Source organism: Schistocerca piceifrons, chromosome 1 (genome assembly GCF_021461385.2).
Source record: "Schistocerca piceifrons isolate TAMUIC-IGC-003096 chromosome 1, iqSchPice1.1, whole genome shotgun sequence".
NCBI classification, from domain to species: Eukaryota; Metazoa; Arthropoda; class Insecta; order Orthoptera; family Acrididae; genus Schistocerca; species Schistocerca piceifrons.
The window spans coordinates 1,104,554,051-1,104,823,677 of record NC_060138.1 but is presented as its reverse complement, the minus strand read 5'-3'; the positions used below and the strand labels follow the sequence as shown (position 1 = coordinate 1,104,823,677).

Genomic DNA, 269,627 nt, shown 5'->3' with positions numbered 1-269,627 from the left:
CAGTCTATTTAGCGGACCTGTTGCATCTTCTGAGTGTTCTGTAAATAAAACGCAGCCTTTGTTCCACCTTCTCCACAACATTTCCTATGTGTTATTTCCAAATTAAGTTGCTCGTAATTGTAATTCCTAGGTATTAACGTAAATTTAAGGCCTTTAGATTTCATCGATTTATCGTGCAACCGAAATTTAACAGATTACTTTTAGCACTCATGTGGATGTTCTCATACATTTCTTTATTTAGGGTCAGCTACCAATTTTCGCACTGCATAGATATCTTATCGAAATCGTTCTGCAGTTGGGTGACTTTACTAATCGATAAATGACAGCATCATCTTCAAACCTGAGCGGCTGCTCATATTGTCTCCTAAATCGTTTATATAGATAAGGAACAGCAGAGGGTCTATAACACTACCTTGGGGAACTTCTGTTTTACTTGATGACTTTCCGTCAGTTAATACGAACTGTGTGATCTATCTGAGAAGAAGTCACGAATCCAATCGCATAACTAAGACAATATTCCATAAGCACGCAGTTCCATAAGCACTCAGTTTTATTACAAGCCGCTTGTGAGGTATAGTGTCATAAACCTTGTGGAGCAATACGGAATCTATTTTAAATCTCTCGTCGTAGCACTCATCACTTCGCGTGAGCTAGCTGTGTTTCAGAAGAACGATGTTTTCTAAATCCGTGTTGACTTTGTGTCAATAGACCTTTCTCTTCGAGATAATTCATAATGTTCAAAAATCATGCTGCATGTCGACTTTAATGATATAGACCTATAATTTAGTGGATTACTCATATTGCCTTTCTTGAATATTGGTGTGACCTGTGGAATTTCCAAGCCTTTGGGTACGGATCTTTCTTCGAGCGAACGGTTGTATATGATTACTAAGTATGGAGCTATTGCATCAGCATTCTCTGAAAAGAGCCTAATTGGTATACAATCGGGACGAGTAGACTTCATTTTATTAAGTGATTGAAGTTGCTTCACAATACCGAGGATATCTACCTCTAAGTTACTTATGCTGGCAGCTGTTCTTGATTCGAATACTGGAATGTTTACTTCATCTTGTATGGTAAAGGAATTTCTGAAGGTTGTGTTTCATAACTTTGCTTTAGCAGCATTGTCATCGATAGTATTTACATTGCTATCGCGCAGAGAAAGCATTGATTGTGTCTTCCCAGTAGTATACTGTACAGACGACCAGGATCTCTTTGATTTTCCATCAGGTTTAGAGACAAAGTTTCATTGTGGAAAATACACTACTGGCCATTAAAATTGCTACGCCAAGAAGAAATGCAGATGATAAGCGGGTATTCATTGGACAAATATATTATACTAGAACTGACACGTGATTACATTTTCACGCAATTTGGGTGCATATATCCTGAGAAATCTGTACCCAGAACAACCACCTCTGGTCGTAATAACGGCCTTTATACGCCTGGGCACTGAGCCAAACAGAGCTTGGATGGCGTGTACAGGTACAGCTGCCCATGCAGCTTCAACACGATACCACAGTTCATCAAGAGTAGTGACTGGCGTATTGTGACGAGCCAGCTGCTCGGCCACCAATTGACCAGACATTTTCAGTTGGTGACAGATCTAGAGAATGTGCTGGCCAGGGCATCAGTCGAACATTTTGAGGCTGTAAACAGAACCTGGATTCACCCGAAAAAATGACGTTTTGCCATTCGTGCAACCACGTTCGTCGTTGAGTACACCATTGCAGGCGTTCTTGTCTGTGATGCAGCGTCAAGGGTAACCACAGCCATGGTCTCCGAGCTGATAGTCCCTGTTGCTGCAAACGTCGTCGAACTGTTCGTGCAGATTATTGTCTTGCAAACGTCCCCATCTGTTGACTCAGGGATCGAGACGTGGCTGCACGATCCGTTACAACCATGCAGATAAGATGCCTGTCATCTCGACTGCTAGTGATACGAGGCCGTTGGGATCCAGCACGGCGTTCCGTATTACCCTCCTGAACCCACATATTCCATATTCTGCTAACAGTCATTGGATCTCGACCAACGCGAGCAACAATGTCGCGATACGATAAACCGCAATCGCGATAGGTTACAATCCGACCTTTATCAAAGTCGGAAACGTGATGGTACGCATTTCTCCTCCTTACACGAGGCATCACAACAACGTTTCACCAGGCAACGCCGGTCAACTGCTGTTTGTTTATGAGAAATCGGGTGGAAACTTTCCTCATTCCAGCACGTTGTAAGTGCCAACCTTGAGTGAATGCTCTGAAAAGCTAATCATCTGCGTACCACAGCATCTTCTTCCTGTCGGTTAAATTTCGCGTCTGTAGCACGTCATCTTCGTGGTGTAGCAATTTTAGTGGCCAGCGGTGTATTATAAGCGCCTCGTGCTGAAGTCCACGCTAATCTTCGAACTTCTGTAAAAAATTGCCAATCTTGGGGACTATGCGTTCGTTTAAATTGTCGAATTTTGTCTTCATGTATTTCTTGCTTAATGTTCTATGTATAGTGCCACATATCGTTGAAACTTATTTAACTTTTTGGAGATGTCATTGTCATATTCATAACTTTGATCACATCCTTACAGTTGAAAGTGAGATACCTATTCAACTGATTTTCCGTTAAACAAACTGGTTTTATTTGCTGGTATTGTCAATTTATATAGTTATTTGTTGAGCCCAAACGATATAGAGCAAACTGTAATTCATTTTCCGTCTTTTGTAAAATTATTTGGTCATCAGAAAAGAATACAGCATTTAAGTGTGTGTTTCTAAGAGTTAATTTTGTTGGTGGATTAGCTTCTTGTTTCCATTGTGTAACAACGTCGTCAATACGTACATTAAATAAAATAGGTGAGCCACTGCATCCTTGTCATACTCTTCTGTCAACAGCTATTGGTCCTGTTCTCTCCTTCCTGTATTAAGTAAAATTTCGTTATTTGAATACGAACTTTTTACCACTTGCATCAAATGTTTCGGATAACCTCGTCTTTCCATTATATTCCACAGCACGTACCTATCGATTCTGTCAAAGGGTTTTTGACAATATACCAATGCAATGTGTGTTTCCAGTATATGTCCTCGTTTCTTTCCAGTCAGCTGCCACACTACTGTGGTATTGTCAATGCATTATCGCCCTTATCTAAAACCGTTTTGTTCGTCTAGTTAGAGGGTGTCAGCTATTTTTTCTGCCCGTTGTTAATTATTCGTGCATGCAATTTACATCCATTGTTCAACAGTCTTATTTCTCTGTAGTTTTTTCTTATGAAAATAAAGGAGGAGGTGATTCTCAAATTTTTCGCCTTTGAAAGACACTGACAGAAATGGAAAACGTTATACCATGCAACACCTGTCCGTTACTGATCAAATTTTGTGAAGATGTTCATTACATAATGGGTGTTGTTGTGCGGTGCGAAGACTGGTTTTTGCCGACCGGAGTGACCGAGCGGTTCTAAGCGCTACAGTCTGGAACCGTGCAGGTTCGAATCCTGCCTCGGGCATGGATGTCTGTGATGTCCTTAGGTTACTTAGGTTTAAGTCGTTCTAAGTTCTAGGGGACTGATGACCTCAGCAGTTAAGTCCCATAGTGCTCAGAGCCATTTGAAGACTGGTTTGACAGAACTCTCCTCGTTAGCCAATCCGGGGCATTTCTGCATAACTACCGCAACGTACATCCAATTGAATCTGCTTGCTACAGTCAAACAGTGGATTCGTTCTAGAATTTTTACGCACCACGTTTTCCCGCAGTGTGGCCGTGTTGGTTCTACATCTACAGCTACATAGATTCTCCGCAAGCCATCGTGCGGTGTGTGGCGGAGGGTACCCTATATCACTACTTGTCGATTCCTTTTCTGCTCCCCTCAGAAATAGAGCGAGGGAAAAAGACCGTCTGCATGCCTCCGTATGAGCCCCAATTTCTCGAACTTATCTTCGTGGTCCGTACGCGCAATGTATGTTGGCGACAGAAGAATGGCTCGGCAGTCAGCTTCAAATGCCGGTTCTCTAAATTTTCTCAATAGCGTGTCTCGAAAAGAACGTCGCCTTCCCTCCAGGTATTCCTATTTGGGTTCCCCAAGCATCTCCGTAACAGTTACGTGTAGTTCGAACCTACCGGTAACAAATCATGCAATCCACCTCTGAATTGCTTCGATGCTTTTCTTCAATCCGAACTTGTACGGATGCCAAACACTCGAGCAGCACTGAAGAATTGGTCGCACCAGCATCTTTTCAGACGAACTACTTTTTTCTAAAATTTTTCTAATGAACCGAAAACGACAATTCGCCTTCCCTACCACAGTTCTCTTTCCACCTCCTATGGCTTTGTTTCGTTACGCCCAGATACATAAACGATTTGACTGTGTCAAGCAGGACACCAGTAATACTGTATCTGCACAATGCAGGTGTAATATTTCTACTCATTCTCATTAACTTACATTTTTCCACATTTACGGCTAGCTGCTATTCATCACAGCAACTGCAAATTTTTTCTAAGTCGACTTGTATCCTCCTACAGTCACTCAACTTCGACACCTCACCGTGCACCACGGCATCATCAGCAAACAACCGCAGATTGCTGCCCACCCTGTCCCCCAAATCATTTATGTATACAGAGAACAACAGCGGTCCTACCGCACTTCCCTGGGGCTCTCCTGACGATTCCCTCGTCTCTGATGATCACTCGCAGTCGAGGACAGCATACTGGGTTCTGTTATTTAAGGAGACTTCGAGGCGCTCACATATCTGTGAACTTATTCCATACGCTCGTACCTTCGTTAGCAGCCTACAATGGGGCACCGTGTCAATTGCTTCCCGGAAAGCTACAAATAAGGAATCTGTCTGTTTCCTTTCGTCCATAGTTCTCATGAGTCCGCCCCGGTAGCTAAGTGGTCAGCGCGACAGAATGTCAATCTTTAAGGCCCGGGTTCGATTCCCGGCTGCGTCGGAGATTTTCTCCGCTCAGCGACTGCGTGTTGTGTTGTCCTAATCATCATCATTTCATCCCCATCGACCCCCAAGTCGCCCAAGTGGCGTCAAATCGAAAGACTTGCACCCGCCGAACGGTCTACACGACGGCAGGCTCTTGTCAAACGACATTTACGTTTTAGTATACCATGTGAAAAAAAGAGCAAGTTGAGTTTTGCGCTAGCGATGCGTTCTAAAACCATGCTGATTCGTGAACATAAGCTTCTCAGTCTCAATAAAGTTTGTTATATTCGAACTGAGAATATGTTAAAGGATTAGCAGCAAACAGAAGTTAAGGACATTGATCTGCAATTTTGCGGGTCCGTTGTTTTACCCTTCTTACACGCTGGAGGTACTCGCACTTTTTTCCACTCGACTGGGGCGTTGTGCTGGGCGAGATATTCACGATAAAAGCAAGCTAGATAAGGAACCAATGCCTTAGAGTACTCTTTGTAAAATGGAACAGGGATTCCATCCTGACCTGGTGATTTATTTGCTTCCAAATCTTTCAGTTGTTTCACTACGCTACTTATTACTATGTCGTCCATACGGGAGCCTCTCTCTAAGCACTATGGGACTTAACATCTGAGGTCATCAGTCCCCTAGACTTAGAACTACTTTAACCTAACTAACCTAAGGGCATCACACACATCCATGCCCGATGCAGTATTCGAACCTGCGACCGCAGCAGCAGCGCGGTTCCGGACTGAAGCACCTAGAACCACTCTGCCACAGCGGCCGCCTACGGGAGTCTGTCCGATGGTCAAATGGCGATATGTTTGTACGATTCTTCTGTGCGAACGATTGCTTGAATTTGAAATTTCGGCTTTCATTTTGCTATCTTCAACTATCGCACCAGACTGGTCAACAAGGGACTGAATGAAAGTCTCAGACCCACTTAGCGATTTTACATAGGTCCATAACTTTCTCGGTTTCTCTAATGGATCTTTTGCTAAGGTGTGACGGTGGCAGTCGTCGTATGCTTCGTGCATAGATCTTTTCACAGACGCACGAATCTCTGCTAACCTTTGTTTGTCGTCATTCATCGTTCTCTTTTGAACCGCGAGTGCAACGGCCCCTGCTTTCTCATCATCCACCGAATTTCGTTATTAAACCATGCTGAGACGCTTCCATTCTTTATCCACTTACCAGGCACATAACTCTCCAGACCACGATTTAAAATCTGCTTAAACTTTGCGCATAATTCCTTTACATCCATCTTACTAGAACTGAGAGATTCCAGTTCACTGTAAGTGAAATGTTAGTAACTGCTTATCTGCTCTATCTCTCAGTAACCTTCTCCTAGGCTTCTTGACTGATTTATCACCTTTTTTAATCATAATTACTATAATGACATCATGATTACTATAATGACATCATGATTACTATAATGACATCATGATCGCTAATCCCCGTTTCTATACTGACATTGTCGATAAAGTCCGACCTGTTTGTCGCTACAAGGTCTAAGATATTTGCCGAGCTAGCTGCTCAAGAAAGCTTTCAGAAAACGTGTTCAAAAGTATTTCGAATGACTGTCTGTCGGTCTCCACCGCAATGAATCCATAGAATCCTCAGTCTAAACTCGGTAGGTTAAAGTCGCCTCCAACTAGTATCGCACGATCTGCGTATTTACGCGCTATTGACCATGGACTTTCTTTGAATGACTCTAGGGCTACCACAGTAGAATCGGGTGGTCGATAAAAACGTCCAAAATTTAATTTGGCATCGCCTACACCTGTTATACATGACCAGATGACTTGACTGTCACACTCAACTTCGACTTCAATAGAGCGGGTAGATCACTAGACTCCGGTCCTGAAGGTCTACGGTTTAATCCTGCATAGAGGCGGGAATTGCTCCTCGCTTCCGTCCCACCAGGACAGACCCTGCCCGCCTTAGCCTGCTATCAAGGATAAAACGTGGCCTCTACCAAGGATAAAACGTGGCCAGGACGTTGTTAAAAAGAAGTCTGTGTCTACTGTCGCCCCAGTAACCTGATCACGGGCTTCAGCTCATTCGTTCTCTCCGTCGTCAAACTGATGAGTCCTTGATGCCTCAGGATGTGTCCTGTCAACTGATACCTTCATTTAGTGGAGTTGTACCACCGAGCGAGGTGGCGCAGTGGTTTACACACTGGACTCGTATTCGGGAGGACGACGGTTCAAACCCCCGTCCGGCCATCCTGATTTTGGTTTTCCGTGATTTCGCTAAATCGCTTCCCTAATACGATGGGACCGATGACCTCGATGTTTGGTCCCTTCGCTCAAAACAACCAACCAATCAAGTTGTGCCAAAAATTTATTTTCTGTTCAATTCGATTCACCACCTGATTATTAATTACGCGATTTCCAATCTAATATTGACCATTCTCGTGTAACATCACATTTCAGTAGACTCCATTCCCCTTTTGTCTGAACCGTTCATCTGCTCCTTCGCCCTCTAATTCCATCTCCTCGTCCTCCTCTCTTTGGCAATCCACTCCTGTCCCATTCCCGTGTCCATTTCCTGCTCCCCCCTTTCTCTGACCATTTCCTTCTCCCTTCTGTACGTTCATCTCCCCTACCTCCCTCTCTGTCTATTCCTTCTTCCTCTGACTGTCCATTTCCTTCTCTTTCGTATCTCTGTCCATCTTCTCGTCCCCCCTCTATCTCTCTGTCCACATCCGCCTTCTCATCTCTATCCATCTCCTCTTCACCCCTTTTCGCGCCACGCTATCACGCTCACCCCAAAACGAGGGTGGTGGTTCTTATCTCTACAGTATTTATTTCCACATTGTAACTACTATGGATTCCAAATTTCAATTGCAATCGTTTCAGGCATTTCATACGAGCTTTCTACCTACCTACCCACATAAGCACGTATCAAATACATTTCTCATACATATAAGCTATTTCACACGTATCTGCACACACATTTCATTTCACGTATGTCTAGTGAATTTCGACGTACAGTTTCATCTTCACGCAGCTCAAAATTTATTACGTCGTACCTCCTGAACAATGTGCTGTACAATGATATAACTTTGCAGGTACATTCAGTTTTCTATGTGGCTACCGTCTGCGGCAGTTAGTAGTAAAGAAGTAATAAATTATAACTTTACGCGTGATGCGCAGTTTTTCACGCATCTCAGTGGTTATGACGTCATACGTCCTGAAGAGAGCAACGAAATTTGTGGCACAACCTGACTAGAAGAAGGGGTCGGTTGGGAGGACACATTCTGAGACATCAAGGGATCGCCGGTTTAGTATTGGAGGGAAGTGTGGTAGGTAAAAGTCGTAGAGGGAGACCAAAAGAACGCAGGAAACAGATTGAGAAGGATGTAGGCTGCAGTAACAGGACGCTTAATCATAGAACGCAGACTATCACAGCTGGTACTTGCGGTATTGGTAAATTTTGTTTCGTAGGTGTTAGGCTGTAGTGCAAGGCATTATTCTCGCCTTCCGATGCTGGAGACACCAAATGGGTCAAATGGCTCTGAGCACTATGGGACCTAACTTCTGAGGTCATCAGTCCCCTACACTTAGAACTACTTAAACCTAACTAACATAAGGACATCACACGCATCCATGCCCGAGGCAGGATTCGAACCTGTTACCGTAGCGGTAGCGCGGTTTCAGACTGTAGCGCCTAGAACCGCTCGGCCACCCCGGCCGGCTGGAGACACCATCACAGGCTATAACGAAGCACAAAGCAGTTACAACCTCAAACACAGCAAGCCGCATTTACTTTAACTGCTTTTGAGTCGTTACGCGTTCCGATGACTCCAGTATTTGAAGGCGAAACGTCAGGCAGAGAATTATGCCTGGGCCTACGGCCTAACGCCCACAAAACAAAAATCACCAATGTAGCAAAACGTGTAAGGGGGCCTATTTCTGTATTGCTGCATCAAAGCACTCTTCCATTGAAATTCTGGAAGTGTTCAACCGCCTGGCATCTCAATTGATGTTACATCCCTACACACAAGTGAGTCCACTGTTCTTGTACTGCTTCTGTAAATGAATCACTAGTCCACTGGCTAAGGCTCACCAAGCTATTAAACGAAAATCCGAAGTTTGTCTGAACGCCAATGCCTTTTTTGACGACATTTTCAACAGAGGAAGACAAACTGATCACAAAAGCTTGAACAGGCGTAAATCCCCAAGTTACAAGTGACATAACTAATTATCCGTAAATTTCACAATCATAATTCTTGTTCGTTACAATCATCATAGAAATTGTGGTCACAAATAAAATTGCACATCACAAGCTCTACAACTCTCTGCTTTGCGCACTCTGATACCCAGTCGTACTACCATGTACAGTCCCACGTCTACGTAGAACTGGAGGGGCAGCCCGAACCACTAAGCTGGGCATACATCCTCTGGGAAGCTTAACACCTATGAACTGATTCGTCTCGTCTGCATCCCATTTAATTTTTACTGAAAGCAGGTCTTAAAATGGAATGTGGACTGGGTGGAGCATAATTTGTTGAGAGGTCGCCGCCGCCGCCGCAGCCGCCCCTGCCCCCCCCCCCCCCCCCACCCTCCCTCCCTGTGATTTTCATCGAAATTTGAACTATACCTTAGGAAAAGTTAATAATTTTCCCGAGGGTAAGCCCTCCATCTGCTGCGATAGAAAATCGTATTAGACAACTGTTAATGTAAGCTGGAGTAATTTCTTACGGAAGTTGTACTGATTGTACCGTCTTTTTGCACCTCACTTCACTTCCTGACGTCATACGTCAGGTCATACATTTTCTCTCAACAAACAAGTGAAGTGTGATACTGAATGTTTGGCTACCAGAGCCAGAAATACTACAACCCTTTCATTGTGTTCGAACCAATTCCGGAAACTCCTTACCAATCTAATGTTGGTCCCTAAAAACATGCTTTTGGAAGAATTCAACATAATCCTGTGGTGATTAAAATCGATCTCCAAGGATTGCAGTTCGACAAAAAGAAATCAGTGGGAGATAAATCAGCTGAGCAAGCGATGGTTTCCTCCGTCAAGTAATAAATTGTCTGACGTCCTGTGAGACAGCTGGTGTTTTCATAATAAAGAATGATGTGATATTACCCACTTGTTTTCCCGCGTTTCATTATTATTTGCGTTTCAGCCTTAATTGTCCGTCAATCTTCTAACGTAATGGTCGCATCATGTTTGTTTCCTCTAACCAAAAAAAAGCTATCATTTTCTTAGAATTGCGTCGCCACAGCACAACTTTGGTTTCAATCTATATTCGAAATCCTAGACAGTTGACTGCTACTTTGTTTCCGTCTCATACTGTAGCATTTCTGCCATAGCATAATACTTTGAGGAAAAATATCTAGTACGACGCAGAATTGTTGAAGGGTACAAAGAAGGAGACTTTCTCGTTTTTAAGCAGCAGACAAAGCCGAGGGGGCGTGAGCCACTAAAATCAGACAAGTAGCCAGTCATTGGTAGAAGACTTAGTAGAGAAATTCAAACAAACATTTTGTTATTCTATATACTGTTTTACTGTTATATTTACTATTAAGTAATGCAGCAGTTTCGATCCCATCCTAACTAGTATAAGATATGAAATGTTCCTGGCGTGACACACTTGCATCGCACGTGTTAACAATCGGAATCGTCTTTGCAACTTGTGGAGGGCAGGTAAAGCATGAGAGGACGTTCAGTAAGTAACGCTACACATTTTTTTCTCGTCAAACTTCGGTTGAAAAAATGCGGAGTTTGTTGTGGGACATCGTGGAATCTACATCTACATGGATACTCTGCAGATCACATTCAGTTGCCTGTCAGAGGGTTCATCAAACCACCTTCACAGGTTGGTTGGGTTGGTTTTGGGGAAGCAGACCAGACAGCGGGGTCATCGGTCTCATCGGATTAGGGAAGGATGGGGAAGGAAGTCGGCCGTGCCCTTTGAAAGGAACCATCCCGGCATTTGCCTGGAGCGATTTAGGGAAATCACGGAAAACCTAAATCAAGATGGCCGGACGCGGGATTGAACCGTCGTCCTCCCGAATGCGAGTCCAGTGTGTAACCACTGCGCCACCTCGCTCGGTTACCACCTTCACAATTCTCTATTATTCCAATCTCGTATAGCGCGCAGAAAGAATGAACACCTATATCTTTCCGTACGAGCTCTGATTTCCCTTATTTTATCGTGGTGATCGTTCCTCCCTATGTAGATCGGTGTCAACAAAATACTTTCACATTCGGAGGAGAAAGTTGGTGATTGGAATTTCGTGAGAATATTCCGTCGCAACGAAAAACGCCTTTCTTTTAATGATTTCCAGCCCAAATTGTGTATCATTTCTGTGACACTCTCTCCCATATTTCGCTATAATACATAACGTGCTGCCTTTCTTTGAACTTTTTCGATGTACTCCGTCAGTCCTATCTGGTAAGGATCCCACACCGCACAGAAGTACTCTAAAAGAGGACGGACAAGCGTAGTGTAGGCAGTCTCCTTAGTAGGTTTGTTATATTTTGTAAGTGTCCTGCCAATAAACGGAGTCTTTGGCTAGCCTTCCCCCCACAACATTTTCTATGTGTTCCTTCCAATTTATGTTGTTCATAATTGTAATATCTCAATTCAATTCAATTCATTAGCGTCCTTGTAGTACATCGTCAAAATGACATAGGACTTGTCAATAAAAATTACAATTTAAAATACATGTACATGAAAATTTATAATCAAATTTACTTGTCACTTAGACATTACAATTTTTATAGAACTATAAGAACATTAACATAAAAATATGCAAGTAGGATAACAACGTACAAAAAAAAAAGTGATTCTCACATCAAAGATTATTTACATTCTTACATTAACACTGTTTCACACTTTCATAGCAACAGCAAGTATTTAAATGTGAGCAATTACACATATTTATTATGTCAGGGAAATATTGACTGCACTTTTATTGTCAACGATTCATAGACTCTTAAATACTGTAAAAACTATTGCTCAATAACATGTTTTTAGTTCTCTTTTAAGTATGTGCAGTTTTGGTATTATTTTTAGTTCTTTGGGGAGACCACTGTAGAGGATTTTGGGTTGGTATAGTACACTTTTGTGATACATAGCTGTTTTATGAATTTCTCTGTGAAAATCATTCCTATTCCTTGTTTCGTAGTTGTGAAATTCTCTATTTAATGTAGAAAATTCCTCGTGTTTTTTTAGAAACATATGCTTTCATATATGTATAAGGATGGTAGTGTCATGATTTTTAATTCTTTGAAAGCATGCCTACAAGAGTCTCTATATCCTATATTATTCTGACACTCTTCTTTTGTAGTCTAAATGAGTGTTTTGTTAGACTGATGTTCCGCCAAAACTGTACACCATATCTTAATAAACTGTGCATGAATGAGAAATAAACACATAACACTGTTTTAATATTACATGAGCTTTTAAGCATTCTAAGTATATAACATGTTTGACTTAATGATGACTCAATGATATTACATGCTTTTCCAATCTTAAGTGTTCATCAAACCATACTCCCAAGAATTTAGTGTACGATGATTGTTCAATATTACACTTACTCAGTTGTACTGTAAGGTTAGTTTTTATTTTATTTGTAATATGTCTGAAGTTGATCGACGTTGTTTTTTTGGCATTCACAATGAGTCTGTTTTCATTAAACCATCTGTCTGCTTCGTCTGTTGCTAATGTGACTTTTTCCTGTAAGTCAGCTTCACTGTTTGCTTTAACAAACAAACTTGTATCATCATCAAACAGTACTGCCTCTGCTTCAGATAGTTGACTTGGTAGGTCATTGATAATTATTAAAAACAGCAATGGCCCTGATACATATCCCTGGGGTACTCCATACAAAACTCACTCGAATCTTGACGAGTATGTCCTATCTGCATGGCTTATCTCCACCTTCTGATACCTATCCAACAGATATGATTCAAACCATTTGTGGGCAACTCCATGTATCCCATAGGCATATAACTACCTAAGCAGTAACTTATGGTCAATGACATCAAAGGCCTTTGATAAGTCTAAAAACAATACACAATTTAATTCCTTTCTATTTATGAAATTTATAACAAGTTGCAAAAAATTGAAGAGAGCTGTTTCAGTCGATTTATTTTTACGGAAACCATTTTGCACATTAACCAATATTCTATTCTTAATAAGAAATTTGTATAGTCTCTACTACTTTATCCTTTCTATTATTTTTGAGAAACCTGACAACATTGATAAAGGCCTAAAGTTACTAACATATTTATCACCATTCTTGTAAAGTGGTTTTATAGTTGACATTTTAAGTTTTGATGGAAACACCCCTGTCTTAAAAGATTCATTTATAATTTCAGTGAGATGTGAGGCTATGTTTCTTGCACTTTGCTTAATGACTGTCAGGAATCCCATCACACCCACATGACATTTTATTTTTTAACTTATTTATAGCATTTAGTACCTCTGATACAGTTACTGGATAAAGGGACATTGTCATGTAATTCATGAGGATTTTTACCTTGCTATTGGAATTGCATTTAGTTTTAATTAAATTTATGGCTATATTTGTGAAATGTTTGTTAAATATGTTGGCAATCTGAAGTGGGTCCTTAACAGTTTTACCCCCACTTTTAATGACAAAGCTGTTATATTTTCTTTTGTGTCTACCTATATTTTTATTTATTACCTCCCAAATTGACTTCATTTTGTTGTTACCTTTCTCAATATATGAATCATTATCAGCTTCTTAGCTGCAATTATTACTTTCTTGTACAGGCTTCTACAACATTTCACATGTGCTTTCAGTGCTACATTCTTCCTGGCTGATTTATTTAATTTTCTGATAGTGTCTGATGCCTTTCTAATCCCCTGTGTAACCCATGTTTTGGTGTTGTTTAGTTTTGACTCTTTTTATAAGAAAGGCAACATCGAAGCAGTGTTTGTAGCTTTCAAGGAATGAGTCAAACTTTGTGTTGACATCACCACTTGATTCACTACCCCAGTTGTTATTTTCCAGAATGTAATTAAAAATTCTTATGCTGTCATCATTTATAAATCTCCTTTCTCTGTAATTGTTATTGATAACAGGGTCCTTATAAGATGTGACATTTAAACTCAATTTGATACCCTTGTGATCCAAGAAACCAGTGTCAATTACTTCACTGTATTAGTTGAATTTACAGCTTTGATTAGACTGATTTATCGTGTAACCGAAGTTTAACGAGTTCCTTTTAGCACAAATGTGGATGACCTCACACTTTTCGGTATTTAGGGTCAACTGCCACTTTTCACACCATTCAGATATCTTTTCTAATATTCCCGCTTCAGCCCTATAGTTTCATAGAATTCCGATAGGTGGCGTGCTATACGTAGCCTTCGAAATTGCATCTGTAACAGAGATGTGTTCCAAGCAGGGAGCTGTCATTGAAATTCTTTTAGTGGAAAACCAGAGCGTCGCACATATTCAAAGGCTCCTGCAGAATGTCTACGGAGACCTGAAAGTGAACAAAAGCAAGGGGAGTCGTTGGGCAAGGTGTCTGCCATCAACGCAACAAGATTGCGCAAACCAGTTTAATCTCCAGTTTGCTGGCTGGCTGCACACAGCCATGACTCCTCCCATGTTCGATGTGCTGACACACTCATTCAGGGTGATCGACGGATCACAGACGCCTCTATGCACAACTGGGCGTCTCTGTTGGTAGTCCTGGCACTCTTCAACCAGTCAGGCTACTCAGAGATGTGTGCCCACTCGGCCTCCCACTACCTAACAGAAGACCAGAAAGAGCAACGATGGACCACCTACGCAAAATTGCTTGCGTGTTACGAGTCTGATTGTGACAATTTTTCTGCGAACATCGTCACAGGCGATTAAATATAGGTTCATCACTCCGAACCAGAAACAAAATGGCAATCCATGGAGCTACACCACACTACCTGAAGTTTGAAGAAAGGTTCAGACCCATCCTCTCCACATTTAAAGTCATGGTGATGGCCTTCTGGGGCTCTGAAGAGGTTATTCTGTTTGATGACCTGCCTCATGGTGCAATGCTCGACTCTGGAAACTAAAGAAACCACTTCAGCATGTTCGTCGCCACAAACAATGCAAACGAGCTTCTCCTCCTCCATGACAATGCAAGACTCCACCCAACACTGCGCACCCAAGAGCAGCTCACAAAACTTCACTGTAATGTTCTTCCTGATCCACCCTACAGCACAGGTCTCTTGTTCCTTTCAACATCCATCTGTCTGGTCCAATGAACTAGGCAAAAGCACTACGTGGATGACGGGGACGTTACGATGCTGCAAGACGTTGGCTCTGATGCCAACCAGCAGAGAGGCAAGATGTGAGCAAATGGGCGTAAGGTGCCGTAATGCCATCGAATTGAATTGGGATTAAGTTCAAGAATTGGATTTTGCAGCCAAAAGAGTGGGTAATAATTGGTGTGTTGGAATCCTGAATAAAACGAGCCTGGTTCCTAGGAAAAAAATGTTTTGCATTACTTATCGAATGCCCTCGTATTTCGTGAGAAAGCACTAGCATTTTGTCCCTTGTCTTCTAAAGTTGGCTCGTGGTCCCCACTGTATTTCTACTCCATCTGCCGCAGACCCTGACATGCATTAATTGAACAATGACTCTGGAATAGCTGAGAGGTCTCTGTAGAGCCATTTCATAATGTTTCCTCGAAATTTAACGAGAATTCCCATTTCTAACACTTCATACTTTGGGTGTACTTAGTTATGCTGAGAGAATGAATGAGCAGCTCCACACATCATTATCACATACAACTCGATTTATTGAATTCTATGAATTTATGTTTGTTTTATATCTGTTTTACATGGATGTTTGTTAATTTTCTAAGTATCTGTATTTCCTCCACCTTCCCCACGCTATACTATGTTTTAATATTTTACTTCTGTCCTCCTTTCCCGTTCCTACCCTCTTTGAATGGCAATAATGAATGAATGAATGTGTCTGTATATTGGGTTTTCAATGTGTCTGGTGGAGGTAAATTACCGGTACTTGTCTACTGCCGTGGCAGTTTAGCCAACTCTTTCGCAGGATTAGAGTGAGGCAATTATGTTTCATTCCTCCTGGCTGAAGCGCTGTTGTGCTTTAGCAGGCAGGGTGCAGAAAGGACTTTCTCTATTTTCCACTTGTGTGGACGCCAATTTGGGAGTATTCTTCACTCTTTCCTGAGATTTTGAAGAGCAAGAGGTTGCTTATGGGAGCTCGATTGCAGTACTGAGTATGGTCACTGAATTTGTGCAAGTTTCATCATGGGCAGAGTCTTACTCGGTCCCTTTTGCAACTTCCGGCCTTTACAGTCATGTTGAATTTTTATTCGTGCATGTGCATGCATTTCTTATGATTAACTCCTTTGTTTCGCGAGTTTCAATTCTATTCTCCAATTTCCACCCGTTAGCAAGTATGTCATTTGTTCAATTTTGTGCAATTCTGTGTGTTCTTTGGTGGTTTGGAGACCCTTCAGGGTTCTTGGAATCTGTATCAAATTTCATTTATTTCATGGTAATTTACTTTAATAATTCTTCCTCACGGATTACCCAACTTTTCAGAATTTTTATATTTCTTTCTTGGTCTGACTGAGTCACTTGGGCCATGTGTTTGAAAAAGCGAATGAGCCTTCAACCTCGTCGGTTTTCAGTTCGTGTTCTGTACCTGTAGGGCTTTCATTACATTGCTTTCACTTATATAAATACAATAGAGGGAAACATTCCACATGGGAAAAATATATTTAAAAACAAAGATGATGTGAAACTTCCTGGCAGATTAAAACTGTGTGCCCGACCGAGACTCGAACTCGAGTTCGAGTCTCTCAGAGATGTTAGTCGAGGCGGAAGTACAGAGGCAAAGATGTTGTTGAAAGACAGGTGAGGTATGAGTGGCGGCAACTTACAATTAGCGGAGGTTGAGGCCTGGCGGATAATGAGAAGAGAGGATAACTGAAGGGCTAGTTCCCATCTCCGGGGTTCTGACAGGTTGGTTTTAGTGGGAAGTATCCAGATAGCCCGGACGGTGTAACACTGTGCCAAGATGTGCTGGCCGTGCACCAAGGCATGTTTAGCCACAGAGTGATCCTCATTACCAACAAATACTGCCTGCCTGTGTCCATTCATGTGAATGGACAGTTTGTTGTTGGTTATTCCCACATAGAAGGCTTCACAGTGTAGGCAGGTCAGTTGGTAAATTACGAGGGTGCTTTCACACGTGGCTCTGCCTTTGATCGTGTACACCTTCCGGGTTACAGGACTGGAGTAGGTGGTGGTGGGAGGGTGCATGGGACAGGTTTTTACACCCGGGGCAGTTACAAGGGTAGGAGCCAGAGGGTAGGGAAGGTGGTTTGGGGATTTCATAGGGATGAACTAAGAGGTTACGAAGGTTAGGTGGACAGCGGAAAGACACTCTTGGTGGAGTGGGGAGGATTTCATGAAGGATGGATCTCATTTCAGGGCAGGATCTGAGGAAGTCTTATCCCTGCTGGAGAGCCACATTCGAAGTCTGATCCAGTCCTGGAAAGTATCCTGTCACAAGTGGGGCACTTCTGGGGTTCTTCTGTGGGAGGTTCTGGGTTTGAGGGGATGAGGAAGTGGCTCTGGTTATTTGCTTCTGTACCAGGTCGGAAGGGTAGATGCGGGATGCGAAAGCTGTTTTCAGGTGGTTGGTGTAATGGTTCAGGGATTCCGGACTGGAGCAGATTCGTTTGCCATGAAGACCTAGGCTGTAGGGAAGGGACTGTTTGATGTGGAATGAGTGGCAGCCGTCATAATGGAGATACTGTTGCTTGTCGGTGGGTTTGATGTCGACGGGTGTGTGAAGCTGGCCATTGGACAGATGGAGGTCAATGTCGAGGAAAGTGGCATGGAATTTTGAGTAGGACCAGGTGAATCTGATGGAACCAAAGGAGTTGAGGTTGGAGAGGAAATTCTAGATTTGTTCTTCACTGTGAGTCCAGATCATGAAGATGTCATCAATAAATCTGTACTAAACTTTGGGTTGGCAGGCCTGGGTAACCAAGAAGGCTTCCTCTAAGCGACCCATGAATAGGTTGGTGTATGAGGGGGCCATCCTGGTACCCATGGCTGTTCCCTTTAATTGTTGGTATGTCTGGCCTTCGAAAGTGAAGTTGTGGATCAGGACGAAGCTGGCTAAGGTAATGGGGAAAGAGGTTTTAGGTAGGGTGGCAGGTGATCGGCGTGAAAGGAAGTGCTCCATCGCAGTGAGGCCCTGGACGTGCAGAATATTTGTGTATAAGGAAGTGGCATCAATGGATACAAGGATGGTTTCCAGGGGTAACAGATTGGGTAAGGATTCCAGGCGTTCGAGAAAGTGGTTAGTGTCTTTGATGAAGGATGGGAGACTGCATGTAATGGGTTGAAGGTGTTGATCTACATATGCAGAGACACGTTCTGTGAGAGCTTGGTAACCAGCTACAATGGGGCAGCTGGGATGATTGGGTTTGTGAATTTTAGGAAGAAGGTATAAGGTAGGGGTGCGGGGTTTCGGTGGGGTCAGGAGGTTGATGGAGTCAGGTGAAAGGGTTTGTAGGGGGCCTAAGGTTCTGAGGATTCCTTAAGCTCCGCCTGGACATCAGGAATGGGATTACCTTGGCAAACTTTGTATATAGTGTTGTCTGAAAGCTGACGCAGTCCCTCCGCCACATATTCCCGATGATCAAGTACCACGGTCGTGGAACCCTTGTCCGCCGGAAGAATGACAATGGATCGATCAGCATTCAGATCATGGATAGCTTGGGCTTCAGCAGTGGTGATGTTGGGAGTAGGATTAAGTTTTTTTAAGAAGGATTGAGAGGCAAGGCTGGAAGTCAGAAATTCCTGGAAGGTTTGGAGAGGGTGATTTTGAGGAAGAGGAGGTGGGTCCCACTGTGACGGAGGATGGAACTGTTCCAGGCAGGGTTCAATTTAGATAGTGTCTTGAGGAGTTTGATCATTAGGAGTAGGATTAGGATCATTTTTCTTCATGGCAAAGTGATATTTCCAGCAGAGAGTACGAGTGTAGGACAGTAAATCTTTGACGAGGGCTGTTTGGTTTGTATCTGGGAGTGGGGCTGAAGGTGAGGCCTTGGGGCTGAAGGTGAGGCCTTTGGAGATTATATATTTTGTGTGTGTGTGTGTGTGTGTGTGTGTGTGTGTGTGTGTGTGTGTGTGTGTGTGTGTGTGTGTGTGTATGCCCATTCATTTGTATGTTTCTTAAGTAGAGTTTTATAATAAAAGTAATCAACCTAGTAACAGATTGATTAATGGTGGATTTAAGCTGTGAGATACTTTCAGCCTGCTTTGTAAAAAAAAAATAGTATTTTGAATGTGCACTATTTGTTTGTTGACGACTTACTGTTTGCTTATTTAATACAAATTGTTTACTGTTGAGCAATAGAATTGCGCAATGCTGGAAATTTGGTCAAGAATTATCCATCAATGTACCACCAGTTCATTTAAACAATTTTAAATAAAATGTTTGATACTGTTTATTATTTTATTTAATAGCTTTGTGAGCTGTGTTTACATGTATTAATTCTTACTGAATAAAATTTAAAGTGAAGTAAATGTATATTGAAGACATCAAGTGAGTAATGTGCATAAAGTAAACACAAATTTCATTCAAATAGACAACTTGTGTCATTTTTTTGTATGAAACCTGTTCATGATATGTGGGAATATTTTAACAGTACATTAAAGGAAGTTCAAAATATTGTATGGCACCTGATCTTTTTATTACTTCAATCTGAAAATCAGTAAACAGGATATTACAAACAAACATTTTCCAAGAGGCAGTCTAGTATTAAAGTTTGCATCAAAGACAGCAGAATCTAAACATCACTTACCGAACACCATAATAATATGAAACAACTATCACCACATGAGTCTGCTGACACACAAAAACCACAGAAATTTACCTGAGGCAATTGCAAGTAACAGGTTACTTTTGCACTAAATAATGTAACAGACTCTACATGCATAATGCCTCTCAAGAAACAGTCTGTTTAAGAGCATTTCCCAAGACTGGACTGAACTTAATTTGAATAATATACAATGTCAACTCTTATCACAAACATCTTTCTGGTATCAAAGACAGTTCTATATAGCCTGAAATTGTTTCCTCAACTGCCTAAGTTAATTGTTTGCAAGTTTGTTTTCTATTGACTGTCAACAAAACAGGTTCATTGGCACCTGTCCACAACACACACATGCGCAGCTGACCATTTCAGTCTGTCTATGATAACATTAAATACAACCATCTAAATTTGTAGTGTGACAGAGCTACTGATGTCATAACTAGAAAGCAGTCAGTGTGGGTAATATCTTCAGCATAATTGAAACTTTACTTTTTAGAAGTCTGTACAAATATAAATAAACCAAGTTACGCCCTTGACATTGATGCTAACAGTTGAAGCATGTCAAAAGTAAAGATGGCTGTCATTCACTGTGCTCTATAAAGGATGCAGCTGCCACCATTTTGTGAAATAATTAATGCATATTGAAAGATATGCTGAAGAACACTTCATTTTAACTGACAATCTCGAAGCATTGGTGTACAATTGCATTTACATATTTATTTATTTTACTTGTGGCGCCAATGAGGTCGACACCAGTACCAATGTGAGCATCATCTTTGAACTAAGCAAAACATTATCTTTGTGTAGTTCCACCATCCAGTTCTGTGTAAGCCTTGCATGTGTAAAGGTGTGAATAAATGAACTACTGTAAAATGGGAGTATTGTTTGGTGTAACCGACCCGAACTTCTCCCTCACTGGTGACCCGGAGTTGTAACGTCTTATGTTTTCACCATTTTACTGTGTCTATGGCCTCCGTGTCAGTTGTATTCGCGTGTATTACATCGACACAGCATTCGAACAATGCCTTCAGCCCAACACCTAACTCTGGGTTTTGTGATCGACATGCATCATGTTGCGGGCGATGTACACCCGCCAGGACTGCAACACAATGCCTCTCACTTCACGATTACATTGATTTCGCCAGACATTTTTGAGCCTGCAACAATAAGTGAGGTTAGGAGTGTGCATGACTCCTATCTGATGCCTTTGTTCCCATCGCATGTGCCCTCCCTCATCGATGGTGCAGTTACCTCTTACGGATCTCTGCACAGTGCAGGACCAATGCAGATTTCTGCAAATGCTTCGTTGGACAACCTACCACTGCCAGGACAACAATTTGCCATGCTGGAATCCATGCAGTACCATGTGGATTCCTGCCATGTGGCCGGAACTGCTTTGTTCACAGGTCAACCTCCTCAGCAACCGACCACTCCCGTGTCTGCCTCGGTTAAGCATCAGCACATGCCTTCCTGCTTCGATACCTGTTATCTGTGACTGACCTCCATCTCCATCCTAATGATTTGCCTCAGTGTTTTGTGCCATGACATTCACCTTATCTGCACACCGTTTTGAGTGGAGTGACTAGGAACAGTGAAGATTCGCAGATTCCGTCCTACGTTCAACATCATTTCCCACACTGTGCTTCTGGACAGCCGGCACCAGTCAAGCTTCCGCTATCGTTCTTGGCACATCCCAGTGCCTCATCCATGTCAGTCTTCCACGACATGTCAATCTGAGCACAACCATAATGTGTTGAGCTTCCGCAACCACAATCTAAACATTATGGTGTCTCATCCGCGTTGGTCTTCCGTGTCGCGACAGACCGCGCTCAACCACAACACGTCACCTTCACGCTGCCACCCGACCAGCTGTCATCGCCACACCCCCCGGAGGCACACTCTCCTGGAATACTACAGCAACAGCAGCTTGTTTCAGCCAGTTTCCCGACAAATTCCACTTTACCAGTTCTTCCGAACATTCTACAACGCTTACCGATGCTGCCGCCATTTAATCCAGACAGAGCAACAACCTGGTTCAAAATTGGGGACTAAGTGTTCAACCATTACAAACTCGATGAGTCAGCCATGTTTCTGTGCCTCACCACCCACCTGCATGACCAGGACGACTTGATTCCTGACCTGGTCGACACCCCGGACTCATATACCCGGTACACTCTACACAAAGAGACAGTTATACATCGGCTTGCACACTCAACTGTGGCAGCAATACGGCAAGTGCTCCACATCAAGCAACTAGGCAATGACAGTCCTTCCCAGCTCTGGAGACGGCTACGCACCCAGGTCAGTGCCGATCTACTCTCAGACACAGCTCTCCTCGCCATCTGGTCAGAAACTATTTCCTCACATCCGCTTTGCTCTGGCTCAGAGGCCTCCTGAACCTGTCAAGCAAAGAATGACAAGTCTCAGGTTCAGGCTCATTGTCCTGTGGCCGGACTCTGCCGGGGCCACATTGTGCCGACCATTCCGTTACTTCCACACACGGTTTGGTGAGGCGGCACTGAACTGCAGACCGCCCTGCTACTTCCCAAACACCTACTGCAAACAACATGACCTCACCCTCTACTCGGTCTCATGCACTCTGTCGAGTGATCACATGCTCCCCATGTCGAGCTTACCTATGATCATGCCCTCACCACTGGGCCCTTCTCCGGTCCCTTCGACCTCTCCCCATCGCCTGCCTTGCCCTGTCGAGGTTTCTCACGCAAACGCTCGAGGTGTTTGTGCCTGTCCCCCCAGACATAATCCACGACATCTCTATAATACTATGCAATGACACATTGTTCGTCGTGTGTTTCCCTTCATCCGGTGCTCATGATACAACCTCCGCCATTCCGTGCCACCTGGTGAAATGTGTTCCCGTCTCACCCGACATCGACCTGGACGTGCTTTGTGTGTCCACCATTCCCACTAGAGACATCATAGTCGTCACTCCGTTCCTCTCACAAACCACCAGCCTACCTATCGCCACACGACCAGCACACCCAGTACGATGCCCAGCACACTTCAACAGCTTCCAGGTTTGGTGGCTGGACCTTCCTTCACGACATCTACCCACACAGCTCCCCGATGACACTGTTGAGCTTACCGTGGTCCAGCTTTGCGGACCATGCCTGCCGACGCCATAGTCACCCCTCTCCTCCGGCCTCTCAGGAGTACTCCGTAGCGCAGGAGGGGGCAGAGGGAGGGGGGGGGGGGGGGGGGGGGGGGCACTATGTGGCGCCGATGAGGTCGACACCAATATTGATCTGAGCATCATCTTTGAACCAAGCAAAACATTCTCTTTGTGTAGTTCCGCCATCCAGTTCTGCGTAAGCCTTGCTTGTGGAAAGATGTGAATAAATGAACTACTGTAAAATGGGAGTATTGTTTGGTGTAACCAACCCGAACTTGTCCCTCATACTTATTTAGTGCCCATATTGTCACATTCATGATACTGGACTTAAAGTACAGAAGAGTATAAAATATTACATCATGTTACAACAAAAACTTTCTGCTTAATTACATTATAAAATTATATACCTACATAAAGATAGAATAAAAATTAGCGAAACCCCTTGGTTGATTTTACTGAAACTATGAAGTATCAGTATTGTTAGTTAACTAAGCATAGCAACATGCAGCACAAAAGCTAGGTGCATAATTAGATACATACATGGCTGGAAGAGGTTTGGTTTTGTCTACAAATGGTTGGTAATTATGAATTTTTGTTTAGACAGTTATGAAGCAGACCTACAGATTTGAGCAAAATTCCAGGTATTCATTAATGCTGTAGATGCTGTTTGTTAGTAATTTTTTAGCTCTTTTTTAAATGTATATTTTTTTTGCTGTCTGGCAGTGCACTGCATAGAATTTTTAGTTTGTATACGGCACTGTCCTGATATATTGATTTTCTGTGCACATCCCTGTAATAGTCATCACTGTTCCTTGTTTTATAATTGTGGATCTCACTATTCTGATCTGAGACTTTGTGGTCTTTAATGATGCAGATGCTTTTAGATATAAATATTGATGGTAAGGTCACTATTTTTAGTTCCTTAAAGGTAACCTCTACATAGTGCTCTGTGAGCAACATCACTTGTTAATCTCACAGCTTTCTTTTGAAACTCAAAAGACTGCTTTGGAAAAGAGGTATTTCCCCAGAATACTATACTATACTTCAGTAGACTATGCATGTATGCATAGTAAGTACTTAACACTTTAAGCACTCTTAATACGTAACAGTACTTGCTTAATTTTTGATAAGCATTTCTACATGTTTTTCCCGTATTAAGTGCTCATCCACCCATAATCCAAAATATTTTATGTGATTCTTTTGCTGAATATGACTATTTAATAATGTGGGTTTTACATTGGTACTCTTTTTGTTACTTATATGGTTGAAGTTCATCCATACAGTTTTCTTTTCATCGACAACTAGACAGGTACCTTTAAACCATTTTTCTGCCATTTCTGCTGCTCTGTCAATTTTTTGCTGCATCTGTAACATGGACATGTGTTTATGCAGTACCAGGTTTGTGTGGTACAGGGACTGCCAGTGAGACCATGTGCTAAGCTGGAACAAATAGATTTCCTCGAGAACAAATCTAATACTTTGATCTTGACAAAGAATATTAGTGGCAGATTGTCCAAAAATCATGAACAGAAGCAAGATTTCGTGCTGCTTTGCTAACAATACCCATCTGTGTTCCTATCTCAGTTACAGCCAGTGGTCTGTGAACTGAGTGAAGCACCAAAATGAGATTTTCACTCTGCAGCGGAGTGTGCGCCGATATGAAACTTCCTGGCACATTGAAACTGTGTGCCAGACCGAGACTCAAACTTGGGACCTTTGCCTTTCGCGGGCAAGTGCACCCCAAGCAGTGCAGGCACTGCAACCCAGCACTGCCATAAGACCACACAAGAAGGCTTTTAACACGGAGTGAGTAGTAATGCAATTTGGCCAGTGCAGAGCCAGGGCAACATGGTGGCAACTTAAAAGGTGGATTGTACAGTAAGGCCTTTCACTGCTTTCCCACATTGTCTTCAATTGACTCTGGGAAGGTCACTGACTCATCACATTGACACGAGCCCTGGGCACCTTGTCTCAGCTGAATGCAGCCACCATTTATGGAGGGCTAAACATAGTACTAAGAGAACAAATCCATCCCCACACTGATGAACTTCCCAGGCATCCAGTACTGTGAGCTTAATCACTGATTTGTGCCTCATGTTCCACAACAGAAATGAAGCAACATGTAACTTATGTCCTATTTGCATGTTGACTTAATAGAAAAAAGTGAGTGGGAAAGGTCCTGATTGGTCTTCCACCAAGACTGGAAGGGCCAGAAGGTCATGTCACCTTTCAAGGGGATTCTATGGCTTAGGCGGCATTTAAGGAATAGGATGGGTCACTGCATTTCTAAGGATAGTGATGCTTTTCTACACTGAAATGGATGTGATGTTTCTAGGAAAACATGATATGGCATGGGAAGTGGACAAAGGAAAACATTACGTGTTTGTAACACCAAGTATGTGTAACTAGATGCGGGGAGTGAAAAGGCCAGAAGGAATTGTGCTGAGGGCAGTAAGTTTGTTTAGTGATGTGAGGATATTTGATCATGTGTAAGTTACATCATGTGTGGAAAACAGAAAGGAAAGGTGTAAAATTCTGATATGAACAATGTGTGGGAAGTGGTGGGTGGATTTGGAAATGAAATGTAGTGGTTAGTTACTGAAAGTGTGTTATGGCTGATGTGATGGACAAGTGGTTTGTAGAATAGTGTGTTTTAATGGTCAGTATTGTTTCAACAGCACATCTTAAGGTGATGCACAACCACATAGGTCAGGGCAAGTGAACCACGTGCTTAAATGCTTTTGCTGATTAGAAATGTGGTTTAGAGATGCAAAAGGTGCACAGCCTGGGAACACAATGGGAGATGGAGTGATTGAGAACATCACACAATGAAGGTGACATGTAGACCTGAATCAGGAGGGATGGGACAGGAAAGAGGAAACTTGTGTGGAGGCTGTGAAGACGTTAAGTTAATAGGGGGTCGAGACCAGGATGATTTTTTGTATGCTTAGTGACAACTCAGTGCTTCTGTTATTCAGTAGGTGGTGATTTCACAATTAATTACATCAAGAGTAATTAAGTAACTTCATAACCAACACATACAACAAGTTAAGGAAAGGGTGGATTGCTGTTCACCACAACAATGACCTGTTTAGTGTTTTACATGCTGAAAAAAGCTTTCGCCAAAACCTGTAACATGTAACATTCTTTTTTTTGTGCCTGTCTGCCACTCAATGGTCATCTTTATGGTGAGTAGCAATCTATCCTTTTCCTAATATTTTTGATATCCACCTGGAGTTTCAACTTTTTTAATATATGGGTAAATGTATGTAACTTGTTACTATCTTATTTGCAAAATTCTTGTTTTTAACTTTAACATATAGACAAAATATGTAAGACTGGTTTAGGTGACTTGGCCTGTATTAACAGTAGTATACATTTCAGTATGTGTATCCTCATTCAACAGAGACAGTGAATAAGTGGGCAGCAATAGTGAGCATTTGTGTTATGCTACTGCTTCCTGGTTTTTCAAGTTTTGTAGATATAGAAAATGTCACTTTTTTGGAATTATTTATTTTTTCAGAAACAAAGTGCTATAGTAACAATAAAATTAGATAAAACACAGTTTCATTTTAATTAAAAGTCCTATTGACTAGAAGACACTTTGCATTGTGTGTTCAGTACACAAATTACATAAAATATTAACATTTGTACTCTTGTAATCTCCATTTGGAGATGTTCATTTGCATATAACATTACTAATTTCTTCAAATAGTAATTCCTCTCCTCCAGATAGTGGTATGTTTAATAGGCACCTGCTGTGCTAAAAACATGTATTTCATGTATTTGTTGTAATTTTTGGCAATTTAAGAATCTACAAAAAATTTGACAATAGTTGAACTTTTTATGATAATTATCTATGGAGCAAAATGAGTGAATTAAAAACTGTGCAGTGAATACATGCATTGGAGCATGTACATTACATTCTTTAAAATTTAACAACAAATTAAAACTGGACTTCAGCTATATTAATTAGAAGTGAAATCTGAACATTTAACAACTTTCATGTTATCTTATTTCATTCAAGATTGTACAAATCACATTTTTATATTAGCTGCCATTGAAAAAGTCCCTGCTTAAAACTTAAGGCACTGCTCCTCATGCGCTAGGTGGTGCTGCTGTTCCATAATTTGCTGCAATCATCAAAATGTTAGATGTTGCATACATTACAGTATATAATGAATAGTTATTTAATGTCTGCTCCAGATAAGGATGTAACATTACCTTCATTTTCTTTGGTTAAACGAATTGGTTCATTCCATGGTTGGACTTCACCCTTACCAAATATGATAAATATCAGATTTCCAATAAAATAGAAACCAGCAGCAATGAGGAATATTGTTCGCCATTCTTCAGGTGCCTAAGACGAGAAAGAAAGAAAATGCATTAGGCAACAACTAACTAATTTTTCAGTGCATTTCACTTTTTATACAACACCTAGTAACTATGATAACATGCAACCCTACTTGTAGGTAGAGCTACATATCTGTCGATTTCAATAAATAGCAAATGACTGCCTATAATAAATCATTCAAACATTTATTTTAACATTACATTTGAGTCATTACATAGTTAAAGAAAATTGTGCACTACACGTAATGAGTAACACATCAATAGATAGTTTCTTAACTACCCCAGTCATGTTTTAGAGTACGTCAATCCAGAAGATTGAACTACACATTTGAAACAGTTGCTATGAACTGGAAATACTGCAGCTTGGAGAAAGCTATGGATTTTAAAGGATATTCACTGAGAATCTTTCATCAGAATCCTTATTAACAGAAAGGATGAACTAATCACCAACTTAGGAAGAGGGCTGCTACTATTATCACCACCTAGAGAGAGTTTTAGTAAGTTTATGCAGACCTAACTGGATAATCTTTATTTGTGGAGACTGATTATGATTTTCTGGTGGATAGTACTGATCAAGGTCATGTAATTATTGTATCCAGATTACACTGGTGTTTAAAGACAAATTAGGGGGAGAACACTGGAAAGGGATTTGTAAGTTCAATTCTACATGTTCCATGCACTGAAGTATTTTCCTGGCTTAAATTTGTATTCCGGGAAACAATTTGCATTTCTTGCACGTTTTTATGGGTGGTGTTAGGTTCTACAATATTGTAGCCATTATTGTTAAGAAGCATATGTGCATTTTACAGGACTTGATAGAAATGGGCTTAAGACATTTATCATTTTTCTTTTACTTCAAATTACTGTATGAATGTGATCCATCCATGCCGCCGCCTCCTCCTCCTCCTCGTTCTAAGTAGGAAAGTATCTGCTAGTTTCTTCCCGCATATACACATGTCAGGATATTCCATATTTGTGTGACAAATACAGGGTCTGGTTTACAGTTTCAGATGCTTTGAGTACAAACAAAATTTGGTTACACAGTTAATTCCTCATTCCATATACATTCCAAGTTGCATGAAAAAATGTTTGTCTTGTAAGCATCCTCAACATTACTAAGACATTATCAGCCAATCGTTGGTGCCCTTACTCAACCTCACTGCTCTTTCCTGATCAGATGATTATGTCACTTCATGCTCATCAGCAAAATTGTAAATGATATTGTCTTAGCAAGCTTATAAACTATCAGTTGGTGGAAGCAAAGTAGAGCATAAAACCACAACAGCCACAAAAAACATTAAACTTACCTATAGTAAGTTAAGAACACATTCTTTCCAGTGATTTAGAATACAGATGTAGTAAACAGTTTAAATATGATTCATGGAAAACTGAACCACCACCTAACTTTCAAACCAGCTTTATAACATTAGTATCCATGTTTATTTTTGATCAAATTATTTATTTTAGTAATTCTCTACAAAGGTTGGATGTCTTCCACAGGAATACTTACATTGTTCTTCACAACAGCACCCACAATAAGGGGAGCTATAATTGATGTTAGAGCTGCTAGACCATTTGTCATGCCCATCAGCACACCAGAGAAATTGGGTGAAAGATCAATGTGATTGATCTGAAAGCCCAAATAAATCCCACTATTAAGCCCAACAGTGAGGGTCAGAAGTGCAACAGCAACAGTGGGATCTTCAAGCTCTATAAAGCTTAGTATGAGCAATGCTAAACCAGGGCCCCAATGACCTGTGTGAATAAAGCATAAACATTTTAAGAATGATTAGCAGTAGTAGTAGTAGTAGTAGTAGTAGTAGCAGCAGCAGCAGCACTAAATTTTACCACTTTTATCTTTGAGTTTGCAAACTTCTACATGTCTTGTTACAGTCTTTTGACAAACCTGAGTTTCCTTCTGTGAATATGGATTGATAAACTTGCTAAAAACATCATAAGCAACACACTATAATACAAATCTCAACACATGAATTGTGTAGGCTGATAGATCTTGTCAAGCATATTTCCATTTCTTATTCTCTCAAACTTTTTTTTAGCCCTAATTAACCTTGTCTGTTCCTGTCACAACATTCTTTTACTATTTAACAGGGATTTTCTGCATCCCATTTCAGAAAGAAATGATGACTCCAAAGCTGGAACATTGTTCCCAATAATATGAGAGGAAGGAAACACATCAGCTACTTTTATCTCATTCCTTTGTGTTTTATCTCTATTCAAAAGAACTTTTCACTTCCTGCCAACAAATAGTCAAACACTCAACCATCAGGCACTGCATTGCTCATCTACTCTGTGTTCCCCATCCCCAAAATGCCTTGTCACCCCTTCTTCCCCATAATATGAACCTGCTCCTGAATGCCATAAAACACTACACCAATTATGAACTACTTCCAGCCATATCCAACTAATATCCTTGGAAAAATTCTTTACATCCAATCTAGATTCACTTTCCTTGTTTAACTTATAAATCATGGTGGTCGAGAATGAAATACTTTTATTGTGGTTAAATATGGATTTTTCACTGTACAAATAATTTTAGTGACCATAGTCTGCTCTGTTTTTTTTTTACTCTGTACAGTGATTACTATCATCAAATCAGGATTAATGATGAATAAAACAAAATATTATGAACTACATTTATTTCAGCCAAATAAGTTTCCAGCATTCCAGTGAAACATTTACAGTGCACACACAGTTCATGCAGATAAACATACTATTTAAATGAACTACTCTTAATACAGCTCTAAGCACCACATAACACATCCATTCAGTTTAATGCTAGGCCCAGGTTTCACTACCACAATTTGCAACTAAGCTATCTGGGTACATCAATAAATAAAGCTCAAAAATTACGTGGATGCAGAAAATGAGACACAGAAACTTCTAAGAAAACTGACAAAGAAACACAACCCGCCTGAGAAGAAAAGGTTCAAAGGTACAATGACATCTTCCTACACTACTCTAAATTCTTCGCATATGAGCACATGGTCATACCTAATGGTTATAAAGGTAGACATCTTAAAAACAAGCCTGTCATTCTGTCAGTCTTACCACTACTACAGTAATCATGAATGACAGTGACTGTGGCTGTAGATGGGAGTGTTTACTAACTGACATTTCTTATAAACCTTACCCCTACTGTCTGATCTCAGATGTCTTACATTACCTTCACAGGGGTTTGAACTGGACCAGCCGCCACATGGTGCATCCCAGGCAACTTAATATGAAATACCACATTGAAAGTTTACAAATTTGGCTGACAAAGGAGCTGTAAAATCTCTTGGTAAACAACACATGCAAGAATCTTATGTACAAAATACTGCTCTTCAGTTCACATCTGCCAAATATTGAAGGAACTGGTAGCTCCAAATCTAAATATCTATCAAAGTTATTCCTTGACAATAATATTGGTGTGTGCTTCTCCAGGAAATCCATACTGCCACAGAGGATAGCTAGAAGCCGATTGGGGAATCTAATAACCAAGTCTGTGCCATCACCATACATCTGCAGCAATATCAAAAATTTCTCATTTCTACTAACACCTAAAGCAACATACATATGGTAAATATCAAAACTGGTGACCAATATAATAAATGTTTCTAAACTGCCAAACCAACTGGTTAAATGTTCTCCCTATCCAACACTGAACATTGTTTGCTGGACACTTTAAAAGCCATCACAAACTGTGGCATTATACCACAAGTAATTGATGTGTTGAGATACTGATGGAATAGTCAAACAATTTGTATCTTATCTTTGATATTAATGACAGGGTCATTAGTCATTTGACTGCATTGAGAAGGAATTATAATCCCCATCTATGCTTCATAACAACTGGCTGTAATAGACCACCCTACTAGAAGGAAATTTTTGTTAACTTCTCACATAACCAGCACAGACTAGGCATAATAATTCATTGTTTCTTTTCTTGCAACAGTTGTCACACTATGGATGAAAGATCATTTAAGCTTCCAACTGTACTTGGTAAATAATTGTTTTATTTTGTTTGCAACAGCTATAGTACAGGAATACTTTGAAAATAGCATGGCCGCATGAGATAGCCGCACAGTCTAAGGTGCCTTGTCATGGTTCGCGCAGGTCTCCCCCATTGCGTGTGGCCCCTTATCATAAGTTGGTTTAAATTAGATGAAGTAGTATGTAAGGTTAGGGACTGATGACCTTAGCAGTTCAGCTGCTTAAAACCTTACAATTTTTTTTTTTTAAAGAAGCACATTTACATGATGAATTACACAGCTCACTTGTTTAATTTCTAATTGGTAGTACACTCATTTACCAATCTATATGCTGCAGTGAGTGAGGCTGCGATCCATTGAAATGTTTACTCAAATCTTTTCAGCCTCTTTTCATCTGATCTGTATAATTTCTGCTTGTGTTTTGCAGGAAAAGCAACTTAATCACAATACATATTAACTCTAAACCCTCTACTGCGAATATGCTTGCTATGAGGGTGGAGTTTAAACACTTTCTTTGTAGTGGGTACTTCAATAATGAATGTTTTAATAGAAGGTGGCATTCTCCACTTGAGAATGTCCTAGAAGGCTGAAACTAGCTGAACAAATGGAATTAAAACTACAAAAGTGGAAAATTCCATTGTCCTTTATTAGAGCTCTAACAGTCATGTGTTGGGCATAAATATTGTACTGTTTTTGACTTTGCAATTTCATGCAATATATTGACAATATTATTGTGCAATAAATATTGAGCATGTGAGGGTCTGTTTACATAATCTCTGATGCTATCATAAAACAGCTTCCACCAGAATGAAGTAGGCTTCAGAACAGGCAACAGCTGCTCTTACCAGAAGCCGACACTGATGTCTTATATAGAAGCCAGTTTTAAATAGAACCTGAAATTCTTTGTTAGTCTGACTCTCACATCAGTATAAGACATGGTATGGAGGGAGGGAGGGAGGGAGGGAGTCATCTATAACCTGCTAAGAGTCATACCCTATCAAACAATTATACACACAATACAAAATTCCATCACAGATGTTTTCAAGGCATATTTGATGGGAATGCAAGCAACACCTGGATTATTTACAATGAAGTACTGCAAAGTTCAGTCTTGGAAGCTATATATAGACTATTGCCCAGTCATGGACGGAGAAAGAGATTTGTTATGCAGGCAATGTAGTCTTTGCCACCAGACCCAATTCTCATACTGCCACAGTAGTAATTCTTAATCTTCCTGTACTGCATACATCCATCATCAAGAATTTGAGACTTGAACCTAATCCATATAAAACCAAAGTATCTACATTCTATATAAATACTAAATTAGCAAAATTAAGAAACATATAGCTTGGAGATGATGTCATGAAGCTTTAACATCTCAAAGTGTCTAGATGAGGCACTTTACAACACTGTTACATACAAGAAACACCTTGAGAATACTGCAGTGATAGTATCAAGTTGAAATAACTTAATTCATAAACTCTGTGGGACTACCTGGAAACCAGCTGTTAGAGACCAATGGATTACAGCAATGGTTTCAAAGCTACAACCTCTACTGTCCAGTAAAACTGAAGACAGCTGACAGCAACAAACCGGGTATATATGGATGTAGCAGATGCACAGATTCATTACATAAATTTGAAAAGTAACATTCCCAACTGTGACTGTTGCACACTGAGACAGTCCATCCAGCTTGTATGCAGCAAATATCATTTTCACTCTTATAAGGGAAACTAGAGTGATGTTTTAAAGTCATCTGCATCAGTGCTAGAATGGACTGAACATTATGATGTTTAACGTAATTTGCAAAAATTTGTAATTATTTTATGCTTTTGTGTAGTTTCTCTCTGTCTAATATGTCTGGCTTTATTTGCTTGTAATACCATATGCTAAGTAACTAAAAGAAACTTTAGTAACAATGCTTAAATACTCTAGGTGTATCTAAGTACCTATCACCTGAAACCATCACCATTTTACCTGCTCCCATGTTCCAACAACAGCTTTAGTATCTCCCTACTGCTCTCCCACTGGTTGCAATACTCCCACAAAGATTTTTTTCTTTATGTGGGCCAGTTTTACCAGTTGTTTGCAGTCTATCATCCTACACCCAAGAAAGTAATCATTTATTCTACTGCCAACATAGTTCTCATCCAAATATGACACTGTTTATCAGTGAGCACATTAGCTCATGTATATTACAATAGCCTTGCTAACATTAATCATCACTTTTGCAAGTGATTTCTTGGTACAAAACCCACTTTCTTATTACATTAGCCAACCACATCCTGATCCATAATTTTATAGCTTCAGAGGCGAGATGTACAAACAAATCTGTGGAACTTTAGACGTAGCACGTTGGGCACCTGAATCTGTTACAGTCCATCCCCCAATTATTGACAATTTTTTCTCAAATTCTTTAGAGTTCTAAAATGGGCATTCTCATGAATATCAGCTTCACAGTCATCCATATATCAATATAACTTTATTACTCTAATCATTTATCAAATTTTTCTCCATCCATTGGTATAATTAGTTTGGCTAGACAAAATCTTCATTACAGAATTTCATTAGTTGAAAATATTCATGCAGTACATTTTTGCAGATTTGGGGTGAGCTAGGAGACGTATGACAGTGTAACGACCTGTACTATTAAATAGTGCAATATTCTAACTTTACAGTAACATTTTATTTTTTCTGAAAACAATCTTGCATGTTAACTGAATTTGAAGTTCAGAAAAGCTGCCACTCTGCATTATAAATCCTGTCATAACTACTGTAAGACTGATTTTGATCACATACATTTCTTAACTTTTCTGTTTGTATGATATACATGATTGAATAATTAATGCATTAACTGATAACTTAATGAAATTTTCTGTTATTTGCAATACCACACTCATACATGTAAATGACTGAATTCACATTGGTGAAGAAAAATATTGTCTATATATTTTTCTAAGTTTGTAACCAGCAACTTTTATGTTCATCAAAACAACAATTTCCAACCCTGACAAACTTTAAAGCACTACGTAGTTTTTCAAAGCTACTGTTTGTTACGCTACTCTTTGTAAGACCTATCCCTACTAGGAAAGAGTCATCTGCAGTGAGTATTCAACACAGCAAGATCTATGAGAGGTGTTCAGTACATAATGCAATATATAGTTTTTCTGAAAGCAGGTTGGTTTTCTTCAGGAGTCCAGTACACTATATATTTATCACTCTTTTGGCTACAAAATCCTATTCTTCAACTATTTCCATTCAATGCAACTGCCTTATGCCATCTTACTGAGAGGACCTGTATGTCCACATGGTGCCACTCTACCGGGTGACATCAGAGCCAGTGTCTTACTGGATCAATTACCTCCCTATTGTACATGTACAGATTCTCATGGCATGCACCCTTTATTGGGCCAAGTGGATGGAACTGAGAAGGTTCGATATCTGGGTTGTAAGATGGATGGAAACCCCCAACTGGTGGATGAGTGTCAGCACTACCAACAAATGTCCAGTTGTACAGAATGGTGTTTGCTTGTGATCCATTTGTCAGCACAAATGAGGGAATCCTCAAGTTCCAACACTGCCATGTATGGCTGGCCACCACACAGGTGATCTGGTGATTAGCATGACCTTTTTATGATGACAGATGCTGTTCTCAATGACTGACCATGCCTTTGTTCACTCCCAGACCCCTATGGACATTCTGCAAGCACTTATGAATATTTGTCATGCCTCCGTTTTCCACTGAAAGAAACTCAGTGACAGCTCTTTGCTTGGAACACACTTCCATTACAGACACCATTTTGAAGGCTATGTATGGCACCACCAACTCGCAGAACTTCATAAGACTGTAGGGGGCTGAAGCAGGAAAATTCTGAACTGTCTCACAAGTTCTGAATTTTTTTAGACAAAGTAGTCATATCAGCGCACACTCTGCTGCAGAGTGAAAATCTCATTCTGGAAACATCCCCCAGACTGTGGCTAAGCCATGTCTCCGCAATACTCTTTCTTTCAGGAATGCTAGTTCTGCAAGGTTCGCAGGAGAGCTTCTGTAAAGTTTGGAAGGTAGGAGACGAGATACTGGCAGAAGTAAAACTGTGAGACCGGGCGTGAGTCGTGCTTCGGTAGCTCAGATGGTAGAGCACTTGCCCGTGAAAGGCAAAGGTCCCGAGTTTGAGTCTCGGTCGGGCACACAGTTTCAATCTGCCAGGAAGTTTCATATCAGTGCACACTCCACTGCAGAGTGAAAATCTCATTTTGTATTACTTATTGAACACCCCTCATATCCACCAATATGGAGGAATGTACCACATCCAGTCTAGTAAAAATAGAAGTAAAAAGATTTACAACATTCAGTTCTAATTTCATGTCCGTGAGTTTGCCTAGTAATTGTGTAGTGGCAGACTCTTAACTCACTTCTGTGATAAATGTATATGTGAGGTTATTGAGTGCACCAAATTATAACAGTGACTTGTAATGACAATGTTGACTATTGACAATTAAGTCTTTCTGTGCACTTGGGGTAAATTTGTGTGTCTACATTCACTTTAACTAACATTGCAATATCTATTCTAAATTGCCAGACTTCATCCTAAGTGATTAATTTTTCTTACTTTTATTGGTAAGTTATTTTCCACACTTAAACAATAGTTAACTAGCATGTTGGTGTTACATTAGTGCACTTTGACTGCAACTACAGAACAACTGCCTGGTGTAGTATGTAGCTACCCATATATCGAGACTGAATTGACCATGAACAGTATTTAACATGGCTTTGATGTTGTCTGGAAGTATTTCAACTTTTAGTCTCACATGGATTACATTGACAATTGCCTACTTTCACAACCAATTTTTCAACCAGTTTTCAAAGGAATCACCAGCTATTGAGAACATGTGGATATGTAAATCAGGTAGGCCACAAACTGCCATGGATAACTGCTTTTCAGTATCATTTGAAGACTTCAAACAGCTTTTCTGGTTTGTATTTATTAGTGGCATGTTCATGGTCAATATCCCAGAGGACAGACTTTGCTCTTTCCTCTGGAACTTTAATATCTGTTCCCCAATTATATATAAACATTAGTATCTTAATTGTTTACTCCTACTCACTCATTAGAAAATACTCAACAGCAGCATCAAAATTTAGTTTGTTTAACTGTGTTTCAATTCATGTTAGTGTAAACTAACTCTTAAGACTGCTGGCAGCTTGTTTACAAATCTTAAAACTTATGTAAATCAGTTTGACAAATGCAGCAATCATCAGAGATCAACCATCATTATCATGGATACAGTTCTACATAGTACTGCAGACTATAGCATAATCGAGAAGCAGCTCAGTTTTAAAACTTGTCTCCTGTTTAATAAACTTGTGGCGTAGAGCGCCATAAAAAATCGATATTTGTTCTGTGCGTAGGTGTGCTATCTTCGAGGAGAGGGCTTTGGGAGAGCATGTTGGACGCTAACAGCAGTTAGCCTCCGGACTTGTATCTGTGTAGACGCTAAGCGTGAATAAATCTGTATATGAGAGAATTCTAGTTGTTTACCTACAACTGTACCATATTCTCTCACTGGTGACCCCGTTTTTGTGTAATACGCGCCCGAGTTACCGCCTGAAGGTTTTACGTGCCTACCGCGTCTGGTTTCTCCGCGATCGCGAGGGCCTTTGTTCAGCTCCAGACAATGGCCTTTCAGCATTCTTTGCTGCCGGTTTGCCTAGCAACCAATAAAGTGCAACCACACAAAACAGTACTTCGTGCAGTGAACTTGTCTACCGTACAGTGTTCGGGTTCCACTTTGTATACAGTGAAACTTTCGCTCGAGTGCAAGCTGGAGTGGACGTTTCTAGTGTCAACAATTGAAGAACCTATTCTCGGACTTGATTTCCTCAAGCACTATCAGTTGTCACTAGATTTTGTGCAAAATACTGTGTTTTACCCCTCCCTTAACAAACATATTCCTTTCGCTTCGCCGAGTGACAGTTCGGCTAACACCAAACATGTGTGCTGTGCTAAGAAGTGTGTAAACCTATCCATGGAGCTGCAATCTTGGACAAACAAGTGGCTAGTCGAGTGCGCCAAGTCTTCTAAGTTGCGGATGGAACGTATGGAAACGCTGCTGCATCTCCGCGACATACACCACGAGTTGGCCTCCACACAACAACGCCTCGCGGCACTACAAGCAGACTACTCGTCGGCTACAGATAAGGTCAGTCCATGCCAATCTGGTGTTCCCATGCCCGCGCACGTTAATGACAATGTTGTGAACTCTGTAAACTGTGTCAGCACCCCCTTTTGTAATGATAGGGTATGCCCGAGTGCTCATGCTCCTTGCGTTCCGAATGGAAAATTAACTTGCCAAGCTTGTGGCAATGAACTACGGCCATCTGCTCTCCAGCCACGCCCACTCATGCCTACAGCGCTCGTAGTGGCACGGCCCGCTACCAAGAACCAGTGTACCAACCTCGCCCATGTTAACACGTGTGCGGCCTTTACGCAGCCTACGAGTGGGTGGCACACCTGTACTTCCGTGCCCTCAGCGCCACAGCTTGGCCCGTCCGCCACTGCCTGCTCCACTTCACGGACATCTGACTATCGTGCCGCGCCATGTATTGCAGTAGTCACTAACGGCACAGTTCATCGGTTACGTCTAACTGATGGGCCGCCCATATCGCAACGTCCACGCCGCCTCAAGCCGGAATTTATGAAAATTGCAAAACAACAATTGGACGATCTGTTACAAAAGGGAATAATTGAACCTTCTTCCGGTTGCTGGGCTAGTCCTATCCTGTTTGACCAAAAGAAAGACGGTACTTGGCGTATGGTCGGAGACTATAGGCGTTTAAATGCCCGCACCATCATTGATAAATATCCGGTCCCATACATCGCAGACTTCAATCATGCGCTCGCAGGTGCAAAGAACTACTCTGTTTTGGACTGTAAGCACACATTTGATCAGATTCCTATGGCTCCGGAGGACATTGAAAAGACTGCCATAACCACTCCCTTCGGCCTGTTCCAATACAAATTTATGCCGTTTGGGTTGAAAAATGCACCCCAAACGTGGCAGCGTTTCATCAACCAAACTTTAACCCATCTAGACTTTTGTTTCGTATATATGGACGACATATTGGTTTTTGCTTCTACTTTACAACAGAGTGAAGAGCGTGTTCAAGTCATGACAGATATTTTAGCAGCCACTGGTATTGAACTGAACAATAAAAAGACTCAATTGCACCAGTCATCCGTCACATTCATAAGTTATGTTGTGTCATCGGACGGTCTGACACCACCACAGGACAAGATCAAGCCTGTTCTCGAGATGCTACGCCCTCAGACCTACAGGGAATTACGCAGGTTAATCGGAACAGTTAATTATTACCGGAAACATTTGCCAGCTGCTTCTGCGGTGCAGGCTCCTCTCACAGATGCTCTTGCTGGCCCACAAACTTCTGGCACCTGCCAGGTACCATGGACACCAGACATGGACAAGGCATTTAATGAACTCAAACAGCTGTTGGCCTCCGCTGTCACTATTGCTCACCCACAGGCGGACACCACAATGTTTATCACTACTGACGCTAGTGACAATGCTATCGGCGCAGTACTGACTCAGACATACAATGATGTTACGACCCCCCTGCAGTTTTTCTCAAAAAAGCTAAACAACGCGCAGAAGAAATACTCAGCATTCGACAGAGAACTACTTGCAGTTTACAAGGCCATAAGACACTTCAGAACTGATGTTGAGGGACGAGATTTCTATGTCTCACTAATCACAAGCCGTTGGTTCCTGCCATAAAAAATCCTGCGGCTGATCCGCCCCCACGACGCTTTTGTCACATCGATTACATCTTGCAATTTACAAATGACATTCGCTACATCCGAGGAGTGGACAATGTGGTCACTGATTTTCTCTCCCATGTTGGTGCTGTCACAACCTTAATTGACTTAACGCACCTACCTCGGTTGCAATCGGCGGACCCCGATACCATGTAGTTAATTTCAGACCACAGCTTCTCTCTCCAACCGGTACGCTCTACTTTCCCTGGCATATCTGACTTATGTGTGGTGTAATGAATCAACTGGTATGTTGCGGCCATTCATTCCTAAGCCCCTTCAACACCAGGTCTTTGACAAACTACACACATTAGCACACCCCGGTGTCAAAGCCTCCACCCGTCTGGTAGCTGAACGGTTTGTCTGGAGAAACATGTGCCGTGACTGTCAGTCTTGGGCAAGGGCATGCATGGTGTGTCAACAGAACAAAGTTTCCAGGCACACTTCTCCATCCCGTGGCTGTTTTGCCCAACCTCCAGGCCGGTTTCACCATGTTCATGTCGACCTCGTAGGCCCTTTGCCCCCCTCCGAGGGTTTCCGTTACTTGTTTACAGCTATTGACAGGATGACTCGGTGGGCTGAGGCTGTGCCTATTCCGAACATTACCTCTGAGACAGTAAGTCGAGCATTCTTAGATTCGTGGATCTCTAGATTTGGCTCACCTGTTTACCTCACCACTGACCAGGGGCAACAATTCGAGTCTTCAGTTTTCTCTGACTTATGTAAAATGTGTGGTATTGTCAAAATTCATACTTCTGCATACCACCCCCAAAAGAATGGGCTTGTCGAGCGATGGCATCACACCCTGAAGTCTGCCCTGCGTTGTCATGACTCACTATGGACAGAGGCACTGCCCTTCGTGCTTCTTGGCCTTTGTACGACTTTCAAGGAAGACCTCAAGGGGTCCGTAGCAGAGTTTGTATATGGCATCCTCTGGTTTTGCCTGGAGAATTAGACACTCCCACCCCACTTCCACGGCCCTCTGAACTCCCTTCACTTCTCGAGCGGGTGCGCTTGCACTGCAGCAAAATTCAGCCGCCACCTCCGGCTGCTCATACACCTCCGCGCGTGTACGTGCCGCGCACGCTAGACTCTTGTGAGTACGTGTTTCTCAGAGACGACTCAGTTAAAGCCCCACTTCAGTCGCCCTACACAGGTCCTTACAAGGTCGTCAAACGCTCTGAGAATAACATGGATCTCCTCATAAAAGACTCTGTAACCACGGTCTCACTCAACCGAGTGAAACCGGCTTTCATTGAACCTCAGGTGAACCTCCCTGATTCTGCCCCTATTTCTCCCACTCCTGCTTCGAGCGGCCATCCATCTTCCTGCACCATGCATTTGGGTATTTATTTTCCACAGCGTGTTTCCCTGCCGAGCACTGCTCCTTCTCCGCGTTCATCTAATTCGAGTGGCCAATCTTTTCGGGGCTTCACTCCTCGCAGCCCTCGCAGTCGAACAGCCAACCACTCTGATTCTACCATTGTGTTACCATCTTCATGTGGCAGCTCTTTGTCACACCGTTCAACCCACGCTGGCTCCTCGTTGCCTTCGGTCACGCTCCCTCGTCTGTCAGCTGATCGCCCAAGGTTGTCTCCTGCACCTGCCACCCCCCTCTTAGCAGATGCTTCCCCCTGCTATGGCTTTCCCACACCTCCCTGCCTCCCTACCATTGCTCGTACAGGTGCCATCCAAGAATTCACAACACATGTGCACCCTGATGACATACATAAATTATCTGTTGTCGTAGATGGCGATACAGTGTGTGTGGTAATCGCGTGTGACAATATTGAGGGAGGAAGTGCAGAATCTCGTGTGGTGCGCCGCTTTAAATTGAGCAGAAGTGCTGCGTGTGGCAATTTGCATTCCTTTGTTAGGCCTTCTGGCAAGGTGATTCTCCGCCTGCTGGCTGACTAAGTGCTACACCTTCACTCCAGGACGGGACGTCTTCTTCAGCCGCCGGCGTCGCTTGCTGACTTCACCGTGAACGTACCGGGCTTCACCCCTCGGTCTCCTACCAGTCGACCGCTTCCGCCCGACGCAGAAGAACTGTGCATTACCTTCCCAACTTCTCACCCCTCCCCCCCCCCCCCCCATTCACAGGGACGTACTCCATACTGCGCGGGGGGGGGGGGGGGGGGGGGGCTATGTGGCGTAGAGCGCCATAAAAAAAAAAAATCGATGTTTGTTCTGTGCGTAAGTGTGCTATCTTCGAGGAGAGGGCTTTGGGAGAGCATGTTGGACGCTAACGGCAGTTAGCCTCCGGACTTGTATCTGTGTAGACGCTAAGTGTGAATAAATCTGTATATGAGAGAATTCTAGTTGTTTACCTACAACTATACCATATTCTCTCAAACTCGTTGGTCTATGCAGTTGTCTTCTTTGAAACTTCTAATTAACTCATGTGCAATGTGTTTTGGTATACTCTATACTCATACCCCAACACAGCATCAAAGGTATGACAACCAACCAACATACAACAGAACCCTACACATCTGAAATCATGAGTACATGCTACACTGTCAATGTACAGAAAACTGAACTCTTTGTAAAACTGGATCTTTAAAACCTTGTCTTCATGTAAAATAATCAAAACCATCTGTATTAATACCAGCCAAAAGTGAAACTCATGAAAGCCATTTATTAAAATGTAGCTTCACATTATGACATACAGAATCAATTTTACATTGTGTTTTGCTTTCACATTTATTGACCATTAATAGAATACAGTAATATTTTTAGTTATGTGAGTTTTTGTGGATTTTCTTTTAAGTCACTCTAAATTGCACTATTATATTTACAGGTGCCTGAAAATGGGATATATGTATCTCAGAAATCTGTAAGTTAGTATTATGAACTTTTACGTATGTCTTCAAGGCTGAGTTGGTTCAAGTTCAACATTTCTATTACTTTATAAGAGTATCCCATATGCATCACTGCTGCCTTCTTTGTATGCATTCAGTACTCTTTGTCACTACTATTTGGGATGGATCCCAGACAAAATTCAACATTATTAAAACATTTATAAAATGTTTTTAAGAACACAGATGCATGGGTGAATTAATTTAAACAACAAAACTCTCATTTTTCAACAGTGGAAAATCTAGGATAGAAAAACAACATTTATGAAAGGGATAGACTGCTACTCATCGTAAAGACGACATGTTGAGTTGCAGATAGGCACAATGAAGGAGCTGTTATATTAGTAATTAAATAATAAATAAATGCAGTCTTTGAAGACTATCTTACCAATAGAGTTAAAAACTTTCCTGATCGTGCCAGTTGTCATCCAGTTCTTTCTCTCAATTAGGTGCCCAATCCAGCTGAATATAAAACTTAGGCACCACATTACTAAATACGGCAATGCAGATAACAATCCATCCTGAAAAAATTCAGGTATTATGATTTTGCATGATAGTTTTTAACAAAGTAAACAGTTACCAATTTGTTAATGTTATTCCTCAAAAAATCCATTCCTCATCGAATTTTAGGTGATTCAGTGACACTATTACACTGATTTTTCTGTATCTCAAATTACTGTACAAAAGGGCATTCAGGATCTGAGCTGAGGTGCATACTACTTACTATCTACTGAATAGAGTTGAGTTTAACACTTTTACATATATCACTGTTGGATGGTTAATGTTCAAATAAATGTTAGTAGTTTCTATACTTTTAGTAGTTTTTGACACTAGTCACCAACACAAGAACAAAAACTAAAGGCACAATGTTAATGGAAGCTTTTGAAATGCTGAACCATCTGGCAGTTTCAGTTCGAAAGGTACAAACTGATGGCCAAATACTTCTGAAGACACACACAGTAAAGCATATGAGAATTTCAGATACATGATCCTGAAGGTAAGTGAAAGATCTGTCAAGCAATCATTTATTGCCTGCAGCAATAATAAGTTTTCATTTTGATAACAAACCTTAGCATTTCTCTTATAATTAAAAAGTGGAAAAGAATTTTGGGTATTTAAAGATATGACTTTAATCTTAGAATAATGAATTCCCAAGGTTACTTTGCTCTCTCTTATAAAGACGTTAATTGAAGCAATAATACATAGTAAGAGGTTCTGAGCGAATGGTATATGATGAGGGTAGTATGCCTGCTGCAAGAAATAATGAAAGAGGGCAGGACAGGGGGCAGAGAAGGGGGGGGCAGGGGTGGGGGGCATGGAAGCCAAAGCAGCAGTAAGAGACATCCAGCAGAAGCTGTAGTCTCCACTGATGGTGAGGATTCACCATATCTTTAAAAAAATGAAATTAAAATCTGATAACTTATGTCACACCATCGATGTATAAACCAAAACATCTCATACATCATTGTATCTGACATTACATCAGAATTAAGTGTTTAAGAAAAGGGAGTTAAAAATGGAGAATAGAATCCAGGTATTGACCAGGAACTTCCGGCTGATGAAGAAGGACCTGCAGTTAGTTACATGGAATAGAGGGATGCTGGAATGGTCTGGTAAATAACACTCTTTAGTAAAAGGGGGGAGGGAGGAGGGGGGCAGAGGGAAGGGTATAAACGAAAGTAGCACCACTTCCTACACTATTAAGTAAAAGTTAATGTCCCTTACACTGAAAAATCAAGTGTTTGGTCTAAGCAAGATGTCAATGACTGGCTGAAAATATAAACTTTAACAATAGTATAATTCTTAAAATATTAGATATATTCATTATCTAATTTTTATAAAGTATTGATAGCTTTTTTTTCTTTTTGATCTTTAATTTTGCAATTCTTTAGTTTTGGTCTTTGCAGTTTGCCCTAAAATGCAAACTGTTGGGAGACCGGTACGTCATATTGCCTTTAAGTATCAGATGTGATGACCACCCCATCACCAACCAGCAAGGTTTCCAATAACACATGTCATGCAAGATTCAACTTGGGCTCTTATCGCATAACATGCCGAAACTTGGATGTTTGTAGTATCTATTGATTTCAAGAACTCTGATTAGTACTTAACCAAAAATTATTTTAAAATGTGCAATCATTCAGACTACCAAATGAAATTTTAACTCTGCTAAAAATTTCTCGACGGTTGCAGCATGTTACCTCCAACAGGAATCATTGGCAGATATACTAGTAACTTCAGATATCCTCGAGAGAAGTGTATTGTGGCTCTTGCTGTTTAGATTGTATTAACAACATGGCACATTGTATTAACAGTAACTTCAGACACTCTGTTGGTGATGCAGTTATCTATAATGAAATAATAGATAAAAAAAATGGACTGAATGGACCTCTCCAGATTTTGAAGCACTGCAGAAATTGGTAACTTTTTTAAAAGTTCAGGAAACCAAATTCATTGCAGGTGACAAGGTACCAGTGCATGATAATGTACAAAGGGTTCTTTATAACCTTATAATGTAAGAATAAGATAATAACAAACTATATTTATGCCTAATTTTTGTACATTATTTATCACATGAAATATGTTCACATTTCATAGATTTGAACTAAAGAAAACCCCATATATGATGGCGCAGAACTGCTGAAGCGTGTTTGGGTGGTATGAAGAACAGAGTCTTGCATCAAAGGCAGAACTTATACCCAAAAAGTTCTCTATAGATAATGAGATAAATGGAAACAGCATCTAATCTTTTAACTTCAGTCTGATTTGTGAATAAAACATTATCAATTTCCTATTAATTTACTTTAACTCCTGAGACATCAAAGGATATTAGTTTGGTAATGGGGAGGTATGCATATTTGTGGAGGTGGTAGAAATTTTAAGGGACATATAACCCCAACTGCAGTAAGCAATTACAGTTGTTACACAGATGTAGGCCCTTTCAGAAAACCAACTAGTGCCGATAGCTGCAAATCAGTTTTCAGCTGACCAAAGAAGTACCAGTATGACGACAAAAAGATGATAGTTTGAAAACGAATAGGATAGTTAATTCTCATATGCTCAATGTGTTCTTAAGAGTGTTCATATTTTAAAAATCTTTTGTTATGCTTTGAGGGTATTACAGGTTTATGGTTCCTAGTTTTAGTCCATTTCAACTCAAAAGTGAAACATAATCCTCTCTTTTGCAATGTAATTTGAAGTAAGTTTTTTTACAGTTCTGTCACCTAATTAGATTAAAAATTGTGGCCTAAGGATGATATTGGTCACAATCTCACTACCTACCTATACAATGCAGAATTTTGTTAAGCATGAGTGAACGTATTCAAACAAGGTAATTATATCACGCCCACCATAATATTTGTCAGTGGAGCAGAGCTTACAATAGTGAAAGACATTATGGAAGAGATATTTCCATTTGTTCTATTTGTATTACACACTATTAACTAACTTCAGCTAGTACTACTGATTCATCCCCTTTGTTTGGATTAGTTGGATGGTTGATTTGGGGGAGGGGGCCAAACAATGAGGGCATTGGTCCCATCACATTAGGGAAGGAAGTCAGCCATGCCCTTTCAAAGGAACCACCTCAGCATTTGCCTGAGGCAATTTAGGGAAATAATTGAAGATCTAAATCAGGATGGCTGGATGTTGTTTGAGCCATTGTTCTCTAAAATCCAAGTCCAGTGTGCCGACAACTGCACCACCTCTCTCAGTCCTTTATGTGAAATTATTGTTAACATGCAGTACAAGACACTTCACAGATTCACATCTATGCGTGTAGTGTCCATTAAGATTATGTTAAAATGTTTCAACATATGAGGGTTTCTCATAAATTGACTGTTGAATGGTAATTAAGACTAAACAAATGCTTGTGGCTTCATGGTGCTTGCATGGCTGGAGGAGGTGGCTTTGCATAATTCAGCACTCTGTTGTGTTCATCAATGTGTAAGCAGAAGGCTAATAAAAATGGACAATGTTTCTGCATCTCTCATCAACTGAGAGATACATTCTGTCATTTGCTTCCTGCAAGCTGGAGTAAGAAACACCACAGAGATTTATCTTCAGTTGTGTTGTGCATTGGGATCAGCTATGAGTGAGTGGTGCAGAAAATTCGAGGCTAGTCTTACAAGTGTGCAAGACGAAAGTGCTCAAGGAAGCCATTAAGATGTGACTAACTTGTGAAACATGTTTAACAAAACCAAGTTGAACCGTTAGTTCACAATTTCCAAACTTTAATGTGTGTCTCAGATTTCAAGGACAACCATATTTAGGGAGTATGTATTTGTCTCTGCTGTCAAAATTTCTTTAACATTATCATAGAGAGGTCAGGTTGTTGTAAGTTTTGTGAATGGTGGTCATTAACATGTTTAACCAGTGTTCACAGAACTGTAAAAACAGGTTCAGTGCTACCGTAAAGAGAGAGACCAAGTTTTAACATAATAATGCCTGGGAACAACACATGGGAGTAGGTCTCATGAGAGTAATGCACGAGATTACTGTGACACTATAGATTTATTGTTAGATTGTTAAAACTCTGATCAGTCCAGAATAAACGGCATGCAACTATTACTGAAGGAAACATTGTCACAAAAATGTGTGACCTGATACTGCAAATCTAACAAAAGAACTACAGACTTTTTTGCTGGGAGAATTTTCAACATCTTCCCTCTTGGAATTGGCACCCAGCGACACTGACCTCTTCTCTCTTCCCAAATACAGAAGCCTGGCTGGTTAATTAGTACTTCACAACTGACTGAGTTCCACTGTCAGTCAACTGACAAACACCAGGTGGCACCATTCTTTGATGGAATGATAAAGAAGCTGGTGTAACAGTACAGGAAGTGTTTTAACTTGGGTATCAATTATGTGTAGAAATAATATCAACAGTTGAGCAAAGACCATATAAATCAATACAAACAATCAATTATTGGTAATATAATGTAAATGGACAGATAAAAATCTACTCATCAAGGGACATCAGTGGAACACACAAACACAAAAGGGTTTAGCTTTTACAAACTTTTGGAGTCAGCGGCTCCTCCTCCTGGCATAAGAGTTGAAGGGGAAGAAAGAGGTGTGAATTGAAAGGAATGGAGAGGTTTAGGGAAAAGGGTACAGTTCATAAAAATAACCCAGAACACCAGGTCAGGGAAGACTTACCAGATGAGATGAGAAGGAAAGAGACTGAACCTCCTCATCCCATCCAATAAGTTTCCTCTGACCCAGGATTCTGGGTTACTTTTATGAACTGTGCCCCTTTCCCTAAATCTCCCCAGCCCTTTTCCTTCACCCCTCTCCTTTTCCCTCCCCTTTAACTCTTTCTGTCAGAAGGAGCCAATGGCTCTGAGAGTTTGTAAAGAGAGAGAGAGAGAGAGAGAGAGAGAGAGAGAGAGAGAGAGTGTGTCAGAAGCTAATTTATGGGAAGCCCCTATAAACTGATTTAAACAAAATATTACCAAATTGCCATAGATGTAAAGTCATTTTTTTACTATTCACATGTAATTTCTCTATAATCTTTGTGAATTGAAAAACACTGATCAGACCCAGAGGATGACAGGATGCCATTTGGTAGCACTATGTGGCAATAAAGAACATGCAACTAGCACACTTCTCTCTGAACCAATGCCAACTTTCTTTATGCTGTTACTATTTATTCAAGAAGCTACTCAGCAGCTCTTACAAACTGAGCACACTAACTAGTCCTCTCACCAAGGAAAACAATACTTTAGAACTGGGAACCAAACTCATGCCCTTCCACATTACAGCCAAACACTGACACTATCATACCATGATGGACTTTGTGGGAAAAGGCAGATTAAATTATAATTAAACTGCTTCTGTTTATATCACTGTGAAAAAAGAAACTAAATTTATGAAAATTATTAGAACCAAGAATACTTTAGCCACTATGCATTGCACTTGCCTATTTTCTTTTATCATAACTGCATGTTCCTTATACTTACTGACTGAATATCAAATCCAAGAACACTGCTGAAATAGGTTGGCATTTCAGTTAGCAATGTGTAGAAGCCCCAGTTCTGACCACAGTGAACAATTGCAAGAGCAATAAATGGCATTGAAGACAGTATTGAAATCCATGGTGTAGGCATCCTCTGAAAGATATTTTTAGAAAAGCATTTAAACATTTTCTTTTATCACTGCAACATCGTTTCAGGGACCAGTAATAGTCATAGTACATTAATGGATACATTTTCTTCAGTCAAAAGACTGTATGCTTACCTCTGCCTCATGTGAAACTTTATTCAAACTGTCTTCAATATAGACCTGCTCCTCTTTTGATATGTATTTGTGACTAGATGGTTTATCTGCACCAAGGAAGAAAATAAGAATACCCCACAGAACTGAGATACCACCAAATGTGTAGAAGATGGATGGCCAGCCTGCAGCACTATTTGCTAACACTCCAGATACAGCCATTGCTACTATTGTTCCCAACTGAGCACCTTAAAAAATGAAGAAAAAATTGAATGTAAAACATCATTGTAATTCAAGAAAGGATCCTGCCTCCTTTTCTCTGCATGAAAATGCTGAAAAATCTTTCAAATTGTGATCCATTTTTATTGTTATTTCTTTTTAGAATAAAAAATACTTCATACACATGCCTCTAAGTTGCTTAAGAAACCAAACATCCATTAGGAATAATTAGGACTGGACTGGAAACATACAAAATCTGCAGCAGCATTATTCACATCGGTAATTTCAGGAGCACTAGATAGAATCATTTGAGGCTAGTAAATAAAACATCAGGTCATAGGCTTGAGGGTCTACCACTTCCAATACAATATTTACATCCACCTCAAAACTAAAGAAAATATGACTGTATATCTGAAGAGCAATTCAGTTGAGAATATTTGGAAGTTACAAGGAGATAATACAGCTGGCCAATCATTTACCTTTTTTGAGACTAAATTCTAAGGCTGCCAACACACAATGGAAGTAGCAGAAAACTCATATTTGTTAGTTTCTTTATCAGAGAGAAAGAAAAAAACAAGTTTTATAAGGTCACAAAGCAGGGCACATTACTCAGAAGTGAGTCAGGAACTTATCTGATGTGAGGATGAGATGAGAAAGATTAAGGATAATTTTGATATGAGGGGAGAAATGACATCCATTGGGATGCATGTTACTCCAAGCTTTTTATCTATCTGCCAAATTTAACCCTTAACTATTATAGACCGTCCCTCAGACCGCTAATAATTTTTGTGTCGAGATATTTCTCACACCCCTGCAAAGCCAAATTGACTCTTCTGTGTACCTTCCTATTGGCTGTCAAGCTACACGTGCCTGCATTGTTGCATTGTTGTTGCTCTGTTTCATAATTATTAGCCTTGAAAGGTCTCTCAGATGTACCGTAGTGTTTGCGTGCCACGTTTTTGCTGCATGCTACTGTTTCTCCATGGTGGGGAAAGCTGGGCCTTCTATGCAATGTGTGTTATGTGAGGCAGATGTGGATGTTCAAGATCTCCCCATTGAATCTTTGGATGAAGACTGATGACAGCGATAATGACCCTGATTTTGATATATTTAGTGATCACGACACTAATTCAGAGCAGGAAACTGAAAGTGATGAAGATGTGACAGCTGATGACGATGGAGCTTACTTCTTCAGTAAGAATAGACGTTTTCGATGGAGAAAAAAGTCAGCCACCAGCTAACTTAAGAACAAGGCAACACAACATCGTCTTGTAGCTTCCTGGACTGTGACAGATGGCGAAAAATCTTTGAGAAAACCCTGCTGTTTTGGAGGTATGGAAACTGTTCTTTACACCAGACATTCTAGACGAAATTGTTCGATGGATAAATCTGAAAATACCTAAGCTTAGAGCACAGTCTGCTAACGATCGCTTATCCTATCTACAAGATGATGATGATATTGAATTGAAGGCTCTAATTGGTCTATTAGTGTATTCAGCCATTTTCAAGTCGGGGAATGAGTCTGTTTACAGCTCCTTTGCAACCAATGGAACAGGTAGATGCACTGTTAGCAAAGAAAGATTTCTGTTTTTATTGTGTGCATTAAGATTTGATGATCCAGATGACTGGGTGGAGAGAAAGAAAATAGACAAATCGGCAGCAATTTCACAAATCTTTTTGCATTTCATCGAAAACAGTCAACTTTGCTACTCTGTAGGTGCAACAGTGCGTGTGTGTGTGTGTCTCAATGAAATGCTTGTTCCTTTTCATGGAAGGTGTGGGTTTAGAATGTACATTCCAAACAAACCGGCAAAGTATGGCCTGAAAGTTCAGTGTTTGACTGACACTCTTACAAATTACTTGTACAATGCATATATTTATTCTGGAAAAGGCAGCGACAGTCACACCCATCCCAGCCATGAGAAAGGACACAGTGTTCCCACACAGGCTGTTCTTCGATTGGTGAAACCCATTGAACACACAAGGAGAAATTTAACAGGTGACAACTGGTACTCATCAGTAGAACTAGTCAATGAACTTCCAAAAAAAGGTCTCACATATGTTGGTATGCTGGAAAAGAACAAAAAGGAGATCCCACAGAACTTCTTACCTAATAATAAATGTGGTGTGACGACATCTGTTAATGGCTTTACAGAAGACATGACTCTTGTTTCCTTCATGCCCAAGAAGTCCAAACCTGCAATACTGATCTCTTCTATGCACCATTCAGTAAACAATGATCCTGAATCAGGAAAAAACCCGAGATGATCCTGTTTTATAACACAACAAAAGGTGGTGTGGACTGTCTCGACCAAAGGTGTGCAGCTTATTCGTCAAGTCAACGAACAAGAAGATGGCCTTTGGTCATTTTCTTCACATTAGTGGATGTTGCTTGTGGTCTAAATTATTGTGTGGTACATCAAGCTTATCCAAAGGCAGAGCTAATGTCGAGATTGAGCTTCATGAAGACTCTAGCAAGAGACCTAGTTGAACCTCATATGAAGTGCAGAATTTCTATTGGACGCTTGCCACAAGAGTCGAGTGACACCATCAGAAGAATACTTCACTTAAAGATGAGCCTCAGACACCGAAAGAAGAATTCGAAAATCATAAAACACTATAGCAGTTAAGTGAGCTGCAGGAGCTAGTTTAAACTGCTCAATGTAATAGGAAAACTGTAGTTTTTAGTGAATTTTCAGTTAACTATGTTATGTATATATACAGTATGCATATTATTAAGAGGATCAAAGCTGCTTCTGGATAAATAAAACCAATATGATAGAACTTAAAAGCTTTATATTCGACTCCACATGTAGATTTTTTATGTAAATTTACGATTTTTACTCGTACTACTTACCTGCATATACTAGAGTTCCCATTCTTCCCTTTTCTTCAGGAGGAATCCATTTTGCTAGGTAGGTGTTAGTCGATGGATATATAAAACCCTGAAAAGAAAGCATAACATTATGAAACCAGATGCGATTCAGCACCTTTCAGAGATCTATAACCAGTCACAAACTACCAACCGATCCCCTCTTCTAGTCAAGTTGTGCCACAAATTGTTCTTCTCCCCAATTCTATTCAATACCTCCTCATTAGTTACATGCTCTACCCATCTCATTTTCAGCATTCTTCTGTAGCAACACATTTCGAAAGCTTCTATTCTCTTCTTGTCCAAACTATTTATCGTCCATGTTTCACTTCCGTACATGGCTACACACCACACAAATACTTTAAGAAGAGACTTCCCGACACTTAAATCTGTACTCGATGTTAACAAATTTCTCTTCTTCAGAAACGCTTTCCTTGCCATTGCCAGTCTACATTTTATATCCTCTACTTTGACCATCAGTTATTTTGCTCCCCAAATAGCAAATATCCTTTACTACTTTAAGTGTTTCATTTCTTAAACTCATTCCTCAGCATCACCTGTCTTAATTCGACTACATTTCATTAGCCTAGTTTTGCTTTTGTTGATGTTCATCTTATATCCTCCTTTTAAGACACTTTCCATTCTGTTCAGCTGCTCTTGCAGGTCCTTTGCTGTCTCTGACAGAATTACAATGTCATCGGCGAACCTCCAAGTTTTAATTTTTTTTTTCCATGGATTTTAATTCGTACTCCAAATTTTTCTTTTGTTTCCTTTACTGCTTGCTCAATATACAGATTGAATAACATCGAGGATAGGCTACAAACCTGTCTCACTCCCTTCCCAACCACTGCTTCCCTATCATGCCCCCTAGACTCATAACTGCCATCTGGTTTCTGTAGAACTTGTAAATAGCCTTTTGCTCCCTGTATTATACCCCTGCCACCTTCAGAATTTGAAAGAGTATTCCAGTCAACATTGTCAAAAGCTTTCTTTAAGTCTACAAATGCTAGAAATGTAGCTTGCCTTTCCTTAATCTATTCTCTAAGATAAGTTGTAGGGTCAGTATGCCTCACATATTCCAACATTTCTATGGAACACAAACTCATCTTCCCCAAGGTCAGCTTCTACCAGTTTTTCCATTTGCCTGTAAAGAATTCATGTTAGTATTTTGCAGCTGTAGCTTATTAAACTGATAGTTCAGTAATTTTCACAACTGTCAACCCATGCTTTCTTTGAGATTGGAATTATTATATTCTTCTTGAAGTCTGAGAATATTTCACCTGTCTCATACATTTTGCTCACCAGATGTTAGAGTTTCATCAGGACTGGCTCTCCCAAGGCTGTCAGTAGTTCTAATGGAATGTTGTTTACGCCCAGGGCATTGTTTCGACTTGGGTCTTTCAGTGCTCTGTCAAACTGTTCATGCAGTATCATATATCCCGTTTCATCTTCATCTACACCCTCTTCCATTTACATAATATTGTCCTCGAAAACACTGCCCTTGTATAGACACTCTATATATTCCTTCCACCTTTCTGCTTTCCCTTCTTTGCTTAGAACTGGGTTTCCATCTGAGCTCTTGATATTCATGCAAGTGGTTCTCTTTTCTCCAAAGGTCTCTCTAATTTTCCCGTAGGCAGTATCGATCTTACCCCTAGTGATATATGCCTCTATGTCCTAGTGATATATGCCTCTACATCCTAGCCATCCCTGCTTAGCCGTTTTGCACTTCCTGTTGATCTCATTTTCGAGATTTTGTATTCCTTTTTGCCTGCTTCATTTACAGCATTTTTGTATTTTCTCCTTTCGTCAATTAAGTTCAGTATCTCTTCTGTTGCCCAAGGATATCTACTAGCCCTCGCCTTTTTACCTACTTGATCCTCTGCTGCTTTCACTATTTCATCTCTCAAAGCTACCCATTCTTATTCTTCTGTATTTCTTTCCCCCATTCTTGTCAATCACTCCCTAATGCACTCCCTGAAACACTCTACAACCTCTGGTTCTGTCAGTTTATTCAGGTACCATCTCCTTAAATTCCTACCTTTTTGCAGTTCCTTCAGTTTTAATATACAGTTCATAAGCAATAGATTGTGGTCAGAGTCCACATCTGCCCCTAAATCTCTATCTTACCATTATATAATCTGTCTGAAATTGGCTCTGAGCACTATGGGACTTAACATCTGTGGTCATCAGTCCCCTAGAACTAAGAACTACTTAAACCTAACTAACCGAAGAACATCACACACATCCATGCCTGAGGCAGGATTCTAACGTGCGCCTGTAGCGAGTGCACGGTTCCAGACTGTAGCACCTAGAACCACTCGGCCACCCCGGCCGGCTAATCTGTCTGAAACCTTCCAGTGTTTCCAGACTTCTTCCATGTCTACAATCTTCTTTCATGATCTTGAAGCATGTGTTAGCTATGATTAAGTTATCCTCTGTGCAAAATTCTACCAGGCGGCTTCCTCTCATTTCTTGCCATCATTCCATATTCATCTAACATGTTTCCTTCTCTTCCTTTTCCTACTATCGAATTCCAGTCGCCCATGACTATTAAATTTTTATCTCCCTACACCATCTGAATAATTGCTTTTATCTCATCATACATTTCATCAATCTCTTTACCATATGTGGAGCTAGTTGGCATATGAACTTTTACTAATGTGGTAGGCGTGGGCTTCATATCTATCTCTGCTGCAATAATGAATTCACTATGCTGTTTGTAGTAGCTTACCTGCACTCCTCTTTTTTTTATTCATTATTAAACCATCTCCTGCATTACCCCTATTTGATTTTGTATTTATAACCCTGTATTCAACTGACCAGAAGTCTTGTTCCTCCTGCCACTGAACTTCACTAATTCCCCACTATATCTAACTTTAACCTATCCATTTCCCTTTTTAAATTTTCTAACCTACCTGCCCAATTAAGGGATCTGACATTCCACACTCCAGCCTGTAGAACACCAGTTTTCTTTCTCCTGATAATGTCCTCCTGCGTAGTCCCCACCTGGAGATCTGAATGGGGGAATGTATTACCTCTGGAATATTTTACCAAAGAGGACATTATCGTCATTTACCCAAACAGTAAAGCTGCATGCCCACGGGAAAAGAATTAATGGCAGCATTCGGGGCTTTCAGTGAACTGTCTTGTGTTGTACACAAAATCCCAGAAATGCTAGTACCATTGGCAGTCAGTTGCATGATGCTCACTTAATGTGAACAATCACAAGGCCTGCTACCTGTACCCACACAGAAGCACACCCGTTTACCTTGCTCCAGCGCAAGTGGACATGGGACACTAGATTGGCAGTGTGTCATCCTTAGTGATGTGTTCTGCTTCTGCCTCATGAGCAATTACCACTGGATTCATGTCTGGAAACACAGTGGGAAAGAGAACAGACAACGGTTTGTGGTTCCCCACCACAGGTTCCACAAGACTGGTGTGGAGAGCAATGGCCAAATGGCAAAAAATATTGGCCCTTCGAAGTTTAAAGTTTAATTACTTAATATGTGTGGTACTATCCACCTGCCTGCCTGCCTACAACAACAACAACACCAACACCAACACCAACAATTGCAATCTGACTGGTTCCGGGTGCAGCTCTTTTGGTTGTCAGTGCATCAAATTCATTTTGAAGTTCTACAGTCTAAAGTTTTATGTACAAATGTTCATTTTCCATTACCTTTCACTAGTTGTATTGTAACTTGTTAAAGTTTGGAAATATATAATGAATGATGTTATATCACAAATGCTGTGAAAATCTATTTTGTACCTTGTTCAGACAACTGTTCCTTCCAATTTTAGTTTAAGTACATGGCATTAAATGTAAATGTTTCGCGATTTTGAGCATAATTTAATTTGTAGTAAATCAACCGTTCTGAACTAAAGTTTTACATTCAGCCAGTTAGGGCAACAATATCTAGTTCACGAAATTCTCTCCCACAGGCAAGTACTTATGAAATTAGTGCAATATTTCTACCCTTCCCCACCAGTTGACCAGTTTGATAGTTCAAAATTGTGACGTAACTCTTATGAAGTGTATCATATTGTGTTTGCACAAATTGTATATGTTTCTTTTTGCTCTGAAATAGTTGTGTACAGGCATTGCCTCAATTTGTCACTAATTTCCACCTTTTTCGAATTGTGTGCGCGTGCGCGTAATAGTGAACAGTGACTTAACATCAGTCTGGTTTACAATATATGAAGAACTGTGATTTGGTGTGCTTTATGTCTGCCTTGAACTTACAATTAGATGTGTATTAATTGTTTACCGATTATGGAATAAAGTATATTTTATAGGTTGCTGTGTCATTAATGCATGTTACTTTTATCATGTCCCACAGTAAAATCCGCATTGGTAACCCCCAACAACTGCATGTTGGGTCATTTGAACATTTACATTCCCTGCATTGATTTCGCATGGATTCAAATCGTTGGAAGCAAATTAATATTGGTAGACAGGAATTTTGTTGTTTTGGAACAATAAAAATAACAACAAGAATGTATACACACCACAGATAATGTGAGCGTGACACAGCTGCTATGCCATGACAACTGCCCAGGTGAAGTCAAACCAAACGAACCCCAACCAACCAACGCTGAGTGTGACAACAGCAGAGAGGATGGTGACCTTCAGCTGACCACAACATTATGTTCACACAACTGGCAACCATACCTTGTGCACTGACATTCATGTAGGGGAGCAACTCTGTTGGTTTGATATGCAGTTTGGCAATGGCGCTCAACTGTCAGCCACTGTGTAATCACCAGAAAGCAAACGAGCATAATGCATAATAGGTGTATGAGACTGCGATGACAATTTTAAGTCGCCTCACTGTGCAACATATCAACAAAACATCTTACACGTCGCCTTTTCAGCGTAGTGGCAGACTACATCTTTGACTGCATAGATATTTTTTCTTGACGACATGGGTTCGAAAACGGCTGTTAACCAGCTACTGAAAGTCAGAATACTGCAACTTTCCGGTAGTTCATGGGCTTCCCCCGCCAGATTAGTGCCGAAGAAAGATGGTACAGTTAGGCTGTGAGACTGCTCGGCCTTAAATGCCCACAGACTCATTGGAAATGGAAATGTCGTGTGGCTAGGGCCTCCCGTCGGGTAGACCGTTCGCCTGGTGCAGGTCTTTCGATTTGACGCCACTTCGGCGACCTGCGCGTCGATGGGGATGAAATGATGATGATTAGGACAACACAACACCCAGTCCCTGTGCGGAGAAAATTTCCGACCCAGCCGGGAATCGAACCCGGGCCCTTAGGATTGACAGTCTGTCACGCTGACCACTCAGCTACCGGGGCGGACACAGACTCATTGATAGGTACATGATCCCAATATTCGAGGCTTCATCCACAACCCCTCTGATGCCTCAGATTACAGAAAGGCATACCTGCAGAGTCTGAAGAGTGATGACGATATTCAGAAGATGGCGTCATCATATCCTTCACTTTACGCAAATTTCTGCACGTACATTAAAGCCTTGAAAACGCACCTCAGCCCTAGCTATGAGTTATTAATATCTTGTTCCAACTTCGGTTTTGCTACACATATTTCGATGACATGCTGATATTTTCCACATCATGGGAAGAACACAAGCTGCATTTCATAAATTCTTGATCCACTTACCGACAATGGCGTCGTCAACAAAGACTGGTGTCCGCTTTGTCATGCTGAAGTAGTCTTCCTTTGTCACCTAGTAAACGCTGCTGGTACCTGCCGTATGCAACAATGAGCGAAGTCCATTAAACATCTCTACTGCAAGATTTCCATGAAATATGCCATTTTCTTGGCATGATTAACTTCTATTGTCAGCACCTCTCTAATGCTGTTGCCATGCAGGCACTGTTCGTGGAAGTTTTAGCTGGACGCAGCATGACTTAAGTGCAAGGTGAAATGGACTACAGGTATGCGACGTGACTGACAAAATTGGACTGTCTCATACATGCCACGACTAGTGCACTTACTACCTAACACGCAATTGACAATTGCTTCACACTTAGTGACTTTGCCATTGGGACTGTTCTGGAACAGAAGTGAGCACACAGCCACTTTGTGTTTTTCCTTGTAAACTGACATTCTCGGTGTTAGTGGCCCACCTACAACCAGGAACTATTGGTGGTCTCCCAGTTTAAATATGATGTATAGGGCACACCCCTCATTTGCAAGACCGCTGACTTTTGGCAGGCTCGTTATGCAATCCTTCGACAGATTCCCGCCCTCAACAGTTCCATCACAGTCTTTCGATAATGAACACTCTACATATGTCGACTATGGCAAAATAGCAGAAGTGCAGCTGCAAGAACGACAAATTATAGACCTCCCTCGAGGTTCTACAAACAACTTGTGCATAGAACGTTGTCCAATCCCTGGATCGACCAATAAACGCCATGTTTTGCAAAATCGGATTTGACCACTCACACCCAAGTCAATGATTAAGATCACATTCAACGAACTGCACATTGTCGCAACCTGGTATGCGACCATCGAGATACACTAGTTTGTATGCCATAATGTCACAAAAAATAGTGAAGACTGAACATGTGTGTGCATACTAGCCAGTGCTGCAAAGTGCATTGTCATCTGCAGGTACCACTGTTGATATTACAAAAAGTCTATTTCAGTAGGTTCACCTCTACCTCGTATGACCTCTTCTTGGCTCTGAAAGCTATCGTTATATACTCTCACCATCGACCGCATGACGTGCTAGAAGCCATTCCACTCTTTCACATTACGGCAGGGATGACAGAGCTATCGATACGTGTCATGTTTAGGACGTCCGATTTCTTAACCACTGACCAAGGACAACAGTTTGAATTGGTCTTATTTCATGAATTACGCAATCTCTGCAATGCATCATGTTACCACAAAGGCGTACCATCCACAAAGCAATGGTCTCCTGGAACTGACACCCTACACTAAAAGTCACCCTTTTGTACCATGGCAGTCATTGCACAGAAGCAGTATCTAAGGTGCTATGAAGTGTAAGCAACACTCGCAAAGACGAACTCAGCCTGCAGACTTTGTGCTAGAAGTACCACCAACAGCAGCCTCAGGACTCACCACGAGTGTCAAATAACAGATTGCATTACTCAGGATACCACCTCCACAGATCACATTTCTCCAAAAATCTTCGTACAGAAGACAGTAACAGACTGACATGTTCTTGGATAACACTATCTGCCTGCGCTACATCTTCCATACATTGGCCCTCACAGACGCGTCAGATGAGGCACTATTGCAGTCAACATATTGTTTTGTGGTAAGTCTATCACCGTGGTGGTCAACCACTTAAAATTAGCTTGGACCTCATGCTACATCACCCACTCTGACCCAGGTGGGTTCTCCAGTCCCTCCTCAGACAAACATGTCACCTGGCGTTAACATAAAACACCATGTTCCAATTAGACATTCTGCAGTTTCTGCTGGACGACATTCGTATCAAACTAGCTGAAAATTTCCTCGTGACTGAGGAGCGGCGTGAAGAACGTCAGGTCGAAAACTGACCAATTGCTCTACTTTTCACCTCTAGTTAAAAAATTCCGAGTGACGTGGATGCAGCCCCAATTATATCATGACTATCGCCCAAGGACTCCCTCATCACGGTCCTTAGAGCTTCACAAAGGCCTGCAACCCATCCTGTGGATCCTGACATCAATACCAAAGCCACTTCACCACGCCCTCAGTGTAGACAAGCACTTTCAACGATCACTGTCCATCATTCTCGTTACGACCAACCTCTAGCTCCACCTCACCTCAAGAAATACCATGTGTGTGCGCCACCGAGTGGGATCGACGTCTGTTCAACAAGAAATGCTTTACAACTGGCACAGCGCAGTTGGCCATGCGCAGAGGCAAGAAGGTAATTGCAGTAGTGACGCTCCCTGGCTATCTTCTCCTCCAGCACTCTGCACTTGGGAAGGGAGGAGGGTAGGGCTCTGTGAGAACTCTGCCAGCGACAGTGGCATTCGCAGGGAGGAAACACACTGATTTGTGACAACGGTTGGTTGGTTTGTGTAAAAGAGACCGGGGGGGGTTAGGGACCAAACTACGGGGTCATCGGTCCCTTGTTCCTAATAAAACAATGACACTAGTGTTACAAAAAAACGGACGAATCCTATAACAAAACGGAAAGAAAGGAAAACCACAAGAACGAAGGAAAGGCAAGGAACAGTAAAAGGAACAAAAGAGGACAAAAAAAAAAAAACGGAGAAGCTAGAAACTGAAGAGAGTAAATCAAGAAAGCTGATTACAGTGGCTAGCTGACAACGAGAATAAAAAGGAAAAGCAAGCCACTGTGCAACACATTAAAACCTCCAGCCTAAAAACTAGGGTGGAGGACACAGAGGGACAAAGGACATGCGCTAAAACTTGGATCAAATGATAAAACCCACCCTCACGAATAAAACATAAAACTAAATCAACCAATGAGGCGTTGTCAGATAAAATAAGCGGCAACGAGTCCGGTAACGCAAGATTCCGTCGCTGGGCAGTCAAAGTGGGACAGTGCACCAGAATATGGGTCACCGTCAACCGGGCGCCACACCGACACTGAGGCAGGTCTTCACAGCGCAAGAGGTAACCGAGGGTCGCCCAAGCGAGGCCAATGCGGAGCCGGCAGAGGACAACTGATTCCCTGCGAGAGGCCCACATGGTAGACTTCCACACATTCATAGTCTCCTTAATGGCACACTGTTCGTTGTGCATACTGTTATGCCAGTCCGTCTTCCAAAGCCGAAAAACCTGCACCGTAAGTCAGAACGCAGGTCAGGCTCAGAGGTGCCCATCTCCAGAAGCGGTTTCCACGTAGCCTGTTTGGCCAGCCTGTCGGCAAGTTCGTTGCCTGGGATGCCGACGTGTACTGGGGGTCCACACAAACACCACTGAATAACGGGACTGGTCCAGGGCATAGATGGCCTCATGGATGGACGTCACCAGAGGATTGCGAGGGTAGCACTGGTCAATAGCTTGTAGGCTGCTCAAGGAGTCATTACACACAACAAACGATTCCTTGGGGCAGGAACGGATGTGGTCAAGAGCACAAGATATAGCCACCAGCACAGCAGTGAGAACACTGCAGCCATCAGGCAAGGAATGCAGTTCAATAGTGAAGAACACAAGATATAGCCACCAACACAGCAGTGAGAACACTACAGCCACCGGGCAAGGAATGCAGTTCAATATGTCCTCCATGGACATACACAAAGCCGACGTGAGCATCAGCCATCGAGCTGTAGGTGTAAACCACTTCGTAGCCTCGGTACTTGTCAAGAATTGAGAGGAAGTGGCAGCAGAGAGCTGCAGGGTTAACTGAGTCCTTAGGGTCATGTGAAGGTCCTGGCGAAGCTGCGGCCTAGGTGTACGCCATGGAGGTGTACGTGAATGGACCTCAAGTATATGTTGTAAAGTCAATCACTCCACAAAGAAGGGACCAGACACTAACTGCAATTGGAAGCCCTGACCTGGGCCGCCGATGTGGGAGATGAACCGCTGCGGGTGGGAAAAGGAGACAGTGATTCGGATGTACAGGAGAACTACGAATGTGTGCTACGTAACTGGCCAGCAGTTGTGCACGTCTATCCTGCAGTGGAGGCACTCCAGCTCCCACAAGGACACTGGTCACCGGACTCTCCCTAAAAGCCCCCTGTCGCTAATCGAACGCCACAGTGGTGCACTGGGTCAAGTAAACGCAACTCTGAGGGCGCCACCGAACCATAAACCACACTCCCGAAGTCAAGGCAGGATTGAACAAGGGCTCTGTAGAGCTGCAGCAGCATAGAGCTATCTGCACCCCAGTTGGTGTTGCTCAGGCAGCGGAGGTTATTGAGGTGCTGCCAGCACTTCCGGTTAAGCTGACGAAGGTGAGGAAGCCAAATCAACTGGGTGTCGAAAACCAGTCCTAAACATCGATACGTCTCCATTATAGTGAGTGGATCGCCGTTGAGGTAAAGTTGTGGTTCTGGATGAACGGTACGACGCCGACAGAAGTGCGCAACACACTACACTGCGGCCGAAAACTGGAAACCGTGGGCTAGAGCCCATGACTGCACCTTATGGGTGGCTCTGTAGGCGACGCTCAGCAACAACAGTACTGGTGGAACAGTTCGAAACGTAGAAGAAGTCTGCACACAGAGAAAGTGAGACCGACGGCCCTACAGCAGCTGCTAGACCATTAATAGCCACTAAAAATAGAGATACACTCAATACAGAGCTCTGTGAGACCCCATTCTCCTTAAGGGGGGGGGGGGACTATGGGAGGCACCAACTTGGATACGGAAAGTATGAAGCGACAGGAAATACTGGATAAAAATTGGTAGTGAGCCTCAGAGACCCCACGCGCATAATGTGGCAAGTATATGATGTCGCCAAGTGGTGTCATATGCTTTTCGTAAATCAAAAATGACGGCAACCAGGTGTTGGCGCCTTGGAAAAGCTGTTCTGATGACAGGCTCTAGGGAGACAAGATTATTAGTGGTAGAGCGACCCTGGCGGAAGCCGCCCTGACATGGAGCCAGTAGGCCACGTTACTCCAAGACCCAAGTCAATGGCCCACACACCACACGTTCCAGCAGCTTACAAACAACGTTGGTGAGGCTGATGGGTCGATAGCTATCCACATGAAGTGGGTTTTTACCGGGTTTGAGCAGCAGAATGATGGCGCTCTCCCACCATTGCGATGGAAAAACGCCATCGCACCAGATTCGGTTGAAGATGATGAGATGTATTCAGAGGAGAGATGTTTCATCATCTGTGTGTGGATCCGATCTGGCCCAGGAGCTTTGTCGGGGCAACGTGCAAGTGCGCTGAGTAGCTCCAACTCCGAAAATGGGGCGTTATAGGATTCACTGTGGCAAGTAATGAACGAGATGACTTTCCCTTCCAGCCGCAGTTTGAGAGTGCGAAAGGCTGGGGTAATTCTCCTATGCACAGCGCTCGAGCACAGCGCTCATTTGATAAGTTGGCGAACGCGAGCACGGAGCTGTTTAAAGGCTTTGAGGTGCTCCAGGGAAGGGTGCAGCTTATGTCGCTGTAGAGATTTCCGACGCTCCTTAATTGCTTCAGCGACTTTCGGCGACCACCAAGGGACTGTCTTTCATCGGGGGGCACCCTAAAGTGCGAGGGATCGTGTTTTCTGCCGCAAATGATTGTTGTAGTCACGTGCTCAACCAGCACATCGATGTTCGCGTGTGGGGAAAAAATGTGGGTCAAACCCTACAGGGGACCATCACAAAGGCCGAAATGTGAGGGACTCCTTTTAGTCGCCTCTTACGACAGGCAGGAATACCTTGGGCCTATTCTAACCCCTGGACCCGCAGGAGGGTGACAGCAGTCTCCTGTGAAATAGCTATGATTCAGTGTGCTTCGTGTCTGTCATGAACATAGACGTTCTATGTCAAAGAATCAAGTGCATGCTATTCCTTAGTGTGTCATTGGGTGTCACTTCTATCCCAACCGAGAGTAAAATCCACATTACGCTCACTAACAAAACTCATGATTCCAGTTTAGGCATTGAGTAATTTTTTCCTCGTGCTTTCCAATGTTTGTAGCAAAATATCACTTTCCTCTGTGTTAGCATGTTCATTTCTTAAAGAGCACTCTTAATCCAAGCAGCTTAGGAGGTACAGACACACGAGAATTAATCTCAAAACGAAAATGGGAATCCTTCAACCATCTGTAGTTCAAACACACAGCAGATAACATACTCTTCGGAGAGCGTCAGGGAAAGATTTTTATGCCTGAAGGAGTCATTTAACACGTTTTGGCAGACTGTTCCAAAAAACAGTGAGATGACAGGGTGCAACCAGCTGCAGATTATGGCGTAGACTGGAACAAACAATGATTGTCGTTTGGGCTGCAAGGTCATATTTGACTCATACCATCAACTGGTAGAGAAGGCTGAGGACAGCAGCCTCCCTCAAGAAAGTCACATTCTACACCGTGTCCTCCAGAACTGATCGTAGTTGCCGCTTTCTGAGTCAGATGGAAGACACTGGTCAGCGACTTCAAAGTTTTCATGACAAGCCAGGCTGTTACTTTCTAGACTTGCACCACATGATCTAACACTACATTCCCCCAAAATGAGTGATGTGTGCACTAGATATGCGAGGCTGCACAGAAGAATCTTTGTAACAGGCGACTCTGCATCCATGTTAATGACCCCTTCACGAGACCCCACAGTATTTGTGTAAGACCCAAAGAAATGTCCTCTAAGACGAGAGTATTAAGGTGCCAAAGCATTCACATCAAAGTGCTAAAGTTTTAAGCACTCCTAAAAAATAATCCTACATACAGAAAGCTAGTGAAAACCCGAAATTTATAACGGGGAGATGTCTAGGGTACATAACGCTATATCTCTGGGATAGGTTAATTGGTAAATTGAGATGGTGTAGTTGTAGCAGTAGACTACCTCAAATCAGAGTCAGGAATTTAAGCGGCATGAGAAATTGGTTGGGCAAAACTCAGTATGATGAGTGGATAGGAACTTATTAGAGTATGCTACCAACCACCACTCACCCTTGAATTTAAGGGAAAGCCCCTCAGAGATGAAACGTCTACACAAGTAAGGTAAATATGTACTAGCGATCTAAAATTTTCTGACACTCGATTCTGATAATTACAATTTTTAACTAGTGGGTGTTACAAATTATGATCCTTCATGATTTCGTGGAGATGAATGACGTTTTACAGATATTATAGCAATTAAATCCGTCAACCTCAGGCATGAATTGAAGGGAAAGGGGGGGGGGGGCGGCTCAGGGGGTCTTTACCCTCGACGCCAAAAATCAGAAACACAATACTGAAATGATGCTCACAAGAAGGTTCGCAGTGACAAGGAGCAGCGTACCACATGACTCCAGCGGCAGCACCTATGCTGAGGGACTAACTCAGAGGAAGATTCAAGGCCTTGCACCTGAGAGTACAAACCAATTTCACGAAGGAAACCTAAAACAGAGGTAACCGTGCAAGGTTCGTCCGCCAACACCCGGGGCAAAGGAGGGGGGACGGCATATTTAGTGCGAAAGGCCAAAAGGCAGGGGCAATCCAGCAAAATATGGATCACCGTGTGTGGAGCCCCACAACTACAAAATGGTGGAGGGGGTTACTGCGGAGCAAAAAGACCGCGGGTCAACCGAGCAAGACCCAAAACTAGGACAGCAGAGGATTGTAGATTACCACCAGGAGAGGCAGAGGTAAGAACGGCAAGTGGCGGGAGTGTCCTTGATGACAAGAAGTTTATTAGACATGGAGGTTATCTCTGAAGAATCAGCCCAAGATTGAGCAATAAGGGATTTGATCTAAAGCCATAAATCCACCCCCAGAAGGGGTCACCCAGAAGGGGTCACCCAGAAGGGGTCACCCAGAAGGGGTCACCCAGAAGGGGTCACCCAGAAGGGGTCACCCAGAAGGGGTCACCCAGAAGGGGTCACCCAGAAGGGGTCACCCAGAAGGGGTCACCCAGAAGGGGTCACCCAGAAGGGGTCACCCAGAAGGGGTCACCCAGAAGGGGTCACCCAGAAGGGGTCACCCAGAAGGGGTCACCCAGAATGGGGGGGGGGAGTGGGGGAAGGAGATGGTCGCCCCCCCTCCACCTAGCCAGATGATTAGCAACACCAAGATCAGCGAGAAGGGGTGGCGGGAAAAGCACTAAGTGACAGCCTGAAGGCCACTTATTTAGTCCATACATAAGTAAACTGGGGTGAAGGAGGTCTGTTTAATAAAACAGAGGGCCCGATAGGTGGCCATGGCCGTCAATTACGCAGTAAACACGTGAGAGGCGAAGGAGAAGTGGACTAGAAGAAGATTGTAATAAATACGTACCGAAGCACTACCGGGTACTGAGCTAGTTATCTTAAATCTTATGAATTTGCGGCTTGTTAAATGAAACAATGACGGCAAATCTGACTTTGCAAGGGGAAAAGAGGGGGGGGGGGGGGCAATGGGAGTGAAAACTGACCTCTCCCACATAACGAACCTTGGATCCACGCCCTTGTTTCACGCCTCTGAAAGTAACAGTAACGCAGTAAACGGCCAGAATGTAGTGAGTACGTACCTGGACCATTCCGATGAGAATGCGGAGCGCGCACATGAGGACGACGCCGCCCAGGTCTGCGGCCAGCTCGGTGAGGGCGGTGAGCGCCCCGGACAGGAAGAGGGCCGCCGCCAGGAAGTTCTTGGCGCCGTAGCGGCCCGACAGCCAGCCCGCGGGCACCTGCGTCGTGATGTAGCCCCAGAAGAACGAGCTCAGGATCGTGCTCGTCTCCGTCGGGTTCCACCCGTAGTCCTGCCGGCACAGAACACTTTACTTCACCAGTTCCTGCTTCACAACAACAAGTTACCATAACGGAAGAGTGAGACTCCTCACATTGCAAATTACTTGTCCCAGTGTATCAGGAGAGCCAGAACAAGGACAGGTCAAGAGGGGACAGTTGCTCCGTCCTGCCGTGTGGTGTGCCATGTCACCGGTCGTCGATGGTCGCACCAAAGAGCGGTGACCTGTGACCTCTCTTGGGTCTGGAAAGTTCCGAAGGTTCTCTGGTGCAGTCATCGGCCACGAGGTTTTTGAATGGAGTACGGCAAGCCAGAAGTGTGGCTGACGAGTCGTGGCTGATGGGTCGAGAGAATTAGCCGGGAACACGTGGTATGCTCGGTGCCCTGCTCAAGGTGTTACTCTCAAAGCTCGATTCGGAAAACGTGGTAACTGCATTCGTGGAGATGCAAGCACATACGAAGCAAACGTTCGATTGTCATGTGCTGACAGTTTACTGAGGAAGCCTCTGATACGTTCATTGCTATCTGCCATGGCCTCTCTTGTGAAACACGGAGTTCTATTTGTGGTTCGGAGACAAGGTGTTTAATTTAATGGTAGTCAATCCTTGGCAATGCGTCAGTGGAAAGAATACTGAAGGTATCTTTATAAGGCGCCAAAGTAATATACTAGTGTCTAAGACTTAGTTTTTGTAGCAGTCTGACGCTACTGACATCGTTACAGCTGTTTAGGTGGTGGTTGTTGGGATGTTTAAGGGGGACTAAACAGCGAAGGTCATCAGTCCCCCATTCCAAAATCAGGCGAGCCGAAAATCTACGGAGCAGGTAAAAACCAAAGGGGGAGGAGACGTCCCCCCAGGCGCTAAAAGAACACAAATGCAGCAACAAACACTACAGACAAGAACAGGACAGAGGAACACCAGACAGAAAGAAACAGAAGAAAGGAAGAGGGCCGGAGACTGGTTGACTGACCACGAGATCAAAAAAGGGAAAGAGGCAACCATCTCACGGCACACCAGAACAGCAACAGACACAAGGACAAAAGACACAGAAAGGGAAAGGTGCAGGACCTCCCTAAATCGAACCGTAAAACGGACTACCACGGATAAAATTTAAAACGTCATCAGCCATGGAGGCATCGTCGGATAAAACCAAAGCCAAAGTGCCCGGGAGATTAAAAGATTGCCGGAGTGTGCGCAGTCGAGGACACTCCAGCAAAATGTGGCCGACCGTCAGCCGGGACCCACACCGACACAGGGGGGGGGGGGGGGATCCTCCTGACGCAACAGATGGCCGTGCGTCAGGTACGTATGGCCGATGCGCTGCCGACACAGGACCACCGAGTCCCTGGGAGAGGCCCGCAGGGAGGAACGCCACACAGCGGTCGTCTCCTTGACAGCCCGCAGTTTATTCGGGGCTGTCATGCCACGCCACTCAGCAGCCCACATCCCAAGCACCTTACGGCGCAACACCAGCTGCTGGTCGCGAGCCGTAAGGCCGATCTCCAAAGCTGGGGCGTCTATCGCCCCTTTGGCCAGCCTGTCAACACGTTCGTTCCCCGGGATGCCAACGTGACCTGGCGTCCAAACAAAAACCACCGAACGACCAGAGTGGATAATGGTGGAAAGAGACTCCCGAATAGAGGACACCAGAGGAGAAGAGGGATAGCAGCGGTCGATGGCCTGGAGGCTGCTCTGGGAGTCACTGCAGATGACGATGGACGCACTTGAGCAGGAACGCATATGCTCAAGAGCGCGCAAGATGGCCACCAGCTCTGCAGTAAAAACACTACAGCCAGCTGGCAAGGAGCGCTGTTCAGCATGGGCAGCGTGAGCAAAAGCGTAGGCAGTGCGACCATCAACCAGGGAACCGTCAGCGTAGACAGGCTCACAGCCCAGAAATGAGGCGAGGAGCGCAAGAAAACGGCGACGGAGGGCCACAGGCGGAACCGAGTCCTTGGGTCCCTGTGCCAAGTCCAGACGGACGGCCGGCCGGGGCAAACACCAGGGAGGCGTAGGGGCACGGACCCGGAAGGGAGGCAGAAGAGGGAATGACCCCAGTTCGGACAGCAGGGACTGGACGCGGAGAGCTATGGAAAGCCCAGACCGAGGTCGCCGTTCGGGCAGATGGAGGACCGTGACAGGGAAAAGCAGGCGACGATTGGGATGGCCTGGCGAGCAACGAACGTGGACAGCATAGTCCGCGAGCAGTCTACGGCGGCGAATCCGCAGCGGGGGAACCCCGGCCTCGACCAGTAGACTATCCACGGGGCTCGTACGAAATGCGCCAGTTGCAAGCCGAACCCCACAGTGATGGATGGGGTCTAACAACAACACTGAGGGTGATGCAGACCCATAGGCCAGGCTCCCATAATCAAGCCTGGACTGCACAAGGGCTCTGTACAATCGCAACAGCGTGCAGCGATCCGCACCCCAAGATGTGTGGCTGAGGCAGCGGAGGACGTTGAGGTGCCGCCAGCACTTTTGCTTCAGCTGAGTAATATGAGGAACCCATGTGAGCCGGGCATCAAACATGAGACCTAAGAAGCGGCAAGTGTCCACCACTTCAAGTAGGTGGCCGTCGAGGTAAAGTTCAGGATGAGGGTGGACCGTCCGACGCCTGCAGAAGTGCATAACTCGAGTCTTGGCTGCAGAGAACTGAAAACCGTGAGTCAGAGCCCATGATGCTGCCTTGTGAACGGCTACTTGCAGCCTGCGATCGGCGACTCCCGTAGTAGTGGAGCTAAAGGAGATGCAGAAGTCGTCGGCATACAGCTGTTTATTCCGAGTATTTGTTGAGCCGATGAAACGTAGTTCCTAGTGTGTAACATACGCCTGTTGCAGGTTAACGAAACCAGTTTGTACGTCCTGTGTATATTAGGGCACCGCCTGTGCTGATTAATTCCATGTAATGCAGCTTCTGTAAAAGGAAAACACGTCATATACACATGTTGCCGACAGGACAGGATAGTGGCAGCAGTTTAGGCATGCTGCAGCAGAAGTGAAGCATTGTTTTATACTCACTATAGACTTCTGTATTTCTGTAAATGATGCTGTCAAACGTTTTCATCTATTGGGCTCTAACCTGGGTCGAAAGATCAGTCGGTTCCTTAATTATGGTTTGTTCGATAAAAAAGCTAAATTAAGTTAGTTTTATTAAAGTTTGATAAAAGTATTTGTATCTGTTTTTAAATATTCTTGTCTTAACATCCTGTTACGTCTAATTATCAGAAACTATATTACGGGCGTTGAAGGTTGGAAATAGTGTTTTCATACGTTTTGCTGCAGAAATTCAGTTTTTAGTAAATATCGTGTTAGCTATTCTTATATTAACTTTTCATTGCCTATTACTTGTTATGCTGTTTGTAGCTGGGTAATTATTGTGTAATTTATCATTATAACTGACTTAGTGTTGTATACTCAATCTATTCCACCAGTAGATATTTTGCGCTAAATACCCTGCTTCCATTACAAAAGAGAATAGACTTCATTTATTTCGGTATTCTGTGACTGCAGAAAATCGCAAATTTAGAAATACTGAGTGCGAAGATACGTTTTGGATTTAGCAGCCGCTACGCAACTCACGCTGTTCACGGAGAGTAATATATTTTTCCATGGTGCAGCAGCGGTTTCGGCAGCGTTCTGTTGTCAGAGGACGCGAACATTTACAGACCATTCCTGAAATGGTCCCCAGCTGTTCTCGTCGCTTGCTCGTAACAATCCTTATCGAGCTGCAGATAAGGGGCAGGTCCACACTGTGCTACAGCCACCGATGCGGGATTGTAACTACAATTTCTGATTAGAGAACAATCCGATACGGAGTGTAGATTTTTACTTAAATCACTTGGCTTACAAAATGTTTCATTTCATTATGTTAAGCTATAAATATTTTCCGTATTTTACATTGCTCAATTTTGGTGATAACATTTTATATTTCATTTACAGCTGCTCGTAAATAGAAGCTACGCATTTTTTGAATATTTCTAGGAACAATAAATACATGTACATAGCACTTTTCAGATATAGTTGTTAAAGAACGACGTAAAATCCTTTCGAATATGTCAATAGTAAATTTGTAATTGACTTACACATAAATCCTAAGTATGTAAACCGGGCCTCCGGATTTACAAACCTTTACGTAATTCAGTAGTTACTTCTGGGTATTCAGAAACACCACGAAAAGTTTGTAACATTCTTTAAAGTAATCGTTTTAATTGTATTTGGACATATTAACAATGGTATAAGCTATTGCATTATTTTGTAGTACCTCATGAATATGTAACAAGCTATTGCATTATTTTGTAGTACCTCATGAATACGTAACTGTCTGTTCAGAGTGTGTGAAAGGCTCAATATGTGTTGTCAGCGTTAGCATCTACAGGGGACAGGAAAAGTAATGTGAACACCTGTAGTTACTTGTGAATTTTTTTATTAGTAAGGGGTTGGACCTCATTTGCCTATAATACAGTTGTGATTCTCCTTGGAATGGTATGCCACTCTTCGATCAGAACTCTTCTAACTCCTGTTGTGACGAGGGAGGCGGAAATCTGATCCGGAGTCTGTGCTCCAATACCACCCACAAGGATTCTATAACGTTCAAGTCCGGAGAATGTGCTGGCCAGGCAAGACGCTGCAGTTCAGTTGCATGCTCCTCATACCACGATTGTACTGTCCTGTGCAAATTGGTGCATTATCGTCCTTAAATATGGCATCATTGCTCGAGAACAACATTTGAATCATGGGGTGCACCTGACCACCTGGAATGTTCACATAATCGTTGGCTGTAACACGGCCTTTGAGAGTAATGATGGTACGGTACCAGCAGAATACCATGAGATGGCTGCCCACACCATCACATTCCCACCTCCATGCTTAACCATGGGAATCGAGCAATCAGGATTGTAGGCTTCTTTTGGCATTCTCCAGATGTAAACCCGGACCGATGTTGGAAATAATGAAAACGTTGACTCAGTCGGACCATATGACATGTTTCCAGTGATCAGCCGTCCGGGATTTATTTCCGGACACCCTGTTTTACGTTGCTTTGCGTTGGTTGTCGTCACTAATAGTTTCGGTACAGCAGCTCGTCCATGAATGAATGTTCGCTTTATGGAGTTCTCGGCAAACAGTGTCGTTAGATACGAGGTCTCTAAGACGGCTATTTAACTGTGCAGTCACTTTAGCCGCCGTAGTTTTGTGTTTTGACACGCTTCGTGTTAGCGTACGACGATCTCTCTCAGTTTTGATTTCAACTCACTATTACGTTTACAAAATGTCTTTCCGTGTTTTGTGTAAGCTGTCATGACTTTAAACAGTTGCTCTTCGAACATTCACTAAATTGGCTGTCTTGGTTACTGATGCTCCAGCTAATGGGGCCCTCACAATCTGCCCTCTTTGCAACTCTGTTAGGTCTTTCGTTACACGTCGACCTCGGCCTCTGAATCCAGATACGAAGTCTGCACTACTCGGAAAAAAAACCTGCACTGAAGCCTAGTCCGTACTGAACAGGCACCGTTCAGCGCGAGACGTGCCTTACCTGTGTTGACAATCATCCGATTACTACTACTGTTCACGTTTTCTGCCTACTCCCTGTAGTTCGTATCAACTGCAGTAACTTTTTACAGTTCAGTCAATGCTATACTGAACTGTTGTAATAGAAGGCTGAAAGAGTGAAGCAAAAATTTTTGATGTACGTCTTCTGGCACTTACTAAGTCCCCAGGATCGAAATTCAGCCCCCGACTGAGTTAATGACGTATTATTTATTAATATCGTGAAGAGAGTAACTGTTCCGAAAGAACAGATACCAACCCTTGACCATTCAGCTTCTCTAGAAAGAAATGATAATCTAAACCGTCAGCTGCAAACAGGTGATGTATTTATTAATATTATTAGTATTGGCAGGCATGTCTCCTCAGTATCTACTTTCTTTTTGCATGATAAAGGATACACAGGTAGCGTTTGCTTGTTTTTAAAACTTACATGTCTTTAAATAATTTTAAAGCTTTAGATTAGTAGCTGCATGAATTTTTAGGTAATAAGTGCTCATGTTTGAAAGTTATCAGTATGGGAAACACGTTTAGAGCAGAAGTTGCAGAATTTGGCAACGTTTTAACACCCAGCACAGACTCCGGCGACAATTGCTACGGCAACTCCCTTTCCTCTTTCACCAGGGGTAGAAATACATGGCAGCAACATACGTTGCCGGCATCGATCCGCAATTCCCACGGGGACTCAACAACTTAATCACAACCGTCATTTACCCTTTTTCTGTGGACGAACAAGAGCCATGATGGCCTTCTGAGGCTACATTTGCTGTTATATGTCAGTGTGGTGGTACACCATACCTGCCAGCCCCCCTCCCACCACTGCCTCTAACAAGTGGAACCCAAAGAAGGTTATGCTATACCGTGTGGTCTATGAAGCATCTGACGGTTCTACTTACAGGCGTGTATCAAACGCGCAGCCTCCTAGAGAACGAGAACTAGAAATGGTTGGATTATTTAACGAACATATAAAGACTGTGCAGACTTCATTTCCCCGGACCTAAACTCTGCAGAGCACGCTGGAGAAGCTATTGGCAGACGTGTTTCTCAACGAACAAACCCTCCCCGAACAGTGCAGGCATTGAGAATTGCCTTGAGAGAGGAGTGGGACATTACGACCGTGGATATCAAGAGTTTGGTAGCCAACGTGAACAACAGTTGCCAAATGTACATTAATGCCCAAGGAGGACACATTCTTTGCCGAGAGTCTGACATCGACCTTTATGTTGTTAGTCTGACCTGTGTCAAACGTGAGCGTTTATGTCTGTCATCGTGCTTCACTTATGGTGAAATCTGTACGACTTTTTCGTTACAAATGTACCACACCATTTATATTACGTATGTACTCAGTTTCATGTCATCCATCATGGCCTGTGATTATTCCCGTAAAACAATGTTTCTGGTACCTGACAATTGTCAAGCAGTGCAGTTGGCTGAGAGATGGCGAGAGCAGCAGGAGAGGTGGAGATACAATACGAGTAATGAAAATTGTGTGGAAACAGAAGGTGATCCCAGATGACAGGAAGAAGGGAAATAGAAAAGAGTGCAATAACTATCGGGGAATAACATTGATGAGTCATTGTGCAAAGATTTTTGAGAAATTTTTGGAGCACGAATTCGGACAAAATTAGAAGGAAGAAAGAGAAGCAACATGGTTTTAGAACAGGAAGATCCACTGTGGATCTAATTTTTGCTGTAAGACAACTACAGGAACATCACTATGGATATGGAATAGATCTACTAATGACCACCAGGACATTGATAAAGCCTATCATAGTGTACGCAGAAGCGAAGTGTGGAAAGCCCTCGAGAACAGAGGAGTAGCAAAATAGATTTGGAGGATAAGGGAAATGTACCTTGAAAGCGTGAGCTGTGTGAAAGTGGGAGGAGAGAGATCAGCTTGGATTGAACAGAGGAATGGCTTGAGGCAGCGAAGTGCACATTCACCATTACTCTTCACTGTAATGATGGATGATAAATGAGTACAGTAGCACAAGTAACAGGTGAAAGGAAGATGAAAGCTATGGTGTTTGCAGATCTGATGATTTGGGGAATAATGAGGAAGAAGTACAAGAGCAGTTGGACGTATGGGAACGAAGAGTACAAGAATATGGGATGAAATTTAGTGTAAGTAAGAATGAGATGATTATCACAACAATAAAGAAGGAGAGAGGAACAACCGGAATAAAAATTGGTGGGGAGCGATTGAGGAGAGTGGAGAGTTTCAGGTAGCTAGGAAGCCTAATACGGGAAGAAGGAAGAAACGACAGAGAAATAAACGAGCGGGGCAGAAAAGCAGAAGCATTTCGGAAGTGTCAGAAGCCTGATACGAAGCAAGGATGTAACCCAAATAAGTAAAAAGGTTATATACAAGTCATACTATGTCCCGATCATGACATATGCATCAGAATCCTGGGTTATGAAAGGAAGAGAGAAAAGCGAAGTACAAGCTACTGAGATGAAATTCTGGAGAAACAGTATTGGAGTGACAAAGACAGGTTAAGAAATGAGAGGATCAGGGAGTTAATGAAGGTGAAACCATTACAGAAGGGCATAGAGAAATCAAGGCTGAGATGGTATGGACACGTTAAGAGAATGGAGGAGAAGAGGATACCCAGGAGGATACACGAGATGAAACTGGAAGGAAAGAGACAAAGAGGTAGACCGAGAGACAGATGGCTGAAGGCAGTAGAGGAATGCGCCCAGAAGAGAGGATAAGACTGGACCAAGGTGAAGACGGAGAGATGGTGTCAAGACGGAAGAAGGTGGAGAGGCCTATGTTCCATACAGAACCGGTCAGAGGCTGGAAACTGTCCACGATGATTATGGACGTTTTGCAAGGGGGTTATGATAATTTTTTTTTAATTTTCAGGCGCTGCATCTCACTGCACAATGAAAGTATCGCTGTATGAGAGTACTGGATATGGGTGTCACAAGGGAGCGCTTGCTCTAGCAATCAAAACCATACTGCTATATGGATCAATACAGAGCGTCTTGCTATACTGACGAGAGAGTCAGGGTGGGCCACACTTTCTTCGCCACGGTATCCTGTACGAGGAAAGAAGCTACTTACGAGAGATGAGAACATTTTGTAATGCCCCTTGCTTCTGGTGGCCGGGTGCATTCTACACTTGCGCCCCTGAGTGGACACTCACCTTTATGTCCGGGTTGGAGCCGGTGTTGTTGGCCATGACGACGATGCCCACGGACATGTCCACCCGCAGCATGAAGGCCAGCGTGATGCCGCCACACATGAGCACCACCTGCAGGTGTCTGATCCCCAGACCAGCGCCGCCTGCAACCGTGCACGACTTCTTTTACTCTGTTCCATGAGAAGAAACAGTTACTTACATTTTTCATAACAAGGAAATATGTAAGCAGCTAAACGAGGCTCTTAGTGTTGTTTCATGACTACACTAAACGGCTAAGGACCTAGGCTCCTTATTCAGTAGAATCCCAAATGTGCATTGAGATAGGATGGCTGACACAGGCCATCCAACGCTGTTGCTTAGGCACCTGCAGACTCCATTGAATTACCTCTGGAGCGATGTTTGAGCTGCCTGCTGGTGCAGACTTTTTAGCTAACAAGCACGAATGGTCAAATTTCTCATGAGACATCGGCTCTCTCAAAGGAACAGTACCCAGACCAGCAGCTAATACGGAATAAAAGTTATTAGGTTGGTGCACAAGTTCGTAATATTTTTCCGTAAGTCAGATTCACATAGCAGATTTTAGTCATCAATAATGTTCACTATTTACAACAGTCTGGCAATGCTGAGGTAACTTTCCCATTCGGTGACTGTAGAAATCACGTGGGTTTGAGGCGAAGAACTCGCCGAGTCATGTTCGGAGTATATTTTCATCTAGAAACGAAGTTCCTTGAAGACTGTTCGAAACAGCGCGGAAAAAGGTAGAAACATGAAGTCGCCAGATAAGATTAATGAGGTGGGTGCGAGATGACTTCCCAACCGAAATCCTGAATTTTTTTTCCGTTTTTGCAGTCTAGCAGCTGCGGCCGGCCTTATCGTGGAGTAGCATAACTTCACACAGTCTTCATGATCTTTGTTCTTGGGTTGGGTCTGCAAGATGTCTCAGTTGTTGACAATTCTGAGCAGTGGTGGTTGCACCTGGGAAAGCAATTCGTATTACATCAAACCGTCGTTATTCCACCAAACGCATAACATGTTCAATTAATGCACGCACGTCTTTGTACGGGAAGTTGCTGCTTTGTTTGGGCTCAACCATTCCTTTCTTTTCCTTATGTTAGCATAAAGACACCAGTTCTCGTCACTAGTAACGGAACAGGATAGGATAGGAATGGTCGGTGTTGTTCAGGAGCCAATTGAAGACGAGCAAGCAGAGATGCACATACGGCCTCCACATATTTTTGGGTTTTTGGCTTATAGCATGTGGTACCCATGCTACTCCACGATTTTTTAACCTTCCCCATTGCATCCGAATATCCCACTGGTGTGGAATGATTACAGTTCATCACATTTCCCAGTTCTCGAGTACACTGTCGTGGATCATTATGGAGTAATGCGTTTAAATGATCTTCAAACCCCGAAGGTCTATCTAAACTTGGAGAGCCACTAATGTCGAAACGGTCATCCTTAGAACGATTAAACCATTTCCTTGCCATGTTCTGAACACTGGCATTATCCTCATACACGGCGCAAATGTTCCTGCATGCCTCTGCTGCTGTCCCCCATATTGAACTCAAACAGAAGAGTATGTCGGAAATGTTCCGATTTCTCCGCACTGTATTTTCTTGTTTCCACAGCTCTACTCAGTATCTCCAAATGACAATATGTCAAGTCAAATCGCAACCGAACTACAAATAAAAAAAGTGGCAATCGATAAACAAACCGATAGCTACAGAGATGTCAACATGCAAAACTAAAATGCTACGAACTTACGCACAAACGTAATAGTTTAGAATAAGGTTTGTCTGTTCTGCCACCCGTCAAAGTACTTTACCGGTAAAACCGTTGCACATCAGTCCTGTTCTTCATGCACAAATTTTCAAAGTTATTGCTCGACACAGACGGCAACAGAACGACGTCCGACTCAGACCGTGTATCACAAACAGAAACAATCTGGGGCATGCGAAGAGTGCCAGTATTTCAAATGCAGGGCAACGCCCGTAACTCACTGCGACACAGCGAGCGAAGCTATGGGAAGGTATGCAAATGGTGCTGTGCGACGGCACAGGAAATTTCGTTCAGAAAACTTTACACTCCGGTGTAACAATATGCAACATCTGAGCTCCGTCGCTGCAGAGCTAACTAGAGAGCAGAGGCAGAGAAAACCGTCCATAATTGAGACATCACGTGTTGACAGAACCGCTGACACCTCTGATTAAACGAGGGAAAATGGCCGTTTAACCTGCTACAATGACATGATCCTTTGGCTTTACATATTCCTATTACGGACACCTCATCCCCAATGTATTGTCATTCTGCCCGCGTTAACGATCCCGACGGAATAACATCCTTGCTAGTTACAGGTTATGTCTGCTGGTTCACCGTTGCCGGCCGCGGTGGCCGTGCGGTTCTGGGCGCTGCAGTCCGGAACCGTAGGACTGCTACGGTCGCAGGTTCGAATCCTGCCTCGGGCATGGTTGTGTGTGATGTCCTTAGGTTAGTTAGGTTCAAGTAGTTCTAAGTTCTAGGGGGACTGATGACCTAAGATGTTTAGTCCCATAGTGCTCAGAGCCATTTTTTTGGTTCACCGTTATGTGCTGCCTGTTTGAAGACTTCAACTACGAGGCTGCAACCTGCGGTCTGTCGGACTATGACTCCACATTGTCGGTACTGACGACCGAAGATGGGGACCTATTGTACCTTCCTCTGGTTAAGTGCCAAACTGACTGACTGAATGAATGAATGAATGAATGCGAGCTGATATCTTCTCATAGCTGTGTGGATGCCAATCTGCCATCTTCCAGGTTGTGGGTGTACCGCATTCCTGGCTGTACGCTGTGTGTGCCGAGAGAGCTCTTTGTCTCTGCCTTCACCACAACCACCATCCGGAACATGCTACAGGTACATATTTAAGTCCACATCCTTCCTCGAAAGCGCTGAGGCGTATCTGCGGGCCACCTCGCTGGTCCCCACTACCGCACCTCGTGCCGCCTGGCTGTCAGACAGTACGCCTGACCTGTCGCAGGCTGCTGGAGTACCGTGCCTAGCGTTCCTCGGCGCCACCTCAACGAGCAGCCTGGCCCATTCGCTGTAGAAATCACTTAAGTAAAATATTACAGGTACCGCTGTTTCATTGACGCTTTCAGACTAACGCAACATAGTGTCTAACATATGAAATTTTGCCAGTATTAATGTTGCAATTTTGGGTAATGGAGCAATTTGTGTAATATACACTACTGGCCATTAAAATTTCGACACCACGAAGATGACGTGCTACAGACGCGAAATTTAGCCGACAGCAAGCAGATGCTGTGATACGCAAATGACTAGCTTTTCAGAGCATTCACACAAGGTTGGCGCTGGTGGCGACACCTACAACGTGCTGACATGAGGAAAGTTTCCAACCGATTTCTCATACACAACAGCAGTTGACCGGCGTTGCCTGGTGGAACGTCGTTGTGATGCCTCATGTAAGGAGGAGAAAAGCGTACCATCACGTTTCCGACTTTGATAAAGGTCGGATTGTAGCCTGTCGCGATTGCGGTTTATCGTATCGCGACATTTCTGCTCGCGTTGGTCGATATCCAATGACTGTTAGCAGAATATGGAACCGGTGGGTTCAGGAGGTTAACACGGAACGCCGTGCTGGATCCCAACGGCCTCTTACCACTAGCAGTCAAGATGACAGGCATCTTATCCTCATGGCTGTAACGGATCGTGCAGGCACATCTCGATCCCGGAGTCAACAGATGGGGACGTTTTCAAGACAACAACCATCTGCACGAACAGTTCGACGACGTTTGCAGCAGCATGGACTATCAGCTCGGAGACCAAGGCTGTGGTTATCGTTGACGCTGCGTCACAGACAAGAACGCCTGCGATGGTATACTCAACGACGAACCTGGGTGCACGAATGGCAAAACGTCATCTTTTCGGATGAATTCAGGTTCTGTTTACAGCATTATGATGGTCACATCCGTGGTTGGCGACATCGTGGTCAACGCACATTGGAAACGTGTAGTCGTCATCGCCATATTGGCGTATCACCCGGCGTGATGGTATGGGATGCCATTGGTTACAGGTCTGTCACCTTTCGTTCGCATTGACGACACTTTGAACAGTGGACGTTACATTTCAGATGTGTTACGACCCGTGGCTCTACCCTTCATTCGATCCCTGCGAAACCCTACATTTCAGCAGGATAATGCACGACCGCATGTTGCAGGTCCTGTACGGGCCTTTCTGGATACAGAAAATGTTTGACTGCTGCCCTGGCCAGCACATTCTCCAGATCTCTTGCCAACTGAAAACGTCTGGTCAATGGTGGCCGAGCAACTGGCTGGTCACAATACGCCAGTCACTTCCCTTGATGAACTGTGGTATCGTGTTGAAGCTGCATGGGCAGCTGTACATGTACACGCCATCCGAGCTATGTTTGACTCAATGCCCAGGCGTATCAAGGCCGTTATTACGGCCAGAGGTGGTTGTTCTGGGTACTGATTTCTCAGGATCTATGCACCCAAATTGCGTGAAAATGTAATCACGTGTCAGTTCTAGTGTAATATATTTGTCCAATGAATACCCGTTTATCATCTGCATTTCTTCTTGGTGTAGCAATTTGCTAAACGTGCTGGTGTAGTCAGAGCGATTGGCTATTGTGTAAAGTAAAAGAGTATATGTGAAGTAGGGTACATTGTCGCTGGACGCGGACGCGCGCACTGAAGTTGAGTCTGGCGCTTGTAGTAGACTGACAGAAGCGCTCAGGTGTAGTGGTTGTGAGCGGCATAGGGTGAGGAACAATACGAGGTACCAGAATAGAACAATTCTATATTATGGCCAGTTATAAGACTGTGTTATTGCGCCCAGTGTAAAAAGCATCACGAGCAATTAATTTCAAGGAAGAGCACTGTGGGCCCAAAATAGTTTATTAGAAAGCGACGCTACGTACAGAAACAGATGAAATGGTAAACGAAGTTCTTAGAAGTATCATTGTCTGATCTTCTGCTAAGGGTCTCGCCCTCAATTTTAGAAAGACCTTCAGCTCTGCACACCTAAATGTACACCATCAATGATAAGTGTAACACATGGTGAGGAAATAATAAATAGGGTGGTAACTCCCAATTCTTAGTGGTCCATATTGATGAGATTTTAAATACTTTAATACTGCACGTTGGCAGACCCTCACTATCTTGAAAAGTTCCATAATACAAATCGGGTTCGTCTGCACCCCTCCATGAATTGAAGAGCGAAAGAAATGTTCTCCCACATATGGCTTCAACACGTCGGTTAGAAGTTTCTTATGTAATACTTTCGAGAGTTTTCCGGACTTTGTTGACGTTATATTTGTGTGCGGCACCAGCTGATTTTTTCAGCCTTGATCCAAATGAGCCCATGTTATCTTGCAAGCAAACTAAGACAGTTGGTAGTAATTTTCCGGATGATGTGCAATGTACAAATGTGTCATTCATATTCTTTCACTGCATGTGACTACCTCGGGGGCTATCACACGAACGAAACACACTTCGGATGTGCCAACACAGTTCCCTTTCTCTCTCCACCAACCAACAGTTCTTTCCGCACATGCAGCTGATTCTCGTGCGTGAAAACTAGTTGCGGGATTACCAGGAAAACAGTTTCACACGATGAGTCACACCATACCTGTATTTATACCGGAGAAATGAGGTCGAAGTAGATAGAAATGTACCTGCACATATATATACATATACATATACATATGGAAAACGGACTCCTGATGAATTGGAACGTATGTCCAAGAATACGGTTCTACTGCTACTTCCAAAATTAAATGAGGAAAAACAATTTTCAGGTAAAGATCATGAAAACAAATGATTCCTTTGGTATTTATAATATACACAATCATTATGTTATTAGAATGACTTTGGAATTAAGGAACAAAGCAGTAGGAGCGACATTTGATCCAGAGTCCTCTCCGTTCTAAAACTAAGAGTAAGAGTACTCTATGGGCTACGGACTCGTTGACTACTAACGACCACATGATAGTTTAAAAGTTTTAGGTATGCATATGAACTATCTTCTCGAAAACGGTTGAGAGTTGCACCTTTACGCGTGTTCAGATCTTACAAGTGTTAGCCGTGTCAATATTAATTACATCGGCGAGGGGAAGTATGTACTGCTCCCTTGTCAAGGACTTCGAACGTGGAATGGTCATTGCACGTCACATGAGTAACAAATCCATTGGTGACTTTTCAACCCTTCTAAAGCTGCCAAAATCGACAGTTTGTGATGGAACTGCAAAGCAGAAACGCTAAGGAACAACCAGAGCTAGAACTTACGTACTGACGGACAGGTAACGCCTTCCATGTGGAGGGAAGTTGCAAAAAAATTACATAAAATCAGCGGAAGGAATCACTCGAGGTACCAGCAGTGCACCCAGCACAATTTTAAGAAGAATAGGGTAAAATCAAGAGCAGCTCCTTATAAACATATTTTCGAAGTCAATGCTAAGCAACGATGATCATCTTAGGTGAGGGGCGCTCAACATCATGGTTATCAGCGGCCTGACGAGAAGTCAACATGCCAGTCTCATAGGTGTAGCCGAAGGGTGTCCCCACATGCGGAGCATTTTATAATGTATTAAAGTATGTCTCCCTTCCCCACCAATTTAGGGATGGGGCCTGATCGTTCACAAAAATTCACCACTCTTAACACATTAATCGGTATCGGCGAGGATGGTGCGCAGATCTCCATCGAGACTGAGGATTTCCCTGATAGTATATAAGACATACGTCGCCAAAATACTGAAAGTGGCACACCGCAAACCTCAGAGTGATGGCTCCTCCCGCCGGAGGATGAACCCATGTGTTAAAGGGTTACGTCCGATGCGCTACCTGGAAAGCGGAACCCCTTCCAGTGGCGAGGCTGGCGAAGTCCGCCTTGCCTGTGTGGTCGCTATCAGCGACCGCAATGTTTTCTGTCATCTTCACCAATTCAGTCTCCCACTGGCGCACGATGCGTCAGTCAGAAAATGACATGACGGCATGCAGCTGGACTGGACATTGACGGACACTACCATCCTGACATGCTTCCTTGGCTGCTTTGTCGGGCATGTCTCCCTGTATCCCGATGTGGCCAGGTATCCAGCCAAAAATCACCACCTTGCCATGGTGTTGGAGCCGCTGTAAGGAGTCGTGGATGAGCTGAACCACCGGGGCTATTGGATACATTTGGTAGTGGGCCTTTAGCGTACAAAGCGAGTCGGAAGAGATAAGAAAACTTGGACGGCGATGTCTGTGAATCCTCTCCAGCGCCATCATAATTCCATGCAACTCCGCATCGTAATCTTTAAACTGTTCAAGAAGAAGCACTTTGAAAATTCTATCAGGAAAAACAGCTGGACAGCCGAGAACATTCTCTTTCTGGGATCCATCTGTAGAAACAGCGATAAATCAAACTTCCTGGCGGATTAAAACTGTGTGGTCCCGAGTTCGAGTCTCGGTTCGGCACACAGTTTTAATCTGCCAGGAAGTTTCATATCAGCGCACACTCCGCTGTAGAGTGAAAATTTCATTCTATCGATAAATCTGTGTTATGTACTTAAAATGGAAGTTGCAAAAACGTAATCTGGAGTGCAAATTTTCTCTTACTTCATCAAGCTTAAAATCACTTTGGGTCTCTGGAGACACGAAGGCAACAATGCGTTCCATACCTGGCTGTGTATTCAGAGGTCTAACAGATCCAGATTCTTGAAACAGTAGCACATATCCCAGATGGGTTTGTCACATGGGGCAGACAGCCGAAATAAGCTAGGCTCGACCACTGCGCTGAATGCCAATGGATACGTCGCCGAATCCAGAGTGATGGTTTACCAGCCTCCCCCCCCCCCCCCCCCCCCAAACACACCCAGACCAAACGCACGTGCGCGCACACGCGCACACACACACACACACACACACACACACACACACACACACACACACACACACACACACACACACACACTGTACTGTGCTGTGCTGTGCTGTGCTGATCAGAAAGGCTCCTGTCGATATCTGAATGCTCTCATGGTGGTCAGTGTAACAGGTAGGAAATACGGGTTGATCCATAGACCATGCTGCCGTAATCTAAACGTGATTGAACAATTGTCCTATAGAACTGCAGGAGGCGAGATCTGCCAGCTCCCTATGTTTTTCCATTAATGCATTTCAAAGTATTCAATGACTGGGAGCCCTCTGTTCATAGGTCTTTCAGGTCTGAGAGCGAAGTCACTTTTGAGTCAAATAATAAACAGAAAAGTGCACAGTTTCCCCAAAGGGTAAAATATTGTCCCCATTATGAGCACTGGTTGTTTAAACTTCGACGAGTACGGTTAAAATTGACAAATGTAGTCTTCTCTGGTGAGATCTGAAAACCAGTTGCCTTCGCCTAGGTTTCCAGCCTCCTCATGATGAGCTGCAGCTGCTTCGTCGTCACTGAGATCGGAGGAAGTGTATATGATTGCGAAGTCAACCACAAAAAAGAACATTAGAAGGCTTCCTAACCGTACAGAAAATGCGTTGATAGCAATGGCAAACAATGTAACATTGAGTACACTGCCTTGGAGACCCCTTTCTCTTTAACATGGCAGTCAGACAATGCATGACCAACACGATATCTAAAGCACTGGTCCTCGAGGGAGGATTGCAAAGGAAGCGGCAGCCGTCCACGTAGCCCCCATTCATGGAGTAGGCGAACGATGATGTACCTTCAAACAGTGTTGTATAATTTTTCGAGGTCAAAAATAACACAAAGCAAATGGTTTCGGCGTAAGGAGGACACCTATATCGCCGTGCCCAGTAGAATTAAGTTGTCAAGGTTGGAACGGTAGCACCTGAAACCGCACTGGGAGCGGCTTAGGTGACCTCGGGATTCGAGCAGTCAGTTGACCATGTGTTTTAAGGGCTACAGTCTAGTAACTGTTAGGGACGCTACGGTTGCTACCTGGTTTCCGTGATGGAATTAATATTGCCTCCTTCCAAATCGCGGGGTACCGTCCATCAAGCTAGACCTAACTAAAACAAGAGGAGTTTTCCTTTGGCTTCAGGGCACAGATGACGTATCATGGTGCTAAGCAACGCCTTACGCAATGTTAGAAGCGACGGTAATTGACAGTTCGTGACTAGAATAGGGTCATTTGGAATGCTGAATCACAGTATACTCTGTGGCGCTCTGATGGCCTCGTCTTTGGCTAATGCTTGGAGAACGTCATCTGCCACCACGTATAGTGCCGACAAAGTACGGAGAAGGAATAATTACTATTGCTACTATTGCTACTATTGCTACTATTGCTACTATTGCTACTATTGCTACTATTGCTACTATTGCTACTATTGCTACTATTGCTACTATTGCTACTATTGCTACTATTGCTACTATTGCTACTATTGCTACTATTGCTACTATTGCTACTATTGCTACTATTGTTATTGTATGGGGGTGTCACTGGAGATTAGGGTGTGGTCCTCTTGTAGCGCTAAAGAAAAAACTGTGGAAGGATATCAGCACATTTTACGGCAGGTACAGTACCGGATCAGTTCGGTGGCGATGGCATATCGACATAACAATAGACCCTTTGATAGAGCAGCATCTGTAGGCAATAGTTTGTGGACAACAACAACAGTCCTGAACGGACTGGCCTGCCCAGGGTCAATGGAGCATCTTTGTGATGAGTTACGTCAGCTTTGTTGCAGACCCCCGGTGACCAACATTAGTGTTTTCGGCTCTTGAAAAAGAATGGGCTGATATTCCTCCACAGACTTTCAGATACGTTGTTGAAAAAGTCTGCAGCCGAGTTCAAGTTGTCATGAAGCTTAAGGGAGAACACACCCCATATTAACACACACTAACTTACGTCCAGGTATTTTTCATCAAACAGTGTAGATCAGTAAGTATTACCGCATGTGTATCAACATGTGGGGTATCAAGTAAATGTTCCAGTTTTTGCCAAGTCATATTTGTAATCATAATTGTTACGCGATATTGTTTCTTCAGCAACTTTTGCTTCTATTTTTCGATTCATAAAGTACGAACATCGATTGAACACAAATGTAGGGGTTTTACAGATAACCACCTTGATGTGTGGTACGGAACAGTCGTCTGCGTATTTTAAAACTGTTTTAGTTTCGTTTCAGTCTTTCAAGTTGAGGTACTTACTTGTGCTAAACAGTGACGAAGGTTAATTCTGTGGTAAGCCAAGGATTTGTTACAAATCTCTCATCGGCGTAAAGGATTATGAGTTCGGACTCGTCCTGTGTATTGCAAACTTATTTTATCGACGACACAAAGTTTATTACACGAAGAAAAACTACACGGAAGTAATATGCTTGGAAGCACCACAGAAGAATACACATGCGTTTCCTCTGTGATGCACTAACTGTAGTTCATTCAGGTTTCAGCAGAAGTCCTGGCGAAGCTTCTAAATACTTATAAATGTGCACTGGCATTTAACAAAAAAGTATGCTGTGTTCAACCAAGCCATAAGAAATCTTCGTATAACAGTTCTCATTGACTTTGGTATCATAATACAGTTGCATTTCAAGTTAAGTTTCTTAACCACTGCGATAGATCATTTGGTATTCAGACCCAGAAAGGCTTCGCAAAAAGTTATCGAAATTTAAGTGTCTCGCCAATATACAAGTAAACGCCGATCCTGTTAGTGTGAGTATGTCATTTCAACTGATTCCGAAGCTGTTCCTTCGACGAGGCGACTGAATTCTTCCTCACACCTGTATCGTGGAGCGTACACCCCAACCATAACTTACGTATATGACTAATTCACCTCCCCCTCTTCCCTCCCCCTCTGAGCCAACATCCCATCCTTTGACCTGTTATTTACATCGTACATGTTTGTGACAAGGCTGCGCTCTGTCTTTCTGACGCACAGGTACCAACTGACTCAAGCCGGCTCATTCTCTCAAACACTGGAAAACCACAGATTTCTCCGGATACGAGCTTATCTATCTCAGTGGTCTTACCTACTTCTCCGCTTGAACAAGCTATCTGTGCAAGCATGTGTGTGTCACGTGTGAAAGCCAATTTCCCGTAGTTACGTGTTTTGAACTAGAAATTCAAGAAACGCAGCTATTAGTCAACAATATAGAGGCGAAAATACTCTAAATCGTTTCTTCGTTATATCATTACCTCCAGACATATTTTAACCCATCTGTATAGTCACCTCTTTGTTAGAAATCTGCCAAGTGAGGCCAGAAGCAGGTGGTTTATTTCCCGAGATTCATGATGAATACTGCTAATTTTGCGTAACAGTGCAATTTTTTATGCGTTGAAATACGTATGTCCGATACCAATACGGCTCCTATTGATGGAAGCCTTGTTTATTTTCGTTACTATGGACTCCCACATCGCTTCAACCGTTCTGCCTAATTTTGCTTCACTAGTGGAATTCTGTCACCTACTACTACTACTACTACTACTGCCGTTTAACCAATTACGATCACCGTTAAGTCTGTATTAGGGACTATTATAGTTTTTATTCTCAATCGAGAATTTGCTAAATATCTGGTACCTCTCACCTAACAGGTCGTCCTCTAAGTTTAACGCTGACATCTGATGTTCCTTCGGCATTTTTATCTGCATTGACATTTTCTTTCACGTAGTCTTTAATTTTGACATAAACGCTACACGAACTCTTGCCTATTCAGATTTCAGTTTTATTAGACCTGCTTACTTTTAAATATTATACGAAACGTGTCCATTTTATGTCCATTAGTCCCAGAATTTCCACTTACAGGTTTTCTCTCTGTCCAGAAATACCGTGTTCCTCTTCTGAAACCAAACCTAGTCTTGTCCATGCTACAACACTCTCAAAAATGGCTCTGAGCACTATGGGACTCAATTGCTTAGGTCATTAGTCCCCTAGAACTTAGAACTAGTTAAACCTAACTAACCTAAGGACATCACACACATCCATGCCCGAGGCAGGATTCGAACCTGCGACCGTAGCGGTCTCGCGGTTCCGGACTGCAGCGCCCAGAACCGCACGGCCACTTTGGCCGGCTACAACACTCTCCTTACTTCTATATTTTTAAGACTTATTACTTCAGATCGTCCAAACATTAATATTCACTAATGACTTCTTCCGTAATGTTTCAATACTCTGATAAGGATGATTTACCAACAGCACTACAGCATAGATTTTGTGTGCCAGCTAACTTCGAGACTTCCCACAGCTTTAAGTCACTCTTAATTTACACATGTCAGCAGACTGGTGCGAGCTTAAATTATTCTGCATTGAGTCATTCACAGCATTACTGCACATGCTGTTTCTTCCTTATGAGCGAGTCAATGACTGAGCTTTTTGTAGCTATTTGCCACAGTTTCCAATACAGTGAAGGAACAGTCTTTGAAGAGATGACTGTATTAGACTATATTCAGGCTTTCGAGGATAACTGGAGGTCTACTGCAACTGGGGCTCCTGTTTTTAGAAATCCACTGTACGAGCAGTGTCCTGAGAACCGAGACTAGTGCAGCCGTCCAGCGACAGTGTGACAGATATGGTGAGAGGCAGTTTTGCCTTGAAAATTGCAGGGTGTACTCCTTGTCGAAATATCGGCTGTTGTCTACGACGTCAAGCGGCTGCATTCCCGTAGATACACTATGTGATCAAAAGTATCCCAACACCTGGCTGAATATGGCTTCCAAGTTCGTGGCGTCCTCCATGGGTAATGCAGAAATTAAATATGGTGTTGGCCCACCCTTAGCCTTTATGACATCTTCCACTGTCGCAGACATACGTTCAATTAGGTGCTGGAAGGTTTCTTGGGGAATGGCAGACCATTGTCACGGAGTGCTGCACTGAGGAGAGGTATCAGTGTCGATCGGTGAGGCCTGGCACGAAGTCGGCGTTCCGAATCATCCCAAAGGTGTTCTATAGGATTCAGGTCAGGACTTCGGCAGGCCAGTCCATTACAGGGATGTTATTGTCATGTAACCACTCCGCCACAGACCGTGCATTATGAACAGGTGCTCGATCGTGTTGACAGATTCAGTCGCCATCCCCGAATTGATCTTCAACAGTGGAAAGCAAGAAGGTGCTTAAAACATCAATGTATTCCCGTGCTGTAATAGTGCCACGCAAAACAAGGGGTGCAAGCCCCTTCCATGAAAAAGACCACCACACTGTAACACCGCAGTCTTCGAATTTTACTGTTGGCACTACACACGCTGGCAGATTACGTTCATCGGGCATTCGCCATACCCACACCCTGCCATCGGATCACCACATCGTGTACCGTTATTCGTCACTCCACACAAAGTTTTCCCACTGTTCAATCGTTCAATGTTTATGCTTCTTACACCAATGGTCATTTGGCATTTAGCGGCGTGATGTGTGGCTTATGAGCAGCCACTCTACCATGAAATTAAGTTCTCACCTCCCGCCTGACTATCATAGTACTTTCAATGGATCTTGAATTCACTTTGAAATTACTGTGTGATGGCCTGGATAGATGTTTCCCCTATTACACATTACGACCCTCTTCAACTGTTGGCGGTCTCTCTCAGTCAACAGACAAGATCGGCCTGTACGCTTTTGTGCTGTACCTGTCCCTTCACGTTCCCAATTCACTATCACATCGAAAACACTGGACCGAGGGATGTTTAGAAGCGTGGACATCTCGCGTACAGCCGTATGACACAAGTGACACCCAATCACCTGACCACGTTTGTAGTCCGTGAGTTCCGCGGAGCGCCCCATTCTGCTCTCTCACGATGTCTAACGACTACTGAGCTCGCTGATATTGAGTATGTGGCAGCACAATGCATCTTATTTGAAAAACTTATGTCTGGGGGTGTCCGGATACTTTCGATGACGTAGTGTACTTGAACCTTGTATATGCTGGGATAAACTAACGTCTCACGTGATAGAACCTCCTTATCTGCACTAAGGAAGTTTTACTTTGAGCAGAAGTTCTATAAATTCGTGTACTGTGTTACTGTTTCTGGTCAGGGACGCTCGTTAACAAACCAACAACCACCTCTTATGTCGGACTGAAGGTAAATTACTGTCACTTCTGATAACCTGAACGCATTATCTGTGTCGACCTACTGGTCACCGGGAATCCGTTAGTGGGAAACCTGACCGATTATTGATACAAAGCATTGTTTGTCAAGTTTCCTTATCGCTGAAGTATTTCAACCTTGTCAGTAACTATTTCAACAGGGTACTTTTATTCTTGCAGTTGGGCCATGCCATTTAAGATAAGTTTCTTGTTTCAAGCGATAAGTCTTCAGACTAATTGTAGAGCACTGGAGTCACACCACCAATTAAGGTACGTTTGGGATGAAACTTTGGTTCTCTGCAGACATTATGTCGTCTATATAATTTACATACTGTTATTGTTCCATTCTTTTTAAGTTACAATCGACTCTGGAAATGGAGTGTCAGACCATCTTCAGGATAGCTAAGTTACAGCTCTCAGAGTTAGACCATAACTCAAATCAGTTATTAGGCAAATCTGAATACATCTCAAATCTCAGAAAAAATGACGCGGGTACAGTGAACAGTAAATATTTCATTTTCTTTAAACCATAGAAGTTAGTATTTCACAGCGAATAAACATTTATAGAATGAAAGTCTAAATTTATAACTTTTAATCGCTTTATGCGGTTTCAGTAAATAAAAAGTCAGACGATAGCATCACACTGTACCTACAACCGCTGAAAGCTATGTGAATCTCTCTTATTTATTGATATATTCCGTATTCCATCTCTCTTTCATCGTGCAAATGTTTCTCATACCATCGTATTCTCCACATTTACACAGCTAATCAATGCAACACGAATTCTTCATATTTTGCCATACAGTCTCTGTTTAACACTGGTTTTATTAGGTCTTCATGAAAATGTCCATACGTGTCCACTCAGGATAAATGTAAACTGATTACGTTTTTAATGTATCTGACGATTTCAGTTTCAGATTGTTAGGTCACCGTAAAGAAAAAATTACTTATTCATATTGCACGTCGTCAACCATAGTAACTACTACTCACGCCCATCCCCGACTACTGTGCCACGACTCAGCTCTCACTTTTTAGCTCCATGAGCCGATCTCTTAGTTAACTACCAAAGAGGCTGTCCTGCAAGCACGTTTCACCCCCACCTCCTCCCTAATGACGGAGCATTCCTGCGTCACACCTGATCTCAGGACCAGCAGAATTAAGGACAGGATTCGACACGTCATAGCGGCGTCAACATCTGCACCTTTACACCATCCACAATCTATTTTCGAGTTATTAGTGGCGAAAGTACTACGGTGAGCAAATTTGAAATAACTAAACAAACACTGTTTTTAGCCTTGTTTCACAATTCATTATTGATGTTATTCCACAACCTACGTTTCGGCTTATAAGCCCATTTTCAAGAACATTACAGATTCGCAAAGATTATAATACACCGACAAACATGATGACGAATAATCTCAACTTTAGGTATCGATCCATAGCTTAATGTACACTTCCACCAATGACATTTTAAACAAATTACATCCATTATTACATATTCATCAATTATACTACCATGACCAGACTTAAGTTATGCTCAGCTAACATTTTTAACTGATGGACTGGGGCCCAAAATTTTTGCTTCTATTTTGGGGTTGTTATCTGATCTAAAAGGAGCGAATAACTGAATTGGGTTTGCTCGTTTATTAATAGGTATGGGGATATACACATGTTTTTTAATTTCTAATATTTCTAATTGGTCGAGTTTGGCCCCTTTTTCCTCTGTGTATAGGACTTTTACATCTATTGTGTATTTGTGATTATTTACTATGTTGGGCCCGCCACTGGTTCATATTTTCCACAAATTTATGGAGTTGTCTGTTGGAACCTTTCCACATACAAAGAATATCTACGTATCTGTACCAATACATAACATGTATTGCCAATGGATCTCTCCTCCTCCTCCTCCTCCCTCCCTCCCTCCCCCCCCCCCCGCCCTGGACATTAGCTTAAGGATAGAAGACACTAACCAAAAACCAAAAATTTACCGGAAAGATTTCTTCGCTGACACTTTCATCCCGGCTTCCTCCCAACATCCTACAACCTACAAACTTGCAACATTCCATCACATGATACACCGTCTCCTTTCTATCCCTATTTCCCAGGAAGACTGACCAGGAACACAATAAAAAAATAGCCATAAATAATGAATTTTACCCCAACACCATTGATAAAACTTTTGGTAAAAAGATGAAGCAATCCAGGTCCCTACTGTCCCCAATGAAAAACAAACAGGAAAAGAAATGGTGTAGATTATATTTTATAGGAAAAGCATCACCGGATGTACTGGGTGGCCTGGTAAAGCGCGTAGAGATCCCCGGCAAAGAATCGAGCACAGGTCAAGAAGCCAATATTGGAAAGGATCATCGCCAAGTATAAAGGTACACCATGGTCGGTCTTAAAATCGTCGGTGTAGACGAAGACACTGTCCCCGGGCCGCGTGCGCGGTGCGAGAAACTCTGCGATTTGGCAGGCCAGCAGTAGTGTTCCTGGGACGCAAATTGAGTCAGAAACGAACATGTATGTCGACCCGAAACCAGGAGAGTGAAAGCTCGCAACCATGGGGAACTTGGCATGGACCGGAAAGCAAATCTGTCGAAGCAGCAAACGAAAACAGACTCAGGCAACAGAGAATACGGGACGCAACTCATACTGGCGGCGAAGGGAATCGTAAAAAAAAGCGTGGGGTGGGTGACCGGACACACACTGAAGAGCCAAAGAAACTAGTACATTTGCCTAATATCGTGTAGGGCAGGGCTTCACAACATACATGCTCGCGGAGCAAGCTGTGAGCAGCAAGGCGCGAGCACGGAGCAGCGCGAGAACGCTACCCCTACTACCGGACTAGAGCCGAGAGTGGGGAGAGTCACATGGGGGCACACAACTGCGAAAGCATGGTTGGGGTTACACAACGGCGACTTGACACGATTCTTAACCAGCGAAGTGACAGAACTGATCGTAGACTTTAAACGTTACACAGTCGTCACGATTTCAATAGGCAAGCTGCGGCCCTATTCAAACGTGCGCGCGCGCATTTCCCCTCCCTCCCTACTCCGCGACCTTGCACCTGCTCGCGAGCACGTGCCTGAGCAGACGCGAGTACTCGCGCTCAAAACCGGCCAGTTGTTAAGCCCAGGTGTAGGGCCCCCGCGAGCACGCGTAAGTGCTGCAACAAGACGTGGCATGGACTCGACTTATGTCTGAAGTAGTGTTGGAGGCAAATAACACCACGAATCCCACAGGGCCGTCCATAAAGAGTAAGAGTACGAGAGGTGGAGATCTCTTCTGAATGGTACGTAGCAAGGCATCCCAGATTTGTTCAGTAATGTTCATGTGTGGGGAGTTTGGTGGCCTCTGCCAACGCAGAGTTTGGTGGCCTGCCTGTTCCTGGAGCAACTCTGTAGCAATTCTCGGCGTGTGGGGTGTCGCGCTGTCCTGTTGCAATTGCCCGAGTGTGTCGGAATGCATAATGGAAGTGAATGAATGTACGTGATCATACAGGATGCTTAGGTACATGTCACTTGTCAGTCGTATCTAGACGTATCAGAGGTCCCATATCACTAATTGTACACGCCCCACACCATTGCAGAGCCTCCAACAGCTTGAACACACCCCTACTGATTCCAGAGTCCATAGATTCGTGAGGTTGTCTCCATACATGTACACGTTCATCCGCTCGATACAATATGAAACGAGACTCGTCCGACCAGGCAACATGTTTCCAGTCATCAATAGTCCAATGTCGGTGTTGACGGCCCCAGATGTGGCGTAAAGCTTTGTGTCGAGCAGTCAAGAGCGTACACGAGTGGGTCCTCGACTCTGAAATCCCATATCGATGATGTTTCCTTGAAAGGTTCGCACGCTGACATTTGCTGATTGTCCAGCACTGAAATCTGCAGCAATTTGTGGAATGGTTCCATTTCTGTCACGTGGAGCGATTCTCTTCAGTCGTCGTTGGTCCCGTTCTTGCAGGCTCTTTTCCTGGGCGCAGCAATGTCGGAGATCTGATGTTTTAGTGTATTCCTGATCATTACCACTGAGATGCTGTGTCCCATCGCTCGTGTGCCTACTTTAACACCACGTTCAAACTCAAATCTTGATAACTTGCCACTGTAGCAGTAACTGACCTAACAACTGCGTCACACACTGTTTTATACAGGCGTTGCCGACCGCAGCGCTGTATTGTGCCTTTTTACATATATATGTATTTGAATACGCATGCCTATACCAGTTTCTTTGGCGCTTCAGTGTAGAAGACAGACGACACGCGTAATGACTGAGGAGAACGTCCCGCCGGCAGACAACGGTATGTCAGCAGCCTCAGCAACTCTCAACGGGACTAGTATAGAAGGCACCAGTGGCTTAACTCTCACCGCAATAGCGGATGGTGTTACGACGACGTAAGATAAACATGCGGATGAATATACGATACATCAATAATCCAGTTTCAACGGATAAGGGAGCGGTATAAACGGATAGGATGGTCCGATCCGGTCTCCACGAAGTATCTCATGAAACACGTGGAACATTGAGGAATCGAGTACGACGACTTGCCAGGTAAAAACAACCGAGTTCCCTGTCAAAGCTGAGTCCCAAGAATTTCGTTGCGTCAACGAACGGATGAGGGAACGGGCCGAGACATGGGGGCAGAGGAAGAAATTCCTGGCGCCGCCAGAAGCTCATACTGTCATCGGAAAAGCGGAAGCTATTGTTTATGCTCCGCCAGTATTGATGATCAAGACATCGCTGAAGACGCCGTTCAAGTATATAGATTCGTTGAGAGCTGCATATCGTCAAGTCATCAACGAAACAAGAACCCGAGATGGGGGGAGACAATCCGTAGTAGTGTTAATGGCTATGGCAAATACGACGAAGCCGAGCACAGAACCCTGAGGCATCCCTTTCTCTTTAATAGTTGTGTCCGACAGAGCCGAGCCCACACGTACCTTAAAAACGTCGTCTTTTAAGAATTCCCACATAAAAAGGCGGCAGACAACCCCAGAAGCCCTCTCGCACATAATATGGATGACACCCATCCTTCAGCAAGTGTAATACACCATCCCCAAATCAAAATAACACGGTCACAGTTTGGCACTTCCGCAAAAAATTGTTCATAATATCAGTTGAAAAGGTGACGACGCTATCAACTACAGAGCAGTGCTTACAGAATCTACACTGGGCGTTAGTAACGAGATTCGATATACTAGCTACCACTCCAGCCGACCATTAACCAGATTCCTTCACCTTGCAGACGCTCCTGATGAGGGAAAGTGGCCGGCAGCTGGAAGGAACGCGATTGTCCTTACCACGCTTAGGAATGGAGACGAAAATGGCCTCACGCCAGCGACTGGAAGAAGTGCGATCTGTCCAAACGCGGTCATACGTATGGAGGAGAAAGTGTAGACCCCCAGGAGATGGGTGTTACAACATCAGAGTATGAACGCCGTCCAGTCCTAGAGCGGATGACAGGGACGAAGAAATTTCATGTTTAAGATCCCTCGTAGAAAAAGCAGTATTTTAACATTCATTATTCTGGGAGGAGAAAGATATCGTCCTTACCTGGGTCGCCGATTTGAGAGGAAGGAAGGCAGGCAGAATGGTAATGGGCGATCATGAGGGCTTAATTTTGTTTCATGGAGGCATCAAACAACTGGACAGTATGATTGCAAGAGGTGCTGTAATTCAACCCTATTGGATCTGATGCCGCGAATGTTCAATTGGAGAATAACCATATCCGATGACAAGAGAGAGGTCAAAGGGACAGTCACCATGGTGGCTGCTGACTGCCAGACTGTGAAACTGCTTAACGACAAGGTTCAGAGGCTTGATAAGCTCGGTACATTAGCAGACTGGTTGTTGGCAGGACGTCCCAGTGAGATGGGGGTCGGATGGCTGAGGGTATCGCGTGGTGATACCGTTTATGAACGTCCAGGTGAACAAGGGGGAGGTCGTTTGCCTTTAAATGGGCTAGAACCTTGTTAGTTAGGTCCAGACCAAGACGTAGGATGGGCAGATGAGTGCAGAAAGTCATTGCAGGAGTACTCCTTTTTGGATTTCCATGCCTCCGTTTACGACACATGCGATTTCACTGGTGCAGGTGAAGGTTTAGTTGGTATGGTGTGCACCTGTAGCAGGTGAAAATGAGTAAGTGACTTTGGAGCCGGACGATTTCACAAACGTCGCACTAAACTGGAAGTCTTAAGTCTGCAAAGCAATGTGTTCGTAGGTTGGGGTCTAGCAAGAACTGTACTATAACTGCCAGAGGGTGGTGCACAGTGTTTGCAGCTATCCAACATTTTGCAGGCAATGTGAGTAGAAACCCTTTCCTTCACCCAGATCTCCTGAACAGCTCTGTCATTAAGGTTGGTTGGACAGTCACAGGAGAAAGCTGCATGATCACCCTTGCTGTCGATACAGTGAGGGGGAAGGAGGTGGACACACACCCTTATCAGCGTCCCTGCTGCAGGTTACGCTGCATGTCTAGCAGCATTTTCACAAGATTCAAATATGTGGTTGTAGTGCCGACATTTGTAGCAACGTGTAGGATTCGGGATATATGGTCTGACAATAATAGCTTCGTAGCTAGCCTTAATTTTTGGCGCAAGTACCACACGGTTAAATGCGAGGAAGAGAGTGTGGGTTGGCACCAATTTTTTATCAACCTTTTCCATGACAGTGAACTGCAGTCACTCCTGGGTCAGTGAGGTGGGTTGTTATTTGAGCCTCAGTCAGGCCATCTAGCTGCCGAGAATATGTGACAGCCCATGAGAAATTCAGAGTGCAGGGGGGCTGTACTTTAACAGGATAGCTGTGGAGAAGTGTTGCATTAAGCAGTTTCTGTGCTTGAAAAACACCATCCCTCTCCAAAGCAAGGCCCCATTACAAAACCGAGAGCAGGACTTCACAGGACCAGCAATTGCATCTACATCCTTCTGAATAGCAAATGGGTTAACTGTAGTGAAATTGTGACCATTTTCCTGTAGGTATTTGGGTGCAGCCAGGAAAGGCATCGAGTCTCATCTCAACTCACATTTTTGACATGAACTCATTACCAAGAAATCCTTCTGGATTGCCAGCCTCCCAAATAGCACGCTCTTTACTGCTCCCCTCCCTGTCAGAGGGGACTCACCCATCTTAGGGGGTTGTCCATACCTCAGGTCGCACCTGACGGGGGGGGGGGGGGAGACCAATCGGCATAGAGCAAGGTACCAGCTCAGGCAGTCAGCCCTCCCTTTGCCTGGCCTTTACCAGAGGTTATGTAAGAGCCACACTTGTCGAGTCGGGGCTAGGAATTACGCTTTACCCAGCCACTTTTTACGCATCGAACGACCTTCAGGAACGCACAGGGAGGAAGAAAAGGAAAAGATACCACAAACGCTAAAGCGGAGGAAGGATAAGAAAAGGAAGGCAAAGAAAAGAAAGAAGGGTGGACAGGACGTATTCACACACAATTTTACCAAGAACTTCAGTTTCCTGGGAAAGGCATAGAACTCTATCCCCAAGGGAGGGGGAAGAATAGCAGGAGGATAGATATGCACCATGGAAACTGAAGTAGCTGTGCAAAGGCTGGAGCCCCATAGTAGCCAAGCACTTATTCACCGAAGAGTGGTGAGCCCTATGGGGGTATTTCATGCAAACAGTTGTTTACTATTTGACCTGGGTGAGTATACTCTTCTTACTGGTGGTGAACTAAACCTTTACTATCAAAGAATACGATCAACATTGCTTGTTCTCTAAGGTTGTCGTTTGGACTTTTTGGAGGCTGGTGATCCAGGACTCCGCCATTCAGCATTTCGACGCTTCGTGTGAGGGTCAGTGTTAGGACCAACTTTCATCCCGAGCAGGAGTCTCTGCTAAGTGTGATATGATTTCTGGCTATACCCAGTAGTTCAGCAGAAATTAGTCTTTCCTCTTTCTGTTGGTCTGTTATTGCGTAAGGGACAAGTTTTGCATTAAGTTTCAGTTTTCCTAAAGCTTCGCGTAAAATCTTATGACACATCACAATTCAGACTAGGTTCTTCTGATATAGCACGCACAGTAACATGAGGATCTTCATGCAATATCTGCCTTAAACGCTCCACGTTTGCATCGATATGTGCTGTAGACGCGCGACCAGTTCTGGGATCGTTTTGCATTGAATCTCTGCCTCCACGAAACCTTTTCTGCCACTCGAAAACACGCTACTTGAAAGTGCGTCGACTATGCTTGCTTAATCATTGTCCACCTTCCTCTAGGTGTTTTTCCGAGCATAACATAGAAAGAACTTAATGTTCACTCTTTGCTCACAATCAGCACTCATTACGTCGCCATAACTAACGCGACAAGAAACCAGACAGTGTGTTACCTAGCACAGCCCTGTCACCTAGTGAGTTTGGGCGGATACATGACCAAGGTCTTTTCAAAGACGCACACATACCAGGTAACTAAAAACCATTTGTTCCTTTGTAGTACTGAATACTATAAATAAACCTATCCTGAAGCTTTTCTGACAGAGGAAATATATCAATGAGACGAAGTAAGATGCAACTCTCATGGAACAGAATGTCACCGTCAACAAGGAATTATTACACTACAGTACTTAGAGCCAATCTCAATACAAAATCAAGTTATGAAAAATATCTGGGACTTTATACTTAAGAGATCAAATACTGTAAATTCACGATCTCTGATTGATATAGCATAGGTCATGGAACAGAAATTCAATACGCAATGTATCTGAACGTTGATAGGTTTCTTTGATCAACTCCTCTTAGTAAACGTGCTAGGAATTCGGTTTTTATTAGGCATCATAAATGTTGAAACTTCGCAGCAGATTAAAAATTATGTTGGACCGCTTCTCGAACCGGCAACCGTGCGTTTACTGAGTAATGCTATTACCAATACGACTCGTGATCCGCAATGACGGCTTTACTTCTGCCAATACTTTTTCCCTATATTCCTTCACAGCTGTCCAGGACTAGCACTCCTGGAAGAAAGGATATTGTGGGAGGGGATTAGCCACAGCCCATGGCATTTTTTTCTCTTTAGACAATCTTTCACTATGAGTTGTTTCCAAACTTGAGTGCAAGAGGGCGGGTAGTCGGTAATGCCTGGATAGGTCAATCGGTAAGAGGATTGTCCCCAAAAGGGAAGGTTACGGATTTGATTCCCGTCTCGGTAAAATTTTAATTTTCCAAGGTGCGCACACTCCGCAGCAAAGTGAGAGAGTCATTCGGGTTGGGTCGGGTTGTTTGGGGAAGGAGACCAAACAGCTAGGTAATCGGTCTCATCGGACTAGGGAAGGACGGGGAATGAAGTTGGCTGTGCCTTTTCAAAGGAACCATCCCAGCATTTGCCTGGAGCGATTTAGAGACATCACGGAAAACCTAAATCAGGATGGCCGGACGCGGTATTGAACCATCGTCCTCCCGAATGCGAGCCCAGTGTGCTGGCCACTGCGCCACCTCGCTCGTTTGAGATTCATTCTAGAAACGGCAAATGTTGGAAGCCATGCTGGTTGTGAAGCTGCTGCTAGAGGAACCGAACTGTAGCGTGTGACAGGGCGGTGTTTAATGTAAGTAGGTCGTTGTGTGAGGAACACCATACTCTATTCCAGATTCTAAACGCAGAAAACGTGGTTCAAATTGAAATCCACAGGAGAATGAAAGCCGAAGCCAGCACACAGGACGTGTCGACTGGCTTCTCATTTCGGCGGCAAGGGGTACACGTGTGTACTGAGTTTTATCTCGCATGCAGGTACGTCCTTGACTGCTAATCGCTGTAGTGGGAAATCCAGTGTCTTCGAAAATGTGTTACCGGGAAAAGTGAACAGCTGTATGAAAGCAGTACTGTTGGGCTGAACAATGTCGTGTGTCAATCGTTTGCATTGTAATGCTTTACTAGATCACCAGTGAACCAGCCCTCAGCTCCCAATTCTTTGAAGACTCTGAACTCTGTGTCAAATAGCTTCAAACGTCTGATTACAAACCAGTTAATATGAAATATTTGACAAGCATATAAGCGAGAAAGTTTGGAATAATGTTTGGAATCTGTGGCAGGCCAAATAGGCCCTAATAATGTGTTAAAACTTTAGTATAACACTTGTTAATGAGATCGTAGCATTTTAATTTTTTTATATCCTTGCGTCGAGAAAAATATTCTCCAACAAACATTTTACTGGTGCTTCATTTTAAACTGAATATCAAAAGAAACTGGTTCCTGAAATAACCAATTTTTGGGTTTTTGTTCCTTTTATTTTCTGCAATAAATGTAGAAATCTATTACTAAAAATTTTGATTCCTCAGTTTCAAGACATCTTGAATCAACATATTAAATAGGGAAATAAAAAGAAAACTTAGTCCATCCTCCATCCGGTGCTTTTCTCGAAAAGTGGTAAGTGGCTGAATACTATGAAGTATCAGCTTTTTCAAATTTTGCAAAAAAATCAAGTTGTACCCAAGAATCATACCATTGTTCCGACATTAGGAGTCGTTAGTGTTAAAGGCGAAAACCGAGGTTTAATTATTTTTGTGTTAATTTGTCTTTTCAAGGGCTACATGCAGATAAAGGCATATTACGTAGAGACACGCAATATATCAGCTATTTTCAGTTTTTATTATAAACTATGAACGAAGCGTTAATTTACAAGTTTTCTATCTTTATTATGATGCAAGTTTGTTATGGCTCCTAACACTCTTAATATTTTAAGGGAAATGGAGCATTCTAACTCACTCATACCGTATCAACAATGACAGCGTGAAACTAGGCCACGCCGCATTGTAGCAGGTGCACAACTGTCTTGGCAATACTGTATCAATACTTATGATGATACGTGTCTCTTGCTAGTTTGTCGGCATCGTTACTAAAATAGCCCGGATCACTTTTTACTGTTTTCTGCAACAACGCAATATTTCAAAGCACTGGAAATTTTACTAATAGAAATTACTCTTTTCTAGAAAAAGTGTATGTAGAAACGAAAAATTTTAGCGCTGCTGCTATTGATAACGAATATTTCGGTTTTTTCATCGGTTCTTAGTGAAAAAATAAACACCTGTTAGAACCGAGACCAAACAGATACCGAAATATATCGGTTATTCAGAAGTGAAATACCGGTATCGGTTTTAACTGGTCAGTTTTTCCCATCCCTTATGTCAGTACAGGAGATTTTCCAATGGTGTCATATGTTTACTTATTCATTTAATCAGTCTGCCGAGAACAATGTTCGTGCTTCCTCTCGCACCTAACCAGACATCCACGAGGACGCTGCAGTTTACATTGCAATGAGCGTAGGAAATAAATTGCACAAAAGAGTTACATGCTAAGAGAGGCATTGTAAATTGCTCCTTGTTAAATCTGCCCTTATAACTCCGTCCTCAGATTATTTAGTGGCACAGGCTAAGATACATTTGAGAGAGTCGTTCGGATCTTTTTCACAGATTCGCTCCTCCCCACTTGTCCTGCGCCAGTTTCGCTCATCTCAGCGGCCGGGCTGTTCATGAAGAATGAACTAAAATGGCGCTTTGGCTGTAGGGGCGGAAAGCTGTCACGTGAAAATCAAACCTATAAAGAATTCACTGATTTGGTTCTCATCCAATGGAATTGCCCATAAAATTTACATACTGCCGTTGACATTCCACCCACAATATGTGCTCTTAAAAATCATTGCAGGTTAACAGAGCAGTGAGACCTGATACTGAGACTGATTCGTTAACCGAAATTAGCACTTTATCCGTTGTGGGTGAGACGTCCAGATAATGAGCACTCTCCCACATTCACTTAACCTTATCAGTATTTCATGTTTAGAATAATGGTCCGTAAATCTACGTAGGCGCTTTTCCGTTCGATGTATACTCTAAGCACCAGCTTGCAGAAGTGCTTATGCAGTAGGGCGGACTCCAACGTTGCGCTGGCTCGTCGTTTGTACAAGGAGGGGTACCCACAGCGAAGGTGTCAGATTGGATGACACAATGTCTCCATGGCCGTCTGTGCACTTAAGGGATGTTAACATTTCCTGATTTGGAAATGTTACGACCAATATCTACAGCTCGATATGTATAGGAAGGAATTCTGAGCACACGACTTAGCACGCAAAGGTTTGCGATGCAAGTGATGTTTCTCTTACCATTGTCTGGAGACTTGTCAGAGGAACCGTTGTATACTTATTCGGAAGGTGCACAATCCCAGCAATTACCCACCAAGAGTTATGTTTTACTAGTGATCCTCGCAGCAGTGTCTTACTCGTACAAATTCTAACTTTTGTGAAGCACAGTTCACACAAGACGGGATTAAACTCTTCCGCAAGCAGCATATATGGGCAAATGATAATCCACATGCAGTTGCTCTGTCTTACCAAGTGCGGTTCTTCCTCATTAAGCCCCTCTTATACGGAAGTAAGCCACGAATGCATATAATTTCGTTAATATTTTTGTAATAAATGGTGTACTAAGGACTTCTACGCGTAAGAAGTTATAGCTAAGTCAACTTCTTTGTATAAATCTATAAATGATCGAGACAATAGTGTGACTTTTGTCTCAACTCTTCCTACGTTGTCTCTATTGTGTTAGTTCGTGTGAGCACCCGCGACTTAACTGAAAATATGTAGAGTGAAAGTATTCGAAACTACTTTGAGACATACCTTCCACCTTCTCTCAAAGTAATTATCTTCATGAGATGGAAAAGTTTTATTATTAAAACTGATAATTTTTAGAGAAAGTGTTTCAGCGGACAGGAATTAATTCAAAACTGAAACTGTGAGAAATTTATTTTAGATTTCTGCATCATGCAGCGCAGCGATCGTTAGCTTTTTCATCAAATCTAACTAAAGTAAACATAGACATAGGTTCAAATGGCTCTGAGCAATGTGGGACTTAACATCTATGGTCATCAGTCCCCTAGAACTTAGAACTAGTTAAACCTAACTAACCTAAGGACATGACAACACCCAGTCATCACGAGGCAGAGAAAATCCCTGACCCCGCCGGGAATCGAACCCGGGAACCCGGGCGTGGGAAGCGAGAACGCTACCGCACGACCACGAGCTGCGGACATATAGACATAGGATCTTTGACTGTCAGCATTAATGAACGCTGACTTTGTAACGACTCACAAAAATAACTTTTGAAAATAATTTAACTTACTTGCAAGAGTGTAAAATTAATTTGGACAGGACATTAAACATTATCGTCTTGATTCATTGATTAAATCATCACAGTTAAAGAGAGAAAGGTACTACGAAATACTCAGTTCCACTACGAACCCTGTTTTACGACGAATTTTAAAGACCTTAAATTGTGAGGTTTTCTCGCAAAAAATTTAACAATTACCACGCCCTGTGATCAGAAAGAAACACATGTTAACGACGACTAACCACTTCCAACTAGTCAAGGAATACCAATACTACGAGAGGCGCCACACTCAGCACTTTGGCCGGTTTCCTTTGCGTTCGGTTGGTTGGGCCCTGTGTACTCTAAACTAACGGTGCAGACGCACAAATTTCCCGGAGAATACTATGCCTAATATTTTTGAAGACACCCCACTGATCATCGTCAACGTACCCACTTCTTACGTGATGGCGCTTCTGCAACCTTCAGTCATACGACTCGCTAGTGCTCGGATCTAATGTTTCCTGATCGATGGGTAGGTAGAGCCCATTTGCATGTCCCACACGCTCACTTTATTTGAAACCCATCACCTACTTGTAGGACCATTCAAAATCATTGATGATTTGAGAAGTCCACTTGCACATGGAGCCCGATTTTGTAATATAATTGATGAAAAATGACCTGAAACGGTTGTCATATGTAGAAGAGACAGTATCTTTGACGTCACTCAACCAAAGAATCGATTGTAAGCTGGAGCGCACGGAGCACAGTACCAGTTGCCGTTGCACTGTCATACAGGATGGTCCATTGATAGTGACCGGGCCAAATGTCTCACGAAATAAGCGTCAAACGAAAAAATTACAAAGAACGAAACTTTTCTAGCTTGAAGGGGGAAACCAGATGGCGCTATGGTTGGCACGCTAGATGTCGCTGCCATAGGTCAAACGGATATTAACTGCATTTTTTTAAATAGGAACCCCCATTTTTATTACATATTCGTGTAGTACGTAAAGAAATGTGAATGTTTTAGTTGGATCACTTTTTTCGCTTTGTGATAGATGGCCCTGTAATAGTCACAAACGTAAGTACATGGTATCGCGTAACATTCCGCCAGCGCGGACGGTATTTGCTTCGTGATACATAACCCGTGTTAAAATGGACCGTTTACCAATTGCGGAAAACGTCGATACCTTGTTGATGTATGGCTATTGTGATGAAAATACCCAACGGGCATGTGCTATGTATGTTGCTCGGTATCCTGGACATCATCCAAGTGTTCGAACCGTTCGCCTGATAGTTGCATTATTTAAGGAAACAGGAAGTGTTCAGTCGCATGTGAAACCTCAACCACGACCTGCAACAAATGATGCCCATGTAGGTGTTTTAGCTGCTGTCGCAGCTAATCCGCACATCAGCAGCAGACAAATGTGCGAGAATCGGGAATCTCAAAAACATCGGTGTTGAGAATGCTACATCAACAGATTGCACCCGTACCAACCTTCTATGCACCAGGAATTGCATGGCGACGACTTTGAACGTCATGTAGAATTCTGCCACTGGGCACAAGAGAAATTACGGGACGATGACAGATTTTTTGCACACATTCTGTTTAGCGACGAAGCGTCATTCACCAACAGCAGTAACGCAAACCGGCATAATATGCACTATTCGGCAACGGAAAATCCACGATGGCTGCGACAAGTGAAACATCAGCGACCTTGGCGGGTTAATGTATGGTGCGGCATTATGGGAGGAAGTATAATTGGCCCCCATTTTATCGATGGCAATCTAAATGGTGCAATGTATGCTGATTTCCTACGTAATGTTCCACCCATGTTACTACAAGGCGTTTCACTGCATGACAGAATGGCGATGTACTTCCAACATGACGGATGTCCGGCACATAGCTCACGTGCTATTGAAGCGGTATTGAATAGCATATTTCGTGACAGGTGGATTGGTCGTCGAACCATGGTCTGCACGTTGACCGGATCTGACGTCCCCGAATTTCTTTGTGGGGAAAGTTGAAGGATATTTGCTGTCGTGATCCACCGACAACGCCTGACAACATGCGTCAACGCATTGTCAATGCATGTGCGAACACTTACGGAAAGCGAACTACTCGCTGTTGAGAGGAATATCGTTACACGTATTTCTAAATGCATTGAGGTTGACGGACATCATTTTGAGCACTTATTGCATTGATGTGGTATTTACAGGTAATCACGTTGTAACAGCATGCTTTCTCAGAAATGATAAGTTCACAAAGGTACATGTATCACATTGGAACAACCGAAATAAGATGTTCAAACGTACCTACGTTCTGTATTTTAATTTAAAAACCTACCTGTTACCGAATGTTCGTCTAAAATTGTGAGCCATATGTTTGTGACTATTACAGCGCCATCTATCACAAAGCGAAAAAAGTGGTCCAACTAAAACATTCATATTTCTTTACGTACTACACGAATATGTAATAAACATGGGGATTCCTACTTAATCGCAGTTGATATGCGTTTGACCTATGGCAGCAACATTTAGCGGGCCAACCATAGTGCCATCTGGTTTCCCCTTCAAGCTAGACAAGTTTCGTTCTTTGTAATTTTTCGTTTGACGCTTATTTCGTGAGACATTTGGCCCGGTCACTATCAATGGACCACCCTGTATATAGGACGTAAGACTTAAAGCTAATGGCTAGTTGCGAGAATTTAGTAGTTAGTCTATGGAAGCAGCACAATACAAATATGAAGTGATGAACGATATTTTTTATGCTCACATGGAGCCAGTAAGTGTTAGGTCGTAGTTATTTCTATAAGAGATAAGTGTGTACACTACTGGCCATTAAAACTGCTACACAACGAAGATGACATGCTACAAACGCGAAATATAACTGACAGGAAGAAGATGCTGTGATATGCAAATGATTAGCTTTTCAGAGCATTCACACAAGGTTGGCGCCGGTGGCGACACCTAGAACGTGCTGACATGAGGAAAGTTTCCAACAGATTTCTCCTACACAAACAGCAGTTGACCGGCGTTGCCTGATGAAACGTTGTTGTGATGCCTCGTATAAGGAGGAGAAATGCGCACCATCACGTTTCCGACTTTGATAAAGGTCGGATTGTAGCCTATCGCGACTGCGGTTTATCGTATCGCGACATTGCTGCTCGCGTTGGTCGAGATCCAATGACTGTTAGCAGAGTATGGAATCAGTGGGTTCAGGAGGGTAATACGGAACACCGTGCTGGATCCCAACGGCCTCTTATCACTAGCAGTCGAGATGACAGGCATCTTATCCGCATGGCTGTAACGGACCGTGCAGCCACGTCTCGATCCCTAAGTCAACAGATGGGGACGTTTTCAAGACGACAACCATCTGCACGAACAGTTCGACGACGTTTGCAGCAGCATGGACTATCAGCTCGGAGACCGTGGCTGCGGTTACCCTTGACGCTGCATCACTGTCAGGAGCGCTTGCGAAGGTGTACTCAACGACGAACCTGGGTGCACGAATGGCAAAACGTCATTTTTTCGGATGAATCCAGATTCTGTTTACAGCATCACGATAGTCGCATCCGTATTCGGCGACATCGCGGTGAACGCACATTGGAAGAGTGTATTCGTGATCGCCATACTGGCGTATCACCCAGCGTGATCGTATGGGGTGCCACTGGTTATACGTCTCAGTCACCCCTTGTTGGTACTGACGGCACTTTGAACAGTGGACGCTACATTTCAGATGTGTTACGACCCGTGGCTCTACCCTTCATTCGATCCCTGCGAAACCCTGTATTTCAGCAGGATAATGCACGACCGCATGTTGCAGGTCCTGTACGGGCCTTTCTGGATACAGAAAATGTTCGACTGTTGCCCTGGCCAGCACATTCTCCAGGTCTCTCACCAATTGAAAACGTCTGGTCAATGGTGGCCTAGCAACCGGCCCCTACTCTTGATGAACTGTGGTATCGTGTTGTTGATGCATGGGCAGCTGTATCTGTACACGCCATTCAAGCTCTGTTTGACTCAATGTCCAGGCGTATCAAGGCCGTCATTACGGCCAGAGGTGGTTGTTCTGGGTACTGGTTTCTCAAGATCTATGAACCCAAATTGGGTGAAAATATAATCTCATGTCAGTTCTAGTATAATATATTTGTCCAATGAATACCCGTTTATCATCTGCATTTCTTCTCGGTGTAGCAGTTTTAATGGCCAGTGATGTATTATTAATTTGTGAAGCTATAAGAGTATCACAAATTGAAGTGATACTGATCGTTAACCAATACTGACTCTTGTCCATGGCAATTGTAGAAGAGTAAGGAATTTATACTGTAACTCAAAGAGAGAGCAACGAACAAATTTGTAAGGTAATGACATTTTTGTGTATTTAGTTTTAAGTATGCAGCAACGCGATACCAAGTATTTTCTATCAGATTTAATGTATAGGTTGATTAGGCATGTCCGATTTGTAATATTTTTCGTGTTTTGTAATACTGATACAGGGAAGTTAAATTTTGGGATCTCGTTTGTCAAACGAAAAGGCGGAAATATACAAACTTTACAAATCTCAGAGAAAGGAAAAAAAATCACCCCTGAACAAGCAATCCGATGGATAACATCACCGGCCCACAATGGACGACATTCTGTCGCCGCAAGAATATTAGTTCGAGCATTGCCACTACAAAATTAAAACAAGATACAGGAAATGTAACCAACACAGTCTTCGAAAGGGAATTCAACTTCGCTCACCGCATAATTTATGAAGCTATTCAGGTTGTCAAGGTGTATCATGAAGTAATCCTTGCTTTATTCTGCGTCTACTTTACAGACAGCGCGTGTGTATCTGGAGCGCGCCACTGCTTGGTGAGAGTCTACCAGTATTAAATTTATGGCGGCGTAAATCATGGTTTGCAGCTCCGTGTACTTGTTAACTTCTCTGTTAGGGTTAATAGTCCTTGATACAACATTTGAAAGACAGTACTTTCATTACACACTGACTTTATGAACTGTCGTAACATGCCTTGTTCCTTCAATATGTAATTATAAATAGTTAAACGACAAGTCATGCGTTGCTTAATTGGACTGAGACGATACGATAGGCTTGCGAACTATACGTCTTTTAAGCTGCATGTATGTGTGTGAACACTTGTGTTACCAACAGATAAGAGGGCTATCTCGTAACCTGCTGGATCGAATTTCTTTATGAGGTTGTTACTGATACCTGCAATGGTTGACTACGTTCATTATAAGCTCTCGAGACCTCATACAAACAGTGCTATCTCGTCAGTACAAATTAGTGTCAGATTTGACGGCAACTCGTTACAAGTACTTCGACAGAAAGAATTTGGCTTTCTTAGACTGAGAATAGTGCATGGCGCTGGTGTGAGGCCGATAGATGTCAAATAAAAGCGAATCATTCTTAATTTTGCAGAAGCTCAGAGGGAACAATATTAATACATTACTCGACTTATATCAGTACCGAGTTGTGAAGTATCGAGGCGTTAAGGCGGATAACTGTATTCTTCCAGAACAGACTGAAGCTCTGCAGCGTATTGAGCGTTACTTTTGAAACTTGACAAAAAATTGTTTACGGTTGTGGGGCTAACGTGGAATCATCTTTCGCAGCCCACGTTCTTACCACTTGAGCTATTTTAAAATAATGCCGAGCCAAAACACGAATTACAACGTTGTACTTCGAAAGAAAAAGAAAAAAGGCAGGCTCTGACAGGTGTCACACAACCGATTTATAAGTTTCGTAAACCACTGTTGCAAAATAGATACGAGTTATCTACAGAAGAATGGATAAACTGGTAGAGGAGGCAGACCTCGATAAGGTCAGTTTGGGTTCCGAAGAAATGTAGGCAGAAGCGAGGCAATACTGTGTCTAAGATTTATCTTAGAAGATAAACTGAAGAATTGCAAATTATGTACACATTAGTCAGATTTATAGAAAGCTTCTGACAATGTTGAACAAATTTTGAGATCCTGAAGGTACCTGGGATACAGAGAGCGAATGATTATTTACAACTTTTACATAAATTAGACTGCAATTTTAAGAGTTGAAGGACATGAAAAGGATGCTGTGCCTGAGAATGGAGTGAGACAGCGTTCCTGTCTACTCCCGACGTTTTTCAGTCTGTGCAATGCGGAAAGTTGAGGAAACAACGGAAAAATTTGGGAAGGAAATTAAAGTTAGGAGGGGAAAAGTTTTAATTTTGCAGTTAGCTGGTGATACTATAATTTTATGAGAGACGGTAAAGGACTAAAGAGAAGTTTAACATAAAGGACAGCTTCTTGAGAAGAGGTTACAAGATGAGTATTAACAAAAATGAAACTAAGGTAATGGAATGTAGTGTAATTAAATCAGATCATGCCGATGGATTAGGAAATAGGACAAAGTTGTCGAGGTTTGCTATTTGGGCAGAAAGTTAACAAATAACTGCCGAAGTAAAGGACCAGCGGAAAATTGCTCCCATCGGACAATGAAAAAACGCAAATATATTCCTTTTTATTTAAAAGAATGACTGAAAGGCCGGGTACCAGCTGCCTCAATCTACCTTCATCAGCAGCTTTAAACATTTTCCCAAAAAAAGTTTGGCATGCGAACATATTCGCGCTTTTCTAAACGTGCAACTCACCTCAAACTCTTACACGTTCCCTAGCTGTAGCTCGCTCATATCCCCTGGTCCATCGCTGTTAAGTCTCTCATATCTATCTACTCCCAGTTACCCTCCCTTACTCACTCATCCCATCTCATTACCTCTGTGTCTCTTTCATTGTCTCTCGTGTCACAGCCGCAGTCCGTTTCGATCTGTCCTACTACACTCTCCCCTCACTGTCACTGTCTTGCTCTCTTCCTGCTAAAATCTCATTGCTTCCTTCCTACTATTGCTGCTGCTGCCTTTTCTCACTGCCACTATCTCTTCTTCGTTGTCATTGTCATCTACTCTCTCATCATCACTATCACCCACTTCCTCTTTATTCCTTCATCTCTGGCACTGAGGGCACTGCCTTCTTTACTCGTTTCCAAGCACTGGTATGTACCTGCCAATTATGATCGACTGCCACTGTGTCCCCCTCACACACCCATGCCGTCTTTGATCTTCCTGCAACATTTTCACTGTCTGCTACCTTCCGCTATTTATTACCTTTGCGTCTCTATCACTGTCTTCTCTCTCAGCAAAAGATACGTTAACATGTTCACATGCCAAAATTTTTGGGAAAATTGTTGAAGGTGCAGCGGAAAGTACAACGAGGCAGCTGGCATCTGACTTTTCAGTTAATAAAACAGGGAGATATTCGCATTTATTATGCTTCGATATGACTATTTTTTCGCTGTTTCCCTTCTTTTCCTTGCTACAGCAGGTGATATAACTCACATGAAAAATCAATTGGTCAGCAAAATGTAGACAGTTTACGTATGTGAAACTGAAATAACGCAAAACATACTGGATTTTACATTAAAGAAAAGAAATATGCGTGTGCTTCAGTACTACAACATGGGGTTCTAAGATGATAACAGACACTTCAGAGCATATTTCTCAGAACTGTGTCACTACGTTTTCGCCTCACACCGGATTTTACGTGCTTATTTTAGTGTACAAGTAGGGTAATACTAAACATCTGCATCTCTGAAATGGATGAAGGTATCATCAGAATTTTCAAAGCTGTTCGAGGTCATGATCTTAGGAACACACAGAAAAAATTTCAGCGATTTGCTATGCATAACCGTTTTGGAATCCTCGGCTGGAATTTGGTCCACTGGTGATGGCGAAAGTATACTAAAATGACCCTTTTCTTGCGGTTTTCCGACGAATTACCCATGAACTAAGGGCGCGTCGTAGAGTCCCATCAAGCCCACCACAGACCACATAAAATGCAAAAAGAACCAACCAATTTTCTCTATTTGCCTAAGCAGGAGGAAGTGTGCAATATTCATACCTTGACCCTATACTGTAGGGTAGTGTGACAAGCTATCCTCCTGTTACGTATGAAAATGGTCCCTAGCGCAAGAGCTATACGGAACACTTGACCCTATTAACTTATAAATTGAAAATATTACTAAGTCTTTTCTGGGGGTATTTCTAAGGACCGTTGTCTTGTACAGAAGTGAAACGTATAGGATGAACCGTTCAGACAGAAAGAATTGCTTTTGAAATGTGGTGCTACACGTAACACTGAATATTAGACAGCTGGATCGAATAAGATACTGAATAGAACGGGGGAAATTTTTTTTGCCACAACATGACAAGGACAGGTTCCTTAAACAAAACGGAATCGTCAGTTTGGTAATGTAAGCAAGTGGGGGGTTGAAAAAGTTGCAGGACGAGACCAAGGCTCGTATACAGTAATCAGACTCAAATGAATGAAGAGGGTTGCACAAGACAGACTAGCATGAGGAACTGAATCAGCTCAGTCTTTGGACTGAAGACGAGGGTAATTTGAGTTACTGCTTCTGGAGAAGTCTTTTTGGTGTACCGACATCTTTTTAAACTGGTCTTAAATATAAATCTCCCTATGATCTACAGGACCTTGTCGTAGCGCGAGAATGTGTTATATTAAAAATTTCACGTGTACGGCAAGCAAATGAACATGGGTATTTATGTTATTCATATTAGTGATTTGTTCCAATTTGTTTTAGATGTTGAAGTCCAAAAATACCAGTGTTACACGAAACAGTACTTTTGTCTCTTGTGGACTCTCATAGGTTGACTCAAAACAAACTGCGTTGTCAGTAACTCTGTGTAGTTTAAGGGAGTATTTTCCCAACTGTTTTGTATCGTATGATTGTGTTAATGGTCTCATTGTGATGTTATTTTCAATTATTTGCGTTTCTTTAGCGTCTCACAGATAACTGTGCACTGGCGATAATAAAGCCTAAGAGTGCACTGACAGAAAAGGAAACTTTTGGTCAGACGGAGTACTCTCTCATATAGAATATTGTTGCCAGTTACACAAAGACTAATTCTAAAACAATCTAGTTTACAGTATTTACATTTATATTACACACTAGATAGTACAGCATCTTAGCTAACTGATGAACAAGATGGGTAAAATAAGCCTTTGCAATGAGCCTTCGGCAAGAACCATTTCTCCACGGATGTTAAAAATACTGATGTCACCAAAATGTTCATCATTCGCACCGAACTTGCTACTGAAAGCAAGAGATTTCATAGGGTTACTGGTTAACTTGCTTCGACTTACCGGATTTAAACACCAGCAAAATTTTGAAATACGAGTACCAAAGCCTTATAGTGCAGAATACATAGGACTGAAGGGGTATTAGCGAGATCAGGTGAACGATTTGTTAGTATTAATCCAGAAAAACGTGAAATTGCATGTTCTTGTAGCTGAAAACTTGCTTCAATTAAGTAGCCGTTTCCAGTTTATAGCGGGCATAATAAAATATTGTAATATGAGTATGTAAGAGCCTGCAAATATGCAGACTGCAATGCAAGTGCAATCTCTTCCTGCCCTAGTGTCTATGAACCACCATCCGTTGGACAAACCGAGACGGGTCTCATTGAAAGAGAGCTTTGCGAGTGGTCCGAGTTTGGGACCTGGGTGCTGATGATAGACATGCGGAAAAATACTGACGGTAACTAAGATATTACAACTTCTATAAATTGTTTTGTGGGCTGAAGACAAATTTTGCGTCAAGAGAAGCTTAGAACAATTACGTAGATATGAATGTGTGTTCTCTATTTCATTTTTTATGTACGAATAAAATGGTTGGAACGTGAATATGTAATGATGTGCTTGGCACGGTACCCTGGGCCTTGACAGCGGCAGCGGTGCTGTGTTTATATTAGCCTAGCGGGTTCTCCATAGACGTCATGGAGCTTAGACGGAGAGACCAGGAGACAAGCCCGATTGACGCACGCAACGAAAGTGTCGCTACAGCTAGTGGCATACTGCAGTTGCATGTGTGAACTCTCAGTTTTCACTTGCCCGACTTAAGAGACGCATCTTTTCTTAAGCCACAAAATGTTAAACTTTAGTGCGCCGTATAAAGTTCGTGATTTGTGAGACCAGGCACTGTACAAACTGTGGATTATGGGCGGGAAATAATCCGCTAGTACGATGCAGCTGCTATTAAACTAAAATTTAATTATTCGAAATGCTTACATCAGCGAATAGAATAAGATTTTAAAATATTTGAAGAGTGGCGGGTCTTCACATATTTACTTAACGGCTGTTGGTTAGTTTTCCATAGCTGAAAGCATTATTGTCCGTATGTAATCTCTCAAATAATTGTGTTTGTTACTCCTGATTTATATCTTCAAGTAATCAGTTTTGGATCTAACATTTGGGTTTCATCTTCCTTATGTTTGACTCCTGTCGTAGCTCTAACGCCATAGATTACACTGTAACATTAATACCTGCCCAAATGGTTTCAGTTTACGCCATGCTGAAAGCTGTGCAACGAAGAATTTGTTGCGTCCTGTGTCAACGTTAACTCGAGGTGCAACTGCAGAAAGCCACAAGATGTGGTGTCATGCTAATTGCATGTGCAAACCCATCTTTACGTGCAACGGTTTTTCTCCATTTTCTGACTAAGAATTCCATAAAACTTTAATACGTAGGAACTTCCTACATTCACATTCACATTATACATGAATAACAAATGACACTGTACGCCTCGCCTCCCCCCCCCCCCCCCCCAACTTCGATAGCCACTGTACGCTCTCTTCTCCTATTCCATTCGCAAGTGGTGAGCGTGAAGGACGGCGGTTGGTAAGCTTCCGTGTGAACTCTTATCTTCCCAATGTGCTCCTTTCCCGAATTGTGGGAGGAAGTAATGTTACCCTAGTTTTCTGAAAACATATGCCTTCGAAACTTCATCAGTAAATCTCCCTACTATGTACAATGCTTCTGTTGTGCCTACCACTGACGTTCGATCAGCGTCTCAGAAATCCTGTCCCGCTTGCTGAAAGAACCCGTAACTAAACGAGTCGCTGGAGTCTGGATTTTCTGTTTCTTTTGATAATCCTACTTGGTGAGGAGTCGTAACCGACGATCAATACTTAACAAATTTTAGTACATTTCCTTACCTGGTTGATGCAACACAGTGATTGGTTGTGTGAAAATACAAGAGTGTCAGAATGAGATCTGAAACAGAGTCCCTGCCGTCTGACTAAAGTACGATGTGCTTTTCGTTTCAACCTTTAGAGCTAAGGAACTTCTCTTGATACTGCTTCAGATTAACAACAGTAAGGAATTAGTTTTTTTTTTTAAATCCCAAATGAGGGCGAATTAAACTTTCCAAGTTCTTAATCTTCCACCCTTAGTTACTTTTGTATGAGCGTTCTTTCTTGTGTCGCTGTGAATTGATATCCTACACGTTTAACAGTTGAGATTGAGTCCAATAATGAATCAACGATGATGCATCTTTTTAAAAAACGTTAGTCTGTGCACCTGCATTACTTTCACAAACGTAGAAAATAGCTGTTCATGGAACTACTCTCTTCATGCATTTCACACTCTTTTCCGCATAATGTCATCTTCTCAAATGCCTAGAAATCACGCGTGAACAATCTTTCAATGTCGTCTCTAAGCTTCGGGATCCGTTACCTATACACGCTAACAATTGACGTTTAGTATCTGCCCCATCCTTGTCACCTAGTCAAGCCAGACCAACGAATATGTTATTAAGCTAATAAAACAGTTCCATAGCCGCATAAGTGATACATGATTGAATGTACCACTACAGAAATCTCCTGCAGATTCCTTACCTATAGGTAGTCTTAAACCAAATTAGTTTCCAAGGTTCCATTCCGTCAGTAAAAACGGAACCCTTATACGATCACTTTGTCTGACCGTCCGAAACCCCTTTTCTCAGGAACAGGTAGACTTATGAAGTTTAAATTTCACATATCGATGTCTGCGGGCCCCTCGCGATGTAAAAAGTGAAGAAGTCAATGAAGTCAAAAGATACGGCCATATACGAGTATGTCACATTTTGACACTCACTCATTAAAATCTTTAGGGTACTTCCCCTTGAAGTAGAATCTTGGAACTTGCCAGAACGAAATGTTTCATAGTACAAGAAATGGAAAAGAAATCAGAAAATTTTTCACTGGTAATTTTCACACGAACCAATTTGGTCATTTGTTATCAGACTTCGAACTTTTAATTAAAACATCCTTGAAAGTTCGGAATCCTTGGGACGGATATTTTGCCAGTATCAATGATAACAAGAAAAAAATCTTATAAATCCTTGATTCCCGGAATAGATTAACTGTCTCTACACATAATTTTGTACGAACCTTCATTGCGCGAGTCCTGCTCGAACGTGATCATCTTTTTAATAAGAAGATTGGTGTGCCACGTGTAGTAAAGTCGTTAATTTTTTTTCTTTCCAATATTACATGCTCCATCTTTGATGTGGTCTAGTAAAGTGTTTCGAGGATAGCTGCTTTCCCAGACTTCGGCGACCTTGAAACAATGTACAGTATGAAGCCCTATCGTAGATAAATACTTCCGGTATTGCGTTAGTCAATGTTTGCTTCTTGGTATTCGGAAGGCCAGTCATAAATCTCGGCTTATCACCAACATCCTTCTACTACCTGTGAAATCAAATCTGATAACTGAGAGGGCAAACATAGTATCATCAGTTGAACACAACATGAGACGATATATTGATCCGGCGGAACCAGGTGCCACACTAAACTTCAGCTACAGATAAGATATGGCTGTTACGATTAAATGTCTTCGACCAGTGCATTCTAAAAACAATTTGCTAGAGACTGAAATATCTAAATATTTCCCAGCTATGTAGGCTGTCGCTAATTGTTGAAATTAATTTCTTTGACTGAGTTAAGTATTTGCTTCAGTGACTGTAGGTGGAAAGTTGAAACTGCTATTACGCCCCGACAGAAGCAGCCATTGACAAACTGAAGCTCTCACAGGGAGGCGTGGTGGATTGACGCAAATGCGTCGTACTTTAGTCAGACGGCAGGGACTCGCAAGTATATCTGTTCCACCAACCGTAAGGTCGTTTATCTGTCAAAATCGACATTTTTGCAGTCTGTTTTAAGGTTAATGAATCTGAAGGCAATAGAATAAGTCACTAGAGTAAATACCGTGTAACAAACAATTACGAGTAGCAGATTTTCCAATAGTCGAATGTGCGTATTTGGCAAGAAGCTAGAAGTTTCCTTGAAATGATGTTTGTTAACATAGCAAAGATGTGTTTTCCCTTAGTCATCATCATGGCAGTGCAAATCTGGAATTTCAATGACATGATTGAAACATCAGAATGGAAAAGCACCCACACTTGTTAAGTGTAGTATATCTAAGCGCTACGTTGACCGGATTTTCCTAATCTTTAGCATGAGCTGTACGACGTTTGCACTTCGATGACGAATACAGGAAGAACGTAGTACAACACAGCAATTTATAGTTAGAGAAATGTCTAAGCACTGCATCTTTTAGATAGTTTTAAGATAATTTTTACTTTTTCGTCTGATATCAGACTCTTGTGAATCTGCAGGTTACAAATGCTGTTTCAATGCACTGTTTGCTCAGCGACTCTCTCTCTTTTAGGCTTTAGTTCGTTGGCCTTCACACATCGGCTGTATGCAAATGCAGGGTTTTGGAGATATACGACCTCGATGATGGTAGAAAAGAGATCTCCGTATTTTAAAACAATTTTTTATTCGCCTTAAGTCGCTAAAGCTGGTGAAAGATTGATTAATGAAAGAGACGGTCTTAGAAGTAGTGTCCGATTTCTCACGAGTTTAGTTTGGCCAGCACTAGGGTATCGATGCTAAAGCTAGTACCATAGGAGGCACTCTAACACAGACTCCCACGTAACTCCTCCGCAATGACTAGTTTCCCTCGCACTAGCAACAGATAGGCAGGCTTCACTTTACATTTAATTCAAATAGACCGTGTAAAGCTTAGTACAAGGGTTAGGGTGGGAGACACACAGCATTTCGTGAATCCATATTGGTATGAATAGTATGCCGAAAGCTGGCAAACACACTATTTGGACCACCACCACCACCACCACCACCACCACCACCACCACTTTTCAAGTTTGTTTACCTTAATTTGCGTTTTTAATGTCCAGGCACAGAAAATCTGGTCTTTCACGCTATCTGTCGGACCATTTTACTGTTGACATCGTGGGTATGGTCGGGCAGAGTACTGTCGAATCATTTCTCGGTATTCGCTTCTCCCCGCCAAGTACTAAGTGCTCTGCACTTCTACACTCTTGCTCATAAAGTAAGGATTATGCTTATACATGGTGGAACAACGCTCTGGTGGGCGGTTTGCCAGTTTAAATCACCTCAGGGTATGACCATGCAGTGCATTTGACCTGCGGTCGTCGCTCGGTGGCGCTGGCAGCAGTCCACATACGCAGAGGTGTGTTGGTGCATGTCAAAGTACGGTGCAGCGAGTAAGTGTGCATACTTCTTCAGACGTGCTAATGGTGACTGTGTTGAAAATGGCTCAAAAAACACATGTTGACGTTAAGAGGGGTAGAATACTAGGGCGACTGAAGGCTGGTCAAACACAGCAGGTCGTAGCACGGACCCTCCGTGCGCCACAGTGTGATCTCAGGATTATGGCAACGATTCCAGCAGACAGGAAACGTGCCCAGGCGCTACAGTACGGGACGTCCACAGTGTGCAACACCACAAGAAGACTGGTATCTCACCATCAGTGTCCGCAGACGGGCACGGAGTACTACAGGTAGCCTTGCTCGGGACCTTACCGCAACCACTGGAACAGCCGTCTCCAGACAGTGTCTACAGACGACTGAAAATACATGGTTTATTCGCCCAGAGACCTGCAAGTTGCATTACACTAAGCGGTGGTCACAGGAGGGCCCGTAAAGCCTGGTGTCAAGAACACACTACACGATCATTGGAACACTGGTCCCAGGTTATGTTCACGGACGAGTCAAGGTATAGTCTGAACAGTGATTCTCGCCGGGTTTTCATCTGGCGTGAACCAGGAACGAGATACCAACCCCTTAATGTCCTTGAAAGGGACCTGTATGGAGGCCATGGTTTTCTGGTGTGGGGTGGGATTATGATTGATGCACGTACACCCCTGCATATCTGACGGGGGAACTATAACAGGTCAGGTGTCTCGACGTCGTTTAGCACTAATATGTTCGCCTTTTCAGGGGTCCAGTTGTTCCCACCTTCCTCCTGATGGATGATATCGCACGGCCCCACCGAGCTGCCATCGTGGAGGAGTACCTTGAAACAGAAGATATCAGGGAATGGAGTGGCCGGCCCGTTCCCCAGACCTAAACCCCGTCGAGCACGTCTGGGATGCTTTCGGTTGACGTGTCACTGCACGTCTTCAAACCCCTACGACACTTCAAGAGCTCCGACAGGCACTGGTGCAAGAATTGGAGGCTATACCCCAGCAGCTGGTCGACCACCTGATCCATGGTATGCGATCCCTTTGTGCGGCCTGTGTACGTGTGCATAATGATCATATCCCATATTGATGTCGGGGTACATGGCCAGGAGACAGTGGCGTTTTGTAGTACATGCGTTTCGGGACGGTTTTCTCAACTTATCACAAATACCGTGGACTTACAGATCTGTGTCGCGTGTGTTCCCTATGTCCCTATGCTATTAGTGCCAGTTTTGTGTAGTGCCACGTTGTGTGGCACCACATTCTGCAATTATCCTTAATTTATGAGCAAGAGTGTGGATATGGCCCCACACACTGTACTCTATAAAGCAACTGGCCTCGACGCTGCGCTATATATGATTTTAGGTGGTTAACATCTTTCTATCACAAAGGACACCAGTGATGTGTCTGAATCCGATCCAGATCACTGACTCTTGCTCGCACATTTTCATTCACAGAGCCGTTCACCGTCGTCTAGAACCTAGTTACCGGAATGTATCCACCTTGGTAAGAGCAGCTCCACTAATCTGTGTAGTTCCAAGAGATGGAATCGTTCTAGGTACTCCGTCTTGTGGATATTTAAACGGTGACCAAATCTCTGCAGACGATCATACTATCTGACTTTAGTTTCAAGATCTTTCCTGATACCCACCACAAACAGCGTATCGGAGTACAGCACAGTCCGTTACACACTTCTTTAACTTGCGCGTTGCGGTGTACATTGCGGTTACAAAAAGCAGCGGAGACAGAGAGCCTTGATGTACGCCAACTCTCACAGGAAAGCTGTCAGTAAATCCTTCACAGTATCTCACCCGGCTGCTATCTTTTGTGCAGAATTTTATCCAGTTTGTGTAAGTTTCAGAAACTTAATGGTCTCGAAGAGCGTACTAGAACGTGTTATGTAGTACTCTATCATATGCCGTCCCGAAGTCAAAAGAAGCACGACTTAGTGTAGTGACACCCTTTTCTCGCAGAATTTCATCATCTGGCGTGCAGCGGAAGTTGCGTCTCTCGTGCCACATTCTTTCACGAAGCCATACTAATTTATTTAGACGAGTCAGTTTTCCGCAGCCTGTAGTCAATGATACGTTCGAATCTCTTCATGGTGTTGGAGGAGCCGGAATGGGCGGTAGTTTGTACATTCAGCATGATAACCCTTCCCCTGAAAATTAACTCACAGTGGATACAAAAATTATTAAAATTTTTAATGTATGATACATTGCGACACTCAAATTACATTGTAAAAGGGAGGATAACACGTGGGTTAAAAATCAGGAACATGGCGACAGTGTGTGTCTTTGAATCTTTCAGCAATTCTATCATCTGAATTGGGAGGTCGGTAAAAGGATCCAATTATTTTATTCCGGTTGCCAACAATGACCTCTGCGCATACTAACTCACAGGAACTATCTACTTCACCCCCAACCGTGATTAGCCTATCCTTTCGGAACACCGTTAGGGTCTTCGCAAAAATTTCGGCTGAGCTTATCTCCGGCTTTAGCCAGCTTTCAGTGCCTGTAACGATTTAAGCATCAGTGCTTTCTATTAGCATTTGGAGCTCTGGTACTTTCCTAACAGCTACGATGGTTCCTGTATCTACGTTCTTCCTGTGTTCGGCCTGCACCCTTTGTGGCTGAAGCCCTTCTTTTGTTTTCCCCGAGACCATCTAACCTAAAAAAACCGCCCAGTCCACGCCATACAGCCCCTGCTACCGGTGTAGCTGCCTCCTGTGTGTAGCCTTGAGGTACGCTGCGTGTTTAACCAGCACAATTTCCTAACGGTTAGTGGTATAATTGTGCACATGAACAACTGTCTCCGTAATTTGAAACGACAGTGAATATTCGTCGTCTTCTTGGAACACGTGTGGATGACACGGTAGACGAGAGATTTCCTTTTGTCGCTTCCTGCACTACAGCAGTTAAGCAGAGCTTGGCTGGATCTGTGCTATTTATGCTTGTTTGTTCAGTGCTACACACTCGCTTACGTCACTGGTCTTCAGATCCGTTACAGGAGTCTCAAAGTTACGAACTTTGTGCATCATTCTCATATCTGTCTATTAAAATGCTGATCTGCAGGCTGTTGCTTTACATTTCACCACATGTTCTGTAGTGTCCAAATTTTTCTTTGGATGTCTGAAAACAGGCATAAACGTGAAGACGACACTATTTTCTATCCAGTCAACTACAGAGGAAATAGCATTTCGATTTAACATCGGCTCAGTTCCCCGTGCTCTATTGCCCTCAGAGCTGGAAAGTTTACGTTAGTAACCTTTCACACTGTAGCTTGTTTTTATCGGAGTTTGGTGGCTGTATGAGCGCACACAGGTACCACAAATCGTGTGTTGATTACAAAATAGCTGACAACATTACCCTAACTGCCAACAACTGTAGTTGCACAAGATGTGGACTGAATATGGATAGTACAATAAATAGGCAATTTTTTTTCATACAATGACTTTCATTAAGTAAAGACTAAACTATATTTTGAAGTGACACTATTGTCTGGCAACCAGTGGGATGCTAGAGAGGTTGTCAGTGGTAGTACATAATTATATCGGCAGGTTACGGACGTTTAAAAGGTTTATCGTGCGTAGTGAAGAGCTTGTCCCAGTACAACTAACAAGAAAAGAACAGGTGATTGAAATCATATGATAATCGTAAGTTTTCCACGGAGCAATGTACTTTAAACGTTTGAGCTTTAACAACATTGTTAGGGATTTACGAGGTTATTTTGATAGCCCATCTAGTCACCCCAGTTTTATGAGAGCGCTTTCTAGTCGACGGTCCGCTTTACGTATTTTAATACACTGCCAGAAAACAAATCTGAACGCTAAAAAAATAACGTAGAGTAATGAAATTTTAGTAATACGTTTGTCTAGGTAACATATTTAAGTTATTACCATTGCATGGTCACAGGTTTACGTCAGCGCGAGATAAGCCATTGCAAAGTGGAACGCTGATACATCAATAAAACCGGTGTAATCGCCAGCATATTGAATGCAAGCATGCAACCGTGCATGAGTTGTGTTGCACGGCTGCCGGATGTCAGGTTTTGGGTAGAGTTCCATGTTGCACTTTGTCAATACAGGGATGGTTAACGCCAGATACGCTAGAGTTGTCGTCCGACGATGTCTCGTACGTGCTCAGTTGGAGACTGATCTGGTGATCTAGCAGGCCAAGGCAACATGGCGGCACACTGTAGAGCACGTTGGGTTACCACAGAAGTATGTGGGTGAGCGTTATCCTGTTGGAAAACTCCGTGGAATGCTATTCGTAAATGGCAGCAGAACAGGTCTTGTCACCAGACTGTCGTACAATTTTGCAGTCGGTGCGTGGGATAACCCTAAGTATGCTCCTGCTCACATACGAAATCGCATCCCAGACAGTAATTCCTGGTTTAGGTCCAATGTGTCTAGCGTACAGGCAGATTAGCTGCAGGCCTCCAGCTTCTTGCGATCGTACACTGACCACAGTTGTGTGTTCCATTGATCAATAACACGGAAAAACCGTTATGATGTGGAACGTGTCAAATGCACAAGAAATGCGCACAGGAAACAAGGTTTTTTTCCGTTTACATTATAGTGTTATACGTAAATGTTTGTTATCTATCCAATTCCCTTAAATGGCACAAAATGCGTATATTATATCTCCAGAATTATTTACTCATATTCAAGAATTCATCTATGGTATAGAAGGAGTTGTCAAGGATATTTCAATTTGTCTTTGAAACTATTACTGCTGTCTATTTCATTTCATCTGGTAATTTATCAAAAAGTTTTATAGCAGCATATTTTACCCCTTTCTGTGCCAAAGATGGTGTAGGTCTTTCTTTTTTCTGGTATTGTAATATGAATGTCGCTGTGATTTTAAACTGGTCCATGTTGTTGAGAAAAAATTTGATTACTGAGTAAATGTACTGTGAAGCAGCTGTAAGAATTCCTAACCTTTTAAACAGATGCCTACAAGATGTGCGACTATGAACCCCCATACATTATTCTAACTACTTTCTTTTGAGCAGTGAATACCTTTTGCCTAAGTGTTGGGTTGCCCCAGAATATTATTCCGTATGACATCAGAGATTGGAAGCATGCAAAGTATGTTAGCTTACTAATTTCTAAATCCTCAAAATTGCGAATCATTCTGATTTCAAAAGTTGCTGAACCTAGTCGCTTTAGGAGATCCAAAATAGGAATTTTCCAATTAAGATTCTCATCTATATGTACACCCAAAAACTTTGTATGCTCTACCCTGGCTACTGACTTCTTTTGATGTGTTATGTTTATTGACGGAATTATACTTTATGCAGCAGAAAATTGAATGTACTGTGTGTTTTCAAAGTTCAGAGCAAGCTCATTCGCAGAAAACCAATTAATAACTTTTCCAAAGACCTTATTTGTAACATTTTCTATCGGACTTTCTTTTACTGGTTTAATAATTATGCTTGTATCATTAGCGAACAGTGTCAGCTCGGCATCTTGTTTCACTTAAGAAGGGAGGTCATTCACATGTATCAAGAACAGGAGGGGACCCATCATCGAACGTTGTGGAACACCTAATGTAATTTCACCCCAGTTAGATAAAGTGGCAAACTCCTTTGAATCACTTTAAGCATATAAAGACTTTTTGCTTCCTGTTCTGTAGATATGACAAATCACTCATATGCTGTTTCATTTATACCATATAACTGTAATTTCTCTAACAATGTCACAGACAATCAAATGCTTTGGATACGTCACAGACTATTCCTAATGGTGACATTTTACTATTTAAGGACTAGTATGTGGACAGAGAAATTGTATATTGCTGTCTCAGTGGAACAGCGTTTCTGAAATCCGAGCTGTCATTTATTAAGTATCCCATTACTGTTGAGATGGCTAACTACTCGAGTACATTACTGTCTCAAAGATTTTTGAAAATTCTGTATGCAAGGATACTGGCCAGTAATTATTGATATCTGTGGTTTCCCTCTTTTTGTAGAGAGGCCTGACAATAGCATATTTTAACCTATGTAGAAAAATACCCTGAGTCAGTGATGCATTACATATGGGACTCCAAACATCAGCTGTAATTGCTTCACATTGTTTTAGTAACTTGTTAGAGATGTCATCTACTCCAACAGAACATTTATTTTTCAAAGATTTTATAATTTTCCTTATTTCACAAGAGGTTGTTAGATGAAAATCTGATTAAATTTCTCAAAACTGACTCTTCCATGTATTGCCTGGCTTTTTCTTTTGAACTATTCTCACAAATTTTTTTCTCCTATACTTAAGAAGTGATTGTTAAATACATTGGCTACATGTGTACTGTTGGTTAAGATAGTCTCATTCTCTTTAATACTACCTACCCCAGTGGTTACTTTTCCCATCTCCCTTCTAACAACATTCCATATTGATTTGATTTTATTGCTGGAGTTGTTAATTTCTTCAGCTGCCAGCAATCATATATAGTGGCTACATTCCTGCCAAGTTTTTCTGTAATGTCGCTGAAGGAAGATCTGGCTTCTTGACTAACCAAATCACTATGTCCAATCTCAAAGGTAACTAATGCTCACGTCCGTTACAGTGTATATTTGTTGTAAACCTAATTTGCATCCTCAAAGGAGCACTACTAGCCCCATTCTTATGCTAATGGCACCAAATTTGAGTCGACATAATCCAGATGAAGAAACAGACCTACTGACTTTAGTTAACGTCTTACTAACTCGCGAAAACATTCTTACATCATTTAATACCGACTATCAATTAAAGTTCAAAGGCCAAAGTTTTAATTATCACATCGAAAAATTGGCCTGGACATCCAAGAGGGTTAACATACCGCTTCTGGGACACGGGGAGACGACCGTGACTCGGTTCGAACCAGGCATGCTTAGTAACTACGTGGTCTTATGTGCTGAGCTGCATGGATGTGTGTTTTAGGCAATTCCCCATATGCTATTAGGTGAGTTCCGCACTGGTACTCACGTTCCGCCCGAGTAGCACGCTACTCGAAACATTCAGAACACCTCACTCACGTAGGATTAGTTCTAGAGGCAGACAGATGGGGAACACCGATTCCGTCCTGTGGAAGTGAATAAAACTGATGATCTGAGATATTTCGTGTCTTCAAGCACTTCATCGGCAGCAGCACATCGAGAAATTTGTGGACTGGTGCTACCTGTCCTGAGACACATGTAAATTCCATTACCAGAATGTCGTAGCACGTCGCTAGAGGGGAAGAAATAGCTCAGCAGTCCAGCCCATTCATAACGTGGAATATTGTTCGTTTCCAGTAGCAGAGGAAATTTTACAGTTGTGAGAGTCTTGAACGCGAAAAGCAAAAGCATGGAACGATAAAACGCATTGCTGGCAAGCCACGATACTGCCCCTGTTTGACTCAGACAGGTGCCGGTAGATGCATAGGGGAAGCATAGCACCGCCTTGTCATATACGACAAACATTCAAACGCGGTTTCTGAATGAGAAGAATTTTTATAACCCTTGTTCATCTACAAAATTTATAACTTTTTACATTTACCTTCTTTGTTCTGTTACGACGGAATGTTAATCATTTACATAAGCAGTTATGTTGTAACACCCTATATGGACATTTGCTGCTTGCCCCACCCTCATTGTGTTCGATTCCTGAGTAGTGTGTAGGAAGAGCGACAGTCTGTACGTTTCGACGTTTCGTAGGAGCTAGTTGTTCCTATTTTCTCATCGTGCCATTTCTCGAGACAGTTAATATACTGCCCGATTTTTCTTGAAACTTACCCACTCCAAATCGTAGCAATAAATCTCTCTTTGATGCACAATGGCTTTGTAGCGTAGCCATTGGACTTTACCATCTCCGTAACGCTTTCGTGCCGTTCCTCGTTGGAATTTTGTCACTTCTATTTCACCTGGTAAGGTTCCTAGACTAATTATCAACACCATAATCGGCCGAACAGTTATGTAGGTAAACCGCCTCTTTCGTGGATTAACTACGTTTCCTTCAGATTTTGTCAGAGAATCTCAGTCTGACATCTGCTTTTCCTTCAGCTGACTTCGTGGATCATTCCACTTTAGATCGCGGCGAACCGTTACTGCTTGTTACTTTAATGATGCCATTTCTAGCAATTTATCGCCTTTGGCGTAATGGAACAGTAATGGATCTTTCTATAAGCACTACGTTAGATAAGTTTGGATTCAGGTTTAACCGTCAGCCCCTGTCTCCACCGTCGATCATCTACATATTGTGCTGGAAGCCGGGATCTCTCTATTGCCTAGACTTTGCTTGCAACGGTGACACCACCTAGAGGCCGAGCGTAATCTATGATATGGTCGGGGCTTGAGGGACCAAGAGACAGCAGGGTCTGCTTGCCGTGTGATGTGTCTGGCCCCTGCCTAATACGGAAGCAGGAACCTGTCAGATGGGCGCTGGCTTCGCCCTAGTAATATGGACGAAATTGGAACGACTACCAGGAGGAACTGCATCAATTCTGCAGCTGAAACGTGGAAGAGGAGCGGTATTTCTGTTGCCTACATATGGATTTACAACAGTTTTACGGTACTTTCTTCAGTGCTGAAGTGCTGACAGTGTTAAACTGCGCCAACTCTTATTCGCCTGTTGTGTTCCCGTCGTAAGCGTCATTTTTAACTGTCGATACCAGACCGTTACGTCAAGTAATTTAGTAACGCTGCTCGCTGCCTACGTTAAGTGTGTAAGTAGTCGTTCTGTAATAGCTGTTGCCGCTTGTATCCTGTGGGGATTTTATGCAAGGGTCTAATTCTTGTTTGGTCTTACACTGTATGTAAGTGGGCAGTGACTATTTCAACTATAGTAGTTCCTTTAATGTGTGTGAAATACTGCTGGCTGAATCTTGAGTAGTTTTAAACTGCCGCCAATTCTGTTAAAGCTAAATTTAATGTATTTAGACATCAGCCACATGGAGGTGATAATCTAGTCTCACCCATAACTGAATCTTAATATCACAGTACCTCAATGTGCAACTATTTCCGTAATTTATTTACAGATTGTCTGAGGCCTTGTGTCTCATGTAAGGTGACAGAGCCCATCTGAATTGTAAACGGCGTCACAGCGACGTAGTCCATTCAAATATTGTGCCGTCCTGTAAAGAGCACTATATTTACACTGGATAGCTGGATTAACGGTCTGAGCTGGAACAGCCGACGAATATATTGTTTGTTGTATTAATCTTAGTTGGAGTATTATGCTTTTGTCAATATGTTGTTGAATGACAACTCCCTCGTTACCAAGCGTATGGTCTTTCACGTAATGATTTTGGAGTGGCTCAAAAATGGCTGAGCAATATGGGACTTACCTGCTGAGATCATCAGTCCCCTAGAAGTTGGAACTACTTAAACCTAACTAACCTAAAGACATCACACACATTCATGCCCGAGGCAGGATTCAAACCTGCAACCGTAGGGGTCGCGCGGTTCCAGACTGTAGCGCCTAGAACCGCTCGGCCGGCTTCTGGAGTGGTAGTATTGTTAAATATATCATCTAAATGCTTCTGTCCTTAAAAATTTCTTAATTTGGGTTATTCTGAAGAATTAATTTCGATACGGTAACTGGTAGATTCAGTTTGTATGACTGGCCCCCGAAACCCTTTTAATTTTTTTTTACCAACTCGATTCTGTAATTTTATTTTAAATATCTGTTTTTTGCTATTCAGTTAAGTAGCAGCTAACTTACGGCTATTAAATTCAGTGGCCATTAAGTGCCTGAATCTTATTTTAATATTTATTATTGTTATATTATTATGTTGTAAATACTTTTAGTTTTGCCTTTTCTTAAAATTCAGTAAAGCCTTTAGCTGTACTACCTCTTTATTTTAAACCAGTCTTTTGAGGGGCCGTTGAGTTAAGATTTAATGATAAAACGTTTTGACCATTTTAAAGAGTTGTTTTGGTAAATTAACAAGTTTTGATGAAGAAACAGTATGTAATGTTTGTTGTTATCATTAAAGTGTATGTCAAATATCTTTGTTTTAATAAATGAAAGCGTCATTCAGCACCTCATCCGCCCAACCATTGCTTCACACCGTACGTGGTACATCATTTTCCTGTCTTTCGACAGTGTTCTGGCCTTTACAACCTTCGTACACACGAAATGGTCGGCGAACAGAGTTACGCAACTTCCAGGATCTGATAAATCGTATAAATCGTATTTACTGGGAAAATCTTGACGCCCTACAACACTGTCTTGGGGCACACACAGAATTAATTTTTACCGTGTTTTCTCCGTCCTGATAACAACAGAAATACTAGTTCTATCAGTAAGGAATATCTGAATCTATTCAAATCTGGTGAGATACTTTTAAGTTCATACCTTTTCAATAAACAACTGTGTACAGCTGTATCTAATGACTTGACTATCAAATATTTTAACAGAATCACTTTGCTTACAACACTTGACAACGATCGCTGCGCAGCCAATTCTAAGTAACAAGACACCCCGAACGCGCCCGAGACAGTGTAACAAAATACGATCGCAGGGAATGCCAGCATAATTGATTGAATTTAAGACTTCTTAGCAAAAGTAACAAGACCTAAAATTTACTTTGAGCAGGAGTTTTACAGAATCATTTCTATTTACGTTCATATATAAATCACATGGCAGATGAAGTCTTAAGCTTTATGAGGCTGTTCAACACAAGTGTCAACGGTAGAAAATTATGTCTAAAGGCAAGAAGAATTGCGGAGGATTCACTCTTGTTGCAGGGATTGCCAATTGATCCTCAATATAAGCAAATGGAACCTCTTGCACAGAAGACAAAGACCATTCATTCATTCATATAACCCTTTTGGAGGGTACGATAAATCAACTTTGGTTTTCCTTCTTTGTTTAATTTTCATAGCTCCCAGACTTACTTCATCCTTCGTGTCCCTTTCTTCGTTGGTCCAATTCCTTCGTTTTGTAGACTTCTTCCTGAAATTCTGCCTTTTGTGTTGTTCCTCTTTAAAGTATTCTCTTACCTATTATCTCCATTCTGTTTCCACTATTTTTCATATTCTGTCAACTTCAGCGAGCCGCGTGGGTTTGGATTTATAGCTGTTTAGTAACTAAGATCTGCTCGGTTAGTCTTTTTTATCCATTCGGTATGGATGTCCATAAGACTAGTCTTTTCCTCGTTACATCGGCTTTTCCACTTTCAACTAGAGCTCGTTGTTTGATCTCAATTTGCATTCATCATTATTACTTCTAGGTCCCACTATTTTCCTGGAAGACGCGTTATAACACGATTGCAGAACGAGTGTTGGAAAGCCACCTGCATTAAATATCTAGGGGCATGCTTACTGCGCGATTTGAAGTGAAACGACCGCATGAAACTAAGTTGGCGAAGGCAGATGCCAAATAGACTTTTTAACCAAAAAGTGAACGCAATCAGTCTGTCACAAAAACGTTTTACGGTAACCGGATTCAGTCATTTTCACAATTTACGCTCGTGGAGTTTCAACATCCGTTCCAGTCACCGCAACCACCCATCATGGTATGACGTTCTGAAGATGGTCAAAAACTGATCGAAACCGGTTACCAAAAACATTTTTTGCAGTTGAGACCTTTCATTTTTAAATTTATTTTTCCAGACCGCTGTCCTGCACGAGAAATGTTCTGAAAATTTACTCATTTGAACCGTTTTAAGGAAGTGCAGCTCACGAAGCCGGTAGCTTAAAAGACCTTTCGTTTGATATACTTCGGCACTGCTCGTCTCTGACCCTTACCATTTAAGATTGATAAAGGCGTCACGAAGATACTCAGCCAAACCTGTGGCAAAGGATGCAATAACCGTCGTGCATGAAGGACTGGTTTACTGTAAAGCGCCTTAGTTCGCGCTGTTACTTGTCTAATCTTGTTTTCGCCGAGTTTACTGGAACAATACGTATCAAGCTTTAGTGTATTACTAGATTCCTCAATGCTGGTTCTTGGAACATTACGTAGGCTTTCGCCTCTCTCCGAGCATCTTCCACTTTTTTTTTCATTTCCGTGATTCTTTCGAGAGCTAAACGAACTTCGACTATTAGCATTGCCCTTCTAAGACCATAATCTTCTCTTAGTTCTTTTAGTATGGTCACTACTCTAAGATGGAGTGAACAAATGTTGTATTGAGCCTATAAGCTAATTGTACAGCATACCCCCACACATTTCTGCAGTGTCATGGAAAACCCCGTGGGAACTGCCGAGTGCCCCACCAGCAGCAGAAAAGGAGAAAGTTTCCAAATTTCAAAAAGCGTAGATATGATTCACACGTAAAACCTTTGCTCTCTATAACAAAGGTCTTGCTCAGAGTTCATCTCCAGACACTTTCTTCCAAAAGCTAAGGGACTCGTGTGAGTGGAGGCTTTACGTTTCTGCTCGCTAGGAAATAGAGTCAAGTATTCTTCTTGAGTTGCTGGAAGATAGCTTGTGAGTCCAAAAGTCTCGGAACTTTATTAATAACAATAGTCAACAGCTAAGATGGTGGCTTCAATGCTTCATCTGTTTTACATAATCTCCCTCCACTTTAATACAGCGCACAGAACGTTCATGCGACCGTGTGAAACCGTTACAGAAGTAGTCCTTTGGGATGTTGCGCAATTTGCGTGTCACACTGGATTGAGCGACTGTTACGTCGTGAAATACCTAGCCATGTGAATTTCTGCACTGTAATTTTATTGTAGGTTCGTACTGGTAACACAAGTTCTCGTCACCCGTGATTTTCTTCCATAAAAGGAATGACCGCATTTTTTCATTTCAAACTAGTCGCGGCACGCGTCCACACTTCGTTTTTATTTGGGAGTCAATGTGTGTGCGAGACACTTCGCACGCTTTACTCTTCTTCAAAACGTTCTGTAGAATATCTAACATTTTAGAGGTGTTGCCCCATTGCGATTTGTGTACACACTACGGCTACACGTCCACTACACAACTCAGGCCGCTCATAACTGATTTGTCGAACGCGTTTCAATTAGTTAATTTAACCTGCCACCACGGTTACTGCGCTGACGTCGCTTATACGTCAGGAATAGAGTGAGTCCCCGAAACTTTCGGGACGGCGGATGTACCACCCCTATGCACATCCCCCCCACAACATGTGGAAGACTAGCACCCGCACTATAGTCCTTGTCTCTGCCCATGCGAACATCACCTCTAAGAGTCTACGATTCCAGTCTGACGAGGATATGTAGCAGGCAGTTACGGACGAGTTCACGCAGCAGGACACGGTGTATCGCCAGACGGATATCTGCAACGTGGTGTGTCGGTGGGATGATTGCCTCAATGCTCACGGCGTTTTTGCCAGGTTGGTATAACGATTCTGGACTGTACGACCTTCGAACAAACTTTTTGATGGCCCATTGTACATTAATTATGGAAAGAGGCAGGAACTGAACGAATCAGCCCGGCGTATCAGACAGCCTAATGAAGTAAAGCACCCAGGAACGGAGGAAGGAAGGGAAAGAAACATCATTGGTTGAGACGGTGTCCGATATTAAAATCAGATCAAATTTACAAAGAACTTGGCATTATGAAACCACTTATCAGCATGGCGTTGCATCTCCTCTGGCCTGGATGCATGCAGTGATACTGTTGGGCATGGTGTCAACGCTTTTGTATCCTCCCCTGAGGCAAGCTGCTCAACTATTTTAGCTACTCCTTGATACCGTGGATACTGGTACTGAGACGAAGTTTACGCCAGAACTAGGCCTATACAATTTCTATTGCGGATGGGTCTGGGGAACTTGCTGGCCACAAAGTACCTCGACATCACGCTGACAGTTCACAGACATGGGCCAAGTATGGACGAACATTTTCCTGTTGTAAAATGGCACCACGATACTGTTGCACGAGAGATATCATTACGCAGGATGTCCCTGATGTACCATTGTGCAGTGCCTCATTCATTGTCAGCCGTCACCTGAAGTTCCCTACGCCATGACGCCAGGAGCAGTCCTGCTGCGCCTCACCAAAACAATGGAAGAATGGTACCTCCTCAAGTCGCCGCCATACTCACAGACGATGGTCATCCGAGATAGTGCAGAACCGCGATTCATTGCTGAACTTAATGGAACGCCACTGGAAGAGCAAGCTTTCCCGTCACAGCGCGACGCCAAACGTAGCCGTTTGTGTTAACAGCAGCCTTTACATGGGACGTGAATTCCTTAGTACGGCTGATGACCGAAGGTGTGGGATGATGAATGTTGCAGGGAGACCATTAATTGGTCTCAGATGATTAGGTTTGCTTTGTGGGCACTCAACTGTGAAGTCATCAGGGTCTGCACGAAGTCCCACTTATTCCCACAGTCCACTTTTCCCTCCACAGTCCCCAGGCAAAGAAAATCCCCAACCCGTCTGAGAATCGAACCCGGGACCCCATGATCCAGAGACAAAAATGCTAGGCATTAGACCACGAATTGCGGACTTGGCCTCATATGGCAGGCGGAAATATGAGGCGCTATGATGGGCTTGGTGCACAATACGGCTATCTGGCGTTAACGTGGTCAGACGTGGTAGACCGGAACCTTGACGAGTATGCCCATCCTCACGTTTCCATGCAGTCCAACATCAGGCCACTGTCACATCCGAATGTCCAAAAGTTGGAATAGTGCAAATTGTCTTCGGTGTGATAATGCTGTCTCTCACGAGTAAGTAGTATCTCCATTTGCTTCAGACGGATGACTGAACAATGACGCTGTTCACTCCCTTTATGTACACTACTAGGCCTGTAACACTGAACACGAACATTAATGCAATCTTTTCGCCGTTCCACCTGTCACAGAAAACTGCAGCTATTCGATTACGTACTCTTCATTAGTGTGAATGTATATGAGCTTACATTAACATCTGATCCCTGTGCGCTTCACTTTTTGTCAGCTGTGTACATTGAACTATCCCGCATTCCAATTTCAAAATTCCATCTTTATTATGCCAGGTCAGACAAATTCTTGGCTCGCCACTAGCTATTTCTTTCGTGTCAGAATTACAGTAATATATAAATGCAATCACGAAAGTGAGGTACAAAATATACTGCTAACAAACACATTAAGACAAGTTTATGAAGCACAAAATGAAAATTTTAGCCCAGGGCCAGGGTACGTCACCCATAAATTGAAAGTACCCTTTCTTATTAACTTGTCTATTATTGTCACTCACAATCTTGTTCGGTTGATAGCTTCTCATTAAATCTGACTAAATGCATGTGGGTCGTCTAAATACCTAACTTATTTCTGCTCCATTGCTATTTTTGGCGTCAAGGTGATTTCGCTGGTGGTACCTAAAATGCGCATTAGAGTAGTTACCGCCTTGCCGATTGTTTTCTTCAGAGTAAACGGTTTTAATTGTGCCAATTTTTGTACTTTCCACACCTGTAGCTATGTTTCATCAGATGCTGGAGTTATTCCAGCCAATATCGTTGGTTATGTGGAGGTTCCGCCCCATGAACCATGGACCTTGCCGTTGGTGGGGAGGCTTGCGTGCCTCACCGATACATATAGCCGTACCGTAGGTGCAACCACAACGGAGGGGTATCTGTTGAGAGGCCAGACAAACGTATGGTTCCTGAAGAGGGGCAGCAGCCTTTTCAGTAGTTGCAGGGGCAACAGTCTGGATGATTGACTGATCTCGCCTTTTAACACTAACCAAAACGGCCTTTCTGTACTTGTACTGCGAACGGCTGCAAGCAAGGGGAAACTACAGCAGTAACTTTTCCCGAGGGCATGCAGCTTTACTGTATGGCTAAATGATGGCGCCCTGTTGGGAAAAATATTCCGGCAGTAAAATAGTCCCCCATTCGGATCTCTGGGCGGGGACTACTCAGGAGGACGTTGTTATCAGGAGAAAAAACTGGCGTTCTACGGGTCGGAGCGTGGAATGTCAGATTCCTTAATCGGGCAGATAGGTTAGAAAATCTAAAAAGGGAAATGGATAGGTTAAAGTTAAATAGAGTGGGAACTGGTGAAGTTCGGTGGCAGGAGGAACTAGACTTCTGGTCAGGTGAATACAGGGTTACAAACACAAAATGAAATAGGGGTAATGCAAGAGTAGAGTTAATAATGAATAAAAAAATAAGAGTGCGGGTAAACCACTACAAACAGCATAGTGAACTCATTATTGTGGTGAAGATAGATACGAAGCCCACACCTACAGCAGTAGTACAAGTTTATATGACAACTAGCTCCGTAGATGAGATTTATGAAATGTATGATGAGAATAAATAAATTATTCATATAGCAGGGAGACGAAAATTTAATAGTCATGGGTGACTGGAATTCGTTAGTAGGAAAAGGAAGAGAAGGAAACGTACGTGAATATGGAATGAGGGTAAGGAATGAAAGAGCCTGGTAGAATTTTGCACAGAGCGTAACTTAATCATAACTAACACTTGGTTCAATAATCAGACAAGAAGGTTGTATACATGGAAGAAGCCTGGAGGTACTGACACGTTTCAGATAGATTATACAATAAGACAGACTTAGGAACCAGGTTTTAAATTTTAAGGCATTTCGAGGGACAGATGTGGGATCTGGCCACAATCTGTGGTTATGAACTGTAGATTAAAACTAAAGAAACTGCAAAAAGGTGGGAATTTAAGGAGATGGGACCTTGATAAACTGACAGAACCAGAGGTTGGAGATAGTTTCAGGGAGAGCATTATGGAACGATTGACAAGAATAGGGGGAAGAAACACAGAAGAAGAATGGGTAGCTTTGAGAGATGAAGTAGTGAAGGTAGCAGAGGATCAAATAGGTAAAAAGACAAGGGCTAATAGAAATCCTTGGATAACAGAAGAGATATTTAATTTAACTGATGAAAGGAGAAAATACAAAAATGCAGTATATGAAGAAGGCAAAAAGGAATACAAACTTCTCAAAAATGAGATCGACAGGAAGTGCAAAAAGACAAATGCAAGGATGGCTAAAAGACAAATGCAAGGATGTAGAGGCGCGTATCGCTAGGGATAAGACAGATACTGCCTACAGGAAAATTAAAGAGACCTTTGGAGGAAAGAGAACCATTTGCACGAATATCAAGATCTCAGATGGAACCCTGTTCCAAGCAAAGAAGGGAAAGTAGAGAGGTGGAAGGAGTATATAGAGGGTCTATACAAGGGCGATGTTCTTGAGGACAATATTATAGAAATGGAAGAGGATGCAGATGAAATGGGAGATATGATACTGCGTGAAGCGTTTGACGAGCATTGAAAGACCCGAATCGAAACAAGGCCCCAGGAGTAGACAACATTCCATTAGTACTACTTATAGCCTTGGGAGAGAGAGCCCTGACAGAAGTACCATCTGGTGAGCAAGATGTATGAGACAGGCAAAATACCCTCAGACTTCAAGAAGAATATAATTCCAATCCCAAAGAAAACAGGTGTAGACAGATGTGAAAATTCCCGAACTATCAGTTTAATAAGTCACGGCTGCAAGATGCTAACACGAATTCTTTACAGACGAATGGAAAAACTGGTAGAAGCCGACCTCGGGGAAAAACAGTTTGGATTCAATAGAATTGTTGGAACACGTGAGGCAATACTGACCCTACGACTTACCTTAGAAAATAGATTAAGGAAAGGCAAACCTACATTTCTAGCATTTGTAGACTTAAAAGCATTTGACAATGTTGACTGGAATACTCTTTAAAATTCTGAAGGAGGCAGGGGCAAAATACAGGGAGCGAAAAGCTATTTACAATTTGTACAGAAACCAGATGGCAGTTACAGGAGTAGAGGGGCATGAAAGGAAAGCAGTGGTTGGGAAGGGAGTGAGACAGGGTTGTAGCATACCCCCGATGTTATTCGATCTCTATATTGAGCCGCAGTATAGGAAACAAAAGAAAAATTCGGATTGAGAATTAAAATCCATGGAGAAGAAATAAAAACTTTGAGGTTCGCCGATGACATTGTAATTCTGGCGGAGACAGCAAAGGACCTGGACGAGCAGGTGAACGGAATGGACAGTGTCTTGAGAGGAGGATGTAAGATGATCAAGAGAAGCAAAACGAGGATAATGGAATATACTCAAATTAAATCGGGTGATGCTGAGGGTATTAGATTAGGAAATGAGACGCTTAAAGCAGTAAATGAGGTTTGCTATTTGGGGAGCAAAATAACTGATGATTGTCGAAGTAGAGAAGAGATAAAATGTAGACCGGCAATGGCAAGGAAAACGTTTCTGAAGAAGAGAAATTTGTTAACATCGAGAATAGATTTAAGTGTCAGGAAGTCGTTTCTGAAAGTATTTGCATGGCATATAGCCACGCATGGAAGTGAAACGTGGACGATAAATAGTTTGGACAAGAAGAGAATAGAAGCTTTCGAAATGTGGTGCTACAGAAGAATGCTGACGTTTAGATGGGTAGATCACATAACTAATGAGGAGGTATTGAATAGAATTGGGGAGAAGAGTAGTTTGTGGCAAAACGTGACTAGAAGAAGGAATCGATCGGTAGGACTTGTTCAGAGGCATCAAGGGATCACAAATTTAGCATTGGAGGGCAGCGTGGAGGGTAAAAATCGTAGAGGGAGACCAAGAGATGGATACACTAAGCAGATTCAGAAGGATGTAGGTTGCAGTGGGTACTGGGAGATGAAGCTTGCACAGGATAGAGTAGCATGGAGAGCTGCATCGAACCAGTCTCAGGCCTGAAGACCATAAAAACAGTATGTGGAGGTTAAGGGATCCAGTTAAGATTCTAATACTCCCTAGTTGACAAACCCTGAAAGGGCGTGTCGCTGGCTAGTTGTAAAGACCAACTGTTCATTTTGCCATGGGGTGTAGTAATGGTACAATGGAGTTATTTCGGGTAATGACAATGCTTGTGTGTCAGACTAGTTGCACGAGACACAGTATACAGCCCAGGCAACAGATAGCTGCTAAGGGCACCTTGAGGCTCGTCAGCAGAGGGAAGTGAACTCCCAGCGGAACAGTGACGGATATTGGTCTAAAGTTTCTTCTAACAGTGTTACAAGCTGCCTATTACTCCTTAAACCACTGTCAACGACACTCCACTGGCCAGTATGTGCAACATTAGACCTCTTACCTTAGTCATAAGCAAGTTCTTGTTCTATAACGAAATGCATTAATGAGTGACTTTCTTCGATAAATGGATATGTTACTAAGTGTAATGTGAAACTTTGTAGACATTTATTCTACATCACATCTTGTTTTGATGGTAGTAGATTATCAACGTTTAGTCACAAAATAAACAATCCTTACTCTGTTAAAAGGACATTTTGGATCTTCAGTCCCACTGCTTTCACATATATCAAAACACCTGAAGTTGAACTTTTCAATTATGTCGCATCCGACTATCGTAGGCCATCCCTCAACTATTCCGTTTGCTGCCTGTTAAAGCAAATATTGTTACGACTTTCAATTTCTCTTTCTGTCTGTTTGTAAAATTAAGCGAGTAACGTATTACTACAGGGTGTGGTAGGTAAGTAATGAGACTCAGTCTAGAAAAACAAATTTATTGATCCAATTTGTACAAAACGTTAATATTCTTCAAAGTACTCGCCTTGGGCGTCGACACAACGTTGCCAGCGCGTTTTCCAAGCTTCATAGGCCCCACTGTAGTCCGTTTGAGTTATCCCAGTTAGTGCCTTCGTGACAGCACGTGGGATGTTCGGAATATCGTCGAAACGATGACCCTTCAGGCATCTTTTGACCTTCTGAAATAGGAAGAAATCAGGAGGACTCAAGTCAGGGCTGTATGGTGGCTGTGGTAAAACTTCAACTCCAATTCGGGTCAAGTAGGAGGTCACGAGGAACGCTGTGTGCGCCGGAGCGTTGTCGTGGTGAAGACGCCAGCGTTGAGCAAGGTCCTGTCGCTTCCGTTTGACGGCTCTGTGCAATCGCTGAAGGACTTCTTTGTAGAATTCGGCACTGACAGTCTTCCCCTGAGGACAAACTCTTTGTCAATTAACCCCCACTTGTCGAAAAACACAATCAGCATTGTCTTGATGCGGGACTTTGACATTCTTGCTTTCTTCGGCCGCGGGGATGCCGGTGTGTGCCACTCCGAGCTCTGGGCTTTCGTCTCCGGGTCGTACTGGAATGTCCACGATTCGTCGCCTGTTACTACATTGTCTAAAAAGTGTGGATTATTTTCCAAATCATTCAACATCTCACGGCAGACGTCCACTCGTTGTTGCTTTTATTCGGTGGTGAGCACTCGGGGAACCAATTTTGCGCAAACTTTCCTCATCATCAAACCTTGTGTAACAATTTGGTGAACCGTAAATTTATTCACGGAGACCTCATCAGCGATCATTTTGAGACTTAAACGACGGTCGGAGTCCAGGAGTTCTTTCACTTTGGCCACCGTTTCATCCACACGACTCGAAGGGCGTCCAGATCGTTCCATGTCTTCAACGGATTCCCTCCCGTTTTTAAATTCATTAAACCACCGGAACACTTGAGCTCTTGATAGGGAGTCTTCTTTGTAGGCCTCCGTAATCATAGCAAAAGTTTCCGAAGCAGTTTTGCCCAAGCGAAAGCAAAATTTGATTGCATACCGCTGTTCTATCGAGCGATCCATCTTCAGCGTTTTCACAAGTGTCACGGGCACACAAACAACGTAATACGTGAAGCTCGACCCTCACTGCACCAGAGCTCCGACGCGACTGCGAACCGGTTCTATTGTTAGCTCAGATCCCCCACCACGTGACGTACAGGTGGAGACCGCCCTGCGAGCGACTGGGGCGCCGCGCGGCGGCCAGCCTCATTACTTATCTACCACACCCTGAATGTGATCACATTACTGCAGAATTGTACTTATGATTGATTGCTATACCACTGTGGCGTCTTTTTTATTAATACGGAGATTTTCTCAGTGTGACCTCGAAACTCTGAAATGGACATCTTTCTAGTGTCAAATCTGTCACTTGTCAGGAGAATGAAAAACTGTCTACACAATAGATTTATCTCAATATTTTGAAAGGTATTCTGATACAACAGGATTATTCTTCTCACCAGATCATTGCAAAAATGATAAAGAGGTTAGTAAAACATTCTGAGTACCACACCAGGAAGCTGCCTGGTCGTAATTGGCACTAAGAAAGATTTTGCAAGTTGATTCTTGCAAAGAATCAAAAAGTACCCAGCCACTGTAAAGGGTATAGTCCTCTGAAAATTTCTAAAAATCCATTTTTGCTTAAAATTTTCTCTGGGATCTGTTATCATTGTAGCGTTCATCCGAAATTTGCCATAAACTCCATTATCGAGTAACCATTGACAGCAGGAACAAAATCTATTTCTACGACGAACTAACAGGCATTATGGAAATTATGATTGTGCTCCAATGTAAGATCGAACCAGCCCGTTACAACTTATGCACTAAAGCTGACGAAAAGCTTATCAGATGAGCAGAGCAGTGGACGATAAAAGCTGCCAAAGAGTCCCGCAGGACCACCATGGCCACGAAGACAGAGGACCTCCTCCTGGATCCGGAAGGATTGCTGTGTTGCACACCAGAATAGTAATTAAGAGTAGGAATAAAATTTTGTTAGAATCGGCGGGGATGACAAGTAGAATACGTCCGCCGGGTACGCAACAGTGGTGTAACCAATGTCAACAGTAGTACAGACAGACAGGTAACTTATTGCCTCAGTGTGCAAGAGACGACGCCGGACGTCAGCAAACAGCCGATCAGAAAACACTCTTCTGTATCGCAGCTACGTGTGGTAACTTCACCTAGGAATGACAAGAATGCCTTTGTTGTCGCAAACTTTGCATAAAAGAACGATCTGAAGCCCTGAAGTTAACCTTTAGGCCTGTTGACTGGCTCAGAAAACGGAAGATCATACAGTCACCCGCGCATGTGAAGTGTTGGAGGTGGTACGTCACCGATTGCTACAAAACTCTCTCCTTCCCTCCCTCATTCTCATAGTTAATCGATTCCGTCTGTATCACGGACACCAATGGAGGGTCGTCTCTACTAGTTTCAGGATGCCCTGGTTAATTTAAGTATCTACAGTCACTTATTCCATGGAGTACACTACTACGAGTCCGCAGCCATCTGGGTCTGGGGGGGGCGGGACTGACTGCGAGCTGCACTCCTGTCGCTCACCATGGTGACTGACTGAAGACGAACCGATCTGCCCATCTGCAAATTCATCTTCAGAGCAGGGCGCTCGTGCTGCCTTGCCGGCTGTTCTGAGACTGCCTCTCGGGCTGTCCGTATTGCTGTTGGGTCTTACGCCGTCTCAGCAATCGACAACAGGGGCACGTAGATTTGTAAGTACGTACTTACTGGTCATATCGGACTCGAGATTGCATTACCGCAGCAACGTATTTTCGCCATCTGTCCCTGTCTTGGGCTATTTCCTTCCATTCACCTCCAGTACCTAGGTTCCTCAAATCAGCCTTCACATTGTCCTCCCGTCTACGCCTCGGTCTCCCCACAGGACGTTTTCCTTCTAGGGCCCTACCAGTACTCTGCGCGCTGCCCTGCCCTCATCCATTCGAGCTACGTGACCCGCCCATCGCAGCCTACATGATTTAATAATACTGATTATATCAGGGCTTGAATAGAGTTCGTGAACCTCTTCGTTATGCAGTTTTCGCCACTCTCCGCTAATGTCAACCCTTTTTGCTCCGAAAATTTTCCTCAAAATTTTGTTTTCAAATACTCGAAACGGCTTTTCATTTTGCACAGTGAGAGACCAGGTCTCTCACCCATACAGCATAACTGGTAGAATAATAGTTTTGTATATTCTAATCTTTAAATTCCTAGACAATATCCGTGATGAAAGTAATCTATTCAGTGAGAAGTAGCACGCATTTCCCGCCCGTAATCTTCTTCAGTTCGGATTCAGTCTCATTTCTCGAAGTGATGTCCACGCCTAGATACTTAAATGTGTTCACTTTTTCAAATTGCATGTGTCCAACTCTTAACATTTCTTGATCTACTACTGTTGACATTCTAGTAGTAACCAGGTATTTGTCTTCACTTATCCTTAGACCTACATCTTCACTAGCCTTGATTAACGCATTCGCATTTGCTGTTACAGATTCTTTCCTATCGCTAATGATGTTTAAACCATCTGCATACCCTAATATCTTAATATTTCCGTTTAACTCCACACCCTCTGAATTATCTGCTGCCATTCGTACAATATATTCTAGGACTAAAAAAGTAGCGGAGACAGGGCATCTCCCTGCTTAAGTCCGTTCTTTATTACAAATTCTTCTGACTCCAATTTCCCCACGCGTACTCTACCTTTCGTGTTTTTCAAACTCGCTTCTATAAGTCTAACATACTTCTTTGGTATTCCAAGTTCCAAAAGAATTCTGTACAATTTTGACTGCAATACTGAATCATATGCTTTTGTAAAATCTATGAAAAGATTATGAACTGGTTTATTGTATTCCCATTTCTTTTCCAAAATTTGACGCAGGGTGAATATTTGGTCTATAGTTGATCTGTTCCTCCGAAAGCCGGCTTGGTAATGCCCCACAATTTCATCTGCATATGGTGTAAGCGTGCTTAGCAGAATATTCGAGAAAATTTTGGAACGTACTGGTAATAGCGATATCCATCTACAATTACTACAATCCATTTTGTCACCTTTCTTAAAAATTGGGATCGGAATAGACTCCTGCCACTCTTCAGGTATCATCTCGGAGTTCCATACTTTAGCTATCACCTTTTGAACTACTTCCACCAATTTCTGTCCCCATTTTTAAATGAATAATTAGTTAAAATGGGGGACAGAAATTGGTGGAAGTAGTTCAAAAAGCCACGCTGCTCTACTGTGATAAGCCGGCTGCCGAACGCTCTACGGAGGGACACTGGCTCAAAGCAACGCCAGAGCCTCTGCCTGCAAAATCCTCGCCAGGTGCTGCCGTGCTACTCTGCGCCTTCGAGCAACGTGTGCTGAGGGCTGCTACTAGGCAGTGCTGGGAAGAAGAGTGTCAATGTAGAACTCTTGCTAATGAATTGTTAATTGAGAGATGTCATTAGCTCCCTAGCACTCCACAGGTTCCACCAGCGCACTTACGCTCACCTATTCTATACTAAAATAGGAGGCCGCATCTGGCCGGCTTCCTCAGCTTTCTGGTACACGTTTCGATGACTGGAAGTATGTTTAACTGAAGTACAAAAATGTTGTAACAATACGAGTCAAGATAGATTTAACGGAACTTTAATAGCGTATTTGCCTCTATTGGTTACGGTAGAGAGACCAATTTTTCGGTCCTGTCTGTATATTTATATATAATATTGCATGTATAAAGGCTGGGCGAGTGTAAAGCTATCGTTAAAAACGCACGCCGCGCGATTTGTTACGATTTGGTCGGTCATAATAACAACATGCTTTCGAATACAATTAAAATATAACGGCGATACCTGTTTAGTGTTATTGGAAATAATATGTAGTAAATTAATGAGTAAGCGTATTGAGGTGTTTTGTTTTATATCGACGAAGCCGATGATACGGCGTCATTTTTTTTCGTTTACTCTTAGAAATAAGCAAGTAAAGAAGTGCTAATTGTGCGTAGTGAAAAATATAGGGGCGAGTTTTAAATAACTACGGGATACAATCAGAGTAACAAAAGGACATTTAGTTACACGAAATCGCGGATAGCGAAGTGTGGTCATTAAATTGAGTACACCTACAGGGCGGTCAATTCCGGGATAACTCTATACGTATCTCACGAGGGACGCGGTATTGAGGCCGTTTTTTAAATTATATCGCGGAGAGCGGGCTCCAATTTATGAGAAGGAGAAAAAAACGTTAACTTTTACGCGAACTCCTAATAATTGTGGATCGGAGAGAAAAGTGTGTAATTGTCTTACGCCTAACATACATTCGTGGAGGCGGTGGCTAAACTAGGAGAGTCAGTTACTAAATACTGTATCATTATCATTGACTTGATTTCGAGCAACCAAAACTGTTCATCAAAGGGTTTCGATGGAACTTGGTAGTTATGGTTCAGGCACTCGCATATACTCCACATCAGAGTGTGAATGAGTGGTGAATGCGAAATGAAACTGAACAAAGTTACGTTAAATAAAACAGAAGAAACAAGACAGTTTGGTCGTATCTATTATTATTCTATAAACTGTAACATTTCTTATCGTTGTACGAAGCCTTTATAGACGATCGTTATGACAATTTGCTTCGAAGGGATCTCGTTACGAGTTAAGTTTTGGGGACCTGGTCAAGAGGGGGGTAGTTCGTAGATCCTAACTACTGCATCTATTCTGGAATCAGGTGCTACCGTGACCGTTGCGTGTTGTCAATGACTTAAGGTTAACATATCTCATGCTGTAAGTATAACGGTGCTGTTGGTATAACGGTGCCTCACGGCAACAAAGACAACGCCGACGACGAAGGAAGATACGGTAGAATGTAATCGAAAACTTTACATGCGTTGTTCTCGAAACCGTTCTTTCCAAATTTGCGGGTAACTTGGGTACGGTATATACGATTTTTATCGGAATTTGGTTCCGGCATTATAAACTGAATTCCCTGTCAGCGTACACAGTCGTTTTGTCAAATCTTCAAAAGTCTATTTTCAGTGCACGTTTTAGTGGGCGAAGTAAATGACGTTAAAACATGGCACCGTTTTGTTGGAACTCAATATTTTTCAATTATCCTATATATGAGATAATGACTTCTACAAAATTATTTTCTTTTTGCAAATATAATAAGAGGGCTTTGGGAATTCCAGCCCATGATCAATGTTCCGGCTGCAAGATGTTCTTCCACGTGATGCAACTGTTACTGTGTGGACACAAAAACGATTTCTCAAAGGAAAGTGGTAGGAATAAAACTTATCACATTTAACATTACATTTCATTTTCTTGGGTATTAGTAAAGGCTTCTGTTGTATTTGGTGTTTTATTATTGGGTCACTAACGGTTTCGTGGCACTAAAAGCAATCTCTTCAGGTGAAGAAAAGAGTAAAACATTAGAGCGGAAAAACTCTAAACATTTTTATCCAACATTCGTTGTCCATCAGAGCAAAACACCGCTAAAAAGCGGTGTGTCATAGAATAATAAAACCTGACTGCAATACAGAGGATGGGTCCGCTTCTCCGACCTATACGGAATCGCGTACAGGGGATGCGACCGTGTGCTCTGACGGGCAACGAATGTTTGTTAAAAAGGTTCCGAGCTTTCCCGCTCTAATGTTTCAGTCATATCTTCACCTGAAGGTGTGGCCTTTAGTGCGACGAACCTATAGTGATCCAGTAACAAAGGACTACATACAGCCGAAGCGGGTATTAATACCCAAGATGACTACTCATTTGTGGTTGCCCTACCTACAAGGTTGTCTGCACGATTCATTTTACTTGAGAAACCACAACAATCGGCAATTTTTCCATGCGTTGAAAGAGCCCCCCCCCCTTAATAACGCTATTTACACAAGAAAGCACCTCTCAGTTCTGAACCGACAACGACGCATCTTCTGACTGCTGTTCACGTTAATATTAAAGTAGTAGTTTACATTAGTTGTCGGGGGAAAAAGCCAACAAATGTGAACCGCGAACAGCCGTGTGAGGATGAATCTGTAGGTTCTAAACTGGTAACGTCACTATTTGTGTGAAAATCTTTCTTCTTTGCAAGAATCAGCTTTTATTTTGCACAGAGCCACGGTCTCAAAAACGTCGGTTTTGGCAAAATAACAGGAAGAATCTTTTGTTCCAACTCCCATTAATATTGAAACGCTACGATTTGTGATAACGGAAGTACAGAAGTGAACACTAGGTTTTTAACTAGAACAGTCAACAAAAATCACTTCTCATATCTTTGAAATTCTGGAACTCCAGAGAGAAGCATAGCTTGCCACAAAGACTATGCGCCATCTATAAGGCAAGTTTGGGAGATGATTTCCGTGGCTTGGCGCCTGGATGAGTCTAGGGACATGCTATGGAACACTGAGAAGGAAACAGCACTACAATTTCATGACTTTTTTTTTAAGAACAAAACGCTACTACCACTACTACTACTACTACTACTACTACTACTACTACTACTAACGAATTTTGTCACAGTTAGGCTGATTCCAATTGCACTATCACGAGGATACTGCTCTTCTTGCCACCAAGGTCTTCCGCACACAGTGCCAGGATATTTTACAGAAGAACGCCCCACTAAGCCCCACAATCCAAAACAGTAGCGACCAAAAGCAACAGGTTATCATCGGCCGCTGCTTTAACATAAACAAGAATTGTAGCAACAGGAGAAAGCGCAGCAGCTGACTTACGTTCAACGGCATCCGTATGCTTGTGCTTTGTCTAGGCCTCTGCCATCGTCCCACTCGAAATCATTCACAACCTACACCCCAATTTACGGAGTTTCTTTTCGACGTCTTCAATTGAGGTTGGTTTGACAGCAATTACTCGGTTGTTCACAGAGTTCTAGACCCAGTGGACTGTTCATCTGTGTGTGGTCGCTATCTACTACTTCAGATTGAATCTTTCACACTGTAGCAATTGGTGCACAGTTTTGCGAATTCCTGGCAGTTGAAAATTGCGTGCTAGACCGGGACTCGAAACCAGAACTGCAACATTCACAAGATGGTTATTAAACCATGCTTCCAGGATGAGATTTTCACTCTGCAGTGGAGTGTGCGCTGATATGAAACTTCCTGGCAGATTAGAACTGTGTGCCGGACCGAGACTCGAACTCGGGACCTTTGCCTTTCGCGGGCAAGTGCTCTACCAACTGAGCTACCCAAGCACGACTCACGCCCCGTCATCACAGCTTTACTTCTGCCAGTACCTCGTCTCCTACCTTCCAAACTTTAAAGAAGCTCTCCTGCGAAACTAGCACTTCCCCGCGAAAGGCAAAGGTCCCGAGTTCGAGTCTCGGTCCAGCGCACAGTTTTAATCTGCCAGGAAGTTTCATATTAAACCATGCCTTTTGCGAGCTGTGCTCTTGGCTACATCAAGGCTCGCCTCACTATCCAGCCTCGCAGCTTCATTTGTGTTCTCACCTGCTTCTTTTCACATAATTTCGTATCATTAATTGGGAATTCTGACTTAACGTTGCAGAAACACCGTCGTGGTGCGACCCAAACCAAAATGGGCAATTGCTTTAAAACTTCTTATCCTGAGCGTGATCCAGGTACCTGTCTTCTCTCTTACTTCTTTCAGGCGTAATTGACTTTTGTCTTTCACTTGATTACTGATATTGATGAAGCAGTTAATACAAATTAGCTATTTTTTTGCATGTTACTGGACCGCCACTGATTATCCAGTGAACAGAAGGAAATCGCAAAAGTGAAATATTTAACAGATAGCTTTCCCTATAATTTTTTAACTTTAGTACCCGGGAGCACTGCTACGACACTGGCGCTTAAGCCGTCTGTCTGTGTGATCCGGAGACTGGCCGTACCTATCGCGGAAACGTTTGTTGACCTCTCCAAGGCGGTCCATTCCTACACTGTTGTCCTATTTAAAACCTTATTTCGCAAGCAAGAAAGTCCCACGTCGCTTTACAGTTTGTCTTTCGCGGCGTTCTGGAAGGACCACTATAGAACATTGGCTGGTTTATTACTGCATGTGAAAGGGTTATATTCAAAAATATTTGTTCGTGACAAAAACCGCCACCTTGGCGATAATTAACTTTTTTCAACTGGGTGCAAAAATGGGGGGGGGGGGAAATATCTGCATTGTTGTGTGTCTTATTTCGGCCGCCCATGCGACACACACACACACACACACACACACACACACACAGCGCTCGAATAGTTATTTAGCCGCAGATGCGAAGCTTAGATACTGAAAAGAAAGCTAGCGACTAGTGATAGAAGTTAAACAACGATAAATGAAAGTTCTCGAGTTTGAAGACAAGTTTTACTGGTATCAGCTATTGACTTTCAATAGACTAATAGCTGAAACGATCAAAGCAGTTTAAGGATAGCTACCGTCCTTTCCGTTCTAGGAACGTAAAAAAGCTACTGCGCACTGGAGTAGTCGTTACGGACAAACGAGCTGTAATGCAAATGTAGCCAGTTGAATCCACCTTTATGAAATACGTCCACACGAAGAAGAACAAGGAATGTAGTCGGCTACAGGGCGCTAAGTATTAATGTTCTGCTACTGTAATTCAGTTCATTAACAACAAATGAACATTAACAATAGAAAACCGTCATTTAATTATGCTCCATTGGTTGTACACATCCACTTTTTTTAAACTAGTGTAGTCTGTCGTACCCAGACAATTCCACGGCTCAAACGATTCATCACATGAAGGATGCATAGTGGTTAACTAACACAATGCAACTGCTGAACAGCGAAAAATCAGGAGCCTTTCAGTCTCTAATGGTTCCTTTAGAGAACAGTAACTTAAGACGGTTGCTATATCCCATAAAACAACTAGAGTAAAGCATTAGATTCGGTTGATGCAGTAATTTTAACCCAAAACCGAGTCGTTTTGGCCATGTGAGTATTCACGGAGTTCATGGAGATGTCTGTTTAATGAATTGGCGATTCTTACGCTGATATTCATGCAGGCGCGGATGCGAGCGAACAGAGTGGAGGAGTGGGTATAATGCGAGTCACGACCAAAATTTTAATGGAGCTTTATACATACGTTTTATATATATATATAAATTTCCAAATTTATCAACTAACGTGCGAAGCATAATGTCTCGAAAAGTCAAGAAATTCCCTAAATTACAAGCTATCTTTGATACAGGATTCTTTTCAGCTTCTCGCCTGAAAGCCTGCGTATGCGGATGCGCTTGTAACATGACTATCTGCAAGGAACAAAACAACCGGGAAAATGGGCTTATTCATAGGGCGCTCGTACGTGCTGGCAACAAGTCAGAACCGGCAACGATGAAGTTTTTTACTCCATACGGAAAGAGAGAGAAACGCCACTAAGAAAATAACGACTTCCTAATGTAGGCGGAAACGACACACAAACAGCATTCTCACTTAGATAGCCACAGTCCGCAGACTACTGTTTGCGATCTTAGTTTTATGTGAAATTCTGATAATGGTGACTGCACAGGACGATTCTGCCTTCATAATTTACGCAAAGTTGAGACTTTGTTGCTATTTTAGTTCTTAAATTCAGGAGATGAGCCGGCCGAAGTGGCCGTGCGGTTAAAGGCGCTGCAGTCTGGAACCGCAAGACCGCTACGGTCGCAGGTTCGAATCCTGTCTCGGGCATGGATGTTTGTGATGTCCTTAGGTAGGTTAGGTTTAAGTAGTTCTACGTTCTAGGGGACTGATGACCACAGATGTTAAGTCCCATAGCGCTCAGAGCCATTTGAACCATTTTGTAATTAAACTGATTATTATTAAAATCTTAGGCAATTTTGACACGTTAGAAGTGGGAGTGACTGCGGGCTATACTGCAGGAGGAGAGAGAAGACAGCAATAAACTGACCACTACAACCAAATTCTGGTTTACAGCCTTAGTTCATCTACTTTTCTATGGGATTTGCGTCTGATTACGTGTGAAGCCAACATGTTTCAAACAGAAGGCTGGTTTGAACAGTACAATGCTTTATGAGGTACGTTCCTTTTGAAGGTGGTACGCCTTTTTTCCTACAACCTGAGACCATTCGGATAGTGGGGAACTTTCAGTTTATACTTAAATGTAGAATCCGAATTTCTTTAGGCCCCCTGAGGGCGAAACTATTCCGCCTAGAATGAGTCACGAAGTAGTTCTCAAACCACAGATGTTCATTTTAAAACTAAGAAGGCACACATTTGCGATAATATCCCAAAAACAGAAATACTTCGTTAATTAGTAATTCGAGGTGAGTATGAAGCCATTCGAGGGCTTGAGAAAGTAAAGGACTCTTGATATAGCGTTTGAACGGAACTAGTTAAAGCGAGAAACAAATACGAAACCGTCTCCGAAAATTCTTTACAGAACGTCAGTGGAGAAAGAATCCTCCGCAAGTAAAACTGTAATTATTTCACAGGCAGTGGAACAAGCAGGTATTTGTTAATATGCGACGGAAGACCACTTATGAGTCCTGAATCACGTTTCAGAACATGAGATTCTTGTTCTGACACACCTTTTGATGAAATTTTAACAGAAGCTTTACCAACAGCATTTTAGAAGCACGGTATTTGTTTACCCTATATTAGTATACTGAATTTATGCTCTTGCCACACTGGACGTCAGGGTAGGAAGAAATTCAGAACTGAAGTAGGAATTAGGTATGGAGATTCCCAATCAAAACTGTTGTTAGTCCTAGAGGACTATTTAAATATCTGAAATAGGTACTCTAAGATAAAATACGTCTTAATGGAACATCAAGCTCTGGTTTGCTGACGAGATGGTATTGCAGACATCTTGATGAATTCCTGTAACGAATGAAAGTTCTTCACAGGGCAAATTTGAAGGAACTCCTGAAAATCGAATCCACTACTTCGATAAGGTGAAGATCAGAACTGGATTAACAGCGAAAGGAAAGAGCACAAGTTACCTGGATTGTTTGGTAAACAGTGAATCTGAAAAATAGAGTTAGTGTTTCCAGTTTCTAATCATGACAGATACAAATTTTTAACTAGATAACTAATCAAAACTGAGGGTTTATGCGTGAGCTATGTAGAGATGCATTCTGGGAATAGGATGGACAGGAAAACGGTTTAAGAAACAGACCGAAATGACGAATTGGAAATGTGGTGGACAGGTACAGAAAGGACAGATGCTAAATATACTATGGAAATTTTTTGTGGAGTGCGACAGGTGGGACCCAAGACAGACGGCGACCTCTTGGAAGTGCGTAGATGCCTTCAGAAAACCATGTAGGAACACTTATGTTAACAGCTGAAGACTGAAAACATATGAAGTCTGGCGGAAGCCTGTATTGAGCAGTGGACGTCTAATGGATGGTTTTTTTTTTTTTGTTTTAGGGCGCAAAACTGCTATGGTCATTAGCGCCCGGTCTGTGACTTAGGAAACGGTAAAAAAACGAAAATGGAAAGCAGCAGCAATGGGAACGAAACTCAACAAATTGGAGAAACTGAAAGCAGAAGGAAGGCGTAAAAATCCACTACAGAAAGGGGTTGGTTGTCCCCAAAAAAGCTTCAAATGACTGACGTCATTTCACTGGCACTAATAAACTTGAGAACGCGGTGGGCTGAGCGCGTGTCATCTGCTAAAATCGACGATATATCAGGCGATAGCTGTAGACGGGAGCGTAACGGATTAAAATAGGGGCACTCAATTAAAAGGTGTCTTACCGTCCACAGCTGAGAGCAGTGGGGACAGAGTGGGGGAGGATCGCCGCTTAAAAGATGTCGATGGCTAAAAAGACAGTGCCCTATCCGGAGTCTAGTTAAAATTACCTCCTCACGACGACGCGTTCGGGAGGAAGAGGTCCAAGCACAAGGAAGAGCTTTCACGTCCCGCAATTTATTATGGGGAAGTGTCGACCAATGCGCGAGCCGTAAATGAACAACACGACGACATAAGACGCTCCGTAGATCGGCGAAGGGAATCGATCGAATAGCTGGCCGAAGAAGAGAGACTGCAGCCTTGGCCGCTGTATCAGCCGCCTCATTGCCACAGATACCAACGTGTCCAGGGAGCCAGAGGGACGCCACTGAGACGACCCCCAAATGGAGCAAGCGCAGGCAGTGCAGAATCCGGTGGACCAGAGGGTGGACAGGGTAGAGAGCTTGGAGACTGAGGAGAGAGCTGAGAGGATCTGAACAGATAACATACTGATGGCGGCAGATGTATTGGACAGCCTGGAGAACAGCGTAAAGCTCCGCAGTATATACCGAACACTGGTCGGGAAGCCGAGATCGATTTGGGGTGTCGCCAACAATATAGGCACTCCCTACACCTAACGATGTTTTCGAGCCATCTGTGTAAATAAATGTGGCTTCCTTCATTTGTGCACAGAGCAGCAAATACCCGACGATAAACAAGTGAAGCGGTACCATCCTTGGGAAATTGACAAAGGTCACGGAGCAGGCAGATCCGGGGACGGAGCCAAGGCGGTGCTGTACCCCAAGTTGTGAAGAAGGTTTTAGGAAAGCGGAAGGAAAGAGAATGGAGCAGGTGACGGAAGCGGACTCCCGGTGGTAGTAGGGAGGAAGGGCGGCCAGCATACCCTACATCCAAGGAGGCGTCGAAAAAATGTCATGGGCCGGATTAGCAGGCATGGAAGACAAATGGCTAGCATAACGACTCAGAAGGACAGCTCGCCGATTGGACAGCGGAGGTTCAGCAGTCTCAGAATAAAGGCTTTCCACAACTCTGGTGTAAAAAGCTCCAGACACTAAACGTAATCCATGGTGGTGGATAGAGTCGAGACGCCGAAGAACAGACGGCCGAGCAGAAGAGTAAACTATGCTTCCATAGTCCAATTTCGAGCGCAATAAGGCGCGATAGAGGCGGAGAAGGACCACTCGATCCGCTCCCCAAGAGGTACCATTCAGGACACGGAGGGTGTTGAGGGATCGCAGACAGCGAGCCGAAAAATAGGAAACGTGGGAGGACCAGCACAGTTTTCTGTCAAACATAAGACCCAAGAATTTAGCGACGTCCGAAAACGGAAGGTTAACAGGTCCTAGATGTAAGGAGGATGGAAGAAACTCCTTACGTCGCCAAAAATTAACACAAACAGTCTTACTGGGAGAAAAACGGAATCCGGTTTCGATGCTCCAAGAGTGGAGACGATCGAGACATCCTTGAAGACGTCGTTCAAGAAGGCTGGTCCGTTGAGAGCTGAAGTAGATCGCAAAATCGTCCACAAAGAGGGAGCCCGAGACATCAGGAAGGAGACAATCCATAATCGGATTTATGGCAATGGCAAACAGTACAACACTCAGCACGGAGCCCTGGGGTACCCCGTTTTCTTGGGAGAAAGTACGGGAGAGAGTGGTGTTCACCCGCACCCTAAAGGTGCGGTCTGCCATAAATTCGTGAAGAAAAAGGGGCAGCCGACCTCGAAAGCTCCAAGAGAACAGTCTGCGGAGGATGCCTGTCCTCCAACAGGTATGCTCTCTCCAGATCAAAAAATATTGCTACTGTTTGGTGTTTCCGGAGAAAATTGTTCATGATGTAAGTGGAGAGAGCAACAAGATGGTCAACTGCAGAACGATGCTTTCGGAAACCGCATTGGGCAGGTGTTAAAAGACTGCGGGACTCCAGCCACCAAGCTAAACGGCAATTCACCATACGCTCCAAAACCTTACATACACTACTCGTGAGAGAAATGGGGCGATAGCTAGAGGGGAGATGATTGTCCTTTCCAGGTTTCGGAACAGGAACGACGATAGCTTCCCGCCATCGTTTGGGAAAAGTACTGTCGGTCCAAATTCGATTATAAAGGCGAAGGAGGTAACGTAGACTATGGGTTGATAAATGCAACAACATTTGGACGTGGATACCATCCGGTCCTGGGGCGGAGGAGCGAGAAGAAGAGAGTGAATGTTGGAGTTCCCGCATGGAGAAAACAGTATTGTAGTTTTCGCGATTTTGAGAGGAGAAAGCAAGAGGTCGCACTTCCGCTGCACGTTTCTTCGGGAGAAACGCTGGGGGGTAGTTTGAAGAGCTCGAAATCTCAGCAAAGTGTTGACCCAATGAGTTAGAAATTGCGACGGGGTCCACTAATGTATCATGCGCGACGGTGAGCCCAGAGACCGGGGAGAAACGAGGCGCGCCTGATAACCGTCGAATCCGACTCCAAACTTCCGAGGAGGGAGTGAAGGTGTTAAATGAGCTAGTAAAGAATTTCCAGCTTTCCTTCTTGCTATCGCGGATGACGCGACGGCATCGCGCTCGGAACTGCTTATAGCGGATACAGTTGTCCGAAGTAGGATGGTGGCGGAAAACGCGAAGAGCACGTTGCCGCTCACGTATTGCGTCACGGCATGCCGCGTTCCACCAAGGAACTGGGGGGCGCCCGGGCAATGCGGAGGTGCGTGGTATTGAACGTTCCGCAGCTGTAAGAATAACGTCTGTAAGATGTGTGACCTCATCGTCGACGCTAGGAAAGTGACGGTCATCGAATGTCGCTAGAGACGAAAAAAGTGTCCAGTCGGCTTGGCCAAACTTCCAGCGTCGCGGGCGCATATATGGCAGTTGAGGCTGCAGTCTAAGGACACATGGAAAGTGGTCACTCGAGTGTGTATCATCAAGGGCGAACCATTCGAAGCGCCGAGCTAGCGGAACAGTACCGACTGAAAGGTCCAAATGAGAGATTTGTCGTGGAGGCAGACAAAAATTTAGGGACCCCAGTGTTGAGGCAAACTAGATCCGCTTGGTGGAAGACGTCTGGCAATAGTGAGCCATGCAGACAAGGATGTGGAGATCCCCAAAGCGGCTGGTGGACATTGAAGTCCCCAACCAGCAAATAGGGGGGTGGAAGCTGACCAAGAAGATGAAGGAGATCAGCTCGTGCCATTGGTGTGGACGATGGAACGTATACAGTACAAAGAGAAAAGGTATGTCCAGAAAGGGAAAGACGGACAGCAACAGCTTGGAAGGAAGTGTTTAAGGGGATTGGATGATAATGGAGAGTATCATGGAGAAGAATTATGAGTCCTCCATGGGCTGGAGTGCCTTCAACAGAGGGGAAATCAAATTGGACGGACTGAAAATGGGGGAGATCAAAGCGGTCATGGGGACGCAGCTTTGTTTCCTGAAGACAGAGGATGACCGGCGAGTAGGATCGTAAGAGGATCGACAATTCATCCCGATTGGCTCGAAGGCCGCGGATATTCCAGTGGATAATGAACATAGGGTGAACAGAAAATTGAGGAATGTGACCAAGGTTGTCGTCAACTCAGCGACTGCTCAGAGCTTGCGACCGACAGCATGGAAGGGCATTCAGCCGAAGGCAGAAGATCCTGATCCATAGGTTGTTCAGGAGCAGCTCCTGCCACCAGCCATCGGCCGGTTGATCGGCCACCAGCAGTGCGCCTCGGCGACACAGAAGACGGCCGAGGGCGATTACCCCCAGGTGGTGCTGTAGATGGTTGGTTGGTTGTTTGAGGTTAAAGGGACCAAACAGCAAGGTCATCAGTCCCTTGTTTCAAATAGACTCCATTCCGCTAACGGGACATCTCAGAAAAGTCAGAACAATAAAACGGAAAAAGGGGAAACGTAAAAGGGCAGTCACGTTGTCAATAGTAAAAACAAATGAGGGAAGTTGGCAAGAGAACGAACCCAACACTATGCTGAAGCAGCATAGGCAAGACCACCTGTGACTTAAAAGGTACAACTGCTATAATGCAGAAAGTACGTATGGGAATAGAAAAACTAACCAAGCCTTAAAAAGAAGAGGTAAAAACAGAGTAAAAGGGAAAGAAAAGAGGATTCCGGTCAGGGAGGTGAATCGGGAATCTCTGAACACTGCCTACAGTGGGAGACACCCAAACACTCACCGCCCTGCCCCAACACCAGAGGGAGATTAAAAACTTTAAAACTGAGAATAAAAACCACTCTCCCGGAGGAAACCTAGAACCAGAGAGACCATCCGGGAATCGTCAGCCAACATCAAAGGTAAAGTGTGGGGGGAGTCTGTACTTAGCACGCAGAGCCAAAAGAAGGGGGCATTCAACCAAAATGTGGGCCACTGACTGGAAGGCTCAACAACAACATAGCGGGGGTGGCTCATCACGCAAAAGGAAACCATGGGTCAGCCTGGTATGGCCAATGCGGAGACGACACAGTGTGGTCGAGTCCTTGCGGGAGAGGCGAAAGGAAGAACGCCATGGACCTGGATTCACCTTAATGGCACGAAGTTTATTAGACAGTGGAGTAGCCTCCCAAGAATTGGCCCATGACTGTGCAAAGTGGGATTTGATGTGAAGCCGTAAATCCGCTGCAGGAGGGGTTACAGAAAACGGGGGGTAAGTAACAGCTCCCCCAGCCAAACGATCAGCGAGCTCATTACCCGGGATACCCACATGGCCCGGGACCCATAGGAAGTCAATGGAACAAGCAGCACGGTGAAGATCAGCGAGATGGTCATGGATGGCAGAGACCAAGGGATGGCGCGAAAAACACCGGTCAATAGCAAGAAGGCCACTCATCGAGTCCGTACATAACAAAACGCGGTTTTGTTGGGATTGTTTAATAAAGGTAAGGGCCCGGGAAATTGCCATCAATTCCGCAGTAAACACCCCACATGAGGGTGGCAGCAGATGATTTTCCGTTCCAACAAAGGACGTGAAGGCATACCCAACATGATCAGCAGATTTAGAGCCATCAGTGTAAAAAACAACAGCATCCCGAAACTCTCATAAAATTTGGCGGAAAAAGGAACGGAACACCACCGGGGGGATGGAATCTTTCGGACCGCGGCGGAGATCCATCCGAATTCGAGGCCGAGGAACTAACCAAGGAGGGGTGGAGGGGAGGGAGCGAGGAAGACAGGACAAAGAAGGAAGCCGAAAATCACGGTTAAGAGACGCAAGGCGCAGTCCAACCGGTAAACCCGCCCGAGGGCGGGAGTCAGGCGGGCGACGTCCATGGTCTGGGAATAGAATAGAATAGGAAGGATGAGCGGGAGAAGAACGGATAGTAAGGGCATAAGACACCAGAAGCTGGGACCGCCGAACAGAAAGGGGGGGGGTATCCCAGCTTCAACCAGGAGACTATCAACAGGGCTAGTAGGGAAGGCACCGATGGCCAAACGGATATCACGATGGTGGACCGGATCCAGCACGTGCAGCGTGGAAGGAGCAGCTGAACCATAAACTTGACAACCATAGTCCAAACGTGACAGAACTAGAGCACGATAAAGACGGAGGAGGAGGGAACGGTCCGCACCCCAAGAGGAGTGGGCAAGGAAGCGAAGGACATTGAGTTTACGGAAACATCCTACCTTCAGGAGTCTGATATGGGGCAGCCAAGTGAGCTTGTTGTCGAAAAGAAGACCTAGGAAACGAAACTGTGGAACCACAGGCAATCTTTGTGCAGCGAGATAGAGCTCTGGATCAGGGTGGACCGTAGTACGGCGACAGAAGTGGACCACCCGCGATTTTAAAGGAGAGAATTGAAACCCGTGTGAGAGGGTCCATGCAGAGGCACGCCGTATAGCCACCTGGAGCTGCCGTTCTGCAGATGGCATCGAGGAGGAACTAACCCAAATGCAGAAATCATCCACATACAGGGCAGGGGCAACCAAGGGACCGACAGAGGCCACAAGTCCATCGATAGCAATGAGGAAAAGAAGGACACTCAAGACAGAACCCTGTGGGATGCCCGTCTCCTGGGTCCGTGGAGAACTAAAAGCAGTACCAACTCGAACTCTGAATGACCGATGGATCAGGAACTGGCGGATAAAAATCGGGAGTGGGCCCCGAAGACCCCACTGATGAAGGGTTAGTAAGATGTGATGGCGCCAGGCCGTGTCATAGGCCTTGCGAAGGTCAAAAAACACTGCAACCAAATGGCGGCGCTGGGAAAAAGCCTGCCGAACTGCGGATTCCAAGCGAAGTAAATGATCGATTGGAGATCGTCCCTCTCGAAAGCCACACTGGTAAGGGGACAATAGATCCCGAGATTCGAGGACCCAAGTGAGCCGACGGGCTACCATCCGTTCAAGTAACTTACAACCAACATTGGTCAAACTAATTGGCCGATAGCTGTCAACAGATAGGGGGTTCTGACCAGGCTTAAGGACAGGAACCACAATGCTATCCCTCCACTGAGAAGGGAAGTCACCCTGGAGCCAGATACGGTTAAACACCCGAAGAAGATGGTGCCGTTGTGGAGCACTGAGATGTTGAAGCAGCTGGTTATGAATGGAATCTGGGCCAGGGGCCGTATCGTGAGAAGAAGATAGAGCAGAAAGAAATTCCCATTCAGTGAAAGGTTCGTTGTAAGATTCTGACTCACAAGTGGTGAAACATAAGGTGACAGCTTCAGCCTGCTGTTTTTGATGAAGGAAAGCAGCTGGATAGGAGGCCGACGCTGATGCCACTGCAAAATGGGTCGCAAGATGTTCTGCGAGAACTAATGGGTCCGTACAAATGCCATCTGGGAGGTGAAGGCCTGGGAGGGTGGACTGCCGATGGCAACCTTGGAGAGAGCGAAGTGTAGCCCATACCCGTGGCAGAGGGACAGTGGAGCCAAGGGAAGAAACGAATCGTTCCCAACATATCCGCTTGCTCTGTTTGATTAAATAACGGGCTTTAGCGCGAAGGCGCTTAAAGGTAGAAAGGCTGGCTACAGATGGGTGCCTCTTAAAGTGTTGCAAAGCTCGACGGCGATCACGGATGGCAATGGCAATGGCCGTACTCCACCACGGGACTTGCCGACGACGAAATTGTCCAGATGAGCGCGGAACAGCAAGGTTAGCAGCGCGAACAATCGCGTCAGACACGTCACGTAGGACGTCATCAATACAACCCGACAAAGAGGGAGAAAACTCGACCTGTGCAGTATATAGAGGCCAATCGGCGCGGTGGAAAGACCAACGAGGTAACCTCTCCATCGGGGAGCGGGAAGGGAGCGTGATAATCAACGGGAAATGGTCACTATCACAAAGGTCGTCATGTGGCGACCAGTGTAATGAAGGGAGGAGAGAGGGAGAAGCAAGAGAAAGATCAATGGCAGAAAAGGTACCATGACCAGCACTGAAATGAGTAGGGGAGCCATCATTAAGAAGGCACAGGTCGTGGTCTGCAATAAATTGGTCTATAAGAAGACCTCGTCTAGATGGAAAGGCACTGCCCCACAAAGGATGATGAGCATTAAAATCCCCAAGGAGGAGGAAGGGAGGAGGAAGTTGCTGAAGAAGGGTGGTTAAGGCAGCAGGTGTAAGAGTCCTGTCAGGAGGGAGATAAAGATTGCATACAGTGACTGCAGAGTCTAAGTGGACCCTAACAGCAACCGCTTCCAATGTAGTTTGGAGAGGAATCCACGTGCTAGCAATGTCTGTACGGACCAACGTACAAACGCCACCAGAAGCCCGCAAGGGTCCGACCCGATTTCGACAGAAAACACGGAACCCACGGAGGGTCGGTGAGTGAGCATCAGTAAAATGAGATTCCTGGAGAACCACACAAGCTGCTGAGTAGGACGAAAGAAGGGATTTCAATTCCGGAAGGTGACGATAGTATCCATTACAATTCCATTGGAGAACCACAGAACGATGGTTTAAATGAGGGCTGAACACGCTAAATCCAGTCATACCGCCGGGTCCCCACCCGTCACCGACAAGGAGGGGGCGACATCCATAAACGACAGGTCAGAATCCGGTTGTGAAGTCGGGGAAGGGACCTCCGGTGACACCAGAGGCTCTTTGTCCCGGGACTTATGTTTCTTCTTCTTTTCAGGCTGAGATCGAGGAGGGCTGTGTGGCATAATGGAGCCAGCTGCAGCAAGATCAGGAACAGAAAGAGACCGGGCGACCTGGGGGCCGATAGACCGCGGCTCTCGGGGTCGCCGCGCTGCAGCAGACCTTTGACCTGGAAGGTGCCGGGAAGGGGCATCCCGGGAGACGCGCCCTTGACCGGCAGACGCCGAAGGAGTGGGACACTTCTCCGGCTGGGGAGGGGGAGCAGCGCCCAGAGGAGAAGGTGTGGGAGCCGCAGGGGAGGGGGGAAGGAGAGGGGTCCGGGATGGGGGTAAGGAAGGGGGAGGAAGGGATGAAGATGTAACCAAGGCGTAACTAGATGTCATGGACACAGGGTGCAATCGTGCATATTTCTTACGGGCCTCTGTGTAGCTTAAACGATCAAGGGACTTATACTCCTGTATCTTTTTTTCTTTCTTATAGACTGGGCAATCTGCTGAACGTGGAGAATGACTACCATGACAATTTACACATACAGGAGGGGGAACACAGGGACTCCCCTCATGGAGTGGACGTCCACAGTCACCACAGAGAGGGTCCTGGGAACAGCGAGAAGACATGTGGCCAAAACGCAAGCACTTAAAACACATCATAGGAGGAGGGATGTACGGCTTCACATCACAGCGATAGACCATAATCCTAACTTTCTCAGGAAGGGTATCCCCTTCAAAGGCCAGGATAAAGGCACCAGTATCAATACGATTATCTTTAGGACCCTTCTGAACACGCCGAACAAAGTGAACACCCCGCCGTCCGAGATTGTCCCGAAGTTCCTCATCAGTTTGAAGGATGAGGTCTCTGAAAAAAATCACACCTTGTACCATATTTAGAGACTGGTGAGGGGTAATGGACACGGGAATTGTGCCAAGATGGGTACAGGCACGAAGGGCCGCAGATTGGGCAGCCGAAGCAGTTTTTATTAGCAACGAACCCGACCGCATCTTGCTCAGGGTGTCCACTTCGCCAAACTTGTCTTCAATGTGTTCCACAAAGAATAAAGGTTTGACACTGGTGAAAGTATCTCCATCAGTCCTGGTGCAAACTAGATAACGGGGGAAAGGTTTTGCCCCTAGACGACGGGCCTGACCCTCCTCCCAGGGGGTAGCCACGGAAGGGAAGGCCGAAGGGGCAAGAGAAGCAGCACTTGAGGAATCAGTACCACGCAGAGAGACGGCCGCAGAAGAGCGGCCAGTGTTTTGGACCCGTATGCGTTTCATCTGCATAGCATCCGCCCTGATACCACCCACTCCGATCAGGGGCTCTCCTCACGGGCGCCACCCAGCCACAGCAAGGGCCGTCTGGCACGGCGGCCATTGCCGGGAGTTCCGATGCTCCAGGATGACGAGCAACCACTCCAAGGCATGCATGAGGAGGTCACAGCTCAGGTATCAGAAGTGTGATCCCTGTGTGTTCAGGGAGCTCAACCAAAAGGGTACATAGCGACCCCACCACACGGGCTGGCTACCGTGCTGGCTATGCACCCTAGCATCAGACAACGACGTAAAAGAAAAGGTGGAATGTACTAAGAGGGCACACGTCGGAGACACTAGGTAAGGTGCTCTTCCCCAAATGGCTCACACTACGGAAGAGAAATTTTGGAATGGAGGTCAAACCCCAGAGGGGACCAAGGAATGCCAAAAGGAGGAGATGATTACGCAACAAAGCCGGAGTGTAAAACCAACAGAACCAGGAGGACAGCGGGGGCCAACATAAGCAAGGACACCAATAGAGGGAGAGGAGAGGGCGAGGGGAAAGGGGTATGGAGGGGAAAGGAGGGGAAGGGAAAGGAAATGCAGCCCGGGAGAGAAAGAAGGCTGCAATGGCTCGGGGCCCCGTGCTCGCCATGCACGTATCCACAAAAGAGTTGTGGACCCCCTGGGGGGTGCTGTAGATGAGACATGCCTTGGCAGAGAAGGAAATGGACTGCGTTTCTTACTAGCCTTCTTGGAAACATGATGTTTAGATGAAGGAGGAACCGATGGTTGTGAAGTTGGGGTACGTAAAAAATCTTCACGAGTATGCTCTTTTTTCGAAGTCTTGGTGTCTGACTTTTGGGCTCGAGATTTAGCAAGACCCAATGAAGGGTGAGCCATAGAGTGGACAGGCGAAAGTGGGGAGGTTGAACGGGCGATCTTTGAGCTGGCCGATCTGACGACTGTGGCACTAAAGGTAAGGTCACAAGTCTGCTTGGCCGCCTCCTTTGTTGGCCGAGGAGAGGCAAGGACAGTGCTGTATTTTCCTGTCTGAGGCATGGTGGGCTGTCGACTGGCGAATAATTTTCGAGCAGCAAAGGTCGACACCTTTTCCTTCACTCTGATTGCCTGAATGAGCTTTTCGTCTTTAAAAATGGGGCAATCTCGAGAGGAAGCAGCGTGGTCACCCATACAGTTGATGCAACGAGGGGATGGAGGTGGACAAGCACCCTCATGGGCATCCTTGCCACACGTAACACATTTGGCCAGATTGGAACAGGACTGGCTGGTGTGATTGAACCGCTGACACCGATAGCAACGCATAGGGTTTGGGATGTAAGGGCGAACGGAAATTATCTCATAGCCTGCTTTCATTTTCGATGGGAGTTGAAGTTTGTCAAATGTCAAGAAGACAGTACGGGTTGGAATGATGTTCGTATAAAACCTTTTCATGACTATGAACTGCCGTTACGCCCTGGTCAGACAGGTAGTGTTGAATTTCCTTGTCGAACAATCCGTCGAGGGAGCGTGTATAAACGACCCCACATGATGAATTTAAAGTACGGTGCAGTTCCACCCCGACAGGGAAGGTGTGTAGCAGTGAAGTATGCAGCAATTTTTGTGCCTGGAGGGCACTGACTGTTTCTAACAACTAGGTGCCATTTCGTAATCTGGAACAAGACTTTACAGGACCTGCAATTGCGTCAACACCTTTCTGAATAATGAAAGGGTTGACCGTGGAGAAGTCGTGACCTTCGTCAGACTGAGAAACAACCAGGAACTGTGGCAACGATGGAAGGACTGTCACTGGCTGAGACTCATTGAACTTACGCTTGTGAGCTAACATAGAAGATGAGGAAACCATTGCGAAAGTATCCCCCATGATTACCGGCGTCTCCGATGGCGCGCTCCTTCCTTGTGGGGGCCCTCTCTGAGGGCACTCCCGCCTTAGGTGACTGTTCACACCTCAGGTCACACCTCCCGACAAACGGACGAAGGGAGCAATCGGCACTTTCGGAAGGTATCAGCTCGGGTAATCAACCCTCCCTGGGCCTGGCCGTTACTAGGGGGTACGTATGTGGCCTACCTGTCTACCCGTGGTGGGGAATTACGCGTTACCCCGTCACCGGCTACGCATGGAAATGCGTGGGTCGGCCTTCAGACACGCACAGGGAGGAAGAAAGAGAAAGGGAAAGGAAAGAAGAGAAGAGGTCTCAAACGCCACAGTGTAGAAAAGGGCAAAGAGAAGAGGTAAGGAAAAAAGGACAAAGCAAAGACGAAGACTTGCAAGTGGAGAAAGCAAAGAATTTGTTACAGTTTCGAGCATCTGTCTCCGGACATAGGCACAAAGCACACTCCCAGAGGGGGAGAAAGGGAAGGAAAGAGGCGGAGGTGAGGGGGGGGGGGCGAAGATGGGGGATGGGGAAGGATGCGGAAAGGGAAGATATGCAGCCCGTTAAGGAAGGAAGACCACATTAGCTCAGAGTCCCGTGCTCGCTATGCACGTATCCACAAAAGAGTTGTGGACCCCCTGGGGGGGGTAATGGATGGTTGAGTGGGGTTGCATACAAACAAATGACTGAACAGGTCTTAACTGCTGCCACGAAATAATCTAAAAATAACAAGGAAGCCTTTTAACTTCGATGTTAAAAACTATAAAAAATGTTTACTTCTATGGGAACCTTTCTTGAAGTCATCCAATCAGATATTTAGTGCTATCCGTGAGAACCTTGGCTTGGTCGCTAGTTTTGTCATATATCACATTTCAAAACAATTTTCGAATTTAAAACCTATAATGCAGCATTTAAGATTCATTAATTGAATGAAATGTTACTAGACAAATGCATGATTTGATGAATTGAGGTCTTTACAATGAAAATTTAAAAGCTATGGTATTCCACATGACCTAACAACATGTGCATTAACCATATTTTTTATGAAGTAAAAACCTGTGATCCATGTCCATGAGAAAGGCTGCACTTCGATATGATACTGCAGCCATGAACAGTTAGCATAATTAGGACAATATTTATATAATTATATTTTTTTACTTTTTCAGTTTCCTGCTAAAGCTCTCAGTTTTCACATGATCAATAACGCGCGCGTCGCGAATCAATAACGCAAGACTACCACCAGCCTTATGCACTCCAATGCCATGGACTGCCGCCACTGACAACTGGCGTAAAGTCAACCGAAGGTGACCTACTGGCTGCTGACACCACACACTGACCACGCGAGGCGGAATTGTGTTGGTCTCTTGGGTGTTCCTGCGGTCATTTTTTGTTTTGGTAGGGTTTAAGGGCGCTCAACTGCTGAGGTCATTAGCGCCCAGTCACTGGTGTTAGAGCACATGGAATCTGCTAAAACTCAAGGGGATGGGGGGACATCAGAAGGACCTGACAAAGATGCGGATAAAATAAGTAAATAGGTTAAATGTCTTTGGAGAAGCCAGTTAAAGTTATGAAACGCAGAATACGAGCAGCTGCTCGAGCGTCACCAGCTAAAACATCCGGTAAAGTAGATGGCAGGGACAGGATAACACGAAATTGACTGAAACGGGGACAAGACAATAAAACATGGCGCACTGTTAATTCCTGACCACAAGGGCACTGCGGGGCTGGGTCACCGGAGAGCAGGTAGCGGTGGCTAAACCGGCAATGCCCAATCCGCAACCTGGTCAGAAGGACCTCCTCGCGCCGAGATGACCAGGAGGATGTTGTCCAAGCAGTTGGGAGCGGTTTAACTGCCCGGAGCTTGTTTCCTTGGAGGGATGACCAAGCATCCCACCACAACGACACAAGCCTCTTACATACATCCCCACGAACGTCAGATGACGGGACACAATGGGAGGCTGGCCGAGGCAGGAGGACTGCAGCCTTGGCTGCAGCATCCGCAGCCTCATTCCCAGGCACTCCTACATGTCCGGGAACCCACAGAAAGCTGACAGAACCACCATTATCAGCGAAAGAATGGAGGGACTACTGTATCCATTGAATCAAGGGATGGACCGGATAGGGAGCTACAAGGCTCTGAAGAGCACTGAGTGAGTCAGAGCAGAGTACATACGATGAATGGCGGTGGCGGCGGGCATAATGAACGGCCTGATGGAGAGCAAAAAGCTCGGCCGTAAAGCTGGAACATTGGTCGAGGAGCCGGTATTTAAAGGTGGCGGCCCCGACGACAAAGGCACAGCCGACACCGTCGTCAGTTTTGGAGCCATCGGTGTAAATAAAGGTGTGACCGGCAAGTCGAGCACGAAGTTCGACAAACCGTGAGCAATACACTGCAGCCGGAGTACCCTCCTTCAGGAGTGAGCTGAGGTCGAGATAAATAGGGACCGGAGCCTGGAGCCAAGGTGGTGTCGGGCTCTCACCCTCTCTGAAGGTGGTAGGGAGGGCAAAATCCAATTGTCGAAGCAGGCGACGGAAGCGGACTCCGGGGGGGCAGCAGGGCAGACACATACAACCCATACTGACGGTCGAGAGAATCGGCGAAGAAGGACTCGTAAGAGGGGTGGTCGGGCATAGACAACAGCTGGCAGGCATACCGACACAGCAGTACGTCGCGCCGGTAGGTCAATGGTAACTCGGCAGCTTCAGCATAAAGACTCTCGACAGGACTAGTGTAGAAGGCTCCGGTCGCAAGACGTATCCCCCGATGGTGGATGGAGTTGAGCCGGCGTAAGAGGGATGGCCGAGCAGACGAGTAGACGAAGCTCCCATAATCCAGCTTCGATCGGACTATGGACCGATACAAGCGAAGCAGGACAGTGCGATCCGCTCCCCAAGATGAACCGCTAAGAACTCTGAGGACATTAAGGGAACGTGTACAACGGGCCGCCAAATAAGAGACATGTGGAGACCAACACAGTTTCCTGTCCAACGTGAGCCCTAGAAACTTAGTTGTGTCCACGAATGGGAGAACAACGGGACCGAGATGTAAGGATGGCGGAAGGAACGCTTTATATCGCCAAAAGTTGATACAAACCGTCTTCTCTTCAGAGAACCGGAAGCAATTTGCCACGCTCCATGAGTAGAGGCTGTCTAGACAACGCTGAAGGTAGTGCTCCAGGAGGCATGTTCTCTGGGCACTGCAGTAGATCGCGAAGTCATCGACGAAGAGAGAGCCCGAGACATTAGGTGGAATGCAATCCATAATTGGATTGATCGCAATGGCAAAAAGGGCTACACTCAAGACGGAGCCCTGAGGCACTCCGTTCTCCTGGAGGAAGACGTCGGACAATACGGAACCCACACGTACCCTAAACTTTCGATCCGTTAAAAAGGAATCAATAAAAAGGGGCAGGCGACCGCGTAGGCCCCACCTGTGCATAGTGCGGAGGATACCTCCTCTCCAACAGGCATCATAAGCCTTCTCCAAGTCGAAGAACACGGCTACCGTTTGGCGCCTTCGCAAAAAGTTGTTCATGATGAATGTCGACAAGGTCACAAGGTGGTCAACAGCGGAGCGGCGGCGACGAAAGCCGCATTGGACATTAGTAAGTAGTCGTCGAGATTCAAGAATCCAGACTAACCGAGCATTAACCATGCGCTCCATCACCTTACAGACACAGCTTGTAAGACAAATGGGGCGGTAACTAGAAGGAAGGTGTCTATCCTTCCCGGGTTTGGGTATAGGAACAACAACGGCATCACGCCAACGCATGGGGACGTGACCTTCGGTCCAGACGCGGTTGTAGGTACGAAGAAGGAAGCTTTTGCCCGCCGGAGAAAGGTGTGCCAGCATCTGAACGTGAATGGCATCTGGCCCCGGAGCAGAGGACCGGGACAGTGCAAGAGCACGTTCGAGTTCCCGCATAGTAAAGGGGGCATTGTAAGTTTCCAGATTCAGCGAGTGGAAGGAAGGTCGCCGAGCCTCTTCTGCCTCTTTCCTGGGAAGGCAGGCAGGATGGTAATGGGCGGAGCTTGAAACATCCGCGAAAAAGCGGCCAAAGGCGTTGGAGACAGCCACAGGATCAACAAGGACCTCATTACCTGAGGTCAGGCCAGGTACTGAGGAGTGGGCCTTAATGCCCGACAGCCGGCGCAGGCTCCCCCATACGACAGAAGAGGGAGTAAAACTGTTAAAGGAGCTGGTGAAAGAGGCCCAACAAGCTTTTTTGCTGTCTTTGATGACTCTACGGCATTGCGCTCGGAGTCGTTTGTATTCAATACAATTCGCCAACGTAGGATGGCGGCGAAAGGTGCGTAAAGCACGTCGTCGAGCACGGATAGCGTCCCTACAAGCCTCGTTCTACCAGGGGACGGAAACGCGACGTGAAGAAGAAGTAGTAGTACGAGGAATGGAACGTTCGGCAGCATTGATTATAACAGCCGTGAGGTATTCGACCTGACTGTCACAACTGGGAAAATCGTGGTCTGGAAAGGTCGCCAGGGAGGAGTAAAGTCCCCAGTCAGCTTTCAGTATGTTCCAGCTCGAAGGACGTGGGGATGGGGTGTGGTGCAGGAGACCAACGACACAGGGGAAGTGGTCGCTCGAATAGGTGTCAGAAAGGACATACCACTCGAACCGACGGGCAAGAGTGGTAGAACAGATCGAGAGATCCAAGTGGGAGTAGGTATGAGGAGAGTCTGAGAGGAAAGTCGGGGCGCCAGTATTGAGGCAGATAAGACTGAGATGGTTGAAGAGATCCGCCAAGAGTGAGCCTCTTGGACAGGATGCAGGAGAGCCCCAAAGGGGATGATGGGCATTGAAGTCGCCAAACAATAAGAACGGCGGGGGAAGCTGAACGATCAGGTGCATCATGTCAGCCCGACTAACAGCAGATGACGGTGGAGTGTAGATGGTAAAAACTGAAAAAGTAAAAGCAGAAAGAGTAATGTGGACAGCTATTGCTTGGAGTGGGGTGGGCAATGGGATGGGATGGTAATAAACATCGTCCCAAACGAGCAACATGACCCCACCATGAGCTGGGATACCGTCCACAGGGGTGAGGTCATACCGCTCCGAGGTATAGTGGGTAAAGGCAATACGGTCAGTCGGGCGCAACTTGGTTTCCTGGAGACCAAGGACGAGCGGACAGTGCAGGCGGAGGAGCAGTTTTAATTCCTCCCGATTACATCGAATACCTCTTATGTTCCAATGAAAACGCCATCGCTACTCAAAAAGGTTGGGGGAACGAGACGGGGGAAGAGCTGGTCACCTCGACGGCCGCGGAGGGCCAGGTTGCGAGGGAACAACGCTACAACCGACGGGAGGCGGATCCGGTTCCATCGACTCGTCGCCAGCCGCGGCCGCTGTCCCTGGTTGTGTAGGAGGGGCCGCATCATGTGCCGACGAAAGGCCGGCGGAGCGCCTGGCAGCAGAGCGTCCCGGCGAAACTGAGGACGACCGGGAGCAGCGACTCACGGATGGAGCGTCAGACGAAACGCGCCGGAGTGGAGAGGGGGATAGAGACTTCTTCTTGGAGGCCTTCTTTGAAGGCCAAGGAGGCACAGGGATGGTGGGCTGGACCCGAAGAAGGTCCTCACGCGCGGGGACCGTTTTGGAACGCTGGACCTCGGAAGCTGGGGTCCGGAACGTTGCCTCGATGGACACCTGAGAAGAGGATCGCTTCTCAGGTGGCGTGGGGGGGGGAGGAGGAGGAGGAGGAGGAGGAGGAGGAGGAGGAGGAGGAGGAGGAGGAGGAGGAGGAGGAGGAAGGGTGGCCCCTGGGGCAGAGGGGATGGGGGCCACGGGGGAGGAGGATTTGGAAGGGAGGGATTTGGGAGGCGGAGGCAGAGCCCCCTGATGGGCGGAGGAAGCGGAGGGGTGACAGGAGACGGGTGAGGATACCGCGGAAGGAGTGGACACAACTGAGGCGAATGAAGTGGTCAATGACACGGGATGGAGGCGGTCGTACTTCTTCCGGGCCTCAGAATAAGAGAGCCGATCCAAAGTTTTGATTTCTTGTATCTTCCTCTCCTTCTGATAGGTGGGGCAGTCTGAGGATCTAGGTGAGTGGACGCCAGGACAATTAACGCACCGAGGTGGTGGGGTGCATGTATGTTCCTCACGAAGAGGACGTCCACAATCGCCACAAAGGGGCTCAGCCTCACACCGTGATGACATGTGCCCAAAGCGCAAACACCTAAAACAGCGCATAGGAGGCGGGACGTAAGGTCGCACGTCACACCGGTAGCACATCACCTTTACCTTCTCCGGGAGAACGTCCCCCTCGAAGGCAAGGATAAAGGCCCCGGTGTCGATGCGACGGTCTTTGGGGCCGCGCTGGACTCGCCGGACGAAATGCACGCCTCGGCGCTCCAGGTTGGCCCTGAGCTCCTCATCAGATTGTAGCAGGAGGTCACAATGAAATATAACCCCCTGCGTCCTATTGAGTGCCAGTTGTGGGACAATGGATACTGGGATGTCCCCTAGGCGGTCGCACGCCTGGAGCGCCGCCGACTGTGTGGCGGAGGTGGTCTTGATAAGGACGGACCCTGAACGCATCTTGCTGAGAGCCTCGATTTCCCCGAAGACGTCCTCAATGTGCTGAACAAAGAACATGGGCTTGGAGGAGGCGAACGTGCCCCCATCGGTTCGAGAACAGACCAAATAGCGGGGGAAGTACTTCGCCCCAAGCCGGCGGGCCTGTCCCTCCTCCCAGGGAGTGGCCAAGGGGGAAAGGGCAGGAGAACCAGAACTAGAAACGGTACCTTTTCTTTTGAAAGACTCGGCCGCAGAGCGACCTGATACATGTTGACGTTTCATCTGCGAAACGTCCGCCCCGATACCACCCACTCTGACCAGGGGCTCTCCCCACGGGCGCCACCCAGCCGCAGCAAGGGCCACCTGGCAGGATGACCATTGCTGGGAGTCCTGATGCCCCAAGGAGACGGGCATCTACTCCTTGGCCGACGTGGGGAGGGTGCAGCTCAGGTATCGGCAGTACGATCCCTGTGTTGTCAGGGGGCTACAACCTAGAGGGTACATGACGACCCCACCAGAACGGGCTGGCTACTGTGCTGGATTTCTGGTGCCACGGAAAGTCCATCATGATCGCTGGTGCAGATGGAGATGCACTATGGGCGGAACTTGGACAACCCATCAGGCGTTTAGGCCCAATTTGAGGAGTAGTGGGTATGGTTACAACGCCGGTGCAATGCTGAGTGCCAATGTCTTAGTGCACTTAGGACCAGTGGTACACCATGTAAGGTGTCCTTCCCCAAAAGGCTCGTACTTCTGTAGAATTTTGATAAATGGAGGTCAAACCCCAAGGGGGACCATTACATGGAAGGCCGAAACGGTTGAAACTCCTTTTAGTCGCCTCTTACGACAGGCAGGAATACCTCGGGCCTATTCTTACCCCGGACCCGCAGGGGGGGGGGGGGGGGGGGGGGGTTCCTGCGAGCAGTTAACGGAGTCTTTCCATCCCATGTTGGCAGGCCAGGACTTTCCTCTGCAGGGTTACCATCATCCTGTATGAAGCTATTGGCTTCTGATCTGGGCGCGAAGTCAGATGTCTTCGAGAGCGCCTCGGTAAAAGCTGCCGCCTATGTTCCGGCTGGGCGCACAACGCCTGCAGACTACCGGGTCGGCATCCTGCACGACGCCGCCCCTGCTGAAGATGCAGTTTCTGACCGACGGCAAGTAACGTAGACGCCGCTGAGCAGGTCGAGTCAGCAACTCCTGACCCCGTGCTCCAATCTGCCTCCGTCTATCAATGCCACGGAGAAACTATTTACGTTGTATGAATCCTAAAGAACATTTACAGCCAATATCATACTGCGTGTTATGAACCTTGCCCAGCGACCCTCAGAACTTTCGGATGTGAATTAAAGTGTTCGATTCCGTATAAATTTTGGCCGGTCTTTTGTTCCTTCTCTTACTCATATTTGACATCTGAAGATATCTCCGAACGTATGTGATAGCTAAACAATTTCTGAAATGTATTTTTATTATATCGATCCATTTCGTAATATCTGTGTTAAACTATGAGAACTTGTAATCTCAATTGTCAAATTACCTGTAAAAAGCTTGCAGTAAATATAGTATTGTTATGCTTCAGCAAAGAAAATGGGCCTTCATTTACAGTTTCTCTAATTTTACTATCGACATTTAAATAGATCTTACAGAACAACAATAATCTTAATTTTCACATTGTCAAAATTTTCAACTTAAGTTTTCAACTATAGGTGTTTAAGTCCCCATGTAAATAATTATTTCGAGAAAACAAATCCGAAAAACAGTTTCCATTAAGACATTAATACTAATCTGGGCTACATTCCGTTCTAGTAGGTACTGGGTTCTTTGGCGCCAAGCAGTTCAGACAGCATTGGAGTTGCTTTAGAGTTACTTCAGTTAGCATCAGAGGAGAGTGGGTTTGGCAGCTACTGAATTTGGTACACGATACTCTGATCGACTATGTTCTTTGCATAGTTTAAGAATGTTGCACGAGATATTTAAGAAGTGCTGTTGTAAAATGGGTGTCAAGAACATATTAATGAATGCTGAATGTGGTTAAAAGCAACCATGTTCTAGCGACTTGTTATTTCAACAGCCCTGGACGAAATATTCTGTAAGTTTATGCAGGAACAAAGAAGCCAGGCCAGACAGTGAGGCCAACTTTGCAACGTAAGTAATATTATCTGAAAATAGAATGTACCTTTTCTTACGCAGTAATTTAAATATTGTCAATACTCTTACATAGGTACGGAATTCGTTACATATTTAACGTTATATAAGGGAGGTCATTACATGTGCCCATGCAGACGACAGCTTCCTAGATTTCCACAGTTTTCACTCGTTAATCCTGTAGTGCTTTTACATTTTATGAAGCACAGAACCTTCTGTTTTCTCATGTATAGTAAGATGTAGTAGGCAGGCCTTGCACCAGGCTGATAAATTTGTAAATTAAACTACGCTTGCCCTGTCGTCCAATTATCACGGCTTCATACTGACAGACCACCGCACGCCTACTTTAAGTTCGCGGCGTAGCACTGCAGATGGCCGCGCGCGCCGCCTAGCGGGTGCAGCTGCAACTACTCACGCAGGCTGGTGCCACGGTTGCTGTCGCCAGCGGCGATGCTGGGGCGGGCAGCCGCCTCGTCCATCGCGTGCAGCTCGCGCGACCACACTGGCGCTATCTCACAGCTGCAGCGGCGGGTGGACCGCGCGCTATCAGGAAATTTACCGCTCTTCTCGCTAGGCACGTGCGTACGTCGCGTTCAATCGGAAACCGGTTAACATGCTCGTGTGTTGGCGCTGCGTTTCTTGTCCTATGATCCCAATCTGCCTTGAGTAGTCATCACAAGATACGTGAAAACGCACGTGGACAATGAGATGCTGAAGTTGATCTTGACAATTATAGACCTATTTCTATGCCATGTTTGCTAAAGTTATCGAGAGGGTTGTATGTACAAGGCTACTGGAGCATTTAAATTCACGTAATTTGTTGTCAAATGTACAGTTTGGTTTTAGAAATGGTTTAACAACTGAAAATGCTACATTCTCTTTTCTCTGTGAGGTTTTGGACGGATTAAATAAAAGGTTGCGAACGCTAGGTGTTTTCTTTGACTTAACGAAGGCTTTTGACTGTGTTGACCACAAAATATTACTGCAGAAGTTGGACCATTATGGAGTAAAGGGAGTAGCTTACAATTGGTTCGCCTCTTACTTTAAGAATAGAAAGCAGAAGGTAAGTCTCCGCAATATTGAGAGTGGTAGTGATGTTCAGTCCCAATGGGGCACTGTTAAGTAGGGCATTCCCCAAGGGCCGGCGCTAGGGCCACTGCTGTTTCTTGTTTATATAAATGATATGCCTTCTAGTATTACAGGTGATTCAAAAATATTTCTGTTTGCTGATGACACCAGCTTGGTAGTGAAGGATCTTGTGTCTAATATTGAAACAGTATCAAATAATGTAGTTCATGGAGTAAGTTCTAGGCTTGTGAAAAATAATTTGATGCTAAATCACAGTAAGACTCAGTTTTTCTAGTTTCTAACACAATTCAACAAGAACATATTTTGATCAGACAGAATGGGCATATTATAAGCGAGACGGGACATTTCAAGTTCCTAGGCGTTCGGATAGATAGTAAGCTGTTGTGGAAAGCCCACGTTCAGGATCTTGTTCAGAAACTAAATGCTGCTTTATTTACCATTAGAACAGTATCTGAAATAAGTGACAGTTCAACACGAAAAGTAGTCTACTTCGCATATTTTCATACGCTTATATCATATGGAATTATTTTTTGGGGTAATTCTTCTCATTCAAGAAGGGTATTTTTGGCTCAAAAACGGGCTGTTCGAGCTGTGTGTGATGTAAGTTCGAGAACCTCTTGTCGACCCCTATTCAACAGTCTGGGAATTCTGACATTGCCCTCACAGTATATATTTTCTTTAATGTCGTTTGTTAGTAATATTAGCTTACTCCCAAGAGTTGGCAGCTTTCACTCAGTTTATACTAGGCAGAAATCAAATATGCATGTGCAGAAAGGAGTGCAGTATTCTGCTGCATCCATTTTCAATAAGCTACCACAAGAACTCAAAATCTTAGCACTAGCCCAAACACATTTAAGTCTAAACTGAAGAGTGTCCTCATGGCTCACTCCTATTCTGTCGAGGAGCTCCTGGAAGAGCTGAAAAAATAAGCAAATTCCAGTGTTACACTGTTTTTCTTTATTTAAACTTACGAACTGTCGCCTGAATATGTCACTTATATTTCATTTTATCTGTTTCTACTATAGTCTTATAATTTCATGTATTGACTCGTTCCATGACCATAGAGACTACTTAATTTGGTCCCACGGAACAATAAATAAAAAAAAAATAAAGTCACAGCGTGGAATTCCACTTTACAACACACCGCGGAGCATGACATCAAGAATCTGGCACGTTAGATTTTTGCCTCGTGGAGAGTAACGTTGCCAATGAGACGCGACATCGTTCTACGTCACAAGCAAAACAGCAGCCACCATACTGTATGGCATTAAACATATTTGATGTCTCTCTCAGAGTGCGTTGTACGAATGTAAGTTGTTTCACAGTATCAGTATATTGAGAATCTCCCGAAAACATGTTTTACATACGATTTCATATAATAAAATGACCGGAAACTACGAATTGGTAGTTAACTGCTTCTTGTAGTTGACGCTTTTAGTGTTTTAACTAGTGTGCTACGGAAGAACATCGTTTCAATGCTACGCCACAACAATGACCTATTAACAGCCCATCTTATTTGTTCAATTAGCTTCACGTAGATACAGTCTTCAGACAGTATGCCACACAAATAGCTCTTTAATCGCATGAAGTGCTGAGTGCTATTGACAAGGGATTTCAAACTGATTCTGTACTTCTGGATTTCCCGAAGGCTCTTGACACTGTAGCAAACAAGCGGCTTGTAGTGACATTGCGTGCGTATAGAATATCTCAGTTGTGCGACTGGATTCATGATTTCCTGTCAGAGAGGTCACGGTTCCTAGTAATTCAAGGAAAGTTATCGAGTAAAACAAGTGATTTCTGGCGTTACCCAAGGTAGTGTTTTAGGCCCTTTGCTGTTCCTTATCTTTATAAACGATTTGGGAGAAAATCCGAGCAGCAGTCTTATCGACCAGTAAAGTTATTAGAAAATCAAGAATTGCAAAACGATATAGAAAAGTTGTCTGTATGGTGCGAAAATTGGCAATTGACCCTAAATGACGAAAAGTATGGAGTCATCCACATGAGTGTTAAAAGGAATCCGTTACAATTTAGTTACACGATAAAGAAGTCAAATCTAAAGGCCGTAAATTCAACTATATACCTAAGAATTACAATTACGAACGACTTAAATTGGAAGGATCACACACGAAAAATGTTGTGGGGAAGGCTAACCAACCAAAGACTGCGTTTTATTGGCATGACACTTAGAAAATTTAACAGATCTACTAAGGAGTGCCTACAATACGCTTGTCCGTCCTCTTTTTAGACAATTGCTAAGCGGTGTGGGATCCTTACCAGACCGGATTGACGGAGTACATCGACAAAGTTCGAAGAAGGGCAGCACGTTTTGTATTATCGCGAAATAGGGGAGAGAGAGTCACTGAAATGATACAGTATTTGGGATGGACATCTATAAAACAAAGGCCTTTTTCGTTGCGGAGGAATCTTCTCACGAAATTCCAATCACAAACTTTTTCCTCCGAATGCGGAGACATTTCTTGACACCGACCTACTTAGGGAGAAACGATTACCATGATAAAATAAGGGTAATCAGAGCTCGTACGGAAACACATAGGTGTTCGTTCTTTCCGCACGCTATACGAGATTGCAATAATAGGGAATCGTGAAGGTGGTTCGATGAACCCTTTGCCAGGCACTTTAATGTGATTTTCAGAGCATCCACGTAGTTGTATGGAGGCCCATTTGCTACGTCGACGTTTTAGTGCAGTTGATAGCGTCTTGATTCTGAGTTACGAAGAGGAAAGTAGCAGGTTCGCGTGCACGTCTTTGTAGTTTTTCTCACCTTCCGTTTTCTATAGATTCTGGGTCTTTCTTTTCCATTTAATAGAAGTATTATCTCAAAAGTCTATGTTATTCGTTATAAATAACATCTGCTGCAATCTTTGTTACAAAGGCTTAGATGTTTCCCCAGTTGCCAGAAATGAATGTGACTGCCAGTCTACATCTGAAAGTAAACAGAAGTCTTTGCTATTATGAAACTTTTTGTGGAGTATGTGTACTTTTCTCTCTGTTTATGGATTGGCTCATGTTTTTATCTTGCTAGTAAATCTCTTTCAATTATGGTGAGCAGCTTTAAAAAATCTTCCACTCTAATGAAATGATACGAACCTGTCTTGAAACCTATGTGATGTATGTTATTTCAGAGTGTTAGTAGTCAATGCAAAGTCGCGAATACGAATGTTATGCATGCGCAAACTGACATTACACACTACACTTTAACTATATTCAACTTAAAACTCGAAATGGGATGAAAACTTAATCGAACTAAAGAAAAAATTGCACTTTTATGTATATTAGATCGTTGTACAGCATTATGCAGTGTTCCTCTACCACCAATTCCCTGTTCAAGCCATCTACGAGTAGAAAATAGTCTTCGCTGTTTTCTGCTCTGTTCGACAATCGCTGTAAGAGTTGACAGCTATTTTACGTCAGTCTATTTGCGTGAAGGAACCGTGTGGTTTGCGAGCCAAATGAAGCCGACATCGGTCTCAGAGCGCTGATGCAATCCATCTCGTCCTGTGTGCCAACGGCGCTGTTTCTTGAGGCTGGTAGGCCCGTCCGTGTTAACGTTAACTGCGTCAACCCTCATGAGGACGGCTTTATGTCAGTCTTCCTTTTAGCAGGACAACCATAAACCGTTACCTGTGATTACTTCTGCATGGAGACCGAACTCATCTTCCACCAGTACAATCTTTTGTGCAGGTAAGCCTGGAGAGTTCGTCGAAATGAGGCGGTGTTTCGACGAGTGTCATTTAAGTCATCTGTCAAAACCTTCGACAGAATATGAGAATGACACTCGTCAAAACGTGGGCCATTTTGGCGAACTCACCCAGCTGGAAGCGAGAACTATTAGTATCTTCCAACAACATTACTACCTCGATGCATGTCCTGTTTCGCAAGTTTTTGGAGCCAAGCACGGTGTGTTGCACTTAGCTGTAAGGACACCATACTATCTTGAAATGGCAGGCGATTGAAACGGATGGTTTTTCCATGAAGAGAGGAAGTGGTTGCTCAGCTACCTGTGTTCGGGATGTGGGCATTACGTGGGTGGTAGTGGTTGAGAGAGCTGCAGTCCCGGGTAAGAGGGCGTTGGTCACACTCAGTGCATCTTTTTAACGCGATTGTTAGCGGTTAGTGTCATTTGCACTGATACACGTGGGTGTGGACTGTAAGAGATTTGTGCATTTTCTCCAACGTTCCGATCGCCAACAGCTTAGAACAATTAACTTAGAAAATTGTATTCGTTTGGCAGTTGGTAGCTGTACCAGCTTTCACAATGGTCACTGTTTTTCCCTTCATTACTTTGGTAATTTAATTAACATGAATTTGGCATGCCTCCGAAAATTTTCTTCTATAGCCCACCCCAGTGTATTAAAACAGATGGCAGCACTATATAAGTTTCGAAAATGGCACACATTTACGAAAATGTAAGTCAGTTCTGTGACAGTTCTTTATCGCAGAAGGTGAAATGCCCAGTCGAATTTATGAAAGGCTGGATGTGTATCGAGATACTACGGTGGACGTCAGCTCGTTTAGACGATGGCTTCCTCGCAGCAGATAAGCTGAACAACGGCATACGTTGGCTAACTTAATGCGGAGCGACCGGTCGGCTACGCATTCACTTCAAGATCCAGCGTTTCAACCACATCATACGTGGCAACAGCGGAGTAATCGATGAATCTTATCACCTGTCATCCATCGGTAAAGCCGTGCGATGGCCATTATTGAAAAATCGGGCTACTATAAGATTTGTGCAAGCTAGATACCGAAAATGATCGACTGTAGTCAAGTTGCAAGGAAAGCATTTACATTCCGTCTGTCACAGCACTTTAATGTCGATTGTTTTATATAACACTGATGAAAACTAGCGATCTTTGTCACAAAATTGTTTAGAAGTCTTGATCGCTGCGATAAATTTGACTTAAATGTGGAGGTGGAGGGAAAGGAGATTTTACGGAAAATTTGGTCTGGAGTTGAGACCTGCGTTAGCGACTGAGGATGTACGACCATGATGTTTACCACAAATACAGAAGCTCTTGTTTCGTGGTGGAAAAAGTTGCGCAAAGACAGTGATTAAGAGCGTCAAACTAATTGCGAATGTTTTAGCTGTTATCCTATGTATGTCATTTACTTTTCTAGTAGTGCAAAAGTAAATAGTGTCTTCTTCTGCCAGATGCTCTTAGCTGCTTCACCGACATTTTATCACTAACGATTGAAGACAGTCGACGAGATTGTGGGATTTTATGTGAGGATTCCTGTTTAGTCTGAGGAGTGCAGGATTCTCACAGATCTTGGACAGGAGGACTAGTCAACATGCAGGAATACGACAGGAACGACCATTCTAAGCAAAGTCTAGTAAATACGGCCTCAAGTGCCTACATTAAGAGCTATGAGCACTTTTTCGTCTGTTAATGTGAAACATCTCTTTTACTGAAGTACTGACAGCCTTTAAGTAAGCATTTTATAGCCTATGTTTCCTACACTTCCTCGTTTCTATCATGTCCCCTGTGTCCTAGGAGACACTGTATACTGTGCAATCCGCGTTAAAGTGCACGGCGGAGTCCTGCCAATACCATCCACTTTCTCTTCCACTCACGTAATGCGCGAGGGAAAAATTACGACATGCCTTCATATGCGCCCTAATATTGTTCTCACAGTCTATGCGATGGTTTTGGGGTTGGGGTGATGGTACCAAACAGCGACGTCATCGGTCCCATGATCTAAGGTGTCAGAAATCGAGGGAGGAAGAGCACAAGCAGCAAATACAGTCAAGGACAAGGAAAAACAGGCAAACAAAGAGGTAAAAGAAACATCAGGGTGACAGGAAGAGGATAGAACAGGAAGGGGGTGGGGTAAAAATGGGGAGAGCAAAGGTGCCACAGAACCACTTATCGCAGGGGGTACCAGCACTGCCACTGACCCATCCAGATTTCCACACCATACCATTATCACGATATAATGGGGACACCACCAGGGGAAGAACACAAAACTGCACAATACAACAGGAAAAATGTAAGAAAAGGTGACTAGAGCCTGACCAGCGTGGAGGTAAGGTTATGGCCTCCATAACAAACGCCTACGCTAACTGAGGGACGCAAACGGCAGAGGAAGTTTCAAGGACTTAATCATGGGAGAATTAACCACTTTCACAAAGAAAACGAAGGGTGGGCGTAACAACGTGATGGTCATGTGCAAACACCCAAGGTAAGGAAGGTGGGAGGGCATATTTAGTGTGAAGGCCCAAGACTGGAGCAGTCCAACAGAATATCGATTACTGTGAGGGGAGCCTCACAACTACAAAGGGGAGGGGAGTTCATTGGGTTAACTAGTATGGACAACAAAGACAGCAGAGGATGGTAGATTCCCGCCGGCAGGGGGGAGAGGGAAGAACGCCTCACAGTGGGAATCTTTGATTGCGCGAAGTTTATTAGATAGGAAAGGGTAGTAGCCTCCCAAGAACGGAGAATTGAAAGTGGGTGGCTGAGGCCCCAGTCCATGGGCTTGACGCCGTGGCAGTGACAGGAAGAGGGGGGAAATGGTCACTGCCACACGGGTCATGTGCTCTCCAGTGGATAGATGGGACAAGTCTTGGGCTGCAGAGTGATATCAATGGCTGAGTGACTACCATGAGCCACACTGAAATGTGTGGCGGCCCCAGTATTTAAGAGGCAGAGGTCGAACTGAGACAGTAAAGTTTCGACATCTGTCTTGGCCAGTAAGCACAGTTTTTTTTTTTTTTTTTGTGGTTTTAGGGCGCACAACTTCAATGGTCATTAGCGCCCTGACTAAGAATGCACCGCGAGGCACAAGTTGACCACAACAACTAAAAGGGAAAACACGATAAAGGACAGACTGACAGGCATAGGATTAAAAAACAGCATCATCAAATGTCCTTAGCGAGGTTTGTCAAATTGATAAAACGAAGAACACGAGCAGCTGCTCGTGGGTCATCCGCTAAAATGGCATCGAAAGTATTTGGCAGGTTAAGATCGAGGCGCAGTGTGTTAAGATCTGGACAGGACATTAAAATGTGTCTAACCGTCAGCAAGTGCCCACATGGGCAGAACGGCGCCGGCGCAGCCGTCAGCAGATGGCGATGGCTGAACCTGCAGTGTCCAATTCTTAACCGGGCTAAAACGACCTCCTCCCGCCGAGAAGGGCGTGAGGAGGACGTCCAAGCCGTGGGAAGAGGTTTTAAGGCCCGAAGCTTGTTGTCGGTAAGTGCAGCCCAATCGGCATGCCACAGAGATAAGATGCGCCGACAAATGACCCTGCTAAAATCGGACGAAGGGACACAACAAGAAGCTGTCCGAGGCTGGAGGACCGCAGCCTTGGCCGCGGCATCTGCAGCTTCGTTCCCAGGGATACCGACATGGCCAGGAACCCACATAAAGCTAACTGGAGAACCGACGTCCACCAGCAGCTGAAGAGAGCGTTGGATCCGGTGTACGAAAGGGTGAACCGGGTACGGATCACTGAGGCTCTGGATGGCGCTCAGGGAATCTGAGCAGATGACATAAGCAGAATGTCGGTGGCGGCAGATGTAAAGAACAGCCTGGTAGAGGGCAAAGAGCTCAGCTGTGAAGACCGAACAATGGCCATGGAGCCGGTATTTGAAACTTTGTGCCTCGACAATAAAGGAACACCCGACCCCGTCATTGGTCTTAGAGCCATCTGTATAAATGAAAGTCATGTCGATGAACTTCGAACGAAGTTTCAAAAAACGGGAGTGGTAGACCGAACCGGGGGTGACCTCTTTTGGGAGCGAGCTGAGGTCAAGGTGAACGCGGACCTGAGCCTGAGTAAGCACAGTGCCAACCCACAAGGGGTTATAGGCGTTAAAATCTCCCAGATGTAGGAAAGGCTTAGAGAGTTCATCAATCAGTGCAGCTAATACATTCAGGGGTACTGCATCATCTGGAGGCAGATATACATTACAGACAATTATTTCCTCCATCGTCGTTATCCTGACAGCCACAGCTTCAAGAGGGGTTTGAAGGGACACATTGTCACAACAGACTGAGTTTAGGACATTAACGCGAACTCCACCTGACACTATTATAGTCGCTACAGTTCCTGTAATATCCCATATAGCCACAGAGGGCAGAGTTCCGCATTGCCAGGAACCAGGTTTCCCGGAAGGCAATGCAGAAAGCAGAAGTAAAGCTTTACATTTGTCGTAGCTCAGCCATGCAGTGGAAAAACCCGCCGCAATTCCACTGGAGAATGAAGTCATCGTGAGACTGGGAAGGCAAGGAACATTCAATGTGAGAGGTTACGCCTCTGGGTCACTTGCTGCCACTGACTTGCTGCCTGAGCAGGCTATATCCATTGTGTGAGAGGGTCCGGCGAGATCTAGGTCCTCAGCAGACGCCAGAATATCCACCTTGTCCTCAGATGCAGAGCTTGTAGGTAGCAGTAGTGTGGGTGCCACCGCAATTTCCTTGGTCTTAAGGTTTTTCTTTTTGGATTTCTCTCGCTGCTCCTTGGGTTTTCCTGGCTGGGAGGACTTCACTGGGTCAGTCACCGGGACTGAGGATGAGCAGGAAGCCCTATGACAGCTGCTTTGAGCTTGGACAGAAGCACCACTCTATCAAAGGTGATAAGGAGAGTGAGGGTTGGCACTAAGGAGTAATCAACCTTTTTCGTTAAATGATAGACGCCAATGACCTTTATCAGAGAGGTAAGATTGTATTTCAGCCTCAGACCATCGAGCAGCCTGGTGTAAATTACACCACGGGAAGAATTCAAAGTTCTATGTGCCTAGACACTTAGAGTGTAACCATGGAGAAGTGAGGCAGCAAGCAGCTGTGCTTGAGCATCAGAAGTGGTCTCCAAAAGCAAAGTGGCTTTCTGTAAACGAGAGGATTTCACAGGGCCAGCAATTGCAAGAACACCTTTCTGAATAATAAACAGATTACTGTGGTAAAGGACTGACTGAGACCACAAGGAACTGTGATGCAGATGTTGAGTGGGAAGATCGTTGACTCATCGTGAGGAAATCCCCATGATTGCCAGCATCGCCAATAGCGTGCTCTTTCCCACTCGTGGCCACCTTCACAAGGAGACACACCCACCTTAGGTGACTTCACACCTCAGGTCACACCTCCCGAACACTTGACAGAGGGACCAATCGCCAATTTGCGAAGGTTGCAGTTCAAGCAATCATCCATCCCTGGGCCTGGGCTGTACCAGGGGGTACGTGCAAACGCTACCTGTCGACCTGGGGCTGGGAATCACGCGTTACCCAGTCACCTGTTAGTGGCAGACGCGTGGGCTGGCCTTCAGGAGCGCACAGGGAGGAAGAAGGAAAGAAGAGGATCCTCTAACGCCAAGGCGGAGGAACGAGAGGAGAAGGGAAACAAAGAAAGGAAAAGGGAGCGAAAAACATAGGTGAGACTGTTTGTACATCAGCGACAGAATGCAGAACATTCCCAGTAACACCCCAGACATTTTCCCCAAGGGAGGAGAAAAAGGATAGCAATAAGGTACACATGCAGCATGGAAGAGAAAAAATGCTGCAAAGGCTGGGGCTCCATGGTAACCCAGCACGAATCCGCCAAAGAGTGATGAGTCCCCAGTGGGGAAGGGAGGGGGTGTTGGCAGCAAGCATGGAGAGTGACAGTCAGGACAATGAACACTGAACACACTGGGGCTTGGGGCTGCCCTTTTGGAGTGGGTGTCCACTTTCACTGCATAGGGGGTCCATCATCATAGCAGGAAGACATGTCCGAAATGCAAACACCAAAACTACGGCATGGGTGGTGGGACATGGCTTTACATCGCACTGATACATAACCATGACATTCTCCGGGAGGGTATCTCCCTCAAATGCCGGAATAAAGGGACTGGTGTCTATCCAATTGTCCTTACGATCTTCTTGAACACACTGGATAAAATGAACGCCCCATCATTTCAGATTGGCCCAGAGTTCATCGGTTTGAAGGATGATGTCCCTATGAAAAAGACTCCCTGAACAATATTCAAAGACTGGGGCGAAGTAATTGACATTGGGAGGTCAAGATGGTCACAAGTATAAAGGGCTGTAGATTGGGCAGAAGAAGAAATTTTAGTGAACAAGAAACCTTACTGCATCTCGCAGAGAGACTCCACTTCGCCAACTTTGTGGCGGTAAGTGTGTATCCATGCTAGTACAGATCATGTAGTGGTGACAGAATTTCACCCCACGGCAGTGACCTTGGCTCTTCCCAGGGTGTAGCTGGGGAAAGTAAGGCCGTAAGAAGCAGCATTCAATGACCAAAGATACAGCTGTAGAAGAACGGCCAGTTTTTTGGAGCTCGATACGTTTCACATGCAACGCATTCGCCCTGATACCACGAACTCCAGTCAGGGCCTCTCTCCATCTGGCACCATTCAGCCACAGCAACGGCCTGTTTGACAGAGTGACTGTTGCTGGGAGTTTCAATGCTCCAAAACGACAAGCAACCACTCCTAGGCAAGCATGAGGAGGTAACTTGTCAGGGGCTCAGCCACATGGGTACCAAACAGCATTATCTCACAGACTGGCTACATGTACTGGTGACCTAGTGGGGCAGAGGGAGGGAGGGAGGGGGGGGGGGGAAGATTAATCCACATCATAGACGCTAGGGAGGGAGTGCTTTCCCAAACGGCTTACACTGTGGAGAGAAAACTGATAAGGCGTCAACCCCAAAAGAGGACGGAAAACGCCGTAAAGGAACGATGGAAAAGGAAAGGCAAGGCAAGGGGAACAAAATCGCAAAGAAAACAGGTTACCAGGTAAACAGCCAGGTCGATAGGGAAGGAGGGGGCCGAGGGGAAGAAGCAAGGATGGGGAGGCAGGGGCACAGGGAAGGGAGTGCATCCTGGGAAGGAAGAATGGGCTGTAATAGATGGGGTACCCATGGACGCCAAACACGAACTCACCAAAGAACTGAGGTCCTTGCAGATGTCCCTGAGCGAGATACATTGCTGGCAATACAATGGTCGCACAGTCTCCAATACAGCTTCTCTAAATTTCGGCGTTACGGGCTTGCCTCGTTCCATTAATAAGCTACCAACATCTATTTGTCATGATTGGAGATAGGAGTGCATATGATTATCAGTTTAATTTTGATTACTGTACTTTATTCTGAATATTGTATCTGATAAGTGCAGAGATTATCTTGACTTATTTCGCTACAGCCAAAGGAATTCGCGGGAAACTTTCAGTTCGTTTCCCCACGAGCTAGGGAATGGCAGAGGCATGCAAGCCGGAGTAACGAGGCAGTCCATGGCTTACGTGGGTGGTGGAGGCACTCGATCGAGACTTTTAAGGCTCTCGTCACACAAAGAAAGACGGGATTTCCGGTGTTGTTGCGTACAGTACCGTCCGGTGCCCAGCTAGCAGGTTTGACTCAAGAGCTGATCCACCAGCTGACGACATCTGGAGATAACTCACTGTTCTTGAAGAGGCCAGTCCTGCTGCAGTGAGAACGGAATCTGAATTCCTATCCCGTTCACTTGTCGTGTTGAAAATTCTGAGTTGTAATGCTAATCTGCTTATCGCCTCTCTATGTCAGACTGGAATTTCTACAACAAAAAGGAAATTGTCCTGACTGGCCCTCTACTTGATACATCCCGTGATGGGAAATTATTTAACATTGCAGTTCCACCCCGTTGGACACAGGTAACATTTTGCCTGGTTGGTACCCGCTGCCATGACAGTGCCTATGGAGAAGTCTGGTGCAGGGACACACAATGTGGACTCGTATGAGTCCTGTTGGAGGAGACTTCACGTACAGGATCGCTGAGGGGGCGATTACGCTGGTGTCCTACGCTGGGACGTCGCGCAAACGACTTACAACCGACCACAATCCGTAGATTCCGGGCTTCACAAGCATCGAGTCAAAACATTCGTGAATATACTGAGCAGCACCAACTTATTAGGTGGGAATTTACCATTTAACAAAGGCATATGTCACATCATTGAGGGAATGTGCAGACTGAATCCATTATCTTTCCCTGGAAATCATACTTGTGCTGAGTAACAGTCTACCATTTTCGATATGTATTGTCCATCTGTTGGTTTTCTTGCATACGAAGACAAACTTTCGCAATAAATCACCAGTTTACATTGATTTGCATTTCATTTTAAGTAGGTAGTGTTTCTTTCACCTCATTTTCATTATCAAGTGCTTTTAAAATATAGTTATTAACCGATTGTACAACTATTCCCACCTTAGAATCCTTGTTAGTACCCAATTTCAGCTAGTATATTTCAATTGTGTGAAGTGTATCAACATTGCGTCGTAAGAGGTTTGAGTCTAGGAAGTGCGACATGTAACAACTTCCAACTTAACACGTGCGGGGTATTGCATACTGAATTGCTTTAATAATAATTATAAAAGGTGGCAATTTCATTTACGCACTGTCTTAAATACATATGATGGTATCTGATACTCAGGTACTAATGCGAATAAAAGTAATGATGCTAAAATGCTTTAAATTCTTGCTATGATTTAATCTTTAAGATTTAATAATTCTGTTCCTGTTAATATTTAATTAATTAACTTACGTCGTTCAGATTTCTTAACCCTGGCGGCGTTAAAATTTAAAGTTGTTCAGTCCCTGTTATTTTCTTTCAATTGTTGCCAGCCAGCGATGGTGCAATGCTGTTCGCTTTCAAGTCTACAAATTTATAAAAATCAGGTAAAGGAAACACTTTTGTGATCACGGTTGCGATTTAGACGGTATTCGCGTAATTGGACTGATTAAGAGTTATCGGTTCCGAAAGATACAGGTTCGATTAAAGCTGTGTGCACTTTTGCGCGTATAATGAAAATATTCCTAACACGTCGCGTAACAAAAAGTAACATGCGAATCACAACCGTGGTCAAACTAAGAAAATATATGACGACATAAATGTTCTTCGCTGTTATTCAGGACAGGTTTAGATTGAACACCACCATTTTCAGTCTTTAGAAACCACAAGACGATACACTTTAGAGATATTTGTTTTGAAAAGCTTGTACTTACCTTTTCTTATACAATATGGTGATTGTCCACAAGGATTATCTCTCTCTCTCTCTCTCTCTCTCTCTCTCTCTCTCTCTCTCTCTCTCTCTCTCTCTCTCTCTCTTACAGCCTTTATACATTCACATTACATACATCGATTAAGAAACTTTTCTTTCTCTACCGACCAGTACGAGAACAAAATCCTCCGAGACCAAATGTCTTACATAGAATCAGTTCTCACTTATCGTATATAGTTTCGTAGTACAAACAATACTAGTTTATTCCGTGCACTAGAAAGTCATTCACTGAGCACAAAAATTAAAATAATAAAATTACAATTACATTTTTAATATCGTCAATTCTTCTTTATATCATGAAAATAAGGTTTGACATCGTCGTAATATTTTTCATCGTTGTAGCACTATAATACTCTACATCTACATAGATACTCAGTAAGCCTCCACACGGTGCGTGCCTGAGTGTATCCAATGCCACTACTAGTCACTTCCTTTCCCGTTTTCCTTGTATTCGAACTGAATATTTCCAAGGACTCTGCTGCAAACAGAAGTTACAGATATTCGTCTGTAATTTTGCGGGTCTGTTCTTTTAACCTTCCTATATAATGGAGTCGCCTGCGCCTTTTTCCAGTCGCTTTGGACTTTGTGCTGGGTGAGAGACACGCGGGAATGCAAGCTAGGTAAGGGGCCAATCCCGTAAACACTCCGTAAAATCGAACTGCGGTTCCATCCGGACGTGGTGATTTATTTGCTTTCAAATCTTTCAGTTTTTCTGTACACTAGGGATACTTCTTGAAGTGTCGTCCGTACAGGAGTCTGATTCTTCGAGAATTACGTTGTGTTTCTATGAAGGATTTTCATCGAAGTTCCCCGAGCATCTGGTAACTTTCTGAAGGGCTATGGCAACCTTTTACGAACCTAGCGACCCGTCTCTGAATTCCCTGTTCATTGCCAGGCCTACTTGGTGACTCCGAACGCTGGAGCAGTGCCCTAAAACTGATCGCACTAGCATCGTGTATGCTGTTTCTTTTACAGGTGTTCTGCATTTTGCCAGAACCCAACCAATAGCCAGTCAAATGGAATTCTTTGAGGTTCGCGACTATGTTACAAATTTATGAAGTAAGTTTCACTTTTACTAACATTTATTTAGGACGACGAGTTTTAGCAGCAAGCTGCCATCGGGCACACTACAGTTAGATTACATTAATCCGAAGTGTGATTATCATTTGCTGGATGTACCAGTGAGGTTATGTTGCTACATTTCATGCTTAAAGAAAAATACTGAAATAAATGTGTGAACCGTAAGTGAATCATGTTTAAACCATTTCGTTACTGTAATTACATTTTTTGCCAGAAAGATTTCCAGGAACGACACAGCCCTCACGTCCCTACGAACATTATCAGGCAACGGTATTCAGGAGCCCTCACTTATGATTCAGATTTGTCTCCCACCGAGGCAAAGACATCAGAACAGTCTCTACAGTTATTTACTTGTTTCATGAAGAAAGAGTTATCAATTTGTTTCAATGGATGTGGGTGCCTGCTATCCGCTTTTTCTCGGTGTAATCTGTTCAAATTTGACGGTTGTCAGTTTTTCATTTAGCTCTCCAGCGTCTAGCAATAGCTAGAAAGATGCATATATATGCGTTTCCCACAGTTTTCAGTCCTTCGAGATGCTTCGTGAAGTACTCTCAGGCTGTCCATAAGATTTTACCATGATCTGGAAACTACAATTGCGATACTTCAAGTTAACTTGCAAATATAAGGATTTAAATGCTGCATTCAACCATTTACATTTTATTCTAAACTAATCTTAGGAACTTTATGAAGTCATCTATGGAGCAGAAGTTCTCAGGTAATAATTTTAACTTCTTTTAAAAATTATACTTCTTTGTCACTACTCTACCAACTCGTTGGCACAGCGGCCACGGGTATCCGTTATGAAGTTGCCGCCATCGCAGAGATAAATCAAGCTCATCAGGAAAACAGTGGCTAAGAAAAGCTCAATTCCGAAGGCTGAAGATTGTATTAACATCACTGTGACTGCTCTATTAATTGTGTAGAAGTAGATCACACGAAACTTCACTTTTCGTTTATTTCGTACTTTTGTTGCACTATCTGAACTTTTCGAAGTAAATATGCGTTTCTGGGAAGTATATATATTTTTCTAGAGAAGTGTGAAGCAGCTGCTAAGGACGTGCACGTTCAGTGATTTTATTCCACTTATTCTCTACATCGTTATCAGGACTGTCGTTGCAATGAGATCAGCTTTAGCTGGCCTCGTAATCTTCTTGGCACAGTATCTGGCTTACCCAGATGTTTTTCTTTGTTAGAGAATTGTAGAAGAATTGTGTCTGTAGTATACCAGTTCTACAAATGTGTGATTAAAAAACAACTTGATAATGGGGTCATGCCTTCTCGAATCTGTGTTTTTAAATTAAATGAATTACACCTTCGGCTATCTGGTGCGTCTATCTCCCTGTTGATATCGTGATCCAGTTTTACTATGGCCTGAATAGGTTTCTAGGTTGCACAGGTAGATGTAATCTGTTAGATGTGGGCTCAGTCATCATATGTTGTGAAGCGCCTAGATTAAACGGCAGTCATGGAAACTTACGCGCCGTATGAAACATGAAATTCTACTGTTGTAAATGAAGACGTTTTAGCTGGTAGGTGTGGACAAACGAGATTTTTAACAGTATTCACCTTATAAAAAACCAACTAAGATACAGTTCTCATTCTTCTGCTCTGCAGATAAATTTCCGTATGAGTGATGCGATGATCCATGTTGGGCAACCATGGAAGTTGCAAGATTATATTGAGTCGCTCATTGGTATTTGTTGAAACCGAAGGAGAACTCTGATTCCTGGGTCGAATTGCTGAATTTACCGATGGGTTCCCTGGAAGAATGATTATCAAAAATTTGAGAATTTTTGTAATATTTGAAGACTTACCTGTAGGTTAGAACGAGTTCATAGGTCTCTCTCTCTCTCTCTCTCTCTCTCTCTCTCTCTCTCTCTCTCTCTCTCTCTCTCTCTCTCTCTCTCTCTCTAGAGAAAGTTTATCGCCAATGAGAAGTGATGAAATGCCAAATGACAACGTTACAATCTGTCCTGTTTTTTCTGTCACGTACATTTCATCTCTGGCTATGAGTAGTGCGTACGGCAATAAAAACTATATGCGAAAAGAAAACTAATGTAATGGTGGTATCTATTAGTAATCTCCAGCCTGTAGGCACGATAAAAATTTAAGTTACATGCTGGGACTAATTAAATTTTGGACCATGCTTGAGTCTAAAGTGGATCTCATTTTTCGCAAGCAGTAGCCTCTATAGTTAGATAAGTGCGCGTCACGGACAAACTCCCTGTTACAGGTTTCGTCCCGTTTCTTCGAAACATCACAACCAGAGTTCAAAGAGTCCTGAGATCACAGCTAATCTTGTATAGCCTATGTCTGGAAGACTAAAGGCCATGCCAGAAGCAAACCAACACTCTGCTCAGAACTGGAGGCCAGGAAAAGCCGGCTGAATGTTTCCAGCGTGGACGATTCCGTAGCATGCAGGCCACATCAAGCTGCTTTCGCCGGCGTTAATGAGTTGAAGACTTCGAAGAATAGAGCGGTTTGCTACACTCGAGAGCATAAAAAGTGTCCATTTATATTTGATCTCTAACTGTGAACCACTCATTCACCCAACTAGCTCGACGTCTATACACAGAGGCGATCGAGAAAACCGTTTCTGAATAGGTTTTGCCTTGAGCAAACTTTTTACAGACCTGTTTCGCTGCAATTATGGAATTAGCGAGTTTATTTTATTTTTTTCCTATTAAATAAAGAAATAACATCACACTCTACTACATGTAATTCCTTTTTTAGCCTGCCAATTTCTGCTTTATGCTTGGTATTTGCTGTACAAATAAAAATAAGAAAAATTGTGTTTTTTAATGTGGACTAATTAGGAACATTTGTGAATAGACACTGTCAAAAGCGAGTTTCAACCAAAAGATTAACAAGGACACCGTGTTTTTTTATCAGTTGCTCAACTCCATTTCCAAGATGTCACATGTGAAAAACCTGAGACACACCGCCGAGCAGCTTTCTAATTTTGCTACTTTTATACCGAATTGTTTTTATGGCACTATTAAAGCTTTAACTTTAGGGACAATTCCTTCGTTCTACTGACCCCTACACGAAATTTAGAATTACAGACCAAGTGAAGTTTACGGTTTAGTGTGTCTACGGCGTTATTACAGGTTCCTGCGCCTACTCGTCATCAACGATTTTGTCCAAATTTATGGTATACGCAGGGCTCGGTCAGAAATGAAAGTGACGGAAGGGGCAGCTCCAGATCGCCCAATGTTTAGAAAAAAAATAGTATTGATGTGCGTCTGATGATCAATGAGCCATTTATGTTTTTGTAGTTTCCAGACAACGGTTGGAGCGGCGGGAAGAGTGCAGAAAAGTAAAACAGGGTTGTGGGGTCGAATCCCTCTATTTTTTACGTTACTTGGACGGCAAATAAGCCGAACTGCTCTATATGCGTTATCTTTTCATAAAAGGCATGAAAAGAAAAGGGAAAGGACAATTAGGAATTGCAAATTCCAGGAAGAGACTGTATGGCGTTCACGAGAACTTCGTCTACGAAACTGCTTTAAAGTAAATGATTTATATACACTGGCGTGATATGCATTGTAAAAAAGGGAGAAAGTAATATTCTCTGCGTCTTTCACAAGCTATAAACGCCAATTTTTACAGTCAATTAGGTGTTTTAAGATTTCTATGATAAAACACTTTACATTCATAAATGGTCTTTTTCATTGACAGTTTGTCAGCAAACCATGTGTAACGCACCATTTGCCCAAATGTTAGCGAGAATAACTGTTGACTTACGGTGGAATGTGCTATGATTAAGTTTTCTCAGGATGTGATTTCTCTTTCTCTCTCGACGAGATGAGAGCAGTTTTGAAGCTTTCTGATTAAATTCTTTCCTTGACGATAAAATTTATTTATCTCAGCGTTGCCCTGACGGAGCACATTTGGCGGGTATCTAAGAATTCACAATGGCACTTCATCTTGAAAAATATAACTGGATTTCTTTCCACCCCCTCCCCCAAGTTAATTAATAGAAAAAATTGATCTACTGTACATAGGGCTTCACCACATTACCAAAGATTTTTTCTAAAATGCTGTTTTAAGCGAAGCGTCCCAGGTGTTGATGAAGTGATAACATTGCAGTAGTTTGCCATGCAATCATTCTTTGTTTTGACTCCTCGTTGCAGAAGAACCAGTAGTTTTATTAGGCCTGCATATACTGTTCCAAATTTTCCAGAAACTGTTTTAGCATAATGCGCTGCATATGAGTGTGTTACGTTGTTTGTCGTTTCACGCAAACGAATTTTGTCCCCGTGGTCCAGGTTTCGGTTAAGGTTTAGTGTCACTGGCAACATGGAAACAACATATGAATGTAAATATTTTGTTGTACATGACATCAAAATAGTATTTCGAAAGACGTCGATGAGTGGAATTCTGCTTTTGTTTGATCGATGTAAAAAAAAAAGTGGTTCAAATGGCTCTAAACACTATGGGACTTAACATCTGAGGTCATCAGTCCCCTAGACTTAAACCTAACTAACCTAAGGACATCACACACATCCATGCCAGAGGCAGGATTCGAACCTGCGACCGTAGCAGCAGCGCAGTTCCGGACTGAAGCGCCTAGAACCGCTCGGTCACAGCGGCCGGCTTGATCGATGTCGATAAACTGCTTTTAATTGGGATAACAGCCTGAGTCTTCCGCAGCAAGAGTTTTATCTTTCGGATACAAATTAATTTTACTCTGACGAATCTGATGCTTTTGTCTGAACACACTGGCCCATGTTTCCGAGGTTTCGAGTACCGAATTTGGTAACTGATTCGCAGCAACAACTGCTCATTGTTTCAAGTTCCTTGATGTGACTTGTTGGTTACGACCCCATACTTCTGCAAAGCGATGGTATGTCCGAACATGAATTGTGCTATACTTATCCTTCCGGGTTCCACCGTGTTTAACATATTTTTTCCAAAGCTTCAAATCTCGCATATGTTTCAAACGAGATGCTCCTTTCGTTTACAGACTCTTCAGATTCCTCTTCGGACGTATTTTGAAAAATTACTCACCATTGTCTTGTTATCGAGTGGAACGATCTTGTCACACTTTTTTTCTGTATGTTCGTAGTCCTCGCTTTGAAGAGGAACCCTCCACATTTTGGTCGTTCGTCTACTTAACTGGGCCGAATCCACTCATTGTCGTACCCACGTGTATACTCCGATAAATATTCCTCTGCCGTCTCATTTTCTTTCACTTCGAATGCATTCATTACTACACGGAAATTTCTGATGTGATCAGACCGTTTTCGGATTAAATTGGACTGATTGGGTTAAAATGACCAGAGATCATCAGTCCCTCCATTCTGTATGTGTCAAGCCTGGAGGAGACCTCAGAGAGGAAGCACGAAACAAATACTGGTTAATACGATTGTAACAAAGACTCAATAAAACCAAGAAACAGTAAGAGTGTTTTTTGGGGTGTGTGTGTAAAGATGGGCTAATTACTCCTCCAAGAAAACAGCTGGAGGACCCTGGAACATATTTTGTTACAGGAAACGCATGCTCTGCATAATCTAACCTCCATTCCTCACCATCCATTACCAAAAGAACTAGCGATGCGGACAAGTTGAGAGAATCTCAGGAAAGAACAACGATGACGAGACAGTAAGTCAACGACAGATGTAAAGCAAGAATTAAGAAAAGGAAGGGCAGGAGCCAGGTTAGACGACCGAAAAATTGCACCCATGGCAGCCCTGGATCGGAGCAGGCGATGGGGCCACCCTCCAATCCCTCAAGCGTCAGACGAGGCCAATGTGCCCTGCCTCACACAGGAAACCACTTTCATGGCTGTAACAAAGCCACATCAGCCGCTTTGGCGTCGTCCGCTAGTACAAGAGGCAGCATGTGAGCAACTTAAGCTTTCACTGTAAGGTGACCAAATTAGGGCAGTCCTTTAGGATGTGGGACGCTGTCAGGCAGGCACCACACCCACAGGATTGGCCCTGGGTCAGACAAGTGCGGCCAATCTGAAGCTTGAAGGGAAGAGCGCCACATGGTCATTGGTCCCTTTATTGCTCGCAGTTTGGTCAAGCCAGTGCACAGCAACCTGTGCTCCAAGACTTCAACAACTGACAGTTTAGAGCAACCGAAGGTCCATTTTCAGTATCCACATCTCCAAAGTCGGCATCTTAACATTTGTTTATGGTTCACTTAAATTTTATAATTTTATGTTTAAAATTTTCGCATATTGGTACTATATTTCCTGTAGGTGTAAAAGTGTGCTATACTGGAGTTTGAAGTTCTTCGCATTACATGTGAGTAATTTAAATTTATTACGTTGAATAATTTTCCGGTGACATTTTGTATTTAAAAATATTTGTGTGTATAAATTGTTCATGTTGATGTAAATTTGACAATTTAAGATATGGTCACGCTTAGAAACAATGTAAGAAAAAGGTGTTATGTAAAAACCAGTGCGCTTTTATTTGAAAAAAAAAGGTGGCTCTGGTGAGTGGAAAAGGTGGCAAGGCCGAATTGGCGCACTACCTAAAGTAAGCGCGAAAAGTAGGTCTCAGTCTGTAGGCAGCAGTGATTGAAGCAAACCTTTGTGGAGCAGGAGAAGCTTCACTTGCAAATTTGCCCAAAAATGCCTCGGATGAAGACTGCAAACGGCTTACGGCATACCTGCGAGTTGTTGGGCTACTGTATTTAAAATTCAATGACGACAAGAAGAGAAATTGAGTCCATACAGCAAGATACTTTCAGGCCGTACTGTGGGTAGTGTAGCCGTCAATATTTCACCACACCCAAGCCTACAGCCACCAGGTAAGATTTGTTTTTTGTACTTTTACTTCTGTACAACGTGAACCATTAATTTAAACCGTGTTTTAATAATCATTCTTGAACTTTAAAGAAACTGGTTCACCCTGTTATTTTATCCTAATCATACTCCTATATAGGATTCCTTCCTGGTGTTTGATTAATCAGAGTATCCTATTTTTACAGACTTATGAAGTGCCAAGTTATATATATATATATATAAATAAGAGGCACCATTCAAATTGTTGTGTAAATAATAAAAACGTTTCTTAACTATTGCAAAGTGTTATAGTAAAAGTTTGCTTATGTAAAATTGATCAGAGTGACGCCTAGTTACTAGAATCTATTAAATGTCTATACAGAATTAGTGCAAAGAGTAATAGCTTTTGAAGGTAAATTCCAGTAAGAGGTTATCTTGAAGCGAAATGTTCAGTATAAAAACTGTGCGCTTTAGTATAAAGTATTTTAGTATTTAACTTTTTTCAGCTTCATTGAAGTTATCTACTGGGCTTTTTCTCTTTTAAAAAGGTAATATATAAGGGTGTAGTCCAAAATGCTTTAAGTGGAGTAATATTTATTTGAAAAACCAAATTAAACAGTAGCAAGAAAGTAGGCAAAATTCATACTTCTGCTGTTCCAATACTTCACAATTTCATTGCCTGGATAGGCTGGCGACCATTAAAACATGTTTTAAACCTCTAAATGAACTTGGAACCGAGTTGTCCTAGCTTCAGTATAATATTATTCATACTGCGTTTCTATCTAACTGCTGGGTAAGACCTCAGGGAAAGAAATGAATAGTCTGATGTCAAATCCTGTAAAAAGGGTGACGATTAGCTTTTCCTACAAACAGGGCAATCCTCCCATAATATACTTTATTTGGAAACTAAACTAAATTCTAGTAAGAAGGTTGTACGTGGCTTTTCCCGTGACAGGACTTTGTTCTGTTGGGTTGTAGTATAAGTGGCAACAAAGACAGGGTTTTCTGTTATTTCGGTGAAAGCATACTACATTACAGTGGTAGTGGTAGAGTTATAATCTTGGTAGCAAACTTGGCCAACCGGTCGGCATGTTTGTTCCCTGGGATCTCAACGTCGACGTGGAGCCACGAAAGAAACGACCGAGTGTCCAGCTTGTTTGAGGTCAGAAAAGAGTTCCTGAATAGCCACAGCCAATATCAGGAGTAGCACCAGTCTATAGTGCGATGACTACTCAGGGAATTACTACCAATTAAGAACATCTTGTCAGTTTAAGAACAAATGTGACTGAGGGCTTCAGTCACGACCACCAACTCTGCAATGAATACACTGAATCCGATTGGCAGGGAGCTTAGTTGACTGTCTCATGTATGTAGGCAGAACCACTTCGTCTCTCAGTGTGTACCATTTCCAAATCCAGGAATGCAATAGGGCAGGCAAGGAATAAGTGGTAAAAAACCACGAGGGGTCAACAGAGTCTTTCCACCCAAAGGACAGGTCGAGACAGATCAACGTACTGGAGACCCACCACAGGGCGTACGCAATTTCTGCCTGACAAAATGTGACGGGGGGAAGTTGGAGTGAAGAGCAGACACTGCATGCAAATGGAAAACGTGACTACATTCCTGGGCCTTTTGCGGGAGGTGGATCTCCCTACCAGGGAAAAGGGCAAGGTAGTTCGGATGCTCAGGAGAGTTGTTGGCACCTGATCCATACTGGAAGAACCCCAGCCTTTTTGAGTAGGTTGTTCGCAGGGCTGCCCCAAAAGGCGCTGCCCCAAGGCTGCCCCAGAATGGTGTACTGGGTCAAACATCTGCAATGCTGAAGGCGATGCCGAGACATATGCCATACTCCTATAATCAAGTAGGACAGCTCTATAAAGGCCAAAACTGTACAGCAATCGACGCCCCTGCTGGTGTTGCTGATGCAGCGAAGAGTATTAAGGTGTGACCAGCAAATTCACTTGAGCTGATGAAAGTGGGGATACCTTGTTAACTGGTCATAGACGACTAGTCCCAAAACGCGATAAGTATGACAATAAGCAGTTGGGCGTTAAGGTAGAGTTCTGATTGTGGATGGACAGGACAATGGTCAAATGTGAGCATGGTGCAAGTCTTAGTAGCTGGAAACCAGAAGACATGGGTGACAGTCCAGGAATGTGACTTTCATAGGGCACCCTGTAATCTACATTCAGCAACACTCAGTGAAGGAGAAACAGGAAATGTAAAATCGGCAGCATACAGGGAGGGTGACATTGTAGACCCCACAGCTGCAGTTACACCATTGATAGCCACTACAAAACGGGGCGGACTAAGTACAGAGCCCTGTGAGACTGCATTCTCTTGTACGTGGGTGGAACTGTGAGAAGCACCAACTTTAACTCAGAATGTAAAGTGTGACAGGAAATTCTGGACAAAATTTGGCAGCAGTCTCTGGATACCCCATTCATGTGGGGTAATGAGGATGTGATGATGCCAATGTGGTGTCCCAAGCCTTTTGCAACTCCAAGACAGCTTAAGGTGCTGATGCCAGGCTAAAGTTGACTGGGTAGTAGGCTGTAATCAGTCCAAATTGTCAGCAGTAGCCTTGGCGAAAACACCGCGAGAGCGCCAAAAGATTCAGACAAGATACCAGCACAGCCGCCTGCTTACCATATATTCGAGCAACTTGCAGAGCACATTACTGAGACTAATCGGGCGATAGGTGTCCATCTCAGGTGGGTGTTTACCTGGTTTCAATACTTTGACGATCATGCTTTCTCTCCACTGAGATGGGAACGCACCTTCTCTCCAGAAAGGTTGAAAATGCCAAGCATGTGACGTCATCAATCCAATAGGGGTTTGAGCATTTGGCTGTGGATGCACACTGGCCCTGGAGCAGTGTCAGGGCAAAGGGCTAGGCCACCGAGGAAATCCCACACACTGAACAGAGCATTATATGGCTCTAGGTGACGTGCAGTGAAAGGTATGTGAATCTGCTTCACTCACTGCTTGAGGTCACGAAATACAAGCTGATAATTCTCAGACAGGCTCGAGCGTAATGCGGGGCAAAAAATTCGGTGACAGTTTCTAGGTCAGTTTACACACCACCATTCAGGGAGACAAGCTACCCTGTGGGGGACTGGTGTCCCTAGAGGCGTGGAACCTTTGCTCAAACGTGTCGAGGAGGGCTACAAGGTACATTTTCGAAATTGCTGCTACTTCCCCGAACCTGTCCTCAAGGTGTTCAAGGGAGAATAATGGCGTTTTGGCCAAGAAGAAATTGGCGCCAGATCTAGAGCAAACTATGTAATTTGTGGAGTATTTCTCCTTGTTTCTCAGTGCTACGTTCCTCCCATGGTGTAACCAGGGAAGGTGACATTGTGGAGTCATCTTGACACATTCTAGTGATCCTTTCCTTCAGAAGTGACTGCTGGGGCCGTGTGGCCACCAGCAAAAGAAAGTTTGATCCAGCTCACCTGCGAGTCATCTGCCTTGGCGCTTTCCCCATAGGCGCCAACCAGCCACAGCAATGGCTACCTGACCAGGCAGCAGTTGCTAGGAGTCCCTGTGCCCCAGCCACAATGGGCTTGTACTCCTTGGCATATGCAGGGAGCTTCCAATGCAGTCGCCATTATTGCGATGCCTGCATGGTCAGGAGACTGCCACGGTGCAAATACTTGACGATTCCCCCACCCCAAATGGGATAGCTCCAGTTTGGGTTTTGGGTGTATTACTTTTGTCAGAAAGGAAGGATTCAATGCCGAAAAGGCACAAAAGGCGGGCGATCTTTACCATACGATCTGTACTTCTGTAAAATTTCAAAGAGAGATGGTAGGCAGGCCCAAAAATGGGAACTGTGTAGTGAAAGATAAAAACTTTTATGAAGTCCCGGAAGAGAAACTAGTATCCAAAATCGAATCATAGCTAATCACATGCGGTACCAAGAAGGCCATCCAGTAGAAAGGCAGAAGGGAAGAAATAGGAGGAACACCTTTTCCAAAAAAAATGTGACCTTAGCAGCAAGTTCGACAAGCCACATACAGTGGGAATATTTTAAACCTTGTAGCTACAAACCGATTTGACCTTCCAGTGTTGAGACAGATGTTAATCGCATCAGAGCGAAAATAGTTACTGAAGTTAATAAATCTAAGGAGGAAGGTATTCTTGCTAGAGATCATAGAAGCAGTTATTAGCATCCCATTTAGACAATGAATGGACGTCATTTAGTTCCAGTATGTCGAATTAGGCGCGAAGTTTAAACCGACTGAATAGCGCCCTAGAGGATTTTACGCCGAGTAAGTGGATTAAGGACGCATGAGACCGACCGTGGTATAATAATAAATTCGCAAAACTTAAGCGAACATTGTTGCACTCCGGGTTAAACTAGACCGTAGAAATGTAGACAGGCAAGTCAGTAGAAATTCGTGCGTCCGTAAAAAGATCGATGAGCGAAACATACACCTTCATACCTTAGCGAAGGATCTTTCCGAAACCCGTGAAAATATTGGTACTACGTAAAATCACTAAGGTTCCCATCATGTCTCTTCGACCAGTCGTGTGGAAATAGGAGACAGCAAAACGGAAGCTTAAGTTTTCAATTTCGCGTTTAAGATGTTCGTGCAGAAGAATCGTATAGCATACAATAGTTTGACCGTCCCACAGACTCACGTATGGAGGACATAGTAATAAATACCCCTGACGTTGAAAAGTCCTCTGAAAACTGAAAAATCTCCAGGTTTCCACGGATTCCCAAGTCGTTTTTACAGAGTTGTCTATGGCATTGGCCCCTTAGCGTGCCTTTATCGCTGGGCCACGGCAAAGTAAAGAGACTAGAAAAATCCTCAGCTGACTGCTTTATTGTAAGAGTAAAAGAACGGGCCCCGAAAATTACAGACATACCTTTAACATCAGTATGTTGCAGAATTCTTGAACATATTCGAAGTTCGAATGTAATAAATTAGCGTCGCTCATTCGTAAGTCATCTTGCCCTTATCTCTCATGATATCTCGCGCAGTATGGATGAAGACCGACAGGTATATTCCTACCTAGATTTCCGGAAAGCGTTTGACGCTGTGTCACATTGCAGACTTAACGAGAATCCGAGCATAAGAACAGATTCCCAGGTATCTGAGTGGCTCGAAGACTTAGAATTCAATATGTTGTCCTCGACGGCGAGCTCAAGGATATCGTCAGGAGTGCCCAAGGAAGTGTGGTAGGACGGCTGTTATTTATATACATATATCATGTGACTGATTGGGTGAGCGGCAATCTGTCTGGTGATGATGCTGTAATAACAAGAAAATATCGTCGATGAGGAACTTCAGAAGGATACAGTTTGACAGAATATCTATTGGGTGTTGTAAATGGTAGCTTACTCTGAATGTAGGAAAGTGTATGGTAGTGCAGATTGCTAGCAAAAACAATCTTGTTATATTCGAGTACAGTACTAGTAGCGTGCTGCTTGACAGTCACGTCGATTATCTAGGCACAATTTTCCAAAGCGATATGAAAAAGGACCAAGTATGGTAGACGATTGGTCGACTTCGGTTTATTGGGAGAGTTGTAAAGTGTGGCTCGCCTACATAGAAGAACGCGTGTAGAACATTTGTGCACCCCATTCTTGTGTTCTGCTCGACCGTTCGGGATCACGCCAGGTCGGATTCAAGGAAGACATCCAAGCAATTCAGAAGCATGCTTCTAGATTTTGTTACCGGTAGATTCAATCGCGCGTGTCACAGATGCTTCGTGAACCCAAATGGGAATCCCTGGAGGGGAGATACGTTCTTTCCGCGGAATACTTGGTTAACTTTAGAGAGTGGGCTATTGCAGCTGGTTGCAGAAAGATTCTGCTGCCGCCAGCGGACATTTCGCGTAAGGACTGCTCAGATAAGAACTTAAGACTCTTACGGAGTTATGTAGACAGCGGCTTTCCCTTCGCTCCGATTGCGAACGGAATAAGAAGGGAAATGACAAGCAGTGGTACATAGTACCCTCTGATATACGCGCATACAATGGCATGTTGAGTATAAAGATGTAGGTAGCGTAATAAGGGTATTACCCTCGAAATACATCGGTTCTGCTATTGCCACCCGACATCTTTCCGAAACTGATCGGATTGTCTTAAGTTTTTATAAACTATCACTACAAGGCAGTATTGAGGTGAAATGTCTATCGCTTTAAAATTTACTCCATAACTGTAACAATGCATCGAATAACTTCGTCCAAATTTTGGTGATAAATCAAAAAATAATTTACAAATGGTTTTCAGAATTTCCTTGTGGTCGTGCTTCCGACAACGCTAAATTTCGAGAAGGTGCACTAAAACCGGTTGTTTCGAAAAACATCGATCCTGTGCGCCCCAGCACAAATTAGCAATGTTAGTTGACTTGGATAGATGCACTCTCCAGCATATAGAACGCTACAATACATACGACTTTTGATCGAAGGTCAAAAGCAGGCAATTTTTATTCTTGTGAAGAAAGCCCGATCACTTCGAACAAGGAAATGTAAGATCCGTATACAACGTCGTAACGGGAGAATTTTTTTTATGCCGACAAACCGGAAACTAAGTCATCTGTTTGGGTGTTGCACGACGACCTTTTTTTTTATTAAGGTGTGAGCCCCTCCATGCTCGCACAAGCATGGTGACCAACTCAAAAGGTCTACTGTCACCTCTGCATTGTTAGTGTTTAGAATCGAGGAGATCGCAGGAGCGAGGAACTGCGATGTTGTCCGTATGTCTGGGTAGGGTTACCCATTAATATGGGCGCATCTGGGTGATAGAAGTGGTCGAAAAAGCTCGACAGAGTCAAGCTTGAAAGAAGCACGACGACCTGAAACCAACTTACGTTAGCTCGGGAAACACTTCCAACAAATTTATCTGTTATTTCTTTTGTTACAATAGAAATACTTTGACCATAAGTTTAGTGAATCGAAGATCAGTTAATGCTAAGGTGTGCAACACTGTTCCACGAAGGTGACCGACGAGATCAGAACGAACTACCGCATCATTCCTCGACAAGACCATGCCAGCTGATAGACGGCGCGACAGACAACTCATTTGACGGAGGAAAACTTCGAACAAATGTCTCTCCCCTCAATTGTCATCTAATGAACTTTGGTTCAGTTGTGTCAAACATCTGGAGAGAAAAAAAAAAGGCCAAATTTTTGTGGAATGTTTTACCTAAAAGTGAGAAATTAGAGTAAAGAAAAATTTACCTCGTCTTTTAATTATGCTTGAGTAAATATTTTACGTATAGAGTTTGTCTTACTATGGAAATCATTAGCCATATAATTTAATTGCACTTAAGGAGACCACTGATTAATTTGGCAACCGATTCAAACTGGTATCTGATCAAGCATCACTCAAAGGTTCATCAGATGTTTAATTTTTTCCTTATTTTGTGTAAAAGGCACAAAACACTTCACTTTCAACTTTACTTTCAAATTTTTTGACAGTTAAATATCACACCAATGTAACCTTTTAGGTGCAAAATAGCTAGGCCTTGAATAGATGAACTTTTTGACGCTTCGTTTACATAGCAACAGTTTGTGAAATATTTCAGTTTCCACTCAAATCACTAAGTTTTTCTTAGTTACCTTGAATACTTCAAAATTTTTTTGCAAAACAAGACACCACGCTAGTCAATCTGATACTCCATTTCTACATTTCGTACTCTTCGCTTGGCTGCGAAATTTGGGACAAAAAACCCATGTGTGGTTCCTAGATAGTTTTTTTCGCTTTGCTAAATCAAGTGACCAAAAAACGCGAAGATAAAGATTTTCATCATAGTAAAAAGCTGCTGAATTCTTCCGGAACCACGTATTTCAGTAATATGGCAGTGGGAAAATGTTTCCAGAATTGTTTCGAACAAATCGTACAATTTATTAAATGCTGATATCGTGAACAGTAAAAGTATTTATACCGGAAAGACGTTTTCCTTTCATTCTTTTTGGCAACACGGGACCCTCCGGTTTCTGCGCAAGACTTGCTTTCAACATTTCGCATCGTCAAAACAATGTAAACTAATGCAATCAATACCCATGCCATATCGTGCTACTGACTTAACACAGCTTCACGGTGTTCCATATCGTAAGACACGAGTTAATACTGCTCTGTGTGCTTTAGGTGGATCTGTTGGCACTTGCTCCACATATGTACCACTATTTCCGTAAAGTGACTAAAACTTAATTATAGCTGTTAATAGTACTCATGGGAAACACTTTGGTGTAAAATGGGTCTAAATGTTATTCACCGGCTCCAGCTATAAGAGAAAGCTAACACCAAATTATAACTTAACTAATTTTACTGATAATCTTAATTCCTGAGCTACATCTATGTTTGCGGATATTCTGCAAGATTGTTAAGCAGCCTGTTACAACAGCATTATTTTTGTGACGTCACGTTCCAAGAAAATTGAGCAGAAGTGATGAGCTTATCCAATACTACAGGCGCACGTTTTCTGAAGATGTTATTCCGAACTGTACTGAGGCTACGATATTGACGGAAATCAGTCCGAACTAATTTAGTGAATCGTGTCAGTAGACTTAGTCATAAGACTATTTTTCTTCGAAAGCATTACAACAAACGAGTCATTCACATCGCGATGTTATGATATTAAACTATTGTGCAATACGATTTAACAAGTTTAATCGAACCATGTACCTACTATATTTAATTATTCTATGAAGGAGGAATTGCCAACCAGAAATTCTTTCAGTTTGTTATTAAAACTATCTGCTGGCTGTTGAAGATATCAAATATATTCATGGATGCAAACTTAACTCCTTTCTATGCAAGATGAAGGCAGACGTGTAGGTAAGAGAGGCTTCTGTTTCTAGTGTTATATTTATAAACGCTACTATGTTCTAATACTGCAAGATTCTTTACAAGAGTTTCATAAAACAAATGTATTTTGAAGCTGATAAGTCCAAATTAGTGCCTGCATGAAGCTCGGGGAAGACATCAGGTGTTCTTAAAGTTCGGTTTTGTGCGTTTAACACACACACACACACACACACACACACACACACACACACACACACACACACACACACACACACGTGTGTGTGTGTGTGTGTGTGTGTGTGTGTGTGTGTGTGTGTGTGTGTGTGTGTGTGTGTGTGTGTGTGTGTGTGTGTGTGTGTGTGTGTGTGTGTGTGTGTGTGTCTCCAGAAAAAAAATCACCCCGTATGATAATGGAAGTCCGCAAAGTATTTTCCTACTGCTGTCGTCACCAAATTTAGCAATTACACGGAAACAAAATATTACTGAACTCTAGCATTTGAGAAAATGCTATTTACAATTTAAATTCTGATGAATATCCACATCCCTGAATTTTGTTCAATCAGTTTTATAAATTTTCTTTCCCTCGTTCAACATACTGACATCAGAATTATTCCCTTTCTGTCCGACTAGCTAGCAGCAAATATATTTGAAGAAAAAAGAATGCACAGCCGTGACTTAACCATCGCCTAAATATACTGTGGATGGCATTAACAACTACTATTCATATATAGCATAATAATTTCCGCTTATCATGCATTGCTTTTATATAACATCGTGTGAGGACCACTTGCCTCGACCGTGTTTCCTGGTATCTTGGGACCCCATCGTCACTGCGAGCTTACCTCGGTGGAAACTAAATTAGTCAACATCAGCCGCTGCGGCGCTGACAACGCTACATCTGGTCTTTGACCAGGTCCGGCAACCTTTTCGCTGTACACAGCATTTATAAAAATGATTGACTTATTTATTCACGTATTTCTCTGTGAAAATAACTATTCTCGCCATAACGTGTATTCTTATCACAATAGCATGCATGTTTTTGTGTCCTGCGCCCATACTGTCTGATTTATTATAAATGAAGTTAATTTTGGTGAAGTGCGGTGCGGTGCTATTTCACGTATCGCCTCCACAGATTAAAAATTCACACCCCCGTTAGTCTGCAGCGATTCGGGTCTAGCATTCGGAAGTAGGGTGAAAACCGCTTTAGGCATATGCCAGAATGTTTAGATTGAGGACACTGTCAGTTTCCTTCCTCATATTTGTTTATTCCTATCTTGGCTCCATCTCTAATGACCTCGTCTTTCAAGGGGCTGTAAAACGATTGTCTACCTTCCATCTTCCAGTTTCCTGTTTCTTTTCCCGGGTATTTACTCGTACAAAAGATGCCTATATGGCACCAAATCGACATTGCATAACAACATTACACGAAGCCGAGAATACTATTAACTCGAAGATAATAAAAATTAGCAGTATTGTCAGCAGCATTATGCGAAGTGTTTAGAGCCTTAAACTGGAAAAAAGAAAAGGCATGTGTTAAAAGAATATATCCGAAGCTCGTTTTATTGACTATGCGGTACTGTTTGCATCTAGCGAATATTAACTTCAACAGTGGTTGAAAGAACTCACTTGAAAGTAGAGGTGCAAATCAATTATAATATGACTAAATTATATGACTAAAATTATATGACTAAAATTATAATATGACTAAAACAAACAAACAAATTAGCACATTGAAAAAAACAGTAAAAATTAGCAATGAAGTCATACACTCAGTTGACGAGTTTTTGTATTTATGCCAGATGAAGACAACTACTGGGAGGATAACAATAGAAAAAAACAGGAGAGTATTTCCTCTCTCGATGTTGTCGCATTATCTGTATAAATGCAATGCACGATGAGCGGAAATGATTATGCTATGTATGAATAGTGGTTGTTATAGTGTCTTTCACAGTATATTTACGCGTCGGTTAGGTCACTGCTGCACAATTTTTTTTCTGCAAATATGGGAGTATGGGTTTTGGAAAAAAGTAACATATTTCTAAACTAAATTTCAGATGCCTATAAAATGAAGAGCTTACAATCAGAGTCTACTTATGGCTGTTTCCTTGTAGTTACCGTGAATCCTCATGAAGAAAGGAATAATTCCATTCTTAAAGGACGCGAGAACTGACAGATGTGAAGATTGCCGAATCATCGGTTTAATAAGTCGTGGTTTCAAAATATTGAGTTGGTGCATAAGTTCGTGGCGTTTTTCCATAAATTCAAGAAACATAACAGATACACATAACAGAGACTTAGTCTTCTATAATATATTCTCCGTCACTATTTGTGATAGTCTGCCAACGCTGGGGTATCTTTTCGATTCCGCGACTGTAGAAATCACATGGTTTTGAGGCGAAGAACTCGTTAAGCTGTTTGGAGCGCATTTTCATCCGGAAAGGAAGTTCCTTGAAGGTTGTTCGGCAAAGAGCGTAAAATGTGAAAATCTGAGCGCGTAAGATTAGGTAAATAAGGCGGGTATACGATGACTTTCCAACCCAACCTCTAAATAACTGCGTTTTTTGTGAGTGGGCCGGCCGTTGTGGCCGAGCGGTTCCTGGCGCTTCAGTCCGGAACTGCGTTGCTGCAGTGGTCGCAGTTTCGAATCCTGCCTCGGGCATGGATGTGTCTCATGTCCTTAGGTTAATTAGGTTTAAGCAGTTCTAAGTTCTAGGGGGCTGATGACCTCAGATGTTAAGTATGTTTCACAGAGGAAGACTGCACTGTAGTTCCTTCTCTAGATTGTCGCACAGATGACAAAATGGTAGATATCGAAATAGACGACAGAGGGATAGAGAAACAATTAAAATCACTCAAAAGAGGAAAGGCCGCTGGACCTGATGTGATACCAGTTCGATTTTACACAGAGTACGCGAAGGAACTTGCCCCCCTTCTTGCAGCGGTGTACCGTAGGTCTCTAGAAGAGCGTAGCGTTCCAAAGGATTGGAAAAGGGCACAGGTGATCCCCGTTTTCAAGAAGGGACGTCGAACAGATGTGCAGAACTATAGACCTATATCTCTAACGTCGATCAGTTGTAGAATTTTGGAACACGTATTATATTCGAGTATAATGACTTTTCTGGAGACTAGAAATCTACTCTGTAGGAATCAGCATGGGTTGCGAAAAAGACGGTCGTGTGAAACCCAGCTCGCGCTATTCGTCCACGAGACTCAGAGGGCCATACACACGGGTTCACAGGTAGATGCCGTGTTTCTTGACTTCCGCAAGGCTTTCGATACAGTTCCCCACAGTCGTTTAATGAACAAAGTAAGAGCATATGGACTATCAGACCAATTGTGTGATTGGATTGAAGAGTTACTAGATAACAGAACGCAGCATGTCATTCTCAATAGAAAGAAGTCTTCCGAAGTAAGAGTGATTTCAGGTGTGCCGCAACGGAGTGTCGTAGGGCCGTTGCTATTCATAATATACATAAATGACCTGGTGGGTGACATCGGACTTTCACTGAGGCTTTTTGCGGGTGATGCTGTGGCATATCGAGAGGTTGTAACAATGGAAAATTGTACTGAAATGCAGGAGGATCTGCAGGGAATTGACGCATGGTGCGGGGAATGGCAATTGAATCTCAATGTAGAGAAGTGTGATGTGCTGCGAATACATAGAAAGAAAGATCCCTTATCATTTAGCTACAATATAGCAGGTCAGCAACTGGTAGCAGTTAATTCCATAAATTATGTGGGAGTAGGCATTAGGAGTGATTTAAAATGGAATTATCATATAAAGTTGATCGTCGGTAAAACAGATGCCAGACTGAGATTCATTGGAAGAATCCTAAGGAAATGCAATCCGAAAACAAAGGAAGTAGGTTACAGTACACTTTTTCTCCCACTGCTTGAATACTGCTCTGCAGTGTGGGATACGTACCAGATAGGGTTGATAGAAGAGATAGAGAAGATCCAACGGAGAGCAGGGCGCTTCGTCACAGGATCATTTAGTAATCACGAAAGCGTTACGGAGATGATAGATAAACTCCAGTGGAAGACTCTGGAGGAGAGACGCTCAGTAGTTCGGTACGGGCTTTTGTTGAAGTTTCGAGATCATATCTTCACCGAGGAGTCAAGCGGTATATTGTTCCCTCCTACGTATATCTCGCGAAGAGACCATGAGGATAAAATCAGAGAGATTAGAGCCCACACAGAGGCATACCGCCAATCCTTCTTTCCACGAACAATACGAGACTGGAATAGAAGGGAGAACCGATAGAGGTACTCAAGGTACCCTCCGCCACACACCGTCAGGTGGCTTGCGGAGTATGGATGTAGATGTAGATGTAGATAGTGCTCAGAGCCATTTGAACCATTTTTGTGAGTGGAACGCAGGCGAGCGTTACTGAAGAGTAGCATCACTTCACGCAGTCTTCCTCCCGTTGTTGTTGGATTGCGTCTCGAAGACCTCTCAGTTGTTGACAAAGTGTCAGTAGTAATGGTTACACCTCGGGGAAGTAATTCGTTGTACACCAAACGGTCGCTGTTCCACCAGGTGCATAACATTATCTTTCGCGGATGCGCGCAGGTCTTTGTAAGGCTAGTTGCTGGTTTGTTTGGGCTCAACCATTCCTTTCCTTATGTTAGCACAAAGACATCATTTCTCCTCACCAGTAACGATACAGGACAGGAAAGGTCGGTGTTGTCAGCGAGCCGATTGATGACGAGCAAGCAGAGATGGCTACCCGCCTTTTTTTTGTGTTTTGGCTTAGTTCATGCGGTACCCATACACTCGATTATTGAGCGTTCCCTATAGCATGCAAACGTCGCACGATGGAGAATGAGCCAGTCAGTAGCGAGCCAGCGGGTGTATTGGACCTTCCATCGAGCTACAGACCTCCTTGAAGATGTCTCCCGCAGACGGGGACGAAACGTTGGGAATTGAGACAAAATTCATCAACCGACCACGGCGTAACAGCCCGGATAATCTTAATGGACATTTATCACATTTGCCAGTTCTCGAGTACATTGATGTGGATCATTGTGGATTAATGTTTTCAACGATCTTCGTCAAATCCCGAACGTCCTCTTAAACGTGGAGAGTCACTAATGTCAGAACGATCTTCCTTGAAACGAGAAAACAATTTTCTTGCGCATGCTCTAGTCAATGGCATGATCCCCACACACGGAAATGTTTCTGTCACCCTCTGCTGCTGTCATACCTCTACTGAATTCAAACAGAAGATTATGTCGAAAATGTTTCAATTTCTCCACTTGGCACACCATTTTCTATCGTCAAAGAAACACAGAGGTAATGCGTCGCCTATGACCGGCAGCTCCGGCCGAATAACAGTTTTCCACGCAAAATAGTTGTCAGTATCATGAGTTCTCACAGACCGACCTTAAAAACTTTTATGATGAGCAATAATGCTCCTTAGGAGGGCAAACAGAAATAAATTTCCCACGTGTATTGCGTATAACGTGTTTGCGTATTCGGCCTACATTGTGTCTAATAATGTCTGTAAAGCTTAAATTGTGAAAAATGCTGTGATGGATTCCTTTGGGACGGTCAACTAGCTGCTGGAAATGTGAGTGAAATGTTTTCAAAATTTTTCTAAGTGTGTAAAGTCAAACAATATTTTGCTGATGGTCTGAGCAAATTTTATGTGGATAATCAATATTCTAAAACTTACGTTTACTGTCCTTGATGTTGCGTTTCAACCAGTGTGTTTGATATGTTATATGTGCCCAATGATTTTCTATTTCGAAGAACGATGATATCTAATTTTACACAAGCATGAGAGGTAAAATTGACAGGTTCTGTTAATAAAAATAATCAGAAAGATAAGAAAAGCTGTTTATTGCCTGCAAATGTAACAGTACCTCATGAACAATTAGATTTTGTTTAAAACATCTCATGCAGAAATACTAAAATTACTTTGATGAAAAAATGCGGAATACAGAAAACAGTTGGCGAAAAAATTACCTGTCTTAAATTATACGAGCTGTTCCTAAAATATAAAATACCGCATTCTTAGTGTTTCAAAAATTATGATTTCGTGCACAAAAAAATCACAATTTCGAAAACAAATTGTCGAAGAGGATATGTAAGGTACCTTTACGTTCAAGCCATATTTTATTTCCATATTTTCCAGTTTTACAACTTTTCATCGCGACTGCAGATATCATGAAGCATTCAGTGAGTAAAGCAGTACCGCAAAATGCACACAGTCAGTTCCCAAGCTGGCTGAAGGAGTTGGTGAACCATATGGTGTTGCCAGTGGACGGTGGTGTAAGGAGCGGCTAGAACGGAGAATTCCCATTATGTCAGTAACGAGATGCGTAGGCAAACCGCAGTTATTCTCGCTCGAAATAAGTAATCTTGCTTAATAAATATGTACAAATAAAAGTTGCTCTTTCCAATAGAGACATAAGGAGAAGCCTATAGGTCATAAGTACTGTCTCACAACAATATTACAACGACAGAAATCGATCACCCTAATAATAAATGAATAAAGTTTAAGCCAACGAAAATTTGAAACACGAACAGCTGCTAGCATGAGTTTCTTAGAAGTAGATAGCTTAGGGGTTGCTAAGCAACTCAAATCGCTTGATACGGGCAAGTCTTCAGGTCCAGATTGTATACCGATTAGGTTCCTTTCAGATTACGCTGATACAATAGCTCCCTACTTACAAGGGAACCTCCCCATCGCACCCCCCTCAGATTTAGTTATAAGTTGGCACAGTGGATAGGCCTTAAACAACTGAGCACATATCAACTGAGAAAACAGGAAGAAGTTGTGTGGAACTGTGAAAAAATAAGCAAAGTATACAAACTGAGTAGTTCATGGGAAGATAAGCCACATCAAGGAAACTGGAAACACAGGAGCGCCGTGGTCTCGTGGTAACGTGAGCAGCTGCGGAACGAAAGGTCCTAGGTTCAAATCTTCCATCGAGTGATAAGTTTAATTTTTTATTTTCAGTTTGTGACAAACTCTTATGTTTTCATCACTTTTTTGGGAGTGATTATCACATTCACAAGAAAACCTAAATCGGGCAAGGTAGAAGAATCTTTTTACCCATTCGCCAAGTGTACAAGTTAGGTGGGTCGACAACATATTCCTGTCATGTGACGCACATGCCGTCACCAGTGTCGTATAGAATATATCAGATGTGTTTTCCTGTGGAGGAATCGGTTGACCTATGACCTTGCGATCAAATGTTTTCGGTTCCCATTGGAGAGACACGTCCTTTTCATCTACTAATCGCACGTTTTTGCGATGCGGTCGCAAAACACAGACACTAAACTTATTACAGTGAACAGAGACGTCAATGAACGAACGGACAGATAATAACTATGCAAAAATAAAGAAAGTAAAAATTTCACTTGAGGGAAAACTTGAACCAAGGACCTCTCCTTCTACAGCTGCTCACGCTACCACAGGACCACGGCACTCCTGCGCTCATACTCTCCTTGATGCTGCATATCTTGCCCATGGACTACTCAGTTTGTATATTTTGCTTATTTTTTCACAGTTCCACACAACTTATTCCTGTTTTCTCAATTGATCTGTGTTCAGTTTATCAAGGCCTAGCCACTGTGCCAACTTATAACTAAATCTGAGGGGGGTGCGATGGGGAGGTTCCCTTGTTAGCAATCATATACAACCGCTCGCTCACCGATAGATCTGTACCTACAGATAGGAAAATTGCGCAGGTCGCACCAGTGTTTAAGAAGGGTAGTAGAAGTAATCCATCGAAGTACAGACCTACATCATTGACGTCGGTTTGCAGTGGGGCTTTGGAGCATATACTGTATTCAAACATTATGAATCACCTCGAAGGGAAAGATCTATTGATACGCAATCAGAATGGTTTCGGAAAACATCGTTCTTGTGCAACGCAGCTAGCTCTTTATTCGCACGAAGTAATGGACGCTATCGACAGGGGACTCAAGTTGATTCCGTATTTCTAGATTTCCGGAAAGCTTTTGACACCGTTCCTCACAAGCGACTTCTAATCAAGCTGCGGCCCTATGGGATATCGTCTCAGTTGTGCGACTGGATTCGAGATTGCCTGTCAGGAAGGTCACAGTTCGTAGTAATAGACGGCAAATCATCGAGTAAAACTGAAGTGATATCAGGTGTACCCCAGGGAAGCGTCGTGGGACGTCTGCTGTTCCTGATCTATATAAATTACCTGGCTGACAATCTGAGCAGTTCTCTTAGGTTGTTCGCAGATGATGCTGTAATTTACCGTCTAGTAAGGTCATCCGAAGACCAGTACCAGTTGCAAAGCGATTTAGAAAAGATTGCTGTATGGTGTGGCAGGTGGCAGTTGACGCTAAATAACGAAAAGTGTCAGGTGATCCACATGAGTTCCTAAAGAAATCCGTTGGAATTCGATTACTCGATAAATAGTAGAATTCTCAAGGCTGTCAATTCAACTAAGTACCTGGGTGTTAAAATTACGAACAACTTCAGTTGGAAAGACCACATAAATAATATTGTGGGGAAGGCGAGCCAAAGGTTGCGTTTCATTGGCAGGACACTTAGAAGATGCAACAAGTCCACTAAAGAGACAGCTTACACTACACTCGTTCGTCCTCTGTTAGAATATTGCTGCGCGGTATGGGATCCTTACCAGGTGGGATTGACGGAGGACATTGAAAGGGTGCAAAAAAGGGCAGCTCGTTTTGTATTACCATGTAATAGGGGAGAGAGTGTGGTAGATATGATACGCGAGTTGGGATGGAAGTCATTAAAGCAAAGACGTTTTTTGTCGCGGCGAGATCTATTTACGAAACTTCAGTCACCAACTTTCTCTTCCGAATGCGAAAATATTTTGTTGAGCCCAACCTACATAGGTAGGAAATATCATCAAACTAAAATAAGAGAAATCAGAGCTCGAACAGAAACCTTTAGGCGTTCGTTTTCCCGCGCGCTGTTCGGGAGTGGAATGGTAGAGAGATAGTATGATTGTGGTTCGATGAACCCTCTGCCAAGCACTTAAATGTGAATTGCAGAGTAATCATGTAGATGTAGATGTAGATGCAGATGTATGAAATGCTACGAAATGTCACGAGTGTAAATACGAGGTACAGATTGCGCACCATAGTCGCCAGTCGCCGACAGGAAGCCTTCCGATCTAGTTCTGTCGTAAGACTATGCTCTCAGGAAATGGTTGGCTTTAAGTTAAATCATTACTAATTGTGTCGATGTTAGCAGTTTCGCCGACAGGAAGCCTTCCGATCTATTTCTGCCGTAAGACTATGCTCTCAGGAAATGGTTGGCTTTAAGTTAAATCATTACTAATTGTGTCGATGTTAGCAGTTTATAGTATTTATTAAATAAATACATCATAATGGCATCCCTTTGGAACGTTATTCCGAATAATATAGCTTCCCATTTCATCTCTTAGAATCACAGGAAATAGAACTGCACTTTACAGAGAACTCGACGGCACCGATACTGCTCCTGCGAGCGACAAAAATTTCGAGAACTTCTCGGCAAAACAGGTAAAAAGAATCCTGCACGACGATGTACTATGGCAGTCCAACCTACTAGAACTAGTGAGGTGAATGACCTGGGGCTCACTGCTGCTGTAATACTATGAGCCAGCACTGTGCTCTTCTTCTTATACATATCATTGCTCCCACCATTTTTGTTTAGTGTGATAGTCCATGGTGTTTACTAAATAAATACGTCATAATGGCACCCATTTTGAACAATACTCTGAATAATACAGTTTCCCGCTCATCTCTTAGAATAGCAGGAAGTAGAACCGCACTTCCACAGAGAACCCGATGGCGCTGATACTGCTTCTACGAGGGACGTAAACATCGAGAGCTTCTCGGAAAAACGGGTAGAAAGAATCCCACACGACGACTCGCTAAGACACTCAAAGGACGGATTGTCTTAATCTCTGCCAAAAGCATGGCCAGTCATACTGTACGCCTCCACATACTCACTGGCGAAACTGAAACATTTCAGAAGGCTGGGTTCTGGCAAGTCACTAACGTTCGTTCATATGGGATGTCTCTTGTGACATCTTCCATAAATCTAGTCAGTCCAGAGAGGCTAGGAATGGCTCTGCTTTTCCCATAGAGCCACCAAAGATCAAGCAAGACGGAATCACAGTTTCAGTAGGTATACAGGGTGTTACAAAAAGGTACGGCCAAACTTTCAGGAAACATTCCTCACACACAAATAAAGAAAAGATGTCATGTGGACGTGTGTCCGGAAACGCCGGCCGAAGTGGCCGTGCGGTTAAAGGCGCTGCAGTCTGGAACCGCAAGATCGCTACGGTCGCAGGTTCGAATCCTGCCTCGGGCATGGATGTTTGTGATGTCCTTAGGTTAGTTAGGTTTAACTAGTTCTAAGTTCTAGAGGACTAATGACCTCTGCAGTTGAGTCCCATTGTGCTCAGAGCCATTTGAACCATTTTTGTGTCCGGAAACGTTTAATTTCCATGTTAGAGCACGTTTTAGTTTCGTCCACCTACGCTCAATGGAGCACGTTATCATGATTTCATGCGGTATACTCTACCTGTGCTGCTAGAACATGTGCCTTTACAAGTCCGACACAACATGTGGTTCATGCACGATGGAGCTCCTGCACATTTCAGTCGAAGTGTTCGTACGCTTCTCAACAACAGATTCGGTGACCGATGGATTGCTAGAAGCGGACCAATTCCATGGCCTCCACGCTCTCCTGACCTCAACCTTCTTTTGACTTTCATTTATGGGGGCATTTGAAAGCTCTTGTCTACGCAACCCCGGTACCAAGTATAGAGACTCTTCGTGCTCGTATTGTGGACGGCTGTGATACAATATGCCATTCTCCAGGGCTGCATCAGCGCATCAGGGATTCCATGCGACGGAAGGTGGATGCATGTATCCTCGCTAACGGAGGACATTTTGAACATTTCCTGTAACAAAGTGTTTGAAGTCACGCTGGTACGTTCTGTCGCTGTGCGTTTCCATTCCATGATTAATGTGATTTGAAGAGAAGTAATAAAATGAGCTCTAACATGGAAGGTAAGCGTTTCCGGACACATGTCCACATAACATATTTTCTTTCTTTGTGTGTGAGGAATGTTTCCTGAAAGTTTGGCCGTACCTTTTTGTAACACCCTGTATACGTTTCCTTGAAATCCTTTATATTGATTTTAGCTAAACCCTCAGGTTTTTCCTTTCAAAATGGATCAGTTGTACCGCTCTTTACCTTGCAGAAACCTCAGCTGGGAGTAAAATTTTCAGCTGATGAATAAATTGATTGGAGGACTGCTGCATGTTTTCGTGAAATACAGTAAATGCCACCCTTAACATGAAAGGTTCTGAGGCATCAACAGCTCACTAATTTAGTACTGGATGGCAGCGAGGAGGGTAAAAATCGTAGAGGGAGACCAAGAGATGAATACACTAAGCAGATTCAGAAGGATGTAGGCTGCATTAGGTACTGGGAGATGAAGAAGCTTGCACAGGATAGAGTACCATGGAGAGCTGCATCAAACCAGTCTCAGGACTGAAGGCCACAACAACAACAACATGAAAGGTTTTGTATTCGTGGATTGTATGTGCGTTGAAATCACCGTATCGTACACTTCCTGTGAGAAGCACGGCTGGTTGACTTTCGGAGGATAGCCGTTGACTGCTGATGCTCGCAGGCGTACAGCTTCTGTAAAAGATGAAGGAAACGCCAAAATGGAAACCACATCGACCAGTTTCCTTGGGGCATATTTCTTGTACAGGAGCACTGCCAGCCTAATAGGACTGGGGGACGCATGACCTGGGCCTCACTGCCGCTGTAAGACTGAGCCGGCACTGTACTCTTCTTCTTCCACATATCATGGACCCCACGATTTTTGTTTAGTATAACTGTTTCCATGAACGTACTGAAGATTTCAAGAATGAGTTCATTTCCTTCTAGACACTTATTAGGCGGAGAGTACTGTTCTGTCTCATAAACCTGGCTCCTGTCATGCGTTACAATAACTGTCGCAACTGTCTTAACATTCTGGAGTCTTCCTTCTTATTCGCTATTTAGCGCCTACCGGCTCCTAGCGTCAGTCAAAATTTTGTACCCAGTATTTTTGAAACACACTCTACCGGCTTCTTGTTTGGAGAAAATGTAATTATTATACCACATTGATGCTTTTTGAGTACATGAGCTTTGACTCTGTTTTTGTAAGGACGATAATCACCCTAGACATAGTCCATCAACTCGTTGAGCGAAAACCTGCACTCGCCGTCACTGTTGTTGTTGTGGTCTTCAGTCCTGAGACTGGTTTGATGCAGCTCTCCATGCTACCCTATCCTGTGCAAGCTTCTTCATCTCCCGGTACCTACTGCAACCTACATCCTTCTGAATCTGTTTAGTGTATTCATCTCTTGGTCTCCCTCTACGATTTTTACCCTCCACGCTGCCCTCCAATACTAAATTGGTGATCCCTTGATGCCTCAGAACATGTCCTACTAACCGATCCCTTCTTTTGGTCAAGTTGTGCCACAAACTTCTCTTCTCCCCAATCCTATTCAATACCTCCTCATTAGTTACGTGATCTACCCACCTTATCTTCAGCTTTCTTCTGTAGCACCACATTTCGAAATCTTCTATTCTCTTCTTGTCCAAACTAGTCATCGTCCATGTTTCACTTCCATACATGGCTACGCTCCATACAAATACTTTCAGAAACGACTTCCTGACACTTCAATCAATACTCGATGTTAACAAATTTCTCTTCTTCAGAAACGCTTTCCTTGCCATTGCCAGTCTACATTTTATATCCTCTCTACTGCGACCATCATCAGTTATTTTGCTCCCCAAATAGCAAAACTCCTTTACTATTTTAAGTGTCTCATTTCCAAATTAATTCCCTCAGCATCACCCGACTTAATTCGACTACATTTTATTATCCTCGTTTTGCTTTTGTTGGTGTTCATCTTATGCTCTTCCAAGTCCTCATCTGCAGAGCTAGTTGGCATATAAACTTGTACTGCTGTAGTAGGCGTGGGCTTCGTGTCTATCTTGGCCACAATAATGCGTTCACTATGCTATTTGTAGTAGCTTACCCGCACTCCTATTTTTTTATTCATTATTAAACCGACTCCAGTATTCTCAAGATAATGTTGATATCGCCCATTGCTGCTTCAACGTAATTGGCGAATGGACCGCTTTTGTACAGTTTTCTCACGCATAAACTATGATACTGACAATCATAGGCCACTAAGTCTGAGACTGGCAAAAGGCGTTTGATTGTGGCTTGTCCATATACATTACCACCTTCTTCTGCTCCTTTTATAATAGTTTGCTTGACTTTAAAAAGTCGAAATTGATACACAATATTGCGACTGGTTTTCTTTTTCCCATGTTGCTCCATAAACTCAGGTGTTATGACGGGACCTCACATAAAGCAATGAGTTTTTAAGCTGCGAAGTGCTTCAGTAGTTTTTTCGCTTGCTCACTACACTGCTCCACCTTCTTCAAAAGTGCGGCAATCATTTTTTTATATTACAGTATGTTTTGCGATGTTGCTCGTGAACCTCAACTGCAATTTTTTTTACTTACTTGAAGATATTCATCATCCCTCCTCTTCGTGTTTGACCCCATAAATGTTTTCAAACCTTTATCCCGCATCATTGTCACCTTCTCTACATCATCATCCAGCACTTCAGCACAAATAAAAGACGCGTATCACACCATTTTTAATATAACATGTAAACCTAACGCATTGTATTGTGTTTTCGTTGGGTTCTATCCCAAATCATTCTCTCCGCACTGCCATTGGCAGTGAACCAGATGCCTAGTGTTGTGGAGAGGAGAACACAACCCGTGAACAATACAAAGGGTTGCGAGGTGCCGGGGCTAGCAGTGTATTTAACACTAATTTCTTCTAGAATTTTCAAATGTAAATGATGATCTATGCCCTCCCTTTTCTAACTCCGACTTTTGGTGTTGCAAATGGATTAACAAGAAACGCGAACTGACTGTAATCGACAATCCTATTGGAGTAGAAAAGAGTTTGGCACCTGCAATAATTTAATTTGATAGAAATTAATTAAATAAAGGAAAGTTTCATTAACGTAGTAAGAAATGAAAGGGTTGCTCTACCGATTAACAGAATGAAAGTTCTGTCCAAAATAACAATTTGATTTATTATGACTGAACTCAAAATAGTAAACAAAACACATGAAACATTTACAATACATCAAATTGGATCGAATTGGATACTCAAATAAATGCTGTGAAGGTGAAGTTGTCCATAAACTAGATTGTGACATTCATGACGAAGTGGTATGTGGAGCCAATTCCTTGCAACTCAAATCTTAAGAGGAACACCCAGCCAACTCAACATTAATTGCTGCTACAGTAGTGAGAACTCAGACAATGAACACCCAAGACAGAACAAAGTTAGAAAAGATGAACAGTGCGCTCTGCTGAGCTCTGATTATCACCTAGAAAAATTCCCTAATCTGCCGGTGCTGTGGACATACACTACCAAGCTGTCTTCTTAACTGCAAGAACACGATCTGGCATACCGGAGGCGATGGCTGGTTGCTTCGACGTCCTGTCATGGTGATGATAATGTCGCAAGTATAGCCCGAAACAAATTATCCTGGTCTGGTTGTTCCAGACTAAAGACATCCAAGCAATACAAATGCGCCTCTGTGGGAGACGAAGAAGGCCCGCCACACAATCACTGACGGTACAGTGATTGATTTTAACAAGCGAAGTCACACAGTAACTCCAATACAGTCAACTTTAGCCAAAGCTGCTCAAGACAGACAACATAGGCCGCTTGTAGGCAGAACGCTCAATTGCCAACTGTACTCAGAAAGTTACGATGAAGTCGAAACTTTAGCAACTTCGTCAAACAATTACAATTAAATAAAAGTATATTAGACAGCCAACGGAAGGCAGGCTGTCCAGAGCAGCGAGAGCTCAGTCTTGTAACCTACTCCAACCGAAAGCCGGGAGACGACTCCCTCAGGAGCACCCGTACAAGCCGAACACAGAACATCTCCCGCCCCCACGACAGTGGCCGTGGTTAAACGTTCCAATCAGCAACTCGAAAACCGGCGGAAAATTCCACTCTATTGACGAAGCACTACCATTCCATCAATGGAGATTCTTGGCGCCAACTTCTGGGCCGATTTTGCTACGTCACGGAGCTATGCCCTGAGCAAGCCAGTCACGGTTATGATTTTGCAGAAAACGCGGGAATTTGCCCGCTAAGACTGCCTGGGAACACAAGTCATTCCCATGCCTCGCTGGTAGCCCACCAGAAAGTGTTTTCACTAAATTTCTGCGAAGTAACGGAATCTCTAGCCCAGCCACTCCTCCAGGCCCCTGTGGGCGTGTCGCTCCCGCTCTTATGACAATGTCGGCGTCTGGAAAGCATGTACTCGACTCCCTCACACCCGTCGGCTTAACCCTTTCAAGTTCAGCAGTACCCGCCTGTCACCAGACCACCTGGGTGACGAGAGGCGCTGCGTGGGAAGTATGCGTGTGAAGGAATAGTAACTTTTCACCACAAGCAATTAGAGAGGAAAACCGAATTAATCAGAGTAAAATAGAAATATGAGAGGGGGCTCATGCCACCTCTCAGGGTCTCGAGATGTGAACGCGGGTACATGGTGATGTAGTTGGCCTTGGCTCATCTTTGAAGGTCGAGAATACATCAACTGAGAAGACGTAAAAGACGGAATTATATTTGTGGAGAATTTAAATAGAATGTAATTCTGAAAATCCTCCTTTTAGTAGTGCAGATGGCATAAAAATGAAGCCAGGCTACATTGTATTCAACTTAAAACTATGAGTAATTCACTAAATTACAGCCTTTAATAATAGAGTTTTGGAGAGGTGAAAGTGGGTTGTTGCGGAGACATCTGAAATATGTCAGTTTTCAACTAGCGTTTGAACCCTAAAAGTCCGCCACGAAATTTTGTTAGCAAACCTCAGATTCAGCACAACAAAAAAGGTATGGAATGGGAGAGATCAGAACTACCACACAACTTGAATAAAAAGTTCTCAGGTTACCAGCCATATCAAGTAGTCAAAAATTACAAGAGCTTTCGGGCATGCACTCCTTGGCCATTATCAAGCGATGTGACTGACAGTGTGCTGCTTGTACACCCTTACCAGCGTTACTACTGGGTCACAACAAAACAAGTAGAGATATGCTCTTCAATTTTTTAATTTCTTTATATTCATCTGTTTGTCTCTGTAAGTGGTAGCGGGTGGACGTATGACGAGTTCTGGCGAGTTAATATTGTTAAAAAAATGTGCATTCCAATTGTACATTAACAGGTGTTACAGAATGTCATCGAGATAGCAGAGTTTATTCGTACATTCATGACGACCATACCCGTCTGTTCATCATTCCGCAACGCGCTGAGTATCCTGCATCAAGAGGATTGAAGTAGACAAGAATAATTTGCGTGAGCAGAAGAGGGACAATCCGGAACCAGTACTATCATACCAAGCTCTGTGCAAAATGAGGGTAACAAGAAAAAGAAGTACGTAAATTTAAATGCTGAATATACGAGGGCACTCCAAAATAAATGCACACTATTTTTGTAAAAATACACTTTTCATTCTGCATGTGTGAAAGTTTTCAAACTTAGTTTCAACCAGTTCCCGTGAGTGGCTGCTACACTTGACGTTCGTCAGGAGCAACGTGCTGTCATAGAATTCCTATGCTGTGAAAACGAGACAGTGGGAAACATCCACAAGAGGTTGAAAAAGGTGTATGGAGATGCTGCAGTCGATCGCAGTACAGTTTGTCGGTGGGCAAGCAAGTTACGTGATGAAAGCGGGCAGGGCAATATTGAGGATTGTCCTCGCAGCGGCAGGCCTCGTACTGCACACACTCCAGACAATGTGCAGAGAATTAACGAATTGGTGACTGCTGACAGACCGCAATACAATGAACGAATTGTCACGCTACGTTAGGATAGGAGAGGGAAGTGTTTGCAGAATACTGAAAGTGTTAGCGTTAAAAAAGGTTTGTGTCAGGTGGGTTCCCAGGATGTTGGCAGTGGCTCACAAAGAAACAAGAAAAACGGTATGCTCCGAACTTTTGGAACAGTACGAGAATAGTGAAGATGAATTTCTTGGAAGAATTGTGACAGGTGATGAAACATGGCTCCATCATTTTTCACCAGAGACGAAGAGGCAATCAATGGAGTGGCATCATGCAAATTCACCCAGGAAAAAAATTCAAAACCGCACCTTCTGCTGGAAAAGTTATGGCTACGGTGTTTTTCGATTCCGAAGGACTCTTGCTTGTGGACATCATGCCAAGTGGAACCACCATAAATTCTGATGCAAATGGCTCAAATGGCTCTGAGCACTATGGGACTTAACTTCTGAGGTCATCAGTCCCCTAGACTTAGAACTACTTAAACCTAACTAACATAAGGGCATCACACACATCCATGACCGAGGCATGATTCGAACCTGCGATCGTAGGGGTCGCGCGGTTCCAGACTGAAGCGCCTAGAACCGCTCGGCCACACCGGCCGTCGTCTGATGCATATGAGACGACACTGAAGAAACTTCAAGCTCGACTGAGTCGTGTTCGACCAATCGGCAAAAGCAGGATGTTTTCCTGTTGCACGACAATGCACGACCACATGTCAGTCAAAAAACCATGGAAGCGATCACAAAACTCGGATGGACAACACTGAAACACCCACCTTACAGTCCTGACCTGGCTCCATGTGGCTGTCATCTCTTTGGGAAACTGAAAGACTCTCTTCGTGGGACAAGGTTTGAATATGATGACTCCCTTGTGCACGCTGCAAAACAGTGGCTCCAACAGGTTGGTCCTGAATTTTACTGTGCAGGTATATAGGCTCTGGTTCCAAGATGGCGTAAGGCAGTTGAGAGGGATGGAAATTATGTAGAGAAATGAAAATATTGTTCCTAAAGGATTATCTACACACTGTGAAACTTTCAAACATGTAGAATAAAAGATGGATTTTAAAAAAGATAGTGTGCATTTCTTTTGGAGTGACCCTCGTTTGTATTGAATATTGAGGGTCTGTTGATATTAATGCCAGTTAAAGTTCACTGAGGATATGTGCACCTTCCAATTTTTTTTCAATTATTCTTTCAAAATTTCCTTTTTTAATTATTTAAGCAGCAATTATTAATCATTTTTCATTATATATTACATTTTATTCCCTTCGCAACTATTCAGTGGTGACCGTTCAAAGGGCGGCGCCGAGCGGAATATGAACAGACCTTTCAATTGTTGAGATAAAAATTTTATGAGACAAATGATTCATTTTATCGTTACAAGGAACTAATGAGGCCTTTGTTGCATTTTTTACATGTCCATGAGATTGGAACTATTAACAACTTTAAGGAGCAAATTAAAATTAAATACTGCGCCGGGAATGCTGATTTCAGCGCTAAAGGTAGGAAGGTACTACGCTGTATGCTTATATGGCCACGCTTGGCGCCGTCTTTCTTGCAATAAGTAATCTCTTTTCCTTCCAGTTAACATCCTTCACGGAAAGTGTATTTCTATAGGAAAGACGAAAATTCGTGTAAAGCCAACATTAAAGTGCAAAATAATTCATTCAAATTCTGTAAGACTGTGTCAGAGAGTATCAGGTTTATCAATGAATACACATATAAATCTGCTTTAATTGAAAAGTACCGATACAAACAAAATCCTTTTGTTTTTCTTTTCTTAATTTTGTTAAACACTGTTCACACTGTAGTCAAAGGAAATGGTCATTGTTGAAAACTCATTACAAAATGCAGTATGCCAAGATGTCTGGAATCTACATCTACATCTACATTTATACTCCGCAAGCCACCCAACGGTGTGGGGGCGGAGGGCACTTTACGTGCCCTGTAATTACCTCCCTTTCCTGTTCCAGTCGCGTATGATTCGCGGGAAGAACGACTGCCGGAAAGCCTCCGTGCGCACTCGAATCTCTCTAATTTTACATTCGTGATCTCCTCGGGAGGTATAAGTAGGGGGAAGCAATATGTTCGATACCTCATCCAGAAACGCACCCTCTCGAAACCTGGACAGCAAGCTACACCGCGATGCAGAGCGCCTCTCTTGCAGAGTCTGCCACTTGAGTTTGCTAAACATCTCCATAACGCTATCACGCTTACCAAATAACCCCGTGTCGAAACGCGCCGCTCTTGTGAACAATTGAAGGTAACGCGCCAACTCGTAAACTGCCCTATGGCTACCAAAACAACCAGTTTGGCGGCATTCCACTATTAAAAGATGATGACACTGGTAATATAACTAATCATGGTGTCACTTTTATGACGATCGATGAGACAATTTCTCAGTTCTCACCGGGAAACATTTTTTCAAATAGTGAAACTGAAGCGCACGACAGCGAAAATTCTTTTGATTATTTGCTCAAGACGTCGCGAACGCAAGAACAGGAAACAGTTCGTAAAAACAATGTAAATACTGGCGACACATACAGTTGACACAACTCGTGCGACTACTAACACAACAGTTTACACAGCAGCTCAAAAGACATCAGGAAAATACAGGGCAACAGCTTACATAGCAAAATCAGGCATTCAACGAGTTCAAGAATAGTATTAGTCAACAGTTCAGTGAAGTGAGCAAAACTATACGCACTGAATTATCTGATGAACTATCCGGGAAGTTGACAGAGCTCGGTAAACAACTAAAACTAGAAATAATTACCGACAATATATGTTAACGGAAAAGGTAACATCCGTAAATTGTAAACAGGAACAACTTGCAGGTGAGTTGCAAAACCTCAGTGAAGCATATTCTCAAATTCTTGAGACGCAATCCAAAGTGGATTCCTAGGTAAAAAATGTCACGAACGCAATCAGCTAGCTGCAAGACGTATGCAACAACCTACCTACAGAAATACACAAGTTGAGTCAGTAGATCAGTTAAGTTTAGAGTCATAATTTGCCAAAAAACAGAGAGATAAGTTGTGTGAAGATGTAAAGGAAATAACTAAAAAAAGCTGCAGCCAGGATGCTGGATAAAAGCAGCACCCTTGCTGAAAAGGTACTGTCAGAATGCAAAATTCATGTACTGTAGAAGAAGCTCTAAAAGAGAAAGGAAGTCAACTGCTAGCTAAAATAGACACGGGTTTAAAGGAAGCAGAGGAAAATTTACGAGGCAGTGTTGCCAAAACTACTGCCATTCCAAAACAACATGACAGAAAGCAAACCTAGGCTTTTAGAAACGTTAGATACCTTCACTGGTTATCCTCAATACGGGGCTAGCGCGTCGAAGGAAAATAGCGAAGGTTGCACAGAGCAACATCAATTGCCGGCAGTTGCACCTGTCGAGCAAGTGTAGTTGCCATGCGCTATCCCACAAGCGAACATAAACACGCCCGTCACTGACAGCGCGACGTGCTTATCAACATTACTTGCAGATCATGGATTACTTAGGCATCGGCAATTCCCGATATTTTCTTATGGAAGGAAAAGAAGACACCCTGTGGTCCTTATCAGAGCATTTCGAAATGTTTTACCTCGTACCTGGGCCGAAGCCCAGAAAATTAGATCTGTTGTTGGATACTCAGAGGGTGATATTCTGCTATGTGCTACGGACTTCGTGCAGCCATTACCAAGGTACTTTCTTCATGAAGTGGAGTTACTGTAAACAGCAGGTGACACTGTCCCAAAATAACACAGATATCACAGCTGTGGCACAGTGTTGTCAGCCGAACATGTGTACCCTGTGGAATTTTTCCAAGAATTTTCCAATTATTTGGAAACATAATTATAAGTCCCAGTACAATATGTTGCCAATGCTGTTCAAATCACAACTATGAATGTAACGCACTCGGAAACTACTAAATATCTCGACAACAGAATAAATTAAATTAATTTGCTACAAACAAAAAACATGGAGGGGGGGTTCGATAAGTAATGCAATGCATTAGTTTTTTCGGCCACTTTCGGTTGAAAAAACGCGGAATTTGTTGTGAAACATTGATAAATAAACACGCTTCAGCCCCCGAAGTTTCATGAAGTTCTGATCGGTGGCGGCATTAGACGTAGTCTTCTAACAGATGTGTGTTCCAAGGAAAGAGCTGTCACTGAGTTTCTTTAGCGGAAAACCAAAGCTTCACAGATGTTCATACGCACTTGCAGAATGTCTATGGAGACCTGACAGTGAACAAAAGATCGATGAATAGTTGGGCGAGGCATCTGTCGTCATCTCAACAAGGTTGCATAAACCTGTCTGACCTGCCTGCCGGCTGGCCGCACACAGCTGTGACTCCTACAGTATCGGAACGTGCGGACATTTCATTGGATTCAACACCACAAAAATGCAAATGAACTTACCCTTCTCCATGATAACACAAGGCATCACACAAGTGTGTGCCCACAAAACTTCATTGGACTGTCCTTCGTCCACTATCCTATAACCCGGATCTCGCACCTTCCAATTTGTATTTGTTTGGCCCGATGAAAGTTGCACTCCACGGAAGCAGTTCATGATATGCGGAGCTTACTGATGCAGCAGAACGCTGGCTCCGACATCAACCAGTAGAGTGGAACCACGCTGGCATACAGATCCCCCCCCTTTGAAAAATAGGGTTTTGTATCCAAAAGAGTGGGGAATAATATGGTGTATTGGAATCCTTAATAAAACTAACCTGCTTTAAAAAAAATGTGTTGTCTTACTCGTTGAATGCCCCTCGTAAATACTAATGCTATCTGCCAAGGAACATTATGCATCGAGAAACAATTAAGGTTTGCCATCTGAGGTTATGATAAGATTAGACTGTATGTTTATTGTATGCGAAGTTGGATATTAGTATTATAAAATAAGATGTTTGAATAATGCAGTGGCCGGCCGTTGTCGCCAAGCGGTTCTAAGAGCTTCAGTCTGGAACCGCGCTGCTTTTACGGTCGCAGTTTCGAATCCTGCCTCGGGCATGGATGTGTGTGATGTCCTTAGGTTAGTTAGGTTTAAGTCTAGGGGACTGATGACCTCAGATGTTAAGTCCCATAGTGCTCAGAGCCATTTTGAATTATGTAGTGCGGAAACGGCGGGAGTAAATAAATTAAGTCTTGACCAGTGTGTGTGTCAACTCCAATGCTGTAAATATCAAAAAAATAATTAGTGAATTTTATAACGGTTATTGATCAAATGAAAGCACATTTTAGCAGTTCCTCCCGTCGCCACCCCCACCCCCCTTCGCCCCATCCCCCTGCCCAACAACATGAAGTTTTAGTTTTGTGTACATAATTTGCTTGAAAACTGCTCTACATACTCTGCTGAACCTTAGTATAATCATATCTTTCTAAATGTTTCTTGATATTGTAAGGTTAGCCTTGAGTCCAGTTTAATGTTTCCTCTGTCTCATAATAGTTTGACAGGCATGATAGGGATTTGTCTGAAAGTAGCACTACTCCCCCAGTATATTGCATGCTGTTGTCTATTATACAGGGTGTTACAAAAAGGTACGGCCAAACTTTCAGGAAACATTCCTCACACACAAAGAAAGAAAATATGTTATGTGGACATCTGTCCAGAACGCTTACTTTCCATGTTAGAGCTCATTTTATTACTTCTCTTCAAATCACATCAATCATGGAATGGAAACACACAGCGACACAACGTAGGCCTACCAGCATGACTTCAAACACTTTGTTACAGGAAATGTACAAAATGTCCTCCGTTAGCGAGGATACATGCATCCACCCTCCGTCGCATGGAATCGCTGATGCGCTGATGCAGTCCTGGAGAATGGCGTTTTGTATCACAGTCGTCCACAATACGAGCACGAAGAGTCTCTACATATTTTGGTTCCGGGGTTGCGTAGACAAGAGCTTTCAAATGCCCCCATAAATGAAAGTCAAGAGGGTTGAGGTCAGGAGAGCGTAGAGGCCATGGAATTGGTCCGTCTCTGCCAATCCATCAGTCACCGAGTCTGTTGTTGAGAAGCGTACGAACACTTCGATTGAAATGTGCAGGAGCTCCATCGTGCATGAACCACATGTTGTGTCGTACTTGTAAAGGCACATGTTCTCGCAGCACAGGTAGAGTATCCCGTATGAAATCATGATAACGTGCTCCATTGAGCGTAGGTGAAAGAACATGGGGCCCAGTCAAGACATCACCGACAATGCCTGCCCAAACGTTCACAGAAAATCTGTGTTGGTGACGTGATTGCACAATTGCGTGCGGATTCTCGTCAGCCCACACATGTTGATTGTGAAAATTTACAATTTGATCACGTTGGAATGAAGCCTCATCCGTAAAGAGAACATTTACACTGAAATGAGGATTGACACATTGTTGGATGAACCATTCGCAGAAGTGTACTCGTGGAGGCCAATCAGCTGCTGATAGTGCCTGCACACGCTGTACACGGTACGGAAACAACTGGTTCTCCCGTAGCATTCTCCATACAGTGACGTGGTCAACGTTACCTTGTACAGCAGCAACTTCTCTGGCGCTGACATTAGGGTTATCGTCAACTGCACGAAGAATTGCCTCGTCCATCGCAGGTGTCCTCGTCGTTCTAGGTCTTCCCCAGTCGCGAGTCATAGGCTGGAATGTTCCGTGCTCCCTAAGATGCCATCAATTGCTTCGAAAGTCTTCCTGTCGGGACACCTTCGCTCTGGAAATCTGTCTCGGTACAAACGTACCGCGCCACGGCTATTGCCCCGTGCTAATCCATACATCAAATGGGCATCTGCCATCTCCGCATTTGTAAACATTGCACTGACTGCAAAACCACATGATGAACACTAACCTGTTGATGCTACGTACTGATGTGCTTGATGCTAGTACTGTAGAGCAATGAGTCGCATGTCAACACAAGCACCGAAGTCAACATTACCTTCCTTCAATTGGGCCAACTGGCGGTGAATCGAGGACGTACAGTACATACTGACGAAACTAAAATGAGCTCTAACATGGAAATTAAGCGTTTCCGGACACATGTCCACATAACATCTTTTCTTTATTTGTGTGTGAGGAATGTTTCCTGAAAGTTTGGCCGTACCTTTTTGTAACACCCTGTATGGTGGTTCATTATTGAGCACAGTAACCGCTCTTTAGAGAGTGGGTATTCAGAAACGAATACTGGATTAAATTCTGTTATACGAAATGACCCAAGAGCCAAAAACCGGTAGTTGTGTGGGAGAACGCAGACGAATAGTTGCGTGTGCACAGTACAGGGGCAGCGGCAAAGAGTCTAGTGTGCACATAATCATTTACTCTTTGCTTTGTGTTTGTTTTTGTCTTAGATGTTCTATGTTAATGCCTGGCTCATTGATTCACAATAAAGTTCAACATTAAGAATACGAACGAGTCTATCTTTAATAGAATGGAGCTACGTGGTGGCTACAGTTGTATTTCGAAGTAATAGTTACAATTTTACAAAGAGTAGATATTTGAAATAAAGTAACGCAAAGCAGTACAAAGGGAATCCAAGGAAGACATACCAGAGCTGCGTTTTGTTTTGAATATAATATATAAACCAATGCGCAGCATTGTTAGCTCTCTCGAGTCTTTGTTTATAGTGGTGCATGTTCGCCGTCTTCCGTGGTAGTCGGAAGTTGGGGATTATAAGCCTAATTAAATATCATTCTGATAACTGGACTAGACATTGGAGTAGTGGATAATAGATTATTTTGAGATACTGGGACAGAAAATAGTTGGACCTTATCATGCTAATATCTTTGCCGATGGTTGTCAAGGCGATTCTGCTAACAAACGAGACGTGAGATATAGTGCCCGTGAAAAGACTACATGTGTGCTGAACAGACATTAAAAGAACTCGAACTTATAATTAATATCGTGTCGTGAGAATTGAGAAGCTTAGGCATTCTAAAGCCAGAGACATATTTATGATTTATCAGATATTAATGGTAAAGGTCAGTTTCATGGGAAATCATACCTTTGGTGATAGGAACGCGAAGGAACTTGGTACGGACTGACGTATTACACTGAAACGATACACACTACGATCAACTCCTTCTTCATTGAGTCCCCAGTGCCACCTCTCATTAATTTAAGAAGTGAATTGAGTCAATAAAACAGAATATATACGAGACTTCCTCCATGTTTTCTAAATCTCAAAAATCAGCTAGTACATCAAAGACCTTGTAAAAAATAACTAGACTCACTGATGGCGCTGCAGTCGCGGGATAATTTGATCCTTCGGCTGGACGCCATTATAGTGGTGGTAGTCTGATGTGTTGTGTAGTACTGTTGTTTATGAAGACCTTGATTCAACGTTGTATATTTGTTGGGGCGTATATACGGTATTTGTTACTCGTAATTCTACTGTCTGTACGTTCCAATCAAAAGAAGTACAATGGTGAAGAGTTGTGCAGCGATTAATTGTACAAACAAATTCGAGAAAGGAACGAATATTACATTTCACAGGTATGTGGATATTTTAAGTTGTTTTGTATGTCAGTACACTTGCTTAGTAAATCTTTTTGTAACACGGTATTAGCATAATGTCTGTGCATATATTTGCAGGTTTCCTTTCTCAAAACCACAGCTGTTACAAAAATGGTTACACACTGTCAGGAGGCAAGATTTCCGACCGACAGAATACCATTTTATATGTTCCGATCATTTTGAAGAAAGTTGTTTCCTTGAAAATTACGTGAATCGCAGAAAGCTGAAAGATGATGCTGTTCCATCCATCTTTCGTTTTCCAGACCATATACAGCAGAAGATAAATTTTTCTTTGTGAACCACATTTTATTTTAACTATAAAAGTTGAGTTGCAAGCAACACGAAATTTGAGTTAGCAGGCTTTTTATCGTTATAAAATGCAACTGAATGTGTGTGATTGTAATCTGATTTCACAACTTCTCTCGATGGAACAGTTGTTGAGTTTTATTTATTATATGAAAATACCACACATATAAACTGAAGTGTACGTCTTCGAAAGTAAATATTGTGACTAATGCGATACTGGACGCCTGCCTGAAGTCTTGTTTGTTGTAGCTGGCTGATCGGTAGTGTTTTCATGGTCTAGGTTAGGTTGAAACTTGATAATTTGGTAGTGAGTTGCCAAAGCACTACGCCATATATAACGCACTTTTCGTCATAAAATCTAAAGCAAGGTAGAGTCAGAAAATATCTAGTAACATAGTGGGCAAATCTTGGAGTATTTTGATGCATTTTGCGTACATCTATCGTAAATGAACTACGAAAAATGCTAGGGGTCCAGTGCATAACTTTTAGCTACGGCAGATTCCATGTACTACGTAACATAAATTCATAAACAGTGACTAGTTGCTGTTTGTTCATAAATTAAAAACTATATTGTAGTAACGTATTTAAATGAGGCATTATGTTTATGACCGAACTCTAGGGAAGGCATTTTATAACCAAAAGCGATGTATAAACATTCGAAATCCGCGCGTCAGTTTACCACTCTAATGGCCGCCGGCCAGCTATTCAATTTGTCCACTCTTCACAGTCGAGCACTCGTGCGGTTGTGGGGGCCTGTAGTACATATACAATTATGTCTGTGAATATTCAAGGGTTATTGAGAAAAGTTGATCAACGTGTTACAAAAAGATAATAGAATTTAATGAAGGTGTATGGACTATGAAGGTAACTAAATCAAATTATTTGGGAAACAAAAGTTAGAAAAAATTGACTGGAACCCGATTGCTATGTTGTTCCCGAGTTATAAATAAAATCACTGTCTTTGGATCTGTCGTGGTTGAAAGTGTATGGAATATCTCTGGAAATAGAAAACGAGATCAATTAGATTCACAACGTGATTCAGAGATGTTTTATGCCCGACCCACATGGCAGGGAATGGTTCTTAACTAGCCGGGACAATATATACATAAACTTTTGAGATCAACTCTGCTGCCGGAGGAAACGGCGAAGTGATATCTGTGCAGTCGTGATGACGGCATCGTTGGGTGTGTGGACATACTATAAAACTTAATTGATCTATAATGGACTCCATGTTGGATAAGCTGAGTTATTGTTGACTATTTACTTAGTTGATTTGTAATCGAGTTTACTTCTTGTGGGGTATGTTCGTTTTAGCTGCTTTTATTAATATTGTTGTGTCATTGACAAAACAGAATCTTTTGTGTGATTCAACATGTACATTCAGATCATTGCTGCTTTTATTAATATTGTTGTGTCATTGACAAAACAGAATCATTTTGTGTGATTTAACACATACATTCAGATCATTGATATATATCAGCAAAAGAAGGGGTCCCATTACTAACGTCTGAGGTACCCCAAAGGTGACTGGAAGTTCTTTCAACAGGTATTTAGAAACTGTCTGTGCATTTTCATCTATGTTTCTAATCCACTCTTTTTGCTTATGGTCACTGAGAACTGCGTGCATCCATTCATTTGCTAATTCCATAATGCCTTAATACTCAACCTTCTTTAGAAGATGTCTATGGTTTACAATGTTGCAACTTTAATACAGTCTAAAAATATACCGGCTGTTCACTGTTTTTCATCAATGGCCTGTAAAACTGTGGTAACGCATTTATAGAGTGCCATCGCAGATCATTTCTTACTTCAAGACTGGCTACTTCAGAACTAGCTAATGATACATTTTTGTTCATAAACTTTATTGGCTTATTATACATTACTTTCTTTCATTACTTTTGAAAACCAGGATATTATTGTGATGGGGAGATTGTTTATTACTTGTCATCTGGATAGAATACAGGAATAGCTTTAAATATTTTTAGGTGATCAGGAAAAGTGCCGATCTCTAATGAGGAGTTAAATTTATAAGTGAAAGGGTCAATTATATTTTGGAGGGAGAGCTTTAAAATACTGCTGGATATGTCATTAGTCCTGTTAAGTATGAGCCCTGACTGTTTCCTCTCTGCTTCCATGATCCACAAACATTGATAATTTACAGCTTTTGATCTTATTTTCCACTGGCTGCTGATTTCCCAAAAAAAAGTTTTTATTAAATTTTCGGTTATTCTAGTGAAGTAGTTGTTTCACTGGACTCTGTCATCTTTTTACTGTCACGTAATGTCCTCATTGGTTTTCTTACTTTTGCCAGTTTCCTTTTTTATGGTGCCCCACCTATCTTTTACTTAGTTTAATACAAGGGTTGTTCAAAAAGTAAAGTGACTTTTCAAATTGTCCGGGCAACGTACTTTCGAGTGTCGATCTTCCTTTTTGTTATGTTGGTACACATGTCCCGAACATGTTCACAGTTCCAAGTGTACAGCATACTTCGTTTGTTTTTGGCAGATAGAAAGGTTAGATGTGTTATAGTGTGCTCTTCGATTTTCGATTATTATAAAAAATGGAGCAAAGAATTTGCATAAAATTTTGTGTGAAAAATGGACTCAAATGCCCTAAAACACTTGATAGTGGCATACAGTGACCTTGGTCTAGGTAAAAAAAAAGTTTACAAGTGGTACAAGCTCTTCTAAGATGGCCGAGAAGATGCCAATGACAAACCTCGCTCTGGATACCCCAGAACAACGTCGAAGCAGTGAAGAAAATTGTTTAGGAAAACCGTCGAATTACCGTATGAGAAGTTGTGGAGGATGTTGGCATATCAGACGTGAAGCTTGTTCCAAAACTTCTCAATTTTGATCAAAAGAACCATCGCATGAGCAACCCTCAAGAGCTCTCGAATGACGTCAATGACGATCCTGATTTGCCCAAAAGGGTCATAACTGGCGACGAAACATTGGTTTACGGTTATGACGTCGAAACCAAAGCCCAGTCGTCCCAATTGAAAGCATTCCGGAGAGCCAAGACCGAAAAAAGCACGCCAAGTTCGATTATATGTCAGAGTTTTGCTCACTGCTTTTTTCAATTACCGTGGCGTAGTGCGTCGTGAATTTTTGCCTCAAGGATGGTCAATAAAGAGTTTTACCTTGACGTTATGCGACATTTGCGAGAAGCAATAAGCAAAAAACGTCCGGTATTGTGGAAAAACAATTCATGGCTTTTGCATCACGACAATGCACCTGTTCAGTCATCGTTGCTCGTGAGACATTTTTTGGCCAAAAACAACACAAAACTCATGCCTCAGCCACCATATTCACCGGATTTGGCCCCTGAGACTTTTTCCTGTTCCCAAAACTGAAGAGACGTAGGAAAGGACGAATATTTTGAACGACTCAGGAAATAAAAACTGTATTGCTGGAAGTACTCACGGCTGTACCAAAAAGTGTTTATGAGAAGTCGTCCGGGGATTAGAAGAAGCATTGGTACAAGTGTACTACATCTGAGGGGGATTGCTTTGAAGGGGACAGCATGAATATTGATGAATAAATCAATATTTTTTCATAAAAACACAAAGTCACCTTACTTTTTGAACACACCTCGTATACATCACTATGCATTCTTTTCGCCTCTTTTATGACCTTTTGTAACACTTCAGTGTATGTTTTGCAGCGAGCATGCCTGCTGTATCTTTGTTTTCCTTGCAGTTTTGGTGCAGTTCTCTTTCTTTCCAGCAAAAAGTTCTAATGCTTATCCAGACTTCGTGTTTTGCAGACTTCAGACCAGACTGCACAGAGTAATAATGAATTAAACAATGGAAACAGAATAGTAACAGTATTATGAAAGGATAGATTTCTTGTCGCCAAACAGAGGAGAAGCTGAGTTGCAGACAGGCACAACAAAAGACTGTTAGACACATGAGCTTTAGGTCAACAGGTCTTCTTCTGGAGTAGACAATGAACACACACACACACACACACACAGCCACATACATACATCACCTCTGTCACACAATGGACGTGTGTGTGTGTGTGTGTGTGTGTGTGTGTGTGTTTCATTTATTTTAGGAGAAAGCGTTTTGGCCAAAAACTCGCATGTTTAGCAGCTTTGTTTTTATTTACACATCAAGTTCTGTAGGACCAAATTGAGGAGCATATCTCCAAGATTAGGGAACGTGTCAGTACATGAAATCACAACATAAAAGTAACAATAGATAAAAATAAAATGTTCATGAATCCAAAAAAATCAAGCCATAACTTTACATAAACACAATTAACAATATCACAAGAATCAGCTTAATTTTTCAAGAAACGCCTCGCCAGTTTCGATGCATGGATTACTGCTAAGATTTTTGAATTTTTGTGGTAGCATATTGAAAGTGGATGCAGCAGTATGCTGCACACCTTTCTTAACAAAAGTTAAGGAAGTCCGATCAAAATACAGGTTTGATTTCTGTCGAGTATTAAGTTGCTTATTCTAGGGAATAAGATAATATTGTTAACAAATATGACAGTAAAGAGTATATATATTGAGAGGCCAATGTCAAAAGACCCAGACTAGTGAACGGGGGTCTAGAAGGGGTTCGCGAACTTACACCGCTTATTGCCCGAACTGCCTGTTTCTGAGCCAAAAATATCCTTTTATAATGGGAATAGTTACCCCGAAATGTAATACCGTACGACATACTCGAATGAAAATAAGCAAAGTAGATTAACTTTCGTTTCGAACGATCACTTACTTCAGATGCCATTGGAATAGCAAAAATGGCAGCACTAAGTCTATGAACAAGATCCTGAACATGGGCTTTCGACGACAGTATACTGTCTATCTGAATACCTAGAAATTTGAACCGTTCAGTTTCATTAATCATATGCCCATTCTGTGAAATTAAAAGGTCGGGTTTTGTTGAATTGTGTGTTAGAAACTGTCAAAACTGAGTCTCACTGTGATTTAGCGTTAGTTTATTTCCTACAAGCCATGAACTTGCGCCATGAACTGCACTCTTTGAAACCTATCCAATATTGCACACAACATCCTTTACTACCAGGCTAGTGTCATCAGCAAACAGTAATATTTTTGAGTGACCCATAACATTAGAGGGGATATCATTTAGGTAAATAAGGAACAGGAGTGGCCCCAACACTGATCCCTGGGACACCCCCCCATTTGACTGTACCGCACTCAGACCCCCCTCCACAGTCATTCTCAACACTGTGAATAATGATCTTTTGCTGTCTGTTGCCGAAGTAAGAGGTGAACCAACTGTGAGCTGCTCCCCATATTCCATAAAGGTCCAACTTCTAGAGTAATATTTTGTAATTGAGACAATCAAATGCCTTAGTTAAATCAAAAAATATGCATAGCGTTCGAAAACTTTTGTTTAACCCATTCAGTACCTCACAGAGAAAAGGGAATACAGCATTTGCAGTTGTTAAACGACTTCTAAAGCCGAACTGTACATTTGACAGCAAATTGTGTGATATAAAATAATCAATTATCCTTGCATACACAGCCTTTTCAATAACTTTAGCAAACACTAATGGCATGGCAATAGGTGTAAAATTGTCTCCATTATCCCTTTCTTCCTTTTTATAAAGCAGCTTTAGTACTGAGTACTATAATCGTTCAGGAAACAGACCGTTCCTAAAGGAAAAATTACAAATATGGGTAAATGCAGGGCTAACATGTGCAGCACAGTACTTTAATATTCTGCTAGGCACTCTGTCCTATCCATGAGAGTCCTTATTCTTCAGTGACTTAATTATTGACTCGATCTCCCCCCTTGTGTGTATCACAGGATTATTTCGGATATCAATCTCGGAAAGGCATTTGCCAAGAGATTTGTATGATTCCCTGTAGAGACTAAAATTTTATTTAATTCACCAGCAATGTTCAGAAAATGATTATTAAATACTGTACATATATCTGATTTATCAGTAACAGAGATGTTTTTTCTACGAACTGACTTTATATTGCCAACCTTGTAATGCTGAGCAGACACTTCCTCCACTACTGACCACATGGTTTTAATTTTATCTTGTGAATTAGCTATTTTATTTGCGTATCACATACTCTTTACGTTCCTAATGATATTTTTAAGTACCTTACAGTACTGTTTGTAAAGGGCTACTGTAACTTGATTGTGACTACTTCACGTACTCTTTACCTTCCTAATAATATTTTTAAGTACCTTACAGTACTGTTTGTAAAGGGCTACTGTAGCTTGATTGTGACTACTTCTTACATTTTGATATAATTCCCGCTTTGTTCTACATGATATCCTTATCCCACTAGTCACCCACCCAGGCTGCCCTTAACTGCTAGTACTCAGTTTAGAACGTTCTAATGGAAAGCAACTCTCAAAGAGCATCACAAATGCATTAGGGAAAGCATTACCGGTATATTTGTCACCTATGTTATCAGCACTATAAACATCCTGCCACTGTTGTTCCTTGATGAGGTTTAAAACACTCGCTATTGCCATTGCATTAACTTTTCTACATAGTTTGTAATTATATATGTGACATTTGTTTAAGTACAAAAGCCTTTTAGTGTTAAAATTTGTGCATCATGATATGAAAGGCCATTTACCCTTTTACTTTCTGTTGTGTCTGCGACTCAACATCTCCTCTCTTTGATGAGTAGGATGAAATAAAGTGGTTTATGTTTTCTTGACTGAAGGTCCTACATTTGACCTGTAGTATGAAGTCTGTTTATAAAATTCAAAACTTTACTTACAAAATTTTTCTGCGTTTACCTTGTGCATGGTCTCCTTCGAAATACTCTCCTCTACAATCGAAACACCGCTCCCAATGCCGTTTCCACGTCCAGAAGCAGTCTCGTTGCGCCTCTTGCCGTCTGCAAATTTCTTTCATCTCGTCTATCGTTGCAAAACTTTGTCCTTTCAATGGGGTTTTCAACTTTGAAAATTAAAAAAAGTCCACAGGGACCAGGTTTGGAAAAGTACGGAGGCTGAAGCAGCACAGTGATTATATTTTTTGAACACTAGTCACACACCAACAGGGATGAATGTGCAAGTGTATTATCATGATGCAAGTACCATGAATTGTCTCGCCACATTTCAGGCCATTTCCTTCTCACTTTTTCTCACAGGCATCGGTACAAGTCCTGGTGGTACCCTGTGGAATGAATACATGATGACGTAGCCCTCCAAAGTCAAAGAAAACTAGCAGGTTGGCTTTGGCATTTGACCTGACCAGACGAGTTTTGTTTGGTCTTGCAAAACCTTTCCCGACCCACTGTGAAGATGGAACCTAGGTCTTAATATCATATCTGTAGACTCACATCTCATCACCAGTTACGAATTTCTTGGGAGCATCTCCTTCTCATTTGTGCAATCCAAGAGCTCTTCACACATTGCGAGGCAAAGGTCTTTCTGGTCTTGACTCATGGGCCATGGTAAGGACTTGGAGGCAACACAATGCATTCCAAGATGTTATGTCAAGATTTCATGACATGATCGGATGGAAATTCTACAATCTCTTGGACAGTCAGTCTTCAACTGGGCTGCACTGTTTCGTTGATGTTCCTGACATGAGCGCTGTTCGTAGATGTTAAAGGGCGTCCTGAATGAGAATCATCTTTAAGTTCCACCCAGCCATTTTAAAACTGTCTGAACCATTCGAAACACCGAGTATGGCTTAAGCGCTCAGCACTGTAGGCTTCCTGCATCATTTGGTGTGTCTATGTAAAGGTTTTCTCCAGTTTCACGCAAACTTTAATGCAGACGTGTTACTCTTCTAACTCTACCATCTCCAAATTCGCAAACAGTGCGACACTACGTTCTACTCAATACAGCACTGAATAATGACTAACAGGCATACAACAATGAAACTTCCGGCAGTTACACATTAAACACAGGGATGTACAGGGATGTCAACCGCATTTCATTCCAACTCATCACTGGCGCGAAATCACGAATGTTACGGAATTTTTTGAACTGATTTTGTACATCGTTGTTTGCTGTAGGATGTCAAACGAACCGACATGGTGAAGGAGAGGCACCACATAACATTTTAATTTCCAGTGTCTACACGCTTACAAATAAATTCATAAAACTATGCCAGCACAACTAGGAAGGATTCGTACCTATAGCAGTGAAAGTTCAGAAACATAATAAAATAAATTCCTTTTTACATGTGAAAGTTCATTATTTTTTTCACTTACTGTTGGCTGCGCTTGTTGTTAAATACACACTTTATTTCATAAGTAAGAGAAATTCTTCGACGCATTTTGCACGGAAAACAAACCACACTTACAGATGTATGAAATTCTAGAATTTATTTAATTTATGACAAAATGTATGTGCCGCTACATTTTAAACTTCATGATTAGAAAAAACTCAAATTTTATAGTTAATTATCTCAGTTTTTAATAGACTTGGAAAATTCTAGTTTTGCATTAAGGAGTTTGTGTTTGATAAGTATACCAAGTCTGAAAGTAATAGGATATTTATTTTGGATGTTGCATGTACCTAACTACAGAAATTTGTGTTTCGCTGAAAATGACCGATGAAGTTTCTCCTTGTATTTGGCATTCTTTTAGAACTGCCCAGCACCATAAGCAGGTTCTTTTTTATTTTCTAAATCACTTTTCTTCCTTTTCACATTCCTATGATGCACTCTTCTTGATTTTATCAGCTCCAAAAATGATTTATCTGCTTTCTCTACACGCTCTCTGTCTACAGCATACAAAACTTTGATGCGGTTCACTCTGGGCTTAATTCCCATTTTCTCTAAAACGTATTTCCTGCTTTGCACACCATCATTAAAACATGAAACTGCATCATAAACACCAATAGCAAGTGCATTTCTTCTCACAAAAATGATTTTTGGCATCTTTCCCATACACATTGGTTAAAACTTTAATTTATGTTTTGGATACCGCCATGAAGACATTTCTTCAATAAGTTTTCATTTGCAAGGTCCGTGAATATAGGTTTGATGGCTTCCCTTACAGTAGTTGGCAGAGAATTCCTGTGATTCGAAGTATACAGAGCGAAATACACTTACGTATGAGGGAAGAGTGCTGTGCAAAGGGGTGAGGCACTGCATCTTGGTACACCTAAGACCAAATAACGAGCTTTATTATCTCTGATTATATATATCCTTTATACATGAAACTATTCGAATATGTGCGCCACAAAATAGGCATATTTTCAAAAAATCGATTTTTTTAAGTATTTGGCGTCCTACCCCTCTTAAATTTTTCTTTATTAATCAGGATTTTATCCAAGGCAATCTGATTGGTGTTATTCTACTGTGACAGTACGATTATGTGATTTGATGAGACTGATCGAAGCAGCTCTCTGTTTACATTTACTAAGAAAGCTCATGTTAAAAGTCACCACAAACTATAACATCACATCTTGTTGCAGTCACTTTATTTAAAAACAGTTCCATTTTTTCCAAAAATACTTGAAACTTTCCTTATGGAGAATGGTACACAGCTGCTATTATCAAATGTAGGGTCAAACTTAATATCACTGCCACATCGGAGTCTTTTTCACAGCATTGGTGGGTAATATTAGCCATACTAGTAATTTCTATATCATCCTTGCAATTATAGCTATTCCCAAATAGTGACTCCCAGGTCTATAATAGTAGTCACCCAGAGAGACATTTCATAACGGTCTAACAATGCTGTTGTTCTGAAAGACACATTACAGGAATATTTATTTGGTAATTTATGCATTATTAGTATATTTAAATCTTCAGCTTTGTTGTACACTGAGGTGACAAAGGTCATAGGATAGCAACATCCACATATATAGATGGCGGTAGTGTCGTGCATACAAGGTATGAAAAGGTAGTGCATTCGTGGAGATGTCATTTGTACTCAGATAATTCGTGTGAGAAGGTTTCCAACATGGTCATGGCGCACAACGAAAATTAACAGACTATGAACACGGAATGGTAGTTGGAACTAGATGCATGGGACATTCCATTTTGGAAATAATTAAGGAATTCAATATTTCAAGATACACAGTGTCAAGAATATGCTGAGAATATCAAATCTCTCTCGCCATCGACAGTGTACTGGCTGACAGCCTCCACTTGTGAGCGCTAACAGACATGTGACATGGTGTGAAATAACTGAGAAAATCAGTTTGGGATATACAACGAATGTATCCGATAGGACAGTGCAGCAAAAACTGACATTAATGGGCTATAGCAGCATATAAATGACATGAGAGCTTTTACTAACACACAACACCGCATCCGGCGCCTCTCCTGGGCTCATGACCATATCATTTGGTTCCTACACGACTAGAAAACCAGTCTTGTCAGATGAGTCCAGATTTCAGATGGTAAGAGCCGACGTCAGAATTTGAGCTTGGTGGAGATCCTATAAAGCCATGGAATCAAGTTATCAACAAGCCACAGTGCGAGCTGCATATGGCTCTTAATGGTGTGGACTGTGTTTACATGAAATGGAGGAGTCCTCTGGTCCAACTGAACTGATCATGGACTGGAAATGGTTACTTTCAGCTACTTGGAGACCATTTGCAATTATTCATGGACTTCACATTCCCAAACAACAATGCCACCTGGCCACAATTGTTCGCAATTGGTTTGAAGAACATTCTGGACAATTTGCGCAAATGATTTGGCCACCCAGATTATCCAACTTGAGTCCCATTGAACATTTATGACCCATAATTAAGAGGTCATTTCATGCACATCATCTTGCGTCGGCAACACTCTCACACTGTAGAGGCAGCATGGCTGAATATTTCTGCAGGGGACTTCCAACAACTATGCCATGTTGAGTTGTTGCACTATCTCAGGAAAAAGGAGGTCCAACACAATATTACAAGATATCTCATGAGTTTTGTAAGCTCAGCATATAGTGAATGAACATTCTGTTGAAAGATCTTTGATACTGAATTTGGTGGAATATCTGTAATACCACTTACCTTCAGTTTAAATGCTGCTTACTTGAAACTGTTGTAAATGTTGTTTTCTGCAATAAAAAATTCTTCAGGTGACTTGGCTGTCTGATATTCCTTCTGACTGGGCATGCTCAACCACCTTCTCCTGCTGGGGAGATTGGTGCCAATGCTAAAGTGATTGCAGTTGCTGAGATTGGTTTTGACCCTGTTGTAGTTCCTTCTGTTGTCACAGTGGGTAGTGCTGATTCTCAAGTGGTTGTTTCCACTGAGATTGCAGGTCTTGCAGTAATATCAGATTTTTCAATCACTCAGACAACATTTTTGACAAATGAAACACGCTCCCAATTGCACTTATTGACATATTCATCTCTTTTCCCTTCTTCATAGTTTGTTTGGTCCACATCATTGTTAATTCCTCAGACATGATCTTCCTTCTTTTCTGCTACCCTGAACCACTGCTCAATTGCAGTTGGCAGATTTAGAAAGAGCTGTCAATCAAATTTTCACTGACATTAATAAACAGTTTAACGCTAATTGTCATTAAACTTTGAAAAGACCCACTGTGTGCTGTTCAAAACCTGAGTGTTTTCCTTCAAGCACATATATAACATGTGAAGATATTAGGATCGAAGAGGTTAACTGTTTAAAATTTCTGGGATCACAACTTGACGATAAATACAGTTCAGAAGGGCATACTAGGAATAAGAACAATCCACATAAAGACCTAAAATCACTTACTTTGGTCCAAAAAGGAGTCAAATATTCAGGAACACACATTTTCAATAAATTGTCAACAACAATGAAAAACTTGATTTAAGATAAAGCACTGTTTAAACAGAGTTCGAAAGACTTTTTGATAGACTACTCTTTCCACTCTTTAAATGAAATCTTAACAGGGACTGTTAGTCCATCTTAAGTAAAAAAATCTGTTAGATTTCTGTTTTGACAGCATTTGGCCACAACAGTCATGATTAGGTATTTTGTCTATGATAAATTTATTAAACTGCATAACTATGTTTCATTATGATAGTGTATTAATTCCCTAAATATTAGCACCCTAAATATTAGCAGTTCCAGTTCACTGTAATTTACTCACCTATTTTCACAATTTCCAAACAAATGATCATGATAGTGAGTATTACATTCAGATGTTTAATTTTTTTATGTTCTGCTCTCTGACTTGTTCCACACCCATGACAATCAGGTCTTTTCGGGTTTATGAAATGAAAAGTGAATCTACTGATCAGTTGTATTTTGTACTGTCTTAGTCATTATGTTTCCTATGCCTTCTGCGTTCTCCTTTCTTATTCTCCTGTCTGTAGTTTTCTGAGAATTAACAATAAAAAAACTTGAGGTTTTTACCTTATTCTTGCTTATGATAAAAGCCCAGTCTTTCACATATCTATATAAATATGCGTAGATCTGTAGGTAATCTGCCTAGGTCATATAAAAAGTCATACAGCAGGTGAAGAATGACTTTTGCATGTTGTGTTTCGGAATTATTTCCATCTTCAGATATATAAGTGCAAGGGTAGCACACAGAGAAAAGTGTAATCAGTTGTGTACGTAATGTGAGATGACAGGTTACTTGTCATCTCATGCTACATACACAACTAGTAATGATACCTTGTGCTACCTTTTTGCGCTTGGGTTTCTGAAAATGGAAATAATTCCAAAACATATCATGCATACTTTGTAATCAACACTCATTCTTTGCCTGCTGCTTAACTTCTTATGCAACATAGACAGCTTAACTACAGAGCTATACATATTTACTAGAATGATCACCAGCCTACTATGTAACTTTGTCACACCTTTATTATTCCATGTATCCCTTTTTTCCTTCTCTGTTTAGATGGAAACCTTGTACAGTAAATTAGGTTTGACTCAACCTTTCCACTTCAAAACTAACAACAATTTTTATTTTGTTTGCATTTTTTAATTCATGGACTGTTTGTACTATATGGTGTTTCATTGCTTCAATTTTTGACTTTAAATGTTGTAAATCATGTAGCTTTTGGATATTATGGATTATTACATTCATTTAATGACCAAGTTTCCATACAGTCTTTAATACTTTGTGCACTAGCTTTCGGGTTTCCAGTCTCATTTGTACCTCCTATTATCAATAATGAATCATCCACTGTAAAAGTTTTTGTGAAGTTTACCATATTTTGATTGATTTCCTTTGAGGGTGCACCTGGTTTGATGATTGTTTCCATCTAGTTCAAAATGGTTCAAATGGCTCTAAGCACTATGGGACTTAACATCTGAGGTCATCAGTCCCCTAGACTTAGAACTACCCAACCCTAACTAACTTAAGGATATCACACACATCTATGCCCGAGGCAGGATTCGTACCCGCAACCACAGCAACAGCGCTGTTCCGCAATGAAGTGCCTAGAACCACTCGGCCACAGCGGCCGGCTGTTTCCATCTAGTAAGAAGCATCTGAGTTCTACTGTAGTAGTGCTCAACATCCTCTAGCTTGGCAGTCTGCTAAAATAAGTATCTTGTTTTTATCATTTGTGACCGTTTCAGTTTGGAGAGATTTTTTTAAAGAATTTCCAAAAACTGCTGTCTCCAGCTCAAAATTATTATTAGTATGGACACTTATAATTTTTGAGGTTTTTTTCTACTTAATATATTCTCACTGAAGTTTCCACCCTATTATTATTTTCTGACCATTTATCATCGGTGAAGTACTTCATGACGTGCAGAACTGAATATGTTGAGTCTTCTTAAAATTGATAGTGAGACCATTCACATAAAACCAGTTAATGGCACTGTTAAGAACATTGTATACCATTTCTGTTTTGTTTCTTCTGGGCTGATTGCAATACTAGTCCCATCCATGAAGAGAACTATTTCTGCTTGTTGTATTTTAGATGGAAGATCATTTGCACATGTGAGGAATAATGACAGACCTGAGACTAAGCCTTGGGAAAATTCATACAATTTCTCTCCAGTCAGAGCCATTTCCCCCGATTACATTGGTTAAATTATCAAGTACAACTTCCTGTATTCTTTTTGCTACATGTAATATTATCCACTAGTTGGTTATACCATCAGTACCATAAAACCTCAATTTGTCTAAGAGGATATAGCAGTTCACATAGGTAGGTCACAGAAATTACCAACCGGCAATATTATTTAATGCTGTATAATTTGGTAAGTGAACATGTAAATAGCATCCTCAGCAGAGCAACTCTTCTGAAAATCAAACTGATATTTGTAGAGGATATTTCAATTGCTCATAAGCGATACTATTTTAGAATATGTCATATTCTCAAAAATTTTGTAAAATGACGTCAGTTGCGAAACAGGTCAGTAGTTATTGACATCTCTATCACCTTTCTTTTACAGTGATTTAACAATCGCATAATTCAATCTCTACAGAAAAAAGCCTTGAGTAAGTGATACATTACTGTTTAAGATAACACAGGGCTCATTACATGGGAACAAATCTTTAGTACTCATTCAGAAACACCATCAAATTTGTATGAATCAAATTTTATGAGCTTTACTTTTTCAACATATTGTATTTTTTTTTTCTTAAATTGTTTGTCCCTACATTTTCTACTGTGTTTAAGAAATGGTTATTAAATGCATTTGCTACCTGTGACTAATAATTCATAGCCCTTTCATTTAAGTCATTGGTGATTTATCCTGTTATTTGGCCAATTTTCCCCTCTCTTGTTTCACTTCACTCCATAAAGCTTATATTCTGTTGGAAATTCTGATTTCTGACACTATGTGCTCCTCAATTTTTTGATAACCATTCTTGGTAATTTTGAGTAGTTTTTGTAGTGTGTAACTACTCCAGGATCTTTAATTGTTCTTGGCACCAGATACTTTAATCCCTATAGTGATTCACAGTTTTTTATGTGGCCATTTAATGTCTTTTCTCATTATCTTATGTGTGAAGCTATTTACAAATAATGATATGAATTTATCATAGAACAATTAAATTTTATGTCAGCATTTGGTTTATTAAAAATTTCATCCTAGGTTATCCCCTGTAAACAATTCTTTAAAAACTTTATTTACGGAGCCATTCATTATTCTAACAGATTTCCACTGCGGAGTATTTATACTGTAAGGCATTATCTCGTTTATCCTAACTAACTGTGCATTGCAATCAGAGAAAGCACTTGTTAATGGGAATACAGTTGTTTCCTTCTTTATGTTTCATCAGAGAATATATTATTCTATATTGTTTTTATCCACCCATGTTGGAAGGTTCATTACTGACATAATCCTTTAGAATTCCTACATTCAAATTACCAATTATAAATTCTTGCTTTTGTCTGACTGATAGCATAGTAAGAAATATACATTTGTCATAAACAGTTCATAATTTGCCAGTGGGTGATTTGTATTTGTATTTCTTTATTGGTCCTGTAAATCGTGTTTAGGTACATATTTTGCACAAACGATGTAGGACAAGTCAGGTTGGTACAGTATATACATCATACACATTGTTATTTTGACAGGATAAATAATTAAAAATTATTCAAAACATGTTGAATAATGATGACAAATTAAATATAATAAAATAAAATGATAGACTTATTAAGAATATTTGAGCAATTACACTACACTCTTCTGGTACTCTAAGAAATTGGAAACAGAATAGAAGCAGTGGTCAAGCAAGTTCTCTTTCAGTTTCACTTTAAACTTTCGTAAATTTTGCATCTGTTTCAAATAGGATGGCATGTGATTGTACAGCATTATGCCAGTATGATACACTCCTCTCTTATAAATGTTTGTACTTACTGTACTGACATGTAAGTAATGCTTTTGCCTAGTATCATGAGGGTGGTAATCATTGTTATATTTGAAGATATTTCCATCTTTTAAAATACTTCCTTTTGTGAAATTTAATATTTCATACATATATAAGCAAGGAAGAGGCAGTATACTGAGATTTTTAAATATTGGTCTACAGGAGTCTCTGTACTTAGCATGGTTTATTATTCTAACAATCTTTTTCTGTAGCCTAACTGTTTTGTTTGACCTACGGAATTCCCCCAAAAGATAATGCCGTACATCAGCAGTGACTGAATACTGTATGGTACATTGTGATCGCAGACGCACGGCTTGTATTTTGTGCGAGGATTCTTACTGCGTATGCAAGTGTGTTAAGCTTTTTATTTACATGGTTAAGATGTGTCTCCCATTTTAGGTTCTGCTGAATATGTATACCTAAAAATTTTGTGTCACTCATGGATGAGACAGTTTTTCCATCAATTTTAAAAATTGGTCTTGCAGGATGTAGTTTCTGTGAATTGTGGAAATTGACTGTCACTGTTTTTTCATTATTTATTATTAGCTTGTTTGTTCTGAACCATTGTGTCAGATTTTGTATTATACCTGTAGCTGTTTTTTGTAGGCTTTCTTCATCACGTGATTTGATTAGGATATTCGTGTCATCTGCAAAAAGTACTGTTGTCCCTTTAGTTATTTTTTTTGACAAATTATTAACATAAAGAATGAAAAGAATTGGCCCAAGGACTGACCCTTGAGGAACTCATATATGTAATGTTTTCTACATTACTGTAAAAATTACAAATTTTTTGAGTTTTTATGTCTTTGTATTTTATTTGAGTGATGTGTTGACGGTCATGAAGGTAGGAATGTATCCACTTGTTTGGCAGGCCTCGTATTCCATAATTACCTAGCTTCTGCAACGGAGTATTATGATCAATTACATTGAAGGCTTTACTAAGGTCAAGAAATATGCCAGACACATGTTGCTTATTATCTATTGCAGTTAGAATTTCATTTAAGAAGGTATAAATAGCTGACTGTGTTGATCTTCCAGTTCTGAATCCGTGTTGCGCATCACTTATTATGTTTTCTTTATTTAGAAAGGCTGTCAGCCTGCTAAGAAATAGTTTTTCAAGAATTTTACCATGGCCTGACAATACTGATACTGTCTATACTTTGCAGCTTCATGTTTGTTCCCTTTCTTGTACAGTGGTGTCACTTTGGCCATTTTCAGATTTTTCGGGAATATACCACTCACGAATGATTAATTGAAAATATCCGTTGATGGTTCTACGATATATGTTATACTTGCTTTGATGATAATATTTGATATTTCATCAGTACCTGCTGAATACTTATTGGGTAACCTTTTTACAATGTCAGATAATTCCTCAGGTGTTGTTGGAGACATGAATAGGGTACTTGTAAGAAGTTTTGTATCTGACTGGAGTGTATTACTGTCTGGTTGTGAGTTGTAATGTTTGGTAATCAGGTGGTGTGCTACATTAGAAAAGTAGTTGTTAAATTTATTAGCCACTACTGTGGGGTTGATTATTTAATAGTTGTTTTCATGAAGTTCTATATTTTTGTGGGCTAATGATGTAGTACCTGTTTCTCTTTTTATGATACTCCAGGTTGCTTTAGTCTTAATCCTGGAATTTTTTATTTGTTTTTCATTTTCCATTTTCTTTGCTTTTGTTATAACTTGTCTAAGTATTTGTTTATATTGTTTAAAGTAGTTGATAAATACAGAATTTGTGGTTTGCTTTGAGTATTCATATAAGTTCCTTTTATTCTGACATGATATTTTATTCCTGTTGTGATCCATTTATTTGGTTTGTGCACAGAATTTATAAGTGACGTTTGTTTAGGAAAGGCTACTTGAAAACAATGTTTGTATGTGGCCATAAATTTATCAAACTTGTCATCTGTGCTGTTTGAACTGTAAACATCAGTCCCGATTTCTCTTCTCAAGAGAGAACAAAAGTAATCTATGTTTTCTTTATTAAACTTCCTCAAAATAGTTCTAGTTTTCTGGGCTTTCGTGTTTCCTGGAATAGCGATTATTAGTATTTGGGCATTGTGATTGCTAAAACCAGTGTTTGCAGTCTGTGTGTTGCAGATATATTTAACTGTGTTTACAAACACCTGATCTATGGTTGTCGCAGAAGTAGTGGTTATACAAGTTGGGTTGGTTATAGTTGGTTTTAGGTTAAAGGACTTCAGTAAGTCTTTGATTTCATCTTTAACTTTACTGGGTTTGGAGAAATCAACATTGAAATCTCCACATATGATAATATTTTTTAAGGGTGTTGAAGTCCTCTGACAGCTCTTCCATATGATTATAAAAAACTTTTTTATCGCAATCTGGTGACCTATATACACAGATGATTACAGAATTTCTAGTTGGCAGTTCTACTATTGAGAGTTCTATGTCTCTTTCTTTAGATAAGCTGTCAAATTTGGTTATGTTAGTGAAGTCTATATCTTCTCGAACATATATGCAGCTACCACCGTGCCTGAGTACTTCTCTACAAAATGTGGCAGCTAATTTAAACTGAGGTAGGTATGATAGTTCTATCATGTCTTTATGTAGCCAGTGCTCAGTAAAGCATAAAACAGAAATATCACTCATATCATTTAACAAGGTTTGTATTTCATTCAGTTTATTGGAAAGAGACTGAACATTCTGATGGAACAATTTAAAGTATGAAACAGGGACTATATTGTGTCTTGCTTGACGACTTACCTCTTTTTTACATCTAGTATTGTTAGCTGTAAAAAATCCTCATTGATTTGAGGTGTGGGTGGTGTCTTCTTGCTAGCTGGTTCCCTGGACTCTGGGCCCTGCCTTTCGTGTGCTGTGGTGCTTCTAATGGTAATCCACTTGTCAAGTAGCATTTGTTTCATTTTAGGCACTTGTATTGCACTGGTTTTCACATTGTATCTATTTTGGCAAAACACTGATTTCTTCAGGTAGACTGGTCGATTCAGAGATACATGGATCTGGTTTGTACAATTGTTAATTTTAATTAATGTAGACAGTCTATTGCATACTTGCTCCTTCCCCTGTCCGTTCAAGTGGAATCCATGACGTGTGAATTTATCATGAGACAGTTTTTCCATTTCAAAGGTTATGGATATTCTACTTTCGTTGCAAGATTTTGAACAGTTCTTCGTTTTTGATCATGTAAACATACCTTTACAGTTATTTACTTTTACAGCACACGAGTAGCACAGATTGTCCTTATCGCCACCATTTTTTACACATTTTGCACATAATAGTCTCGTATTTATATCAGTTTTCGTGAGCTTTGAATATGTTACAATTTTACTCTACACCATCTTGTCTCAAAGACAGTTACAATTAAGTGTTAACAATTTTTCAATATTAATTAATGATAAGACACACAAAATCTCAATGAAAAGGTTGCTGCAGTTTCTCTGTAGAACTTTTTGAGTCCACCATCAGTTTCAGCTATTTTGTAGACCTGAAAAGGGATGAAGTAATATCCAAAAGATAAAAGTACAAGTCTGGTGGGTTTAAAATCTTGCTTGCCTAATGATGTCATGACAATATTGTCTTCAGATGACAATATTATCACATCATTACACAAGCAATATTTTAAACCTACCAAAACTGTATCTATATCTCTTGAATTAGATTCAATTTTTGTACCACAGCCCCAAAAACAAAATGATACTCGGGTATGTGGAGCAAGTCAGAAAGTATAACATAAAAACCATAATACATTTTGAATATACTACTCACTTCCCTGATCATTTATCAGGAGATTGTTAAGATATGTGAATACTTTACAGTAAACTGGAACTGCTAATATTTACAGAATTAAGACACTGTCAGAATGAAACACAGTTATGCACTTTTAATAAATTTGTCGTACACAAAATACCTAATATCAATTGTTGTGACCAAGTGGGGTTGAAACAGAAACCTAAAGGACATTTTACTTAAGATGGTGTAACAATACCTGTTAAGATATTTGTCCATAGAGTAGAATGAGTCCCTACTTTTCAGATCCACATGTCTTCACAACAAATCCAAAACTTCTAATGGAATCAATAAAGCCCTACAGAGCAACTGAAATGGCCTTTTCATTAATCAAACAAACAGCTGAGGAACACATGGAGAAACAATAACTACAAAATATTCTTGTGTTCATGTTTTTGAACTTGTGGTCTGTCTTAGTATGTGGTCCAATCCCTCTTTTCCTCATGCTGGTTCTACATGAGTAAGGTACTAGAGTGTAATCTTTTATATTTAACTTCTCTAGCCCATGACTACATGGTGCTCAGAGAGGTCCACAATGTATATCTTCTTAGAGCTCTCTAAATTTTTCCAGACATGAAGCTCTTCCACTATATTATGCACAGGGGAATATTGCAAGGTGTAAATAAACAATCTTGATGAAACTTGGCAAGTGCACTGATCAGCCAAAAGATTATGACCACCTACTTAATAGCCAGTATTTCAAATTTTAGCATGAATAGCAGTGGGAATGCGTCATGCTATGGAAGCAATGAGGCCTTGGTAGGTCACTTGAGGGAGCTGGCAACACATCTGCACACAATTCATGTAATTCCCATCAATTCTGGGGAGGGGGCGATTAGCTCTGACACCACATTCAATCACATCTCTGATGTGTTCTATTGGATTCAGATCTGACAGGTTGGGGGTGCCAGCACATTAATTAGAACTTGCCACTGTATCCCTCAAACCACTCCATCACACTCCTGGTTTTGTGACATGGTGCATTATCTTGCCGAAAAATGCCACTGCTGTCGGGAAACCGGATTGTCATGAAGGGGTGCATGCAGTCTGCAACGAGTGTAGAATACTCCTTGGCCATTATGGTGCCTTGCATGAGCTCCACTGAACCCATAGATGCCCGAGTGAATGTTCCCCAAAGCATAATGGGACTGCTGCCAGCTTGTCTCTGTCCCACAGTACAGGCGTCAAGGAGCTGTTCAAATGGTTCAAATGGCTCTGAGCACTATGGGACTTAACATCTGTGGTCATCAGTCCCCTAGAACTTAGGACTACTTAAACCTAACTAACCTAAGGACATCACACACATCCATGCCCGAGGCAGGATTTGAACCTGTGACCGTAGCAGTCGCGCGGTTCTGGACTGAGCGCCCAGAACCGCTAGACCACCGCGGCCGGCAAGGAGCTGTTCCCTGGAACATGACGCATTCATGCTCTCCCATCAGCATGATGAAGAAAGCATTGGGATTCATCAGACCATGCAATGCTCTGCCACTGCGCCAACATCTAGGGCGAAAGATCATGCACCCATTTCATTCATAGTTGCCAATGTCGTGGTGTTAACATTGGCACTTGCATGGGTCATCAGCTGTGGAGCACCATCGTTAGGGGTGTTTGGTGCACTGTGTGTTCAGACACACATGTATTCTATCCAGTATGATGTTAGTTCCACCACAGTTCGCCACCTGCCCTGTTTAACTGTCCACCCACCCTACGATGTCCAATATCTGTAATGAAGGATGACCATCGAACTCCACGACACCTGGACGTAGTTTCGCCTTGGTTTTGCCATGTGTTGAAGACACTTACCACAGCACTCCTCAATACCCGGCAAGTCATGTAGTTTCTGAAATGCTTGTGCCGAGCCTCTTGGCCATCACAATCTGCCCTTGGTCAAACTCAGATAAATTGTGGCCTTCCCCACTCTACACAAAGACAGCATGCTCACTCATACTACATGCACTGTTGTGTGTCTCACTAGCAGTCATTCTTTGCCAGGTGACACTGCTGTTGTCTGGATGGGTTTATACAGATAGGAAGTCAGCGGTCGTAATGTTCTGGCTGAACAGTGTATAGAGAAGTCAAAATAGTGCACTACATAATTTTTTGAATTTTTGTTCAATTTCACTTTCAATGGATGAAACATTCCACAAAAGATAATTTGGTGTATTATATCTACATGCATCTTCAAAACCATGATACATAAAAAATATGTATCGTGGACAAGTTAAACGCAATTAAAGCTCTTGAAAATGGTATAATCAACTTTCATAATAATTTGAAATTTTGCAAACTATCCCATCAACATCAATTAAATTTGGAAAATGAAAATTTTTGTTCCAGCTTTCATGACACACCCATTCATGTTCAATAAAGCATGTTTCTTAAAACCATTTTTGGAAAATTGCAATGTGTAGTTAGAGTATTCTGAACATACGTAGTTGAATATCCAAATGTTATTATTATTCTAATTTTGTATTTCACTTACTTTTGTCTTAAGTTTTCAAACATCCAGGACCTGCATGTGTTACACAAGTCAACAAACCTGCAGGTTTTTAAGGCCAAGCACAATGAAGCCAAGAAAATCTTTAAGAAAGAGCTTTGAAATCTAAGAAAACAGATATACAGCAGTGAAATAGCTCAGTCAGACAATATAGCCAAGACCTCATGGAGAATTGTAAATCAATTTCGCAAAGCCACACCGAAGCCAGAAACTGAAATAGTAAATATAAGACATGAAGGAAACACAATTAAAGATCCTAATAAAGTCTGCAGTGTTTTCAATAAATACTTTATATCTGCAGCTGTTAGTCCAGTTAATAACACAATTGTGAGTAGTGAGGTAAAGCTCTGCCCCTTTGAAGAGCCACCTTTTGAATTCAAACAAGTAAGTGAAAAAGAAATAGGCAGGATAATAAATAACCTAAAGAATAAGTACTCATCTGGATGGGATGGTTTGAGTACTATCGTGATTAAAAAATGTAATAAGGAATTAGTTAAAATAATCACCCACCTGGTAAACTGCAGTATTAGAGAACATACATTTCCAAATGTATTGAAATGGAGCACAGTTAAACCAGTGCATAAAAAAGGATCCAAGGAAGAGGTTTCAAATTTCAGGCCCATATCATTAATACCTGTCTTCAGCAAAGTCTTTGAAGTTGTGCTGCTGACACAACTTAGTGACTATTTCTTGAAAAATAAGATCCTAACACACACACAACATGGATTCTGAAAGGATCATAGTACTATCACAGCAATTACAGAATTTCTTCACAAAACGTATGGTGCCCTTGATCAAGGAATGCAAACAGCTGGCATATTTCTAGACCTCACTAAAGCCTTTGACTCAGTAAACCATGAGTTACTTTTAAGTAAACTTGAGTCATACAATGTAAATGCTGCATCCATGCTGTTGTGGCGTAACAAGACAGCTACGCCACACTGAAGTAGCCGAAAGGCACGCGTAATCTCACGCAGGCTAGATAGAGGTCTGAAACAGGATACGTAATGAATGGTAGCAAGAAAAGTACGTAGCTGCTATTATATTTAACTTTTAATCCTTCCTTGTTGTATACATCGTTCTTGATGAGACATTTCATACGATAACTATCAAACTATGTAAGGCTAATGGCGCCTTGCTAGGTCGTAGCCATGGACTTAGCTGAAGGCTACTCTAACTGTCTCTCGGCAAATGAGAGAAAGGCTTCGTCAGTCTAGTCGCTAGCAATGTCGTCCGTACAACTGGGACGAGTGCTATTCCATATCTCGAGACCTGCCTTGTGGTGGCGCTCGGTCTGCGATCACACAGTGGCGACACGCGGGTCTGACATGTACTAACGGACCGCGGCCGATTTAAAGCTACCACCTAGCAAGTGTGGTGTGGCGGTGACACCACACATGCAATTGCTGGCTACATATTTATTTAACCACAAGCAGTGTACAAAGCTGACTTACAAAATCAATAATCAGATCAGTAATTTCCAGTCCAAATATGAGAGTCACGCAAGGTGTACCCCAGGGCTCAATATTGGGCCCTTTCCTTTTCCTAGTGTACATAAATGATATAGAGCAACCTTTCAACTCTCAATTGGTAACCTATGCAGACGATACCTCACTGTTATTTCTTGGTAAACAAAATGATGAGTTAACGTTGGTAGCAACTGAGGGCCTACGTCAAATAACTACTTATTTCCAAGATCAAGGTTTGAAAGTTAATATCAGTAAATCTAAGTTATTTTTTTAAACTTACAAACTCACACCAAACCTCTATCAGTGACATAGGTGGAATTGAAGTAGTGGACACAGAAGGCTGCAGATTTCTAGGTATTCACCTAGATGAAAATCTAAGATGGGTAAACCATTTCAAATTTTTATGCAATAAAATCAGCCAGTTATCAAAAGTAGTTCCACATCAGACATTAAAAACAATTTATTATGGAACCATTTTTGCACAGATTAATAATGGGATAGAGATATGCGGTTGTGCTGCCGACACACATATGAACAGAATATTAACCCTACAGAAAAGAGCAATCAGAATTATCCATGGATTAGGCTATAGAGATTCATGCAGGGAAATCTTTGTTCATCATAAATACCTCACAGTCTACTCACTGTATCTTTACAAATTAATTATATTTTTTGTGACACATCAAAACAAAGCAACAAAGTGCTATGATATGCATGCCTATAATACAAGAAATAAAAACTGCTACTACAGACAAAGAACAAAATTAAAAACAACAGACCATAGTCCACGCATTAGTGGTCAAATATGGTACAACAGATTACCGAGCTCTATAAGGTGCCACAAAGTGAACTTATTCAAAGTGAAACTGAAATATTTCTTGATTGACAAGTGTTTATATTCTTTAAGTGAATATTAATATTAAACTAAAATAAATTATTGTATATATATATATATATATATATATATATATATATATATAGAGAGAGAGAGAGAGAGAGAGAGAGAGAGAGAGTTGTGTAATATTACATTTTAAATTCATGTGTTTTTTTTAGTTTACTGTTTCACATCTATGTCGTTTGTTAATTTAAAATAACAAGTAACTCATTATTATGATACATAATCATAATAATAATAAATATCTGCAAAGACATACTTAAAACATAACACTTTTTATGAACTGTGCACATAAAATGAACAATATTTCTTCACATAGGACATCTGATGGACAACACAGTATAAAACAAAATTCAGCAGGAACAATTCTAACAGAATGTTCTCTAAACACCCTGATTTGTATCTGGCATATTTCAGCACTTTGGAAAACCTTAGTGAGGAGAACTGATTATGTACTAGTGATTGCAGCTTGATTATATTGTTTCTCTAGTGGAGATTGACATCATAATCATTCAGCAGAACTATATCTGAAAATCATTTCACATAGTTCTTCCAACATCGAATACCATATATGGCCAACAGCTGTACCTGTCCCTTTGAGTAGTTTGGGACCACTAGTAGACAAGTCCTCATGTATGATGCTCAAAACACAGTTTTTTCACACTTATCACTAGCCTTATCATAGTTTTAAAAGAAACTAATGGAGAGTTTGAAGTCAGGATTTGAAACTCTCTTTTTGAAGCCCCAAATGTTCTTGTGACAGCATCAAAATCTTGTAAACTGATGTTTGACAATGTCAAAAGAAATCTGACAGATGTTCTTTTCCCACTGTGGGAGAAAAATCTGTGTTACTGTTAGGTTTTTCAGGTGGTTAATGTGAAAGAAATGTTTTGAGCATCATACCTGAAGTAAATAAACTTGTTCAAGGGCTTGACAGGACAGGTACAGCCTCTGGACGTATATGACTTTCTATATTGAAAGAAATTTGTGAGATGATTTTTCAGATCTAGTTCTGTTGAATGATTATGATGTCAATCTCCACTTGAGTAACAATATAATCAAGCTACAGGCTCAAGTACATAATCACTTCTCTTTGCCAAGGATTTCCAATGTACTGAAAGATCGTAAATGTGTTCACAATTGTGAATATGAATCACCTTCAGGATTAAATTAGAATGATGATGATGAAACTTTGTTTCAGAGTGGGGCTCAAACCTGGATTTCTCACTTTATGCACAGGTCACATTAGATGCTTTAGGTATCCATGCACAAAACACGGACAGGCCCAAACTTCCATGTGTCAGGACATGGTATAGGTCAATAAATATGAAATAGCAGTCCCTGTTTTATTACAAAGTATAACACAATGTTTCTTTGGACATGTAACACAGGCACTGCTATTTTGTATTTATTTGCCAACATGAGGAACTCGACTATCGATAAACATTTCCTTCCTTGTCAGGAATATACAAAATATGATAGTGCAGGTTGTGTCATATGGACAACAACATATGGAAGTTTGGATGTGGCTGTCATTCGTGCATGAATAGCTTATTTATTTATTTATTTATTGTCTTTTTTTGCATATATTCACCAACTGGTGACTTTTGCAAATGTCATAGCATTTGTATACAATTTTTGTACAAACAGTAGGAATTTCCAATTCACATTTACAAGAAGCCACTTAAGGGTGACACACTTGGCAATATATGGTACAGTACTTCATAATGCAACATACAGTTGTTACATAGTATAGGTATCTGAATTTACAGCATGTTGTTACAAAAATAATATATATTACAATCACCTCAGAATAGTACATCTTATGGATAGAAGAGTTACGCCTACATTTAAGAATAGCTACACATTAATATCAGTATTCATTCAGTGAGTACAAACATTTAAGAGTTAAGAATGATGTTAATTCCCTTTTGAATACTTTACCTCAGTGACACCTTATAGCACTTGGCAGTTTGTTAAACCATATCTGGCCATTTATCCAAGGATTATGATCTGTTGTCTTTAGTTCTGTTTCTGAAGAAGCAATCTTTTTGTCTTGTGTTATGGGTATGCACATCAGAGCACTTAGCTTCATTATTTTTATGGTTCACAAATAATGTTATTAATTTGTACAGATACAAGGAGTATACTGTTAGATATTTATGTTGTACAAAGGTTCCCCTACATAAAAATACATAAATCCTAATCCATGCATGGTCCTGATTGCTCTTTTCTGCAGTGTTAGGATTCTGTTCATGTGTCTATCAGCAGCACATCCCCATACCTCTATTCCATAATTAATATATGCAAATATAGTCCGATAATAAGCAGTTTTTAATGTTTGTTTAGAGACTAATTTTGATACTTTGCTAATTAAGTGCAGTGAACTGCTGATTTTATTGCATACAACATTGATATGTTCTACCCATCCAAGATTTTCATCTAGGTATATCCCCAAAAATTTACATTTGTCAGTCTCTACTTTTTTGATGCCATTTATTTTATCAATACAGGTTTGGTAGGAATTACCAAGTTTAAATGGTTATAGCTGGGATTTCCTAATATTGACTTTTAGCCCTTGACCATAGAAGTAAGTAGTTATTTGACTTAAGCCACCAGTTGCAGCCAATGTCAAGTCATTAGTTTGTTTGCAAAAGAAGAAAAGTGAGGTATCATCTGCATAACTTACTAGTTGGGAGTACAGAGGTGCCTCTAAATCATTAATGTAGACCAGGAAAAGGAAGGAGCCCAATACGGAGCCCTGAGGTACACCTTGCTTTACTGTTTCATAGCTGTATCGGAAATGTTTGATCTGACCATTAATTTCATAACTCAGATTTGTACAATGCTTACAATTGGTTAGATAAGTGGTCAGTAGTTGCATGGATGTGGCATTTATATTGTAAGTTTCCAGTTTGCTTAGTAGTAGATCATGGTTCACTGAGTCAAATGCTTTATTAAGGTCTAGAAATATATCTGCTGTCTGCATTCCCTCATCCAGGGCATCATACACCTTGTGGAGAAATTTGGTAATTGCCGTAATGGTACTGTGATGCTTTCTGAAGCCATGCTGTGTTTCTGCTAGTAAATTATTCTTTGTGAAATAATCAATAAGTTGTGTCAACAAAACAATTCCAAATATTTTACTGAAAATTGGTAATAGTGATATGGGCCTGAAGTTTAATAGCTCTTCTTTCAATCCTTTTTTATGCACAGGTTTAACTGTACTTTTCTTCAATATATTTGGAAATGTGTGCTCCCTGATACTACTGTTGGTCATATGGGAAATTATTCCAACTAATTCATTATTGGATTTTTAAATTATAATACTACTCAGTCCATCCGAGCCAGATGAGGTCTCATTCTTTAAGCAATTTATTATATTTCCTATTTCCTCCACATTCACTTCCTTAAATTCAAAAGCAGTTTCCAGCCTACAGTAAGGCTTTACCATCTGAGTCAGACCAGTGTTATTAACTGGATTCACAGCTGAAGATACAAAATATTAATTAAATATATTGCAGATTTTATCTGGATCATTAATATGGTTTCCTTCATGTTGTATTCTGTCAATCTGAGCGTCTAACTTAGGGGTGACTTTGCGATATCTACTTATTACATTCCATGAAGTCTTCCCTATATTTGATGACTGAGCTATTTCCTTATCTAGGATCTGTTTCCTTACATTTGAGAGCTGTTCCTGAAATTGTTGTTTAGCTTGATTGTACTTATCCTTAAATATTTGCAATTTAGTTGACTTATGAAGCACACTTAGATCTTCGATATTTTGCCTGAATTTAATCATGTAAGCTGGAAGAGTCAGTCTGGTGTTTTTTACATTTTGGTTTTGAGTTACTACTTTCTTAATTTCTTTTACTGGACAGCAAAAATTAAGATATTGTAAAATAATATCATAAAATGTGGCCCATTTGCATTTGGACCCTTTTTGCTGAAGAACTAGTTGCCATTTCTCAGATTGTTGTTTACTTTTAAAAGCATTAATGTTTTTATCTTTAAGCACTCTTTTATATTCTACGTCTTGAGTCCTTTCTTGGGTGCTTGTGTGTTCATGGTCTACAAATTGTCATTTGTGATCTGAGTAGTGGAAGTCCACATTCCAGCATCTAATACTATCTTTTACCTCTTTACTTAGTATTATGTAGTCTGTTCTACTAGAAGTAGACTGAGTTACTCTTGTATCTGAATTTACTGCATCCATAAGATTATAGGAGTTAAGGGTATCTATTAGCCAGCTGTTATGGTTATTGCAAGATGTTGCCTCTATATTCAAGTCACCAAGTATTGTTACCTCGTCTGGGTCACAGTGTCCCACGATTCTACTAAAAATATCTATGAAACGCCCTACCTCTGATTTAGGTGGACGATAAATCCCAATAATTTTCTATTTCACTGTACCCTTTCCTCAACCTTTGATATGGACTTCAACGCCTGTCACTTCAGTCAAGCCTTCATTATTATACAGATCTAGATGGTTTAATTTATTTGCTTTGAGCTGCTCTCTAACAACTACTGCTACTCCAACTTTAAGATGCTGTCTACAGTAGGTATTTCCTGGGAAACAGCCATCTAGTTTAAAGTAAACAATTTCCTCAGATTTCAGTCCATACTCAGTTAACACAACTACATGAGGTGAATGATCATTTACAAAAGTCTGCAAAACATTGAGCTTATTTCTGTGATATTGTATATTTAAGTGCATGAGCCTTAATGGTACTTTTAGTTTGTCACTTTGAATTTCCTCCTCTTTTGGATTGTTTATATTGGGCCAAATCCTGTTGGAGTTAGCCATTTCCACTAGGTTCCCTGCTTGTTTGGATTTAGGGTGATAGCCCGTCTGTTTTCACAGCTGTTTTCACAAATTATTATGTGAACAGCTTTGTTTACGTCTGATGAAAGTCTCTTTTTACCAGATAGATTTGAATGTTGACCATGCGTTGAGAAACTAGTGTTTTCGTAGCGTAGTGCTGTAATTTATGATTTGTTTATCGAATTTCACTATTTACACAAGATCAGTCCGCCAGATCAAATCTCAGAGGTAAATTCACTACTATCACATTTTTAGTCGATAGGAACTGCAAGATAACAATCAGATTTCTTATAAATGCACTCAGCACTGGCCTCGTTGCAGTAAACATCGTTTGATCCCGCTATGAGAACAACACAATCACTTTTAGTGGAACTGGCACATTCTTTTTGTATATTGCTGGTTACATTTCCGAATTTCGCTCCATGCTTAACAACAGCTGACACACTTACGTTCTCCTTAGCAGAGTTTGATACAAAGTTTGAAACATTGCGTGCATGGATGTCTCCGAATATTTTTAATTTGAATCCATGATGTATTTGTTTTTCCCTGACTGAAGAATTGTTCTTTGGAGATTTCGTGTTTGTTTTTGTGATTTTTAACACTGCAGAGCTGTCTTCAACAATGTCAGACATAAGATTTTTTTGTTCGGGTTTTGATTATTTATGGAACGTTGGTGCTCGTCCGCTATTCTTACACTATTTTTACCTGAATTTTCGTGTTCTGTTTTTTCAGCTGCAGCACATTTATTGGGCTAACATGATTTAACAGTTACACTATATTTGTTTTCATTTACTTTTAAATTATTGCTGCTCCCCAAGATTTTGCATTTGTGTTCTAAAGCAGCACATTTTATTTGTAGTGCTTCAATATCACTTTGCAACATTTCAATTATTGAATCCTTGTCTCTGGTAATGTTTATATACTTCTTTTCACACATTTCTGTTACACAAACATCACACGGCCACGACTAGTCCACAGTTATTAATTTTATGTTTATTTTGCAACAGTTTTCGTGAAACCATCATTTACATTTCCTGACTTTTTTGTTATGTAACTTGCAATTACCACCATTTTTCACTTCACTTTTATCCCTTTTATCAGGACCATTTACACCCGCTAGTCCTATCAGCGCCATATTTCTCTGTATTTAAAATGACCACTCATGTAAAGTGGGAAATCCTGGTCCCACACAAATTTTCACTGTCATCTCATTCATCATGTCCAAAGGAACATTGCATTGTACTTCTGAATAACACAGGCAATGCTGTTTGTAGTTGTACTAATCAGGATATTTAGAGGATGCCTGTCATGATTTCATTTTAAATTGTGTTGTCTATTGTGTGCAGTATACAAAGAAACTTCACTTATTTTATGTACATTGTGTAAAGAAAGTTATCTTTTAAGCTTTACCTTACATATAATCATTATTGTAGTGATTTTTTATCATAATAATGAGTTACTTACAATTTTCAATAAATAAAATATACCCAAGTGAAATGGTAGAAAGAAAAATATATTTAAAACGTAAAATACAATTTAAGACATAAAACAAAAATAAGTAAAACAAACAATGACAATAACCATGAATGTTTACATATTTTAGTGCTGAGTGTCTACAGCTTATTTTCCAAAAATTGTATTTCAGAAACCAGATGGATGAATGTGGTGCCAAGGCTTCTTTAATTTATGTTATGACAAAAGTTTACATTTTTCAAAATTAATTCATGGTAGTAGGTTATTTTGCAAAATTTCTAAATATTAAAGAAAAGGTGATTTTACAGTTTGTAAGAACTTTAATTACATTTCAACTTTTATATGAAACACATTTTTTTATACATAGATTTTAAAGATGATCCCTCTAAAGTTAACATGCCAAATTACTTTTCACATTTTGTTTTACCACTTAAATGTGAAATTGGGCAAAAATAAAATAACACATATTGCATCAGTTTGATGCCTCCACATCTCGACAAGTTTCACCAAGATTGTTTATTTATACCTGGGAATGTGCCCTTGCCAATCCTCTACCATACTGATGAAATAACCAAACCTTAGTTTTCTTTGCATTATTAATCATTTTTGTGACTCTTCAGTTACTTTAACTTATTTCATAATATGTAGCCTGACTGCTGATTCTAAGCTGAAAAGGTACTTCTCTGCCACCATCAACCATAGATGTCTTGCACTGTCTGATGGTGGACCCCCCCATTCAGCCAACCTATCTTTCCCTCTCTTATTCATGTGTTGGCCATGTCCAATACAGCTGCATCTCCAAATTGTAGCAACAGGCAAAGCACTCTGCAATTTCATTGCAGTTAGCAGCAGCCTGCTACCTCTGCGTTCACACGGCGTGCAGAAGTGGTGCAGGACCTCCATAAAACTCAAACTTGTGCTGTGTAGTTGCTACTCCTCTTTCATCCAGGTCAGCCCTAATGCTATAATTTCTGCCTTTAGCCAGGCTTCACCTGTTCCATCTGCTGTGATAACCTGATCCTCCTTTATAAAGGTCCCTTATTTCCTCTGTCTAGCACTCAGTTTCACAATACTTGTGACCTGGTACTCTAATCCTAATTTGTCCTGTACCATTGAGCGCAGTCATTCCCAACCTGAGGGTAATTGTCCCCTGAGGGGTAAAACAAATTTTTCTAAAGAATGAAAACTAAATGCTTTATTGTGTTTCAGTCAATTATTTTCAAAAGATCATTACTATTATCACAATTATGTAAGACTATAATATTGATTATATAAGTATCAATAATTATTTTTTCTCAATTACTAGCATTAATACAATGAAGGTTATACAGGTTTCTGACACATATCTTGTGCTTTGTCCAGTACAACGTTGATATAGAAGTGAGACATATATGTAACAAACGCTAAATATCACAAGAAAACACCTTCTCGAAGTTGTAGACAGTTCTTGCAGTAGTCCAAAAATTGCTTCATTACTCACTTCGAAACAGATAAACGAAATGAATTGACAGCAGAACACAGCCGTAACAACGTAAGGGCTACTATAGTGCTGCACAGAGTACTATTCTTAGAGTGATAAGACACAAAGCATTAACAGCCTGAAGTCATCCAATTTCTGCTAGTTCAGAAGCAAGCAGTGCAGCAGTCAAGTGATTTACAAACAGTCAGTATAGTGCACACATCTGAACGTGTTTGATCTTAAATGGGATTGCAGTCAGCGGGACAAGCAAGTGCCCCAATGGGAGAGGAGTAACAATGGATAACTATGTTTTGTAACAAGTGTTTTACCCTCACTGTGAGTAGTTAGTTCTATTATCTGAGAAGGAATTGTGAGTAGCACTTGTTTTGTGCCACAAATTCCTTCATCATTGATTCTAAAACACACACACACACACACACACACACACACACACACACACATGCAAACAAACTGAATATCATTCATCTTTCATCATTTTAAAAATAAAAGTTTTACAGTAAAAGTTTTTCATGCTACTGTTCAGTTAATGTTGCGGAGGGGAGGGTCAACAGACGGCTGGGAAGAGATGTGGGTGTGTATTATTAGTGTCTGATTATTGCACAGTCGAAGAAAGGTTTGGAATTACTGATTTAGCCTTTACCCTTCCCGGGGCTACTACCCAGCAGCAAGACTCTTTTCGTCCTACTCCCTTTTGGTACCAATCTACACTTAATTTCTCCACTGGAAGTCTGCTGCACCTTACTGTGTCTAACAGTTGGACGAGGCTCTTCCCATTCTACTTCAGACAAGTGAAACTTAATGGATTCTGAAAGCTGACATGTAGATGAAGTTATAGAACTGTTCCCCTATTGACCATTACTTGTTACCCTTACCCATATCCACGATCTTTTCCCCCTCCAACTTATCTAGTTCAAATTTCATGCAATCTAATTCAGCCTGGAGCACGCAACTCTTTGCCTCCTGTTCAGCATTTCTCCTGTCTTTTTTGTAGAACCTACAGTCACAAGGGAGTGCCTCATTGAGCTCCCATTCAATTCTCCACTGCATTCAACCAAGTGAATTCCAGGCCACACTCTACCTGTCTGTCTGCTCTATGGCAACGACCACACTTCTCAAGCACTGCAACACTGATTAAACTTTTAAAAATAGAATTAAAATAGCATAAAACACTTTACACGACATGATTTATCATAATTTATGTAGCACAAAAATCAGGCCTACAGGTAAGTTATTATGTTCAAACATAAAACATTAATTATTTCCTCTTAGAACAAAACCTCAACACTCACTTGACTGTTAATTAACTAATTCACAATAAAATTAAACTTCTAATCGGTACTTCACATGAGTATTACAGGATATTGGACACTGTTTGCAATCAGTAAAATATGGCCTACTATGTGTGATGCAATTTTATGTGCTAATTTAAAAAGACACTGCCTCAGATCATGAAGATGTCCAATAGCTCTGATGAAGGAGTTATAGAGGAACAACTTTACATATAAAATCTTATATCTAAATAGTAATGAAAATACACTCCTGGAAATTGAAATAAGAACACCGTGAATTCATTGTCCCAGGAAGGGGTAACTTTATTGACACATTCCTAGGGTCAGATACATCACATGATCACACTGACAGAACCACAGGCACATAGACACAGGCAACAGAGTATGCACAATGTCGGCACTAATACAGTGTATATCCACCTTTCGCAGCAATGCAGGCTGCTATTCTCCCACGGAGACGATCGTAGAGATGCTGGATGTAGTCCTGTGGAACGGCTTGCCATGCCATTTCCACCTGGCGCCTCAGTTGGACCAGCGTTCGTGCTGGACGTGCAGACCGCGTGAGACGACGCTTCATCCAGTCACAAACATGCTCAATGGGGGACAGATCCGGAGATCTTGCTGGCCAGGGTAGTTGACTTACACCTTCTAGAGCACGTTGGGTGGCATGGGATACATGCGGACGTGCATTGTCCTATTGGAACAGCAAGTTCCCTTGCCGGTCTAGGAATGGTAGAACGATGGGTTCGATGACGGTTTGGATGTACCGTGCACTATTCAGTGTCCCCTCGACGATCACCAGTGGTGTACGGCCAGTGTAGGAGATCGCTCCCCACACCATGATGCCGGGTGTTGGCCCTGTGTGCCTCGGTCGTATGCAGTCCTGATTGTGGCGCTCACCTGCACGGCGCCAAACACGCATACGACCATCATTGGCACCAAGGCAGAAGTGACTCTCATCGCTGAAGACGACACGTTTCCATTCGTCCCTCCATTCACGCCTGTCGCGACACCACTGGAGGCGGGCTGCACGATGTTGGGGCGTGAGCGGAAGACGGCCTAATGGTGTGCGGGACCGTAGCCCAGCTTCATGGAGACGGTTGCGAATGGTCCTCGCCGATACCCCAGGAGCAACAGTGTCCCTAATTTGCTGGGAAGTGGCGGTGTGGTCCCCTACGGCACTGCGTAGGATCCTACGGTCTTGGCGTGCATCCGTGCGTCGCTGCGGTCCGGTCCCAGGTCGACAGGCACGTGCACCTTCCACCGACCACTGGCGACAACATCGATGTACTGTGGAGACCTCACGCCCCACGTGTTGAGCAATTCGGCGGTACGTTCACCCGGCCTCCCACATGCCCACTACACGCCCTCGCTCAAAGTCCGTCAACTGCACATACGGTTCACGTCCACGCTGTCGCGGCATGCTACCAGTGTTAAAGACTGCGATGGAGCTCCGTATGCCACAGCAAACCGGCTGACACTGACGGCGGCGGTGCACAAATGCTGCGCAGCTAGCGCCATTCGACGGCCAACACCGCGGTTCCTGGTGTGTCCGCTGTGCCGTGCGTGTGATCATTGCTTGTACAGCCCTCTCGCAGTGTCCGGAGCAAGTATGGTGGGTCTGACACACCGGTGTCAATGTGTTCTTTTTTCCATTTCCAGGAGTGTATGACTACTTTGTATGTAACTTAATTTTGTGTTCCTTGTGTCTAATTAATTGCCGTTTTCTTATGTCATTCTTGAAATATCTCATTTTGAAGTAGGTGATACTGTTTTATTAGTTAGGATGAAGTAAGTTTTTTACACCTATATTTTGTAGTTATTGCATTACTAATTTTTTATGAACCATGGACCTTGCCGTTGGGGGGGAGGCTTGCGTGCCTCAGCGATACAGATGGCCGTACCGTAGGTGCAACCACAATGGAGGGGTATATGTTGAGAGACCAGACAAATGTATGGTTCCTGAAGAGGGGCAGCAGCCTTTTCAGTAGTTGCAGGGACAACAGTCTGGATGATTGACTGATCTGGCCCTGTAACAATAACCAAAATGGCCTTGCTGTGCTGGTAGTGCGAACGGCTGAAAGCAATGGGAAACTACAGCCGTAATTTTTCCCGAGGGCATGCAGCTTAACTGTATGGTTAAATGATGATGGCGTCCTCTTGGGTAAAATATTCCGGAGGTAAAATAGTCCCCCATTCGGATATCTGGGCGGGGACTACTCAGCAGGACGTCATTATCAGGAGAAAGAAAACTGGCATTCTACGGATCAGAGCGTGGAATGTCAGATCCCTTAATCGAGCAGGTAGGTTAGAAAATTTAAAAAGCGAAATGGATAGGTTAAAGTTAGATATAGTGGGAATTAGTGAAGTTCGGAGGCAGGAGGAACAAGACTTTTGGTCAGGTGAATACAGGGTTATAAATACAAAATTAAACAGGGGTAGTGCATGAGTAGGTTTAATTATGAATAAAAAAATAGGAGTGCGGGTAAGCTACTACAAACAGCATAGTGAACGCATTATTGTGGCAAAGATAGACATGAAGCCCATACCTACTACAGTAGTACAAGTTTATATGCCAACTAGGTGTGCAGATGATGAAGAAATTGATGAAATGTATGATGAGATAAAAAAAATTATTCAGGTAGTGAAGGGGGACGAAAATTTAATATTCATGGGTGACTGGAATTCGAGAGCAGGAAAAGGGAGAGAAGGAAACATAGTATGTGAATATGGATTGGGGGTAAGAAATGAAAGAAGAAGCAGTCTGGTAGAATTTTGTACAGAGCATAACTTAATCATAGCTAACACTTGGTTCAAGAATCATAAAAGAAGGTTGTATACATGGAAGAATCCCGGAGATACTAAAAGGTATCAGATAAATAACATAATGGTAAGACAGAGATTTAGGAACCAGGTTTTAAATCGTAAGGCATTTCCAGGGGTAGATGTGGACTCTGACCACAATCTATTGGTTATGAACTGTAGATTAAAACTGAAGAAACTGCAAAAAAGTGGGAATTTAAGGAGATGGGACCTGGATAAACTGACTAAACCAGAGGTTGTACAGAGTTTCAGGGAGAGCATAAGGGAACAATTGACAGCAATGGAGGAAAGAAGTACAGTAGAAGAAGAATGGGTAGTTCTGAGGGATGAAGTAGTGAAGGCAGCAGAGGGTCAAGTAGGTAAAAAGACAAGGGCTAGTAGAAGTCCTTGGATAACAGAAGAAATATTGAATTTAATTGATGAAAGGCGAAAATATAAAAATGCAGTAAATGAAGCAGGCAAAAAGGAATACAAACGTCTCAAAAAAGAGATTGACAGGAAGTGCAAATTGGCTAAGCAGGGTTGGCTAGAGGACAAATGTAAGGATGTAGAGGCTTATATCACTAGGGGTAAGATAGATACTGGCTACAGGAAAATTAAAGAGACCTTCGGAGAAAAGAGAACCACTTATCTCCCTAGGGGTAAGATAGATACTGCCTACAGGAAAATTAAAGAGACCTTTGGAGAAAAGAGAGGCACTTGTATGAATATCAAGAGCTCAGATTGAAACCCAGTTCTAACCAAAGAAGGGAAAGCAGAAAGGTGGAAGGAGTATATAGAGGGTCTATACAAGGGTGATGTACTTGAGGACAATATTACGGAAATGGAAGAGAATGTAGATGAAGATGAAATGGGAGATACGATACTGCGTGAAGAGTTTGACAGAGCACTGAAAGACCTAAGTCAAAACAAGGCCCCGGGAGTAAACAACATTCCATTAGAACTACTGACGGCCTTGGGAGAGCCTGTCCTGACAAAACTCTACCATCTGGTGAGAAAGATGTACGAGGCAGGCGAAATACCCTCAGATTTCAAGAAGAATATAATAATTCCAATCCCAAAGAAAGCAGGTGTTGACAGATGTGAAAATTGCCGAACTATCAGTTTAATAAGTCACAGCTGCAAAATACTAACACGAATTCTTTAAAGACGAATGGAAAAACTTGTAGAAGCCGACCTCGGGGAAGATCAGATTGGATTCCGTAGAAATATTGGAACATATGAGGCAATACTGACCTTACGACTTATCTTAGAAGAAAGATTAAGGAAAGGCAAACCTACGTTTCTAGCATTTGTAGATTTAGAGAAAGCTTTTGACAATGTTAACTGGAATACTCTCTTTCAAATTCTAAAGGTGGCAAGGGTAAAATATAGGGAGCAAAAGGTTATTTACAATTGTACAGAAACCAGATGGCAGTTATAAGAGTCGAGGGACATGAAAGGGAAGCAGTGGTTGGGAAGGGAGTGAGACAGGGTTGTAGCCTCTCCCCAATGTTATTCAATCTGTATATTGAGCAAGCAGTAAAGGAAACAAAAGAAAAATTTGGAGCAGGTATTAAAATCCATTGAGAAGAAATAAAAACTTTGAGGTTCGCCGATGACATTGTAATTCTGTCAGAGACAGCAAAGGACTTGTAAGAGCAGTTGAACGGAATGGACAGTGTCTTGAAAGGAAGATATAAGATGAACATCAACAAAAGCAAAATGAGGATAATGGAATGTAGTCGAATTGAGTCGGGTGATGCTGAGGGAATTAGATTAGGAAATGAGATACTTAAAGTAGTAAAGGAGTTTTGCTATTTGGGGAGCAAAATAACTGATGATGGTCAAAGTAGAGAGGATATAAAATGTAGACTGGCAATGGCAAGGAAAGCGTTTCTGAAGAAGAGAAATTTGTTAACATCGAGTATAGATTTAAGTGTCAAGAAGTTGTTTCCGAAAGTATTTGCATGGAGTGTAGCCATGTATGGAAGTGAAACATGGACGATAAATACACTCCTGGAAATTGAAATAAGAACGCCGTGAATTCATTGTCCCAGGAAGGGAAAACTTTATTGACATATTCCTGGGGTCAGATACATCACATGATCACACTGACAGAACCACAGGCACATAGACACAGGCAACAGAGCATGCACAATGTCGGCACTAGTACAGTGTATATCCACCTTTCACAGCAATGCAGGCTGCTATTCTCCCATGGAGACGATCGTAGAGGTGCTGGATGTAGTCCTGTGGAACGGCTTGCCATGCCATTTCCACCTGGCGCCTCAGTTGGACCAGCGTTCGTGCTGGACGTGCAGACCGCGTGAGACGACGCTTCATCCAGTCACAAACATGCTCAATGGGGGACAGATCCGGAGATCTTGCTGGTCAGGGTAGTTGACTTACACCTTCTAGAGCACGTTGGGTGGCACGGGATACATGCGGACGTGCATTGTCCTGTTGGAACAGCAAGTTCCCTTGCCGGTCTAGGAATGGTAGAACGATGGGTTCGATGACGGTTTGGATGTACCGTACACTATTCAGTGTCCCCTCGACGATCACCAGTGGTGTACGGCCAGTGTAGGAGATCGCTCCCCACACCATGATGCCGGGTGTTGGCCTGTGTGCCTCGGACGTATGCAGTCCTGATTGTGGCGCTCACCTGCACGGCGCCAAACACGCATACGACCATCATTGGCACCAAGGCAGAAGCGACTCTCATCGCTGAAGACGACACGTCTCCATTCGTCCCTCCATTCACGCCTGTCGCGACACCACTGGAGGCGGGCTGCACGATGTTGGGGCGTGAGTGGAAGACGGCCTAACGGTGTGCGGGACCGTAGCCCAGCTTCATGGAGACGGTTGCGAATGGTCCTTGCCGATACCCCAGGAGCAACAGTGTCCCTAATTTGCTGGGAAGTGGCGGTGCGGTCCCCTACGGCACTGCGTAGGATCCTACGGTCTTGGTGTGCATCTGTGCGTCGCTGCGGTCCGGTCCCAGGTCGACGGGCACGTGCACCTTCCGCCGACCACTGGCGACAACATCGATGTACTGTGGAGACCTCACGCCCCACGTGTTGAGCAATTCGGCGGTACGTTCACCCGGCCTCGCGCATGCCCACTATACACCCTCGCTCAAAGTCCGTCAACTGCACATACGGTTCACGTCCACGCTGTCGCGGCATGCTACCAGTGTTAAAGACTGCGATGGAGCTCCGTATGCCACGGCAAACTGGCTGACACTGACGGCGGCGGTGCACAAATGCTGCGCAGCTAGCGCCATTCGACGGCCAACACCGCGGTTCCTGGTGTGTCCGCTGTGCCGTGCGTGTGATCATTGCTTGTACAGCCCTCTCGCAGTGTCCGGAGCAAGTATGGTGGGTCTGACACACCGGTGTCAATGTGTTCTTTTTTCCATTTCCAGGAGTGTAGTTTAGATAGGAAGAGAATAAAAGCTTTCGAAATGTGGTGCTACAGAAGAGTGTTGAAGATTAGATGGGTAGATCACATAACTAATGAGGAGGTACTGAATAGAATTGGGGAGAAGAGGAGTTTGTGGCACAACTTGACGAGAAGAAGGGAGCAATTGGTAGGAGATGTTCTGAGGCATCAAGGGATCACAAATTTAGCATTGGAGGGCAGTGTGGAGGGTAAAAATTGTAGAGGGAGACCAAGAGACGAATACACTAAGCAGATTCAGAAGGATGTAGGCTGCAGTAGGTACTGGGAGATGAAGAAACTTGCATAGGATAGGGTAGCATGGTGAGCTGCATCAAACCAGTCTCAGGACTGAAGACCACAACAACAACAACAACAATAATTTTTTATTGACAAATATTATTATTAGTTTGTTCAATGTATCTTTAACTCTGAAATCATTTTCACTTTATTTTTGTAGTAGTTTGCTATTTTTTTGCATTTACATTAAATGATAAGCATACAGTAGTTATTTTTCATATCATGTGGACACTGTAAGGGGGTTGTTTGTGTTGTTGCCCTCGGATGATAATTACATGTAATATTTGTCATGATTTGTCCTTGAGGCACAGGAATATGCGAACACCGAGAATTATGTTTAAACAGTTTACTAATAAAAGGCTGATTGTAAAACATGCACGCTATGTGCACTCATCATCACTGTGCTCTACATTCTAACACTGGCTAGTTAGGGTCGTATCGAAAGGCTCCATGGTGAGCTAAGAGAAGTGATATATTCACACCCAAGGCTGCGCTAGTTATATGGCACGCTGCCAATGGTGGCCAGTGGCTTACTCTCCTGTGGCGCACTGCAGCCGGATGCACATCTACTGATCAATCAAATTGTCAGCATTCCAAGATAGGTCGGCTGGCGAGCACGTGTTACATACTGTACGACTACATACAAATCCGTAGACTCTTACATCACTCACCCCAGACAAAAAGAGCAACCACAGGTGGCTCAAAATGACCTCCTGGGAGTCATGAATCTATTTCACCATTTGTGGCATCAGAAGGCATTGCAACATGTATTTCATTTGCAGACACAGTAACGTTTGGTACAGAGAAGTGAGCTTTCAGAATGACAATTTCATACATAACAAATGCTGTTGACAAAAGACAAATTAACAAAAGCAATAAAAACAAAATACAACAATCAAGTATGCATTAACATTACTGGATGAATCGAAGGACTTAATTCTATTTGCTGCTTCAATGAAGTTTAACTCATTTTTGGAAGAAATTACATTTTAATGGGTATCCATAATTAAATCATTGTCTTCAGAAAAACTTGATAAGGAATGCTTTCCATATGTTAATATGTATGAATCATTGTAATAAACAGATAATATTCCCGTTAATAGCAAATGTCCAGTTGCATGAAATGTAGTTGGCAAAACACTAGGCATATCAAATAGTTCACATGATAAATCACAATATGAGGCATTCAAGATTAATCCACTATTATTCAATTTGAGTGTAAAGGGAAGCTCAGGTGAATCATAATTTTTACTTGTAAATGTGACATCAAGGGTGTAGTTAAATGAGAAAATTATACCTTCAGGACATCGTTAACATCATTAAAGAGAGTGTAGTAAGCATATAAATTGTAAGAGTTAACAGGGTAAATCATAGTATATGTCGCATCTAGCTTTCGTTCAACTGATTGTAGGATCTGTAAAAATTGTTCTGGATGTAGTAGCACACTGCTCAAACAATCATTTGAACTACTTTCTAAAGCTATTCTTAAGTTAAGGGCATCAATTCTAGCATTTGATAAACTACCAGAAATCCTTAGGCTGGTATTACACTATCAAATTTCTTTGTCAAAGATTTGATCAAAGATGTGATCAAATATTCCATCAAATATATTTGACAAAGATCTTTGATGTAGCGCTAGAAGGGGCATTACCCTGCCATCATATTTTTCGTCAAAGTTCAAGATGGCTGACAACAACTTGTTATTAACTGCAGCAGTTGCATGTTGCATGTACCACAATTACACTATGTGCATATGTGAAGAGAAGTGGGGGGCGGGGGGGGGGGGGGGGGGGGGGGGCGGAAGGAAACATACCTGGGTGAAGCCGTGGGTTTTACGACGACACGATAAAAGCATTCAACAAAACTTGTTACGTGAGATTATAGTGGAGGACGTCAAATAGTACATCAATTACTTCAGAATGGATGAGCATACATTTCTGTATGTGCTCAATGAAGTGTATCCTCATATCACAAAGCACAATATTCACTTACGAACTGCTACTTCTGCAGAAGACAGGCTCACACTAGCTAGAAAATCTTGGCATTGGGGAAACAGCTAACAACTGGTTCAGCTCTTATCTTAAAAACAGGGAACAATATGTGGAAATAGATCAAGAAAGGGACAATGTCATTAGGAAATACAATTTCAAGCTACTAACTGTAAAATATGGAGTGCCACAAGGATCAGTAATGGGTCCTGTTCTGTTCTTACTCTATGTAAATGACCTAAACATAAGCAATGACAGCAGTAAAATATTTCAATTTGCTGATGATACGAATGTTCTAATTACAGGAAACTCAGAAGAAACTCTTGTAAAAAACATAAAAGAAACCACTGACAGGCTAACATGTTACTTTGATGACAATGACTTAATAATAAACACTGAAAAAACGGTAGCTATGGATATACACACAGCACAAACAAAAAATCTGATATCACCCAATCTAGAGCTATACGGACAGACAATTGCCAAAACAGCCTGTACCAAATTTCTTGGACTTCATCTACAAGACAACTTGAAATGGAAAGCACATATTGAGCAGATGAACAAAAAATTAAGAACTTCTTGTTTTGTGCTGCGTACATTCAAAATTTGTACCAGCTACAACACCCTTCAGTGTGTATATATGCAGTTGTACACTCTCACCTCTGATATGGGATTATGTTCTGGGGAAATTCTGGAGATGCCATCAAAACATTCAAAATTATAAGAATAATGGAAGGGGTAGACAATCGCAAAGCATGTAGACCATTGTTTCAAAAAAGGATGATCCTGTCACTTCCTTGCATATATATACTTGAAAATATAATGTATTTAAAGCAAAACTGACATACAAAAAGACCACTCATCACTCAAAATCACACAACACACAGCTATGATACAAGACAAAAATTGGATGTACATGTTCAAAGTGCCAACACAAAGTTATTTCAAAACAGACTTATCCATCCTAGTATCAAACTATACAATACCTTACCAGATACCATTAAACACATACAAAATGGTCACTTCAAATACAAACTGAAGTCGTACTTGGTTGATCACTGCTTTTACACAGTAAATGAATACCTACAAAACTAAATTTTGGTGTGTTTACCCAGTGTAGTCTCATTCAGAAGAACATTTGTATTTTATCTCTCTGTATATAGCGTAACAACATTTATTTCATAATTAATTGATATATTAATGTGTGTTATTATGTACAAAGGTATATTATATGTAAAACTGTTAATATTAACAAAAAAAATCCAAATATCCCTTGCACATTGTGCAGCTGTAGATGAAAATGGATCAATAAATCAACAACAAATCACTGTAACACTCCGAAACCTTGCTACAGGAGAGGGTTAGGTTAGGTTAGGTCAGGTCTCCAATCTTCAAAATCTATTTTTGTATTCAGCGTGCCTCACGTTGTAAAGCACCTCATCAGCTTCATACATCTCTATTAATTTTGTAGTTGTCGGCACACACCAATTGTATTTACCCACAATGTTTATAAAAACACTACATATGACAGAATGCAGCGATGCTAGTGCTCCATGTGGTAACATGTCACATTGCAGTGAACAGAAGACAAGCGACTTCTTTGATAAAATCTACAGCGAGGCCCTAGATTTGATCAAATATTGGATGACATTTGACAAAGTTCCCTATTACACCATCAAATATCTTTGACGAAGATATTTGATAAAGAAATTTGATAGTGTAATACCAGCCTTAACAAAAGAGTGTTTAAATCTAAGTGTGCACTCACAGCATTTAATCCTTGGAATAGTTCTTGGATATTTGCATTCATCTCAGTACGAATTACGTGGAAATGTGAGAAATTGCTTTAGAACCTGTTCAATGAAAATTGTGTGGTTAGTAATGGTTCTTTGCGTATTCTTTAATATGATAACTTCATTAGAGAGGTTAGTTGAATTTGTCCAAGAGCTAATATTTTGCCTTTACCTTCCAGTAGATCTCGACTAGTTAAAGTACCAAACACGGTATGAAGGACACTCTGTCCAAAATCAAACCAGGCATGTTTACATCTAATTAAAGTTTTGTGTACCAAAAGCTTTGAAAGACAGCAAATCTCTTGTTCATAATTAGCAAATGTAGACTCTACCCGCATTTTGGCTTTGATCCAGTTATTACATCAAGATGTACCCATTTCCAAATTGTATCATTACCCTTAACAGAACGAATTAGATCAATTTGCTTCTTTATGGAATTGAACTGTTGCTGGATTTCACTCATATTGCACTTGGGCACAAGTTTCGCATTACTTATTGAAACTACCATGTCTGATCATGGTTCAAACAAAACACTTGTACTCTATGGTACTATTAGTACAGCATTGGTAGAATATGATATCATAGCAAACATTAGAATAAAAATGATCATGGTTAATTATTTCTAAATACTAGAGTTAACAATGAACATAAAATAAATGAGTTTCCTGTGGTAACATGTGGAATAAAAGGTTTAGTTTCACTTTTGCCCTCGTGTAATAGCTTCAATACTAAATTTCACAACACATTCACATAAGCACATGGCTGAAAGAAACACACACATTGCACTCTCACACACTACACATGTTGACGCAGATGGTAGGGGTGTGTGGAGCAGGATCGCTCGGAACAGGGCGATGCCTCGGCCTTGAAGTCTGGACTTTGACCCCGCTTCCTGGGTTTGAGGACAGCAGGTCTGCCTCTCGGTAAGTCCTCGTTGTCATGTGATGTTACAGGAAATCTACCCAGAAATGGCTTTAGACGACTGACATGAACAAAAATCGAACAAAAGGTGAGTTGGAGCTTAAGAGTGACTGGCGACAACACCTCCAAGATTGGATATGGTCTTTTCCAAAACTTCTTAAACTTTTTGACTTGACTCTTCTTTAACACCATGTTGTCCAGATATACAAGATCTCCAACTTGATACTGTGGCACTGCTGCTTGGTGGTCGTGTTGTCTTGTTTGCTGAAGAAAGCATTGATGATTTAGCTGTTTCACTCCGCTCCATGCTTCCTTTAGTTTGCGTGCTAGATCTCTTACATGTTCATTGCTGATTCCAGCATTCAATCATGCAAAGTCCAAGGGTGAATGCATTCTTCTTCCATAAACGATCTCATATGGATTTAGGCCAGCTGAGCTGTGCATTTTGGCATTGTAACAACTTACCAAGAAAGGTAAACAGACATCCCAATTGTCGTGTTTGCTGCCCACATAATGGCTAACCATTTTAACAATTGTTCTGTGGACTCACTCGACTCTTCCATTTCCTTCAGGGTGTGCTGGTGAAGTCCTTAACTGAGTTGTTTGCATGAGCTTACAAGTCTGTTTAAGTAATTCACTCATAAAATTCGTTCCTTGATCACTAATTATACTTAATGGTGATCCAAACTTAAGAATCCATTCTTTTACAAAAACTTTAGCTATAGTCTCAGTGCCCTGATCAGGTATTGGTATCATGAGAAGGTATCTAGAGAAATGATCTAACATTACAATATGTATTTGTTGCCACCTTTAGTCTTAGGCAATGGTCCTGCAACATCTAGTCC

General features: G+C 42.6%; 1 protein-coding gene across 1 annotated transcript; it reads right to left on the bottom strand.

Moving 5' to 3' along the window:
- Positions 1–26,997: 26,997 nt before the first annotated feature.
- Positions 26,998–268,369, bottom strand: LOC124777947 (putative inorganic phosphate cotransporter). Its single transcript, XM_047253502.1, has 10 exons — positions 268,258–268,369; positions 74,224–74,363; positions 65,311–65,541; positions 51,230–51,317; positions 48,178–48,401; positions 47,901–48,050; positions 42,326–42,458; positions 28,763–29,007; positions 27,124–27,259; positions 26,998–27,032 (listed from the first exon to the last, which is right to left on the bottom strand). The coding sequence occupies exons 1-10, from the start codon at positions 268,367–268,369 to the stop codon at positions 26,998–27,000; spliced, it is 1,494 nt and encodes a 497-aa protein (XP_047109458.1).
- Positions 268,370–269,627: the final 1,258 nt, after the last annotated feature.

What these genes read in the sequence shown, in the direction of transcription:
- LOC124777947 (XM_047253502.1), bottom strand. Translation starts at nt 268,369, where the DNA reads ATGGTAGTTTCAATAAGTAATGCGAAACTTGTGCCCAAGTGCAATATG. An exon ending in TTCTCATCGGAATGGTCCAG is followed by an intron (nt 51,318 to 65,310) that starts GTACGTACTCAC and finishes CTTTCTTTTCAG; the next exon opens with GGTTTTATATATCCATCGAC. An exon ending in GTGCTGTTGTGAAGAACAAT is followed by an intron (nt 27,260 to 28,762) that starts GTAAGTATTCCT and finishes TTCTCGTCTTAG; the next exon opens with GCACCTGAAGAATGGCGAAC.